This window comes from Copadichromis virginalis, linkage group LG11 (assembly GCF_057382275.1).
Source record: "Copadichromis virginalis isolate Kocher_CV1m ecotype Utaka linkage group LG11, C_Virginalis_male_GT1.1, whole genome shotgun sequence".
In the NCBI taxonomy this organism is placed as follows: domain Eukaryota; kingdom Metazoa; phylum Chordata; class Actinopteri; order Cichliformes; family Cichlidae; genus Copadichromis; species Copadichromis virginalis.
Window position 1 is genome coordinate 24,711,415 of NC_140628.1, and position 244,894 is coordinate 24,956,308.

Sequence of the window (244,894 nt, forward strand, 5' to 3'; positions counted from 1 at the left end):
GCAAAATGAGCCGGTCTCAGTTTATACACACGTTTTTTGTAGAAGCACATTAAATTATAATTATCCCAGTGAATTAAAAGATCAATGTCAGCATCAACATCGCTGCCGTTGAGCTCTTATTTAATTTGTTAAGAGGTTTTAACCTGATACATAGAGTGCACACTTTGGCCACAAAATATGCAAAATATCCCCATTAAAAAGCAAGATTAAGCAATAATTATCCAAACTATTTATTAAGTGCCAGTTACAGAGAAATTTAATGTCAATTTTGATGCTTATATTAACTATTATATGCTGAACAACTCGGATTGTTGCCAAAAACCTCAATAATTTTAATTATTCTGGTTCTTTGTTTGTGAATTATTCAGTTAAATGCACAAAAAAATAAAGGAAATCTATTTGGTTCACTTAACAGCGTGACATCACTGTTGTTTCTGAACAATTATTCTTTTTTTTTTCTCACAGCTCACGAAAAAGCATCTTAGACCTTCCCCAGCAGGTCCAACAATTGACTTATTGTGCAATACTCTAATAAACAAAAATATTCATATTGCTTCTGACGGTTAAGTTTAGCGAAGCAGAGGTATAAGAAACTGAAAACAATAACAAACTAAAGTTGTGTACCCATCGTAGTGTTTCATCTTTTTAATCCAGATGATTCAAAGCCAGCACTCATTTTCATCTCTCTTGTATTAAATATAAATGCAGCTGCATCTATCACACTGCACTGAAATGCCTGACACATAAACAGCAAACATATATAATTCAAATATGTCCAATGGCACATACATGGCATTAGTTAAATGAACACAGGCGTTCTTACCTTAAAGCTTGTGCGTCCACACTGTGAGTTAGTTAGTTCCTTCCTCACACACTGATCAGATTGAGGGGATTTACTCCAGAGTAGTGCTCAAGTCTTTCTATCCCTCCTTTATTGTCTCTACCTCCCTTTCCTCTCCTCCTCTCCTCCCCTTCTTCCTCTTTGTTGTATTTTTCTTGGAAGGACACGCCTCTTTTCCTGTCAGTCTTTTTGGCATCTTTCTTTCTCCGCATTTCTTATCTTTAACCTCTGACTGATGCACATGATGAGACCGTAAAAAAGAAAGAAAGAAAATCACTGATCTCACATACACATCATACAAAGAATTAAAAAACAAAACAAAAAAAATCCAACCAGTGTATAAATTCTACCCGCCGGTACACAAACATTGGCCTCACCTCCTCCAGCACACGTCACGCAGCTCACCTAGATCTCAGCATGGGAGTAATTGGCTTGATTAATTCCTCGTCTGACTAAGAGGCAGAGAGGCAGAGGCAGGAGGACAGATGGCTGCTTTAAGGTCAAAGGCAGACAATGAAACCAGAGTGCTGATTACAGGACAGACACCTACAGTAAACTTACACAAACAGGTTCAGACACCGAAGCATGTGTCGAGTTTGTGTTTAGTATCAAACACAAACACAAGCAAAAATAAAACAACCATAAGAGCTTAGTTTTTATCTAAAATACTAGGGAGGGATAACAATATCTATCTATCTATCTATCTATCTATCTATCTATCTATCTATCTATCTATCTATCTATCTATCTATCTATCTATCTATCTATCTATCTATCTATCTATCTATCTATCTATCTATCTATCTATCTATCTATCTATCTATAGTTGATGATAGCTTCATGGAGAAGCATTAAACCAAAACAAACCATACCCACATGTTCATCCAGTTTAGAATCCCCAACAAACCTGTTATTACAGACTTTATATTACATACACACACTGGATATTTATTAGGTACACCCCATTCAAATGCTTCTGTTCATTTGAATGTTGCGTTGACGCTGGGAGAAACATTTTGTCACTGATTCAACTTCTTTGGTCTCAGCTGACTGCAGTTTCACCAACCTTATGAAAAGCTTGCTAATTTCAGTCATTATGCAGTCTGTTACTCAATTATGAGTCTTAGAGATGGAGTAAGGAACTTGATTATTTCAGGAGGGCCTAGGAGTGAAGTGGGCCTCCACATTGACAGAAGGCGGTTAAGGAGGTTCAAGCATGTGACCAGGATGCCTCCTGGATGCACTTTGGAATACCTATGCGAGGTGGAAGACACATTGAGAAGAGGTTGTCTAGCTGCTGGCTTGGGAGCACCCTGATGTCTCCCCATATGAGCTGAAGGAGGTCACTGGGGCGAGGGAGGTCAGCACAGCTAAGCAGGGATGGATGGATGTTTTTGAAGTATGTAGACTGTCTGTTTGCATGGAGCGTTCCTCTGTTTCATGCTCACTCCCCCCTCTCGTTCCTCATGTCTGGGTTAAAAACATCAAGATGGTGACAGCCAAGATGCTCAACTGAAAAATAAAGGCATTGGACCATGTGTCCTTGGGGAGTAGAAAGCTGTAGACTCTCGCTCACGCTTGCCTGGGAAAAAGTAGATAAGAGTGGACCACCTCTAGTGGAAAGTTACTGAGACACTGTTGTTTAGACTAGAATGAGAGAGCTTCTGTAATAAAACTGTTAGGGGCACACCACCATTTTCAGATCCATGGCAAAGTGTCATGCAGGACGCATCTCCCTTCTAGAAGTAATGTGAAAGAGAAATAAAGTATTAAATGGTCTACTGAGCAGTGTTTTGTCTTCCATTGGATGCCTCTGAGGAATCAAAAGAACTCGGTGAAGTGTTGATATATATTAGAGATGGACCGATCCGATATTAATTAATTATTAATTGGTACCGGTCCGATACTGACGTAAATTACTGGATCAGATATCGGAGAGAAATAAAAAATGCAATCGATCCATTAAATATCAAGCACCTCACAACCGTAGCACGTTGGAGCAGTGTGTGTCACGTGATAGAGCAGCTGTGTGTATTTGTAGCCTCACTACCAAACCAGCATTTCATCTCTGAGGAAGTTATCCCAGAGAGAAGTAAAGCAAGTGTGCGAGAAGTAAAGCAAGTGTGCAAGTTCATCTCTGAATGTTAGTAAAGCATTCCCACGTTAAGCTTAACAACCGATATATGGAGCAAGTGCCTCTTCTCTCTCCCTCCCTCTCCTGCTGCTACTTCAATCGTGAAACTGATTAATGATCAGCTGATCGGCTTTTCTGTCGCGACTCCGTCTCTCTTCTTTATTTTTGGCCCACTTTGCACCAGAAAGAGGAAACCAGCAGCTGAACAACAGCAGCACGTTTAAGCTTGATCAGCTGTTGTTAGAATTTATTTAATATTTCTTTCTACACCAGGATCTTTTTCTACGTAGCTGACGCTGGTAACTGTGCAGGGGCGGATCTAGCAAAGTTTAGCCAGGGGGGCCGATAGGGCATTAACAGGGAAAAGGGGGCACAAAGGCATACTTTTCTTTCTTATTCTCATTTAAAATGTCGAGCTTTTATTAAATTATTATCTGAATCTTACACCCAAAGTTTTAATCTTATGTAAAATATATAGAAGTCCATTACTGTATATAGTAACTATTAAGTGTAATATACCCTAGTAAGCTAGTACTTTTTCCTTTAGGAAGATACCATCTGTGCAGTCTGCAAATCTGTAGAAGAAAGATGTTGAATATATTTAATTATTCTTGAAAAATAATTTATTTCTGTGCTTTTTTTTTTCCACACTGCATCAAATTAAAGTTGATTACGTCGATTAAGCATCATGAGGTGGAGGGTGGGGGGGGGGGGGGGGGGGTTCCCTTTTTTTTTTCTGGGAGTTTGCAACCCTATTAGTTAGGTTGCTTAATATTTCTGCTAAGTACTCTTTAAAATACCAGAACAGGAAGGATTGAGTAGGTTTACGTTTATTAGATTGATCAGTATTGCTGAACTATGAAATGTTTTGGGTGCAGTGCATTTTTTACATAGAGGTACAACAGAATAGCTTTAGTGCTGCTGTTTATTTAAACTTGAGTATGAACTTATACAAAATGCAGCAAGATATTTAAAAAACAGTTTTATTGATTAAAAAACACTATATCGGATTCATATCGGTATCGGCCGATATCCAAATTTATGATATCGGTATCGGTATTGGACATAAAAAAGTGGTATCGTGCCATCTCTAATATATATATTTAAAAAGTTTAGACATTGAGTCTCAAGTTATTCTGTATCACATTATTTTATCCAGAGACATCATACTTTACCAAACTTGTTTTAATCCTTCCTTAAATCATCTCAAAATGCTAAAATCCTTCTTCATTTTGATTTTACCTTTATCCTCATTTTGAACTTTAATGATGTCTCTTTCAAATGGCTTCATGGCATCAGTTTCCTTGTGGAAAAGTTTGTGTCTCAAGTGTTATGTTTGTGAAAGAATTTAATTGCCCTGAAAGTACAGTTTTATCCCTGAATATGTGATTACAAGCCCAGAACAATGAACAGCTCGCCCGCCTGTCCTGACGATGTGTTTTAATGAAGCTCTGTGTGACGGCATGAATTTAAATGGGAGCGCTGTGTGTGACTCATCTTTATTGTTTAATAGGTCAGTACGAGTCTGTCAATCTCCTTAGCGTGTGTGAATTAGGCTCCGAGGAAGTGAGCAAACACAAACAGCTTTAAGGCTCAGGTCCAAGGACACAAGACCACAAACGCTCCAGTGTTTTCCCTCGACCTCAGCCATGTGACCCAGAACAGCACAGAGCATGCTCCTCTGCTGTGAGTAAAGAACTGAAGGTTCCTCTGATGAGGGCAAGAGGTGATGTCTGGTGTTCTGAGCAGAGATGCTCTGAGGCAGCGCGCTACAGAGTAAAGATGTAGAGTGCTGTGAAAAAGTATTTGCCCTTCCTGATTAGTTTGTTCATTGTTTCTGTTTTGTTTTGTCATATTAGACAAGGCTAACCTGAGTAAATTTAAAATACAGTTTTTGAATGATGATTTCATATATTTGGGCGGGATGGGGTTGTACATTACCAAAATGACTCTGAGAGGGCATCAACGACTCATCCAGGAGGTGACAAAATAACCCAGCATCCAAAGAACTGCCCTTTGCCTTTTTTCGCCTTAATAAATAACATCATCGTTTAAAAACTGGATGGAAAACTTGCTTTGATTCGGTTTATCTTTAGTATTTAAAATTAGTAAGTGTGACACATATGCAAGAATAAAACAAAAGATTTATTCTTTTTTTTAACTAGGAAGAGGACAGATACGGTGGTGCAACACACACACACACACACACACACACACACACACACACACACAGCCGGGTTTGACTTTGATTGTATCTGTTTGATTGTGTGCCTGTTTCAGATGCAGCTAGAGCCGAGCTGTAGGTCTGGTCAGTGAAAACAGCAGAAAAGATTTGTTGACTATTGAACATGCCGAATTATGGCTTCATTCAACACTGACTGAATTATATTGCTAAAGAAAATCTTTAGAAATCTACTAAACTAAACAGATGTATAAACGGGTGTTTTTGACTTCCTACCTGCCTGCTAAAGTCTGTTTTTCCATCATAGTGAGTATACCTGTGTGCAGCGTGCACTGCCTGCATGCATGCAGAGGAAGCATCGCCACCTCCCGGGGAAATCCTGCAACTGCAACTCAAGATGCTTTACATTAGACACTCGAACTTCCTTTATATTTAATTTCTTTATATCAGTTAAAAACAAAACACCGTATGTGTTATGTTGAAGGGGTTTTAAGTGAACTTTAAAGAAAGTAAAGAAGTCTCACTGCTTCAGGTGACATAAACAGTGTTTTTCATACTAAACAGCCAAGAGCAGAATGTGTATTTTACCTACACTCATCAACATGGCTGGTTGCCAGCTGGAGATGTAAGTGCTGTACTTTGCTTAAATGTTAACTGTTTAGCTCATTGATAGCTACATGTCAGGAGCTCGTCTGCCCTCTTGTGGTCAACAGGAATTAAAGCAGCTTAGGCATGAACGTATGCATGAACTGCTTCTGAAACTTTTTGTGAACTGGGCCTGGAAACTGAAGCCAAGGTGAAACACCTGCATTCTTTCTAATGGCCAGCAGGGTTAGACTTTTCTGGTAATAAAGAAAAGTCAGAATATAAAGAAATTTTGGAAAGAAATGACCTCAGTAATCACTTTCCCGGTGAGTGTATGGTCTCAGTCGTTAATTTCAGGAATTACTAAATAAGATGTTTATTTTGTAAATTAGGGACCTGATTAGAATTAGAAGAACAATAAATAGATCACTCCTTTTTGATTGACAAGTGTCTGCTCCATGAGCATGAAGTGTTGCTCGTTTCTTGGGGCTTAATTATACTCATGAACATGAAAAGCTCCAGCTTTTCAAAAGACAAGCAGCTTATTGCATGAAGAAACATTTTCAGTGGTTTCAGAAAAATGTGTATAAAATTTAAAGCATAATCAAAAAGTGATTAAAACTGATGTGGATTAACATTCATTACACTCTGTCTGATACTTCCATATAAAAGGGAAATGGTTCAGTGCAAACTGATCTGGGGTAGGTATCATTTTCATCTTTACACCAGCACGACTTTATAAAACATTCACAGCTTAACTCAAGAAAAAACGTTCAAACAGTTAATAAAAGTTTATTTAATCAAAAGTGAGAGTACTTAAGTTAATTTCATACTTTTTTGTACATCATTTAATGGCTGGCAAAACCATTAATCTGGCAGTATGAGAGTAGAGAGGCGGATAGTTTGCAACCATAAATGGAAACAAAAAGAAAAATCACATGGAATTATCATATGTGTGTTTCTTTTTTAAACATCACAATTATCGTTGTGCTGACACTTGTCAGTAAGTATAATGTTATCTCAACACCTATCAGATAAACAGGAGTGCTACAATATTTTCATTTGATGTCAAAGTGTGGAACTAAAGCATGTTTTTCATGTCTTTGTTATTTAGGCAAATTTATCAGATGGTGAGTTTGGAGGTTTGGGAATCAAATTACACAGTTTGATTCAATTTGTTGTGTGTTTTAAAAGCTGTTCCAGTATTGGCCGCCTAAATTTTATATGCTGCTCAAAAAAAATTAAGGGAATATTTGATCATAGGTATATAACACAAAGTTTGTCAGACTTCAGGGAATCAATCTGCCCAGTTAGGTTAAGCCTAGAGTCCCTGTGCTATCTGTCGCATGTGCTCAGTATGAACCTGCTTTCTCTGTTTAGAGAGCACAGTGTGAGTTCCTGCCAGTTCTGGTGTTTTCTGGCAAATGCCAATCAAGCTTTGAGTGGGCTGTGAGCACAGGTCCCGTCATGGAGTCTGTTTTTAACAGAACCCTGTGAAAGTATGTAGCTGGAGGTCACTTTGTAGGGCTCTGTTCCTCCACTCACTCCTGCTGCTGGTTTAACGCCCTTCTACGGCCATGTCCAGCTCTACTCAAGCAACATCTTCTTGTATCTCATCCTTATTCTTGAGAGTGTGCAGAGGGACACGGGAAAACTTACGGATGCGCAATGCTGCAGGAGCTGGCTTACCTGTCCAACCTGAACAGTCTGCAGGTACTGACTCACCCTACCAGCAGTGACATGGACACCAGCGACAGTTTTTGTTGTCTTGTTGTCGCTTCTCCAGTTCGACTGTTATCAGTTGGATTTGAACCAAAGCAGGTGAAACGGATTCACCATAGTTTCTGATTTTGTGTTCCCTTTGTTTATTTGAACAGCGTATTAATTTATCACAATTATGTCAGAAAATAACATTTACACTAAGTAAATTAAATGAGAAGAATTTGTAAAAAATGCATGAAAAGCATTACATTACAAACACGTCAGATTTCTTTTAGCAGTGTCTGATGGGTTTTATTGGGGCCCATTATTTTTAAAGTCCTCTGTAAGTGCTGTACTGTAAGATTTTACTTCTCTGCAGAAGTCACTCACCTTAAACTCTCTTACACCATTTTTTAAATGCTATGCAGCACTTTCACTTCTTATATTAACCCTTAAGCTTTTGTTCAGTTTGTTGCAGTAAATGAAAGGCCTGCTGTGTCCATGCCGGGCCTCCTCCTCCTCTTCTCTTCCTCCCTCTGAGAATGGGGAGCAGGAATGTGTGATGGGCCGGGTGCATGCAGGCCGGTGATAGGGCCTGCCTGTGCTGCTCTGTCTTTGGCTCAAAAAGTTCAAGTCATTATTCTCCTCCTGCTGCTATTCAGCCGAGGTCCCGTTAGCTCATTGTTATTCTTCCCCAGTGAGAGAGTGAGACAGAGAGAGGCTGATACAGAATGGGAGGCTGACTCTGGTTTCCAACGGCAGGGAGCTGGGTGTACTGGCGGTGGGTTTCTGGACGGTTTTTGCGTGCGTGAAGGCATGTCTGTAATCGGCTCAGTAATGAGGAAAGGTACTGAACGGCACTGAATATCTGACCCTGATTCCTGGGAGTAAAGGGAGGCAGAGAGGGGAGAGTGGGAAACTGTGTGTGTGTGTGTGTGTGTGTGAGAGAGAGAGAGAGAGAGAGAGACAGGGAGGCAACAAGAGAGAGGGGCATGTGAAAAGGGGTGGAGGGGAGCTGAGATTTAGTGCTCTGCTGGATGAAACAACCCCCCACTAACTAACGGAGAGGGAAAGTAGCCTAATAGGAAGAAAAGAGGGGGTGTAAAACTGTTCATTAAACACTCAAAGACGCGGAGGAAGCCTTTATCGTTTCCAACAATGAGCCCAGAAAAGGTATGTAACTTTTTTTAAATTTAAGTAGCTGAATTATTTGTTACTGTTACACAGATGAAGCTGAGAGATCAACAGGTAGCTGTTACTGTTACTGGTACTGGCAACAAAGTGCTTTTGTTAAACTTTGGGAGGGGGGGGGACTCCACTGTGCAACCGATTTGTTCAAATTTGTAGTTTAAACACAGTTTGTATAAATTTCTCTTTGCAATTATGGGAATCTGCCTGTGCTTTACTGATTCAAAAGGCTCCTGCCTTTGATGTGGCTGTTGAAATGAGAGGAGATGGTGTGGAAGAAAAAGGTTAATGTGGCACTGGAGTATGGAGTGCCGCTTAAGCTGCGGCATTAACTGCTGTTAAGAGAAATCTCAGGGCATAAATGCATGACCGTCTTCCAGCGTTTCACCCTAAAAACAAACTAAACTGAGTTCATTCCTGAAGTTTTGGTGATGACATGAGGTTTGTAACTATAAAATGTTATAAAATACCAATCAAAACTTCTTAATGCTCAATTTTGTTCTAAACCCACCAAATTTTAAAATAAGTTGTTTTTTTCCTTTTATTAATGACTTCAGGGAAACTGATGGTGATTGACTACACCGCTTTATTTATTTATTTGCTGCTTTAAGTGTTTGCGTCCAAAGGAATTTAAAGAGGCTAAACCACATGAATGCACCTTCTGTATCAGTTCCCCAACCACCTGCAGACTTTTCCTGTTGCATCCTGAGACAAACAGCACTTTATTTGTTGGAACTAAAACTCACCATGCTACAACATGCACATGAAATGCTTCTGAAGAAGAATGTGCAAACTAAATTAGAAAAGGCAAAAGAAAGCAAGTTCCCATCTCTCTGTCTTTCTCCTGCACAACAACACACTATCACCACCACCCCCCAACTAGCCTGTGAAATTACAGACTACACCCGGGTGGCCCTAATGAGCAAGAGCCTGGATATGTTTTCTTTGTGTCATACACTATTAGTTGATCTGGGTCAACGTTTTCTCTGTAATCACATCGTGAAAACAAAGAGGGGCTGCATAGGAAAAAAGAAGTGGAGTGAGTCTTTTGCCACCAAATCCAGACTGGAAATCTTTTGAGCCCCCTGAGAAATCCCCCCTCCGTTAGTGCTCCTCTCTGCCAAGGAAACACTGTTGTCGCGTGTTTGTTCAGAGCTCTGACACCTGTGACTCAGACTGGAGGAGCCCATTGTTCTTATCTGAACTGCTGTAACTGGTCCTGAGTGCAAATCTAGGAGAAATATTTGGGCTGTAATGCTGTGAAGCGATAATGTAGAAACTGGCAGCTGGAGCACAGGCGGGACCCATGTGGAAATAACACCGCTTCCCTCAGACGAAACCCAAGATGATCCTCCACGCTTGTTGCCGTGGTACAGTGACCTTAAAAGTCTGCTTGCTCACTTAAATCACACACTTTTAGTCCAAATAGCACCAAACGCTTAAATACAAGACTTCCCTTTACTGTGAAGTTTTGGGATTTTATGCTTCATGTTCTGGAGCTTCTCCAAATCTCGTATAATAACACTTATTGGCTTCAGTGAGTTCACCATTTAATTCGATGGGTATCGGCTTATATCAGCTTTTTAGAATACAATCAGCCTATCTGGAAATAAGTTGACCTTTACTGATGTCAGTGGCTGAAGTTTATCTTTTGTGTCACATCAATTTTGCACTGGCCAGATGCTCTAATTTGGTGTGATGAAGAACTTAAAGACTTAAAAAGTTACTGCTGTATTCTTTGTCTGTTAAATGTAGGTACAGGCCAAACATCGGTACAGGTCCATCTCTGAGTGGTTTGCCTATAAAGTCGGGCTGCTCAGTTATGAAAAAGCCTGAATATTCTAGTAAACATGGGGGAACACAATGTGGATGTGTTGTTGTTCATTTTCAAGCCTTTTTAAAAGTAAAAGTTCTTTAACTTTATGTCTTTTAACTGAAAAATCAGAATGAAGAATGTGAGCTTAACTAAACATGACACAGGAATTCAAGATTTTATGGAGGCATTAAAATCTGTGTAAGGAAAACGAGCTGACCTGGATTTGCACTTCAGGCCTGAACTTTTATGGTCTTTAACCTGCCAGACTTTAACTGCAAAGAGGGTCTGAACAGCAGGAGTGCAGCGTCCTGCACCCTCACAGGCTGCTCATCCACCAAAAACCAGGCACTGTGTTTCCAGTAGTGTGAATGCATCTGAAGCTAACCACTGATTTCTATGTGAAAATAAGCTAGTGTGGAGTCTTTAAATTAACATTTTTCTCTAATTATCAGCCCCCAAACCCAAATATCTTAAGCTTAGTATCAATTAGGACAAAGAAAAGAAGTAAATACTGGTTTGGCATAATCAGACAAAAGTCTTTAACGTCTCCCCTTTGCAGGTAAAGGTAAAAGCTCCTGGTTTTGTTTGCGATTGTGATGAAATATAAGTGTATTTATCTTTATCTGCTTTTTTTTTTTTAGGATATCGGGATCTTGTGTGAAGCTTAGAGGCGTGAGCAGCGGGTCAAAATCACACCACGATCACACACGGCGAAAGCGGACACACAAGAGAAGAAAAAGATGTCTCGAACCGAAGAGGTCAACAAGATGACTGAAAATGTCTACAAGGTAAAAATCCCATGTCTGTCCGGCTCATCCTAATAGTGACTCCACACACACTGTGTGATAATCAGAAATGTGGAAGCACTTTATGAATTTACATGCACTGTTGCCAACAGGGGATTCTGGACCATTTCAACCCCAGTCTGAAGAACTTTGTGACCATGGGGAAACACTATGAGAAAGCTCTGACAGGTTGGTGAGGACACAGTGACTCAGGTCCTGCTGAACTTTGATTTATCCTCGCAGCTCCATATGTAATCATTTTTTCACTTCCTCAGGAGTGACCATAGCTGCCAAAGGATACTTCGATGCTCTTGTGAAACTCGGAGAGCTGGCGAGCGACAGCCAAGGCTCCAAGGAGCTCGGTGAGTGGGCGTAGAGTGGCAGAGAGGCAAGGGTTTGAATTGAATTGGCTTTAGAGCTAATAGAATTCATAGAGTTAATGTGAGGCAGCTGGTGAGAAGTGGGAAATAGTCTGTGAGTCGACCACATGTGCTGGTCAGAGAGGAGATGAAGACAAGAGGGGATGAGGAAATGTAAAGAGAGAGAAAGGCAGAGAACAGAGGGACGGGGAGAGAGTAGAGCCATTGTTGGGAGATTAACAACACCACATGATCTCATTGTAATGCTGAAAGCAGCGGGGGAGGCAGGCAGGAGTGTCGGAGGGCGAGATGCCAGCCACCACATACTACAGCACTGTGTGACCGACGGAAGCACTCACAGCTGACCGCCACTGTGAATCAGAAGCAGCGACTTTCAGCACATTTCTCTGCTTTGTTGGGGTTGTTGTGCATATTTATACATGTTTATACTGTGAGGGGCTATTATAAGCGCATGGATACTGCTGCAGAGGGTAAAGGTGACACAAATAAATCCAGCAAAGTGTTTTTCTGTTTAAGTAACATGTTGCTTTCACTGCTGTGCTGCTCCTCACAGGAGACACCCTGTTTCAGATGGCCGAGGTCCACAGACAGATTCAGGTGCAGCTGGAAGATGTGGTAAGAGGCCATCAGCATGCTCAAATAATGATGCCTTGATAGGCAAGTGTTTCATTTATAACAAGCTTTTAAAAATTGTGTGTTTGAAGTGAATCAAACATAAATAAGGGTCCAGAAAGTGAAAAAAACAGCTTGTCTAAAATCTCATTCTTGGCAGGCTTTGCTTTAATAAATCTGCTGCCAGGTTTGTCCGTATGAACAGAATCATATCTGAGAAAGATCCTCTGAGAATCAGCTGATTTTTTAATGTAAAAGAACTTTATTATACTTAATGAAGCCATGCAAGAGCCATATGTGATCCAGGCCCTGGTGTGTGCAGTAAGCTTATAAACAGATAAAGCTAATATTAAGCTTGAGTTCAGCTAATTGGTGCAGCCCTCCACAACAGTCAAATTTCCTCATGTGGCCCCTGGGGAAAATTAATTGCCCACCCCTGGTCCAAGGTATCACGTGAACAACGGTTTTGTTTCTCCATGTCAAAGGTGTGAGCTATTGGAAAATATTAAATCATGACTATATTACTAAATATGTACACAGACAAAAAAAAGACGAGCCTGGTATTAAAATGTAGGTAAATAAATGTGTTTTTTGACCAGTCACCTCACTCATATTTTATATGACCCATGAAACCTTTCTATAGTAAAAGATCTAAAAAAAAAAAGTATTTTTTTTAAAAAAGCAGATGAAAACATCCAGGGCATGAGTGCTTGTTGCTGTACACAGGGGTGTCAAACATAAGGTCCGGGGAACAAAGTCAGCCCAGCAAAGACTCCAACGGCTTTGGACAGCTTTGAAAGATCAGAAGGATCAGACACAGATTTTAGACTTTTAATTGTATTTTGTTACAGCTTTTCGTACTGATAAAGACCTCCCTCATGGCCATTCATGCTACCCAGAAGAAAATAAGTAGTAAATAAACATTTAAGTAACAGAAAAGTCAGCAGTTTAAAAAAAAAAAGTGCACATTGTATTCTGCACATTTTGCTCTTAAAGAGTCATGCTGACCTTTTTTTGTTACTACAGCAGCATTTCTTTATCATATAGAAATGAATCTTAGACTCTCTGTTGAAATCGTACTTTTTTTCTTAGCTTAATGTATTTCAGGGATTAAGTGTGTAATCAAACTTCTTTTACACTGACAGAAAGGGGAGTTGCACTGGTCCGGCCCACAATATTAAAGGCGTTTGGGATACCTGCTCTACAGGAAACTAGGATAAGTTAGATATAAAAGATATAAAAACTCAATGTCTAAAACCAAGATTTTGGCTTTTGTCATGGGTGTTGGTGGTTTTTCAAAAGTGTCCCTTTCATGAACATATGGAGTTATAAGGGATGAAAAATGCAGGTAAAAATAACATGAATAAAAAAATTAGAAACCCATATACTTTGAGGGCCTGTAATTTAATGATGAAGATTAAACTTGTTCTGTGGCTTTATTAAATATATTAAAGTTGCTCTCTGATTCAGAGGGTATCAGTCGCGAGCTCTCCACTGCAGGGAAATGTGACAGACATTCTGATATATCAGTGAACTTTAAATGTTTGACAAGACTCATTTACTTATGTCACTAACAGTTAAAGCTGTTTCACTCCGAGCTGCTCGCCCAGTTGGAGCAGAAGCTGGAGCTGGACATCAAATACCTCACGGTAAGTCCACACACCGACTACAGTATACATTATATTACTATTAAAAGTGACTAACTTAGGTAATTAACTAAAGTGCATTTATTCTACTTTTAAGATATGTGGGATTTTATTCTTTATTTGCCTTTGATTGACATAGAAAGTAAAGAAAGAAAACGTTACATGTTGCAACAAAGATGCCAGAAATCTTGATAAAATAAAGTAAAATGAATGAATGGGTTTTGTTAAATCTCTACTTAAATATAAAATGCAATTTTGATCAAATCCTTGACTTTCCTCTCAGGCCACCCTCAAAAAGTATCAGAGCGAGCGACGGTCGAAAACCGAGTCAATCGAGCGCTGTCAGTCCCAGCTGAAGAAACTCCGCAGGAAGAGCCAAGGCAGCCGTCACCCCAACAAATACGGTGACAGAGAGATGCAGGTAACAGAGGTTTAACATCTCATCATCTTCAGTAATGTTAAAAAAAGAGCACGAAAAACACTTTGGCCTCTTTCATTTCAGAAATCCTTCCTCTAAACATCTCAGTCAGCATTACAGCAGATTAAAAAGGAGAGCTGTGTGTGCATTTGTGTGACAACTAGGCCAGCGTGAATAAGATTAAAGAACAATCTGGTTCAGCTGATTTGTCAGAAAAACAAGCAGGAAGGAAAGAAAATATCAGTGATATAAGAGGGTCAGCAGATTTGGAGAATTACGAAAATGAAAGACCAAAAATACATAAGAAGGAAAGGTCACTGAGCCAAGGAGGCTGTTTTATCACTTGCATTTTGTTATCACTGGGCAACAGACAGGATGTGATGTAAGGTACTCCTTCGGGCTCTTTGTTATTCTCATCTTTACACAGTGTATTAAAGGTCACATTATCTTTGAGCGCCGTGTGAGCAACGATAAATGCAGGTGTGCGCGTGCATTAACGAATGTTCAGCTTTGCAGGTTTGAAATTTTGGGCTTTTCCTTCAGTTCGTGGAGCTGATGAGCCGTCGCCAAGGCGAGCTGGACACGCTGGTGGCCTCAGGTTACAAGTCCGCTCTCACCGAGGAGAGGAGACGCTACTGCTTCCTGGTGGACAGACAGTGCTGTGTCACCAAACTGCTCATTAACTACCACTCCAAGGTGATAAGCTCGCACGTGTTAAGTTTGTGAATGTTTCCTTTCATCGAATCCAGTGAAAACTAACAATTTACTCCTGACAGCCGTGTGTGTGTTTGATCAGTGTGATAGAGCTTCTTTCTCGCTGCTATACATCTTAAGTCAGCAGATAATTTCTGTCATTGAAATAAACAACAAATCATGCTGCAAATATTCACCAGATCCAAGAACATGTACTGGTGCTCAGTCTTGTTAACTGAGCAGGCGCGTTGTTCCAGAAATGATTTGATGATGAAACTGTATATCTCGTTTCTGAAGAAGCTGAAAGGCAAGAGTTGATAAAGAGATTAGTTTGCAGTAAAAATAAATGCAGTAAGATTAGTGTTATAAATGTCTTATCCTTTGTTTTTCTGCTGTTGAATGTAATCCAGGTGAGAGAGCTTTTATCCCAGAAACTGTCATCTTGGCAGCAGTCGTGCTCTCAGCCAACAAAGCTCCCGGAGCGTGCTCTGAACCTGCTGCGCCACACTGCGCCTCAAAGCCCAGCGGCTGCTGGGATAGCTGAGGTCCTTCGTCACACCAAGCTTGGCACCGCTCAGCCCGAGCAGGTCAGATCATGTTTTAGTACAAGTGTGTGTTAAATCCAAAGTCACGCCCAACAACCCAGTTTATGCAGACCTTACTGTGGCTAAAAATCATCCTCTGCCCTTATAATATTAGACATGTAAGGTTTTGTTGTGAGGATCTTCTTTGTTAGCTCATTACACTTAGGTCTGTAAGTTTCTGGACAATAGGAAAAAGCCTTTTACAACTTTAGCTAAGTCAATAACACTCTCAAGGAGATGGGCCCGTCATTGTCAGCAATCGAGCCTTCACAAATGGAAGTCCAGAGGGTTTATAACACGCTGCAAACCACTGGTTACACTGTTAAACTGTGTCACTGGTGTTTGTGATGATGTGACTACTGATGATGGGACGATGGACTCATTCTGCTTCTGAACACCCAGAAGGTTTTTAGAGTTGCCTCAGACATCATCAAACAGCAGCGGTATCAGCTACAGAGAAACTGTTATCAGCACCTCTGCGTATGTAGAGGCTTCTGTCCTCATCCTTTTTTTCTCTGAACATTACAAAGAGCAGATTTAACTCTTCCTTTTGGACCCAGAAGAATCCAGTTTTTCACTTGTAATGGAAAAAGTTTCTCTGTGAATCTGTGGGGGTCTGCACGACAATCATGTGATCATTCCTCTCAACTTAACTCAAGGGATTTTGGTGCTAACATTTTTTAAGCTAATTTTGAAAAAGACAAATTAAAAGAAGTCACTGTGAGGGATTGAAACATCCTGCATGGTGCTGCATCGGGTTTTGTTTGTCATCACTTACAAACTAAGTTGAAGAGCTTAGGATATTTGGCAGCTCACAGTTTAATAAGTCATTCAGGACATCAGAATTTTAACAATGGCCTGTATTGTCTGGTAGTTACTGTGATCTGTTCTTGATTTTCAGAGGCTCTCTGTTCAAGAAGTCCCTCCTCTGTTAAACGGAGACTCTAGTCGCTCCCAGCAACAGCGCTCGCTCCCCTCCTCCACCCAGAGTGACACCTGTCCTCCTAAGGGCTCTACCCAGACATTCCTCTCTGCTCCCTCCACCGGAGGAGCTGCTGGAGGTTCATCGCAGGGAGCATCTCCTCAGCACAGCAGCACACCTGTCAGTGCTTCAGCCAGCCCGCTCCCTGACAGCAGCACCAGTGGCAGCGCCAGCCCGGCTCCATCTACTCCCACCACCACATCCAGTAGCTCAGCCCAGCAGACCTCGCTTCTCCTCGCCGCAAACACATCTAACCTGTCCCCGAGCCTCATCCCCTCCACCGTGATGTCGCTCAGCAAGATCTCCCCGGCCAGTAGCTCCTCGCAGGGCATGACCCTCCCCATCCCCCACAGTGCACCTCACAGCCCTCCTCTGCCCCACAGCGCTCCACTCTCTAGGGCCATGACTCCAGTGCAGCTGCTGCACCAGCAGGTGGAACCAGGAGGGAGCAGCACTTTATCTACGTCACATAATCCGTGGCTGCTGAAGACCTCAGAGATGAGCGCCACTGCAACACTTCCACTGCCAAGGAGACCTGTCAGTGAAATGAGGCTGGGAGGCTTTCAGGGTGAGATATGATCTGGCTCACCTGCTGTTTTTTTGGATGTCTTCTTCCCCGACACTTACTCCTCATTTCTTATTTTATTCCTCCACCTAGGCTCGAGTCTTCCCAGGATGATGCCTTTATCTGGACCTACACGTGTGGAAGCCATGTTTTCTCACACACCTGGAACATCAGATGGCAGTGGAGGAACCACAGTGGGAGGAGCATGCTTACTGCACTTCCTGCCTGGTGACAATATCGCTCTGCTCATCTCTGAGCCCAGAGATGGGTGGCACTACGGTCAAAATGAACGAACGGGACGGTATGGTTTATCCATATTTTCATCCTGATTCATATTTTGAGGGGGCCTTAAAACATTTAATGTCACTATTGTGCTCAAAATAAAAAATAAGACTGCATTAAATAAGGTCAGACAAGGATTTATAAACTGTCTCCAGCTGGTAGCTTGTGTTTCTGTAAATAAAACAAAGCAAGCACACCATGTTTACTTTGTTCATTTAGTCTCCCAATGAGAATTAGAGCTGCTAAATTTGGAAATGACCAAACCTTTCGGTGGTTGAAAAAAACTAAATGGGTTAATTAAGCAACCAATGACCACACAGGCTCTGCCAGCCCTAGTGCCCATCGTTGCATGCAAGTGCTGGCACCATTGGATTCTTTGATGTTAAAAATGTATATTTAGCATTTAAAACAAAGAATCAATTTCATGTAGAACGAGAAATATAATGAACAGAGTTTTACGGTAGCAATAAAATCAAAGAGGAAAGTGTTATAGGTTAGCTGGCTTGACAAAACCTAATTTACCAGATGTAGATAACAGGTGGTTATCAGTCTTTTATCTTGAGTTAGGCCTTCTGCTTCAGGCTCTGAGTGTGCTCACATTCTCACAAAATGATCCCTATGAGCGCCCCCTACTCCAGTCGGTATCAGCTGATGATGATAAAATGGTGATATAATCTATAAAAAAACGAAAAAATATAAGAGTTTAATGCAACACTGTTGCAAATAGGACAAGAAATTAATGTTGCAAAAAAATGTTAATCCTGGGATTTATTGCACAGTCGGTAAAATAAACATTTTAATTCGAGTTAATTATTTTACTACACAGTGCGGTCTCATTGCTGTTGTTCATTTCTAACATGAGTTAACACCTTAAAATGGATACGTTTATACTAATTAAAAGTTGAAAAAGAGGTTTTTGATCTCTGACAAACTAAAGCGATTTACATGTCTCCTTTATGTAATGGTAACTTATGATATATATAAACCTTTACTTAGCCAGGAAGATCCCAATGAGATTAAAGTGCAAATAATTTAAATGGGTGTCCTTACTTTGGGTTCTGTGTTCTAGTAGGTGCAATTCTAGCAGTATAAAGGAGACTTGGCAGTAGATTAGAATAAAGTACAGCAACATTTCTGCATCACCAAATGAATGCATGCATGCTCCCATTTGCACTGCTATAACTTTACTGTAGAAATAAGTTACCATGGTGATTTCATCAGGTGAAATGAGAGCCCCTTTGAAGACACAGAAAACTCTCACTTTACGCTCAACATAGCTCACGAAAATGTTAATCTCGCTTTGTTGTTAACTTGAATAAAAAGGCAAATGAAAACAACGTTGCTTTTTTCTTATAGAATACTTATACAGTAATATTTTTACACATGCCTACATTGTAAATGTGACTAAAAGGACATTCAATAACGGAGCAAATGAACAGTCCTGTCTTCTGTGGCCTTTTCTACAACATCGCTCCCAGTAACGTCGTGCTCCTTTTTTGATACTACATTAAAGAAAACTTCTCTCTGGTACCAAATTATGCCCTTACTTTACTAAGTTTTCTTCACACAGTCTCTGACATTTCTTGCGTCTTTAAATGTCAACTTTATTGATTCAACCGGTGAAATGTTTTTTCACAGGAAAGGCTGGTTTCCTTTCTCTTACACTCAGCCACATCATACCAAGATGGATCTTCTCGAGAGGTAAGTGAACAAATAACAACTGCTGAAATCTGTTGGTCTGAAGGCTAACAGCTCTGACATTAGTGATGATGCTTCCATAGTTTTTTTTGGGTGATTCACACTTGATGGAGTCATTTTCAGGCTGAATCCTTTATGACTCTCTCCACTTTCCCATCCATGTATTCTCAGTCACTAAATACACATTTCATGCCATCATAATCATCCTGTCTGCCTTCAGTATCCCCACCACCCTCTCTCAACTTACTCTTTTTTCCAACAGCAACAAAGTTGTTGATAGATTCACACAAAAACCAACATTTGCCTACTCTCATTGTGTCTCCTTTATCTTTTTTCCACTGTGTATTCCTTCCTCTCTGTCTGTGACCTTCCCTGTAGCTCGCTCTTCTTATCTAGAGCTAACAGCACCAGTACCGGGCAACTTGACAAACTAGGGTCTCCGGGTCTCCCAGCCCTCACCCCTGAGTCGGAGGAGGAACGCTCCCTTCCTCCCCAGAGGGTCAGCACCTTCCGCCCGCGCCCCTACAGCATGGCCGACAGCAACAAGGTCAGAAACACGAAACCTGTGGGAGGAGCTCAAGGGTTAGAGTGAGGGCGTCCTCACAGTTGACCCTGACTATTAAAGTAGCAGATACTTCTGCTTTCTAATAATTCAGTACAAATACCGACGCGCATCTCTACTGACTTACAGATCACCTCAGAGTTGGCCTCCCCACCTCCCTCACCGACCAGGTAACTTACAGGTGCTAATCAAAGGAAATTGAGCATTTTTACTTGTCATCGCCCATTCACTGAAAATACTACACAGTCTATAAACTACCTCTGAATAAATTCCGACTTGTGCACCTAATTCTGGTTGTTTATGTTTGGTTGGCACATCAAATTTTTTTCATATTGTGTTTGTTTTTGCACTTGCATCAGTGCAAGACTGTGACGAGTCCAATCTGATGGTGGACACATAAAAAATAGTATCAGCTGCCCAAAACATAATAATAACCATAGCAGGCATGAACAAGTCAGAAGTGAGCACTGAGTCCTGCAGTGTCAATGTCTCTGTAGAGCTGCTATCACAGCATGTCTAACTTAGAAAAGTATAATCCTAAATTCTTCACATGCCCATGTAATCACCAGTTTAAGTTACGTATTTATCGCTTCCTTCTTTCAGGCCCAATCCATTTTCACATGTCCGACTCCGAAAGACCGTCACCAACGATCGCTCAGCTCCCATCATCGAGTGAGCTTTTTATTCCCACCGCAGCAGCAGCAGCAGCAGTGTATCTCTGTGGTTCATCAGTACATCACACCTCAGGTTGATTCCTGGAAAGAAGCACACTGGCTAATGTTAATGTTCTACTTTTAAATGTAATATTCTGTGTGTTTCAAGTATAAAGGCTGTTATAAATATGAGTACAGCCGACTGGATTTGTAGGTTGCTGGGGGAGAAGAGACAATTGTAACATGTGAGAAACTGCTTTAGTGAAGTGTTGGCTTTAATATAAAAACTAGATGTTTAGATGTTTAGCTTCATGTTTGTCACACTGTGTCCGGCTTGTCCTGAATAACTAACATGCTTTAGTTTGAATTATGACAGATACAGTTGTTTCTTTTACTGTTTTAAAAAGGTTTTTTTCTTCCTTTTTGGTTATTTTTGTGCATATTCAGAGATGTTTTCTGTGTTCAGCTGATTTAGGGACTGGATCCTAATAGCAGGTTGTGCACATTGACTATGATGAAGTGTTATGGGAAGAGGACAGGCTCCTTCTCTATTACAGTATTATATTTTTTAGAAAAGCTGCCAGATCTGGTGCATTTTCTTGGTGCTGGTGAAGGTGAGCATTTAAAAGTATTAAAAGTGTGTGTGTGTGTGTTTTTTTTTGTTTTTTCATTTTATTTTAACACAGTGATTGTCTGGGTAAGCTACTTGACATTAATGAAACTGGCACAATGACTTATGTTTATGTCATGTTTTAGTTTCTGAACATGAGCGATGTTGTTTGAAGGCACAAGTCTGTCAGATACATACTGTTGTGCCACTTAACACCATTCATTCTGCTGCTGTAAAGTTACATGTTAGCAGTTGCGAGTAGATGACTTAAAAAATTGCTTTCTGCTTGAAATTTGATTATCTAGAGTTGATCCATCCACTCGCTGAGTGAAATCATCAAAATTGTCCTCTTTTTAAATACAGAGCATCGCTGACAACACAAAGAAAACTCGTAAACTTCACAGACACAAACTGTAAAAGTTGGTAGTTGAATGTTTGGATAGTGGTATCACCGAAAGAAGTGTTTTGTTTGAAAGTAGGATGTCGTGGTGGGTTCAAAGTCTTAAGAGTGAGAGATTTGCATGCTTAGTCTTTGGATTTGATGTCTTCTTGATTTCTTTTCAGTCCCAAAGCTATTCACGAGCTAGGCTGCTTAATTGTAGTTGTACGTCCATCAGTCAGACTAAGCAGAATCTTAAAGTGATGTATGGATGCTAAGACAGATGATGATTAGGTTTTTACTGAGAAACTGTATCCGTGAAAGTGATGAAGAAAGTATACAGGAAGTTGACCAACGTCTGAGCAAGTGTTCATGGTAATCTACAGACATCCAAAGTAATTTTTTTGTAGCTCTGTCCTCTTTGTTGCCTCTAACAAAGTGAAATCTGTGCAAACTGAAGCAGTTCATGTTCCTGGTTTAACTGCCTCAAGTTACTTTGATGTTTTAGCACCTTTTAGATTCATAATATCACCTGAAAAGCTTGTAGAAAAAAATATCTATCAGCATATATTGTACTCACTTTGTGTAGTGTTGCTTCATTAATAAAGATGACAGCAAAATGCTTTTAATGCATGTAAATAGTGCCAGAAATTGTGTGAATTTATGATTTCTTTGTAAAAATTTCACTTTGGTAGAACATTTGGGCTTTGTGGTAATACAGAGCAAACATCTGGAAAGTGCACAGCCGCTGGTAGAGAAATTCAGTCTTCAGCTCAGAGTGACTTACACAGAATGAGATACAATTGGTACAGAGTTTGGATACACAATGTCACTAATTCAAGTTGAATTTAACCTTTAAAAAGCAAATTATTTAGTCACAAATACATTTAAAGCAAGGAGGAGAGTTCTGAAAGAATTGCATGTGAGATTAAACTCATTAAAAAATGTAAATAATGTAAAATGAACAGATAACGTTATTTAAGTTTCAAACCTACACTCATTGCCACTTATGGTACACCTGTTCAGGTGCTTGTTAGTGCAAATATCTCATCAGCCAATCACATGTCAGCAACTAAATACATTTAGGAACGCAGACATGATCAAAAGGACCTCCTGAAGTTCAAACCGAACATCCGAATGGGGAAAAAAGATGATTTAAGGGACTTTGAATGTGGCATGACTGTGAAAATGGCCAGACTCCTTTAAGCTGATAGTCAGGCAACAATAACTCAAATAACCACTACAACTGAGGTATGTAGAAGAGCATCTCTGTATCCACAAGACATCAAACCTAGAAGCTACGGCAGCAGAAGACCACACTGGGTGCCACTCCTGTGAGGAAAATAAGGTTACAGTATGCACAGGCCCACCACAAGTTAGACAATATGGTATTTGAAGAATATTATCTGGCCATGATAGAAACTGTGAGGTTTTCTGAGGAATATTTCCAGCAACTTGTTGAAACTGTGCCACAAAAGCTCTGAAAGAAAGCAAAAGGGGATCCAACCTGGCACAAGCACAGTGTACCTAATGAAGTGGTTAGTAGTTCCCCTGCACTTTAAATCAAAGCTGAACAACGTAGGCGAGAGCTGTCCCGTCACAACTCAAACACAAGTTCAGAACACTTCTGTTAGAATTGAAATGTTGTTCGACATTAGACACATTTATTTATACACTTTATCTGCAGAAAACAATGCATCTATTCAGACACTACTGAATATAACACTACTATGAATATTTCAGAGGAACAGACTTTATCTGGACTACTAATGCTTACATGTGAAATAAAAGGTCGATGAAACAAGCTTTTGCATGATTTGAAAAACTGAGATTTCTGCAGAGAACACACAGTTATATTGTTATTTAGTATATTCAAACTTTGTACAGGTGAGAAGAAATAAGAGATATTGAAAGATATTTTACAACCTACTTCATGTTTTCACTAAAAAAAAAACAAAAAAAAAAAAAACAGGGGGTATCCATCCATGAGGGGTGCGAGCAGAATTAAAGCTGGTATGAAAAGAATTTTTTATACCAGCCTTAATCTGATTACAGCTTCTTATTTTTAAACTAAGCCACCTCTGAAGGATCAGAACTGTGTTGAAGCTTAGTTTCAAAACAAAAATCTTAACCCTGAGTAACTTTTAACTGAGAAAAAAACTGTTTCACATGTATGTATGTTTGAGAGGTAAAGGTGTAGATCAAACTTAAAGCAACTTAAACTGTGACTGATCAACTCTGCTTCGATTTCACAGCAAAATACTTATTAATGCTGTTACTGATTACAGGCTTTGTTATTAATTAATTCAACAGAACCAATTAGACACTGTTGCTATAGTTTGCACATCATTAACCTAAATGCACTGAAATAATACAGATGAAACAAAAGTAGAATTAAATAGAATCTTTATTGTTGGACACAGACATTGGAGGCAACTATTTAGACAGATATTAACATGAGAAAATCTGAAGTTATAGATTTTTGATCCAATCCAAGTTTCTTCCTTTTGGTTCACGTGGATGAGCTGGAATGTCGGGCATGTTTCCATCATCTCGCACGGGAACTGTGAAGAGAAAATAAGGTAGGAGTTTTAGGATGCTGAAACGTCAGCTTTCAATTACACTCGAACCTGCTGTGACATAAAGATCGCCAGTGTTTACCTGGGTAGTTGTACGGCACAGCTGCGTTCAACATTGCTGTATATTTTGTAAGTGGGCTGATGAACGGAAGAATGGCACCTGAGAAAACATTTGAACACATATGGCATTACACTCACAGTTCACTATGCCTCTATAGGTCAATTGAGAATAATTGAATCATTGCACAAGGTGCACAGTCATACAGAAACATAATAAACACAGATAGCAACGACTCTGACTGGCATGGCTTTAAGTGTCAATATAAAGTTACTCATTTAAAATGCTGATTTATGAAAATTCAGACCAAAAGATTTTGGAGCCCTCTGACCAAAAACCGTTTGATGTTAACTTGTCCGGCATTTTGGACAAGTTTCATTAAGAAACTGTATACACACTCCTCCCTCATTGAATTGCTTTGTTTAGATTCTTTAGCTTACTAATTTTCTCCAGTTTGAAACGAAATAATAATGCAGAAGAAGTGATTTCATGTTAGTTTTCACAACAAATTCCTCCATGACTCAAACATCCACATATCTACTACTGTGGAATCAGCAAAGACGCCTCAAATCGCTGGTCGTTGAATAACACGAGTAACCAAAGCCAACTGTCTGCAGTACATGAAGCAGAGTAACATAACAGGCGGGCAGATGGTGATGCCAAGTTAGCCGAGATTTTAGAGTCAAGCTGCCAAATAATTTCTTAAATACACTGCTGGAAAGTTCATGGGCAATGACATTGTTATTTTCTGATTATAACCTAATTTGATATTGGCCACAAAAATTCAGTAAATTCTGTATTGTGTTGTTAAATAATGTATTTATATCGAACTTTTCTACACCTACTTACCACACAAAGCACTTCAATCTACAAGTTACATGTTATCCAAATAGCACTGTATTCCATAAACTTTAAGCATATAGCTGCTAGAGGTGGGAATCACCATACAACTCACGATACGATATTATCACAATACTTAACGCACGATACGATATTATTGCAATTTTTTAAAAATATTTTGCGATATTCATATTCTGTACATAAAGGTAAACTTTATCAATATTCATTTTATCTAATATCAAAGTCTCGCACTCAGTCTTTCTCTCATTTCAGTCAGTTTTATTGTTGACAAACTGAACGGTTTGTATTACAGTCTAGTCCAAATTAACTGAGTGCAACCATCTGGTACAATTATAGCTATTCTGAACTATGCAATTTATGAAAACTATGCAGCCCATTCAGCAACTGACAGATTTAAAAGTAAATGAAAACAAAATATAATTTTACATTAAATAAAAAAGTTTTAAACTTAACTAAAATAAAACATGTCTTAAATTAAAATAAGTAAACTGTCATGTTTATTGCTGCCAAAAAAAAGTTAAACACATTTGGACAGTGAAGGAATGTCAGGATTCTTGCTCAGAAAAAGGATCAACATGCTCTGAAGTCAGAGCACAAAAACCTTTTTTGTAACAAAATATCGATTTCTGCTGTCCCTGTATCGATACATTATTAGCAAACAAAATATCACGATACTACACAGTATCGATTTTTCCCCCCACCCCTAATAGCTGCCCCACATCCACGGCCAGTTTCAAACCACCAACATGCATAAAAGTTTCAACTGTGAGAGGACGCTGGAACACAGCAAGGCTCGCTGGTGAAGTACACCATCGTGCCACCTCTATACAAGCAATGTAGGATCGCTCGATGCCACTCTCTCTCTCGTTTGCAGGTGGTTCAAAATGCAGCCGCTCGACTCTTAACTTGTACAAAGAAAAGGCAGAATATCAGTCCTGTTTTAATCCATAGATTACCTCCACAATATATTACAGATCTTTTAACTCCAGGTCACTGAGGTCATCATCACAACAACTTCTTTCATAAAAATTAAAAGTGATTGGGTTTTTGCTGTGTTTACCCCCCCTGGCTCTGGAATAGTCTGCTACCCCACATAAGAAGCTGTTCGACAATAAACTGTTTTAAATCAGCTCTAAAAGATCGAAGCTCTATCTACTTTAAATTGCCTTTTGTCAAGTGTGAGGTGACTCGTGGATTTTAATTGGGTTCTTGAGACCTGGATTACAAGTGACTGTGCCTTTAAAGCACTTTGGTCAACTACTGTTGTTTTAACACGTGCAATATAAATAAAAGGACTTGACACACAAAGACTATAACGTGCTTATTTGTTTTCTTTATTCGGTCTTTCCATGCTGGACATATAAATCGTATACTCAGTTAAATTAAACTGAACACAAGACAGCTACGCTGATGTAAGTCTACGAAAGCGGATTATTGTGAGACGTATAGCTAGCAATCTTCTGATTAATATTTCATGTTGCCACACTGTCATTCATCGGCGTTGCAGAACTGCCATTGTATGTTATTTAAAGCTATGCTCTCTCTCTCTCTCTCTCTTTCTCTCTCGCTGCACCACTCTCACAGATTTCTAACAGGTTGGCGACTTACCAACCAGTCCAATTCCACAAGAAGCCATGATAACCGGCTCCTTGTTCCACGCATTCCTCAGGAAAGCTCCGATTCCTGCAGACAGAAACCCACGGGCAGGTTAAAAACCGCACCGAGTGACAGGCTACGTACGGTTAACCAATGCTAGTTAATGTTAGCAACACATCCAAGGTCACATTTTTCGAACGAATACATCAGAACTAAAGTATTTCTAAGATCCGGTTAGAGTAATTTTAAATATATAAGGTGTTTATCTGTACTATCCGAGGGTCCAAGTAAACCGAATTTCACTGATTAGAAGTCAAAAAGATGACAAAATATACACATACCCGCCATATTGTCTGGTGTAGTTTCCACCGAGCGAGTTCTCATGGGAAATGTAGTGACTGCTAAAAATGACGTATAATTCCTGCGCCCGCCGCACGAAAACAGAGAGGGAAACAGAGGATCCCTGGAAGCTTCGGGATTGATTTAAGTCAGCTATCATGCTATTAAACGGCCTTAGCTAAAGCTAAACAGAGAAAACGACACTGCACGCAGCTTGTGCTCAGGCTGATGATGACACTGGTCGAAGTGTCGCTTTAAACACACGTTAAAAACATCGTCTCGAGACTAACAAATGTAAGTACTATTAGACTAATGGATTGTTTTAGTACTAAACAATAATCAGGCGTGGTGACATCAGAAGTCTAAAACGTGGGAAATTCTTGTTTTGAACTTTTCAGCCGTTTTTACTCCACTGGGAACCCCGACCACTATATCAGGCTTTTACTGACTCACAAACAGCTGTTGAGTTACTGTAATTACTATCCAGATCTCAGCATCGCGCAGTAAAATAGTAGATTTAAATTTTGTGTTATAAGTTTATATCGGCAAATAATGTGCAACTAAATCTTTAAGATAAGTGTAGCGGAGTAAATCCTGAGCACCTCCTTTGCTGCAGGTATTTCCGCTATAAAGTCAGAGGACAGCTGCTGTCCACGTGGGTCAATTTCAGCCACTTTGCTTCACATACAAACTGAGTGGTTGGTTAAAACACCATTGCTGGCGCTAGGCAGTGAGGCCGTTGAATCCTATTTGCCCAGTGTATTTGCTAGTATTTCTTCTTGATGAATGACTCATAACCGCTGCACAGGCTGTTTACATTAACAGAGAAACTTCTTTCCCTCCAGATGATGGAGGATTTTTCTGGCTTGGCTCTGCCTCCTTTATTTGGAGGTCACATCCTGGAAGCAGAACTGGAGCCTGGTGGTGTGGAGCTGGGACCGGGAGAGGTAATTTTATTGATCTTTATAAAGGTGCTTGTCATGTTAGCACATATGGTAACACTTAGTTAGTTTGCCAATTAATACAAATTCACAGCTCATTTAACCAAGTCTCCAATGTTGCCAGCAGATATGAATCAGTACACTGATGCAGAATTTATATAATATAATAGTAATGCTGGTCTTAAAAACCTTTAAATGAAGAAACACCAGTCATTATATTTGTTTAAACAAGACACTCATCCTTCACAGACATTTACTCCATTTTTTTCTGTCTTCTTTTTTGGTTCAGGAGTTTAGCTTTTTTAGTTTTCTCCATCTTTTCCCTTAGAAATGAGACTACATTAGTACTCAGAGAGCTGACCTTCTCCCTATGAACTTCGATCCTCTGTGACACAGATCTCATGCATGAAAATGTCACTGAATAGCTGCTACTTTACACATCATTGCCCCCTCTCCTTTCCCATTAGAATTTTTAGAATATGGGGAGTTTGGCTCAAAGCACATGGTTACACTCCCATGTGCTACCCACATTTACATGTAGTGGAGATTAATCTTTCTAATTCATTATACACTGCATAGCAGTTTTTATTTCCTAGCTCTTGCTGAATAATGTGGCTATAATAAGATGACTTTCTGCTTGACTTGGGTTTTGCTTTGAAACATTGAACAGGTAAAAGTGTTTTCTTGTGAGAACAAACAATGTGATGCCAGACACAAAACAGAATCCTGCTTTTGTATTTGTTTAGGTGGAGCTGGGTCCGGGAGGCACCGAGCTGCTTGAGAGCACAACACAAGAAGATGAAGAAAAAAGAGCTCTTGACAAAAGGAAATATGTGGCTCTGAGCAGGAAATGTAAAGAAATTGAACAGGTGTGTGTTATGGTAAAAAAAAAAATGATACGTGAATAATAAAAATGACCAGATCAACACCACTGAAACAAAGCTTCACACAGCAGTGCTGCAAACACACGCAGGTACACAGCCCTCCCCTCACTAGCAGCTAAACAACACTTTGAGGTGTCAGTAGAACTCCAGTTTCAACAACACTGAAGTATTAAAATGTTATGATAAACATTAACCTGGCTGGTACATTACTGTTATATTATTATCTAATAGCCACATTATCTATCTATCTGTTAAGTTATTATTAAGGTAGTGACTATGGCTAATAATAAAACTTTGTTAGGGCTAGGCAGCAAACCGTACCAGTCCTGCCCATAACATGTGATGTTAATGGAGGGTGTTCATTTAAAAGTAACACATTACTTTTATCTAAAAAGTGTTACATTGTGTTGTTAAGTGCCAGATTGAGTCAGAGGGAAGTGTATCGGCAGCTAGACCAAAACGGCTGACAGAAACATTAATGAATCTATTTGATCAGCAGTGAAAGTCATGAGAAGCACAGCAGTGACTCACACAACCTAAAATATTGTTTGTTTGGTTTTTTAATATAATATAAAAAAAACTGCTCTCATTGATGTTATTGTTTTTTTTTATTGTTTTAATCTTCAGAAATAATGCCTTCTTTTTTTTATTTTTTTATTATTTCTTCTTTTTTTTACTAGTAATAGTAGTAGCTTCGAACATAGTATTGAGTATTCAGTGTTTTCCTGAGTATCTGTATCAAGTTTAAATTCTAGTATCTAGTAAATGGTTTGTGCGACCTTACATCGCACAGGCCTGACTTCTGATTCAACTGCAATTATTTCAATAAGGTTTCTGAATATTCTCCTGCTGCTTTAATATTCTGATATATCAGTTCATCATTGATCCAACACATGCACTTTGTTCAGGTAAATCAGAAGATCCTGGGTCGCCTTCACCAAGTGCAAAGAATTACTCGACGTCTGAAGAAAGAAAGGAGGTATAAACTGTCATTATAATAACTGAAGATTTTGTATGTTTTCTGAGAAGTTGCTCACTTTATGGCTCATCTGTGGGTTGTGTTAACTCTCACAGATTCCTCATGAAGACCTTAGATGCTCACGGGGATGACTACAGAAACGCTCAGCTCACTATACTGCTTGAGGTAAGGATTACCAAACATGGGTGGATATCAAAGACAATATAAAAGATGGAAGTAGCTTCTGCGTATGAAAAGTGAAGCCAACGCATTAGTGCAGGGTTAGGGAACTCCAGGCCTCGAGAGCCGGTGTCCTGCAAGTTTTAGATGTGTCCTTGATCCAACACAGCTGATTTAAATGGCTAAATTACCTCCTCAAAATATCCTGAAGGCTGTATCCCAATTCAGGGTCTGCAGTCCTAAAGTACGCAGCCTTAACGGTCCACAAGGGCCGCATACTCAAAGACCGCTAAGGCCGAAGTGACAGGCTTGTGAAATGGGACGGTCTAGCCTCCGTCGTGCTGCCCAGGTTGCCTAGCAACCATGACACTAACAGCTGTAAACATTTCATACAGCATTATTTGACAGAAATGAAGGAGAAAAGGTTTTGTTCATTTGTTTGTTTCTACATGAGCTTTGATTTGATAAGTATCTGAGGCTGACTGTGAAATCATGATTATTGGGCTTCACTTCTGTACTGAACAGTCATTTAAGATTAGCTAGTAAATAACAATTAGCTCATGTTGTTCATGAGACTAAAGTCATCTCACTTTGGTAATGTAAATATAATATGGCCAATATTAAAGTTATAATTTCAATCATTATTAGTTATTACAGCAGTGAATGAACTCTGTTTCAAATACTGAGCTTCAGTAAAGATTCAAGCTGCATTTATTTAAATTATTTATATTTCCTGTCACCTTAAATCTTCACTCAAAGACAGGTTTCTTTGACACTGTATATATAACTGTGTTATATATATGAGAGACACATATTGTTCTTTTAATATGTTGGCATTACTAAATTTGTCTCAGTGCTTAATTTAAATATCCATAAAATCATCACATTCTCTATAAGATTAAGGTCAGCTATTGAACGGCATATATTAAGTAAAGGCTTTAAAACCAAGTTAGTACAAATGTCACTAATGTCACATAACTTTGCCGACATGTGGCCAACAGTAATGTTTTAATGTTCTTCGTTATTAAACATTCGCACATAAATAAGTGACATCATATTCAGTACTTACTTTTAAAAGTTTACTCTCCGGCCACTCCTCTTCTGCCGTTTTTTTTTTTTTTTTCCCGGCAAAATTATCCACACCCACCGCCGCGCTATGAATTCTGGGATATTTTGGGCCACGAAGTCTACACCACCACATCCTTAAAATTCAGTGAAATGAAGGACGCATTTGAGGGACGCATTTTGAGCAGCCTTTGAATTGGAACAGTCTTCGTCGCATCGCTGTGACGCAATTGGCCTTAAAATGCGGCCTTTAAGGCTGCAGACCCTGAATTGGGATACAACCGAAGTTCTCCACAGGCCTGGTACTAATCATTTGATTCAGGTGTGTTGACCCAGGGTGAGATCTAAAACCTGCAGGACACTGACTCCCGAGGCCTGGAGTTCCCTACCCCTGCGTTAGTGCCTTAAACCTTCTTTTTAATGGATACCAAAGCGCAACTTCTCTGGGTCCAAAAAGACTTACTGTATAGAAGTGTATGGGAAAATAACCTGTGGCTCCCTCATTCTGTGAAACCTTTCCTGATGTTGGTAGTTTCAGGCCAGGGCAGTAGGCAGGGTTTTCCTTCAGCTTTCTGTTTGTATTAGTTCTTCTGCTTTTGCTTGCTAAACTTTGAAAGGTCCTACAGAGATAGTTATGAATACTATTTTGTTTTTCCCCTTGCCTTTGTTTCAGGATGAATCTGGAGCCCATTTGGAGCCGGCTGCTGCAGCGGAGGATGAAAAGCTCAACGGTGTTTCCGGTTCCACTCCATCTGCAGCATCACATCATGTGGCTGGGACAAAGAAAAAGAGGCATCGAATTCCTCGTCAAGAAAAGGATAAAGAGCCACAGGTGAGTAAAGCTCTTTCCTGATCAGATGCTGCCTGTGGACGTTTAACTGTGGGTATGTTAAAATGCTGGTAGTCCAAATCACGGACTTTCTTTTCTCAGATCGACCCGGAGATGTCGGCGTTGGCAGAGTCACAGTTTGGAGAAATGTCCAGCCCGACCTCACTGTCTCATTGATCAAACCGCTGTCCTGGATATCACGATGATGGTGACTAGGATAAGAGCACCCAGTTTCCAGGACTGTTTAAAACACTGCCTTACTTGAGTCAATCTTTGTAATGTTGTGGTTTCACTTGAATATTGTGAACAGATTGAGTTCATGTAACACGAGATGTTATTCACCTTATATATGTGTATATTTGTTTTGTATATACGAGGTTATGTTTTTACAGTTGACAGTTGATGGCAACATATTTATGACAAGCACGTGATGCTGAAAACATGATTTGATAAATATTTGACGTATTAGATGAATATGACAGGGTATTACTATCATTACTTGAGTTAGGATTTTATCCGAGTAAGCAGATGGACTCGTCGTCATATTAAACTTTTACACTGTGCTGTTTGGGTTTACTTTTCTGTGATTTTGTTTTTTCCCTCTTTTGTATTCACTCATCTGCCTTCACATGCTCATGGACTTAATGTGGCATCTCATTCTTAATCGATAGGGTTTGACATGATTTCACCCCACCTTGTGAAGCTATAACTGCTTCCGCTATTCTGGGAAGGCTTTCCACAAGGTTTAGGAACGTGTTTATCCAAATTTTTGGCCGTTTTTCCTGAAGCACATTTGCGAAGTCGGACACTGATGTTGGACGAGAAGGCCTGGCTCGCAGTCTCTGCTCTGATTCATCCCAAAGATGAATGCCATGAGGTCAGTCAGGCCAGTCAAGTTCTTCCACACCAAGCTCGCTCATCCATGTCTTTATGGACCTCGCTTTGTGCACTGGTGCGCAGTCATGTTGGAATAGCAAGGGACCATCCTTAAATTGTTCCCACAAAGTTTAGAGCATGAAACTGTCCAAAATGTCTTGGTATGCTGAAGTATTAAGAGTTCCCTTCACTGGAACTAAGGAGCCAAGGCCAGTTCCTGAAAATCAACCCCATCACCTATATGGAAAGCTTTTACACAAATATTATGCCTGAATAACAAGTTTCAGTTGCAGTTTGTTTCTGTGTTAAAATAAAAAATAAAAAAAATGCTAGAGCAGTCAATTTGACATTTATTCATCTTTTTAATACTGTTAACCCCCCCCCCCCCACCCCCCCAAAAAATAGATATAGGTATGAGAGTGAGAGAGATGTTAAATATGACATAAAAAAAACGTACATTTAAAATAAACATTACACAATACACTTACCTACCCCTTCATTTGGCACACAGTGCTTTCCTTTAGATCTGTCTTAATTCTTTGTGGCATAGATTCAGCAAGGCGCTAAGAACATTCTTCACAGATTCTGGTCTTTGTTGACAAGATGGCATCACACAGTTGCTGCAAATTTGTAGGCTGCGCATCCATGATGCAAATCTCTGCGGAGGACATTTGAATACAGTGAACATTGTCATGTTCAAGAAACTAGTTTCAGATGATCTGAGCTATGTGACATGGTGCACTATCCTGCTGGAAGCAGTCATCAGAAGATGGGTACACTGTGGGCATAAAGGGATGGACGTGGTCAGCAACAATCCTCAGGTAGGCTGTGGCGTTTAAATGATGGCCCAAAATGTGCCACGAAAACATCTTCCACACCTTTACACCAGCAGCAGCCTGAACCATTGATAAAAGCCTGGGTGGATTTGTGTTTTGATGTTGTTTATGCCAAATTCTGATTCTATGATCCAAATATTGAAACATCAAACCGGATAGTGTTTTTCCAATTGTCTGTAATCCATTTTTGGTTAACCTGGTGTTCTGTTGCTGTAGCCCATCTGCTTCAATGTTTGACATTCTTTGTATTTATATATGCTCTTCTGCATATATAAGGGTGGCCTGATGTCAGTCTTTAAAAGGAACTGCACAACATTGTTATTCCTTGTCCCCGTCCCCTATCCTGAGACTAAGTCCAACACTGTGACTTGCTCTGCAGGACATGCACTTTTCTAAAGTCTGGCTTTTGCCCAATGCATGTGAATTGTAGTCAAAGAAAGACTAGCCTGTCTAATTCTATACTAATTAGTAAAAGATACCCAGACATCACGAGCATATCAGATTTTGGAGAAAACTGCCACAAAGAAAATGAAGTGGCACTATATTTTCAGAGATAGAAATGTTGTCTTTATTGTTATTATTATTATTATTATTACTTTATACTAGTTATTTTTCTGTTTCATACATGAGAAAATATGTTATGGAGTGACACAGTATATGTGTGTCATAATTGGCTAACATTTGTTAATATTTTTAGGTGTGGCTAAATAACGGCACGCCAATCTATGGATTTGATTTTGTGACAAATATCAACATGATATTTGTCACAAAACATTTAGCATATTTCTGTTTTATTTCAGCATATCTTTTAAGTTTTGGTTGTTTGTTTATATTAAATCCTTTACATTGCAACATTCTAACTAGTGTTAAGAAATTAAATTAAAAATACATTTTCAAATAACGAAACGAGGTATACAATTTCCACACAATGAAGTTATAAGTTCGTAAAAAAAAAACAAAAAAACAATTTAAATGTAGAAATTTGCATTTTTGTGAACCTCGGGTGGTTTTGTGTCGATCATCGATCGTCACTTCGCTGAGCCAATGGCTGGTTCTCGTTCCAGCGGATGTTTCGCAATGACAGGCGTGAGATATATCCAATCAGAGTTTATAGATTGGATTTAGGGCGGGATCCCAGCAAGGAGGTGGGATTTTAGCTACCGTCCATCTTCAGCTACATTACAGTGAGCGAGCTTGTCGAAAAGAAAACACAATTTGGAAGTAAAGAAGACTTTCTGGAATTAGTTTTGGCTCTATTTGAAAAAAGACAAACGAAATCCCATACCCTAGGTAAATGTCGTGCACAAGTATAAATCTAGATTGTCGGCTTGACCCAGTATCCCTTTTTCCTAAATCTGACTAGCTGGCAAGCTAAGCTGCTAACTAGCATTTTATGCATTAGCTAGCATGTTAGAGATTGGAACGGATTCTGTTATTATTGTGCCTTTCACAACGCAAAACCACAATATAAAGACTGTGCTGGACCCCAAATTAATAATGCATGAATATGAAGTTGTTCTGTCAGCATGCACCGGGGCAGTTCCAGGAAACGGGTCGGTTAGGAACCGAGCGAGGTGGAGAGGCTAAGCTACTGGCTAGTATTAACGTTAGCTGAGTAGCGTTAGCGTGCTAGGTGGCTAAATTTAGCTGACAACCATGTCACTTGTGTTGGAAATATTAGCAAGGTGATATATGACAATACTAGGATGGAGAAGTGGCCATAGAAAACTTTATTTTCATTGAGCGTGCTTAAATTCTGAAGCTGTGGTGTTATTTAGCTGCTAACGTCAGCCGGGTAGCTAGATGGAGTTAATGTCAGGTTCACTGTGGAAAGCGATGTAACGATTCCTCTTTTGGAGGGATTTTTGTTTGTATTGACACACGCTTCGATTTCTTCACCCAGATAACTTCGTGACAGACGGAATGTGGACATTGTCGTAGTCAGAGCCATGGCTGACAAGAGAAAACTTCAAGGTAAAAGAAACTGTCTTCAGTTATGTTGCACAATATGAATCACGTTGTAGGGTCTGCTGGTGTACAGGAAACTTTATTTCCTCTTGCATGCTCTTACTGTTTTGAAAGAGTTTATAAGGTCTTTTGGTAATGCATCATATTTTTTGAATTTGTGCAGGTGAAATCGATAGATGTTTGAAAAAAGTAGCTGAAGGTGTAGAACAGTTTGAAGATATCTGGCAGAAGGTAAGAGATTCTTCCATTCTGTATTTATTTGTCTATTTAGTAACTAATGAGGAAAAGACACACAGTATCTAAATGATTTGTTTACATTTTAGCTCCACAATGCAGCCAATGCAAATCAGAAGGAAAAATATGAGGCTGACCTCAAGAAAGAGATTAAAAAACTTCAGGTAAGAAAGCTTAACAATGACCATGTAAGTATTCAAAATTAGCTATGTGATTTTTAAAATGCTCACCATCTGTGCTCTTTCAGCGATTGAGAGATCAAATAAAAACATGGGTGGCCTCAAACGAGATCAAGGACAAAAGGCAGCTAGTTGAGAACCGCAAACTTATAGAAACGGTATGGATCTTCACAAGTGTACTTTAAAAAAAAAAGTGTTGCATTTATATTATGTATAACTAAAGTGCATTGTTACATCAGACCTGAAGTAATTAACAGCTAATTGGATCTTTTTTTTTCTTTAGCAAATGGAGCGGTTCAAGGTGGTGGAACGTGAAACAAAAACAAAAGCCTACTCTAAAGAAGGCTTGGGGCTTGCTCAGAAAGTGGATCCAGCTCAGAGGGAAAAGGAGGAAACAGGACAGTGGCTAACAGTAAATACATTTATGTTTTACCTATGCTTCTGTGCGTGATTTTTTTTTTTAAACATTTCTTTGGAAAAGGCATAGACAAAAAACTTAACAACGTAACAATTGTATCAAATCAACCACAGATATTCCCAAAACATGGTTAAATTAATAAGATCTGAAAAAATTAACACTCTTTTTTTTTTCTCATCTGCAGAATACAATAGACACTCTAAATATGCAGGTGGATCAGTTTGAAAGTGAAGTGGAATCTCTTTCAGTTCAAACAAGAAAGAAGAAGGGTGATAAAGAGGTGAGTCATCCCATGTCACTCTCTGAAAGGATGTCTGTTTCTAAACTGTCTGGTTAAATTTTAACTGTCTGTTAAATTTTTGGTTAATATATCCTAACATACATACACACTTGTTTTTTTTGTCTTGTAGAAGCAAGATCGTATTGATGAGCTCAAGCGGTTGATTGAGAGACATCGATTCCACATTCGAATGTTGGAGACCATTTTACGAATGCTGGACAATGACTCCGTGCCAGTGGATGCAATCCAAAAGATCAAGGATGATGTTGAATATTACATTGACTCCTCTCAAGATCCAGACTTTGAGGAAAATGAGTTCCTGTACGATGACTTAGATCTGGAAGACATCCGTAAGTAGAGCACTGTCTAGTGTGCGAGTGTTCGGTTAAGTTTTGCTGCTCTTGCTTTACGATACCAGAAATTCTAGTCAGTTAAGAAATTATTCTCACTTCATTAATGTAAACCAGCAGTTACCTGTTGGTTCAAAGATGTTATGATGCCACCTGCCACTTACCTGGGGTGCAGCTCTGGTAGATTAGCCCCTCTCTCTCTGCACTGGGAAGTTTTGTACAAAGTAAGATAGATGAACCAGCACAGCTCCATTGTAATTGGATGTAGAAAGTGATTATATGTTAGCTGTGTCAGAGTAAACTGATACACTCTGACTCAAATGAAGTGATGAGAAAATGGACGTTAACCTGCTGGTAATACTTGGTTGGTCCCACTCAGCAAACTAATCTGCATGCGTGCATGTTGTACACAACACAAAGTGCCACACAGTTCAGTGGCATTTAAACCACGTTTTGATTAGTAAACAGTGTCACATAGCACAGCCATGGTTTCACCAAATCCATCAGTTCCTGCAGTGTTTTGAATGTTTTCATATTGTTTCCTTCCTTTTGGGCAACTAGTCTGTTCTTTCTTCTTGTTTCAATGACTTAGTAAAATAGTTGTCATGTTGATGTCATGACGATATCTGATGCTTATCTTTATGTCCTACTCTTCTGTTGTAGCTGCAGCATTAGTTGCAACTTCACCATCGGGCCAGGGCAACGTGGAAGATGAGGTGTATCTCCACTCTAGTAGCACTCCCACTTCCACCACCTCTTCTTCACCCATCCCTCCATCCCCAGCCACTTGCACTGCTGTGAGTTTGTGTCTTTTTTCTATCATTAAAGTTTTGGTCCTGGTGTTAAAGGGATGTTGGATAGTTAAAGAACATTCTGACACAATTGTGCATATATGCCTGTCTCTTTAAGTTTGCACTTGGTTAACCCACCCACATTCCCCATTGTATTATAATCCACTGGCTAGTATGTTGAATCTACATTTCAAAAGTGGATTGTCATATCAAAGTATCTCCTCCTATAGGAGAATTCAGAGGACGATAAGAAAAGGGGACGGTCGACAGACAGTGAAGTTAGTCAGGTGAGAGGTTCGCATCTGTGCTGTGTCAGTAGATGAACAGTTTAGTGCAGTGCTCTTCATCCTTGGTCCTGGTGAGCCATGGTGGCTGAAGGGTTTTGGCCTCTCAGGCACTAAAATGGAGTTTCTCTGTGGGACCATGGTTGGAGACTTCTGATTTAGTTTTTTCCATTTCCTTCATATATGGGCCTCCATAGATCATAGTAAACTTTGCTCCTTATGCATTTTAGATCTCTGTTCATGCCCTCTGGTCAGTTTTACTTGAGATGCCTTCCTCTGATGTTTATTTCCAGTCACCTGTGAAGAACGGCACCCCATCCTTGTTATCCTCTTTCTCTTCTTCCACCACCTCTGGGTCCTCCTCATCCTCCTCCCTTGTGTCCATGGCGAGTGTTGTCGGAGGGATTCCTGCAGTGCCCACTAGCAGCAGTCTTATAGGAAGCTTCAGCAGTGCGGTGCAGCAACATCAGCATCAACCTGCACAACAGCAGCAGCAGAATTCTCAGCCGCCAAACCAGTCGCAGCAGCAGCAGCCACCTCAGACGAAACCCTCAGTCCCTTCAAACAACACCCCCAGCCCACCCAGCAACCCACTTCTCCCAACGTCTACTGCCCCCTCTCTTCCTACACCCAACACATCCACTTCATCAGCTCCCAATCCTCAGTCACAGTCCACATCTGGACCCACATCGGCATCCAGTTTGGGACTTGGGCTGGGCCTGGGATTGAGCAAAGTTGGCATGACTGGGACAAGCAGTGCCAATCAAATGCCAGGGCTAGGGATGGGTGGCCACCCCACTCCTTTAAACACAATGGCAGGGCTCATTTCGGGTTCAACACCTGCCCCCTATGCTCAGGCAGCAGCATCCGGAGGCTTGGGTTTGAGCAGCACCACTCAGTCAAGCATTTCAGCAGAGAGCAGCACTTCCATACCCACCTCTGGCTCCAGTGGAGTCACCACCAACGGGGCAGGAACAGGGCTTGGTTTGCTGGGTTCCAGTCCAGCCCACAACTCTCTGAGTGCGAATATTTTGGGTCTGGTTCCTGGGCAAAGTGTGGCCCCTGGTACCTCTCAGGTTCCCCCAAGTTCTGTCAGCTCTACTCCAGGAGTAGTTGGCATGATGGGAGGCAACGGAGGAAACGTTGGTGTGGTTGGAGGAGTAGGAGTGAATTCTGCTCCTGCTAGACCACCAAGTGGACTGAAGCAAAATGGAAGCACAAGTAGGTGGAAGTTTTGCGGTCCTTGAGTTCATTGTGAGATTTCTATAAAAGTTTTTTTTTGCTCTAACGTGTCCTTCGCCTGCCTGCAGGTTACAGTGCTGTGGTGGCGGAGAGTTCCACAGAATCGGCTCTAAGCACACCGAACCAGTCACAAAGCAGCCAACCCTCATCTCTCAGTTCCTCAACCAGTCAGCCGTAAGTTATTTCTCCTGAAACTTGACACGTTTCTTCTTGTTCTTGTCATGCTGGTTCTTAACTTTCTCGCCATTGTTCCCACCCCACCTTCTGCAGGATGGACAATGGTCCCAGTTTAATCAGCTCCATCACCCTGCCTCCCAGTTCTCCGTCCCCCTCGTTCTCAGACAGCACACCGGGTGGAGGGAGTCTTCTCAACGGGCCCCACTCCTTTTCACAGGCCTCTGAGGGGCTAAAGGTGAGCCATACCAACGAGGTTAAGTTTGAGCATGTAACATTGGCATCTTTAGCTTGGAGCATGGATGAACTTGCAGACTTGAATCAGCTAAAACAGGCTCCATTTGTGGAAGAAAAAACTTCAGAGGCTAAAATTAGTGACTGGGGTCATGCACACAATATATTTTATACAGGAATACCTTATTTAATGGCTCTGCTTTTGTTTACCATACATAAATGATTTCCTTTGTCTGTGAGATATTTTAAACTGTGTTAATGTAAATAGTTATCAGGTCTGATAAGTTGTCTTTTCTTTCTTTCTTTCTTTTTTTTTTTTTTAAATGAACCCAACTTATCTGTTAGTTAAGTTGTTTTCATTGTCACTTTGAGCTTCAAGGGTTGTGCAGCAGTAAGCAGTATAATGGGTCAGTTATTGATGTTTACTCTGAAACATTTCAGTGATTATAAGTGAAAAGTTATAGTAAAATATTGAAAAACAAAAAAAATATATTTGTTTTTGGGAATAAAAATGACCCACACACTGTTGAATCAGCCGTATCACACCAAGAATAATAGGCCATAGTGTCAGCAGGAGCATTACTAGGAGCACTTCCATCAATATTTTCTGATCAGGTCTGTCAGTTCAGCTCAACAGTGACCGCCCACTTTTTAAAGGCTCTGTTTCTGGAAGTGAATTTCCAGAAAAATCTTATATGAAAAAACGTTTAATCTGTGAACCAATCCAATCAGCTACGAGGTGAATTGTTATCATGTTAACACACAGTTGATTTCAAACAGATTTGTTGTTTGTATAGGAGCACACAGCAAGTCTGCTTTGGACGATTACAACATAGTGGCTCATAATCAAATCAGAAATGGAGAATATGAATGATATGATTGATGTAGGAGCTCCTGAGGTCAGAAGATAACCAGCTAACTGAATTGTTTTTGAATTGAGACATTCCTGTCTGTGCTGGAATCCATAGTTTTTGCTGCTGAGTATAAAATTATTAAATTATCCCTGAGTGCCCACAAACCTCTGCTGATCACATTTATAACAAACACACACTTACTGTGTACTTACTCATGTTACTGCCAGAAAACACGCAGATCCTGACTTTTGTCTGTTTGGAGCCTTTCTGCTACAGGTAATAACCCCTATAAGCCTGATATGTGAAATAATTGCCAGAAAATTAAATTCCAAGCATTTTTTAAAATGGAGAGTTTATTGAACAATCTGACAAATTTGTTTAAAAATGTATTCGATTTTACATTTTTAAATTTGTTTCTTAAATTTTAAAAAAAAATTTATTCTCCAATTTAATCTTTTTTTCAGGTGTAAAAAAAAAAAAAAAAAAAAAAAAAATATCACACCGATGCTCTAAAGTCTCAAAAACTCACAAAAAACTGTGTGTATTAAATATGATAGACTAGGTGTTAAGGGGATGAATGCATACATTTAGACAGGCGCTCCTGTCTTTGAGCAGTGCAGCTGACAGAAAAACATCTTGTTCTTAAAAGTTTTATTAGTAGCTGATCTTTATTTAATATGTTGTTTGCTCTTCTAGTATTACTTTCTTCTAATGCTCCCATTCATCGTGCTTCTACTTTTAAGCTCCAGTAACTGTAGGCTGTTCCCAGTTTAATGTGACTTTTAGCCTCTGTGTGTTCACATTAATGGGGCCTTGTTCCCTCCTCAGGCACCTGAGCCTCTCAGCTCTCTGAAGGCGATGGCGGAGAGAGCAGCGCTGGGATCAGGCCTGGATGGCGAGATTTCCAACCTGCATATAACGGATAGAGGTCGAAACGGTCAGACCTTTTTTACCTTTTTTCAGCTCTTTATGATGAATAAGCAGATCACGCTTTTATGCTGCTTGCTGTTTTGTTTTTTTTAAATAATTGTACAGTAAAACATTCTTACACACTGCTCATGGTAACGTAAAGAGTTAAGCCTAAAGTGTAAAAAACTGATTTTTTATTTATTTATTTTTTTTTACAAACTAAGTTATTATTTGTCTTTTATGAAGATAACAAACATTAGCTTGTTGCTGCCAGCTGTTTTTGTGAGGCAGGAGGTTTTTATGTGTGACATATTTAAGACATTTCCCTTTGTTCTGGTAACATTTAGTTTTCCTTTTAATGCCAGATTGTTACTGCTTCGTGAACATAATTATGAGTTTTGCTGCCAAAGTGTAGGAAGGAAAGTTCCTGTTTTGCTTCTTTCCAGCTTGGCATTTTTATGCTTCGATTCACAGAGGAGGCAGCCAGAAGTAGAAAAAAATCAGAGAGTTTAGAGCAGTCTGGAGCCTGAGTTATTAGTGTGAATGCTTGAAAAGCATTCACAGTATTGTTGTTGTAATCTTTATTATTAGTGTGAATGCTTGAAAAGCATTCACAGTATTGTTGTTGTAATCTTTATTATTATTATTATTATTATTATATTTTATTCTGTATTCCGTACGTTTTTTGTAATCCTACTCCTTCAAAACCGTTCAACTTAGAAAAACCATTCCAACACCGTTAGATTCCTATTCTTTTGGACAACACTGCTTCCATTTTTCATATTTTTAACATTTATATTTTTAATTTTATTCAACTTTATTCAACAAAAATTTATAATGTATTTCAATGGGGAGACCCTTCAAATCCTCATTCAACTTACTCATTTTTAAACTCTTACTACTTCCACATACATTGACATAGAGCCACCATTCAAACTTTAAAACGAAGACAAGACATTCAACTATTCAACTTGCATTTATCTTTTCAATATCTATTATACTTTTTCTTCAGTTCCAGTTTAAGTTTCATGATGTTTTTTCACCCGTTTCAGAGTTTATAATGGGTGTGTATGGGACGGAATGTTGGGGCTAGAGTGAGGCAGCTCAACTGCTAGAGTGAGAGGAGCAAAAAAAATAATCTTAAAATCTTTTTTAAAACTGCTGCTGTGTCCGCAGCGTTTGCTCTACAGGTATGATTTTACCCTCAAAACGTAGCCATGGCTGTCCTCTTTCATCCAATGTGTTTACTATTGTACTAGGTGTTATGGTTCTTTCATAAATGTCACCAATGCACAGCCTCCTCCCTCCAACTCTTCCATAGACTCTAATGTTAAAATGGCTCAGAAGGTTCGTTTGAAAATCAGAAGAGCATGGTGTCTTTACACTGTCACCACGTCCATATAATAAACTCCACAGGCATGAAAACTGAGAATTAGGTAGACTAGACATGGCTGTCGCTCACGGTGAAAGAATTTTGTCAATACGACATGTACTTTTCATTTGGGAAGAATTTGTTTGGGCCTGACTTTTCTGTTCATTTTAAGCAGCAAAAGTGAGGCGCATGTCTGTGTACGTGTGTATGGAGCCATTGGGTGCGGTCACTATAGCAACCAGGCTCACACCTGCCTGCTTAACGAGCTCTACCTGCCACTGTACCAAGATTCATCTTAAACACTTCTCTTTCAACTGCTGCTGTGTCCACAGTGTTACAGCCATCATTTTACCCTCAAATTGTCGCCATTATTGTTCTCTTTCCAACACCGTATCTTTCAAAGCTCAGGCATTTAAACTTTTTAAACTGTGTGGATCAAAGTGGAGGGATCACATTTGAGTCATTCAGTGATTCAAAGAATATGACCTTTTAATATTCATTCAGATGTTTTCTGACTCTAAATGTTCTTTTCTCATTTCTTAGGGTTTTCTAATTTACATTTAAAACATTTTCAGCTTTTTTCCAACTCCTTCTTCTGTGTAACCTTCAGCTTTTAGCAGTTCAGCACCTTTGTTTTCAGGTTAAATTCGTTTTTTTTTTTTTGTTTTTTTTTTAATCTCATTCAATATTTTTAACTCAAAATTCAGCAATTAATTCATTTCAGTGCATACATTCAGATTCAAGCATTCACACTGCAGTTTCTTCAGAAAATGCACTTTCTAGTTATTAGTGTGAATGCTTGAAAAGCATTCACAGTATTGTTCTTCGAATCTTTATTAGTGTGAATGCTTGAAAAGCATTCACAGTATTGTTCTTCTAATCTTTATTATTATATCATCTTCCGTACGTTTTTTGGCATCTAACTCCTTCAAAACCGTTCAACTTAGAAAAACCATTCAAACACCGTTAGATTCCTATTCTTTTGGACATGACTGCTTCTATTTTTCTCATTTTTAACATTTATATTTTTAATTTTATTCAACTTTATTCAACAAAAATTTATAATGTATTTCAATGGGGAGACCCTTCAAATCCTCATTCAACTTACTCATTTTTAAACTCTTACTACTTCCACATACGTTGACATAGAGCCACCATTCAAACTTTAAAACGAAGACAAAACATTCAACTATTGAACTTGTATTTATCTTTTCAATATCTATTATACTTTTTCTTCAGTTCCAGTTTAAGTTTCATGATGTTTTTTCACCCGTTTCAGAGTTTATAATGGGTGTGTATGGGACGGAATGTTGGGGCTAGAGTGAGGCAGCTCAACTGCTAGAGTGAGAGGAGCAAAAAAATTAATCTTAAAATCTTTTTTAAAACTGCTGCTGTGTCTGCAGCGTTTGCTCTACAGGTATGATTTTACCCTCAAAACGTAGCCATCGCTGTCCTCTTTCATCCAATGTGTTTACTATTGTACTAGGTGTTATGGTTCTTTCATAAATGTCACCAATGCACAGCCTCCTCCCTCCAACTCTTCCATAGACTCCAATGTTAAAATGTCTCAGAAGGTTGGTTTGAAAATCAGAAGAGCATGGTGTCTTTACACTGTCACCACGTCCATATAATAAACTCCACAGGCATGAAAACTGAGAATTCAGTAGACTAGACATTGCTGCCGCTCACGGTGAAAGAATTTCGTCAATACGACCTATACTTTTCATTTGGGAACGATTTGTTTCGGCCTGACGTTTCTGTTCATTTTAAGCAGCAAAAGTGAGGTGCATGTCTGTGTACGTGTGTATGGAGCCATTGGGTGCAGTCACTATAGCAACCAGGCTCACACCTGCCTGCTTAACGAGCTCTGCCTGCCACTGGGCCAAGATTCATATTAAACACTTCTCTTTCAACTGCTGCTGTGTCCACAGTGTTACAGCCATCATTTTACCCTCAAAACGTCGCCATCGTTGTTCTCTTTCCAACACCGTGTCTTTCAAAGCTCAGACTTTTAAATTTTTTAAACTGTGTGGATCCAAGTGGAGGGATCACATTTTAGTCATTCAGTGATTCAAAGAATATGACCTTTTAATATTCATTCAGATGTTTTCTGACTAAATGTTCTTTTCTCATTTCTTAGGGTTTTCTAATTTACATTTAAAACATTTTCAGCTTTTTTCCAACTTCTTCTTCTGTGTAACCTTCAGCTTTTAGCAGTTCAGCACTTTTGTTTTCAGGTTAAATTCGGTTTTTTTTTTTTATCTCATTCAAGATTTTCAACTTAAATTCAGTAATTAATTCATTTCAGTGCATACATTCAGATTCAAGCATTCACACTGCAGTTTCTTCAGAAAATGCACTTTCTAGTTATTATTCCATATTCCGTACGTTTTTTGGCATCTAACTCCTTCAAAACCGTTCAACTTAGAAAAACCATTCAAACATCGTTAGATTCCTATTATTTTGGACATGACTGCTTCTATTTTTCTCATTTTTAACATTTATATTTTTAATTTTATTCAACTTTATTCAACAAAAATTTCCCATGTATTTCAATGGGGAGACCCTTCAAATTCTCATTCAACTTACTCATTTTTAAACTCTTACTACTTCCACATACATTGACATAGAGCCACCATTCAAACTTTAAAACGAAGACAAGACATTCAACTATTCAACTTGTATTTATCTTTTCAATATCTATTATACTTTTTCTTCAGTTCCAGTTTAAGTTTCATGATGTTTTTTCACCCGTTTCAAAATTTATAATGGGTGTGTATGGGACGGAATGTTGGGGCTAGAGTGAGACAGCTCAACTGCTAGAGTGAGAGGAGCAAAAAAATTAATCTTAAAATCTTTTTTAAAACTGCTGCTGTGTCCGCAGCGTTTGCTCTACAGGTATGATTTTACCCTCAAAACGTAGCCATCGCTGTCCTCTTTCATCCAATGTGTTTACTATTGTCCTAGGTGTTATGGTTCTTTCATAAATGTCACCAATGCACAGCCTCCTCCCTCCAACTCTTCCATAGACTCTAATGTTAAAATGGCTCAGAAGGTTGGTTTGAAAATCAGAAGAGCATGGTGTCTTTCCACTGTCACCACGTCCATATAATAAGCTCCACAGGCATGAAAACTGAGAATTAGGTAGACTAGACATTGCTGTCGCTCACGGTGAAAGAATTTTGTCAATACGACTTTTACTTTTCATTTGGGAGCGATTTGTTTCGGCCTGACTTTTCTGTTCATTTTAAGCAGCAAAAGTGAGGTGCATGTCTGTGTCCGTGTGTATGGAGCCCTTGGGTGCGGTCACTATAGCAACCAGGCTCACACCTGCCTGCTTAACGAGCTCTGCCTGCCACTGTACCAAGATTCATCTTAAACACTTCTCTTTCAACTGCTGCTGTGTCCACAGTGTTAAAGCCATCATTTTACCCTCAAAACGTCGCCATCGTTGTTCTCTTTCCAACACAGTGTCTTTCAAAGCTCAGAAATGTCAACTTTTTAAACGGTGTGGATCAAAGTGGAGGGATCACATTTGAGTCATTCAGTGATTCAAAGAATATGAGCTTTTAATATTCTTTCAGATGTTTTCTGACTCTAAATGTTCTTTTCTCATTTCTTAGGTTTTTCTAATTTACATTTAAAACATTCAGTTTTTTTCCAACTCCTCCTTCTGTGTAACCTTCAGCTTTTAGCAGTTCAGCACCTTTGTTTTCAGGTTAAATTCGTTTTTTTTTTTGTTTTTTTTTTAATCTCATTCAATATTTTTAACTCAAAATTCAGCAATTAATTCATTTCAGTGCATACATTCAGATTCAAGCATTCACACTGCAGTTTCTTCAGAAAATGCACTTTCTAGTTATTATATTTTATTCTGTATTCCGTACGTTTTTTGTAATCCTACTCCTTCAAAACCGTTCAACTTAGAAAAACCATTCCAACACCGTTAGATTCCTATTCTTTTGGACAACACTGCTTCCATTTTTCATATTTTTAACATTTATATTTTTAATTTTATTCAACTTTATTCAACAAAAATTTATAATGTATTTCAATGGGGAGACCCTTCAAATCCTCATTCAACTTACTCATTTTTAAACTCTTACTACTTCCACATACATTGACATAGAGCCACCATTCAAACTTTAAAACGAAGACAAGACATTCAACTATTCAACTTGCATTTATCTTTTCAATATCTATTATACTTTTTCTTCAGTTCCAGTTTAAGTTTCATGATGTTTTTTCACCCGTTTCAGAGTTTATAATGGGTGTGTATGGGACGGAATGTTGGGGCTAGAGTGAGACAGCTCAACTGCTAGAGTGAGAGGAGCAAAAAAATTAATCTTAAAATCTTTTTTAAAACTGCTGCTGTGTCCGCAGCGTTTGCTCTACAGGTATGATTTTACCCTCAAAACGTAGCCATCGCTGTCCTCTTTCATCCAATGTGTTTACTATTGTCCTAGGTGTTATGGTTCTTTCGTAAATGTCACCAATGCACAGCCTCCTCCCTCCAACTCTTCCATAGACTCTAATGTTAAAATGGCTCAGAAGGTTCGTTTGAAAATCAGAAGAGCATGGTGTCTTTCCACTGTCACCACGTCCATATAATAAACTCCACAGGCATGAAAACTGAGAATTCAGTAGACTAGACATTGCTGTCACTCACGGTGAAAGAATTTTGTCAATACGACCTATACTTTTCATTTGGGAATGATTTGTTTCGGCCTGACTTTTCTGTTCATTTTAAGCAGCAAAAGTGAGGCGCATGTCTGTGTCCGTGTGTATGGAGCCATTGGGTGCGGTCACTATAGCAACCAGGCTCACACCTGCCTGCTTAACGAGCTCTGCCTGCCACTGTACCAAGATTCATCTTAAACACTTCTCTTTCAACTGCTGCTGTGTCCACAGTGTCACAGCCATCATTTTACCCTCAAATTGTCGCCATTATTGTTCTCTTTCCAACACCGTATCTTTCAAAGCTCAGGCATTTAAACTTTTTAAACTGTGTGGATCAAAGTGGAGGGATCACATTTGAGTCATTCAGTGATTCAAAGAATATGACCTTTTAATATTCATTCAGATGTTTTCTGACTCTAAATGTTCTTTTCTCATTTCTTAGGGTTTTCTAATTTACATTTAAAACATTTTCAGCTTTTTTCCAACTTCTTCTTCTGTGTAACCTTCAGCTTTTAGCAGTTCAGCACCTTTGTTTTCAGGTTAAATTCGTTTTTTTTTTGTTTTTTTTTAATCTCATTCAATATTTTTAACTCAAAATTCAGCAATTAATTCATTTCAGTGCATACATTCAGATTCAAGCATTCACACTGCAGTTTCTTCAGAAAATGCATTTTCTAGTTGGCACATAGGGATTGCTTATCTTAAAACACACACACACATTTTCGTTCATTTGTTATCCAGTTTAGAGTGTCGGGGGTGGAGCCTATCCCCAGGGTCAACTGACCAACATTCATGCTCACACTCACAGTCATGGCCAATCAAAAATCACCCGCTAACATAACATGCAAGTCTGTGGACTGTGGGAAGAAGCCAGAGTACCTGGAAAGAGAGTGTAGAAAGGTCCAAACTTCAGGTCAAGGCCTTTTTTGATTCAAGCTACAACCATGAGGCTAGATTATGTCTGTAATTAGTTTACTGTTGGAATGTTCTTACTCTTATAAAAACAGAGTTGGTACAACTAAAGGAATAACCTTAAAACTTTACCTTCAGTTGCTCGCCCTGTCGTTAAGAGTCACATCTAACCATACCCCACACAGATGATGGGAAGTGAGGCATTGCTATGGCTTCTTGTGTAATTGAAGATAGCCGTTGCTTTTTCTGCATCCTGCAGATATCTTCTCTGGTTCATCTGCAGCACCTGGCACACCTGCCGCGCCTCAGCCGTCCGTGACAGAGGTCAACATCCCCCCATCGCTCGGTGTTTGTCCGCTGGGTCCAACCCCTCTCCCCAAAGACCAGCTCTACCAGCAGGCGATGCAGGAGTCGGCATGGACGCACATGCCCCACCCCTCTGACTCTGAGAGGATCAGGTGAGCCCATCACAATTTCCTTTAGCGTCAGGGGGGGGGGAAAAAGATGCACTTTTTTTCCCACAGTAATTTTGCAAATTTACTTTGATTAAATGAAAAATTTGCATTGTGTATGCATACTGCTCTGCTAAAAAAATATGTAGGATAGTTTAAAATTTGTCATAAAACCTGATTTTTTTTTTTCTTTTTTTAAAGCAAATTTGTTCTTAATCACTAGTTTTATTAAATTAAGAAATAATATAGTCCCCATTAGTCTCCAGAAGGGCAATAAATAAGTTTGTGCTTTAGGGCAAGCATACCTTATGTTTAAGTCAATATCATATAAATGTGCAGTGTTCTGCAGTTTCAAAAAATACTGTGCAAAGGTTTTAGGCAGGTGAGAAAACATGCTGTAAACAACGAATGCTTTCAAAAATGGAAGTGTTACTCATTTATTTTCATCAATTAACAAAATGCAGTGAATGAACAAAAGAGAAATCAAATCAATATTTGGTGTGACCACCCTTTGACTTCAAAACAGAATCGATTCTTGTAGGTTTTTTTGAAGGAACTTGGCTTGCACGTTGTTCCAAACATCTTGGAGAACTTGATATAGGCTTCCTCACATCCTTCTGTCTCTTCATGTAATCCCAGACGCATTCGATAATGTTGAGATCAGGGCTCTGTGGGGGCCATACCATCACTCCCAGTACTTCTTGTTCTTCTTTATCTTTACACTGAAGATAGTTCTTAATGACTTTGGCTGTATGTTGGGGTCATCCTGCTGCAGAATACATTTGGGGCCAATAAACAATCATTTATATTTCTGAAAGCATTTTTTCACACCTGCCTAAAACTTTGGTACAGTACTGTATATCCGTGGTTGCACAAATTTTGGGGAAAAGAGCCCTTTGCGTTGCTCTGTGGCTTAAAAGTAAACGCTTTTCTGGTGACTTCATGGGCTCAGTTGCTAGTTTTCAGTTGTAATGAATAATTTATGAAGTTCATTTTTAAAATTTTTACTATTATTAGAGTCAGAAAGGAGAATTTATCCAGGGCATGCTCATTCGGTAATGAAGGGTCATACACCTGCTCGGCATGACCAGTTTCGGGGAGCAACTGGAGGCTTCGCAACGGAACCTCAATAAGCAAAAAGATGAACCTGTTGTACCTTAAAGTGTTTGTGACATCTGTTGACACTAATAGAAAGTTCTGAATATTCACGTGTGGTTTTGGGTAGTGTGGATGGAGTACTTTGTTAGAGCAGAAATGAGCACAGCTGAAGTATGCTTTGATCAGTGGCATTCATTAAAGAGTTTTCTGTTTCTGTCTTAAAGGCAATACCTGATGAGGAATCCATGTCCCACCTTGCCCTTCCATCATCAGGTCCCACCTCATCACTCTGACTCCATAGAGTTCTACCAGAGACTGTCCACAGAAACTCTCTTCTTCATCTTCTATTACCTGGAGGTAAACGCTCTCCATGTAAACTCACACGAATCGGTTTGATTGTTTGAGTTTGTAAACTTGGAGCTTTTTTCTATGATTTGGTTCCTTTTCACACAAAAAAACTCAAAGAAACCTCAGCGCGAACCAAAATGCATCGCGACAAACCATGTGAAAACTTTTAGTCAGCTTATTGGTTAGATGTGGGACGGGAGCAGAATGATTTGCTATATAAGGTGGAAAATTTACAATAATTTTACAGCTATAGTTTTGTTGCCCGTACTGACCGTTTTTGTGATCTGGACATCTATGGTGCACTGCCGCATCGCACAAAAAGTGCACGTGGATAATGAGAAGGACAGAGTTGAATTAAACGGACTAAACACCCTGAATGTCTTTTTTCTGTGATCTGTTAAAGTTTGTGAGCATAATGGTTTTATTGACTTCTCTCTCAGGGTACCAAGGCTCAGTATCTGTCTGCAAAGGCTCTGAAGAAACAGTCCTGGAGGTTTCACACCAAGTACATGATGTGGTTCCAGAGGCACGAGGAGCCCAAGACCATCACCGATGAGTTTGAACAGGTGTGGGTTCATCTCCGCACACCGATTTATGGTCATTGTGGTGTTGATTAAGGTTTTTATTCTTACCACTCTGCTGTTCCCTTAGGGCACTTACATTTACTTTGACTACGAGAAATGGGGCCAGAGAAAGAAGGAGGGGTTCACCTTCGAGTACAGGTACCTGGAAGACAGAGACCTGCAGTGACGGACGGACGGACGGACACAAAAGGACAGAAAAGACAAAATGTGCTGCTGTTGACATTCCGAGACTGAACTCCAAACTGTGGATAGAGATTGTGATGTGTAGTAGAAACCCTCTCCTGAGATTGGAGACTGGTGTCTGTATAGGCTGCATCTCAAATGTGAAGCCCTTGCTCCTCATGTAGTGCTTTGCTTTTGACCAAAGAAAATGCCCCGTGGGTCTGATCAAATGCATCGCGCTGCACAAGCTGGGAGGGTTCTCGTTGGAGATCTGCGTTTGTGCCTGTCTGTGTGCACACTCAGTATGTGGCATTAGGAAAGCCTACCCCATGCATGTTTCTCATGTTTCGTTGTCTTTTTTTTTTTTTTCCCCCGTTTCAACACGATTCTCTGTACCACCTACCCGACATCAGCCTGGAAGCCTTTTGACTTGACACAAAACAGACTTTTGGATTTGATTAAGTAAACTGCCCATCTCGTATTTACTGTAATTTGGTGGTTTAGAATGGGGACGTACAGTGGACATTTAGTCATGGTGTGTAGGAATGGCTTCTTTTAAGATCCTACAATGCCTGTTAAATATGGTCACTATTGAAGATAGTGAGCGGTTATCAATAGTTTTATTGATATTGTCTTGGTCGATTTAAAACGCTGATTGAGAGTGACCACAGGGCCTCTCCCTGTGACAGGGAAAGAGTCCTTATTGGACATGGATTAAATTGCTATGCAATTGAACTGGTCTCTGACTCCCTCTCTTTACAAATAAAATGTTTTTAAGTTAACGTGTCAAGGAAAATGCATTATTATTGCGCCTTCATGTTTGTGACAAATTAATAAACTTGTAAACAACTCTTAAAGATAGGATTTGAGACATTAATCTACTTGATGTTTAATTTTCCCTCAGTGTGAAAAGGCCATGTTGAGCAGAGGGAAATGTACCTACACCCAGGTCACCTCTCATTTCCTCAAAAGTACACACAGCATTAGATAATAAATCTGGGTTTGGTTGGGTCAACTTCCCAGCTTTAGCCAAGGTTTTATTCTGTTGTTACTTTATCCCAGACTTCACTGAGTTCAGTTTACCACCTGATATTTCAGTGAAAGCCCTATACAGTGAATGTGCACTGACTAAACTGTTTACATGTAGAGTTGAAACAGAAATCCTAAAATTCAGGTGGTAAATTTAACTCGTGGGTTGAGTAGAAAGTGTCTCGTCTGCCGTGGTTGTTCCATTGTGTTAGCCCGAAGAACAGTAAGATTTAATCTGGGATGGGACGCATCCTACCTTTTCCTGGCAGTTTGAATGAGGGAGAGTGTTAAAACCGAATCAGTTTTCCATTTAAGCAACCATGAAGAGTTCTGTACCACAGGTTATGTTGTGTGTGATTCGTTTTCAGGCTTTTTTTTTGTGGGAGGGAAAAGAGGGGGATGAGCATGTGGGAGGGGAAAAAAACAAGGAAAATGCAGCAACGTTCTGAGAGATTTGCCTTTTATAGATTCTATTTTTTGGGCTTTTAAGGTTTACAGAAAGGTCAGTGAAACTGCTAAAATGTGAATTTCAACACATATTTACAATTTTTCTCATCACAGTTCTGCATGGGAGATGTCATAAATGGGGTTATAACAGGATTGTAAAATTTCAATAAATACTTTTAAGAAATTATCCATCAGTGTGTGGCGTAAAGTCCTGTCATTCCTACATGGAATATGGATCCACATATTTTCCATCACCTTTAATTTGTTTTGTTTTTTGGTGTCCCAAGAAATACCAGATGACATAAGGAAAATAATATTAAGATCTGCTGCGTTTAGCTTCACTTACAGTAAGCACACCTGACATGCACCTGCCCATCAAAGTAACTACACATTACCTGCAGATTTAAATAACTGTCATAGTGCTGTTTGGTAGCTACACAAAGAAAAAACCTAAATTAACCTGTAAAATGATGCAACCTTGTTGCATCTGCTTTCCTCACAAAGCAAAGTCTGTTCTGTTGCTGACCGTGTCCCTTTATGACACAGCGATGGGTACACTGTGGTCATGGCATGTTAACCTGCTTCCAGTAGGTTACGGACATTTGACAAAGCTCAGACGATCATCATAGTCACCTTTGAAATGTGGTGAAACATGAGATTTAGATCATTAGCTGATAACTACAGCACCTGTGTGATCGTTTCCATCACCTTGTTGAATCAGATCCATAAAAATGTAAACTAGTTCTGATGACAAAAGAGTCCAACCCAGTACTAGCAAGTTCCTAATAAAGTGACCGTGGGGATTTTATCTTATTCGTAGCAGCTTTACTTTCAGTAAAAATAAACTCTGTATTAACTCAAAATTCAACATAATTAGTTCAGTTTCACTCAAAATCGAAGATCAAAACAAGCAGGTATAAATTCAAATGTCACAGAGGAGGCTCCTGTTTCTTGTTTTTAGAAAGAACACATACCTACAAAGTGAACTCTATATTTTATTTAGATGGGGAAAAAAACCAAAAAAAAACCAACCCCTTAAGTCGAAACAAGTTTAAAAAAAAAAAATTAAAAAAAATAACACGAGGTGAGCCAAATTTTAAAATATACTTTCACAACTGTGCAACTGTCCATGTGCAGGGCGTCCGTATGTCTTCACATCTTAGCTTCCTTCTTGACTTTGAGGAACTCTGCCATGTTAGAGAAATATTTCTGGTTAGCTTCTGCCACCTTCTTCTCTGCAGCCTGCGGGTTCACGATCTCCAGCCCCTGCAGAAGGAAACAATAACAGATTTAAAAACAAACAAAAAAACAAAACAAAACCCCAAACTCTCTGGCAGGTCTTTAGTTAATGAGTCCGCTTCTTTTTACCTGGAGAGGTGTGAATGCTACGCTGGAGCTGGTTCCTGAAGAACGATCTCTGACTGTGGACTTTCCTCCATATGTCATGCTCTGCTTCTGCAACGTCCTCTGTGGACAAAAGCCAAAATGTTAGAGATGATGTAGATACAAACACCAGCAGGAGAGAAGAGTGCATTTACCTGCAGGGATTTGGAGATCCTGGCTTTGGTGGCCTCGTTGACCTGAGCCTGCCTGACTCTGCCGCTGCCGCTCTTCCCCAGCTGACCCAGACTGAAGCCCAGATCCTCCTGATACGCATCATCTTCAATCTGCAACACAACACAGGAGAAACTATTAACTGGAGCAGGATTACCTTGTAATATAATTAACCATCGAAATATCAATGAAGTCCATGCCTGGATTACAGAACACTCCCCAACAGGGGTTAATATAACAATGAACCAATTTAATTTGCTTTACTGTAAGAGTTCTCTCAAATTTATATCCATTATGAATCAAAGGACTTTACTTTCTTTATTAGCAAAATATTCAATACGTTTTAGACTTTTTCAAATGTGAAGTTCTTTTTAAAGGACTGGATTTCATACTTGTTAGGACCGTTTTTAAACAGTGGTTTAAGGTAACGAAGACACATTCATAACAGCCAAGTCTCCATCCACAGAGAGCAATAAGCAGCTCAGAAACTGCACATTTATTAACAGACCAGAGTAGAAACTGTTTGTACTGCAGTAAAATCATCTTGCTGAAGCTCCTTCAGAGTGTTGGGGGAAGTCTCGGTGAGTACAAAATAAAATAAAAATAGCTTGTCTTGTTGGGTGCTTGAAAAGAAAGGAACTGGACCTCCTTAAGTTTGTGAAGATGTTCTCAACCAAGAGACTTCTTCAGCTCTAAAACAGAACAGCTGTCTCAGGTTTTTATGGTGGCTTCTATTTGAGTTGGAATTTTCAACTGGAATAACCCCTTCTCGTCGGACTTCCAACTCAGAAATTCAGAGCAGCCCCATCAGTCACAACTGCACAATCCAAGATGGCAGCAGTGAATGTAAACAGTCATAAAACATGTAACCTGTACAGCCACTGTTGTGTACATCACGTCATCTGTTTGTTGTTTGGTTTCTCCTATGAAGTACAGCGACCTTCTTTTCAGGGACTACCATGACCTGGATAACTGAGAACCTACGCAAACCCATCATCCTGTTACACTGGCTCTGCTGCACAAAGCTGGTGCGAGCCAAAAGTGAGGCTGCTTTGAGTCGTCATTCATCCCAGGTCTGAAATTACTAAAAGCTTTCAGTTGCTTTCTTATTCATTAGGGATCGCCCATAGCAGCAGTCTCCTCTTTTGCTTATTAGGCAAATGTGTAAACCCCTACATTACTACTAACCAGAGGAAGAGAAGAGATTCCTCCTGCATGTCTTCATATTTAGTAACATGTCTATATTACTATATTATTATTTTTTGTATTAACTATTTGTACGGTTTTCCTTCTGTCTTCATTAAAAGCATCTTTGAATAAAAGAAAAGAATGCTAAATGAATTATGGATCATAGTCAGACATCAATAATGAAACATGAAATATCACTGGATTAAAAACAAATCTTAAAAACAGGAGCGGAGAAAATATGTACTGACCTCTGCAAAGGTCATCCTGTTGGCATGTTTTCTGATCTCAGTCAGCCCGAGACGCTCTTTCATCTTTCGGTACCTGCAGGAAAAGAGCAGCGGAGCTTGGTTATGCCATTCACTGGATATTTATAGTCGTTGGTGGTAGTCTAAACTTGGCTATGAAAGTTACGTAAGCTTCTTGCAGGTTTCCAGGATGCTGATCTGTGTCATGCCTTGTTCTGTTTCTGCTGAATTTTTAAACTTTTTTCAAATAAATGTTAGATCAGTTTAATCTCAGTAACCTTCTCCCTCTTAAAAGATTCCAATAATAATCAATTTCCATCTCCAGACTGCAATCCTCTTTAGCAGTCTATTCTGGCAGGCCCGTTTCAGGTAGCTGACAGATTGTTTACCTCCTTCCTCCTCTCTTCTTCCTCTGTCCATCCAGCGGGGCTGGCAGTGGTTTGACTTGCTTCACGGGTGGAGGCTCCTGCCATTTATCAAACTTCCTTTCTATTTCTTCTTTTAGATCATAGCCAACCTGCAAACAGTGACAAATATTTTTAAGCCAAATGAAACAGTTGCAAATAATTTTGCATGTAAATATGAAAAATCCAACCAAATATACATCAACAGACAAGAGAAATCATAATCTCTGTATCTGCTGGTACATTTATTCTTGCTCTAAATGGTAAATGGCCTGTATTTATATAGCGCTTTACTAGTCCCTAAGGACCCCAAAGCGCTTTACATATCCAGTCATCCACCCATTCACACACAGGTGATGGCAAGCTACATTGTAGCCACAGCCACCCTGGGGCGCACTGACAGAGGCGAGGCTGCCGGACACCAGTAGGCAACGGGTGAAGTGTCTTGCCCAAGGACACAACGACCAAGACTGTCCAAGCCGGGGCTCGAACCGGCAACCTTCCGATTACAAGGCGAACTCCCAAATCTTGAGCCACGATCGCCCTGCTCTAATACACAAGGCATTTATAAAACTTAGGTGTTCCTTTAAGAGACTCACCTTGCCATCTGAACTCTCGTGGAAACTGTCCACTCTTGCGGCCAGAGTGCATTTTGAAGCCACCAGACGAGCTGCCTTCCTCCTGAGATCCTGAAGGAGGAAAGGACACTGTTAACCGTCACGCTGAACAGAATGCATTCATGCAGTTTATGCTCATATATTCACTGACAGGTGGCAATGACTGCACAACATCGCAGTGATAGATGAAGCCGGTGTGAGGGAGCAGAGAGGTGCTGCTGAAGCCAGAGAGGGTTCTCCTCTGCGCTCCCAGCAGCATCAGGTTACAGGCTGGCATCTTTGACAGGTTAGTGAGGCCTCCGGCGATACCTGCATCCACAGGAGAGACCGGACAGTCACCGAAACAATCCTCAGTGAAGATGATGTACATTTGTAAACACTGTGCAGTCAGTAGATTTCTCTCACCCATGATCTTTGCTGCTGTTGATGCTCCAACAATGATGGACAGGTTTGGCGCAATGAAGGACATTCTGGATTCTACATATTCATAAATCCTGTGTTTAGACTGGTTCAGCTCCAGGGCCATGTCGCACGCCTCCTCCAGCTGCTTCAGTTCATCCTCACTCAGCAACGACCTGAAGGCACAAGTGGCACAGTCGCCGTTCAGTTACAGTAATAACCAAAAATACATAACAACACAAACTCTTTCCTCCTCGAAGCTCTACTATCGATAACCCTTGTTTCTCTTGTCAACTTTGGCAAGACAAGGTGTGCATCAGAAATCAGTGAGGGTGATCTCTGCCTATACAGCTTACTCGGGCTACTCTTTGTATGAGCAATCACACAAATTCATTATTCTTATAGCTTGAAACACTGAAATTTACAGACCTTATGAAATTCAAAAGAGCAGAAATGTAGTTTTCAAAGGAAAGGTCACTTTGAAAACAGGAAGTATTCAAAGTAACTTTTTTAAGACTGAAGGAAGTTTTAATTTTGCAACTGTTCAAATTCACTTCAAAATGAGGTATAAAAGTTATGGCATTTATGAGACTCAAAGAAGAAGACTGTGTTTAGTTTGTGTTTCAGACCTATTCAGATTTTACAATTAATATTCCAAAATTGGAAGTACATGGCTTTTATCCAATTGTAAAAATAAGATATGATGATAATAATTTTAATTTTATGTAGCATATATATTCTGTTTTTAGAAATGTGTATTCTTATTACTGAGGTTTATATCAATAGGGAAGCTGGATAAATATAAACTGATAACTTATGGAGAAGGGGTATGATTGTGCACTTCTTCTCGATATGTAATAGTAAGAATGATACTGAGTGCATTTAGTTATTATTTAAAAATAACCTGTTAATGATTTTTATTCTAATAGAAAAAAATATGAACGTCTTATTGATGCTTTGTAACTTAACTTAGTTTCCCCATCCCTTTCCTATGAGCTACTGTCACTGATTATTATAAAATAACTGCTTAACACTTCAGTTTTGAGATGCACTGATTACAATTTCCTTGACCTATTCCAGTTTTCTTTAAGTGAAGAAAACTGGAATAAAACTGCAATCAACACAGCAAGAAGGTTCTGGGTCTTTCATGCTGTCTTGGTCTGTGTGGGTTCTCTTTAGGCTTCCCCCCACAGTCCAAAAACATGCATTCATGGTTGTGATTTTAAATTGACCATAGGTAGGAATATGAGTGTGAACATGACCAGGAATGTGAACAGTTGCCCATCTGTGTGTTAGCCCTGTGACCTGTGCTCGGTGTACCCTGCCTCTCCCCATTAAGCTGGGATAGGCTCCAGCCCCCCAGCGTTAGCAACCCCCTAGTTTTTCATTTCCAGTAAGTGATTTAAGGTGATTCTAGCAGGAAGTGTTCACAGTGAACTACATGAAACTCTTCTGGTGAGACGGGGCCTTTAAATCTTATAAACTTACCCCTGTGTGGTTGAGGCTGTGACACTGACAACCATAATGGTGGCGTTGGTAAGGATTTGCTGCAGCGTCTCATTGTTTTTGCATTTCTCCAGATTGTTTCCCAGCTCCTAGACACAAACCACAAAAAAGAAGAAAAATTAGGGGAGAAAACATCATGGTCAAACAAACTACAAGAAACAATTTTTTTAACACGTTTGCTTGCAGTTAAACAGAGAAATTTGAAAGCCGAAATTGGAAAATTTTAACTGCAACATAATTTTCAATCTGTGCAGTTTTAAACTCTTTAATCACGTCAGTTTTGTTAAAAATAGAAATCCTAAATCTAACTAAAAAACAGAAACAGTCAACTCGGAGCTTCTTCTTTTTTTGAATGAATACATAGTTTAGCTCACCTTGACAGTACGGATGTAATCCAAAGAATCCGGCACCAGAGACTCCAGCTCTGGAAACCTCTTGGAGTATTTGTCCCTGGTAAACTTGTGGATGATATCTGGAAACAGATCAGAAACACAGAGGACATCTCAGGTTATAAGGAAGAGAGCGAAATCTTAAAACATAGCATTATGGATCACCAGAGAGAAGAAGCCAACTCACTGAGCTCGTTGTCGATCTCCACTGTGAGGTTATTAGCTGCGACTATCAGTCTGTACTCTGGGTCGGCCTCGACTGGGCCTGAGACTGAAAGCAAACACACAAAAAATAATAACAACTCCATGACGACTGTGGGTTACCATAAAGTTCAAATGAAATGTGTTTACTAGGGGTGGGGGGGAAAATCGATACTGTGTAGTATCGTGATATTTTGTTTGCTAATAATGTATCGATACAGGGACAGCAGAAATCGATATTTTGTTACAAAAAAGGTTTTTGTGGACTGGAACATGCTCTGACTTCAGAGCACGTTGATCAGCTCCTTTTTCTGAGCAAGAATCCTGACATTCCTTCACTGTCCAAATGTATTTAGCTTTTTTAGCAATAAACATGACAGTTTACTTATTTTAATTTAAGACATGTTTTATTCTAATTAAGTTTAAAACCTTTTTATTTAATGTAAAATTATATTTTGTTTTAATTTACTTTCAAATTCTTCAGTTGCTGAAGGGGCTGCATAGTTTTCATAAATTGCATAGTTCAGAATAGCTATAATTGTACCAGATGGTTGCATTCAGTTAAGTTGGGCTAGACTGTAATACAAACCGTTCAGGTTTGTCAACAATAAAACTGACTGAAATGAGAGAAAGACTGAGTGCGAGACTTTGTTATTAGATAAAATGAATATTGATAAAGTTTACCTTTATGTACAGAATCTGAATATCGCAAAATATTTTTAAAAAATTGCAATAATATCGTATCGTGCGTTAAGTATTGTGATAATATCGTATCGTGGGATGTATGGTGATTCCCACCTCTAGTGTTTACAGAGTAAAACAGAGAAATGAATGGAAACTGATAGTGAGAAGAGCCTTAAATAATAATAACAACACTCACCCTCTGAGTTCTTACGCTGCTTCCCAATATATTCAGAAATTTTGTCCATTATCTCTGAAAACTATAAAACACACAAGAGTCACTCTGGGAAGAACAGAGCAGACATTTTACTGCTAATCTCAACATGTGTAAAGCTCTTGTATGTTACAACTCACCTGTTTGCTATTGCGAAGCTTTGCAATAGACGCAACGCTCTCAGTTTTACTGTAGTCCACCTCCATCTCCTCTGGGATGTCTTCCAGCCCTCCGTCTGCACTTCCCTGGTTCGGCTCTCCATCGCTGTCCCTCTCTTCTTCTGGGTACAGTCCATCCTCTCCCTCATCTCCGGCCTCCTCCAGATCAGCCAGGAGCTCATCTGCCAGAGACATCTGCAATCGATGGAAAAACTGTGAGGACAGGCAAAGCCAACTAGGATCAGTTTGCCACAGGGTACATGAGGTTGTCACTGAGTTTGGTGGGGTATATGTTCTTTATTTGCTGCTGTTGATGTAACTCTGAATTTATTTTTTATTAATGATCTGGTTACATAACTTGAGGATCCCATTTTGACTGTTTTCTAAGGGCTTATAAAGCAATCACTGCAGACGCACGACCAGCAACTAAAACAATATTCTTATTCTTAAATTCTTATAAAAAAGCACGTCTCTAATATCCCCTTACTTAATAATATTATTTGAGCACTAGATACTTAACACTAGTTTTACTCATTTATCAAACAATACAAATACAAATCAAATACAAAAAGCGTGTCAACACAAAAACTTATGGACCTCACTGCGTTATCAAGCCTGAAAGAAATCCATCTGTAGACATATTTTTGTGTTTCTGACAAAGAAGCTCTTCTCAGACTCGTTTGAGATACAATCGTGGCCGTGTTCAGTTGCTCACACGCTATCACCGCCTCATAAAAACTGCGAAGTATTAAGTCTGCTTCCATCTTTGGGTTTTCGCTGGCTGTGTTTGGAGTTAACCAATGTTAGCTAGCTAGCATTATCGAACGTTGGTCCGACGTTACTGAGCGATTTCTCAGTAACTTTGACATACCTCAGAGTTTTAGAGTCCTACTGGTTTAAGAAAAAATTAAAGACGTCCAATGCAGGTTTCAGTCGCTTTGAATAGAAATACAAAATGATTTGTCCCTCTGTTTTCTTGAGTGTTTGCAATCCGGTTGTGCGGCGCAGATGTACCGCTGGTCGCAGATTAAATACGTACATTCGCAAAGCTTTCTGGGAAACTGTGTCAGTACACTTCACAATCACAGAGGGTGTTTTTTTGTTTTGCCTTTTGCCACAGGTTTGATTATCTATCTATCTATCTATCTATCTATCTATCTATCTGTGAAATATATACAATACACACATAAACTCGGTGTACAGTACAGTGAAAATATGGATTAAGATCTGTTTGAATGCTAAATACGATGGTCTAAGTTGATCTGAATGTGTAATTAGCAAATATAGGTACTGGTGAATACTAATGATGAGTTTTATTTATTTATTACAATATGCTTTTGGGTGTAACTGCAAATGTAAAATTAACCACTTAAAGTAGTTTTTGTCATGTTTTTCATAAGTATAATTTTAATTAACGTATCCTCACACACACCTACCTCCGCTTTTACAACCTAGGGATAATTTAGTGGAAGCTAGGAAAAAAATGTTAGCATATTGAGTTAGTCTCACAACAACACTAACCTTAATGTGGAGTTACTAAGTCAAAATTTCAAGATACCTAACCCAAAATGCTGATTTAAGGACATCAAAAATATACATAAATAAAATAATAATAATAATAATGATAATAAGTAGCAGAAAAAAACTTCCATGTTTCCCAGCTTCACCTTTGCTGAGAGGTGACATTTTTATATTGTATCTACCTAGATTATGGAGTTGGGGTCATGGCTGTGCTGGCTGACATGTTTTCCCAGCACAGACAGCTGGAGCAATCCATCTAATTTTCACTAACTGTATCTGTGATGTCAGTGCCTTCTGAAGCATTGTTAATTGATTTACAATATAGAACTTGCTCTTACGGCCCATACGTGTCTAAGAAAAATTTCTAGTATTTCAATAGTTTGTAACTTAGCCCTCATTGACAGGCATGTATCTGGATATGAGTGCAACTTTTTTTGGTCATGAATGAAATAAAAGCAACAATCGAGCTTATTTATACGACACAGTTCAAATGAGAGGTTCACATTTCATAGTTTTTATTTCCCCCTTGTTTATACATTGCCCCCTGAAAACCATTCTTTAAACAATACAAGTTTAAACCAACATTTAAACAGACTAAACAAATTGACTAGTTGGATCTCGACTGCATGATGGACTGTTATTAGTAGAAAATGGAATAAATTAACAGATACACAAACAAATGGGAGTTATTTACTAATGAAAGGCTTCAATTTTTCATGCTAAGCTACATTAACTGTCATTAATTAAGATAAAAGAATGACGAGACAGCTAAAAATTCATAGACATCGGAAAATAATGAAACATTACAGGACGTTGTTCCATACATATTGGCATATATTAACAAGTAAAATTATACAAAATACTTTTTTTTGTTTAGCAATTAAGACGTTTGGGAAAATATTTTGATTTATTTGTTATGAAGATCTTGGAGAAGTTATAGATCTAGATGCATTTCTGTCCCAAACAAATTATAGTTAAGTTCATATATGCAATTGCACCAACGCAAATAAATACATAACTTAATAGATTAAATAAATAATTAAGATATTGCATGGAAACTGACTTTACATAAATAAGTAAAATAACATAGAAATAAATATAGAAATTAAAGCTTTTCAGAAATAAAAGTAAAAATAAACTGCTTGTTTCATTTTTCGTGCAGTCTAAGAATACATCTAAAAGTAAACAGCTCTAAAATGATACTGTATACACTTGTATTATGATGTTTGTACAAATGCTGAGGAGTATTGTCAAATACAGGAGTCAAGCAATTTCTGTTTCAAACTGCTGCTTACAAGAACAACTGACTGACTGCAATGAAAAATGTCCTTAATAAAGAGAGGACCGGGATCCAAGCGTTTACATAGACAGACGAATGACTAAAGAAAGTGCATTCCCCGCACTCCCAGGGCAAAACAAAACAAAGCAGAAAAAGAGAAGGTAAGCTGGTACACAGCAAGACTCCCACTGCATAGCTGTCGAATCTGTTTCAGATTTTACAAAGCTCCCGGCTCCTCTTCGCCTAGCATATGCTGCCTTTTCCAAAGATTTCTGCAGCCAAAGGCTATGTATAATCTCTGTAAACAGTGGCAGGCCGGAGCTCAGCAACCCCCAGTCGTACAAAATCCCGTCACTAGTAAAACCTGGAATGTTTCCAGCTTTTAGAATCGAAGTCTCTTCTTTCAGTTGCCTCTTCAATAAAAAAATATCCTCTGGGCGAATGGCTGGTTGTTGGGTTAATTCACGGGCCAGTCCGAGAGGGTTGAGCTCTAAAGTGTTTCCAGGATGATGTGCAACATCACACCAGGTGTGGGTCGTCAGCCGGGCTGACAGTGAAGCGCGATGAAGTCACTGAATTTACCCCGACAGGCGACCTTGGTTTGACTGATAAATCCTCTTTCCTTTTCGATTCTTTGCTTTTTGGCCCTAAAAGAGACAAAAAACAACATTAGCATCACGACTGTGCTGGTATTAAAACCAGAACAAGTGCACCAGGCATATGTATGGAAGCCCAAAAGGGACAGGATGTTCCCAGACAATAAGCATGTGTTTGACTGTAAGGGAAAGTTAAAGGAAAGTCTTTTTATTGGAATTAAACCAAAACATTAACCCGGTTCACAATCACAACTGAAACAATTACTGATCGTTTGTTAGCTCCATTGCACAACAAATCAGAATCCACTAAGAAGTCAAAGAAGTTTGCAAACTGTCAAACTTGGAGGACTAGAACTACCTAATTCTGCCATAAAAAGCAATGAAAATATTGCTTTTTATGGCAGATTCGGAAGGACCACAGGACCACTCCCTCCATCATCACAACTAATAAGATCCTCATTATCATCATCATCTAACAGGATACAAGCGATATGAAGCATGTCTGACAAAGCGATGTTTCAAGCTACCACTTCGTTTATTCTCAAGAGGTGGTGCTGGTCGTCTACCAATCAAGGATCAATCCCTGGCTCCTCTTGTGCCATGTGTCAAAGCATCCTTGGACAAGACACTGAACCCTGAGTTGCCCCCAGTGCATTGATGTGAGTGTGTGAATGTATAAGGTATAAACAGGCTGTTTGAATGAGACTTGCTTTGAGTGCTCAAACGTGAGTAGAAGGTGCTCGAAGTACCAATCCATTTACCACCAAGTTCTGTCTTTGTCGTTTTGTGCATCAACTTTGAGAATCTGATATTATCAATATCATTCAGTACATCAGGGCGAGCTTTACCTGCTTGAAGGTTATGCTGAGAAAAAGTACCTGTAAAATTACCAGTGTGACCTTGAGGAGAAGAATGATGATCCATCTGTGACTGGGACACATGTTTACTCACTTATAAGATGCACAAGAAAAAAACAGTACCAAGCACAGGGGAGAAAATCAGCTGATAATCTATATCTTAATAGATATAGATTATCAGTCAACAACCACACTGAGGCGACACAGTCTTAGCTTAAAATAACTCAAAAGTAACACGGACCTCTTTCAAAACTTTGAAGTCTTGAAAGGCCTGAAAGATCATTAAGGAATCTAATTTTGCCTTTTCTGTATGTGACACAACTCGAAAGGAAACTCTGAGCCCCAACTTTCATTAGTCTGTGAAAAAGGGCGTTGAGTGCATGAGATGGAGAGTGGAAAGTAGCGAGAGCAGCTGAAAATGTGCAGAGAAAAATGACTCGGGCTTGCATTGTTGAGCGCGGGATTAACATCCCTGCTCAGTTCAACATGTCACAGCATCCCGGGACATAATTATAGAAGATTAACTCTGGCTCCATATTTGCAGAGGAGAGGGCTGAACTGAGGTTTTCCATTTTAGCTGGGAATGTGCTAGTGGCTGTCACATTTTGTTACATCATTAGGCAGCTCAAGGAGGAGACTGAATCCCTGTGTAAGAAGCAGCAGACATTGATGCACGTAGAGTCCAACAAGCCAGCAGTTATGGTAACAGCTGTGTGGTGCGCTGCACTGACAGCTAACATCAGCATCGGTAATTATTAGTTTTGTATTTTCTCTTTAGCTTTCATTTTATGTCGTTTAGAGGTTGTTGTTTTTTTGCCAGAGTGAGCTTGCTTGTTTAAGTTTAGTTTTTATTAGTTCCAGCATTAGTTTTAGTCTTTCTTATTATTATTATTATTATTATTATTGTATTTATACCAAGTTCCAGAGGCAAGATTTAGGAAAGTCAGTACAGATAATACAATATAAATATTTTTTGAAAGCAGCTTACAAAAAAGCCTCACCAGGCAGTGTGTAATAACAAACTTTGCCAAAGTGACAAATGGCAAAATTAAGACAATTTCCTCTATAATTTTTTTTAATTTAGTTAGTTTTCCAAGTTCACAAAATTGTTTGACTTAATTGTTTTTTTTTTCATATCTAGTTCCAGTTTTTATCTTTAGGTTTAGTTAGCTACAATAAACTTGACCAGCATAAGCAACAAACACCCTACAGAACAGCTGAGGCTTTTTATAAATATTCAGTCATCGAATTAATTAATTAATTAATTTAAAGAAATAAACATTTTCTGGGAACACAAATGTGAGTATGAACAGAGGCTCACATTTAAACTAACATAGTATTACTTCTTCCAGTGTTCCAGTACACTTTCCTAGGATAAGTGGTCATAATAGACCTGGGTGTGTTTGGGAGGTGACTGATTCACCTCTGAAGAAACTGACAAGCTCATATTATAAGTTGGCTCTGTGTTGAACACATTTGATGTTCTTTACTGATTGGTTAGATGCTGCCAGCCAGCTAGATCAGAAAGCACTGCTGACACTAAGGACAACAGCAGTTGCAAACTGCAGTGCAACCAAAATTATTGTCAGTATGTGCAGTCCATTCAAAATCTGCTTCTTTGAGCAACAATAGCATACACGTTTTGTTAAATTATGTGGGAAAACTTAATGTAAGGAAAACTTTGTCATTTTAGCATTTGGGATCAGTGGCTGGTCAAAACAAGCTATAGCATAAAAAATGACTTATTTTTTGATACTTCATTTTAATACTAGGATCATCTTTTAGCCATGAATGTCCTATAACCCCTTTTACTGTCATGTAAATCCCCAATAAACTTCAGATTTATTTAAGTACCATTTGCTCTGAATAATATCTCTGGATGTACACATGAGCTCCGATTAGGCTTCAAGTGTTGCTCCTCTGCTCTAATCGTCTTCTCACAATTAGACCTGAGACATGTTGACCTACAGGACAACACTGCTACTGCAACTTAAAATTGACCTTCTTTATTCTGCATCTCGTCATGACTGAAAGAAAATGATTAACTTACCATGCAAATCCAACTTGGTGCTTTTGATAGACACCGCAGTTGGAGTTGTGGGAGTTGAATTGCTCAACTCATTAGTTGGAGTTTCCTGTTGGGATGAAAGAAATAGTCAGGTTTATTCCAAAAGAACCCGTCATAAAAAAGTGAACGAATAAAGGAGACGTACCTGATCAAAAAGATAGATTGTGACATCATCAAAAAAGGACACATTTCTTCCTCTGTCCTTCTCTCTGTCCATTGGCTCCTTGGGTGATTTCAGCAGACTGCGGAGCCCAACACGTTTGTCCACGTCCGTTTCTGTGACTACAATCACCCTCCGGGAGCTTTCGTCCTCCTGCTCATCCTCCTCCTCCTCATCGGGGTCGCTCCCAGACGAAAGACCTCTTCGTCTTCCAATCCGGTTTCCGATGGCCCCGTCTCCAAATCCTCCTTTTCCAGTAGTGGTGAGGGGAAGACTCAGAGCAAGAGGTGGGAGGGTGAGCGAGAGGCGAGCTAGCTTTGCTATCAAAGCGAGAGCAGAAAAGAAATGTTAGAAGCAAACCTACTCACAAATTTGATTACAAAAGCAATGAAGTAAATATCTGCCAAAGTTAGCACAAATATTCTATTTGAAGTAGAGAAAATTAAATTCTGTAAAATAAGACTGACGTATCACATCTAGATTTATTTAATCTGTTAACCGATTAGTCTGAAAATGCCCACAATTTTTTTATCTGGGAGAAGGTTTGGATCTGTGGGGTTAAAAGAAGTGGAAGCCCAAATCAAAGGAGAAGAAAACAAATAAAAAGGCTTAGAGAGGTGTACTTAGCTTAGACAGTCAAAAATTACTTGTATGCTAAATGTTTTTCAGCGATATCCCAGTATAATCAGGGATAATTGATAAGTACTTGTAAAACGTGGAAGACGCTGATACCTTTCATCGCTTGGTTTGCAGTAAGCTGAGGTAATGGGACCTCAGGTTGTTCGATCACAGTGAGCGGCTCAGCTTTAGGTTCATCAGACTCGATGGGGGGCTCAATGGCAGGGACAGCTTCCTGCTCCTCTTGACTGAAGGAAGGAAGGAAGAACGAAAGAAAGAGGAATATTTCACCAGAATATTAATAATAAAACAACAGTTCATCTTGTCACGTCCATCTAGTTGAATTAAATCTTGTCTTTGAGTTTACTTGAACTGAAAACAGTAAAAATACAAAACAAGTAATTTGAACTCTGTGTGAATATATTTTATTGGATCTATTTCCTCCAGAAATACAGGATGCATCAAACAGAATAATCTGAAGCCAGTGTTTTAATTCTGCAGCATCCATACCTCTCATCCTCTCTTTGTTCTTTCACAGTGACTAGATCACCGCTGCTCCCTGTGACTTCCTCCCCCCATGTCCGGAGCATGGCGGTGTCTTTAACAGTCGTCCCCCAAAGCACATTTGTCTTCACATTTTCACTGAGTGAGAACTGCAGCCTCTCCTCACACACCTGGAGCAACAAAGCAAAGCAGTAAAGAGCACGAGCAAACTCAAGGAGCACCGCTCACACGCACAGCAAACCACAAGAAATCATGCTGACCTGCATCATGAGGCCGTTTTTGGTTGTCATCTTGTTCAGAGACCGCTGGTCCTTGACATCAGAAATTTGACCCGGTGATCTCTGTCCGTCGCTCCTCTCGTCCTGAGGCGGCAGACTGTTCTGGGAATCCAGGATCGTCGGTTGTACAGATTCCAGTTTGTCAGAGTCATCAGACATCTCGTCCTCCTTTAAATCCACCCTGCTACCCTCGGGTATAGAGGAGTCGCATGTCTTGCTGACTGTATGACCGTCACCACTGCTAACTTTGTGATCAGGTGCTTTCTTTAAAGACTCCAGAAGCTCCAGGTTGCCCAAGAAAAGGTCCCCCAGAGTTTCCTCTTCATCGCCAGATATGTAGCACAGTTGTTCCAGTTTTTCAAAGTCCTCCAGAGGCTCCTCATCCAAGTCCTTCCACTCAGAAATCAACAGCTGTGGGAGGTTGTTCAGGGGACCATGAGGTGCAGAAGGCATTATGGGGGATGATTTCTGGGGCAGGTTATTATGACCATCCTTGCTTTCTATGCTGGATGTCAGGTTGCTCTCATCGCTCAGTGTTATATGCACAGAGGGGAGGGTGAGATTGGCAGAGATCCCTTTACTTTGAGTTGTAGCAGGTGGCAATTCTTGCAGAGGTGTCTCTGGAACATCTGTGTTGTGTGCTGCGGAAATAAGCTGCTCTGTCTCAGTACTGGTAATAAAGTCTTCTAGATTAATGTGACTAATAAAGTCCTCTCCCTCTATGACGGATGGCGGTGGACTAGGAAAAGAGTCGTCTAAACTCTCCAGTTTATCATCTTGCATATCAAGGTCTATGCTCGGTGGAGGACTCGGAAAATCTACTGAGCTGAAATTGTCAATCTCTTGTGGATATGACTGATCTATCTCCTCCTTTGCATCAAGATCACTGGTATTAGCTGGCAGGGGCACATCTCTGTAATCCTCTTCCACTTTTATAGGGTTTATTCCTTCTTCTATGTATTGCCTGGCAAAACACGGTCTCGTTTCTGCTTCCGAATTGAAGCCCAATTTAAAATTTTCCAGTTCTGAAAACGTCACATGAGGAGCTTCGGCGATGCAGATGGTTATATCTGAGCTTTTGGTTTCCAAAGTGTGGCTGAAACAGTTTTCTAAATTGGAGCCTGCCTCTCTGTCAGCGTGCACAGCCGACATCGCCTCCTCCACTCTGTTACAGAGTTGATTCTGGGGCCATGTGTTAAAATCTTGATTTTGTGCCGTCTCTGTGGAGTCTAGCCGACCCTCCCTGTCCCTGGCTGCCTCTGTGCATGATGCATTCTGCCTCTGTCCTTCCTCCAAGGTCTCTTCCTCTGGTATTTCTATATTCTCTACTTCCACATGCAAAATGTCACTTTTTATGTCTTTCTTAATGCTGTCAATTTCCCCCAGGTTCTCAATGTTTTCCTCTTGCTGTATGTCTGCTATCGTCTGTTGGCTTTCTCTGTCTTTTGTGTCCCACATTTCCTTAATGCAAAGATTGCCGCTTAGCCCTTGGGTTTCATTGTTCCAAGTTTCCTCACAGCCCTCCAAGACAGCAGGGTGAGGTTCACTTCCTGCCAGTTCATCATTTTCTTCGGTCTCCCAATATTCCTGACCTACAACAAGCCTCTCACCCACCTCCCACGCCTTATTCCCGAACCCGGAGAAAAATTCAGATCTCAAGTCGACTCCCTGACACCTCTTCTCTGGGGAGGCCCACTGGTCATTCTCATCTGGCCACAAGCGCAAGTCCCTTAGTTGTGAAAAGCGGTAGCAGTCAAACTCGCCCCTAAGCGCCCCAGATCCTGGTCTGTCTTCATCCTCCTCCAGAGCACTCCATAACTCTTTAGCTGTCGCATTTAGACCCTCGCAGGAGTTGTTATCCACATCGTTAGCAGAGTTCATGCCACTTGCTGCTCCCCTGAGGGGTGGCCTCTCCTTCACAGCGATACTCAGCTCTGCAGCAGCCTTCTGTTCCTCTGTCTCTGCTGTGATCCCGCTCTCCTCCTCGCCATCTGAGTAGCGAAGGTTTCTCAAGCCCAGCTCATTGTGGTCCACACAGGGCCTCTCTCCACATTTCTCAGGCTCTTCAGCCCAAAGACACGTCAGACCGCTCGCTTTTGCATCAGCAGCCTTCCCATCGTCATTTGGCAGGTTTTCATCTCCAAGTATAACGCTGTTCGTTTGAATATCACAAAGTTTAGGTAATCTGGACTCGATGGTGCTGTCAACTTGGGATGGTGCTGCAGAGTCCACAGCTTCATTCCCAGACGTGGGAGAACTGAGCTGACTGAGATCGTTATCTGTCTCTGTAACATTTTTATAATCTTTGTTGTTTGGTCCAAACATGCAACTCTTTGAGTTGCTGCCAGATTTATACTCGATCAAGCTATTTGTCTCAGTGGGACTCTTGGAATATAGATTTAAGTCACTCTCTTCAAAGTCCTGGTATTTGCAGTCTGCTATCTGAGAAATTATGCCATCTGTGTAATGGCTGTCTATCATGTACCCACTGCTGTGTGAAAGCCCTTTAAGTGGCTCATCATCTAATTTTGAAAACAACTTATCAATTAAGTCCACACAGTCCTTGTTCTGTGGATCATCGCACAGCAGGGCTGACTTTTTGCTCTCGTTATGGAAAATGCCAGAATCGTCTCTCTGAGCAGATCCCAGCGCTTTGTTTAGAATATCTTTGTCATTTCCTAAATTAGGGATCGGGTAATTTTCAGGATACAGTACACCCTTCTCTTCACAACTCTCAATAGTCCTCCCTTCTCCAGTTTCCGTTGTCCTATCTGACATGTGGGTACTATTTCTTAATGGACTCTTTTCTCCAGTCTCACCCTCCTCTTCGGTTTTCTCCTCTATCCCTGTCAGTATTCCCCGATCACCTCCTCTCCCGCTGCCAGGCCTGGAGGCAACAAGTCCATCGCTGCTGCTCCTCCTGTTCATCCCGTCACCCTCCCAGTCGCTGTCTGAGAAATATGCAGAGTCTCGATGTGGTGTTTCATTTCCCAGAGCCCGCCATCCGCCGCTTCCCACTCCTCCTCCACCTCCTCCGCCACCTCCCGTCCATGAGTCACTAGGCGTGAGGCAGTCGGCCGAGCTGGAAGTCAAAGGTGATAGGACTGAGTCGGTGGGGGTGACGAGTGAAAAATCGGAGGAAGGGTCCCAGTCTGGCGTGGTAGGAGTGGCTGCGGGAGTGGGCACCTTCTGGGCAGTGTGACGCTCGTCTTTGTGCTGAAGTGAATTTTCCATTTCCGCTTCTGCAAAACTTTCATTAACGAGAGAATCTAAGTTTTTAGAGTTCTCCAAATCAGCTGTTTTCTCAGGATCATGAGAAATCACGTCTGTTTGATCCCCCCTCAAAGGACTGTGCGTCTGTAGGTCATCTTCTGTTATCTCGCCATTGCTTATAACAGCTTCCTTTGTAGTGAGTGATTGGCTCTCACGCAGGTTCACAGTGTTGACTTCCTGAACGTTCTCTGTGGATCCAGGGGGAAAGTGCTCTGGCAGATCTGTTTGCTCTCCTCTGGCAGGTAAGGCAGGGCCGTCCGAACACTCCTCCTCTTCTCTCTGAGACGCGGGTGTTTGGTTATGTAGTAAACCATTTTTAGGCATGATTTCAGAAAACACAAACTCACCGGACTGGCAGTGGTCAGCATTATTTACTTGGCTGTCCGGTTTGTTTGAACCAATGTGAAGAATAGGGATGTCAGGTTTCAAGGAAACTTTGATCTCACTCTTCTTAGCACGCTTGGTCACTTGGGCATAGATGGCTTCAGTCTGTGTATCATCTTTGCCCTTGTTGGCTGCTCGTATGGAGCTTTCTGACTGGAATCTGATGGTCTGAGCTGAGTTTGGGTCAATGCAGATGGACTCATATTCAGGGGACACTGGAGTAGGGGAGTAAGATGAATCTGCTTCCTTCCTATGTGCGGCTGCATTTTGTCTCGATATGATTTCGGTCAGAAAGGTTTCTGCTGATTGGATCTCTTTCAGGAACTCCTCTCTGGTGATTTCAGTTCTCCGCGGCTCCTTCTCGGTAAAATGTATTTCAGAATCGTGCTTTTCCGTTGTGATCTCAGACAGGAGAGAGCGGGATCTCCGTATACCTTTGGAGTAGGCTTCCTCTGCCTCAGTGTATGAGGGGAGGCCTGGGGCGCAGACATAGGGCCTCAGTCTGGATCCTGCAGGATAGAGGTATTTTACTGGATCGATTCCTGGTAGGCCTTCTATGTCCGACTCCATATTTCCTGTGTCAATCTCTGTGAGAAAAAGATCCCTCTGGAATGACTCTTTAGTGACAGCATCCTCCTCCTCAGCTTCTGCACTGCTGACATGTTTCTCTGGTCCCCATGACTGTCCTGCTGATCCCAGCTCTGTGATCAGCGACTGGGAGCGGCGCATGCCTCTGTTGGGCAGCAGAAAGTTCCCCCATCTCTCTCCTTCTCTTTTCTCCTCCTTCTCCGCTGCATATGAGCCCTCCGACCTGGACTCACTCAACTCTGTCACACTAGATATCTCCGTCAGAAACAGATGCATGGGGGATTTCTTGGCTGCAGCGACACGTTCTGCCTGCTGCTCAGCATCTTCCTTCCAAATTGCAGGCAGGATGGTGTCAAGGCGTGACTGAGTCCTCTTCATTCCCCTGGAGAAGAGCTCTGTAGTGGCGGGGTCTGCATCTTCAGATAGACTGGAATGAGTGACAGTCGTCCCACAGCCAGGTCTCTCGGGAGACATGAAAGGAGAGTCATCCTCATCTGAGTAAGTCGGACTCGATGAAGACTGTCTGTCAATTTGGGGTTTTGTGAGCTCAGGGCGGGGTAAATTTCGATAAATAGGGCGCAAAGGGTTTTCTCGACGTACGGGAGAGTCAAAGTCTTTTGCACGCAAGTGAGAAGTCTCCTTATAAGTGTGCAGCATGCTCTCTCTATCAGACAAATCACAGGTTAGCGGGTCTCTGTTGGATCTCTGCATCTGGGGCTTATTATATCTCAAGTGAATGTCCCCTGTGTTGTAGAGGGGGCAATTCCTTTGTGGTTTGGAGTGGGGAGGAAGAGGAGGAGGACACATTTGAGGAGGTTGAGGGTAAATTGGATGGCTCGATGGGGGAAGCGAGGGCGATAGGGACGGGGAGGGGGGAAGAGTCTGTCGGGCTCGGTGAAGCCCGAGGTGATCAAAGGTAGATGGTGGGCAGGTGCTTATGTGATGGGGGTCTGTCTCAATTTTTCCGCTGATAGTGTAGTGGGGCAGTCCTCTATATCTGAGTGGAGGGGCGGGAAGAGGGCGCGAGTGAAGAGGATTGACTGATGACATGGACATAGAACGAGGCTTGGGAGGGAGGATGGGAGCTTGAGAGCTTGTGGATTTTTTATCCGCCTTACTGCTCTTTTTCTTCTCCACTTCATCGTCATCGCCTAAATCAACTATGGAAAAGTCAGTCACTCTGCTCGAAGTGTCTCTGAATTCAGCCACGCCTGTGTTGGGCAACTGGACTTGAACCTCGCTCGATCGGACGGTCTGGAGGCCCTTTCCGCACTTGTCAGATGAACAATAAGGGACTCGCTCTTTGCCCAGCATCCCGCTGCGGATCTCCATGAGCTCCATGTCTCCAGGGCAATCTGAGCGGAAAGAGGAATGTACCTTCCCTTTGAGAGACGGCGACTTGTCTTGGGGAGTGTGCTCCTCTAGTCTGATATAGTACTCGCTGGCGAGGGATGGGCTACGGGCGCTTATCACTGGGACGACAGTAGGAGTGTCCAAAGACTGTCTATGGTTATTGTTCACAGTAGGGATTGGCTGAGGAGGAGGAAGAGGTTTGTAGCCTCGTCTGGCATGAGCCTTCTCCCAGAAATACTCAAAGTTCAAGCCTTTGCTAGTTTCGGTGACTGTCAGGATGTCATCCAGTTCAGAGGTGGATGGGGTAATACAGTTCCCCACAGGGTCCAGTAGAGGGTAGGAGTTGTCTCTGTCTTCCCTGGCGTAATCCCTCTCCCTTTGGCGCTCGTTTGCTGCAGTCTGAAAGGCAGGTGGACGGAGTAAGTCCCAGCGTCTTTCAAATGACTCCTCGCTCTCCCCTCTCCTTCTTCTTCCCTCCTCATACTCCTCGTCCTCTTCATCCTCTTCCCCAACACTCCCCCTCGCTATTCCTCGCTCAGCAGCCAAGAGGGAGGAGAGAAGGAGGAATATCTCAGCTACTGAAGGGCGCTGCGACGGAGGTAGCCAGCAGGACTGCATGATCTCATACCTGCAGACAAGGGAGAAAAACAAGAGGATCCAAGTTTGGAGAGACACAGTTTGTGCTCGGATCGATGCAGTCTAATTAGTGGATAAGTACTGACCAGTAGTCTGCATGGGAGAGCTTCAGTCTAGGCTGGGCAAGCGTGATCTGTCGCTCCCTAATGACAAAGGTCAGCACCTCTTCATCACTCAGGTGTCTGTGGGGCTGAGAGCCAAACTCAAACAGCTCCCATATCACCACCCCCAAAGACCTGAGAGGAAAAAATGAGTTGGAGAAGTGAAAAGGGGTGAATCTTCAAAAGAAATCTCTGAGGTTTGTTGTTATATAACACTTTTACTCCAACACCACCATTGCTGTGGGTGTTGGAGTAAAAGCATTTACTCCAACACCCACAGAGGTTTGACTTTCTAACCGAGGAGAATAAAAACTGTTATGTGAATTGTTTTGTTCCATTTTTTAAGAAAAACTATGTTTTTTCAGAAAGAATAAAAAAGAATAAATACTCCTAGGTATTTTTGCTCCACTCGTGTGTTTTGTTAGGAGGTTGTTTTCTTGTTGGTTCGTTTAAAAAAGCACATGAAAGGGAAGGTTGTAATATTAGAGCTTAAAGGATTTGCTCGCATTTCTTCAGCACTCCTTCTGGCATCACCGGGCTTGGCTACAGCTTTAAGACTGCTGACAAACTGAGCTGGACTCTACTCCAGCAAATGTGAGATCATACTGCTCTTTAGTTTGGTGTTCCCACAAATCATAACACAAACAGCAGTTTTATGTAGGAACTATTTTCTTTTATGGATCCACAACAAGCTGCATTTGTATCATATTGTAATATAACTGAGACTGTAGAAAGAGCATTTCAGATTATGTTCACATAGCCGACTGTCCACGCACTCAATCCTCATTTAATCTCTGCACAGCTGTTAGGAGAAATTAGATTTTCTTTGTTGTCCATCCAGAGAGCATCATTTAAGTTGCTTTTAATCTGATTTAACCTGAGCCACGCTGATTAAAGGAATGAATGGTGGTAGGAAAAGATTTAAGAGTAGCTTCAAATTGGACCCCAGATTAAAAAAACCTTTGTGTTTTCATCAATATTTTATCACCAGCCTTATTGGCTTAACTCGTTAATTCAGATCTGTTCCCAGTGGTGTTAACACAGAGCAGCTTTAAAACATACCACACATTGCTGGTCTTGGTTTGGTCCGTAACAATGAGAGATCCTCTGTACTCCTCCAGCAGCTCAGGAGCAATCCAGCGCAAAGGGATCCATAGTTTGTCTGGAGTTAGGTAATAGTCCTCCTTCATAAAGACACGCCACAGAAATTATTATGGATTTGACTGAATTGACTTTGGATTTCATTTTTCAGAGGAAAAAAAAATCCTGACCTTATAATGGTTATGCGAGAGGCCATAGTCCCCTATCCTGACAGTGAGGTCTGAGGTCAGAAGACAGTTTCTTAAAGCCAGATCACTGCAGGGAGAAAACAAGCAGCTACCCTCAGCAGAGATCCTCACGTTTGGAGGCGTGGCAACAGTGGAAGTGAAAGCGACAACTGACCTGTGGATGTAGTTGTTTTCGTGAAGATGGAGCAGACCCGAGGTGATCTCAAAAGCCATTCTCTGAAGGGTTAAGAGGTCCCGGGTCAGCAGGTCTGGAGTCATCCCATCTGACTTACGCTGGGCTCGCAGATACCGCTTCAAGTCACCCTACGTTGTACATCACAACAAAATATAAACAGTGGATTGAAAAATATGGCTGAGTGAAGTGCATACAGAGTGTTCTTCCTTCTCCTGAAACAGAGATAAAACCTGCAGGACCATCATGTAGGCAAAGAAGATATATTTTACTTCTGCAGCAAATACCCCCCCCCCCCCCTTTTTCTTTTAGGTGTTTTACATCACAGCGCCTCAAAAGCAGCAGGGGAATTAGTAATGAGCTGGCAGCCTTTGTGTTAGTCATTTGTGCTCCTGGAAGAGCAAGGAAATAAAATGGGGACAACATAAAGGGATGAAAAATATCTGCAAGGAAAGGACAATAGGAGACTTTATCAAAGAGGGTAACTGCAGTCAGTGAGGACTCCAGTGCTGTGTGGCTCCTCTCACTGTGTTGCTGTAATTGATCTGCTTGTATCTTTGTTTGGCCTGGAAGTCTGCTCATATGGTTTTCTTAATCAGCTGGTGATTAAACCGCCCGAGAGAAGGAAAACAAATTGATTGTATCGACGCAAAACAGATTTTAGTGACAGCGGAGCATCGATAACTGTAAAAAACAATTTTGCCTCAAATTATATGAAATTAAAATAAGATGTAAAGATCTTATCGATGCAGCTCGACTGTGATTTCTCATGTGTTTCTCACTGACATCACCGATATACCATAACCAATTTGTGCACAAATTATCTAAAAAACCCCAAGCATAGCACAACAAAAACATTGCACGCTATACTAAACTAAAAATATGCACCTTTCATTTGTGTGATTCCTATTATTAGTTCATCCGCCTCCTTTTATGTTCAGTTACTTACCAGCTGACAGAACTCCATAACCAGGAGGAAGGGGATGCTCTCACTGCACTGCCCCAAACACTGAAGGATGTTGGGATGTTTAAGGCTCCTGAATGGAAACATAAGAGGGACGCAGGAACAGACAGAAGATAGATAAATGTTTATACGCTGCCTTTAAATGCTTAACAGTGAGACTTAAAGTGAGCAAAACTTAGCTAGATGATCCTGAACACTGGAATTCAGTTCCATCTCAGACCACACAGGCTAATCAGGGCTGTCACCATTATCTACTTATATTTCTTTAAGTGACTAAAAATCTTCACATTAATTATACGAATAGTTCTATTAGTAAAATAAATCTTTTGTTCTTTTCATCACATGAATTATAAATGATTCACATCACAAATGCAAACCATGCAGAGCTAGCAGACAAGCCTTAGTGAATCTGAGTATATATGCTATAGCTGTAAGTGCACCCTTAAAAACTCAGTAGTAACACACCAATCACAGCACAAACCGATCCACAGGACCAGACACTCACATACAAACCAATGAATCCTCAATCATTCAAGCCAAAATATCACAAAACTGCACAAACACACTGAAACCGAACATAAAGTCACGTAACAAAAGACATGACTTTCACCTAAACACACCACATGATTCAGCAGGCTGTAGAACCACCTTTAGGAGCATCGACTTGAAGCAGTTTAACTTTCTGTATGACTTTATCCAGCTCTCACATTGTTGTTGAGGAATTATGACCCACGCTTCTTTGCAACACTGCTTCAGCTCACTGAGTTGCATTTCAGATTTGACTTTGATTGCAACACTGACTCTTTTCTTTCTCAGATTTGCTCCTGTGCTTGGCATCGATGCACAATTTGGACCAAGTTTTAGCTGACAGATGGCCTCACATTTGACTCTACAGTGCTTTAGTATACAGAGTTCATAGTTGACTCAATGTGTGCAAGGTGCCCAAATTATTACCAATCCACCACCGTGTTTGACAGTTGGTATGAAGTGTTTGTGCTGATATGCTGCGTTTAGTTTTCTTGAAATGTGGTATTGTACATTATTCCAAGCATCTTTACTTTGGTCTTGACTACCCAATGGACATCTTTCCAGAGATCTTGTGGTTTTTCAGATGCAATTTGCAACTTTTTAGAGAGAAGAGGCTTTCTTCTGGCAATCCTTCCAAACAAGCCATAGTTTTTAAGCCTTTTTCTAATTGTACTGGCATGAAAATGCTAACTGAGGCTTATAGAGACTGAGATGTAACCTTGTCAGACCAAGGTCTAACCAAGGTCAGACCTTTCAGAATGTAGCATTGCGTTAATACACAACTGAATGCTCTAAACCAGTAAACCACCAAAACCTTTGATTTTATACAGTTCCTCACACTTGCTGATGATCAGTTAGTCAAGCAGTACCTGGCTGCTTCTTAAGTCGAATGGAAACAGTAGTGTTACGCTTAAGTTTTCACAGGAGTCTGTGCAGTCCTGGCAAGTATAAGAGAGTCACACCTGATTCAATATCCTACATTTATTATTTCTCCATACCTGCCTCTTGTGGCTCCAGTGGTTACTGTTATGCAAATTTTACAGAATCTCACTCAAAGGCTGCAATATGGCTACCAAAATTTAAGCAGTTTCTCCCACCTGTATGGCTCAGACTCAGCCAAGAACTTCCTCTGCTCCAGAGGGCTGGCACTGACACGCAGCTCCTTCACCACAGCCTGCGAGGAGCTGCAGTCACACAGCACTTCAGCCAGAATCACCTAGAAGAGATCGATGGACAATAACATGGAAAATTCCCACAGGAAGAGACGGGTACTAAAAGAACTACTTTGAGTTAGCATCTGTAATCTGTTTGTTAGACAGAATTAAAGCAGGGGATGCTGTTTTAAAGACAACCAATGATTTGGGATGGTTATATTTCAGATTTCCTTACCTTTCCAAACCAGCCATTTCCTATCTCCTGGAGATAGTTTAAAGCGTGCCTTTTGAAGCACTGAGATTTGGGATCTACAAAAAAAACAGAAATAAAAACAGATTAGGGTCACACAGACGTCAGCAGTTGATGTTCTTTCAGATGTACAATTTATTAACAGAACAAAAACACTCAGATTCTGCCCTGTAGCAACACATAAATATGACATATCCACCCCAACCATGTTTTAAACATATACGAAATCATATAAAAATGTATCTAGCTGGAAAATTCAGAGTCATGGACAAAATTTTAACTCACTGAGAAATCTACTCTCGCTGTATTTTTCCCTGGTTTTCCATGTTGTGTTTTCCTGCTGTGCATGTGCAATCTGAACTGCGATGATCAATGAACATAATCTTCCGCCACTTTGATAATCAGTTGACTGCTTAAGCTGTTATTCCAGGTCAAAACATCTCTCATTCCAGCTTCTCAAATGTAAGGATTTGTTCCTTCTCATTTTACAGCAAAAATGAATAATTTCATGTTTTGGAGTGTTGATAAAGCAAAATCACAAATTTCACGACATCACTTTAAGAAACTTTAACAGATTTTTGTTCCTTTTTTTTCTTGTGATTTTATAGAAACTTAATCAATAATGAAAACAATCATCAGCTCATGCCATCGTGCAGAGAGAGTTCAATGTTTCCACAATAAACTTGATTATTGTTCATGCTCATACATTCAGCTTTTTAACCTGAATTAAGCAGAGAGAAATATTTCTCTACTTTTTGAAAACTTTCATCATCAGAATCTGTACCATCAGAGTTCAAACATACAACTCAAGAAAGCTTGCTCAAAGGAAGTCAGAGTCTCTCATTATAATGTTGAGTTTGCATGGTCTCCCTGCGCCTGCGAGGGTTTTCTCCAGCTACTCTGGCATCCTTCCACAGTCTACAGTTAGGTTAATTGATGATTTTTTTAAAGGTCCAAAGGTGTGAGTGTAAGGTAGATAAAGCTCTTATGTGCATAGAATAGAACTGTGTGCACTATAAGTGTGGCCTGCAGTGTAAAGTGCTGTGAGCGGTCAGTGAGACCACTAAATAGCAAAACTCATGACACTTTACTGTATAGTTTGAATACGTTTGCAGGTTATATTGCAGTGCTACATAAATAAAACTGAATTGAACCAAATACATAAACTCCACACATCCCTGCCTGTGTCCTGATTACAGCCCTGATGCAAAATTGTCACAAATCATAGTTTCCACTTCACTGAGGTTCAGTAGGGAGTCCAATCCTTCTGGTTGTGCACTCAGTTTGAGACCTTTAGTGGATCCGCATCAGTGATTCAGGCAACAGATCCTGAGGGAGTTTAGTGCAGGATTTCATCTTTATTTTGAGCGGTAGGAAGCTCAATAAGAGTTTGAGCAAAGTGAGAGGCACTTTAGGTTTTTACCTGCTCCATCCTGCAGGGAGGGGCAGCTGGGGCGGTCTCTGACTGGCAAGGTGTAGACCTCAGGGAGGGAGGGACATGATGACAGGCTGTCCTCCTGGATGGGACTGGAGCCTCCAGAGCACTCCTCCCCATCTGCGTTATCGAACTCCTGGTTGAACCACAGCAGCACATAAAAAAATCACTAAGCTGTAATAGCTATGAATATAAAATAAAACGTATTATTCCACTTAATAATAAAGCTGAGTTTAGCAGTAACCACCAAGGACAGACAATGAAAAATCATTCATTCTGAACAAATGGTACTCTGTCTGCCAGCTGAACAAAAACACTAAGTTAAAATTAGACCGAGAGATGATTATTGACCCCTTCTGCTTCATTAAGTTGGAGTTACTGACTGTTCACACTTCGAAATCAAATACTTGTGCAGTTTACCAAGTCAGACACATATAAAAGCATGCAGACAAGCACAAAACGCATTAAAAAACAAAGAAAAGAAGCAAAAGAAAGCAGAGAGAGGTGAATAGATCTCTTACATGTTGAAGACTTACATTGAACCCCACTCCTCCCCTCTTACAGCACAGGCAGGTGAGGAGCAGCAGAACAAAAGAGACAAGCCCCGAGCAAGAGATGAGGATGACGACGTAGGGTGGAGGAGAGAGGGATGCAGCCCTGGACTGAGAAACTGAGAGGACGACAGGAAGAAAAATACAACGGAGGACAGGTTTAATGTAGAAATTCAGGGGATTTGTGCTTCTACAAGGGGAGCAATGCTAGGTCTGAGTCAGTGAAAAAAGAAAAAAAAAGAGAGACTTCACTGAAGCAGAAAGGTGTGAAATCTTGTTACATAGGTGTTGTGTTTAGCAGAAAAACCATTGGAGCGTTTTCTTAGAAGCAGGCCTGAGACACAGTGGAGAACCCCAATGGACGGTTTGCATCAGGGAGTTGGGGAGAAATAAGCAGGAAAACAAACTAAGTTGAAGATTAAAGAACACATTGTCTGAGTCAGTAAAAAGAAAATAGAGACTGGAATTAAAATTTGGGAGAGTATACCATTCCAGTAAGGAGAAAAGCTTGGGGGGAAGGGGGGAAATATCAGAAATGGCATTCCACTCAGGAAACACAGTTAAGAAGCAGGGGAGGTGGGTGGCTGGAGTTGTCATTTAGGTAAAAAAAAGGAGCGCTAACTCGGGAAGGGATCAGAAATTGGAGAAGAATTACTCAAATCAGGAAGGTTTACTACTCAGGTGAGAGAGGGAGGGGTCGGGACATTTGATTTTTGTACCTCAATGTAGTCGAGTGTGGGAAGTGAACCATCTGCAGAAAAGAAAAGGGGCAGGGCAGCGTGGTTAAATACCCTTCAGGTATTGTTTATAGGTTTCATTTCACTTCTGCAGCCAAAACATTTTATTACCATTGACAATGACCAAAAAAGAGGAACAATGACACCTTGAAACAGTCACGAGGTGTCAAACTCACGCTTAAACTGTACATGAAATGTAACCATTAATAATTAAATTACATCTTTTCTGTGTAAATAAGGCAGTCAAAAGCAGATATACAACTATGATCATAAGAAAAAATTAAGAGATATAATACAAAATATAATAGGGGAAAGGAGGCACATATAAACCTTGATACTGTAACTATAACTGGCAGATAAATTGCTGTTTATTTTTATATGTGCAGTCTGAAGATATCACAGTGTGATTGTCTGTGTCCCTCATAAAAATCCCAAAGTACATTCCTCAACATGGTCATGATATTGTAAACACTGCATGCATAAATGTTAAAGTATATTTAATAATTGAACAGCTTGATAAATATTGTAAGAACAGGATCAGCACTCGACAAAAAAACTAAAACTTTTTTTTTAATCTAGGAAATGAAATAATATTTTGTTTCTGTGACTTCTGCACAGCACCTAATGTAGACTTTTATCAACTTTTATTTTATTTTATTTTTGTGCTCAACATAAAGTTGCAACATAGTGCAGAAGCAGCCAGAGAAAAGGTAAGTGAAGATGTGCCCAGCATATAAAACCAGCTCTGTACTGAAGTGAAAGCTGCTGTGGCCCAATCTGTGGCTAATAAAAGAAAACTGTCACTCTGGATTGCACCAAACTGATAATCCAAGAAAAGGGAAAGATAGCTAATTATTGGTCATATAAACCTCAAATCACATCTGCAGAGCAGTGGAGCATTGTAAAGTCTGAATGACCCTCTCGCCCCCCTCCTAAAAACATGCACCAGCAGCACAAGTAGTGGCACAAATCCTGATGCACAATTCCTGAGCAGTGCTATTCTTTCATCTTTCCCTAGACAGATGTCCAGACAGACACTGCATATAAATAGGAACCCAGCACAGGGCCTTTTCCACCAGCCTCTGTGCCAACAGCTTCTATCAAAACAATACACCACAATACAATGACTGCACACATTACACAAACACAACAGTCTGCCAGCTCTCAGCGAACAAGGCATATTCAAATTTACGGCAAAAAGTAAAGATGCCAGCAGTGGTTATTGGGCTAAATAGTCTCAAGAGCCAAGTGGAGGCTATTTTTAGACTAAATATCCAGCACTGATCGACGATTTTAGCCCTGCTGTGCATACAGTACATGTTGTTTTTAAAAAGGCATCGATGTGAGGCCCGAAATATTTTCATCATTGCATGCAAATACGGTACCCAACCCATCACCCAGTCGGCCTCGCTCCTGTTGTGATTAGGTCAGCCAGCACTAATAATTCGCATTATGTCTCAGCCTAACTGGCTGATAATGCAATATTCACCTCAGTGTGCAGAGGCCTTTTCATAAATGACTATACCACCCCCCTCACCCACCCCCCAAAATCCTCTTCTCCTTTCTCCAGCATCCCTGACAGCTTTTCAAACCTCCTCCTTCTCCGACTCCGCTCACCTTCCCTCTGCGGTGCTCCGAGGGCTCTCTCCGGGCTGAAGTACGACATGATCCCCGCCAACGCTACCATCACCCAGCAGTGTGGCCGCATCGTCGCCGCGTCCGCAGCAACAACAACAACAGCATCCGAGCGCCGCTGCCGACTGTCAGCGTCGGTGTCCTCTCTCCCGTCCCCCCGCCACGGTCTGTGCCGTCTCCGGGCTCACGCTGTCTCCGTCTCCCCCTCCTCCTCTCCGCTTTCTCCTAATAATAAAGAGCGTCTCCTTGCCTTCCTTGTTGTGCTCTCCCCCTCCCCCTCCTCTTCCCCTCCGCTCTAATCCGCAATTAAACACAGTGTGTGAGATGCTCTATTGTGCATCCTCAGGCCGCCTCTCGCTGCGCATTCATTTCTGCTCTGCCTCGGTCACAAGCACCGCTGAAAACAACCATCCTCTATTTCTGACGTTATATTTATATATTTCCTACCCTCTACCTGCTCCTCCTCCCTCCATCTCACGGTGTTGGAGGGTGTCTGTGTTTTTCTCCTCCGCCAGCCTACGTCAGCCTCGCACGGCGCGCATTGTCATGGTCCGGCTTGATCATTCACCACAGCCTCATAGTATCAAAACACACCCGTGATAATGCGCCCACAGGGGAGCAAACGAGGCGGCTTATATCGATCTGGGATTGGATTTTTAAAATCCACATAATATCACTTAAGGATTCATATCATGACCTTTGGGTGTGATGTGATTTGTGCTCTGGCATCCTATAAAATAATCTCAGAAACAAAGCCATAAATTCACCTTTTAGAGGTTATTACAGCCAATCTAAGCCTAATAAACTTATCAAAAAGAGCCAGCACATATGCCACCACAAACTAGCTATATCACCTATAAAAGTAGTTTTGCATTGCAGGGTGGGTACATTTCCACAGCATATGCCTGTAAAATCTCAAATCCTTTGTTCTGGTCACCGTCACACACACAAAAGGTCATTTTTTCACAGCCGTGTTCTCCTATTAGGAAAAGCACGAGTGTTACTATGAACGTTAGCGATGGCTCTGCTCTATTCGAGCATCCTGTAAACTGTGAGTGTGAGTCAGCACAGCAGCATGACCCCGAAACTGAAGCAGTCGTCAGTAATTTCAACAGTTCTACCTGTGCTTTTTCTTTTTCTGTGAGTGATGCATGATATACATTAAACACATACACAAAATAGAGAAACGGTCAGTTCGCCTCAAAGATGAGTAGAGAGAGAGCTTTTTCCTGGAAATAATACTTTTATTGTTGCCATTGACATTTACAGTGTTTCTTTAAACCAGCAGTGTCACAGAATACTGAAAATATTAATTATGATTTTTGTTTATATTTGATAATCATACATTATAAGGGATTTGGATCGGTGAAGAGAAGAGTTGTCGAAGATACGAGCCGTGGAGATGATCTTCCTCTGAAGCACTTCTTTAGAGTCAGGGTGAGGAGCTCTGTCATTCTGGAAGTACTCTGAGCACAGCCGCTACTCCTCCACATCTAAAGGAGCCTGCTGAGGTGGATCAGTCATCTGAATATGATGCCTCCTAGGTTAAATGTTTTGGACATGTCCTACCAAGAGCAAACCTTGGGTTTGACCCAGAGTATGCTGGAGAAATTAAATCAAAATCATTATATCCCTCTTTCTCTGGTTTGGGAATGTCTCAGTCTCTCCCTCAGAAGACCTGCAGGAGGTGGATGCATGCATGTATGGAAATGGCCTAAAACTAGTAACTCAAACCATCGCAGAAGACGATTTAATGTAAATGTTTTTAGATTCACAGACTCTTTAGATTGTTACTGTATATGTCCTGCTAACAGCTGTTCACACAGCGCTGTCTTTGCTGGCGTGCTGAGCATCAAGCCCCCTGTGATGGGCCATCTGCCCTGCTGATGTGTTCATGGGTAAAACTCTGCAGATAAATTTGACCTCTGCCCCTCATGCGAGTAACAAATAATAAATAAAAATAAACGATCACAACGCTGAAGGCTCAGACTTTCTGTTTGTATCATAGTGAGTTCACAGTGACGCCGTCCTGTGAACGTCTTTATTTGGAGTCTGTAAACAGCAAAGAGAGCTCAGGATTTTAAAATCTCATCTCTCCAGCTCTCCCGGTCCCGCCTTTGTCGCTTTCGGGCTAGTTCTGGGAAGTATGCGCTGTTGTAAGGCCTCTCCCTCTCGCTCACTTCCCTCCCAGGCTCCTTTCCTTTGCCGCTCCTCTGCTCCAGAAGTGCCTGGGCTCTCCTCCTTTCCTCAGCCTCCCTCTGTAAACGCTCAGCACGTAACCTTTCTATCGAGCTGGAAGAGACCAGACAGACATTTTGTTACCGACCTGCTTTGATATTCACCACAAGATCGCTTTAATTTGACTTGAGCCCCAGTAAAATACTAAGGGGGATAAAACTTCCAGACAATCAATACTGGTATTCTTACCTCTCGCCGCTGCTCCTCTTTTCCCCTTTGTCTCTTTTTTCCTTTTTCTTGCTCTTGTGCTCCTTTCTGTCTTTCTCTCCGAGAGCTTTCTTCATATCTTTCAAAGGATCCAAACTATCCTTCAGTCTACGATCCTTCTTCTCTCTCTCCTCTTCACTTATCCCTTTTCTCTTTTCTTTTTCTTTGCTCTCCTCTTTGTCTTTGCTGCTTTTCAGATACCACGGCGTGACCTCAGACCCCGGCTGGGGTCCCAATGACACCAGTAAGCCAATGGCTCTTTCCTGCTTCTCCTAGAAACCCCCCCCCCCCACAAAAACAACAACAGAAAACAAATATTTTGTGTTATTTTTTTCATTACTGTAGCACACTTTTTGTTTATACATGTGTTTGTTTTGTTTATACAATGCCCAACAGATAGGAGAATGTAAATATCTGAGTAGCCAGACGGGACATTAACCTGTCTTTAACCTTCCACGAGCTCCATAGTACTTGTTCCTAAGTGCAAATAGCAGAGCTAACTGTCTGAGGCATCATGTGTGCCGCATGCTGTGTGCTATTTGAGCAGCTCCCTCACATAAAACCAGCAGTGGGAAGATGTCAAAAGCAAACTATTTCTTGTTGTGTGATAAAGGAAAACAGTGGGAAAAAATGCGACCTGATACTCTCGACCGTATTCCAAGCTAAAGTCGAAAAGGTCTAGAAGAGCAGATGAACTGCTTTTTGATTGGTCTCTATCTTAGCTTCATATTGTTAAAACAGGAAGTTGTTGATGGGGTAGGAAAGTTTGAAAGGTACGAAACTGGTAAAAGTTTTTGTATTTTGTAGGTTTGGCCTGTGGGTGTGGGAAAAATAGTTTCTGGTGCTACATATAAAAAAAACAATAACAAGTTTCACTTACATGTATGAAATTCTGTAGCCTGACTTAAACCTGCAATATTTAGAAAAAAAGCCTCTTGGAGACATGCTCTAAACCCAACAGGAAGTCCAGTGTTTTAAATGTAAAATGCTTTTTTTCAGGCAGTACACTTTATCAAACTCCTCTTAGAGAACTTTAATCTAAAGACCTTGGCAATGCCAAACTAAGAAGTTTTTGAGTTTGTGTTGTCTGGTGCGTCCATGTCAGCTCAGCAAATTTTGATTAGTTGCCACAAAAAGCTCTTATAACTCAAATGTACACTGTCCACTCTGTCCTGAGCTTGACGTCCTGGAAGCGAGTCTGGAGACATCTACACAAAGTCAGCGCGACAGCTAGTGGCAACAGGAAATCAGCATTAGGTGATAAATCGTGGCTGACAATATCCCTTTTGAAATCCAAACACTCAATACAGCAACGTGACATACAATTAGTAGGTGTTCTTGAAAGAAAGAAAGTGCTTATACAAAGTGTTTGGAAGTAGTGCATATACACATATGTATATACATGAAAGGTTACCAAGGAAACCAGAAATGTTTTTGAGAGCGTTTTCAAAATGCTGCGTTTTCCATCAGCAAAAACGCTGTCTCAGTGTGGACAGGAGGCCGAAACAGAGAGAAAACAATGCGTTTTCAAACGACAACGCATTAGTGTGGACGTAGCCTGAGTGTAGCGTATCTCATTATGCACCAAGGTGTTTCCCACCACACCACTTCAAAAATTCAACTTCCTGTTGAGTTCTGAATTTACTGAAGCAAAAAATTTTAATTAACTAAAACACAACAACTGTTATGGATATTCTCTGCTATTAAAACAGGACACACAATAAACTAATATACTTCAGCAAATCATTAAATAAATGTAAATGGTACTAAAGTGCCTCTGCTTTGCCATCAGCAGCATTTTGGCATTTTCTGACCTGTGATTGGAAAGCCTTGATCACATCCACGGGCTTTAACTTGTATTTATATTGTCTGTCTGAATTAATTTCCCACCCGTCTCATGCTGCATCTATTTACGCTGCATGCATACATACTGGCACTGGGCTGCAGAATAGAATAGCAGGTATGATGACAACAAGACAAAAATTTAAACTGATTGCATTGCTTTTTAAAGTGTGGTGATAACAAACCACTCAAATGACATCTGAGAAAACTACACCCACTAATGATGAGATTAGATAAGAATCATCTTTTCTCTGGCAACATTTCAAAAACATACAAAGCATTTAGCATTTTTGTGACTGAGCTGAAAAGCAAGATTTTGCAGATCCACTCCTAACTACTAAAGGTTTTTAATGGAAAAAATGAAAATGTAAATGGTATTCAGCACTGGACCTGCAACCACAGACCATGCAGGACACTGAACCCAGATGTGGTACCAAACTTGCAAAAGCTTTGCTATCATTCAGCTGCTACGTCAGAGCAAAAGAAAAGCATGAAAGAGAAGACTGACAGAAGCAGCAGCACGGACACCTTTTCTTCTTTCTTTTCCCTGAGATACTCCTCATTCCCCTTCTTCTCCGAGGACTCCTCCAGGGGGAAAAGATTGAGATGCTCCAGAGCTCCACTTCCTCCACCCTGTTCCTCATCACCATCATCTCTGCTTCCTCCTGTTGGCTGAAGAGCAGCTCGGGCTTTCCTTCTCAGATACTCTGTACGTGCCTGTAAACAATGAACAACAATTAAAGGACATTCATGGGCACGGCAAAGCTTATTTAACCTTCATAATAAAAAACTAAACTCAAATCATAAATACTTAAGTTTTCTACTGGTGCCAATTTAGAGACGTACAGTACATTTACAGCAATCTGAATAGTAACACACAGGAAATGTTAGCATTGATTTCCAGGTGTTGTTTTTTTTTAAAAAATATTAACAAAAGACAGCATACAACAGTAAATGTGTTGTTTTTTACAATTGTAGAGGATAGGCGTGCACTAGTGAGAGATCTATTAGGGATGCAGTGATTGCAAAACTCTGGACCAATACTGATGTTTAAAATAACAACTTGTTTGTTTTTTAATTAGTATATTACATATTTTTACCATTAACTATCCACCCTTTTTTGGCAGGGGAAATAAAGAAAAGATCACTACACCGTTTGAACATTTAGTCAGCACAAAAGTTAGCTGACACATCAGAGAAACAATGCTAATCAGCAGTCAACAAGGACAGTATCTGATGCTTACACTCTACCTATTATAATGCATACGTGGTTGCTAATATTTAGTCTGCTTTCACTCTGTTGTTTCATAAAAACAGGGTGTTTCCTGTCTCAGTGTGGGCCTTTTAAGGGGTTCTGGACATCTGGGTTACTTAACGTATCAAAGGTCTATATGTTTTCCAATACATTTTGTCTATTTGATCAACAAAAATTTATTTTAAGCTTTAATAAGTTAAATAAAATGGTTAAAAATATTTTTAGTGACAGTGGATGGCAAAAAAAACCCTCACTGATGGGCTCAAAGCTTCTTTAAATACAGTAAAACCCTAATAATCTCTGCAATGCAACACATAAGTGTAGCAGAGAACAATCTGTTCTCGCATGATAACGTTTTATTCCGGCTCTGCACGGCCCACTACATTTTACCCCCTGTGATACTGAGCTACTTCAATGTCATCTCACGTTTCCTGTCCTTTACTTTAATGTACAGTACTGACATTATTGTTTTTGGGTAACTTTTCTGTAATACATTTGATTTCAAAATAATTCTGCCTTTTTAATATATTTATTTTTTAGATTTCCATCCCATTATAAAAAGCTTTAATATTCTACATTTTTATTTATTGTGCAAAATGTAGATTAAAAAGAGAATGCCTTAATTTGCATTTTGCAATTTTTATTCACAACTGTTATTGTTGTTTATAACCAATGTTTTAAATGATTTTGTTGGCAGCAACAGATCTCAAAAAGTTGGGACAGTGGTAACAAAAGGCTGGAAAAGTAAGCTTAACTAAAAGGAAACAGCTAGAGGAATATTTTGCAACTAAGTTAACTGCCAACGGCTCAGTAACATGACTGGATATGCAAAAACTGTGTCTACAAGTTGTGTACCAATTTCAGCATAAAGCTCCTAAATGTAAAGTTACAAAGACTTTGAATATCAATACTAGATGCCTGTGATTTTTGGCAACACAGGCAACAGTGCAGTAAAAATAGGCAGGATTCTGTCATGGAGTCACTGCATGGGTTCAGGAACACTTTCAGAAATTACTGTTACACTTCAAAGTAGCCATATGTGAACATGATACAAAAACGCTGCCTTCTCTGGGCCAAAGCCTATTCAAAATGGACTGAGGCACAGTAGAAACTGTTTCTCAAGGTACAACGTGTGCATTAGTGCCTATGGAACTGGCAGCTTGCAAATCTGGAAAGGTACCATCAGTGCTTCAAGGTATATTTAGGTTTACTTAATTTAAAAATCCTCACTGTTTTCAGCAACACTTTACACAGTATTCTAACTTTTTTGTAACTAGGGTTGGACTAAGAGCATCTCAGGTAGGCCCTACTGAAAAAGGACATTTACTGTATACTTTTATTATAAATGAGTACTTTTTTTTATGTTGTTCAAGTTAGTAACCTTGCTTCTGATCATATCTGGTTTGAATTTGAGGTATCCTGCTCAAACTACATGGGAAACAGAGCAAAAAGTATGTACAGTAACAGCACGCCACGGTCATCCACCCAGAGTCACCTCTTGCTCCGCGCGTTCCACGCGACGCTTGGCCTCGCGCTCCTCCTCTGCTGCCTGGGCCTCGTCCCTCCGCACTCGAGCGACGTTGTCTTTGTTGCGGACATGCCAGCTCTTCTTCGGAAGGATGTTCATTGTTCCCTTGGCGACTGTTACTACTATAGGTTAGCAGTCGGCTAGCAGCGGCAAAAGTGGAAGGAAAACGTGAATAAGTTCCCCCAAATAAAGCCGCTAGTTGTGGAAGGAAATGCGTCAATGCCCCAAAGCGGAAAATAGAATAAAAATATATAAATATACAAAAACAAACTTTATATTTGCAGCTTTGACCTCCCAAGAGGCAGAGCTAACGAGATAATGTTAGCCGATGTTTGCTACTTTCCACATCTACTTTACCTTAAGGACTCAGCACCACGCATAGATATCACATTTCCGCCAATTTAGCAATATTTTTTTAACATTTTACTCTCTAAAACAGGGCCCAGGCACTGTCACCAACTTGTTGAGTGAAGAATTGTTCTTGTTGGACAGGTAGCAGGACCTCACAGGAACAGGCAGACCCAAACAGGAAGTAAACAGTAGCTCCATGTTGAAGCAATAACACAATGGCGACAGCAGAGGGGGCTGTTATGTTTCTCATTTTATTTTATTATGTAAAGAAAAGAATATCTGCTTTGAAGGACAGACAGAAAAGGCACTAATCTATTTACATAGTGGAAATGTTATACTCTAATAACGATAAAGTTTTAATTCTCCTTCTTTATGTATTCCTTTAAAAAAAATCACAACTTTTAATACAGTTATCTTCGTGCAGACGTGTGTGGTAAAACCTAGCCTGCATTAAATTATAAACATAAAAACAAGTCTTATTATGTTGTTTTCAAGACGGTAGATCCTTGCCCATATGTCGTGTTCAATCTTGTACTCCTGCATGATGTGTCGGTATATGAGCTTGCCGACTCAGGCTCTCAATCTGCTTGATCAGGAACTGTTTGTCACGGCTCTCCTGTAAACCAAAAACTCATAAGTCCATGTGAGAATCAGGAAACCATTTAACTTACTGTTTCAAAGTGAAGCCTAATGACGTATATAAAAGATCACCATTTAATTTCGGGACTGTAGGGTCATTATAAACTGTAAGGTAATTAACGCAGATAGGTTTGTATATTTGGACTGGACTGTGTGTAGTTGTTGTAAAGTGCCTGTGAATGCATCCTCTTTGAATTCCAAGATTTTACCTATCAACACATGATATTAATCCTCGGCAGGTTTTAAAATGAAGTTAATGTAAATACACACAAGCAGAAAGTTATTATATATTAGACTGTTTCATTTTGTAACAAATACTGAAACATGATGCAGAAGCAGTTGTAGAAAACTGACAGTACAGTTTAAAAAGACTGGCTCGTTTGGAAAGGTTGCCAGGAGAAAGCCTATTTACTGTAAGTCATGGCAACACAGCTTAAGTCTAAACAAACCTTAAGACTTCTGAAACAATGTCCTTTGTTCAGTTTAGACCAAAGTGGCGATCCTTGACCATAATGTGTAGCATCATGTTTGGTGAAAACCAGGCACAGCATATCAGCACAAACATTTCAAACCAACTGTCCAGCACGGTGCTGGAGGGGTAATGATTTGTGCTTGTTATTTGCACCCACTGGACCTGAGCACTTTGCAGTGATTGAGTCAACCTTAAACTCCTCTGTATACCAAAGTATTCTAGAGTCAACTATGAGACCATCTGTCTGACAGCTAAAGCTTGGCTGAATTTGGGTCATGCAGCAGGACAGTGATCCCAAGAACAGCAGCAAATCTATAACTGAATGGTTGACAAAGAAAAGAGTCAAGGTGCTGCAATTGTCCAGTCAAATTCCTAACCTTAAACATATTGAAAAGCTGTGGTGGGCCAAAATTCCTTCATAACAATGTGAGAGACTAATAAAGTCATACAGTTCTAACAGCTACTGAATCAGGAAGTGTACCTAGTTGTACCTAGTTTGTCACACAGCGCTTCTGCATTTTGGCATAATTTTTGTTAAGTAATCACATGGTGTAATACATCATGTTAGAGTCTGATAAGGACCAGATGATTTTTTTTGTTACTATGTCCTGAACAATTGAAAGAGGGTGTATTTACTTTCCTTCTTTGGCTTTTTCCTTAAGTACATGACTTTATCTAATAATAATAATAGTAATAATAATAAAGCAGTTTACCAGTTTAAGCTGAGCTTTTAGCAGTGCAATGCTTCTCCCATAGACAGTTGCTAAAGCTACGACATAGCACATCACCACACTGCCAGGGAGAAGAGAGACATAATATTACTCCATGAAATGCACAGTAAGGACTATTTAATATGCAGGTCATCATTACACAAATAGCATACTGAGAGTTCACGCACATTGCTAATGCAAAAAGAGGGATGGAGAACGCCTGGGAGCCGACGAAGAAGAGAAACTCCTGTGTGACGTTAGAGAGATTGTTGAATGAGTCTGGAACAGTTGACCACATGGTACTGGATGAGTGGAAAGGACCACAACCGTAAGAGGGACGGATCCTGTTTGAGGAAGAGGGACACACTTGTCCTCAGCAATGTTAAATAACATGAAAAATGTTTTCATGCAAAGTTTATAGCAAGTATAGCAAGACAGCAAGTTTTCTTACAGTGATGCAGAAAAAGCAGTTGTGTTGCAACTGTTACAGGTAAGTATGAAACACTCACTCAGAAAAACTGTAAATCAAGACAACTGTTGCCAAACCCCATCCAAACAGGAGCACCACCAGAAAAAAGAAGGTGGAGGTGGTAGAACGAAACGTCCTCAGCGCTGGCCGACAGTTTTGGAAGAGTGTTATCTGCAGGGGGAAAGTGGCAATTTAATAGTGGATTAGGGACACAATCACCAAGCAATGTGTGACGTGTTGGCGGTGTTAAAGCTAGAGCCTCACCTTCTTGCAGTAAAACAGGATGACAAACTTCAAGGTGTTGATGGCGGGCAGCAGAGGGCAAAAAAGAGCTCCCACCCAGACCACAGTCTGACCATAAACCAGGCCAAGCACATTGGAGGGAACCACAAACTCCTGCCGCCCCACCCACTGAACAGGCTTACAGGAACAGTTATCCACCACAAGCCTACCACATACACAAAAAAACACTACATAGCTGAACACAAGACTGATTGACCAGTATTCAAATATACAGCATGCATTTGCATGATGTGCATTAATACGACTCATATCTTTATGCTATAAAAAGTACCTGCGTGGAAATTCAACCAGCAGAAAAACAGCAACGGTGATGAGGAGGTCAAACATTGTGAGCTTGTACATTTCCTGCCCCACACGTGTTTCCCAGCACTACCAATAAGAAAAGATAAGATTGTCTTTCAGTGTGGACATGCTGAATATATTCAAAGCTGATGTTACTGTTGTGTTAACCTCTTTGTCTGCACACACAGGCTGTTATAGCAGCTGTTAAAGAGCGCGTTTTGTATTTTACTCAAGCCTCCGTCAGCGGAACGAGGCAGTCGCAGAGCTGCTACTGTTCTCCCCAAGAGATCAAAAAATATTTACTGAAAAACCTGACATGCTTTACCATTATTGTTTATGACTTTTTAAAATACAAACGGAGTGTAAATGAGTTTCCAGTTCAATTATTCTGTCAGTTTTTCTTTTGCACGTCAAAGCCTTCAAGGGATCCTGTTTAATTTACCCAGCAAAGTCTTGATCCAGCAACAAACTGAAAGCACTGCTTTTTCTCATGACAGACAACTTAAACACAAACAACAGAAGGTCTGTCATATAGGACCCCCTCCGCGCTGTTACACTCTGAAAATGAAGATCAGTAATATAATTACTTGGAATTCTTTGTAGTTGTACCCGCACAGTGTACAGTTTCCTTTGAGCTCGTTAGGGTAGCAAGTGATCTGACTCCACAGGGTGTAGAGGAGGACGCCCAGACTCACCAGACGCAGAAACACTGCCCTGGGTGTGGAAGAGAAATGGGTCATTTTCATTCATCTAATTTTAATTTCACACTAATCTTACTTGCTAACTCAACACAGATAAGGATACACTACCATATTTACAAGTTTGTTACATAAAACTAATGACCAGGTTTAAAGCAGGGAAGGTTTTAAGCTGTTTTTTGTGTTTATTTTACCTTGAGGGCCCCATGAACAACGTTTTAGCTGATGTAAGTTGTGTGGGAGCCAGGGTGAGCTAGTATTTTTTTTTAAACTGAAGGACGTGCCACACGAAGTAACCTGAGCTGAAATTGAATTGTAGAACAGGTAAGGTGGTGATTGCAGCATAATTTCCTTCGTATTGCACACTATATTGGAGAATCATGGCAAAAGCATTATAGCAGCTTGTGTATAGCCATAGTGGCCAGATAATAAAACATGTGGGTTAGATCATATTTATCATCAGGCATTTAACATTTTGCTGTTTGTTTGATCCATGGCTTGTGACTAGACCCATTATTGTCTGCTCTGTTAGAGCCAGTCGTTAAGGATGAACCTGGCAAGCTAGGCAGTCTTGATAATTATGGGCCTAGTTATAGTACTATGATTAAAGTGAGTAAAATATTTATTGTGTTTAATATTCTGGTCAATTTTTAAAATAGGTGCAGCAGCATCATTATTATCAATAGTTGTTATAGTGTTATAATTCTGCATTTACTCTCTTATTTACAATAAAAATTTCCACATTTGCTGGAGTTTGTCATATCTCATTGTGTATTTGTGATAAGAAGATATGGGCTTGGAGCGACTGATCAGATTTTTTTTTTCAAGCATTACAAACACAAACAAATTAAATGCATGTGACATAATCTCTTTCTCACAAACCTTAAGAGAGCCAATATGATAGTAGTGCTGGGGGAGTATTGCTCTACTAAGGCGATCTTGTCACACAGCAGAGGCACCACAAAGTTTCCAGCAGTGATGACCATGGACGGGAGATACTGAATAATAAAGCCAAGGATCCCTTGCTCATCAGCCCTATTCTGTTTAGCAGAAATGGGAGATGGTCACCCAGAGCTTCAAGAAGATCATGTTGGCATCATTATTTTTACATCGTTTACCTGGCTGAACTGTGTGGTCACATAGATGCCGTAGAAAGCTCCTCCAATGAACCCAAGTGAAAGAAAAGTCATTAAAACACGCAGAGAGTATAAAATCACTTTTTTTGATGTTGACAGATCAGCCTTGTGTCTCTTTCGACTCTCCTCCTCCAGATCCACCTGGCCGAGGGAGAGAAGAGAAATGAGGGGTCACCTGAAGGCACATCGTGTATACGAAACTGTGGAGCAAAGCTGCCACGTGTGGGTCACGTTTCTCTTTTCCAGCACTTCATCCTGTTAAGTAGGATAGATCCCTTCTGACCTGTAGCTGGTAGAGGATGTTTTTCTGCTTCAGTTTGGTAGCTCTGTCTCCCAGGCAACTATAGTCCCATCCGGTGAACACGATCATGCTGTAACTGCTCACTCCAGTGCTGCTTCCCGTTGCCACAGCAACTCGAGCTGCAGTCCCCATCCTGTGTGTGAACAGCCAGTGAAAAGGATACAGACAGAAGTCAGGCTGACTGAACTCAGGACTCTAAGCTAAACATGCAAACACACAGCCTTTATTTACATAATGCATCAGTTTAACACGAACTATAGTGTCTCCAGACCCCAGGAATTCAGTAAAACAAACCCAATTTTGCTGTCTAAGCAAGAACCTTGCCGTTACAGTCGTGGGACTGACCGTGTTATCATGCAGATGAGACAAAAGGCAAAGTAGAAGACAGCAGTGAGGATGTAGGCAAGAGGGATGTTGTAGAAGAAGTCCCTGTTCGGCATCTCTGTGATGTTGTAGTAGCCATAAAACAGGTATGAATACTCCATAAAACCCTGTAAAGGAGAGAAGAATATCCAGCTCAAGATGCAATTACATTTTGCCGGCTGAGAATAAAAGCAGGAGAATTGTGCAATTTCTTCACTACAATATATCGCTAGATTTATTATTTAGGCCTATATTGTAGGCTTCAGCTCCAACGTGAAGCCTAAAAGCATAAATGAACCAGTGTCATTCACATAAAACACTTTGACAAGGTGCAGCAGAAAAGCACAGGTGTAAAGCCTGAAATGAGTCACAGCTCATTCAAACTAGCTGCTTTAGTTTCAGTGTTGTGGTTCTGCGTGTGCTGCCTTACTTTCATACTCATGCCAACATAGTGTCAGTAACACCCGTGACTTTCTATTTTCAAACCACCACACACAAAAAGACATTATTACTCCAGCTGTACCTTATATGTGTTCTCGGTGTCACCTTTTTGCAGAATGAAAGTGGAATGACAATTCTATGAAAGTCTAAAGTGCCTCAAACTAAAGTGCAGGTCTATATACATTCTGCAAGTCTCTCAACGTCTCACCGTTCCCGAAAGGAAGTCGAGCAGGTACTGATAGATCTCCGTTGTGCTCTTAACTTCATACACCTTGCATTTAGCTGGATTTGAAAAAATAAAACACAGTAAACAAAAAGCTTCCTCTGAACATAAAGGTCATGCTGTTGCCTCAAGAATTTATGATATTTGTAAATAAATTAAATACACAGAAAGAGACCGGGAGATTCAATGCAGCTGCAGTGGAAACTATTTAACGTCTAAATAAGATCTGTTTCTTATGTGGCTTTAAAATAATCAAAGGATTTGGAAAAGTCATACATCATCCTGTAAAGCTATTTCAGGTCTGGAGATGATAAATGATATTAGGGATAAACTCATTTTTGTATATATTTGAATGTCACAGATGTGGAATTTTGTATAAATATTCTGCTCATCCACAGGTGAGCAGCCCACATTTTATTTCTGAAGGGAAACTCTACTCTTACTCCTACAAATGCAGGGCTGTTGCCTGGAAACTGTTGCAGCAAAGTGCAAGAAGGCTTCCTGTTGTAATTACGAAGAAATGTGATAAAAGATGAGTAACAAGGAAAAAAGGAGGAAATGAAGAAACAGGACGCACCGGTGCAATTTGTTTCACTCAAGTTATTGCTAACAGTGAGGATATCTGTGCTGTTGGTGGTTGGTTGGTGGTGGTTGGTGGATCTGAAGACAACACTGGGAATGAGGACAAACCCAGCAATCAGAAAGAAGGACACAAAATTCAGAACCACCAAGAAGCGAAGGAACACGAAGTAAGACTGGACACCACCTCCAAAGTTCCCTGTGAGGGCAAAGAAACATGGTTTGTTTCAAATGTAAACTTAACGCGTGGGACTGAGCTGCTTCCTTTATTGTCCTTTTATATTAATTTACTGCATGTGTACCTCCAATCATTTGCACTGACTTCCTCCACAATGAGAAAAAGTAAAGAAATTCTTTGCATTTGTTTCTGAGTTTACGCAGCATCTGTCTCCCTCTCCAGGACACATCTCTGGAAAATGCGGGCGACCGCATTTGCTGCACTTCCCTGTGAAGGACAAATAATAAAGAAATTATATTACAACAACTCAAAATTCCCTCACAATTACCAAGTAATTTAAAATAATCTATATATAGGAGAATTATTAAATAAACATGAATTAGATAGCACTTACACAGTATGTACATACATTAACAAGCAGTTTTTGTCATTCTGCCTCTGCACATCACCACAGAGGATTTTAAATCAATCAAGATGTGACTGAAGTGCAGGCTTTCAGCTTTAGGGGCTGTATCAAAAATGTTTTCATTGACAGTTTGTGAATTTAAAGCCATTTTGATAAATAGAGACGTATTTTCAGAGACGTATTGCATAATCATAATTTTAAATGTAAGTATCGCTTTTTAATTCTCCTTTAAATCCTTTACAGTCAACGACTGCGTGAAGTGTATTTGGACATCACCAAATGCTGTGTTTCTTCCCTTGAGGAGTCACATCAGGATCCCCTTCAATTTGCTTACCAGCCCCGTCTCGGAACTGATGACGCCATCATCTCTCTGCTCAATCATGTCTACACCCACCTGGACCAGCCGGCGAGCACTGTGAGGGTCATGTTTTTTGACTTTTCCAGTGCTTTCAACACCATCAGGCCGACCCTCCTGGGTGATAAGCTAACAGTGATGCAGGTGGATGCTTCTCTGGTGTCCTGGATTGTTGATTACCTAACAGGAAGACCACAAGGTAATCAGCAATACAGGGGCACCACAAGGAACTGTCTTCTCCCTCTTCCTCTTCACCCTCTACACCACAGACTTCAGCCACTGCACAGAGACCTGCCATCTTCAGAAGTTTTCTGATGACTCTGTGGTGGTTGGATGCATCGGCAGGGATGATAAGACAGAGTACCGGGCTGTGGTTAACTGATTTGTCACGTGGTATGAGCAGAATCATCTGAGGCTCAACCTGGCAAAGACCGAAGACTATAAATACCTCGGAGTATACATTGACAATAAACTATTTTCTGAGGCGGCTGAGGTCCTTCAACATCTGTCGGACAATGCTCCGAATTTTCTATGAGTCTGTTGTGGCCAGTGCAATCCTCTACGCGGTTGCATGCTGGGGCAGTAGGTTGAGGGTTGCTGATGCTATATAATAATAAAGTGATCCGCAAGGCCAGTAATGTTGTGGGGATGGAGCTGGGCTCTCTTAGGGTGGTGATGGAGAGGCGAATGTTGTCCAGGATAAAGACAATGTTGGATAACTCCTCCCACCCACTCCATGCTAGCTAGCCACAGGAGCACGTTCAGCGAAAGACTGAGATTACCAAAAAGCACCACTGAACGACACATGAAATCATTCCTGCCTGTTGCCATCTCCCTGTACAACTCATCCACCTGATACACTGTGTACTGCAATAGCTACACCCTTTTTGCTCTTCTGCTCTTCTTTCTTATTCAGATATTTATTAGTAAGTGACTTATATATATATATGTATATATTGTACATATTGTGCTATTTCTTACTTTTTGTATTGCCTGATTTTGTTATTGTTTGTACTGGAGCGCTGTAACCAACATAATTTCCCCAAGGGATCAATAAAGTATTTTGATTCTGATTGCCAGGCTTTTACTGCAGCCTCCTCCAGCTGCTGCTGGTTTGAGGGGTTTTTCTCAATCCACTTTGTCTTTAGTATCTGAAAAGCTGATCTGTTGGGTTGAGATCAGGTGACTGACTTGCCCATTGAAGGATATCCAATTTCTCTGCCTTGAGAAAACCTTTGGGTACTTTTACAGTTTGCTTTGGAGGATTATCCTTTTGTTCTGTGAAACACAGTCTGATCAGTTTTGCAGTACTTTGTTGAATTTGAGCAGAGAGTACAGTTTTGTACTTCACAGTTGGTCCTGCTACTTTCTATCTGAGGTCCCATCATAAATAAACACCAGTGAACTGGTTCCACTGGCAGCAATACCTGTGCATGCTACATTTCCTCCACCATGTGTGACAGATAATGTGGTTTGTCTCCAAACATGACCTGTTTTTCTCCTTCTCCAAACCTTTTTCTTCCCATCATTCTGATACGTCTCAGTTTCATCTGTCCAAACAGTTTTTTCCCATAGATGGCCACCGCCTTCTTCTTCCTTGTGACCAGTGGTGTGAACCCTGTAGTAAACCCTGTGCATTTACACTCATGAAGAAGTTTCACGATTGTGGACTTTGTCAATGATACACCTCCTCAAAAGTTGTTTTTACTAGAGCTGATATTATAAAGGTGTTTTCTTCTTAACCACAATAATAAAAGCTGGCCTATATTTTCTTTCAGGCCTTTTTGGTTTTACTGAGCTGCTCAATGCAATCCTTCTTTTTAGGAATGAACCAGTTTACTGACTTCTAAAGTATATTTCATTTTTCTGAAAGGTTATTTTGAATTTTCAGCCTAATTATTGCCTCCTTCGCCTGTATCAACATCTCTTAGAACATTATATATATTCAATTAAAAGACTACTGAATACAAGGTGAACACTGGAAATCAACTCTAACTATCATTCATCTGCTTAATTTGTAATCAAACAGTGAGTGAACAGGCCTCACCTGGCCATGAAACTGCTCATCAATCAACTGTGCAATTACTGTGACTGTGTATATAAATGGCTGTAATTACTAAACAGTTAGTGCAACTCTTTTGTTAAGTCCACTTGATTAAAGCTGGAAGTCTGCACTTCAATCATGTCTTGATTGTTTGATTTGAAATCACTGTGAGGGTGTAGAAACCTATGAAACCTACACAAACTGTGTCCATGTCCTTAGGTTTCTAGATGTAACTGTAGGCAGACACGTACAGTTTAATATACATGAACAACCAGCTGTCTATAACAACTAGCTAATGAAATTGATTGGGTTTAAATGAAGCTATGCGTTGAATGATTTTTCTTCCAGAAATCTACTTGGAAATTATGTTGTGTGTGTTTTGCAGATCCACATTATCCCAGCTCCATTACAAGACTCATGTTATTTAGATGACTTAAGTTTTTATCATATACTGCTAAAAGTTAAAACCCAAGCACAAGTGAAGTTATAAAGTCCAATATATACTATTGTAACAGAACACAGTGAGATAAGTCACAGTGTATGATGAAGGGTGATTATGTTTTTCATTTGTAAGAGGATGAATGTTCTGCTTCATATTGGCCACATACTCATTCTTTAAGACCGCGTTTAAATTTGGGAACATGCTATCATTTACGAGCAATACACTGCTGTCTCCCTGACCTTTAAACTCTAGTCATTAATTTACTCGCATTAATTTAGTCCATGACCTCAAATCTGGGCTCTCCATTAACTTTCTCTTTATTTCTCCGTTTTTCCACTGAATTACTGAAACGTCACCACCAAACATTCAGTAGAAAGTTTCATACCTTATAGTTCTTCTCAGGTGCATGGGCAGGGGAATACACCTGATGTCCCGTTTGGGTCCACCATCGCTGTCTTCATCTTCATCCTCGGGGGTTGAGTCCCAGTTGAAGTGAGGATAACTCTGATCAGGAGCTGGAGACGAAACCTGCCGACGCCTGAGTGACTGCTGCTCACCGTCATAACCATTTCCTGTGAGCGAAAGGCATTCAGACATCGTCTAAGAGTTTAAAACAAAACAACAAATACGAGCAGGTAAATCTGATCACCTCCAATGTAATTGTAAATATGAGAGTTTTGTCTCTGTATTTCACCGGCCATCTCTCTGACGAATGTTAACAGTTTTCCTCTACGATCACATCTAATAGCTGACCGACAACAAATCCAGACTCAAACAAATAAGTGAAACACTTCCTTGTGAGGATAATCTGCGTATCCATGACCTGCTTCCTTGTTGTCCCCTTTCACGGACTTTACTCCCTTTGTAAATGACTGCACATGCACTTCCTTATTGGCTTCAACCTAATGAGTTAGCTTTACCCAGCCAGAAGGGAAAAGCACACTGAAAACAAGGATGTCAGATATTTTGTCTTGAAGTGCTAAAATCATAAATGTCTTTGACTTTACAGGAGAGGGGAGGAAATTAATGCATTTTAACAGTGGACAGGGATGCCAGGAAATGAAATACAACACGCTGCTGTGTACAACAAAAGCAACAAAAGGTTTTTAATAACAGGATGTCATTAACAAACATTTACCTAGAGAAAGCACTGCGTCCCAATGCTTTGCAGAGGCTTTAATATGACCTTTATAACAAACTAAATCTTCACAGAGGAAATGCTGAAATGTATTGCACTTTCAACACTGTTACAAATCAGGGAACGTTACAGCCGGCGCAAAAACAAAACCCCCCCACAAATAATAACCTCAAGACCATACAGTGCGAACTAACAGTGAGGGAATGGCAATAACTCAATAACATCATGTATTAACTTTCTGCTGAAGTGCACTGAGGAGATCAAACAGTTTTACATTAATGTTACAGAAATGTTTGTATCACAAAAAATGAAAATATGGCCTCTCTAAAACATCATCGCTGCCTTAAAGAGAATTAACAGTTGAGACATGCTCAGGGTGTTCCCCACCTCTTGCAGTCAGCTGAGATTGGCTCCTGAATTTATTTTAGGAGCTTTATTGACAATATCCCCCAATCCTAGCTGTGCTGTTTTCAATGACAAACACTGGCAGCTTATAGAAAATTGTAAGTCTTCACATTAAATGTTTGGTCCCTACCCAGAATGTTACACGATGGCAGTACAGACATTTTGGCAGTGAACGGACTATTGTTATCATTTACATGGCACACCTTTCCCTGGATACAACAGCATGCAGTGGAGATGCTCCTGATATGATCTAAACTGCTTACATCTATAAGCAGAACAGTGAGGGGAACTAATGCAAAAAAGATAAAAGAAAAAAAAGGAATTTAGAGGATTAAAATTTAGGACACAGTAATGTTTGGCATACAAAAATAACAGAACATACAGTGTGTGCATGTGTGTATATAACATATATATACACATATAACAGGAATACAAAAGGTCAATTCTTATCAAACAGACCAAAATAGCTGAACTAATGACACACTCATTAGGTTATCTCCATCATAAAACTAGTCATTCATCATTCTAATATAGGCTGTAGCCAGGATCTCAACATGACATGCACCTCGTTTGATTAGAAATACAATTCAAGACTGCTTATACCTCATGAAATACTATCAAGACCACCATACAGGTGACAGGAGTGGATTACTAGTGCAGCAGGTAATGGTAAGAATCTTTCAGATGTGAATACAAGCACTGAAATCTGGGTGTTTGCTCCTTTTAGTGCCCTTAACTTAAAAAAACCCCATGCACCACTGGTATTATCCATCACTTCCAGGTGAGGAAACGGCCGTCTTTTTTTCTTTTTCTTTTTAAAACCACACATTTTCAACATTTTACTTGAAAGATAATTGCAGTAACACACTTATAACAACAACATATGGATACTAAGGGGACTGAAACCACTCCCATGTCTTACAGACACAGTTAGTAAGTATGAATATTTACCTACGTTAGTTTTGCTACATACAGAAACAGATTTAGTCAATCATCTGTGTCCGAGGTACTCGTTGCTCTTATAGTAATAGGTTTAACTGCAAGAGGTAAAGGTAACCTTGTAAGCATTTCACGTTTAGATCTGGAATCGTAGATGGATGCATCTATGCTCAGTATCTTGTCAACGTGTGGACTGGAGGAGCTGGAGATCGAGTCTCCAGACATTTCTAATACTAGACGACCTACTTTACACCTGGCCCAGCCAGGGTCGTGGACTCATAGATGGTGGTTGTGTAAGTGAGGAGTGCAAGGAGTCCACCCAGAATCTACCTCTACCACTACTGCAATCCTATACACCTGTTGGTACAATATTTTGAAGAACAAGAAAAACAAAGGATGTATGGTACAAATTGTGGTTTGGTTGCATCAGAAAGGCAACCCGGTATAAAAAAAACAAAACACCAATCAGACACCTGCTGTGGTGACCTCTCACGAATAAGGGAGTAGCCAAAAGTAGCTTTCCTTATATGATACTACTACTGGGATCCTGCACTTTCAAGGTCGAGTTCTACGCCAGCAAAAAGGGTTTCTCAGATTGATTTCATGTCAAAAAATAATGTTGAAACTGCTAACAGGCTTTATCAAAAGAGAAACAGAAGGAGTTTGTGAAGTTTAGGCGTTTGTATCCACGTGTGAAAGATTCCTCAGTAATGTTAAGATATCTGCTGCACTGTAACCGTTTACAGACCAGCTGCCACTCACACTCTAAAAGCCTTCACGGCGCTCGAGGATTCCTCTTCCGCTGTTCACAGCATTTGTATGAATATGTTTATATGAAATGCACTTTTATTTTTGTTTTTTAACTAAACAAGATTTGAACTTTTCTCTTGGACCTGTGTGAGCTTTCTTGTTAGGAAGATAAGTGTTGGTGAAACCAGCGTTTGAAATTCTGCTCTTGCAGCAACCTCCTCCTCCTCTCCCAAAAATGATCTAACCAGTTTTTATTTCCTTGCACCTCCTTTCAGTCTGTTTTTTCTCCACTTTTGTTTTTATCATTATCTATCTTCTCGCCCTCTCTTTTCTCTTCTTTGTCCCCTCTCCTCCCTTCCTTCTTCCCTCCCTTTAAGACCCTGCCCACTAGTATACAGCAAACAGCAATGACATGCATGATGAAGTAGATCGACATCCAGTAGTTGATGGTGTCAGTGGCGTTCAGCAACACGAAGCCCATGCACATGTAGTCGTAGGCCCTCATTTTCAAGAACCAGTGAACCCAGTCGAAGATGTTCTGCCCACGTGGACCCAGTTTAGCTCGGACAGAAGCCTCCATGGCAGACTCTGCTGCGATGCAAAGGGGGATGGTGAGGAAAGAGAGGTAGTAGCCAGGGTGCAGTCCGTGCCAGTAAGCACTGATGAACATGGTCCAGCCAGCCCTGAGAGGTACAGACACAGGAGAGAGGCACACCAAACACGAGGTGAGTTTCTGTCCTCAGTTGTTAGAGGTGTTAAGATCGTGAGGCGGGATAAGGGTGGTTTAAGTGCAAAAAAGGAAGAATTGTAAAAGGTTTGACCCACACATTTACATAAATGGGATATTTAAAGTCTGCGGTAAGTGTATTTGTAAGAAAACAAAACACAAACCTGCTTTTTTTTTTTTACCCACATTATTAATATGCATCAGAATATTCATGATTCTGTGTGCTATAAACTTCCACAAAAACATGTGAGCTGCGTCGTGGCACTGGCTGACATGTTCTTTTATCACAATGAACACTGTGTACTCTCTTTGTAGCAGGCAGTGTAGTTTATTTTTGACACACACACACACACACACACACACACACACACACACACACACACACACACACACACACACACACACACACACACACACACACACACACACACACACGGAGAACAGAACGCTTTGCTGAGAAGAGGCTATTTAAATAAATAAATAAATAAAAAGAATCCACTACTGAGTGAGTCATGTTTGCTACAAACTGAAGTGTCAAGCTTTTCTTTTCTGTTATGTCTCATCATTGTGCAAATGAGACACATTTTTTTAAAAATGTGCATGTGCGGCAGCGACAGAGACACTTGGAAACATAAGCCAGTTAAGAAAGAAGATAGTAAGAGAAAAGATGGGACATTTGTTATTAATAATAAAATGGGGGGGGGAGACACTCAATCATCTTTTGGACGACGTTTAGCTTTCATATTTTCATGCATGTACGTGATGTCATAACATTTATGATTTCCAGACAAAGTTGCATCAACTTTTCACCAACATCTTGTTTTGATGATAAGAGACTCAGACTCACTCCCATGAGTGGAAATGAAGCCTCATGCTCCCTTAAACACTCTTTCACATTTGAGCCTGATCGGGTCACCTGACCTCATTGTTTCTGGCCACCTAATGTTGCTGAGCCTAGATCTGGCTTACTGAAGCAACCCCAGATCATAACACTGCCCTCACGGGGTTGCACAGTACATAATAGGCATGATAGGTGCATCGCTTCATTCACCTCACCCCGATGCTTTCATCACTCTGGAGCAGGTTAAATCTGCACTTGGACCACATGATCTTTTTCCATCGCCCCAGAATCCAATCTTGGATGCTCCTTACTAAACATTTCCTTCCCAATTAGCCTCACTCATAAATGAAAAGAGGAAAAAAAAAGTGTTTTTTTTTATTCTTTCCTCCATAAAGACAACATTTGACAGTCTCCCTAGCACACTTATTGACAGGTTTTGACACCTCAGTACATATAAACAAACATGTGTTTTGGCACCAGTTAAAACTGGTTCTGGGATTTTACTAATCTGTACACCCAGCTATTTTTTTATATAAGCATGTCTGAAATATGACCTATGACTCAGTTGAGCTTTGAGGGTTACCCCTAGTCAGTTTTCAGTGGGTAAAGCTTTTGGGTAAAAAGTTTAAGTGGTTTCTGACCACATTTCCTCTTTGAGGAAGATGAGACACCACTTTCCTTCCAGGTTTCACTAATGCGTTGGACAGTTTTTAATAGTTTCAGTAATCTCCTTAGTAGTTTTCTTTGCTTGATGCCGGCCAATAATTTGACACCTCTGTAAATGAATAATATCATTTACACAGCATGAGATATGTCTTCTGATGTGGTTGTTTAAAAAAAAAAAAAAAAAGAGAGAGAGAGAGAGAAGCTACTCATGTCGTCAGTTAGGTTTCAATACCCTGAAGCAGTTATTCAGTGCATGGCTGTTACTTATTTGCTTATTTAAATCCAGGTAGTTACGTTTTTCCCCACGTACTGAGTTTGGAATTTTACTGTTGCCTTGTAATGTTTATTAGCCAACAACAGCACTGCATTTAGGACTTATTACTTCTGTATAAGATATGAAGCTTCACTGGCATCCCTGCTGAATATAAACAGAATATTAAAGAAGACTGCTGCCACCTCTCACATGTACCTCCTAACATTAGAACTTATTGCACAGGTCCCATATACACCACACAGGGATCTCTTACTGTAGAATAAGTAGAACCTGCTTCACATACCTGAGTGTGTAGGCTTTGAAGGGGGCGTTGGGGTAGATGTAGTGATGCAGCCACCACTGCACTGTCATATTCCAGTAACGCATGCCATGTCGGACCTTCACACAGAAGTCAGTGTTGTAACAGTCGATGTTCTGGATGGTTTTGAAGTCATATTTCTCCTCCGTGGTGGGATCAGGACTGGAGAGAAGGAAAAGAAACCAGCATTTAACACCAAAAATATGAAACCCCTACACTTTTAGAATATTTGTTTATGTACACAGATGCATCCTCTTTTTATATGCTTGCTATTCCTGTGATTATGTACCTGTAGTCGACAGTAGGTCCTCCTCCAGGTTTAGAAAGAGCCTTTTCTGGATAGCAGCCCAGGCCAGCACTGATACAGCCAGCCTCAGCGCCGCACCACGCTGAATAGAAACGCATTCTAAATACGAAGAATATTGCTACCATGTAGAACATCCTGAGGATGAAAGCAAAGACAAAGTGTATCATGCACCTTTGTCCTAAGAAACAAATAAGATGTGACAAATCTATTCAGTGCCCTTTACTGAAGAGTTAATTACATTTTGATATATATACAGTTACTTTATTAAGTACACCTGTTCAGCTGCTTGTTAATATCAAATCAGACAATCACACGGTGGCAACTCATTGCATTTAAACCCGTAGACATGATCAAGACGACCTGCTCAAGTTCAAACAGAGCATCAGAATGAGGAAGAACAGTGGTCCAAGTGACTCTTGGACAAACTTCACAAACTTCTGATCTGTTGGCATTTTCTCCACACACCCTTCTCCAGAGTTTACAGAGAATGGTCTGAAGAAGAGAAAATATCAAGCAAGCATCAGTTCTCTGTGTGAAAATGGCCAATTCAATTTGAGCTGATAGGAAGTCAACAGTAACTCAAATAACCATTGTTACAAGCAAGGTATGCACAAGGGCATCGCTAAACACACAACACATTTAACTTCGAAGCAGATGGGCTACAGCAGTGGAAGACCACACTGGGTGCCACTGGTTTCAGACTGGCAGGGGTGGTGTAATGGTGTGGCACACGTTGGGCCCTTTAGTACCAACAGAGCATCATTTAAAAATCACCGTCTACCAGAGTATTGTTCCTGACCATGTGTATCCCTTCATGACAACAGTGTACCCATTTTCTGATGGCTGCTTCCACCACGTCAAAAAGCTAAAATCAACTGAAACTGGTGTCTTGAACATGACGACTTCACGATACACTGTAGATGTACCTAATAAAGTGGCAACTGAGTATAAATGTTATTTTTGAGTAAAATCATTCTAATGAATTCTTCTAATAGAATTTTTTAAAAATTGCTTTGTTTACAGTTGTCTTACTTTAGTCTACTTTTAATCACTGATAAAAAAAAAAACTTAAACAACTCTCCAGTGATAATATGACAAAATATAATTAATCTATAACTCCTATTAATTTCCAAAAGCGTATTGCTGTTGTGCTGATTCTTTGTCACAATACCTATAGAAAACGTTTTGATCCAAGAAGTCCTCGGTACGAACGTAGGCCAGCGGAAAGACAGAGTTGACAGCCAGGAACAGAGCGCCATACACAGGAACCGGCTTCAAGCGCTGCAGGCATGGCGTCAAACCGGGGAGGGCCAGCGGGCTCGGCTGCCTCACCCAGTCAATGTATGTTTGGAAGCGGAAGAAAGGGCCTTTAAGGACATGAAGAGATGAGACAGAGGGATAAATGCAGGATTGAGAAGACAGTGACAGACAAAAATTGGGCAATCAGGATGATGCAAGGTATAGAGAGGAACATTAGAGGGCAGTGTGGTTCAAAAAAAAAAAACAACACAGGGTGCAGTTGAGTAGGAAAAGGAAGTGAGAGAACAAAAATAGAGTAGAGATTTATGAAAACTGTTAGAAATAGAAATAATACTAAAAAAAAAGCATGGACTCACAATATTGGACAAGTAGCAGAAAGCGAGACAAAGAGAGACAACAGTTAAAATTCATGCAAAAGCAAATGAACACCAACACTTAATTACAATTTACAGCTAAAAACAGTTCATGTAAGATCAGAATTTCCTTTTTTCTGAACATTTAAGACAAGTTATTTACCCGTCATTATACCGACATAACAGTAACTATATGACAAAATGTCGTAGATGGAAGGCTCCTGCGACAGACCGCCAACGACGGGGGACTTTGCAAAGGAGCTCACGTCTTTCTTCTTCTCCACGTGGAAGCTGCGCACCTCATTGGCCAGACTCACCATCTACATAAACAGTAAGATAAGGATGCATGAATTTGAAATACACTGCAGTATAATTTTAAACTGATTTCTCCACTTGAGTGTTTTTAACTTTCCATACCTTGAGCGTGAGAAGTAGCTGGACGGCGTTGGCGAAAGGTGTTGGTGATGGCAGACCAAACTTAGTGACCAGGCGGAAGAAGAGGAGGTAGAGAAAGGTCCAGCTGAGGCTCAGCGCTGGGGCGTGCCTTGTAAACAGACATATATAGTTAGGAGTGAGACTACATGTACATGGAGTCCTGTTGCATGCTGTGATCTTCACTTTCTGGCTGAAATTAAAGCTTACAGGTTTTTATTTCTATTTATTTTTTTAACCATTTCTACACTCTAGATCAGCTGCTATATTTGAGAAATTTACAGGTGAATTCACAGACAACAGTTTGTGTGATACAAAGTAAAATAAGTCTGAAATGCATGGATGTTCGTTCCTCACCTCCAACTGCTCTTGATAATAATCCATGTTCCGATCACGGTCACCAGGGAGTGGAGTGTGTGGATGTGGCAGGTGGCGATAGTGATGGACAGGCCGAGAAGAAGAGCTGCACCCTGCTTCACAGGTGGACCTGAAGTGACAGAAAAATTGCAGAGTGGAAGCCACCTACAAGTGTCTACCGTGGGGCAGGAAAAATGCCTGACACAGCAGGAAAAATATAATGTTATATAAGTCTGTTGATTCCCACCCACTGCTGTCAGCCCCCGTTGATAAAAGGTGGAGAAATGTAATTTTTTTTATGCAAATTGAAAATAAAAATAAAATCATCAGTTAATTAGTGAAAACCTTTAAAGAGAAAGCCATGCAAAATATAAACATGAGCATTTTTTGTGATTTCCATGTGTTTATCCTGAATATGTGGTCGTCCTTTCACATATTCAAGCTAAGGTAAAGATTGCCTTTGGGGCAAACATCATTTATTGATTCCAGGAGACGTGAAAGTCCCTTCACTTTATTATTCAACTTATACTGATTGATCAATATCCTTGCTGATAAACGGTCTACAAATTTAACTGATCACACACCAGCAGTGTAAAGCAGACTCTGCAGCAGAATACAACCAAAAATAAAATCATTAAAATGTTTTCTGCAGCACCAGCTGAATGCATACAATTTCCTGTTACAAAGTGTCACACACTTCTGTGCTGCTGTAACTTCAGTGCTGTTTGTTAACATGGACTTTTGGTGTGACTTTGAATCCAGTCTTCAAAGGACTGACTCCCCCCCCACTAACTGTTGTTATGTTGTTTTGTTTCCAATGAATTGCACAATGTGCATCACTGAAGATTTTTAGCTTCATGATTTTATTCATCAAGATCCGATGTGCCAGTATTTTTTCCCCGAGCACTTACAGAGCACTGAAAATCAACATAATTCGTCCCGTTTTAACCCTTTACTAACCAAGTATCGTGTATGCAATCTGGACTTATTTGAATAATCACAACTCTCAAAATAAGACTTTTTTTCCCCTTTTGCATTTAAATAGTAAATTATGGTTGTGTCAGTTTTTCATCTCATAGTATAACAATCACCAGCAAACAGCATTAGATAAAAATAAATATATAAATTATGTATGAATGTGTTCATAATTTGATCGAAATACTCACTGAGGTACCGGAAGAGGAATCCAACAGGGATGGAAGCAGCAAGGACTCCCAGGTACACCAGCTCATCAGGAGACATTGCTCTGCTGACACACACACACACACACACTTTTATAATGCAACCCACATGCAAAGTAAAGCATGAGAGAAACACTCCATGCAAATACTCAGAAATAAAGTTTGTGTGCTGAGAGTGAGGGATATTTCTAAGGGCCGCCACAGTGCAGTGAATTACACAAACAGACCACTGAGGCCAGAGTGGCTAGCAACAGGAAGTCTAAACAAGTGTTGTTTAGCTGTAGATGCAGGTGTAGGAAAGGAGCCTAAAGTACACAAGAAATACTACAACCTCCTCTAAACACCATTTGAAGGACAGATTTATTTTCTGCATTTTAGTAACAACAAATCACTTGTGCTTGTGTAAAATTATCTCGCCAGCAATTATTAGGTTTGCTGAATTTGAACTTCAGCGGTTGTGGTGCCATATGCACTGGTATACTTTACGTCAGCTCAAAATGTAATCCTAACAGCCCTTCTAGTCTCCCATAGTTTATATCGAAATTCAGCACAGTAATAGTTTATCCATTTGAATAAAAATGAATAGTTACAAACATTGAGCCCACACTTATCCAGCCTGAATCTTTATATCCCAGCTTTTTCATTTTTTATATACTTTTTATATTCTCCACAAATGTGCTGCACAGGAACACACTAGGGTCTAAAATAATAATAACGATAAAAAGCCATTTTAACATCATCTGTACACATCCGCGAACCCTTGTGAGAACACAGAGTCGTCTGTAACACCCCTCACATGGTTAGAAAAAACCAAAGAAAATCTGCTCTACGTGAAGGAGAAATTATCGATGTTAAGGTAACTTCCGGTGACAAGACAAGAAGAGCCCCTTGTGCAAGAGCACACTTCTCTTTTTATTAGTGTGGAAACCACTGTCGATTATATTCCGGGGTTAAAACGTGGCTGCTGTCAGTTACCATCAGTATGCACACCTTCAACAAGATAGGTGCAGTGTTGTAGTGAGTAGTAACAGCACTGTGTGTGCGGTGCTGCTTGACTGAATAAACTGGGTTAAAAACACAAGATTACGCATAAAACCCACGTAACAGGAGTTTAAGCCACGGCTCCACAACCGTTAACAGGCAGGAAGGAGACAGAAAGCAAAACTATCAGTCCACATTAATGTTTCATATTGGATTGAACACCGTTAGAGCAGTAGACACTGTTACTTACATTTATACAGCGGGATACCTGTCCGTTTGAAGACTGGTAACACACCTAACTAGCCATTCACACTTTAACACCGGATCAGTTTTCACTTCCTGGTTGACGAGCGATGCGTCAGAGATAGATTATACCATTTTTTTAATTATATTTTAAATTATATTATTTTATTAGCGACAGAAATGAAAATGGAAGAAGACGGGGAATAAACAGCCTCGACTGGGGACTCGAACCTGCACCTTTACAGTCAGCCTTTTCAACAACTGAGCTAAACAAGCGCTCGGATTGTACCATTATCACTTTAACGGCAGGGGTGCGGATTGGATGTCAGTCTAAAACGATTCATTTCCATATTATCTGCATTTAACGCTGTGGCTCACTGTATTTTACTGAAAACTGTCGAGCAATGGACGTGAACCTTGAAATGCATATTTTTATACCCCAGTTAATGGTTGTCATTTCCAAATTGTCCAAATAGACTTTGAAACATTAAAAGAAGCTTTAGAGTATTTTTTTTCAGAAATTAAAAGTACAGTAATTACAGTATGCAGTGTAGTACGGTGTGTGCGATATTGAAAATAAAAACAAACCCACAGCTTTGTGTCATTCAGTTACAATAACTCATACTGCGTACTAGCTAGCATGACGGAGTTTCTATACAGCTGGGTAGGTGCTATGAAGTTACTGATAGTGAACTTTTATTTTATTCACAAGGTTAGTTAGTAGAGAAAAACGGAATCGTCTCGTATTCAGAGAAAATATTACTCAATATTTGGTATTGAGCTGAATATGAATACAGTTTGTCCCGGACTTCAGCTACAATGAAAAAGACACAAAGCTAGAGTTTTTCTGTGTCTTTACGGTGCACAGCTGCCTCTTCTTCTCTCATTCTCTCTCTCTCCCTCTCCTGTTGCTACTTCAATCATGAAACTGATCAATGATCAGCTGATCGGCTTTTCTCTCTAGTTTGTTTATCGCCCACTTTGCGCCAGAAAGAAGAAACCAGCGGATGTCGCGTTAAACAACAGCATCACGTTTAAGCTTGATCAGCTGTTGTTAGAATGTATTTAATATTATTTTCTTACGGTGGCCCCTAGAGACAAAGCACATACAAACTCCAAAACACATGCAAATTCCAAAACACATGCAAATTCCAAAACACGTACAAATTCCAAAACACTTGCAAAATCCAAAACACGTACAAATTCCAAAACACTTGCAAAATCCAAAACACGTACAAATTCCAAAACACTTGCAAAATCCAAAACACGTACAAATTCCAAAACACTTGCAAAATCCAAAACACTTGCAAACTAAAAAACACATGCAAATTCCAAAACACGTACAAATTCCAAAACACTTGCAAAATCCAAAACACGTACAAATTCCAAAACACTTGCAAACTCAAAAACACATGCAAATTCCAAAACACAACGGAAGTGCTCCAGGACGCTAGGGGCAGTGTTGAGCTTTTGTTACCTAGTAACTACACAAGCCAGGAAGTACCAATGACCGGATTTGGGGTTTGCAGCCTTAAAGGCCGCATTTTAAGGCCGATTACGTCACAGCGACAAGAGAAGGCTTTCCCAATTCAAAGGCTGCTCGAAATGCGGCCCTCAAATGCGTCCATAATTTCCCTGAATTTTAAGGATGGGTCGGTGTAGCCTTCATGGCCCAACATATCCCAGACTTCATAGTGTGGTGGTGGTGTGGATAATTTTGCCGAAAAAAAACGGTGGAAGCGGAGCGGAGGAAGTGTAAACTTTCAGAAGTAAGTACTGAATATTATGTCACTTATTTATGCGCAAATATTTTTTTAATGAAGAACATTAAACCATTATTGTTGGCCACATGTCGGGAAAGTTATGTGACATTAGTCATGTCTGTACTTTCAGAATTAACTTGGTTTTAAAGCCTTTACTTTAAAAATATATATATAGTCGACCTTAATCTTACAGAGATTGTGATGATTTTGTGGATAATTAAAGTCAGTCATATATCCACAAACACAACAAGCTGAAAGTCAGTGATGCTGCTCGGTTTGCAGTCCTGAATATCACAGCACAAGCAGGACAGACTGAGGGACCCACTGCTGCACATCATCTGTGAGGCTTTGCACCCCTGATGATCCACCAGGACAAACTCAACAGTGTGTGAGGAAGAGGAGGAGGAAGAGCCAGCAGCAGCTGACAGATGGAGAGAATAGACAGACTGTTCCCTGTTTGTGAAGGACTGCTAGAAAAGTTTAAAATAACTAATTGTCTGTCCTGAATCAGTCTTATTAGGTAATGTTCAAATAATTTTATCATTCCAGTGTTTTCAGTGTGGGAGAAAGTACTCAGGGCCTTCAAGTTACACACTATGAAAGGCAGCAACAAGTGTAATATTCAGAAACCTAAAGTATGTATCAGCAGCAGAATGGAGCTAAAAACAAATGTTTGTTTCAGTTCTATGAAGCTTTGAGTATTTTGGATCAGTAGCACTGCTGTGTTTGTTGCATCATATTGCTGTAATTGTTTATATGCTTTATATATTCTGAGCTAAGTTGATCTATAGTGTTACATCATATTCTGTAAGGATGTTATGTGTTTGTTTACTTTCTGCCCAGTTTGACCCATTTAGCAGAAGCCAGCCTGTTTAAGGCTCTGATATCTATTCTGTATGACTTAAAGCAGTTATGACATGGTCTGATTTTCTCACCCAATAAAGGAATATTTCATATATCAGTCTACTCTTCATTTTATCAGAAACAGTTATCACAGCTTGTACATTTTCTTTTTATAAATATATGTAAGCAATGAGCCAAATTTAGTAATGCCAGCATGAAGGAACAACATTTGTCTCTTATATATGATACACCTATATATGCACTGTCAAAGATACTTGTCTTTGAGTGAAGATTTAAGGTGATAAGACATATAAATAACTGCAACTTGAATCTGTACTGAAGCTCAGTATTTGACACAGAGTTCATGTTCACTGCTGTAATAGCTAATAATGATTAATATAATAACTAGAATATTGGCCATATTATATTTACATTACCAAAGTGATATGACTTTAGTCTCATGAACAACATCAGCTAATTCTTATTTACTAATTAATCTTGAAATGACTGTTCAGTACAGAAATGAAGCCCAAAAATCATGTTTTACTGTCCTGTGGTCTCAGCCTCAGATACTTATCAAATCACACAAAGCTCATGTAGAAACAAACAAACAAATGAACAAAATATGTTCTCCCTCATTTCTGTCAAACCAAGTTGTATGACACGTTTCCAGCGGTTAGTATCACGGTTGCTAGGCAACCTGGGAAGCGCGACGGAGACTAGACCGTCCCATACAGACAAACTTGCCGTTTATTTTGCAAATCGAGCTCAACACTGCCCCTAGCGTCCTGGAGCACTTCCGTTGTGTTTTGGAATTTGCATGTGTTTTTGAGTTTGCAAGTGTTTTGGAATTTGTACGTGTTTTGGAATTTGTACGTGTTTTGGAATTTGTACGTGTTTTGGATTTTGCAAGTGTTTTGGAGTTTGTACGTGTTTTGGAATTTGTACGTGTTTTGGAATTTGTACGTGTTTTGGATTTTGCAAGTGTTTTGGAGTTTGTACGTGTTTTGGGTTTTGCAAGTGTTTTGGAGTTTGTACGTGTTTTGGAGTTTGTACGTGTTTTGGAGTTTGCATGTGTTTTTTAGTTTGCAAGTGTTTTGGATTTTGTACGTGTTTTGGAATTTGCATGTGTTTTTTAGTTTGCAAGTGTTTTGGATTTTGTACGTGTTTTGGAATTTGCATGTGTTTTTTAGTTTGCAAGTGTTTTGGATTTTGCAAGTGTTTTGGAATTTGTACGTGTTTTGGAATTTGCATGTGTTTTTTAGTTTGCAAGTGTTTTGGGTTTTGCAAGTGTTTTGGAGTTTGTACGTGTTTTGGGTTTTGCAAGTGTTTTGGAATTTGTACGTGTTTTGGAATTTGCATGTGTTTTTTAGTTTGCAAGTGTTTTGGATTTTGCAAGTGTTTTGGAGTTTGTACGTGTTTTGGAGTTTGCGTGTGTTCTTTAGTTTGCAAGTGTTTTGGAGTTTGCATGTGTTTTGGAATTTGCATGTGTTTTGGAGTTTGTACGTGCTTTGTCTCTAGGGGCCACCGTAGTACATCAGTCACATGATCACATTTAACCAATGATCGCCCTTGACGGCAGAACGCGCTGGTTACGAGCCGGGAACGAGCTCACAAAGAGCACGCGCATTTTTTGCGGTCCGGAGCTGCAGGAGAAACACAAGTTAACTCAGAGACACAGACTTACTATATTTCTTCCATACAGACTGATGCCACAAAACCAGTAAGTAGGTGTACAGCGTACACTGTAGTGTGTAGCACCCAGGAGTATTATCTTATTACGTACACGTTGGTAAGCTGTCTTGTTGCAACTGACAAACGAGCGTGCTGTGTGTGCAACAGCGCGACAAACATTACCTGTCCTTTTATTAACTGCACAAGTAGTGCTGGTCATAGCTGCTGGCTACCTGTGTAAGGCTGTCATGGGTCTGTAGCTCTGTCACCGTTTTAGGGAACATATTTAGTTTTAAAGTAAGTTTCCGGGCTTTTCCTGCCTTTCTGGAGGGATTATATTTCACTAAAAAACGATCTAATATTCATGTCCACATAATAATTATTATAATTATAATATATTAAAAAACACACGCTGTATTTTAAAGAACATACATTAAGAAGCAGATTATATTAGATTTATATTTTAAATAAGACAAAAGTTGGATTTTACAGCAGTAAAATTATTGTATCTCTACAGTTTAAAAATGTAATAAGCTTTGCCCCTGCACAGAGTGGATAGTGAAACAAATGGAATCATCATAAATACATTATTTTATATTTATTACTCCCCCTCCTCTTTGCTTTATTATTGTAGCTCTAGTAATAAATAATAATGTAAGGATTCTGGATCAGCACCATGATGCCCATAGTATATACAGTATTCTGAAGAAGGTCTAAAATGTCACTTTGTGTGTGTGCATGTGTGTGTTTTATTTAGATGGATTTTTTAAAAAAATATTACTCATGATATAACATTGTCCAGACATGCCTGGTAAGGACATGAGGAGGAAACAGAGCTGTGTGAGGCTACTAAAGGCAGTGCTATAACATTTTTCTCTCATCATTTTATTGTAGATTAAGTGCTGGAGTTGTTAGGTGTGGATGATTAAATTATAGTTTATTGCAATAGCAAGTTGTGCCTTGTTCTCACATAGCAAGTGGAGAGTGATATATGAAAAGATGGGATGGAAGGAAGAAGAGAAGCAAAGAGTGATTCACAGGCAGAGCCTAAGCGCTGTCACCAATCTTTGCATTTAGTTATTATCTCATGACACTTGTTTAATCAGCTACCATCTCTCCTATGGACTTTTTAATGTCTACAGTCTCAGATAAACACAGCCCTGCCCTCCAGCACTATCCACAGCAACCCCTCAACAGCAACATTGTACCCATCAGGTAAAACATCGGCTACGTTTGCTTTGCCTTGTTGCCCATATTAGATTCTTGATGAATGTGTGTTGTTGTTATTCAGCCTGGCTCAATGTGCCCCTTTTTAGCTTTAAGCACCCGCCCCTTTAAACCTCTCTGCACGGCCCTGGCTCAGAGCACTGGGCTGTGCAGTTCGGGATCGCTGTCCCGATGTCTCTTCTTTTTCTTTTTCTTCTTCATTTCCGCAGCTCTGTCTGAATCTCCGTCAGAACTTCTACGGGATGACAGAGAACCAATCACATTGTTTAACAAAACCAAGATCTCAAGCTTTATGGCCAGCCTAAGACAGAAAAAGTGACCCATTATCAATAAAATGATGAAAATTCTTTCCGTTTTTAAGAAAATATTAATACTGATAGTGAGCTTTAACCCCATATTATTTTCAAAAAAAATCTAGCTTAAAACAAACAAACACATTTCCTTCTGTTTTCATTAAAGGATCGAGAGAAAGATGGCAATACTCACCCACTCTCACGGTGTCTGTCTTTATCCTTTGATTTCTTCTTTTTCTTACTCTTTTTGTGTTTTTTAGTGTGGCGGGCCTCAGAGCTGTCGTCCCTGTCTTTGCTGAGAGTCCTCTTGCGATTTTGAACCTCTTTGTCTGGAGAGGAAAGGCGAGCCCTTGAACTTGTTTGTTTCTGGTGCTGTAGAAGGTGAGAAATTTCCTTCCTTTGAGGAGTAATTTTCTCTCTCTTTGCCATTACTCTTATCCTTAATTGTCCAGGAGTCTTTACTATCCTGCAACCACCTCCGACTGCCACGAGACTCCTCTCGGTGGGAGTAACCATATCCCCTTCGCTCATGGTCAATGTCCTCTCTTGACCGGTAGCGGTAGTAATGGTTAGAGCACCTGTCGCGATCACGCTCCCGAGGGTGCTGGAAGGTTCGCTCCCGGTGACGATCGGCCTCCCATTCCCTGTAGTAACGTCCAGAAAGGGGGAAACAATCCCTGTACTGGCGGTGGTGACTGTCTTTGTAGTCCCGTCTGTACCGGTGACGATCATCGTCGCTTTCTCGTTCGTGACTCCTATCCCTGTAGTGTTTTTCTCTATCTCTGCCAGAGCTAGAGTACAGTCTTTTCCTGTCTCGGGAAGATCGTTTTTCATTGCAACTAGAACTAGGCTTGGACTGATACTTGGACTGATACTGCTCCTTTAGTATTTAGTCCTTCAGTCCCTGTTGTTGCACATTTTGCGACAACACTGCCTTTTTGTCCAGCTTCTTTCTCTGTCTGGAATATGAGCATAGGCAACACAACCAAATACTTTCATATGGCTAATGTCTGGGGTTTTTTTCATACCATCTCTGATAGGGTGTTTCGTTCTTTAAAGCAGATGTTGGGAGCTTATTCTGTATGTAAGCTGCAGTAGCAACAGCTTCTGCCCAGAATGTGTTTGGCAACTTTGCATGTGACAGCATGCTTCTAGCTGATTCCACTAGAGTTCTGTTTTTTCTCTCTGCAACACCATTTTGCTGTGGTGTGTGTGGTACAGTCATTTCATGGTGGATGCCTTGAGCTTTCAAATATTCTTGAAACTCTTTAGATGTGTATTCCCCACCATTGTCAGTTCTGAGTCTTATTACTCCCTGTCCACATTCATTTGAGAAGGTTCTTTCAAGCTCTTTGAACTTGCTCAGGACTTCTGTTTTTTCTCTTATGAAATACACTTTACAACATCTGGAGTAGTCATCAATGAAAGTCACAAAGTACTTTTTTCCTCCTACCCAGATAGCAAGGAAACATTGAAACAATGTTGAGTCAATATCAGGTGATGTCATTGAATCAACGTTGAAGTGTGACGTTGACCTAACGTCACTCTTGCACCCTTTTTTAACGTTGAAACGTCAGGTTTTGATGTTGAATCAATGTTGAAACCTGACATTGATTCAACGTTATATTTTCTAATACTGTTGACATTGAAACAATGTCAGATTCTGATATTGAAACACTGTTGAGCTATGGTGTTGATTTTCCACCTCTTTCGCACAGTTGCTTTTTATTAAAACAACAGTTAAATCATGACTGGAAATCTACCTCTCTTTATAGGTATTTTAACCAATACTAAACTACTGCATGTTTCCATCAATACTTAAACCACCTAAACACATAATTGTACTTATTCCTCAAATTGGACACCCTTTAAAAAAAAAAAAAAAAACCCAAATGTCTCACAATGTATCATGTCAATATTAATATCCTAAAATAAGAAAGCATTGCATGTGATGTAACAGAGAAAAAACTAAACAAAAAAAGGTCAATAGGCATGTTTCGTTTGCTAAATACTTTATTATAAGACAGTTTCCTATTTACATTTATATGTTTCACAGAAGTTTGTAATTTTTTACTCTGGGATGGGGATGCATGATGTGCGTCCTGCACCACCCAAACGATCTGGGGCGTATCGGAGCCATTTCTGCACTGCTTGTGCAAAGACAAACTCGGACATAGAGTTTGCCCCTAACTGCTGCGTCAGGCCATCTAGGACAAAAATACACACACACACACACACACACACACACACAAACAAAAAAAGTGAATTAGAGCACATGAATAAGCTCTTGTTAACTGTCTTTAAAACAAAATAAACATGGGGTCCTCGGGCTGTACAAACTACAACCCAAAGACCAAAGACTCCATCTCCAGATTAACCGGACATGAAAGTCTTGTTATTAAGAAGGACAAAGTAATATAGCAAAAAACAGTAAAACTTACCAAATATGCATTTGCAGAGCGCTGTATCTTTAAATGCCCTTTTTTACTTTGTCTGGTCCTTGGTTTTTTTCCCTGCCCAGTTTAGTACCGAGGCCAGCTCGTTTGTAATGGCATAAGCCATTACACGGCGGACTCGCACCTCCAGTGTGGTCCCTCCAATCAAGGTAAAGCGTCTCACCTATAGACACATTTTAAGAGATGGAATTAGCGTGTCTCATGTCTTTAATGTGTATGCAAGTGCTTGTGTGTTTAATCAACAGGCCGTTGTTATGTATTTAAATCACATCTGACAGCTATTACACTTTATAGTTACAAAGTGTACATAACCTTTATATACTTACCATTGCCTTATTTGCCTCTTGTGATTGAAGAGGTGCCTCTGCATTGTTTAGCTCCTCAATGTTGTGCAAGGGCAAATCCAGAGGCAGTACCCCAGCATCTACCAATTCATTGCAGCCGGTATTGCGGATGGCTCTGACCTCCTCACAGAGTTCGTTAACAGCTCTTGTCAGGTCTGACAGAAAAAGATAATTTTTTTTAAGTATTTAAGAATACAGACAACTTGTCAAAAGTTTCCTTGTGTCACACACAGATATGTACAAAGACACCAGACAGTATTTTATTACCTGGTATTGTCACTCGAGGCGCCTGGGGAAACCGTTTTTTTGTGGGCTGCTCATCCTCTGAGTCACTATATGTGTACAGGGGATTTGGTCTAAAGAAAAAAAGTTGAAAACGGTCATAAGTAATTACAAATGTGCTTTTGGAATATTAATTCCTAAAGTTACAGTTTGATTTATAACAACACACACAGGAAACGGAGATGTGCAAGAAGGTACAGTATACAAGGAATTTTTGAAGTGCACAAGTGTACACGGCTTTGCATCTATAAAAAGTTTACAAGCTTCCACTTTTTGGACTATATTATGTGGTGATATTGCAGTAAGGAAGCACCACAGATATGTATAAAAGACAAGATCATAAATTCTTAGCAATCAAAGATATGTTTGTGAAATAAAAAAAGTTTTACTTGTGCTTTCTTTTATGACTGGTCTGAGTTTCAGCTTCGGACTGAAGGTCAGACGTATCACAGTGTTCACTTAGATATTTCTGAAGACTGCGTTCTGCTTCGTGAAATGTGCCTGGAAGTACAAACACAATGTATGGCCAGACATAAATTAGGACACGAAAAACTTGTTATTGTTACATTTATACAACACCAATCCAGATGATACCCACCATGGCTTATTAGAAGTCGGACTGGTGCATAGGTGAGCCATGTTGCACCAGGATGAACTCTCCTCTTTACTGTGGCGTGGATCCTGAATGTGTCTCACGGAGGATATGGAGGCTATGACAATTTCTCCCCATTTATCCATGAACTAGGGACTATTTCTGTACCACCAGTGCTGAACTGCACAATGCACCAGTCTTTCATTTTTATCTTTTTTTAAAATTTGGAGTCCTTTTTTGCCCTGTCTAGGATAAACAGGAAACAGATAATTACAATATATTTCATAGTCACTACAAAACTTGATCTATTGATTGAACTAAATAATAAATAATAGCTTAAAATGTATATAGGCAACAATTACAAGCAAACCCGATAAAACAAACTCTTTTTTTTTTTAAACATACAACTGCGTGTGTATATGTAAGCATTTAAACACTGAAGATAATAAAATTAACAGTATTTTGTCTAAGTCTGCCATTGTAGGAATTCATGGCACCGAGACAAAAACTTGGCGCACAGTGTGGCATCAAAATAGGCGCACACCTTTGACGCTGCGTTTTCTCCGTCTTCCTTTGTCCACATGTAAATGCTAAAACGGAGTTTTCGAAAATATCCGCCCTGGCAGGCGTCTTTAAACACTTAGACCCCCGGAGAGCAGTCATTTTGGGTTTCTACCTTAGACCCCCGCGGAGTCATCATTTTGCGTTTCTACCTTTAAAAGCCGGAGAACAGTCAGTCAAATGCTGGAAGTGGAAGCTAAATTGGCTAGTCATTCATATGTATATTAGGTTGTTACCTAGGAATTCTGGAGGGAGGGGAGTGGGGGTGAGTGATTGAGGGGGTGGGGGAGTGGAGTGTTTCAGTTTGCCATCTTAGGGAGAAATCAACACACATGGGTGTAGGTCCTTTGTTGCTGAGATTTATTGATGAAAACAGTACAAAAAACCAACCATTTGTACACATATGTACAAATAATAATAAAAAGTGAGTGAGTACATTTCAACATTTTCAGCAATCACTCACAATCCTGGCACTGCCATGGTATCTGTCGTCTGCATTTACCACATGTGTATCTGTAGCAGTGAACACATCGCACAGTGGCCTGATTTTTCTTGCATTTGTGTTTGACCTGACACGTGGCTCTTTTTCCAGGGCCAGGTGTGGAGGGTTGTGTCCAAAGCAACTGTTCTTTTCTTGTCTTCTTCGCAGCTACATGAGAGCGAGCCAACTCTGTTGCAAGTGCCACCAGGAAGTCCACCCGTCTTTCCTTCGTCCCGGTGCATGCTTGATACAGCACATGTGCATTCAGTGCTGCCATGTCAATCATGTTATAAAACACGGCAACTGGCCAGCGCCGTGTTCCTTTGCGGACAGTGTACTCCCGAACCATCTGGTCCATCACATCCACGCCACACTTTGTTTTGTTGTAAAGGGTGACAGTGTTTGGCTTCCTTTTGGTAGTGTTATCAGTCTGAACCACGCTGTGCATGCTGCTAAGAATATAGACTGTCCTCTTCCGTTTGGCCGCATACGCCGTCAGCGTGGCAGCAGAGGTTGAAAACACCTAAGAAATAAGATAAATTGTTATTTCCATAGCCCTTTTACACACAATGAAACACATAAACATAGAACCACAAAAGACCTGCAACATACCTGAGTGGTGAATTCATTGCGATCTGTCTGTCTAGTGGATTGAGGAATTTCCCTGCGAATCTTGTTGACTGTGCCGAGGATGGTGGTTTTCCGTCCAAGAAGTTTTTGCGCAAGTGAAAGCGATGTGAAGAAATTGTCCGTGGTAACATTTCTGCCCTTGTCTAGGAATGGTTCCATCAGCCTCATCACTACATCGTCAGACAGTCTCTCCCCACTGGGACGATTGGGGTCCTTGCCAAGATATGGGAAGACATTGCAAATGTACTTGGATTTTAGGTCGCAAGCCACCCAAAACTTGATCCCAAACTTGTCAGGTTTACTTGCAATATACTGCAGGAAACAGCACTGAGTCTTTGATGGGAAAAGCTGTTCATCAACGGTGATATGTAGACCAGGGTTGTAGCACGTGATGCAGTTGGTGACAAATGATCCCCACACACTGGAAATTGCAGCGAATTTATCAGTCTTTGCTCGATCACAGCGGGTGGACTTGTCATCAAAGCGTAGGTGTTGCATGATGTCTTGGAAGCGGTTTCGTGCCATAGTTCCAATTATCTGTGGGTTTCCCAGGTTTGCTGACCAGCAGTCATTTACAGATGGAACCCTGTTAACCCCCCGCAAGATGACAATTGCAATAAATGCCATTAGTTCAGGGAGGTCCATGAACCAATGAACATGCTCCGTTTGCTGTGCATGTTGAATAGTCCATTCTTGAATGCTACGAAGCATGTCAAGAGTGATGAAACACAGGAAGCTCTGAAGGCGACTCGAGATACTTCTCCTGGCCTTAGCCGTTGGCTCTCCATCTGCAGCGTACGCTTCTATTGGGGTGAAAGGGAGACAGGTCCCCACCTGTTCTTCGCGCCACACTGTGCCATCTTTCGCTGTCTCAGTCCCCAAACAAGCTCTCTTTTTAGGTGGAGAAGCAGTCTCCTCATCTGCAGTGTGAACAAATTCAAATTGTGAGCAATGGGAAGGTCAAACAAAATCACAAATGCATGCATAGATACTAATTATAATTCCAGTATCTCCTCATCTGTATCAGAATAATGTCTGAAATATCTTACTTACTACATCCATTTACTTGTTTGAAATGAAATAGGAAATGATATGAAATGTCTTCCTAAATAAAAAGAAACAACTAGAGTTAGGGTTACTAGCTAACCCTAATCCTGCTCTGCTTTTTTAGTATTTTTCACTTACTTGTTTGAAATGAAATAGGAAATAATATGAAATGAAACCTAACCTGAAGACTGATCAGACAGCTCCGAGTCCGAATCCGGCTGAAGTTGTAGGTCTTCTCCATCCGAGTCACAAGGGTTGACTTCACTCAGGATCATTTCCAAGGCCTGCTGCATTTTCTTTCCTTGGAGAGGAGGTTCGTACACCACAGGATTCTTCAGGGCAATGAAGGATTAGGCTAAATGCAGTGAGATTATATCCACCTCAACACAAAAGGAAGTCCCCCACCCCCCATACACACACACACACACACACAAACACACAAAGAGGCAGTTGGCAGTTAGACATCAGCAATCATTCACACACACCCACTCCCCTCCAGAATTCTCAGGTAACGACCTAATTTACATATGAATTGATGCTAAAAGACTAGCAAAGTTCGCTTCCACTTGGCTAACAGAGGGTTAGAAAAGTCTGGGACTTCTACTGTTAAAAATCTCGGTTTTCAGTTGATGAAAACGCAGTTTACGTGTGGACAAAAGGTGCAAACGCAAGGTAGGTGAGCGTGCAGCGTAGAGTTTGAATTGAGTGCGAATCGAAGTAGTAGTAACAAAGTCATTGAACACATTTATACAGTTACTTTTACGTTTATCAATCATATATCACAGATTTACAATTTTTTGTAGTACTATGCTAAAAAGCAACTACAGAGCGAAAGTCTGGGTCAAGCGCCGAGGCGACGGCAAGAACAAAGGAACCCTCGAAGCGTTAAAGCTAGCTTTGTAAGGGAATATAACGGAAAAGTATGAAACGAAAATGTTTTCTTTGTTGATAGACTTTGTTTGCAGTGCAATTTATTTGTTGCCGGATTGTAAGATGAAAGTAGACAAAATTTCGGGCTCCCACATTTTATCCGAAACTTTACATTAACAAGTTGTTTTTTTTTATTTTTTTACTGTTATTCAAATGCAACCATGGAAATAACGAATAGAACAAAAGTCATTCATTCTTACCTTATACTAATCGTGGTGCAGGCCAGTGCAGTGCATGAACTGATGCCTTCTCCGGTCAATTCCGCTGAGAGTAAATCTAATGTCCCGCTCTACTGTACAAGACAATGGTTACCTGGAGGGACGTACCAATGTGATAGGGGTGCTGCGGAATAGTCCAAGTGGTAGCAGTTTTAATTTCCCGCTCAACCATAAATTGATGATTTTTCAACGTGATTGTTGTCACCTTGTCAACTATAACTTGATCAACAATCAACGATGACAGAACAACAGTGAATCAATGTTATTTCAATGTCAGTGTCAGGTTTCATCAGTATTTCAAATCAAATCAAATCAAATCACTTTTATTGTCACATCACATGTGCAGGCACACTGGCACAGCACATGCGAGTGAAATTCTTGTGTGCGAGCCCCACAAGCAACAGAGATGTGCAAACACAACAACACAAACGAGCAAAATACAAGAATGGCTAATCTGAAACTAATAAATATATGTACAATATATAATAGTGTATGCATTTCTGGATGTGTATACTAAATATTTTCCTACGTGTGTGTGTGTGTGTGTGTGTGTGTGTGTGTGTGTATACACATTTTTACAAATTAAATAGTAAAAAAAAAAAAATATATATATATATATAAAATATACAGAGGTTTGTAGTTGGATATTGTGCAAAACAAGTGGCATTTATATACAGTATGTAGTGCATAATGTTGAAGTTCCAGTAGTGAAGCTGAGGTGTCTATGAAGTGTTCAGCAGTCTGATGGCCTGGTGGAAAAAGCTGTCTCTCAGTCTGCTGGTACGGGACCGGATGCTGCAGAACCTCCTTCCTGATGGAAGCAGTCTGAACAGTTTATGGCTGGGGTGACTGGAGTCCTTGATGATCCTCCCCCCTTTCCTCAGGCAGCGCTTCCTGTAGATGTCTTGGAGGGAGGGAAGCTCACCTCCAATTATCCGTTCAGAGCACCGCACTACTCGCTGGAGAGCTTTGCAGTTGTAGGCGGTGCTGTTGCCATACCAGGTGGTGATGCATCCAGTGAGGATGCTCTCAATGGCACAGTGATAGAAGGTCCTGAGGATGCGGGGGCTCATGCCGAATCTTTTCAGTCTCCTGAGAAAGAAGAGGCGCTGCTGCGCCTTCTTCACTGTTTTGTTTATGTGTACTGACCACGTAAGATCCTCAGCCAGATGTACTCCAAGGAACCGGAAGCTGCTCACTCTCTCCACAGCAGCGCCGTTGATGGTGATGGGGGTGTGTACTTCTCTGCACCTCCGGAAGTCCACTATCAACTCCTTTGTCTTTGCGACGTTGAGGGTGAGATGGTTGTCTTGACACCAGTGGGTCAGGGCGCTGACCTCCTCCCTGTAAGCCGTCTCATCACCATTGGTGATAAGACCCACAACTGTAGTGTCGTCCGCAAACTTCACAATGATGTTGGAGTTGCTAGTGGCTGTGCAGTCGTAGGTGTAGAGTGAGTACAGGAGAGGGCTCAGTACACACCCCTGTGGAGCACCAGTGTTCAGTGTGATGGGGGATGAGGTGATGCTGCCCAGTCTGACCACCTGGCGTCTGTCAGACAGGAAGCTAAGGATCCAGCTGCAGAGGGAGCTGCTCAGTCCTAGATCCTGCAGTTTCCTGTCCAGCTTCGAGAGAACAATGGTGTTGAATGCTGAGCTGTAATCTACAAACAGCATTCTCACATACGTGTCTCTCTTCTCCAGGTGTGACAGGGCAGTATGTAGTGTCAGGGCTATGGCATCATCAGTGGACCTGTTGTGGCGGTATGCGAACTGTAGAGGGTCCAGTGAGTCTGGTAGTGCAGAGCAGATGAAGTCCCTGACCAGCTTCTCGAAGCATTTGCTCACGATGGGGGTCAGGGCTACAGGTCGCCAGTCGTTCAATGAGGAGATGGTGGAGGATTTGGGTACAGGGACGATGGTGGCCATTTTGAAGCAGGCTGGGACTACAGACAGAGAGAGGGAAAGGTTGAAGATGTGTGTGAACACTCCAGCCAGCTGAGCCGCGCATGACTTGAGGACGCGGCCGGGAATCCCGTCCGGACCAGTAGCTTTGCGCACGTTCACCTTCCTGAAGCACTTCCGCACATCCTCCTCAGACACAGTGTGCACACTGACGTCATCCGCGGTGCGCACACTGTCCGGTCTCATGGTGTTCGCTGTGTCGAATCTAGCGTAGAATACGTTTTCAATGTTGTTTCAACATTGGTTTTGTGTTGATATTTCAATCCTGACGATTCTGATGGTTCAGATGGAAAATCAACATCTGTTCAATGTCTCCTTGCTATCTGGGTAGTGACTCAGTTTGAAAACAACCACAAACGTCACTATGCACTAATTGCAACTTGCGTTTTGTTCGTATTTCTCCCAGTGATTTGTAAGGTTTTCTTGATAATTTGCCCTCAACACAAGCTTCACAAAAAATGTCCTCCTCTTCATTTGTAAGGCTAACTCCTTTTACCAAGTTTTTTACTCTTTTCAGATTTGTAGTGTGACCTAGGCGCTGATGCCACATACTTGCTGGAACTGAAGCAGTTGACGCTCCATGACAGGTTGTGCAGTTTCCCTCAATATCCAGCTGATACAAGCCGTCAGATCTTTGTGTTCCCATTCTATGGAGAGCTCCATTCTTTCCTCTTATGTAGCAATGAGTCCTTTTGAAATTCACTGTGTTTCCCTTCTTGGCAGCAGCTCCCACTGAGAAAAGGTTCATTGATAACTTGGGAACATACAGCACATCATACATTGTGGCATCTTTTCCATTACTAACTCTGAATGACATTTTCATTGTTATGTTGCCCAGACCTAAAGCCTCAACTACTCTGCCATCACTGAGTTTTACTGTTTGTGGTTCTGAAAACTCTTGGTAGTTCTGTAGAGCTTCTTTATTCCATGTCATGTGTTTTGACACTCCTGAATCAATTAACCATTCTTCTTGTTGTGCATCACTTTTACATGACTCATTTACAACAAAAGCTCCCTCAAATGCGTCCTCTTTGTCCTTATACACCACGCTTTTAGCCTTGTGGGCCTTGTATTTCTTTTTAATGCTTGGACAATCACGCTTGATATGTCCTTCCTTCCCATATTTGTAACATCTCCATGAGTCGGAGCTGTTTGCTCCCACTGTTTTTGATCCACTCTGTTCATTTCTATGCATCTGAGATGACATCGCTGATACACTACTGGACACAGTGGTGTTGTCAGTAAGCACTCGCTTTTGTTCCTCATTTATCAAGGCTTGTTGAACAAACTGTAGTGTCAGACTGTCCATCTTTGTCTCCAAAGCAGTAACAACAGTTGCATAGCTGGGTGGCAAACTACCTAGAAGGGTGTAGTGATGGGTCGTTCGCGAACGAAATGGCTCTTAGAGCCGGTTCTTTGACGTGAACGACGCGAGCCGGCTCCTTATCGCGAGCCGTCACGTGGGTTTTTTTTTTTTCTTTCTCAGCCTCTCTCTCGCACTTTTTTCCCGCTTCACTCTGCACGCGGGCCTTGTGCTTTACGCTGGGCAGAGGGGGGAGGGGCGGTAGTTACACTCAGTAGCACAGGAACAGAGCCAGAGAGAGAGAAAGAGAGGCAGGGACAACAACATTAGAAAGGTATAGTAATCATCCACAACTATTTTCGGTTGCAGATGATAAAGGATTGAGAAAGTTTATTCATGCAGGTCCATATGACAGAGAATATGCATGTTCTTTTAGTTTTCATATTATAATTTATATTTAATTGTGTTGTGGTTTGCAGTGTTTTGTGTTCTTTTCACTTTAAATTTGTGAAAGGAAAAAGCTGAAAATTTAAATAGTTAAAACTTGAAATGTGAATAGTTGATTTTTGTATTATATGATTTATTTATTACATTTTATGTGGAGTGAATAAATAAAAGTATATTTACGGTGGCCCCTAGAGACAAAGCACATACAAACTTCAAATCACGTACGAACTCTGAAGCATGTACAAACTCCAAAACACGTAAAAACACGTACAAACTCCAAAACACGTAAAAACTCCAAAACATGTAAAAACACGTACAAACTCCGAAGCACGTAAAAACTCAGAAGCATATAAAAACTCAGAAGCACATAAAAACTCAAAACACGTACAAAAGACAACAGAAGTGCTCCAGGATGCTGGGCGCAGTGTTGAGCCTTTGTTATCTTGTGGCTACACAAGCCAGCAAGTACCAACGACCGGATTTGGTGTGTGGTAATAACAGGTAAATGAACTTTTTTTAAAATTATTTGAATATATATATGAGTGCCTGTGTATAAATACACAAACAATACACACATGCTTTCAATTGTGTAATTTAAGTGATCTAGTAGCTCTGCTTTGGAAGTTCAGTTCATGCTAGAAATGTGTTTTGGAGTTTGTACGTGTTTTGTCTCTAGGGGCCACCGCATATATTTATATATAAACATATATAAATAAAACCACTTGTTTTTACGTTAGTAATTCCTTTTGTGCATAATTTTATATTATTGTTAATAATAAATTAATTAAAGCAACAAAACAACCTGAAGAGCCGGTTCGGAGCCGAAAGAGCCGGCTCTTTTTAGTGAGCCGAACCGAAAGAGCCGGATCTCTAAAAAGAGCCGGAAATCCCATCACTAGAAGGGTGACAATTAGGGCTGGGACAACGCGTCGACGTAATCGATTACGTCGACGCAAAAAATACGTCGACGTAAAAAAATCTGCGTCGATGCGTCGTCACTTTCAAAAAAAGACATGGCGGCAGCGAGTAGCGGAATCATGAGTGAGACAGTTGCAGTCAACTTAAATCACTCCACCCGAACACGCAGTTCTACAGTATGGGGGTATTTTAACAGAAAAGGAAGTGATTCAGTCGTTTGCCGGCTTTGTGAGGTGGAAATGGCCTATCATAAAAGCACGACGGCTATGCACCAGCACCTCAAACGACGGCATCCAGGAGCAGCTTCTGCAAAGGACAAACCACCGTAAGTTTTCAACTTTTTTACTAACGCTAGTTTTTACCCGTTAATTCATCCAGACCGCCCCCCCCCCCCCCCCCGTAGACGTACACTCACTCATAGACACAGATAAACACCCAACCTCCGTAAATGCAAAACTCATTTAAGCTGCTGAGCAGTAACATATAGCAGCTGCTGTTGTTATTGTTTTTTTTTTTGTGGCCCATGCTGGCAAAATGAGTCTGAATGCACGCAGGCTGATTATCAGAATCGGCGAAAGACAAAAATGTGAGACAGCGAATTGGCCGCAGGAGAAATGTTAACAAGGATAATGCACCACCTGCTAAACGTAGCCGTCGTGGACACTGTTACAACATTGTTAAAGTGCTTGCAAAAGCAAAATGACAATGAACTCTTGATTTGTCAAATTTAATGTGTTTCATCCTATTTGAATGCTGTTTTTATACATTATGCTTCTCCAGCTTGATCTTATAAGTCAAAGTTATGCCATCTAATGACTAAAAAGCAGTGCACCAGTAAAGGTGCCATCAGCTATGGCTGTTTAAACATTATCTTTTCCAGCCATCATGATTACTGCATATCATATGTTCAACATTGGGGATTATTATTAACCTCTTACTGTTATGCTATGAAAGCACATGGCATAACAGTGTGTGTGTATCTATCTATCTAGCTCAACCAGATCCTTATCAAATTATTTTGATATTATGCTTTCCATATAATTATTTTGTAATTATTCGAATTCATCTGTGTGCTGTGTGTGATTTATGATTTCAGGAATAAACAGAAAAGTCTGGAGGACTACTGTCAGAGAAGAAGTACACCATGCACTCCCCAGGAGGTGGCTGTACTTACTGAGAGCGTCTTAGCTATGATTTTAAAAGACAAGAGACCACTTGCTGTGGGTGAGGGATTCAAAGAAATGCTGACCACTTTCCAACCAGGTTACACTCTGCCGTCTAGGCGTCATTTTACAAGCATGATGGAGAGAAAGTATGAAACTTCAGTGGAGAAACTAAGGAATGAACTAAAAAAAGCCACATCCAAAATCTCCCTTACCACTGATGCTTGGACAAGTCTGGTCACAGAGTCCTACTTAGGGGAAACTTGTCATTTCATTATTTGTTCAAAGACGCCATTGCTGCTGTTTGTATATTATTAATTTTTTGCTATGATTTCCTTTGTTATATTTGTTTTGCAAAACATTTAATTTTTTGTTAAAAACAGAAGATTGTAGTACAATGTTATTGTGGATTTTTGTTTTGTGAAGGAAGAGCACTTTTTGGCAGAAAGCAAAGTGAATATTACATTTTGTTTGTTTAAAGACACCATTGTTGCTATTTATTTGAAATGTTTTGTTAACTTTTCCTTAATTTTATATATGTTTGCACATTTCATTTCTTGTTAAATGCTATCTCTATTGTATTGATTGTACGACCTCTACAACTTTATTTTGCAATTTTTTTTTTTTTTATTAAAAGGTCTTCAAATGAATAGATTTGTGTTTTTCATTTATATACATAAATTAATAAATGTGAAATTGCTATACAAGTCAAATAATGGTGAAAAAAATCGTTAATCGAATCGAAATCGAATCGGATTGAAAAATGAATCGCTAGATTCATCGATTAGGAAAATAATCGTTTTGCCCAGCCCTAGTGACAATTTGATCTTCCTCTTCAATTACAGAACCTATTGCCCCTAGCTGATCAGTAAGTTCCTTCATCCTCTTTAAATGATCATTGAGATGTTCTCCTTCCTTCATTTCACACCGGAAGTACTTCTTCAGAAATAGCTTGTTAGCAACAGTATCTCTTTCAAACTGTGCTTTTAGCATCTCCCATGCTTCTTTGGGGGTCTTACAGTTTGTTATCAAGTACAATTGGGGTGTACTTACATTCAGTACCAGCACTGAAAATGCCTTTTCTTTCTTCCGTTCAAATTCAGCTCGTGCTTGGGCATTAGCATCCGCAGCTAACTGCTCCGTCTCCTGTACCATACCCCACAGTCCTTTTGCCTTCAATAGGTGCTCCAGTTGAAATTTCCACGTTGCCCAATTCTCCGGTCCGCTCAGCTTGTCAATAAACAGTCTATCTTCCATTGTGAATCCCACAATTCTGTTTATGACTCCCAAAAGAAACGTGTTAGCAGCTTCCCTTGGCGACCTCTGGGCCCATAACCTGATGTTTTTAACGAACACCTTTTGAGTGTAATGCACAGACACACCAACAGAGGGCAGTAATATCCCTTCAACATACATTGTAAAATTACTATTACAACACATTTATCTTGTGGTAGATCCTTGGCTTCATCCTTTCTTACGCTAACTTTCTGTCGAGCTGCAGAGGCCCCACTGGTGCTTTGAGAGCAGCCCGGCTGAGGGGGTAAGGCTGCAGGGTTGCCATCTTGCCCAGAAGAAGAATGAGCGGAAGCAGATTCTTTAGCTGCAACAGAAGGGGTAGTTGTAGCAGTAGCTGAGGGTGAAGCGCTAACGGCGGAGGATTCTGTACAGTGAGGCAGGGGTTCAGATGGAGTTTTACCCCTTGTGACAGGAGTGGAGAAATCCTGGCTTTCATTAGCAGCAGGATGAATGCTCTGAGAAGAACTAGCCTGGGATGAGGCATCTTTGCTGGAAAAATAAAATACAAAAGCAATATGAGCAATGCTTTGTCACACTGGCAGAGAGGAAAGTCTGCACAGTTTTAAGATCACTCCTCTAAACTTAAAAATTTAAATGCATAAAATGGACAGCAGAGCAATAATTTTTTTTTAGTTCAGTGTTAGGCTTACTTTGGTTGGCTATGGTCATTGCCTATTCCATTAGCAACAGGAGCCGTAGACGTCAAACTGCCATGATTACTGCCAGAGATCTGATGTGGCCAAAATAAATAAAAGAAATATTAATATAATATAATATTAACCATGACAAAGCATCAACATTATAACATTAGGTTATAATAATACATTTTCTACAAGAAAAGTGGGAATAAACATGTCTACATTATTAAATAATGATGGGAAAAGTTCTACTGAAGGAATAAGCCTAGAATGTTTAAAAATACCGATGTTTACTCACTTGATGTAGAAGAGGACATATGCCTGCTGGTTGAGAACGGTCCTAATGTCACTGACTGACACGGACGAGTCATTCATCTGAAACCACTGCAAATTGCTGGCCTGTGAGACAGAATGAGAGAGATGTGACACAGCAGATTCAGTTTCTGAATTGAATTTGAGCTAAAAAGAAGAATCTTATGGTTATATAGGGGTCTTTTTTTTTTTTTCTTTCTTTCAATGCATACAAAGTATTTTTCTCTGTTTGCATTCAGTTTTCTGCTTAAATGTGTTGTTTATGGTGTGTGTTTGTTTGTACTAAGCAACAGCAGCATTCAAACAGATTCGGGCACAGCCAGTACCTTAATATAGCAGAAATAGTGTCCAGCATGACAACTCAATCCAGAGTGAACCAGCACAGCATACAGCCTGTAGAGCTGGGGCTCCCCGTGGGACTGAGACATGAAGGGCCGCAGATCCAGATGCTCCAAATACTTCACATCCTGATGACCACCACACAAAGAATTTCAAACATTACATGCAAATATCCTGTTTTATAATAAAACAAAGCATCTGTCATGTATCTTTATGACTTAAGCAGACACTATTGGCCATTTGACTTTGTGATTTTGCCTCCACTGAAGTCTGCAAAGCGTTTGAGTGAGAGGGTGAGCACATTGGCGCTGCGATGGATTGTGAATCTTTTTGAGGCCGTTACCATTTTTTTGCACCTGAAGGAAACAAACATTCATCATGGTTTGGCATCTCTTTGACTTACTTGGTGCATTTGTAAGCATTTTCGCCATCCAGCTGTTCTGGCTTGACAAACTGCTTCAGAGCTTTGGAGACATTTGGAGCAGTCTATATGAACAGAGAGAGAGAGGAAAAACCTCACACTCCATAATGCAGAGAATACATAGTAGCAACGTCACTTTGAATGTTGTCCAATTACCTTAATTTCCAGAGTGATATCCAGAAAAGGGTCAAATGTATCTGAGACAGCTTTGCAGTTTAAACGTTTAACAGAAACAGAAATCAGTGCTATGAGTATCACACAAGCTTTAAGACATAAAAAGACAAATAAAAGAAAAATAAATCAAACCTTAAAAAACAGTGACTTACCTCTGGATCTTAGGTACCCGCCAAACACTTGATGGATGAAAGAGGTTGCCTGCGTTTGCCTGTCCAATCTATAATAAAAAGATAAAGCACAAAAGTTAACTAATAAGGACAGTGCAACAATTAACTGATTGACCATTTATTTTTTAGCATTTTGGAACCAGACGATCACTTTACAGTATTCAAGTAGCAGAAAAGACAATAGGAGGAATTGGAGCACGATTAATTACTTAAGAGGCCATCTGCTGCTACACGGGAAGAATTGATTTGATGAGAATTGACACTTTAGGTTCTTAAAAAAATAAATAAATTAATAAATTATTTTTAGGAGTCTAACAAGAAGCACAACACTCAGCCCAGTGCATCTGTTAAACGTGTAGTTTTGGTTAAATGTGCACATAGACTTCGAAGCTCTATAGTAACACATAGAAAAACCTGGATTTTCTGAATTTTGCTGCTGCAATAATAGCACGAATGCCATTAGGGTGAATAAGAGATGACCTGAGGGGTTGAGTGCTCCTGCTCAAACTGCTTACCCTGTTGGCTCAGAAGAAATCTATCTGATTGTTAAGTGATGACGTGACGAATCCTACTTCCGGGCCTAAAGTAGTCTGCGTTTAATATGGCTTTTGTGTTGTTAACATGTTTAATGTTTTGTATTTTCTTCTATTTGATCTCAAAAAGCTCCTAAAACAGTCAGTGATCCCCGTTGACCTCCCTCGGCTTTTATTACCGCTAATCATTTATTTAAGCTCAGTTTTTAAAACCTTAGGATGTAACTACAGCCCAGCCCATGCAGCAGTATATGAATGACTAACCTCGTATTGTGGATGGATTATCTCAGTTGTTCTCCTGGCTGAAGTTTGGTCCTTTTACAGCATCCTGCCATGCGATTACATTTGTTCCTGACCACCGAGAAAACTCACGTTAACTTTTATCGAGTGGAAAAAAAGTTAGCTTGTTTATATTATGCTAACATAGCTGTGTCGCTAGCGGTCACGTAGCACATCATTATATACCAGCTAGCCCAACTTCAGTAACCCTACAAACGTCACTGCTGTTTAGTTTTCTGTCTTCATTTATGTTGGAAGTGATAGCAGAGCTGTACGTTTTAATTTGTTTCCAAAACCAAATTTGTGTTTTGGAATTTGCATGTGTTTTTTAGTTTGCAAGTGTTTTGGATTTTGCAAGTGTTTTGGAATTTGTACGTGTTTTGGATTTTGCAAGTGTTTTGGAATTTGTGCGTGTTTTGGATTTTGCAAGTGTTTTGGAATTTGTACGTGTTTTGGAATTTGTACGTGTTTTGGAGTTTGCATGTGTTTTTTAGTTTGCAAGTGTTTTGGAGTTTGCATGTGTTTTGGAATTTGCAAGTGTTTTGGAGTTTGCAAGTGTTTTGGAGTTTGTACGTGCTTTGTCTCTAGGGGCCACCGTACTTTCTAGTATCAGCTGATGTTTGAAACATGAAGATGAAACCAGGAGATGTCCTTACTGAATCATCAGAGCTGAACAGATGATGGAGAAACAGGTTTACCTTTTAGGTGACATGAATGAGTTGAAGGGAAGTTATGAACTGTTTCTGAGAGACAAATAACACCAGGATCCTTTTCTACAGCTGGCAACTGTGCAGGGGCGGGTCTAGCAAAACTTTGTCAGGGGGGCCAGGTAGGGCATTAACAGGGAATCTTACAACCAAAGTTTTCATCTGATGTAAAATGTATAGAAATCATACATATACTAACAAGACAGTGTACATCACTGTTACAACAGCGTTTGTTTTCATTCAAAGGCTTTATGGCTTTTCCTATAATACCTGGCCAATTTTATGTTTCTTTAAGCAAGTTCTTCATGACTGAGCCAAGTGTCCTCTTTTTTGGAAATCAAAATATGGTCACCCTACTTTAGATGCCACTAAAAGCGAAAACATTTAAAGCAGGGGTCCCCAATCCCAGTCCACAAGGGCCGGTGTCCCTGCAGGTTTTAGATCTCACCCTGGGTCAACACACCTGAATCACATTGATTAGTTCATTACCAGGCCTCTGGAGAACTTCAAGAGGTCATTTAGCCATTTACATCAGCTGTGATGGATCAAGCACACATCTAAAACCTGCAGGGACACCGGCCCTTGCGGACTGGGATTGGGGACCCCGATTTAAAGTGTCGGCTTTTTAAAAATGAAACCTTAATAAAATATATGAGAGACATGGTGCCCGAACATATAGTTTCAACCTCGATAAGCCAGTTTTCTTTATCACAATATCATTCTGTGACATTATTGTGGAGAAATTTTGATCCACTCTTCTACACTCCACAATATTGCTTCAGTTCACCAAGGACCTGTACAGTTTGAGATGTAGACATCAGGTGTTTTGCCGTTTTTTCTGAACATTGCACCATTTGGCGTTGGGATAAATTTGCTGGGAAATCCTCTCCTGAGAGGTGTAGCATTTTGTTAACACACACCTGAGTGCTCTATGCTGACGCTCAGTCATATATCAGGCCCGGGATAAAGACAACATATGTTCTGTTTTTAATTATTAGTCTCTTCTAAGTCTAAAAAGGGAAACCCTTCTTAAACAGGAAGAGTAGTGGAGGTACCAAGGAAATATAAAATATAGGGTTCTAAAATATAATTTATTTCACATAAAAACCGTCGAGCTGCTCAGTCCCTCCCGACATAGTCCTTAAGTCTGTGACGTACCGCCGCTGCCACCTGACGTCTCTCCCCAAAGCGTTTCTCCCCATCCACAAATCCACAAATCAGTGGAAGTGTGGAAGGTGTTCTAACAAAAGTTTTCTGAGACGTGACCAGAGGGAAGAAAACTATTTAGAAATTGTGGAAAAGTTTGAAGTCAGTATGTATGTATGTATGACCCATGGCTATTGAGCGCTGAAAATCAGAAGCCTTTGTCACATAAGCAAGAATGAAAAAGAAACACTGAAAGTAGTAAGAAGGGTGAGGAACAAGTCCACTGTATGTGATCTGTTTCAGCGAGGGAGTTCATGTTAACATTTAACATGTGCCCCGTGTGCGGCAGCCTGTTACAGCAGCTCTGCTCAATCTGAGTTTCTTTCTTTCTTATCTTTTCTTCTCGTAATTTTTTATAACTAACGTATCAGTAATTAGACTCTGCAACCATGTTCTACCGTTTTGTGCTAGTTCTGGTCGTTTTTCTTAGTTTATTTCTACTTTTTTCACGCGTGTCTGGGGACCCAGAGCAGGGATCCTTTGTTTACAGTAAGGATCAGCTGTTAGCGCTGCGTCCCGCAGCGGTACTGCCGGCGGACAGACCCGACATTCCCAGCGAGCTGAGGAGGAAAAGACGGGGGTGTCGTGCTGAGAAGGAGCGCCGTCGCCCGAGAAGGAGACGTTATCGACGATCTCTTCCTTCTGTAATCATTGGAAACGTAAGATCTTTGCCCAATAAGATGGATGAGCTCACGTCGCTAACCTGGTCACAGAGGGAGTACCGGCAATGTAGCATCATGATGCTAACGGAGTCGTGGCTAACACCGCTAACTCCGGACACAAGCGTGACACTACCGGGATTTCAGATGCTGCGAGCGGACAGGACGAGAGAGAGCGGTAAGAGGAAAGGAGGGGGACTGGCAGTTTTTGTGAACGACAGATGGTGTAACCCTGGGCACATCACTGTGAAAGAACAACTCTGCAGCAGAGACATTGAGCTGTTAGCCGTTAGCATGCGTCCGTACTATCTGCCCCGGGAATTCTCGCATGTTATCGCAATAACAGCGTATGTCCCCCCCTCAGCCAACGCGGATGCAGCCTGTGACACTCTCCACTCAGTGGTCAGCAGACTGCAAACACAATCTCCGAGAGCCCTTCTCATAATATCAGGGGACTTCAATCATGCCTCTTTGGACTCCACACTGCCCACCTTCACCCAGTATGTGACCTGCTCAACCAGAGACAATAAAACACTGGACTTACTGTATGCCAATGCTGAAGAGGCATACAGTTCATCACCTCTCCCTCCACTGGGCAAATCTGACCACAACCTGGTGCACCTTGTCCCTGTGTATGAGCCCTTAGTGCGCAGGGTGCCACCAGCCACCCGCACAGTGCAGAGATGGTCAGAGGAGAGCGAGGAGGCTCTTAAGGACTGTTTTGAGTCGACTGTGTGGGAGGTGATCTGTGACGACCATGGAGAGGACATCGACAGCCTTACTACATGCATTATTGACTATATTAATTTCTGTGTGGATAACACCGTACCTACCAGGACTGTACGGTGTTTCTCCAACAACAAACCTTGGATTACCCCAGAAATTAAAGCTGTCCTCAAGCAGAAGAGGAGGGCCTTCAAATCCAAAGACAAAGAGGAGTTGAAAAGGGTGCAGAGAGAGTTGAGGGGACTAATAAGGAATGGGAAGGACAGCTACAGGCAGAAGATGGAGAACCAGCTTCAGCAAAACAACGTTGGTGAAGTCTGGAGAGGCCTCAGAACCATCTCAGGCCACAAACAGCAGAACTCTCTGCCTGGGAGGGATGTGAGGTGGGCAAATGAACTGAATCATTTCTTCAACAGATTTGATTCAACCATGAGACAGTCTACAACATCGGCTGCAGACTCACCCACCCCCACTGCTGCTGTTCCACCTCTGACACCTCAGACACTTCACACCTCCTCTATTCACCCTGCTCACTCCCCCCCACCCCCAACAACAGCATCCAATACACACTCAACACAAGGCTCCAGCCTGTCTCTCTCAACCACCCAGGTTAGGAGGGAACTGAGGAGGATTAATGGCAAGAAGGCAGCGGGCCCAGATGGCATCAGCTCGAGGGTCGTCAGGTCCTGCGCGGACCAACTGTGTGGGGTGATGGAGCACCTCTTCAACCTGAGCCTGAGGTTGGGAAGAGTCCCACAGCTCTGGAAAACCTCCTGTGTTGTACCAGTGCCAAAGACTTCACGCCCCAAGGACCTCAACAGCTACAGGCCGGTGGCTCTGACATCCCACCTGATGAAGACCCTGGAGCGGTTGGTCCTGGCTCAGCTTCGGCGCCTAACAAGCTCATCACTGGACCCACTTCAGTTTGCCTACCAGCCTGGCATTGGCGCGGATGATGCCGTCATTCACCTCCTACATCGTTCCCTCGCTCACCTGGAGACCGCTGGAAGCACTGTGAGAATCATGTTCTTTGATTTCTCCAGTGCCTTCAACACTATTCTTCCCTCGGTTCTGAAGGACAAGCTGGAGAACTCTGGAGTGGACCATCACCTCACTACCTGGATTTTGGACTACCTCACCGACCGACCACAGTATGTGAGGACTCAGGGCTGTGTGTCGGACAGGGTCGTCTGCAGTACGGGGGCCCCACAGGGAACGGTTCTGGCTCCGTTCCTCTTCACCATCTACACTGCAGACTTCTCCCACAATTCCACCCAGTGCTTCCTGCAGAAGTTCTCTGATGACTCTGCAATAGTCGGCCTCATCACTGATGGGGACAACAAGGAGTACAGAGGACTGACTCAAGACTTTGTGGACTGGTGCCAGCTGAACTACCTCCAGATCAACGCCAGTAAAACCAAGGAGCTGGTGGTAGACTTCCGCAGGCACAAGCATTCTCCACTGCAACCACTGAACATCCAGGGTATGGACATTGAGGCTGTGGACAGCTACAGGTACCTTGGTGTTCATCTGAACAACAGACTGGACTGGACTCATAACTCAGACGCCCTCTACAGGAAAGGGCAGAGCAGGCTGTACCTGCTGCGGAGACTCAGGTCGTTTGGGGTGGAGGGCCCACTCCTGAAGACCTTCTATGACTCTGTGGTGGCTTCTGCTATCTTTTATGGTGTGGTCTGCTGGGGCGGCAGCATCTCTGCTGGGGACAGGAAGAGACTGAACAGGGTGATCCGAAGGGCCAGCTCTGTTCTAGGATGCCCTCTGGACCCAGTGGAGGTGGTGAGTGACAGGAGAATGGCAGCTAAGCTGTCATCCCTGTTGGACAACGTCTCCCACCCCATGCAGCAGACTGTGACAGCACTGAGCAGCTCCTTCAGTGGGAGACTGCGGCACCCACGGTGTGGGACGGAGAGATTTCGCAGGTCTTTCCTCCCCACTGCTGTCAGACTCCACAACAAAGACTTTAACTGAACAAACACACACATCCACACATGTGCAATAACACTAAGTGCAATAATCTTTTCTGGCATCGTTGTATTTTTACTCAGTTGTATATAGCATTCGTATTCTATTTTTATCTTATTGTATATTTTTATTCTATTTTATTCTACTGTATATAGTATATTATTTTATTCTATTCTGTACAGCTGTGTACTGTATTTATTCTTATTGTATTCTAATTTTTGCGTCATAACTTTTGCACTGTCCACTTCCTGCTGTGACAAAACAAATTTCCCACGTGTGGGACTAATAAAGGTTATCTTATCTTATCTTATCTTATGCTAACTGAGCAAGAGGAACTGACCTGAAAGATAGGATCATCGCCAACCTGGAAACTTGGACCCTCGGTAGCCGGTTACCAAGATTATGTGAAGTAATCTTGTAGAAGTAACCACCACCCTCTGAGGGTCTACTAGAGGAAGTCAATACAGCACTACAGACAATCGAGGAATCCAGTATGGAGGCACTAATCATGGCAACACAGAAACAAGCTCTAAGGACAAGATCCACAGAGGCTGGGGTCTATCACACCAGGCAAGACCCCAGGTGCAGGCTGTGTTAAGATGCCTCTGAGACAATCCAGCACATAACAGGAGGGTGTAAGATGCTAGCAGGCAGGGCATACATGTAAAGCTATAACCAAGTGGTCAGCGTAGTACACAGGACCATCTGTGGAGTGTATGGCCTGGAAGTCCTGAGGTCAAAATGGTTGGTCAAGAATGACTGAGCTAAGATTCTGTGGGACTCCTAGATACAGACGGACAAAATGTTGGTGGCTAACCAATCGGACATAGTGGTGGTAGACAAGCGAAGAAGAGCCCAGGAACAACACCTGAGATCTCTGTCCAGAAGACTGCAGTCCTAGGAACAGCTAAGATTCTGTGCAGGACCCGTAAGCTCCTGAGCTTGAAGGATAGATCGAATATATATTTAAAACTTGCTATATAAGGCTTTGATAGATGTCTTATTGAGACGTTGGATGTCTACAAGACTGAGTCAACTGCTTTTAAAATAAAGTTGTGTTTTTACTGTATTACCTGTACTGTGTTTCTGAAATCTGGCCCCTGACATATTCCCTTCATGAAATAATAATTAATAAAAACTAAAACTAATAGAAACTGAACTAAAACGAAACATTTTCAAAAAAAAAGAAAAAAGAAGCTAAACTGAAATGAGAAAACTCACTCTAAAAACTAACTGAAACTAAACTCAATAAAAGCGAGTCTAGAGAAAATAAAAACAAATTTATTACAAATACAGACGTCCTGTATAAGAAGGGCCAGAGTCGACCCCACCTGCTGAGGAGACTGAGGTCCTTCGGAGTCTGCTGGACTCTGTTAAGACCATTCTATGATACTCTGGTAGCATCTGCCTTTTTCTTTGCAGTGGCCTGCTGAGGGAGCGGATGCACGGACAGGGACAGGAGCAGGATTGACAAACTGGTGCAGAGGTCTAGCTCTGTGCTGGGATGTGCTCTGGAGTCTGTGGAGGTGGCGAGAGGAGGATGTTAGTAAAGCTGACATCCATCATGAACAACCCACATCACCCTCTGCATGAATCTGTGAGTGTGCTGAGCAGTTCCTTTAGTGAGAGACTGAAATACCCTTGCTGCAGGAAGGAGCGCTTTCACAGATCATTCATCCCAACAGCAACTCCTCAATCACAATGTCATGAGTCACTGGACATTGTTGACATCCACGGTCACACTTCATGCATGTGTATCATCCATATGTATATTTATTGTGTACATGTGTGTTTGCGTGTACATGTTTATACTTTTAGATATCTATTACTTACATAGTAATAGTAACAACTCTCTATCCATAATCACGTACAGTGTATGCTACTGTTGGATATAGTGTTTACTTATTTTGTATTTTTTGTACTTTTCTTCTGCCATCTGTACCTGAGCTGAGGTAACACAAATTTCCTCACCGTAGGATCATTAAAGTCTTATGTTAAGATTACAAAACTATAAGACCTAAGACCTTGAGCTTGTCATCCACAGGCCTAGTTTGAGTTTTCAATCCTATGGAGATGACACAAGCTTTACAGCTCTTTAACCTCAGTAACAATCTTAAACTCAACTTCCTGTGTTTCTATGTTGCTAAATATGAATAAGAGTGACGTAATAGTTGTCAGCTTAATCTGGCATCTAGCACACTCACAGCTACATACCTGAGCTCTATGTCTATAAAGCTGTATAGTTTTAAAAACCTCAGTATAAATAAGCATGTCAGTTCAGGTGTCAAGTTTTGTTTCACACAGTTAAAGAGACTTAGTAAAATTAACTCAAACGAAAAGAAATCTAGAGTCAGTACATACTATTGAATCTCATACACCATCTTGATTGAAAAATCCAGCAGCCACACATAGTAACATTGTGTGGTTTTTCTAAAATGTTTTGTTATATTAATTATGTTTCTCTTTCTTTGAGTTACCTGGGTTTGGGCGGTGGCTGTTTCCTGTCTGGGCAAAAGGCGTGGCTGAGGACTCTGGGGACAAAATGCCTGCTCAGCAGGACCAACCATGGGCTTACCAGGAGCAGGGGTGTTTAGGGTTTAGTTAGGTTATTCTGTGCTTAGTGTGTGTTTTTGTTTTCCCCCCTATTGTGTTCAAATGGTTTGGCCAAATCATTATAAAAGCTACCCTCATTAGGTCAGTTTGTGAGTTAAGTTGTGTCTCACTTTGTTTTTTAAGTTTTTGGAAATTACTTTTTGTAGAGTTATATTTAGTTGACCTGTTTTATGGGCCTGCTAAGTATGGTTTTGAATTTTGTTAATTTTGGACTTTTTGAGGGTTAAAATAAAGAAAACCCTTTTTGAAGATATTTTTTTGCCTGTGTCCTCTTTGCTTTGGCAGGGTACAGGGTACACTATATCACTGCCTGTGGAAATGTGAAGAGATCCAAAAATTTTGGAGCTCTGTGTTAAAATATATCTCTCAGATCACAACTTCTCCTGTACCGCTTTGCCCTAAGTTATGCATTTTAGGCTTGTATCCAGATGACTGTACTCTGTCTTGTACAGTAAACGTCAGTAAGACAAAGGAGCTGATAGTGGATTTCAGCACTAAGCAGGAGAGGAACTACCAGACCCCCGTCATCAACGAGTGCCCAGTGGAGAGAGTGGACAGCTTCAAATACCTCGGAGTTCACATCACGCAGGACCTGTCATGGTCCTGTCACATCAACACCGTGGTGAAAAAGGCCCGACAGCGTCTCTACCACCTCAGACGCTTGAGAGACTTCCAACTGCCCTCCAAGGTGCTCAGGAACTTTTACTCGTGCACCATAGAGAGCATCCTGGCGGGAAACATCTTAACCTGGTTCGGGAACAGCACCATGCAGGACAGACGAGCTCTACAGAGGGTTGTGCGGTCAGCTGAGCGCACCATCCGCTCCGAGCTCCCTGACCTGCACTCAATCTACAGCAGGCGGTGCTGGACCAAGGCCAGGAAGATCGTGAAGGACCTCAGCCATCCCAACAACAGACTGTTCTCTCTGTTGAGGTCAGGAAAGCGATTCCGCTCCCTGAAGACCAACACAGAGAGACTGAGGAGGAGCTTCTTCCCGCAGGCGATACGGTCTCTCAATCACACCACCACACAGTACTGACCCACACATATGGTTCTTACACACACACTGGACTTTCTGGACATTGTTTTTGCACAACACTGGTCACTATATTCTTCATTTCCAGTTAATACTTGTACAGCTGCTGTTATTGTGTATATATTTATTTATATTTAGATTTCTTCATACATTCTTATATAGTTCTATATTGTGTATTTTGTTGTACAGTTATTTTATTTTCAACTTTTATATATTTTATCTTATTCTTCCCAGTTAAATTTACCCTTCATTCTAATTTGTGTTGTACAGTTATTTCATTTTTAACCTTAATTTATATTTTATTCCTTCCTAGTTAAATTTACCCTTTTTAATTTTGCATATTTATTTCCTATCTTATTCATAGCCTTTCCTTTTTTTGTTTTCTTTAGGTCACGAGCAGTTGTCCAAGCATTTCACTACATATCGTACTGTGTATGACTGTGTACGTGACAAATAAAATTTGAATTTGATTTGAAAGAAAAATGGTCGATCTTTGTTTGTTACAGGCCAAACGCTGTAACAACTAGATAATGGATAATGTCTGACTTGCTGTTGGGAATATACTATGTAACCTATATTATGATTTTTATTTTTTTTTTTTTTTTAAATTGTATTTATTTGTATGGTTTAATTTATTTAACTATGCATTTATTTGGAACCTTTTAGGATTAACACTTCAATTATCGTTATTACTATTACCATTATTATTAGTGTTGTTATTATTATTTTAATGACTGCCATACGTTCATTTTATGTTGGTGTTGATACTGTTGAAAAAACAAATAAACATACGTTTAAAAAAACAAACAAACAAACAAACAAAAAAAAAAACTGCATAGAGTCAGCTACTTTTTTTTTGGATAAACCAAACATTTTATTGAGAATTGTCACAACAGGAAGTATCAAGAAACACTCCTGTACAACATCCTTCTTAATCCTCCTCCTCATCGTCAGCTCCTCCAGCTCCACCCTGGCCCTTCTTGGCGTTCTTTCTCTTGACGCGGCCTGGGCGTCCACCGCCGTACGGAGACCTAAGGGAAAAGTCGATGTGCTTCTGGCTGTCCAGGCGAACCACAAAAGAGGGGATATTCACCACCTGCTTGCGCACACTGCCAAGACAGACAATAAAGGGAGGACTTTAGAAAATGTTGATGCATCTTCCAGCTGCACTTAAGAGTTGTCTTTGCAGTTTAAAAGCTGAAAAAGCTTTCAGGGTGGAAAAAGTGTGAATCTTTAATATTTTACATGTATAATTTACTGCAGGCTTCATTGACGAGGAATTCTTGACACCACAGGAAATCTGAACTTATGACTTAAATCATCAGCCTGAGTACTTCATATCCAATGCTGTAGTGAATACTACAATTGCCCGAGGTGCAATCCCCCATACCTTACCTGACGGCCACAACACCGTGGCACTGTCTGCGCCCTCGGCGGCAGGATTGGCTCTGGGCAATGTCTACTGACAAGGTATACGGTTTTGATACCGAATTGACCTTGATGAAAATCTTAACTGTTGTCAACAGGGTATGTTACAGGTTGGTGGTCCTCTGATGGAAGAGGAAGCATCGACAGGTTCTCATGAGTCCATCAAAAAAACCAAAACAACACAAAAAAAACCCCACTGAGCCCGTTATGTGTTGCTTTGAGCTTACCGAATGTGCCTCTGGCGGATAAGGACACGAGCGTGGTGGATGCTCTTGGCAAGTCCAAGCTTGAAGACCTGTGTCTGAAGCCTCCTCTCCAAGAAATCCTCGACCTTCAGGCCCAGGATATAATCGAGCTTCATCTTACCCTCATCGAGCACACCGATTCTCACCAGACGCCTGAGCAAAGCGTTACCTGGAAAACCACACGTATACACAAAACGTCATTTAAACATACAACCACAGAGACGTGCTCAAAAATCTTTGCAGAGCAGGAATATTGGCCTCATTGACGAGGAATTCGTGACACCATGGTGAAGTCTGACACTTTATATATTTAAATCATCGGCCAACACAAACCAGCTTCAACTCATCCTACCCACCTTCAAACAGACGCTTTGGGTCCTTCTCATCCAGAGTGAGCAGCTCTCTGGCAGCCTTGCGGATCTTGGCAAGGGTGAACTTGACCCTCCACACCTCACGCTTGTTCCTCAGCCCATACTCGCCTTAAAGGGAGATGAAACGCCGTAATCAGTTTAGTATACCTCATTAAAGGGTATGCCTTGAAATATATATATGGACGGAAGTTATGAAAATGAAAACATACCAATGAGTTTCAACTCCTGGTCGAGACGGGACTTCTCGAAGGGGCGGCGGGGGGTGACATATGTCTTACGACAAACCCAGCTTCTGGCAACGGGCATGATGGCTTATAAGTGCCTGCAAAACCAAGAAATTACAATGAGGGGGACGCTACATATAAGATTTATACCATTTTACACTTTTAATAGGTTATTCAAGGTTGACATGTTATTTGAATCTTGTGCACAGAAGACATTTTAAAGGCAAACATTATGCACGTTCAGCAATAACTCATGTTACAATTTACAACTAAGACAATCAAGTCAACCTCAAAAAGTAGAGTCAGTTTAATTAAGCCAAATAGGCTCTCCATCTGTCAGTCTAGTTCCGTTTTTCAAAGCGTTTACTGAATAATTAAAAAAAAGACATTAACTTTTTACCAGGCTAAAGGGACCTACAACCGTCACTATTACTTCCATGCTTCAACTGTATCGGTCAGATTTGCCACACGATCGTACGGTTTATGAAGACAAGGGTAATGTGTAAGGACCGAATTGACTAGAAACACTGATACATCGGATGCGCTTCATTAAATGTTTCTGAAACTACAATAAATCGCGTATAAACGTTTAACAGACCGGGCATCCGTAAGACTAGGCCGCAGCTACACCGCACCACGTTGTTTAATGTTAGCAGCTAGCATTAGCTTAAGCGCTTTTCGTTTAAAAACGCTTTAAAAAAAACATGCAGGTCTTCAATCGGCACAGGCATAAGTTTAGTTTCATGTCCTATGACTGTTTTTCAACGTGGAGGTCCAAATACACTCGGTTTGTATTGCTGGTAAGGATGAGGATGGTAACCGTACCTGTCTCGCTCAGGCTCGCGCAGTAAAGAGGAAGTTAAAGGAAGTCCATAATCATTTATAGGGCCTGCGAGCACACTACATATCCCATGATGCCTCTCACCGCCCAAACGGAAGTCGGGCCCGCTGGGTTTGTCGCTCTCTGTTGGTCAAAGCGAAGAGCACAACCTGAACACATGGAAGAAGTTAAGATGAAGTTTGTTTATGCGCTTGAATCACGAACAGGCCTCATGTTATTACATAGATGGTATAACACGCAGCTTCAATGTGCACAGAGAGGCGGGAAAGGCCTGCTTCTTTCACTCTGCACAGAGGTTTGACTGAGTGGTCACAGATCTCCTCTTACAAAGTGAGAGTGAGGGAGGTAAGGTGGTAAACTCAGAGAGAAGGACATGGGTGACTATTTATATAACTCTGAAATGGGACCCTGACCATGTGTTTCTGTCTGTCAGGCTGCATGATCAACTGATGGACACACAGAAGCTCACTGGCTTTCTCTTTCACTGCTCTAAATCCCATCTTTTCCGGGTGTTTTGGGGGTTTCCCTTGTGTTTTCTTGCTTGACTTCATTTTCGAGGTGAAGCAAAAGTCTTAAGCGTGGTCTTTTTTTCCCACCTCCCTCACTTTCTTGGAGTTTCTGTTTCCTTCATTTGGGATTTTTCCTCCCTTTTTAAAAAAAAATTCCAGCCTGATCGCCTGCTCTTCTGTGTGTACATCAACCCTTCCTTTCCCCCTGCTCTCCTTTTCCTCCCATTTTCCTCCGTTCCTCATCTCCTCGTGTGTCGTTTTTGGGCTATGCTCTCCTCACCCACTGTGATCCTCCAGCCTTATGGACTCCCCGTCTACCCACAGGCAACCACATGCTACCCCAGCATAGTTCAGGTAAACTTCTTGATTTACACTGTGGCCAGACATTATCACATAAATACTGAGATTTTCCCCCCTAGGGAACATCCCTGAAATCATCTACTGGGGAACTATAACTTTATGCAACAAAATAATATTATTTATTATTACAATTCTTAATCTCAATGTCAGTTATTTTGCATTTCTAGAGCTCTGGTTGTTATTTATTCTTTTATTCACCCAAATACTCACATTAAGAAATATAATCAAATAATTGGACATTTAAATCAGCACCTTTGTATGATTTTGCTTAATGATTAAACTAAAAAGATCTTATTCCTATTACCAGACAAAATCCCTGTATTTTGTAAAACTTAAAACATTTCCCAGTGAGCAGAAGAAGCCAAAAGGCCCTAAGTCACAGTTTAATCTAATTCAGTCTATCGATGCATTGCTTAATATGCAACAGGATCTGTGTGAAGTGTGCTAGTTGTGAAATGTCTTATTTATTCACTAGTAAGGACATATTAGTGGTTATCTTTAGTCCACCAGCAAGTGTCCCTGACATGCCACTAATGCCACAGCTCATTTAGTATCTCTCTACCTTGTCTCTGTGCTTCACACCAGCTGTATTTTTAGCCCTCCTCTCCTGAGCAGATAATCACAGGAAGAGGGTCTGTCACCTGTCTTGTGTCCTGTAGTGAGCTGTGCTTAAGATAAATGTGTGAAACCAGCCTGTTGTGCATTTAAATGTTGAATATTAGGCTCCTCCGGGGTAACCTTGACTTATTTCATAAGATTCAGAGAGCTGTTTATGGAAAACAGATGCAGAGAGAATTGTTATTTGAAGGTGACTGGCACTGAAGTAAATAGTCTGAAGCCCCAGCTAGATCTTCCAAGATTCAAGAACTTTATTGTCAGTGCAACAATATACACAGTATACAGCGTACCGAAATGCTCACATCCTTCACTTCAATCCAGCAATTGTTCCCTTTTTAAAAGTGTCATATTTCCAAGTGCTGGGGAAATTCCTTTATGACTGATGTGGAGCATCTGTTTTAACACAACATTTGGCAGCTTGTAAAACTCCTCTCTCCTCATTATCAGCAATCTTTTCTTCTTTTTTTTTTTATCAGCAATATAAACAAAAAGCCTGTCGTGTCGCTCAATAGGAGGAACCGGGATGTGCAGAATGTGCAGATGGATGGATGAAAAAAAGGAATATTGTGTTACACTTTAATAAGCTACATGTTGCTAACATTTGTAACTCGGCCAGCACCAAAAGGCCACATCTGCAGTCAGCTTCGTCTTGTGTAAATCCCGTGGCAACTGTCCCAGCAAGCACCTGGCTTCGAGCCGTCGACCTCTGACCGCAAGCCAGCAGCTGAGGAAGGAGACGAGCGAGAGAGGGGGAACAAATGGCAATGATAATAAAAAACAAGCCCGTGAGGAGTCTCGTGTTGAGACTGTGGTGCTGAATCAGGCACAGTGGCTGGTTAGTTAGTTAGTCTGTAAGGTGGGGGGAGAGTTGACAGTGATATCTAACAGATGCATTTTCTTCGCTCAACATCGCTTTTATATCTCGGAGGAGGGTCGGAGCAGCTAGATCGTCGTCTCTTCTGATAAGTAGGACAGAGTGCAGGGGCAAGTTGTGTCAACATATTTGGAAACATGTTCCAGCTCCAGTGCGAGAGTTAAGAATGGCCTCAGAGTTGGACGGTGCCTCAATACCTATCTTTCAGCTCTGGTTCAAACTTAAATATTTCTCTTGAATAACGAGTAAGAGCTGCAGATGAATCATCTCCATCAACTTTTCCTCATTCAGTAATTATCAGGGTGAAGCCTGCTTGAATGTCAAATCTGGTTTGTTGAGAGTGCACACTTTATTAAAAATCCTCCTCCAAACCAACAGAGAGTGGTCAAATGAAATCCTCCAAGCCAACAAGAGTCTGCCTGACAACCATTTCCTTGCTTATACAACCAGTTTAACAGCCAGCAGAGCTATGCCAGCCATTATGAGCTGGCGTGGGATAGAGTTTTTTTTAATCGTGACTCCTTTAAATCCTGAAGGCAGCTGACACACTTGTGGCATTTTGCTTGTAAGGTAACTCAGGGTATCCTCTGATCCAGTGATTAAGTGAAAGTATCAGTGCTCTAATAGAAATATTCCCAGTTACTGTGGGGGAATCCTCACAAATGTGAGGATTTTCCAGGATTGTCTTCCAGAATAAATGTTCTTAGATTTGTGAAGTCGTATCCGGAAGCCAAGACGAAATAATTTCATCTGAACATTGTGCTGCAGCATTATTGTACATCTTTAAATGAGGACTGTCCACCATCAGAATGAACATACGGGCTCTATACATTATCTTCATGATCAGCACAAACCTTCATGTGGTTGAAACATATCATGTCACATGTGTCTGAAGTATTAAGATGGAAAAGTTTAGAGTACGAACAGCTCCAATAGTAAGAATCTGCCACTCAGTGTTACTGTTGCGATGAAGTCCTTGGAAAGTTTTCCCTCCTGTAAGAACTCCCTGTCTCCTGAAAGTCTGAGAAGGCCCGTCACAGATATCTCATCTGTTTATACAAGAACTGTTGTGTTAAATGCTTCAGCTGGAAGTCCTAACACAAGATATAAAGCAATAAATCAGAAAGTTTAAATACACATATAACAGTACAGAAGGCGGCATATATACAACATATATGTAGACAGTCAGTGTGAAGAGGTGAGGCTGCACAGACTGTGTTTCTTAGTCTCCTGGTGTGTGACACGTGGACTCATATCTCCTGCCAGACGTTGTCAGGGAGTGCAGACTGTCATGTTGATGTGGTGGGATCTTTAACACTATTGAATCACTGATGCATCTCGGCCTTCCTGAAGCATGGCTGGGTCCAAAACGAGGCGGCGGTAGGTTTATAGTATAAAGCAAGCTCAACATCAGAAATTCAAGTGTAAGCAGTATAAGTATGCTATCGTCTGACAGCTGGGTAAATGTGTTCACTTTGTTGTTTTTTCTGTTGTGTGGTCATGTTGTAGTAAGATCAGCGAAGCACTTCACTCGCACCCAACCCAAACATTGATGTCATTATTGTGCTTGTGAAGTCCTCTGTTTCTTAAAAGGCAACTGAGCCACTCCACACAACACAAAGAGAAGTAGATGTTCATGAAAATGTCTCTGAGGTAATAAAACCGTGTCTGTCAGGGCCGATATTCTCGGAGGCGACATTTAGCACGATGCACCCTCAGCAGGAGCACACACATTCATAAATACTTAATCCTGGGGGGGAAGCTCCGTACGCTTTCTGTGTTCATGAGTAGGTTAGAGGGGCCCTCTGGGCTCTTTGTGGGAGCAACAAGGTGACTGAAAGTTACAGATGTCCACAGCTGGTGTGGAACACCTCCCCCACCCACAGCCACCCCCCACCCCCGGTCACTTTTCCTCTAGCAATCATTTGATGATTGGTGGATGGGTAGAACTTATGGTGCGGTGGGCGGGTGGTCAGCTGGCATTAAAAATGCGGCAGTTGTTAGACAATGCATCAGAGATCGAGGAATGCAGTAAGGGGGTAAGACCGCTTTTATTTCTCTGCTTTTTACCTCACTTGAATGGAAACTGCGCAGGAGTTTCCTCCAAACCACTGCTTACACTTGGTTTGGAGGAGGTCCTGTTTTCCTGTTTAATCTTGTTTTTCTCATTAAAGGTAGTTTGTTACGCATTTAAAAAAAAAAAAAAAGTTTTTAAGTAAACAGTTGTTTAATTAAAATGGATATTAGAGATTCTAAAGTCTATGAGACTTAAAACATACCTGTGGCTGTTGAATCTGATGAGATTCCAATAATTTTACATGACATTGTACTACATAAAGTCAACATTTTGGACATAAATATTGTTTTCAAGTGCCAAATCTGTCATTTGTAATGGGAAAAACAGAAAGAGTTAAATTTAACAATGAGCTCCACGTTTGGCATTAAGAATGAATCAGTTATTACAATTGTGAGAAATGTCTTAATATTAGAGATGTTTTTAATTATATCTATACTTGGATGTTGCTTTGGATAAGCAAAAAGAAATGTAGTGTTTAGGACTGGTCATCAGATGTATTTTTCAAGGATAATTTACTATTTCTTTATTACCACACACAAAAAACAAACTCACAAAAGGCAGTTATTTAAAAAAGAATAGGTAAATATATAAGGTAATTTATAGTGACCTCTTCCAAACACTGCAACCTACCAGTAAGCTTATTTAGCTTTGTATTTTGTCTTACTATTACTGTTAAAAACATCTTTTGCTATGGTTATTATTATCAGATTATTTAAGAGATTTCACAGCATTTTACTCCTTCTGACAGTTAAACTGATGTGTAAAATTGGGTGGAACAATCATTTATTGTGGTATTTGTGTATCTGTCATCTTCATTAAAGATCACAGTGTCACTGCAGCGTGTTTATGCAGTTTGTTTTATTGTAAAAACAGAAGATCAACAACAACATCTTGTGTTTCGTTTGTTTACATCTATGCTGTCATATTCTGGCATGAGTGGCTCATTCGTCTCCCTCTTCCTCTTTTCCTCAGGGGGCCCCCACTCAGGAGGCTGCCCCAGGCAGCGCAGACCCTGCCCTGCCTCAGGTCTATGCCCCGCCTCCCTCTTACCCCCCACCAGGTCAAGGTCCCCCAACATCCGCCAGCAGACTGGCAACTCTCGACTTTAGCTCTGCACATCCGAGCTCAGAGTACCAGGAACATCCCCAGCTCAGAGTCTATCAGGGCCCTCAGCACGATGGGGGCGACTCTCTGACATCTGGCAACACGGTAAGAGCGGTCTGTGACAAATGTTGATGTTCCAGGCCAATAAAACATGATCGTCAGTAAGTCGACAGGTAGCACTTTCACATGTTCTGCAGAGCAACAGGCCCAGATAGGGTTTCCTTCTATATTTAGAGCCCCATGTCCACCGCGGTGTCCTTGTATGGAAATGCCTGTCACCCTCTGTGGAGCAAAATGTCGAGGCAGCTGATAAGGGATTTATTGATGAAAATAAATGCCCACTTTTCCTTTCTCCCTCCCCCAGGTCTCATTTAAGTGTCAATAAAACTGATCACCTTTCCAGATCGCCGCTCGAACTTTGTGCTGATACTTACAGTTTACAGTTTAAGCTATCTGAAGGATGTTTATAAAGTCCATGTCAGGCTTTTGTGATTTGTCTGATGAAATCATTTCTGGTACAGGATAAACAATGATTACATCTTTAAAAATGTATCAACAAATGGTTTTTGAAACTAAAGAGAATTTTTAATAGATAATTTGTGTCTTCATTCTGCTACTGCGATAAGATTATTTCAACCTGTTTACCATCAAATTTGCTTTACATATTCTTTTAAAAACCAAATTAATCTTTTATTAAATCAACGGAAGAAACCTGCATTATAATTTTATCCTCAGTTGAATCTAAAGTCATTGCTCTGCAGCTGTTCCTGGCTGGTTGCGTAGATAACCCTCGTGTTTATTACCTCAAATGTTTCAGTGTAATCTTGCCGGTGGTGTGGCAGCAGTGTCCTTTACTCATACTGGCAGTTACCACACTGATGAATTTCACTGGCACCCTGTGGTCTCTGGTTGCTGCTGATCTCTTTCTGTGTGTGGCCTGCACCACTTCAGCATCGGTGCACTGTGGGAGCGTCTTTAATTTCCATTTATATTGTAAGATAAAGACCCTACAATAACAGAGAACACATTAATGCACAAACAGGTCACACTGGCCTCAGTCTTTATGAGCTGCCTGATGTTTCCTCTTGATTTTGAATGAAATAACTTGATAAAACGATGAGGAATTGTTGTTACAACAGGCTACTAATCTGCTGGAATCTTATGGAAATTGTAATAAACTATATTATACAATTACACAGTTCAGAACTTGAGGGACTCTCTAGAATTTCCATCTTGTGCTGCCATCAGGTTAAAATCAAAGTGATTTTTTTGTTAGCCTACTTGCAGAATAATGACCACCAGTAAGCTGTAGGCTACTTGCATTATTCCTAATTAGCAATTTGAATTCAATTTCAAGCTCATTTACAATAACAAATTCACAATAACAGTTGCCTCAAGGGCCTTAATACTGTAAGCTAAAAACCCTGCAATATGAGAGGGAAAAAACCTTTTTAGCAGGAAGAGACAGCCAGCAGAACCAGGCTTTACAGTTTAAAAGCAAAATTTACCATGCCACTCTCACTGAATTGATTAAAAAAACAGCAACACACACGAGAGAAAGTTTGTCTTTTTTAAATAATGTAATATTTTCACTCACACTGCCTGCAGAGACCTATTGTCACTTCCCAGGTCTGTAATTGAAAAAAACGTATTTATTATTTTATTTTGAAAAAACTTATCTTAACCATGTAAAGCCTGAAATAAATATTACCCTTAAAATTAGAAGCCATCTATGTCCACTGTAAGCGACCATCTTTGAACAGGGGCGATGGTTTACGACACCATCTATAATCCAGTTTTGAGTTCCCTCCCCAGAAGCCTTAGCGCCCACTCACACCCTGGGCCATCTGACCTCAGGAAATCGCATGATAAGGTGGGGCCAGGTTTCACAATGAGCTCACCTGAAACTCTGGCTGATTGGGACCCACACCCGTTTTCACACCTTGGCTCATGTGATTAGAGGATCATCAGGGGGTCCTTTTGTCCCTCTTTGGGGGGAAACTCCCACTGGGTTTAAATCTGGGACTCTCCACCATTTGACCTTAGAACTGAAGAAGCTTCTCGGATGAGAGGTGAAACGTCTTCAAGCAACTTAAAGAAGTCCAGACGCTTTTCTTTGCAAGCTCCTTTGACTACCCTTAAAATTCTATTTTCTAAAAACTGGATTGTTTAGTAAACAAAATATTGTTTAGTAGACAAAATATAAAAAATATATTTTATTTTTTTAGTGCATCAGTGTTTGATTCATCGGGCTGTGATTGCAGCCATTCCCCAACTCTGTGAATGGTACTCATGACCATTGATCATTCGTCCTTGATCAGTGGTTGTTGATCAATGACAATTTGCATATTAATGCTCAAGGAACTGACATCACAGCCCACTGTTTATTCAGTGGTGCTAGTTTCAGTCATTATACAAATGTACTGTTTATAAGGTTGGGGAAACCTGCAGTCAGCTGAGACTGAAGAAGTCACCTGGATGAGTGACGAAACGTTTCTCCCACTGAAAACGGTTCATCCAGATGAACAGAACCAACCTTTTGGGACCTTGCAGAAGTGGTTACTTGAAGATGTGATTTCACCTTGGAACAGGTTTAAATATTCTTAACGGATTAGCAGATTTTTTTTTTCTTATTCATGAAGACATGAGTTATGTGGTCAGAGATGTGTGTGACTGTTTTGTTTTTGCAGTGCAGAAGTCTCCTTCAGACATGGAAACATCTACTCTGACACACGCAGAGCCGTCTGATCTGTGTGGCAGGTCAGCTCTGTGTCCTGCTTCTCCCTTCCTCCTCTCATAAATGGTGTTTTATGGCCCCGTTTATATATTTTATCACTAGAGTCCCAGACATACTCGGGTCCGTGATGATTTTCGGGGAAAGTTGAGACGTCGCCACGGAGGGAGGGGGTCAAAAAGGGGGGGGCGGGGTGAGGCTGACCGGATGATTCCCCCCCTTTTCCCCCGTCTGAAATATCGCTCAGGTCCAGAACTCAATCCTGCATCGTGACAATGACACCACCACCCAACTCAACCCTCTGTACCTCTGTCCCCCCCCCCTCCACTCTGGCCTGTATGTGCGTGTGTGTGTGTGTGCGTGTGTGTGGGTCTGCTGTCTACAGTTGAAGCCACATCGAGCCAGTGTAGTGTACACCAGTAGTAGCCTGTGTGCATTTATATGTCTGTATGAATGTGTTTCTGTACCTCTCTCTGTCTGTCTCCTTCTTATTAATGATGCCCCCTGACGAACGACTTTAACCTTTGGCAAAAAAGCAGCACCGTGACCCCCCACCCCACCCGTCCCCCACTGACCCTTCAGTTTTAAACTCTGTCCCCTTTCTGTGCACCTTCTTTGCCTTGTTTACTGAAGCCTTTTTCACTCCTTATCTGCCTCGTGGTACTAGACTGCTAATACTCAGGGCTTGGGAGTGTAATCTTATTTCCATTAGAGTAGCACATCTCCCAGTAATTTTTCTTTTTCGCGTTAATTTTTGTGCTCCCTGCTCCTCCTCTTCCTTTTGTTTCTTGCTGCTGAAGCTCACTGGTTTTAGTTTGTTGCCCTTTTTTGCAGATTTTCTTTCAAATCTATATATTTTTAACCACTTTTCTTGCAATGGTTGAACAATGCTGGTTGGCCAACACACCTGCACACACATATATATATATATGCACATACATGCACACACACTAGCATCGTGGTGCATTGTGGGATAGTGAATGTTTTGGTTTTGGCACATTAGTTCTTGAATTTTTCTGCATGGGGCAGTTTATATAAGTTAATCTAGCACAGGTATGTCTTTAATACTAAGGTAAAACAAGTAGTTGTTAGAGCCACTGTGGGAAACTTTGAGTTAGAGTCTGAAAACAGCTTAAAACAACTTCTCACTCTTCACGACGGCTGGAATGAGCAGTTTTAATACCAGACATTTGGCGTTTATTGTTAGCGTCACTGTCCTAATCTCCTACAGGCATGTATTCAACGACGCCTCACTAAACTGGAGCCCCTTCCACGCCTCCTTACATTTGCTTGAGAAGGTTCACTGGTTGCTGAATGCTGGTTGAACTTGGTTTGGTTCACTTGATCTCATGAAAGTGATCTTTGAGCTTTAATGCCATGTGATGCTTACGCAACTGGAGTTTTTACCTAAACATGAAATTCTCTGGAACATGTTGAATTTGTTGAATTTACTTTGTTGTTTGTTTGTTTTTCTCTTTTCCTTCTTTGCTTTTCTACTGATGCCCTCTCCCAATTTTTCTTCACATCTGTCCCACCTCATTCACACCCTCTCCATCTTTTGTTTTCCATCTTTTTTTGTTCTTCCCGTCCATTCTTCCTCTATCCACTTGCTTGCCTCCTCCTCTTCCTCTGCCTCCTTGTCCTGTTTCGTGCTTTCTCACTGTCAGGAGGACTCTTTGGTCCCCGTGACCTCTGACCCCCAGTCTCTCAGTGTGTCCGTGTCATCGGGGGGCGGGGCAGGAAGCGGTAGCGAGGAAGAGGGGTCAGGTAAAACCCAACCGAAACGCCTCCATGTCTCGAACATCCCCTTTCGCTTTAGAGACCCAGACCTCCGCCAGATGTTTGGGGTATGACAGTCACCTCGTTTCTGAGCTTCACACATACACAGAGCCCATGTTTTCATGTTGAATCCAACAATTTCCACTCTGTGAAAATTGCTCTGACACTTTCAGCAATTTGGCAAGATCCTCGATGTAGAGATTATCTTCAATGAGAGGGGGTCAAAGGTGAGCAGCTCAGAAATATGATCAGTGCTTTTAAACCAACGTGGGAATCATTCATCAGTAAACATATAACCGTGCAAACACACAGGGCTTTGGATTCGTCACTTTCGAGAATGCTACCGAGGCTGACAGAGCAAGAGAAAAGCTGAACGGGACAATTGTGGAAGGGAGGAAGATCGAGGTAAAGCGAGATTTCCCCATTTCTTTTTTAAAACTAGAAAACAAACATGCAGTTTTGTTTTACCCAGAGAGAGAAAAAAAATGGCCACCTCACTATAAATGTATTTATGACCCTGTAACTTCCCTTGGACATTATACCTAAGTGATATTTATTGATCACATGGCTGGAAATCACGCAGCTTTTGTGTTGTAGGTTTAACTTTCTGATTCCATGATTATCCTTATTATTTTATCCCCAGGTTAATAATGCCACTGCACGAGTAGTTACCAAGAAACCCCAAGCGCCTCTCGTGAACGGTGAAATCTCAAGTAAGAAACTTCTCATTAATATTTGGGTCCTGACTAATCTTTGGAGCTTGTTTTTAATAGAGGCCTTGTTTTTGCAGCTTCCGGTTGGAAGATCAACCCAGTCATGGGGGCCATGTACGCACCTGAGCTCTATACAGGTAACTAAAGGTTTCCCTCTTTCATGCTGACATATTGCTCTGAAGAGATGATCAGCACTGCCATTTCACTCCTCCTGCTACTTTTTTTCCTCTCCTCTATTTTAGTTGCCAGTTTTCCGTACCCTGTAGCGACTCCTACGCTGGCCTACCGCGGTTCAGCGCTGCGTGGTCGGGGTCGAGCTGTCTACAACACAATTCGCTCCACTGCAACCACACCTGCTGCTGTCCCCACCTACCCTGGGTAAGACTCTGAGCACCGGTGTCGGCTTTATATCCAATTACTTTCATTTTGATAATGTTTTATTCTTTTTTTTTCAGGGTTGTGTATCAGGATGGACTGTATGGAGCAGAAGTCTATGTACGCAGCTGAACTCTACTCATATCTTTACTTTTTTAATCAGTCAATCAGTTGCTGCTGCTTTATTGTTGCTTCATCTTTCCCATGCAGGGCGGATACCCTGCAGCATACAGAGTGGCTCAGTCAGCATCTGCTGCCACAGCGACCTACAGTGATGGGTAAACAGACAAACAATGTACACAAAGATGAATGTTCTTGCTCATTCTGATGCTGTGTTTGAGCTTCAGCAGTACCACTGAGCAGCTGTGTGCCTAATAGTATATACCGCTTTTACCTGAGCAGAAACACAAAACCTATTTGGAGCATTTCGGCTATTCCCATGAAAATGTCTTCCTACCTACACAGAGCTCACTCTTTGAACTCAAACTTGGCTTTTGTAACTTTTATCAAGATAAACACAGCTTTTGAAAATATTCTGCCTTGTGCCAGGAAGTAAAGATCTGGATTTTCTCAAACAGTCAGGAATTTATCTTGTAACATTTACTGTGAGTGGACACAGTATGTAAAATAAAAAACCTCATTTTTTTGTTCCTGTGTAGCTCAAAGATCCCACCTGAGATTACGTTCTTGTTTTTATCTCAAGGATTTTATGGGCCTTGTTAAGCAGCTTTAAATTAACCAATAGCACACAAACTGCTAGTAGAAGAAGAAGCTTTCAACTGCTCCCTTAGTCACAAGGGGTCGTCACAGTGGGCAGATCCACATGTTTGTTTTGGCAGATTTTTATGCCGGATGGCCTTCCAAACACAACCTCAAAGGGATGTGTGGCTCTTCCAAGGATAACAATATCATAATAACACCCAAAGTACTGTTTTTGTAAGATACTTCAGATATTATTCAGTACCAAATGTGCTTTTGATTGGTTTCCATCACATAACTTATTACAGTGCTGGATGCTCACATTAATCATGGCAGAATATTCACATAATGTAAAAAAATTCACATATATGCCTGACTTCAGTTGGCTTTCATTAATCATAAAGAATTTGCAGAATTTCATTTGCAGATAAATTAATAAGAAACAAAGTTTAATTGGAGTCGTGATATTATTATTTTTTTAAACAGATATGGACGGGTTTACGCTCCAGAGGCCTATCACCACTCAGTCGGACCAACAACGTATGGGGTCGGTACAATGGTGAGCAGCTATCAGAGTAAACAAAGCTTAATCTGAGAAATACATCACGGTGGTTAACTTGCACCTTTCACCCTACTACTGTCAACAGGCCAGTTTGTACAGAGGAGGATACAACCGCTTCACCCCCTACTGAGGCCCGGTGAAGGGCGGGGTCGTCGGGCATCTCTGTTGAACTTTGGGACACTGCAGGGCAGATTACAATAATCCTTAAAAACAACCTCGGAAATGTGGCACACGTGGTGTCACCTCCTGTCTCCATCACAACCTCTCTTCGGGAGACTAAACAGACTGAAGGTTAAAATACTGTAGGACCCACTTACCATCCGCTCTGCTGGAGAATACATAGGAGACGCTGTCGCTTGAAACCTTTTAATGCTTTGCTTTTTTTTTTTTTTTTGGATAAGTGGTTAAAAAAATACTGTGAGATTCTTGTGTTTAATAATTTGGGATTTTTTTTCAGGGGTCAAACTGTGCAAAAAACATTTTGTACAATTTTAAATGATTTATTTTTGTTGGCATTTATCTACTGAGTGTGTGTGTGTGTGTGTGTGTGTGTGTGTGTGTGTGTGTGTGTGTGTGTGTGTGTGTGTGGGAATGTCTGTGAGTTTCAACATCAAGAGAGCGATTTGGCTGCGACACTGATATTGCAACTAAAAGCACAGAAATAATGTTTATCAGCTGGACTTATTTTTATTTCTAACAATCTACCTCTAAATCTACATGTTTAGCTTTTCATACAGCCGTTACATTTAATCCTTGTTTGCAGTTTCTTGAGTCCTTTCCTACCTTTCTGTTCATAAATACTAACACAGTGTAGTTTCTGTTTTCTGGCTTCACTCCTTGCTACCTTGCTTGAGCTTTGATGACCGGAGGGTCACTGTCCTGTATTTTCTCCCTTTTCTCCTTCATTACTGCTAAATGACTTCTTTTCTTGTATCAGTTAGTTCTTCTTGGCTTTGTTTTACTCTATTCTGCTTTGTTTGATGTTTACCTCTGAATAAATCAGACTTTTTTCTCCTCTATCTCTTCTGTTCTTTATTCTGCTTCTCCTCACTCCCTGGGTTTCTGGTTTTTCTTCTGTGGCAACGCAACATTACATCGACAAGGCTATAGAAAAAAAACCCCCAAACAAACCCTTCTTTTATTTTCTTTGTGTGATTTCACTGCTTACTGTTTAGTTGCATCATTCTCATATTTTTCCCTCCTCCTTCTAACACTCAGTGCCAGTATTCATGCTCTACATGTATGAAAACCATCCTGGGCCTGTTTTCTATTTTCTGCACATTCTAAACTTCCAGATTATTGGCCTTTGTTTCATTTCCTTTGTAAGTTTCACCTCATGTGATAGATCAGCAATGCATTTTAATCTTTTCTTATTAAGTCTTATAAGTGTTTTATGCAACAACTTCTTTACTCCACGTTTGTTTCCTCGTGTGAATTTCTTCTGTACCGTTTCGCTGCTCTGCTTCTGCCTTTTTTCTTCTTAGTAGTATTTCTTTTAGCGTTTAGTCTTTTTCGTTTGCCAGCTTTCTTGCTATTTTTAAACTGAACTGTCCTTTGCCATTATATGCCTTTTGCTGTTTGCATGACAAAATGATTTTTTTTCCTGCTGCACTTTCTACATCTTTAACCTTCCACACTAACTTTTTTCCAGCTGCTCTCAAGGATTTTTAATCTGTGTTGGTTAAAGTAAAAACTATCACCATATGAATGAACATTAAACCATCGTGCTTCGTCTGCTAGCTGATCTGCTTTATCACAGATGCCATCATTCAACATCTTCATAATAAACTGTTTGCAAGCAACTCTGTGCTCCACTGAACTGCTAGATTTCAATCAACTCCAGCAAAAACAAAAGACAGTATGTGCTCTCTGTACTTTTTTTTTTTATTAGACGTCTTTCCAAAAGATATGTACACAATATTTACAAAATGGCAGTTTATCCTATCAGATCTATGTAGCCATGGGAATGAGGGATAGGGAGGGCACATTACAGATAGACCTTCAGCTTCAGTTGTTAAAGTGCTGCAACACAAACTATTAAAAGCACTGCAGACAGGATACAATACTTACTAGTGAGAGTTGCACACGGCAGTCACAAACATACCCAACATAAGAGGAAAAAAAAAGGGTAAGAATGACAAAAGAGAAATACTGGTTAGAGAGTCAGGGGAGAGGAGAGAGGTTGAAACATCATGCAGGGAGGAGTGAAGAAGAGAAAGTGAGAAGATTCTACAAAAAACTAGTTAAAAAAAGAAAAAGAAATGAACAAAGGTGGAGGGAAAGAGGGAGATGGGAGTTCTTCAAGGGTCAAAAAAGCAGTTACAAAGACTGATGGAGGTATACACCAACATAGGAGCAAAATACACAAAAATTGGGAGGGGTGGGGTATTAAATGAAAATGTGTACATTAGTTATCTGGATGATTTTTCTATGTAAAGACAAACATCCTGGGCTGTTTCAGTGCTGAAAATCTGAGACATCAGATGTATAGAATACAAGCCTGCATTAAATTTAAAAAAAAAAAAAATTCTTACATCATTTCAGAAGAGTCACTGCTTAGCATGTGAACACAAACCTATAAACTTTATACTTGAAAAAAAAGAAAGAAAAGGTGTTGGTGAGTTTTAGGTCACTATGTTCTGCATGTCCAGACATATTTTATTCAATGCCAATTCAACTCTCAAGCAGCCTGCCAGTATAACAAACAAAAGCTAAAACATTTCTAATCAGTGGAGAGAAAAAAAATCCAACCTAACTAAATATGAAAAGTCTTATCAACAAACAACTATGCAAATGCATCTGGACACGCAGAACCCCACAGCACAAGGAAAACACGACTCGAGAGCTTTGTTTTTAAAAACTAGAACAGGTACGATGTTGCACACAAAACCATTTTAAATAAGGGCTAGCAGCAAATCCCATTAGCAGCATTTCAACATTTTCAACTTTTCATTATGCAATGCTCCCCTGTGTTTTATGAGCTGTATGGCTTCAACTCAGGCGGGTCAAACCGAGACAGTGCTCACAATTCACTCTCTCCGGCAGGCATCTGGAGGAGTTTCGCCCACTTATCCCTCCGTGTGCTCCTGCAATGCAGCAGCCTTGCAAGCTGAAGGACGAGAAGTCTGGCGGCATGTGGGAGGAGGGTTTAAGGAGTGAGGGGAGGGGGGGCAGTAAGGAGGATAGGGGAGTAAGGTAAATGAAGGGGGGGGGGGGGGGGGGGGGGAAGAAAGGAAACATGTTGAGATCTTTGTCATTACAAAACATATGCTGAAATCAAAGGTCAACAACGAACACATCTAAAATATATATATGATCCAGGGTCACACGTGATTCATCGACATGATTGGTCAGGAGGCAAGGTTTTAGCCACATTGGTCTGATTTGTCACTGAATATATACGAAACCAGCAGGAACCAATCAGAGAGCACAAAACAGGAAAATGTGGCACAAAACCTAAAGGGAAAAATTTCAACAACTTATTTTTCCTTCTTTTTTGGACCAATGGAGTCTGAGCATCGAGCCAAAATTGGATTTGACAACCTGTGCAACTGTGTTCAGGCTGCACTCGGAAACAGCGCTAACTGACATTTCTCCGATATAGCCACACTGAGATCACTGCATACAATCAAATTCTACTTTTTTTTTTTTTAACATATTCACAAATTTGTTCAATAGTTGTATGAACAAAGAAAAAACAAACAAAAAACATTCACACTTACCCATGTGTGAACAAAAAACAAAAACAAAAAACCTACACGGTGTACTAAAAAGAAATCACATCAATTATCATACAGTATTTACAAAGTATACTCTGTTAATAAGTAAACGTGGAGGTTTTACATTAAGCCTGAATCCATTCCTGTTCTTATCAATCAAAACAGGATTAAATACTCAATGTCAGACTCAATGTTCCTACAGCGGTTAATACTGATATTAATTTAGAAGAAAAAAAAAAGAAAAGAAAAAAAAAAAAGGAGGAACAATGTTGACCACCTACACGTTTTCAGCACAACTCAATTAGGACCAGATGCTTTGCTGGTGAAAAGCAACACATGGATTATTTTCCTCACACTTAGGAGCTGATCAATCGCCATTTTCAGCGTAACTGAATTTCCCCACTCATTGTCTAAAGGGTTGTTAATATACCATCAATATTACTAAACTGGGTCCTAAAAAGCACAAAGTACAGAGAATCAACTCCACGGCCACTTAGAGAGCTTGTTTTTATCTTGTTTTGTTTTTTTAAATACTAAACTGAGGCTCCCATTTCAAACCTTTTGTTAAAAATTTCATATCTTCTGGGGAAAAAAATGGACATAAAAGCACTTGTCTGGACTCAAACTACTTCTTTATTTCACTGCTGTCTGTACCACTTTAAATTCATGTTTTGATTGCAATACTCAGAGACAGCAGCTTCCATCTGTGTAGTAAAAATTCTGGGATTTTAGGATATTGTTTAATTTTTTAATGACACGTGGACTGTCCAAAAATCATTACGAAGTATATAATTTAAAAAATAAAATTCTGATTCCACCGCCATAATTTTTTTTCCTTTTGCACAAGAGAATGCCAAATACTGATAAGTGATAAACCCACAAGATGTAAAACAAGTTGGGAAAAAACAAAAAAACAAAAAAACTTGAGGCAACATCTCTGTTGTGCGGTCATCCACCTCCTTCCAGAAGAGTCCCTTTCTCTTACCAGCCTTGCGTGTAGTATACAAACCACTTTTTAAGCCTTCCTGAAGAAGCTGCAGGTCTTCCTTTGATGCTCCACCTCAAAAAAAAAAAAAAAAACCCAACTAACTTTCAGCTACATCCAAGGTGTCAGCTGTGACGTCACCATTATTTTCTGAGGAACAGCTGGTGAGGATACAGAGGTGCACTGCTGCATTTGACAGGGTGAGCTGGACACCAGGTGCTGGTAGGAACTTCTACCTGAGGGTGATGGAAGCAGAACTGCACTCTGCCTGGGGCTACTCTGGAACATGAAGCTCAGCTTCCAGGTCATGGAACTTGATCTTGATGAGGAACACTTATCCGTTACAAAGTCAATGCGTATCCGAGACTTGTTTAAGTGCTGATCGACCAATTCATAAACATGAGCAGTGGATGAATAATACTAAATCAGGAACGGGACTTTAGACTTCAGTTTCTTTCACAGACCTTGTAGAGACAAATGGGAGGAACAGCCAGCTGTAGATTTGAGGAGGAAACTAGATGCGGGAAGGGCATACAAACCACCTCTTCTTTCAGGTAAATTGCTGGCATCTCTGAGTCTGTAAGAATAAAGCTAGACTTGACTTGATTTTGCAGGTCTGACTTCAGACAGTGAAGAGCTGGATGCATGACTTGAAAAGCCGTTTCCCTTTTGGTAAAAGTTGAATCTTCTGGTCTTTGAGCTGCTGACTTGGGAAGGAAAAGACATAACAACACTGTTAGCGTTGAAATCTGAAGGTGGTAACGGAACAGGAACTGTGATCTGGTTCTATGACTTCTCAGTCACTAAGACTACTTGATCTCAGGTCTAATCTGTTCCCTCACTTATGTGGCATCATAAATGTAATGAGATGGGCTAAACTTAGAATATGTGAGTGACAGTATGTGCAGTTCTGTGCATTTTCAGAACAGTTCTTAGTGTCAGAAAAACAGATCTGCATTTTTTGGCCTGACAGAGTAATACACTAGCCAGCATCTTTCTATATGGGTGTTAGTCTGCCACTGCTCTTATCTGAACTCGCTGTGGTATCTGAAGTGCAGTGCATTGAATATGTAAGGATCCATGATGGTCCCTTAGCCACTCCTTTCACTGTGCTACCCTTCCACCCCTCTCAGGAGGCAGCCAAAGAGGCTGTGCTGGTTTTGCAGTCTATTTTTTGGGGATCAGAAGGCGTGAATGTGACTCCTAGCCCGGTTAAAAAGGCCATACAGGAGTCTAAACAAGAGAAGGCTAAGGTGGACTGCACATACTGCACTGGCAAGTCGGGTCTGAACCTGTGGACAGAGAAAATAGGCAAACGGGTCAGGAAACTGGTCAGCAATGAAGCAGCTAAAATTTACAATTAGCATGTTACTGGAGCATAACTTACGTTTTGACCATGGCCCTAAGTGCTGCCTTTCTTTCACGCTCTACAAACTTGTCAATGAGATATGAAGCCATACGCGGGGCTTCCAGGTAGAGCTTAAAGAACCGGTGATAGTTTCCTAATGCCCAAGCTGCACGAAGTGAGAGGGCATGAGCCACACAATCATCTGCCCGTAGTGCTGGGGTCAAATACACCAACTCAGTGGTTAGATCTGCAGGGGGAAGATGAATAAATGGCCAGTGTCAGAAACTGAGACAGAGAAACTTGTAAATATAGTTAAAACAAAACAACAACAAAAAAAAAAAATCCCACAATGTTCAGTGCAGTGGTGAAGACTTCCAAAAAGATCTGAGCATACCTCCAGAGTTTTTAGTAAAGATGTAATACAGCAATCTATATGCTGTAAATTCTCCAATGTTCTCTGAGGGATTGTCCTTATACAGGGCCTTCAGCTGGGTCTGGCACTGGTTGAACTCTTCATGGTCTCCCTAAAATAAATAAATAAACAAACAGATAAGCATTCAACCAGTTTAAAACAAAAACACTTTATTACTTTTAAGTAGTCTGTAATTACTGAGGAACAACAGATTCACCTTTTCTAGAGCTATCCGTGCATGACACTCGTACACTTCCACTGTGAATTCAGTACGAATTCCTTGAACCTAGGTGCAGGTAAGAGGAATAAAATCAATGAATGAACGAATAAAATAACAAAGACATCAATTAACTTTGAAAAAATAAATAGCATTTCAGGACAACCAACCGTTAGGTCCTGTCGTATGGACTTCATCTGCTCACAGGCATATGTATAGTCCTGGTTTGTTTTCCAGTGGGCTTTCACAGCCTGCAAAGATTTTCTCAGCACCTAGAATGACAGTTAAACCATTTAAAGCCTGAATCTTGATGCCCTGTGATGCAGGGATTTAGGAGTATGTACATGTAGTGCACAGATTCAGTTCCCCTTCCTCTGTCCTTGGGAGATTTTCCTTCAATATTGTAAGAAAAAAAATCCTTATTCAAGAATATATTTCAAAAGAATTCCTTGTTCTCTTGACAAAATGATTTTATAATGCAAGTGGACATTGTATCTGAATTTAAAAGCAAAATGCACAAGTAGAATGAGATTTAAAAAAAAAAAACAAAAAAAAAACCTTGACACTTACATGCACTGGGCGCACAGTGGAGGGGTCAGGGGCACAGGTGAGCCTCAGGTAGTGCTTGGTGATGTCCTGACATGTTCCCACAATGGGGCAGTCCTCCCAACTAAGGCCCTCTTGTGTTCCATCAGGCAGGTCCAGGGCATTGATGGAGAGAACCAGAGGCTCTGAGCGAAGCTGTTTTTGGAAACGGGCTGCTCGGCTCTGCTTCTTAGCTTCTCTGTTGGGATCGTGGAAATCCAAACCAGCACTGCCACCTTTCCTCTTCTTTCCAACAGCTGAATCCTCCATGTTTCTGGGGAAAAGGTGGTATACTAACTATCAGCACCATAAAGCAACTTAAAAAGACAAAACAAAAATGTTTTCTTTCTGCTAAACAACGATACAAGACTTTATAAATTTACCGTCTTCCTCTTCCTTTTCCACCTCTTCCTCGTCCTCTCTCACCACCTCCACGCCCTCTATCCCGATCATTGCCACGACCACGCCCTCCTTTCTGACCTCGCCTTGAAAGCTGAGGTCGGAGGTCACTGCAGATGCTGCTATCTGACTGCGAGTCAGAATCACTGGCAGGAAACAAACAGGAGAACATTTGAGCTGGGAGCATGCAGGAAAACTACAATAACCAAAGAGAGGAGGAGAAATGGTTCCATACCTGCGTCTGTGCCTTTGGTTGCTGCGGTCCCTGTGCCGGCTGTGCGAAGGTGATGGTGAGCGGGAGGAGGAATTGGATGAACTAGAAGTTGGACTCCTTTGAGAAAAGATATTCCTGTAGTTGCCCAATCTGTGTCCAATACCTCTGCCTCTTGAAGCTCCAGCCACTGTGCTTCCACCACAGCCAACTGAGGTATCGGTTGTCCTCTGAGGTGCAATGCTTTCCCAACGAGACTGCTTAACCTTTAACCTAAAAAAGGAGAAGAGAAAGATGAATACAGTTTGAATGCAAAACAAAAAACAAAAGCAGAACTCCAATGCCTAAAGTAGTTACAACCACAACCTACTACTGAACTCACTCTGGCAGTGGCTCACGGGTCCAATCAATGGTGTAAGCAGAGCCATCTTTTAAGCGGTCCTGTAGAACTTCTTTCAGCACCTTCTCCGTACGATCTTTGTCTTCCTCTGTCTCACAAGCTGTGAAACAACGCTGCACATATTCCTTCATGGCTTGTGGCCAGTCCTGCGGTCTGGAGGAGAAGCATTTACATTTAAAGTCATCAAGTCATTCCCACATCAAGAATTACTGTAGACAGAGCAGTTTTCTCACCGTGCCTGAGGACCTCCAGGTGCAGCACTGGCAGTAGCAGGAGATGAAGGTGCTGGATTCAACCCCGGGGGCTGTTCGCCTGGAGGGAAAGCCTGATTGGAAACTGGGGATACCTGATAGGTCCTCTTGGGAATATTGAACTTCACAGAAGTTGTGCCAGGTGCCTCTACAAGATGTAAAAATCATAGAATTGTAACTGAAACTCACTCTCATAATAGCAATAGCAACTTATTCCTTTACATATTTTTGAATTTGGATGAACACTGCTAGACTGATCACCACAAACACTTAGTCTCCTACTCTATTTCTGCATTTAATGGCCTAACAAGTTTTTAACTTGTTTGAATATGGTGCATCTACACACTGCACTTGAATACAATGAAAAGAGGGGGATAGAATGAAAACAAAAGCAGCAACACATCCATTAAACTCTGTAATAAATCAATAAAGTTAACATTAGGAATGTAAGCTTCCCAGCAAGACAATAAACCTTACGTTTCATGCGGTGCCAGAGTTGCTGTCCTTGCTTCTGGTTTTTGTTCTTGTTGGCTTCTCCTCTGCCCAGTCCAGCTGCATACTGAGCAGGCTGTTGTTGCTGCTGGGAATTATTCTGAGATGCCTGATAGGCATTCTGAGCCTGGAAGTTTTGTCCATAGTTAGGCCTTCCCTGTGAATGATTGTAGACTTGCATCTGGTTGGGGTCTCCAGGTGGGTATGTCATACTGTTGTTGGTATTGTAAGAAGTTTGTGATGGGGGAGGGGGGTACTGGGAGTTGGGTGGTGGGGGAATGGGAGGGGGTGGTGGAGGAGGGGGGTTTTCTGAGGTGGTTGGGCTCTGGGGTGGTTGAGGAGTAGCAGGGGGAGGTGGTTGAGGTTGAGTTGGGGAGGTGTAGCTGGGGGACTGATCTTCCATTCCAGGCACTGGGGGAGGCTGTAAAAAGACAGAAAAACCTGTTTCAGCACTACAACAAAAATGAAACTTTGCAAGCATAAGCAAGCTACACATGTATCTGGAGAATAAACGCAATACTTCAAAAAAACCATATAACCTGTAACACTACTACAGCTTCAGTGGTGCCTGAATATGTGCTTATTTTTCAGGTTTCTTAATCCCAGATAAGTATCATGAATCATATTAATCATTTCTACATATAAATATTCTGCTTTACTAAGAAAATGTAGATTTTGTACCTGTCCATTAGACGTAGGAGTTCCTGGGTAAGGCCCTGGGGGTACACCATACTGATTTGGAGGATAGGCACCACCATACTGGAAATTCAGAAAAGGACATTTTATAATATTTCTCACTTTAAATTCAGTTTTTGTAAAAAGTGTAACTGTACAAAACTTCTCCAAATGAAAGCAGCAGTGCTCATATCTTTACTTACTGGCCCCATGGGGTAGTAGTAGTTATAAGAGTATGTATATCCAGGATAGTGTTGCTGAGTTTGCTGGTACCACGGATAGTACTGCTGCTGCTGCATAGCAGCAGAGTCAGTTGCTGCTGGTTGGAATTGGCCAGCCTGAAATAACAGACAAACGCAACATGGCTTCAGTGTTACCACCAGGAACTGAGAAAACATAGTCCAACACAGACAGCAATTATAGTGCAGTGTGAACATAAAACTTCACCTTTGTGAAACCAATAAAACAGTTGATAAGACACTTTAAAAAGGTTAATACCTGGGGTCTGTACTACAAGAAAGCTTCATCATACATAAGACATCTTTATGTTGTCTAGTTTTAATAAGACCATTATTCAAGTAGGATTGTGCTACTGGATGAATACCGTGGCCATTACTGTTTCTAGGGAGCAATATTTTTATTTAATTTTGGGAATTTAACAGCCTGCATCTTTGAGAATTCTTTCTGTAAATAATTAATCCGAAGAGCAATAAAAGAAGGTACTAAAAGGAACTGGCAGCAGGAGTTGAGCCAGCTATGATTTTGTTAGTTGGTGCAGTCAAGCCCCAAGGAAAGCTGTAAAACATCTGCAAATGCAGAAGCCAACAATATATTCTAATATATCATTAACAACACATAAGTCAGACTAGAACTACAATCTAGTATTGCTTATCTCATGTTTTTGCTATGTGTAGAAAGTATTTCTATATATACACACACAACATAAACACAAACTCACAGTTAAATCTGATTAGGTCAGTAAGTAGGAGGTTTCAGTGCTTTAACTGCTGTGAACAATATAATTAGGTCATTATCAGTGATCACCACTTTAACCCTAAAAACCTAGGACATCCTTGCTAGTATTCAAGCTAATCCCCCATTCTTCTTCACAGAATCCCCCCCCCCCCCCCCTTCAATTGGCACTCTAGACTTACTTTTCAATCATTTTATTTACACAAGGATTGTCCTGCATATGAAGAAAAAAACCCAAAAAAAAAAAAAAAAAAAAACCATGGAAGGTTTTGGCCTCCCCCCAATGGAGGATCAATAGGACTGACAAAAACTAAAATGCTAAAATGGATTTTACTTTACTCATCCTTACATACATTTCTGGTTTTTGAAACAGCCACAAATTACATGATAATAGTCTCAAGTGACAAACTCATGTTAAGTCTGAATGGTACTTGTGGCCATTGACCAATGATCATGAAACTGAACTCACAGCCTATTGTTAGGCACTAGATTTGGTCATTATGCAAATGTGCTGTTTATAAGGTGGGGGAAACCTGCATTCAGCCGAGACTGAGGAAGTCACTTGGATGAGTGACAAAACATTTGTCCTCATGAAAATGCGACAGAATCAACTTTCCGGATTTTCTTTACATGGATGACTGAGCATGCAACAAGATATAAAATAACTATTAAACACTTTGGTTTAACTAAAATAACAGCCTTGTAACTCTTCAAGAGCTGCACTACACTAAAACTGAAAAATAAAATTGTTTTATTAAGTGAAATCAAGTCAGAACAACAGTTGCCTCAAGGCAATTTATATTGCAAGGTGAAGACCATAAAATAATGGGTGTATGGTCCAGCTGCTAGTACATCTTCCTTCGCAGCCTGGTTGAACTCGAACTTGTGATTTTTGTCTAAAGCAATAAAACAAGTTTGTAGCTTTCAAATTCACAAGAAAAAATATCCTTGCATATTTTGCAAATATTAAGCTTGTTGGAGGATGTTCAAGTGGCTCGCTTTGTAGGTGCTAGATCACTGGAGGCTGTCATGCAGCTCAGGCTCTCAAGACGTGCCTGGAGCTTGTCTCACTGATGTTCACTAGGGAATATAACTGCATGAGATTGCTAAGGCAATATCAGAATATGAATATTCTAATATTTTTGTATCATACAGAAATTTATATAGCTATAATGGAGACTATATGATATGGTACAGGTATATTCAGGTGTAACAAACAGACTGCACAAAAAGACAAACCTCTGCAGCGGTCCTGTTAGGTTGTGTAGTCTTAGCAGAGGTCTGACTCTTGCTGATGGATGCTAATGCTTGTCTTGCCTTCTCCCATTCAGGATTTTCATGGACTTGGCCGTCTGCAGCAGCACCATAGGACCTGCCATCAACAAAAGGTCAAGTATCAAGTCTATTCTAGTGATCAGAACACATGATCAAACCCATTTAATCAGCAGAAAAACAGAAGTAAGCCCAATTACCGTCTGCAATAAGATTTATATTCGTTTAGACAACTGCTCGCTTCAGAAAATAGATTGAAGGCCTACTTGACGATTACTATTGTGCTCAAAATGTTGACCATTTAATCATTACCCGTTTACACAACAAGTCTACCCTCCCTCTGTTAACACCGGATATCTATCAGCTAATTAGATCATCTCAAGCAGATGATTAAATCATTACGTTTAAAGCAACAGCTAACAGCCAAAACAGCTGATGAATTAAGGCCTACCCTAAAACTGCAACTGTCGCTTGCTAACATCAACGTACAACATTAGAGTGAGGTGCAACAAACCCTGGCGTTCAATCAAAAATATTACATGTTCACAAATAATGTATAAAAAAACAAGCATCTTAACAAATCACCTTTCTGCTAACTACTCCAACGGCCTGCTAGTACTTGCCAACACCCTGGCCTAAGCTAACATCCTTCCCACGAATTTAAGATTAGGGTATAAATACCTATTTCAGTCATACATTAAAGCAAGTTAACCTAAAATCACAATCTGTTCAAAGAGTGTTGCCTACCAGTTAGTTGTAGGGGCTGCTTGTGTCGTGTTGGCCGCCATTTCGCTATGTTTAGCGTTAGAAAGCTAACGCAGGGAAAGTTGTCTGCCAGCTAAGCTAGCAGGTTGGCTAACGGCGTTAGCGTTAGCTTTTCCGCTGTAGAATGTAAACAAGATGAAGTCCGAGGCGAGGGCCAACGGTCCGGTTAGAAGAAGAACAGCCGGTCGACCTCGAACAACACTGCCTAACTAAATATATCACACTTAAATATACTTCTGCAAGATGTCCCAATTAATAAAATAGCATAAATTTCATCTTATTTCGTCCCTCGTTCGTTGACGACCAACTTCATCTGACCGCACAGTGGAGATACAAAATGGCAGCTAGGCGAAACCTGCCAAGTCACGTGACACCTTGCTGTTTTGTTATTGGTTGAATTTTCCAAGAGTAACGCCTTGCAGTGCTGAGCACACGGAACGTTTTTCTCTATCCTCTATCAACTACACCAATCAAACCTTAAACCGGATTATGGTTAGACTCTCATTTTAATTCTTTACGAAACTGTGAATTTTAGTATCGATCCGCCACCACGTAAATACCAATAACAGATACTTTTAGCCCATAAAGGTAGCTTATGTTGGGACGAGCAGTGTGTCAAATTCTGAATACGTTTTAATAATTCACGTAAGGTAGTTAATGCAGCAAAACATATATTTCAGCTTTTCATGTATTTTAAAACGGTTTGTTTGGGGGGGGGGGGCTGAAATATAAATGGGCCTATTTTAAAGCACTTTTTATTAACTTCTATTGATTAAATGTATTAGAGGCTATAAATACAATAGATGTAAGCGTCAACACAAGAAGTTGAGACATTTTTCACAGTATCTGTCCATCTCCACTCCACTCCATACACATCAGTCTGTCACCAGAGTCAGTAGGTCTCAGGGGTCCATTACAGTCACTGACTTCAACAATGAGTTATACTTATTCATATAGTTTGGTAATGAAAACATAAACATCCATTTTACCAACTGGATGTTAGTGTGAGCTCAGTATAATTATTCAGTTAACAGTAGTTTAGTCCTTCTGCAACCATCATGCTGAGGGGAAGTACCCCTCGTGTCGCTTTGAAACTATAAATAGGTCATTCATGAGCTTGCACGCAGGTTTTAAAGCATGAGCCTATCGAAAACTGCAAAACAAATGAAATGGAAACCTGTTGAGGACATTGTGGTGACTTCAGTGATCCCACTTTTGCAGAAAAGTCTCTCCTATTTGTCTCTGTAATCTAACAGATATTTCTGCACTACAACTGTGGCAACATTTTTCTGTGAGTGTACTACAGTCAAAGTCGGTTACCCGTCGAGTTCACATGGCCTGCTGCCACCCTGAGTGGGTGAAGTATGTGAGGGTGGTGCAGGGCATGTATGAGGACAGCAGATTACATTTGCTGATTACAACAGGGATCTGCTCCGAGTTATTGTTTGCAGTGGTGATGGTCAAACCTACTGTGATGTGTGGTTTGGAGGTGGTGTCATTAACACAAAGACAGCTGGAGTTGGCAGAGTTAAAGAACAAGCACATCAGAGGGACAGCTCAGGCAAAACTGGACTGGATGTACCGGACAAAGGATGCTGAATACAGAGCTGCCAGGCAGGAGGAAAAGAGGAAGGCCACAGTGAAGACACGTAATGAAGGAGGACATGCAGGGGGTACGTGTGACCGAGGAGGAGGCAGAGGTGGCGACCCCTAAAGGGAGCATCTGAAAGAAGAAGTCATTGCTAATATCAATCAACAATTACTTATACAGAGCCCCCAAATTAATCCTATTATCAGCACCAGTGTCAGTTTTTATTCACGACATTCAACAAGTTTCACCACAGTTGACCATGTCTGGCAATGAGTAATGAGGGCAGCTCTTATTTTAATCAATGATGGGCAACAGTAGCTATTTTTTTTTTACAGTTCTCATGATCCATTTTTCCCCTTTGACTTCCCGTGAAGCACACACAGCTGCAGGATGTGTGTTTGTGCTAGTGTGAGTACTACTGAGGGGAGGCGAGTCATTTCCTGCCTTAGTCGTTTCCAGAAATCCCCCCACCACTACACACACACACACACACACACACACACACACACACACACACACACACACACACACACACACACACACACACACATTTTTCAGAAATGTTCATTCAAGAGAGTCTTTAGAAGACTCTCTTGAATGAACATTTCTGAAAATCATCATACATGTCAGCATACAATGAAGTCGTGATGTGTGTTAAAGGAGAAATCATGGGGTTAATCTTGGGGGCATGATGCTATCAAACATTAAACTCTGATAAGGAAAGAAAGACATGCTGCTGCGTTGCTTTTATTGTTGACACATTAAGTAAAAAAAACAGAAGTGCTCCTTTTCATCTTAAATGTAAAGTAAAAAGTAGGCCTTCAACGAGTAATCTCATTTTAAGGGTGCAGCTTTTGAAAACAAATACCTCACTTCTCATTTCTCACGGTGAAGGAAAATGTGCCTAAGGCTGAGTGAGCAGCTCGTTGGCTACATCATCACCAAACTATGTTTGGCATTTGTGACGAGAAATCACTCACAATGACTCAGTAACTGGTCCTATTGTATGAATACCTTGCTGTGGTAATGTTTCTGTTTGCTTTTACCCAGGGGAGGAAGTCTGATACTATCCTAAAAAGCATCTCTGCTCTACTCCCGTTGTCGGCCCAAAGTCAGGGTTTGTCTGGCCTTTTTTTTTATTTTAAAAAGATGAATCCTGACTTAGTGCACATGTAAATGATGTGGTTAGCTATGTGAAGTAATTATAAGGTGGAAACCCTTCAAAAATATGAGTGTGTCAACCGGCCTGTGTGACTGCATTCCTTTGGAAACATAATTGCAGGTATTCTGTCCACCCTACATCATTCAGCATGACATCAAAATTGTTTGCTGCTTGTGTAGCTCAACTGAGTTAAAACAGTGTGCAAGATGTCAACACAGCACAGAGAAGGTAAAACTGAGGTGCTGTTTGTCTAGGAATTGAAGCATTTTAGCAATCTTGGACAAGTTTTTTTTGATAAAGTTGTACAATTTTTAATTGGTCAACAGAGCACTACAGCAGCATATGTCACACTTACATTGATAAATAAGAGCTTTTAATCTTAAATCAGGGAATATGAAGACAGCTCTGTCTATTAATTGGATTGTGTTGTGTTCATGAGTAATTTCTGATTTCTCTAGAAAGAACTGCCACATTTTTTATTAATCCTCATCTTAAAATGAAGCCAAACAAGTGCACTACTTAGATGATGCTTTGTTTCTCTGCTTATCAAACCCAATTAATCCCAAATAGCTAGGAGAAATGAAATATGGAAACAACAAATAAGAGCTGGAGTCTGGTGAGGTTGAGATGGTTGGGGTTGAGTGGTAAAGGTTGGAAAGTTGGACAGTAGAGAGTAAGATGAGAAAAGACTTAAGATGTGCCCAAAGTTGGGAAAATACTGTGCTATAACAGCCAAAAATAAAACACAATCCATAACCCAAGAACTGAAATCAGTAAATATAGAGCTAAATTAGAAAAAATTCAATATGACGAAAAGAATCTCAATAAGGGGAAAAAAATAATAAACTGTTAAAAAATAATAAAGAAATAAATAAAACAAATGACCTTAATCAAATAGAAAAAAGTGAAATAAAACAAAATAAACAAGCTAATAACTAAAGATCTTTTGTATACAGTGTATATAGTCTTATATAGCACAAAACACAATAAATGTAAAAAAAAAAAAAAAAAAGATAAAACGATTATTTCGTTCATATTTTTTATATTATACATTTCTATTTTATTTTAATAGTAAATAAAGCTACAGAAGCAATTTGCTAGCTATTAAAAAGTTAGGTGGTCCTTCAAGTAAAATGAGAAGAAACGAACCCCAATGTGTGGTTAGTGAGCAGGACTCTGTTTTTTTTTTTCTTTAGCAGTATTTACATTTTGGCAACATTCCCTTAAAAAGATCAAACACACGCACACCTCGTGACAGGAGCCATTCGTTACATTTGTAACTAAACTCACTCATTCACAGAAACTCTGAATCAGTTTAACTGTGAACACAAACCGGGCAGCAGACAGGTCACGTTCGTGGGTCTGGTTTATATTTAACACTGTGCGATAGAGTCGTCAGCACTTTGATCCAGCTCGCTCCAATAACTGGCGCGTCACTTCCTCAGCCCGTGCCCATCCCTTTGGAGGAAAAAAAAAGAAAAAGAAAACTCACACAGGCGGACGACGGCGAGAAAAAAGAGCGAGGGAAAAGTTGAGAGGGAAGCGAAAGCGAAAAGCCAGATGAAAAAGCTGGAGAGTGGAGAGGGAGCCAACCAAAGACCAGAGTTCACGCTTTAAAGTAAGTTTTTTTCTAAATACTTTACATGTTTTGGTGTCGCCCACACTCAGTTGATAAGCTGAGTTTTACATTGATCCACACGCTTCTCTGATTGGTTTATCAATAGCCGCATCTCCCATTACCAATACTTCTTAGAGCTGTATATTTATCTAAAGAACATTTACTTTGAATTGTTATTGGAAAACTTTGAGGGTTGGGCTTACAGGCCTGCAGCCCCCTCCCCTGCTAAACCCATAACTGCAGCCAAACGTGGAGACTGGCTTCAGTCAGAGTGTATAACATGTTATAAAGGTGACTCGAGAGATTAACAAATATAATGTGCAGTAATGGCTAGCGCTTATTCCATTAATTAGCCCTTCTTTTTAATTAAATAATGTTATAATGATCTCAGCAGGAGCAGGGTTTAATCTAATGTCCACCGGTTGTTTTTAACTTAGAGATCTACTTTTGTAGAAACTGTTTAACCGTGGTTTTGTCTACAAACACCCCTGAGGGCAGAGAAAAGTATGTGCTAACTTTGCATAGTGTTCTTCAAGTACAAGTCTCAGCATGGCCTTCACAGCTGCACCAGTGCCAAAACGCTCACTGGTTTCCCACAATATTGCACAACATGGTGGATTTTCAGACTGGCCTGTCCTATCACTGGAGCCCTCCATTGTACACGTGCTTTTTTAACTTTTTGTTCATTCACTAGTTGTTGTTCTTTTTGTGTCTTCATTCAGGAAGTGCTGTCATAACAAAACAATTGAATAATTCATCCTTCCTTTTAATTTTTGCCTTCTTCCTTCCTTTACCTGCCTTTCTTCACAGTCATGCCACTCCACAAATCATCCCGGGCCTCTCGCCTGGACCCTACCATGATCTCAGCCCCGCTGGGTGATTTTCGTCACACGATGCACATCGGCAGGGGAGGAGACGCCTTTGGCGATACCTCTTTCCTGTCCACTCTTGGCCCGAGTTCACCCAAACCTGACCCGGCGAGTCCTGGGATTGTTTCTTCTTCCTACCACAGTGATCTTAATGCAGATGCACCAGAAAGCCTGCAGAACAATGAGCTTCGGCACTCTGACTCAGTGTCTTCATTAAACCTGGACCTAGACCTGGACCTGGGTCCATCTATGCTTGGAGATGTACTAGGCGTAATGGATGGTTTGGGGCTCCACTCTAATCAGGAGGTAGTGGAAACAAAGCAGGGGAAAGGGGCTGCGGCGATGTCTGTGAACAGGCAGAGAGAGCTGAATGGGAAGAACTTGGCAGAGCATGACGGAATCCAGGTGGAAGACAGCAGGATACCAGATGTGAACGGGATGAAGCTAAAGGGGTTACGACCAAAGGTGAGATTCAGCGATAAACGGGAGGAGATCATTCGTCAGGCATCGGAAGAGGAAGAAAGTCAAGGGTTTGACTTCCAGGAAGAGGATCAGGATCTGGAAGCATGTAATAGCCCAGTGAGGAGTGAGAGCGAGAAAGGCAAAAGTCCAGCTGATGGAGGTGAAATTGAGTTCACCAATCACAATGCAGATTTGCCGCCCAGTCCTGCCTCGTCACAAAGCTCCGAGTATGAAGGGGTCACACCATTGGACAGGAGGAGGGTTGGCAGCTGCCATTCAGAGACTGATTCAGAGGAGGAGGAGGAGGTGGATGAAGAAGGACGAGGCTACACATTTGAAGATGAGTTTGATGATGAAATCGGTTTATAGGGGATAAACTACACCAACAAATCTTTGCTGTCAAGTAAATCAAATATACTGTATTTTCCTTATTTCATCATTCCTCCACCAAGGACATACCATGTGTGACCAAAGATGTTGATTTGGCCGTGAACCAGATTACGCAAAAAATACAAAGCTGAATGTTATTAAACTTTGCGGAGAGTTGGAACACGAGCAAAGGACATACCAAATGTGGATCCAGATGACCTCGTTTCAAATTACAGAACAGGATGCTGGCCTTGGTGGAGGACTGCGTTCTCAGAGTACCTTTCTTTTTCGGTAGCTTTTGAATGGGAGGTTTAAATACGATATATCTGACTTCAAACTGGATTTTTCAGAACTTAATGAGACGATGTTGCTCAACTGGAAAAGACATTGTTTTTATCTACCAGGGTAACAGATTTGCAGAAGACTTGATATTTGATCAGAAGAAAAAAAAAAAAATCAGTGAGCCGTTTTGGTAATGAAAGTGAAAAGTTTGCGACACTTTGATTTCTTTTCATTCTTGGACGTTTTTGCTTTAGAAATCAAAGCTCAGCGGAAAGTTTGATTGAAGCTAAATTAAACTGCATCGTTAATTAATTTCTTTTGTCTTTGATGTCTTTAAAGGGAGCTATACACTTACATTATTGTACCCTGTGATATACGAGTGTCTTACTACATATTCATCATATTGCATGTTTATTAAAGTCTTTGAAAAGGTCTTCAAAGGGTTGCGAGAGACGGCGTCTATAAATAATTACTGTGAATGTGTCACATTCCAAATCTTACAACGGCTCAGACCAAATGCGACTTGATATCAAAGTGCAGTTATTAGCACAGCTGTTCCTTTAAGGCCGTGGGGCTGGGTTAACACTAAAATGCAAAGACAATCATGTGATTTTAAATCAGGAGCAGCAGTGGAATTGCTATTTTTTTGCTTTTTTGTTGTTGTTGTGTTACTTCATAATGCTGTAAAAGGGAAATACCATTCAACTCATGCTGAAAATGCTGGTTAACACATTCGTTAGCCTGTGGTTTCACAAAGATTACAGTGAAAAGAATAAAGCGACTTCAAAAAGATAGAAACCAGCCTCGGCTTTTGTTTCAAGGAAAGTTGCTGAAAAGCTAAATGCCTGAGATCCAACTATACCAGGTAGCTGCTGGTGAGAGTGAAATTTCACACACATTAATACTGAAATAAACCTGTTTCATTTTATCATTTTCATAATGATTCCATTTATATTAAAGGTTAGAGATGTTTGACAGGAAACTCATTTTTTCCTTTAGCAATTCAAAAAGTAAATGACAGAGCAGTCAAGTTATCAAAAATTTATTTTAAGCATGCAAGTGATGCCTTAAAAAGTTCAAAAGTCTGTAAACATACAGGCTGAAAGTTAAACGGGACCATAATGTGGTGCCTTTGTTGGAAAATAAATGTCAAAGAGCTGAATTATTACATACACAGCTTATTTATATACATTACATTTTTCTTAGTGCATGTAAATGCAAAACTATCCATTTGTCTCTAAAACGCACAAACGCTACACGGATATCGTCCTGAACACGTTGAATCCCGACAGAGCCGTGGAGACCATCATGCCCGGCATCTGCGGGTGCCAGTGGATCTCCTTGATCTCAGACTGACCCTGGTGCAGGAACAGCAGCTGAGGGGGAAGGTCCCTGACCGCCTCCACCCTGGCGCCCACGTCGCACGACTCCACAGACAGATCCCACTGGCTGACGATGTCGTCGGCGCCCGAGGCGGCGAACACGCTCGAGTCCACGGGGTTCCACTCCACCGAGGTGATGGGAGCGCTGTGTTGCTTGAAGTTGGCCACGGGACGCCCGGTCTACAGGAACAGGAGAGCAGTGAGGTGTGACAGCTGTTCATACAGTTTCAGCTCAGTGGGGTTTCACTCTGAAAACATACTAGGAGCAACCACTGAACAGAGCAGTTACTGTCATGCTTCAGGCCTGCTTGAAGAACAAAAGGACTGGGTGTGCATCAGAAGGGTGATCTGTGCTCATGTTTTTACCGATGTACACAGAGGTGTCTAAACTCGTCATTATGGGGGAAAGGGTTAAATATGTCGCTCATACGGTGCAACTAGGACTTTGTGTACTGTGAAAGTCTCATTCAGCTCTCTGTAATAAATCATGTAAATGTTTTTTCACCAAATATATTAAAATAGTTTCCTGATTTAGAAGGGAGGCAACAGCTAAAGCTATTATTGTTACACAACTGTACAACTAATGTTAGGTGGGGCCGGAACACTAAGAGGTGAGACAATCTGACAGCACAAGCCTAAAGATTGTTTTCCATTTAACACTAATCGTGGGTCACAGTGACATGTTGGCACACTGATAATAGCTCTGTTATTGTGAGTGCAATGTGTGTTTAATTAGACTTACATAATTATCTTTAGATGTATTGCCTCCATTTATTCTTTTGTACCTTAAACTGTCGCAGATCCCACACTTTCAGGAGTCCATCGTCCCCTCCTGACAGGAGGAATGGTTCGCTCCTGTTCCAGCTGATTACATTGATGTCCGATGAGTGAGCTTCATTGGCTGAGAGCATTGAATTGGGCGGGGCACGGATGTCCCAGATCCGAATAGACTGATCCACTGAACAAGATGCAAAAACCTGGTGAAAGAGAGTCCAGTTATTGTAAAGTAAACTTTTAAAGTAACTTAACACAATAAGATCCAACAGCCTTCACAAACAAGGAACTATTTCCTTTTAAGAATTTACTAGGGGAGGGCTCTGGTGGGCTTTGCATGCTTAATGATCCTTACTGCAGCAAGAAATTTTAGACAAGACTGTACAAGTTGAAAAGCCCTGAGAATCCAAAATAAATAAAGAATACTTTCATAAATGCAAACACCCAGTCTTATAGGACGAACATCGACATGTCACAAACTGGTTTGGTGACTAACTGCTGCGCTAAGACTCGCGTAATTTACATAGTTTGGGCTGTAATTTGTTATGTCACAACTCTGTGGTGCCACACAGCAAGTGTTACCATATTCTATTTTTACCACGTGCCATTTAACAGCAAGTTTCCATAATTCTGCTCCGTGACCGCACCCAATTTTTTCAACGAATTACCCACACATCACCAGGGACTTAACCTTAGTGGAAGATACCTAGAAATGTATAGACATCACAATTCTTAAGATTCAGAACAGACACTCCTACTAATGTTACCGCTGCGGTTAAGGGTGCAACAAGCCAGCAAGCACAATCTGCCAAAGTTTGTGCCACTACGTCACCGTTGGTGTACAAACATACTGTAGCTTCTGTAGGCGACCACTGCAGATCTTCCACAGACTTTGTGTGGGAGCTGAAAGGTCGCTGGTCAATCTGCCAGGAAGTCCCCCCCTCCCGCGGCTCCCACACGTGGATGTTTTTCTTGCAGTCCCCGCTGACAAGCCGACCTGTCAACAAAACACAAAACAATTAACATTTTAATCTTTGACAGACATCTATTCAATTCTTTATCTCAGTCAATCGCAGCTTTCAAAGACATTCAAATACATGCAAATAAAAACAACCCGTTTACATGTTTAAGAGGAATTTGTGTTCTTCTTTGTCGGCACTTTAAGGTGGATTTCCTTCCAGCGTTATTCTTATAAAAGCCCACACTGGCATCTTTTCACTAAAACTACTGCACGTTTTTAATCGTAGCTGATCCCTCTCTGACGTATACACCGGTGTCAGCCCTGCAGTGGACAATACTTTTCTGATTCCCGATGACAGGTTTGCACGGGCAGACACAGTTAAGAACATGGGAACAAAAATATCTTGCACAAGGTGGAGACTGTTTTTATCATGTCAATCAGATAACGAAGTAGTCCAGGTGCAATCAGGGACATGGCTGCTTGCACAAAACAATGTTGCCACACAGGGTGAGCTGTTTTGCTTTTCTTTTGTTTTTTCACATCTGTATAGCAGTCTTACAGGATAAGCCTCACATACCAGGTACTTTAGGCGACCAGTCAATTGCAAAGCCTTCAGTCATGTGCCCTGAGAAACTGAAGAGCGCTGCTGCCTCCTTCTGCTGTTTGATGAATGCAGCCATAGCAGCAGAACTGTGGACGGCCTCCAGCTGGGATCGGAGATCAAAGATTTCCACCTGTCCCTTGTCTGACCACACAGCGGCTAATGACTGCTCTCCAACCTGAGTCACCTGGACGCCAAGAAGCAAAATTAGTCGAATCATCAGAGAATTAAGAAAAACTGATGCACAAGATACTGATTTTATTTACTTATAAACGTCTACATACCCTGACTCTGTTAATCCCCCCATAGTGGGGCATCATGGCCAGTTCCATCTGTGGTTTCTTTTCTTCATCCTCCTCCTCTTCATCACTTTCGTCATCGCTGCTCTCTTCCTCCTCTTTGTCCTTCTCTGTTCCATGAAGGTTATACATGCGCATGACCAAAAGTCTGCCAAAAAACAAAAAACAATTAATTAACAATTAATTTATTAGCATTGATTTCTGGGACATACCCCAGTCCAAAAAGAAAAATCTAACTATCCTGCATCAGTGTGCTTCATCTTTGAGTGCTTGAGATTTTCCAATAACCTTTAATTGACCACTGAAGTCTCCACCGAAAGGAGACCTTTCAGGGGAACAGTACGAGAGCTGACATCAGAACAAAACTGAAACTGTGCATCACAGGAAAATCCAAACAACAAACAAATAAAAACAACATTGTGGTGTGGTCTATAGTGAAGAGAGTCAATGCTTTAATGTTAGCATCCAAAAGAATCTTCCTTTAGACATTAAAGAGTTTGCTTTTCTCTGCTATAAACGACACATTTGGTAATGATAACAATAAACATGTACAACAGGAAAAATGGGAAAATAAGGGGAATTTAACATTACTACACATGGAAACGTGGCAATAATGCGATGATTTTGGATGAAAGGACACCTCCTGGGGACACCTGCACAAAGCAGCTTTTTAAATAAGGAATGAAGTTGTTGGAGGTCTTAAATTTAAAGAAATTAAAATCATTTTCAAGTTTTAGTCTTGCCCACTACTCCTGCAATACTGGTCTAATGTAAAAACATCCATCCTCTAATCTAATTAGAGGTCTTGAACCTGAACGAATGTGTTTCTCCTCCTGGCATCCAAGCAGGGATCTTTCACAGGTATTACTTATTGTTACTTATTAAGGTTAATTATGGTTATTTTCGTCTTCTTTCAGCTGCTCCCTTTAGGGGTCGCCACAGCACATCTGCCTCCATCTCTGGCTTCCTCCTCTGTCTCATTAGCCGTCTGCATGTCCTCCTTCACTACATCCGTGAACCTTTTTCTGTGGTCTTCCTCTTTTCCTCCTGCCTGGCAGTTTAGCACCCTCGCTTGTACCTTTCCTTCTTTTTCATTGCCTTCAAGCAGACCTTCCTTACTCCTCCTCCTTTTTCTTTGCCCAGCAGTAGCACAATTTCCTCCAGCTGCCTGTCATTAACCCGGACCTTGACCGGGCCAGTACATAAAAAGCTCTCTTGATAATCTGCATATTTGATTTTCTGAATGCCGTTCCTGATGCAACCCTTAGCCTTTATTCGAGCTTGGGATCAGCACTTGCAGTAACCTGGCTTGTGGCCCACCGTGTCTGGCATTGGTATTCTTTTATTGTTGTATGAATGAGAAAGTGTGAGTGAACAGAGTTTCTACAACATCTACACGTTTGTTTTTATCCCACACTGTGATCAAACTATAGTCAGACTATAGATGACCAACTTAATCTGCTACATAAACTCATTGTCTTAGGACAACTTTGCCATGAATTAGGATAAAAATGCAACTACAAATACCTGTGTTCAGCTCTACTGCTCGGCACATGGCTGCAGCAGAGCTGAGCTGCTGTCGCTTCTAAATGTGGTGAAGCTTAATGCCTGCTTTCAGCTTTTTGAACTCTTTAACTCTCCCTACTCAATACTCCAGAGTAAACAGACCAAGTGCTCACTTTGTGCTACTGATTAGCTGCGTTACAGTGATGTGACTTTTAAAATTAGAGTAAGCCAGCCTTTATTCTGTGAACTGTCCTAGTAATAATAGGGAGAAAAATGGAATATTAATTGTGGCCTCACGGCTAGAAGGTTCAGGGATTTGAACTTCCAACAGACTGGGTGGCGCCGCTCTGTGTTTTCTTTTAGCTCACTTTCTCCTACAGTCGAGCGGCTTACAGTTAACTGGTGACTTAAAGCTGGGTGTGAATATGAGCATGAATAGGTGTCTGTCTCTGTAGCTTACACAGCTAAAAAAACAAAACCACGGAAGTGCCAAAAACTACAGGTGCTCAAACAGTCGCTTCAGGCTAGCCAAAGCATTAAAATGCCCAAATCCAGCCATGAAGCTACTGTGGTTACATCCTGGTCTCTGCAGCCAATCTCTCCCATTATAACAGCTGTACAGGAGTGTGTGTTAATTTAATAACTCACCGACTTGGATTTCATTTGGATGTTTTTCATAACTCTGACTCCCAGCTGTGCCAGGATCAAGCAGCTGCAGCCAGCTGCTGTGTGCCAAACTTGTTCGTGCCCTTTGGCATATTTTTAATAGAACAATCCGCTGTGTGGTATTGAGTGTCCAACAACTGTATGCTTCATTTTTAGGGAGAAAAATTCTAGTATTTGGAACAAATTAGTAGTAAACATATTTAAACCCGCAGGTCTCACAATTCCCCAGCTTGGATAAACTGGAAAGTTACCTCAGGACATCCGGGCTAAAAGCTATACCAAATCAGCATGCATACTCAGACCCCTTGGGAAAAAGGGAGCGGCTCAAAGTACCCAATTAGTAATAATATGGAATTATATTTGTCTGGGAGGGTTGCACACAAATGGATGCAGCTTCCTAACCAAGCTTTTTAGAATTAGTGGAAAACAGTCCAGTCCAACCTCTCACGCAAAAATGAATACGTCCCACTGCAAAAGTGCTTCCCTCTGCTTATGGTTTTTGTACTTGCTCTTGTTAAATTTCAAAAATATCCTTTTGTAATCACTTTACTTAATTAGTCTTGCTCTTAAATAATATTTGCAAGCCATTATTTTATCCTCTGGTGCTGTGTTTGCTCATTTTAACTTTGCCTAAATGTTGTTATGCAACTGCCACCTGAATGCGTCTGCTACGAATAAATATGTATTTAAAAACTGGGGGGATGGGGGGAGTTTATGGGTTTAACTTGCCTCTTGCACAATGTCAGCTGGATAAAATTACTCCAGGCCAAACATGACAGATCACTCTAAAATATATTTGTGAAACTAACCACTGACACCAGTTTAAACGACCAAAATAAACACACGGAGGTGCAGGACATCCGGCGTTATTGAGCAGGACCTTTAAAAATGGTGCTTTCGGATTAAATGCTGAGTGCCGACAGTAATGAAGGTGTGGGTTAAAGGTCAGTGGTCCTGTACCTGTTCTTCAGAGCCGTGTCCGCCTGCGTGCCCGCACAGAGCAGCATGGACAGGGGAAACTGCTCCCTGCTGTCTCCATCTCCATCCCTTAAGATGTCGAAGCTCAGGCATGGAGCACCTGAACATAAACAACAAGGTAACTTAAGCCCAGAGATCCCACATGGTGGAAGCGTGAACTTCATTGGGAGTAATGATGACTTTAACTTGCCTGTCTGGCACTCGTGATACATGCGGTACGCGGAGCGGTCCATCTCCAGCTCCTCCCCGGGCTCAAGCGGCTCGATCCCGGGCACGTACACTTTCTTCTCCTCCTCTCCCTCTGCCCCTTCCTCTTCCATTTCCACCCCTTCGTCCTCATCGCTGCCTGCTTCGTCCATCTCCTCCATCTCGTTTTCCTCCACGGCGTGCTCACCGGGCGCAGACATCTTGGCAGAGGCACGGTGTGGCGTACTTCCGGTGCAGGCAGCGGCCACGTGGTTTAAACGCCGCTCACCCTCCTCACCAGCGGCGCCCCTCTCTCCCTGTTTACGGGAATTCAGCTGACCTCTTTGGCAAAAGAGCCCCTGTTGCCAGGAAAGACCAGGCTTGCAATTAATTGTCTCACACTGTAAGCCCTGAGGATCACGTGAACATTATTAGCGTGGACACTGTTAGCGTTAGCTACATGGCAAATGTTCTGTCTCCTCCCTGGAAGATAATTAGCCTTTTGCTTAAGAACATTTGGGATCGTGTCCATGCACCGATCAGTAAAGAGTCTTCACCTCTGAGTCATGATTGTGTGATTTAATGAGATTTATTTGAATGTGCTGTATTACATCTTACGCAGCACAGCCTGGTACTGGCAGGGGGCTCAGCAGCCCCTGCACCACTAATGGGAAGTCAGGCTTTGACTCACAGCTACTCACTGGCAATAATTTATAGATAGTTTTGCACTCACTGTATCAGGGTGTTGGGAAACTGCCATAAAAGCTGCTATGCTAAATTCATAAGAATACTTGGGCAATTTCTCTTATACACGTTTGTCTAAGCATGTGTTTCTTTCTTTTACATTTGTGTTTGAATTTCATTATTAAAATTGTGCCAGAGATTCTCTTGAAACCTTCTCTGCTCTTTTAACAAACACTCACATTTAAGAGATTGTGAAACTACTCGGGGGGTTCTGTCAGGACGAAGGTGTTTCTTTCACGTGTAGCTGAGTACAAGTAGAGACAAGTGCTCTTTTATCGAGGTCTTTGACAAGAGCCTTAACATCCCGGGCTGTTCTACCACACATTCCTCTGTCATCTGCAACTGATCTCTTAGACTTTTTAGTTATTTAATTTTTTTTTAAACTAAAGCTGCAGAATATATTTGAAGAGTTTCCAGACAAAGGCTGCCTCTTTACAAGAGAATCTACGGTTGAGTTCACACGAATGCAGACTCTTGCAGTTGGAATGCAAGATTAAACACAAAACGTAATCTCTTAAAAGCAGCAGGGAGAAAACTGTAAACATATAACTCCGACTGATTAAATACTTTGCTGCTGCAAATAGCAGGACCACACTGCAAAGTTACAAATGCAAATTGGGCAAGAATTGTACCTGTGATTGCTCTGCAACTGTAGTTTTATTAATGTCATAAGTTAGTGCTGATCATAGGCTACAGTATCATTATGCAGGCATTACAGCTGTAATTGGCAGTGCACTGATTTTAACAACTTCATAAACTGTTGAGTTTTTCAGTGTGCCACAGTGCATAATCATTTTTTACAAATGTGGAGAGAAATGACAGTATTTACCTCTAAAATGTGGCGTAAAAGTGTATTTAAATGAAAAAAAAAGTAAATATGTATATCCCAACACTTAAGCACATTTACTTAAGTAGTCTAACTGTAAATGTACATTCAAAATACTGTAATAAATATAACACAGACTTTGGATACTGGCAAGTTACACCAAAAGCTAACGATGCATATATCTAAATGTCTTTAATTTATTTTTCTGTACAAAAGTAAATACATATACATCCATTTGTAAACAGTGGCAGGCAATGCCCATTAGCAAGAAGAACATAAACCATAGATAGCTTGCTCTAAATAGTGATGCTATTGGATTACATCTGCGATATCACCTCTTACAGAGCGCTGTTGGACGGCGAGACTGGTGGTTTGCTCTAATTTTGTGCATCAGATGTAACACTTGAGTTTCACAAAGCTTACCACACCGAAACACAGAGACAAAAACTTAAGAAAACAGTCATCAGTGCCTATAAAGATATATATAAGACCCTTTTTGACAACTATGGTAGCAAACACCAGTAGAGTCTTAATAATAAGGAGCTCCAAACAAATGCAGAATATGATGGGGGAACCCCACTGGACAGTGGCGGTGTGTCTATAATCCTGCCAGATTTCATATTGTCTACCGCTCTAGTGGTTAAAAGTCTGACCCTTGATGGGCTGTAGTCCTTCCTTTCAACAGACGGTGGCAAGTTGGGCAGGGTGCATGTTTCAATTGAAGGTGGGCACCCAATTTGAATCCACCGGCTAAAAAGTTCTGATGTTAACTTTAGGAGTTCTTCTGGAGAGGAAGACACCAAGGAGAACTGGGATAAGTCTGTCTCCTCCCGAAACATCTGCAGCAAGGAAACAAGGAAGAGAGATCAGTATTATCAAGACAACAAATCTGACTAACAAAGTCATGTTTGAAACAGCTACTTGATACTGAAGCGAGCAATGTCACGACAAGAAAAAGAGAATACGTACTTCCATGTTTCTGTTCTTGCTAATAATTTTATCCAGTGTCCGTGTAAGTTCCACAACAAGAGAGTGATTTAAGTGTTCCTCCCAGAGGTTTGTCAGGAGCACTTGCCAAGAATCATGGAGGACATACGCAGCAGGGAACACGCAACACTGCGAGGAAAAACAGAGCAACACAATAACCCCAAAATTAGGACTAGCATGTAAAACACATGACAAATCACCGCAAGAACCACACAAGTAACCGTGTTACGAGAGAGGCTGGAGGCCACTTGGGACAACAGACTGTTATTAAACAGAGCATGTGACTTGTTATAATGGAAGACGACCAAAGGAAAAAAGCAAGTAATTATTCTCTTTAAAAAAAAACCCAAGTGGGCTTCAGGAGAAGGTTAAAATGAACAGGATATATAAGATCTATATGAGCACTTCCTATATAAACAACTCACCGGATCGGTGTCACAGAGCATGTGTCTTGTATATCGATGTACCACATAGTAATCCTTAGGAAACACTGTGCGCTGAAGGAGGGAGAAAAGAGGCAAAGATGAGAAGCCAGATACCCAGAAGGACCACACAGGTCTATATGGACATAGAAGTAAATATTTAGAAACGAAGTAAAGAGAGTTTCACTTACAAAGCCTGCTGAACTCGAATCGATGGTCCCTTTGATATTTTTCACACCTTCCAGGTCAAACTCACATCCACCACATGGGGCAGTTAGTAATGACAGCAACAGTAGAACTGTTGGAGACATGATAAGAGCGAAAGCCACAGAAAACAAGTCACATAATTGCTGGAAACTTTCTGTGGTTTGTAGCTTGTTCAAAGTGCATAGCTACTAAAAAGAACATGACATCATTTCCTGTGTAAATTAGCCATTTCTTTCTTTTTAAAAAAAAAGAAAACAGCAGGAGACACTGGGCTACGATTGCAACATCTCTAATTTAATTAGGGCACCAGAAATGGCTGTGATGTTTCAAAGTGGCGCAAAAAAACCAACTTTGATTCACCATTTAAATCTCACTATGCATTAACCAGGACTGCTGTTTCACTATAATCCCACAGACATTTAAAAAGGGTGAAAAACAGACAAAAATTTAACATGAAAATAATAGTTTCTCACCTCGCAGTGTCATCGTTTTATCTTGACTGCATGTCCATTTCTCTTGTTGACAGCAGTGACTCTGCAGGCAAGCTTCACTGTCACTCTGTAAAAGGCGAAGCTTCCTCCTGTGGTTTTTTTACAGGTCTTTGAAAGAGCAGGCTTCTGTCTCTTCTTCTTCACTGCTTGATATTTAGTCTTCCTGTTCACATCCCTCAGATCATCCCCTTCTCTTTACTTAGGGTCCTTTGGTACTTTCCATGCACATGCCCCACTTGTCACCTCACATCGACATGCTCTCTCACTTTGGGTTTTCCCACTTGAAGCCAGGGTGGCTGCAGCCTTTCACTTTGAAAGCCTTGTTTTTCTATTTCCCTTTCTAAATCTTTTCTCCTTTCCCTTTCTCACTACTGACCTAGAATTTTCCTGGCCACTCTGTCTCTGTCCCTTAAAAGTGGTTAATGAATAAAGTGCCAGAGCTGACCTCTTCCCCTGGATTTCTCCCTATCCCTCTGTATCCTACTCAGACACAGGCACAGCTCAAAGTGAAAGTGCTCCGCTCAATTCTCCCTTTATGCGTCGGCCACTCCCACAGGCACACGTTTTACCTCACTATTGACTGACCCGTCTCCCTCCCTTCTGCTTCCCACATTCCCCAACACCCCCCCACCCCCATCCTCCCGCTCCCACCCCCATCCTCCCGCTCCCAACCAGGGCCGAAGAGGCTTAGTTATGCAGTCAGAGCATATGTTTTTCATTTGGATTCTTCCCCACACCTCTCTGCCTGTTGATTCTATCAGTCGCTGTCCCGTAAGTCAGTGCGCAGTATCATCCCATTAAGTCATTCATTAACAGTCAGTTTCTTTTAGAAATAAGGATCACATTCATTACATTCCTCGAAGAGCTAACGAGAAAGATTGCAACACTGAATTGCCAGAAGATGCAAGTCATCCCAACATGACTGCTTTCTTTAGTCATTAATGTTAAAATTGGCTTTACAGAGTTGTATGGTATGATTGTGATGATAGCTGTGCACAGCTGTCATCATCCTGTCTGTAAAGTGTTGTTTTGTGGCCTCAGGTTATGCAAAGCATCACGTTGGTTTGGGATATCAGTCAGATGTCAACAGGAGTTGATTAATGATGAAAGGAAGGAAGTCGTTATTCTTCATGTTTGTTGGATCATAAGCCAAACGACAGAGGAAAATTTCCCAGAGAGGTATCTCTACTGACAGGAAAAGGAAACCAGACAGCCGCAGCAAGCGAGGGCTCCATATTCCCCAAGGCATGACTAAATCAAAACCTCTTTACTTATGCTACGTTTATGATTGATATAAATATCTAGTCAGAGTGCCGTCTTCCTGGTTCATACTGCATTTAAAATTCAGAGGGAAGTAAATACGCAGAAAATTTGTGAAGCTGCTGCAGATGAAGTCCACACATGTCGGAGCCTAACTCAACAAATGAAATCCAGATTTAATAAAAACAAAAGAAGTGCATTCCTTTAAATAGGAAAAAAAACCTAGTCACTCCAATATATGCAAACTCACTTTTTCCTTCATAATTAGGACTAAAACACAAGTTTGAAACTTAAAATTTTGGGGTCATGAAATTTTTTTTCAAAAACATCCTCCAACTTAAATAAAGCCACATTTTACTGAGTAAAGTCTGCGAGCTTCAGCACATCAACAGGCTCATATAACTGGCATGGAAAAAACAAAAGCAGATCAGAGTGACTGGTTCATTAAAAACCCCAAATCCTGCCGATGTGGTCATCTGTCCCGGGTCCTTGTTAGGCAACACTTTTTGTATGTTTCAGGACTTGGGGGAAAATTTTTTCTTTAAAAGTGCTGTCTTACACCACTTAAAGCTTGCTCGCAGGAAGACCTTCAAACGAGTGGGAGGTGATGGAGAAACAAAAGGTCTCCACCTCCGCTTCACTTTCCCTCCCATTTTCTTTCTATTCACCACAAGGTGGAGCCAACCATGGGTCGAGAAAGGATGTCAGGCTCAAAGTTTACATTGGTTTTATTTTATTTTAAAACATCAGCAGGAGTAAACAAAGTGCAAAGTCTTTTTTTGTAATAAGCTAAGCTTTACATATCTGTATAAAAAGGTCTCCTATAAGAGTTCCCTTTGATAAATAAAAGCCCTCATGCATTATCCAAACTGATTCTACTTTAGTGAGCAAGATAATCATCATCGTTAGATACACAACAGTTACTGAAAACAACCATAATTGACGAGCGAAACCCTTTGTGTCATCCGTTCACAGTCCTGTCATTAAATGACAAGAATGTGGGTAAGAAAACCCTCCAAAACTAAACAAATTAATAAAAGAAAACAAAACAAAACAAGGGGAACGTCAAAGAAATGGCATTCCCCCTCATTTCAGCTCCCCTTTCTTTATCCTAATCTCCTCCTCCTCCTCTTCTTTGTCACTGGCTGGGGCTCCTCTCCCCTCCTCGGACAGCTGTCATTAAATGGCTCTTGTATGTTTTGCTAAGTCCAGTCATCCAGTACTTGAGCAGCCTGACGTTGTCCTCTTCCCCGGGCCCCGTAGCACCGAGGAGTGCCAGAACCTTCTGCGTGTCCTCTCTTCCTCGACCGTCCACTTTGGAGAACTTGAACAGCACTTTGACTTTACTGAAAAAACAAATAGATCACACTTAAGACTAATTATGCCTTCCTGAAGAAGACAGAATTCGGAAACACCAAGTTTCCGGTGGGAATCTTTGTGTGGAACGCCCTCTCAATAAGACTTCCCACTTGGAAATATCCTAAGTTAGCAATCCAAGATGGCAGTACTGAATGTAAACAACAGTAAAATTACAAACTTTTAATCTGTACTGCAAGTGTTGTGTGTTTTTGACTCATTAAATAGTGAGCAGTGATCGAGCTCTATCCATTAATGTGTTTTTCCCTGTTTCTCCCTGAATGGCTCTACCTTAATGAGAACCTAAACAAATTCTGTTTTTGCTGGCTTTTTGTAAAATGCGCTGTTCCGACATCCGAGTTCTGAAGTATCTGGAACGTGGCATAAAGGAGCTTTACTCACTTCATCCACTCCTCCTTCAAACACAGCAGGCAGTGAGACACAACATCCACCGACAGGTTCTCATTGCACAGAGCGACCTCCAGCTTGTTCAGTAATGCTGGACCTGGAGAAAGAGGACAAAGATTTAGTCAGTGGAAGAACCATGTGGGAAAGTTGAGGAAAAAAAAAAAAAAAGAAGAGTCAAGCAAAAAAAATTAAAAACTCTTAGTAGGTGATTGGTTGAACTATTTGTGTATAACCGTCTGCTGTGAGAAAACGTCAACAAATCAGACTGACGAACCACAGGATGCAGAGAGCGCGAAAAGGAAAAACAGGCCGTGGTCTGAGTAGCTTTATGAGCTTGCAAGCAGTCGCTGCAACCAGCTACGCAGCAAATGTTTTGCTGTTTACTCGAACGGTTACTCATTCTCATGTTTTAGGTTTCTGTAGCTTTGAAGTTTATAATTTGGATTTAGTTTTTGACCCTTTCTCAGGTATGCTGGTATGTTTGTTGCTTTTGTGTATTCTGCTGTGTGTGTGTGTGTTCCTATATAGTCAGAACCCTTTAAAGGAGGGGTGTCAAACTCGTTTCACAATGCGGGCGATATATAGCCTACTTTGATCTTAAACTCCCCTCTCTGTCAGCGCGAAGAAGTTTAACTTCATGTTTAATCCTGGTATATGTTGGTATAAGTTTTATGACATGATCAAGTAATGGGGCCCTATTTTTGTAAAGGAATCGAGTGTTAAGAAAAAAAGGCTAGAAATTTCTATAATAGATAGTGATTAATGGGAACTTTTTTCATTTACGTTTTACTGAATTAATAGGAATTTATTAGTAGGAATTGCTGTAAAAAACGATGTTCGGTGCACCTGTAAAACCTAAAACACACCTGTAGCCGTGACCTTCTGACTCTAAGTTCATCACAGAGCTCTGATTTGCCCAGAACCAGTTTGGTTTGTCTGCTGGCACAAAGTCTGAAGACGTGTGAGATGGATTCTCTGATATATATTCTGTGGGAAACAACTAGTTTCTGTTTTCGATGCAAATTCTTCATTTTTTTTAATGGATTCCTTAATGCTCTTGCTGTGCTTGAGCATTTTTCTACTTTCACTTTAACAGCTGCTCTGACTTAAACAAGGGTTAATGAATCAGGAGGGGAAAAAAATCTGTCCTTTTCACTGATACAGAGTCAGATGATGATAAATGTAAATTTGTAATCTCTATAAATAGATTCTACATATAAAGACGTCTATTTGTAATCTGCTTTTAGTCCATGTGGTATCGATCAATTAGGCTAGAGCAGGCTGGGGTTACATAGCTGTAAGCTTTCTGTGTGAAGAGCAAGGGAAGGATGGCATTTGTCAAGATGGAAACCTGAAAACATCGGCTGCCGTAGAAAATGAAGCTTTTTATTATCGGTCTTTTAATTTACCTGACTTTTTGTAAAGAATGAGCAAAAAGCACAGAAAGAAAGCAACGAACAGAAAAACGCCGACTACACAGGAAGCCGTGAAAAAAACCTTTGGCCTCAGAGGATTAATCAGCAGACAAGCCGATGGGTTCCCAGACTGTAAATTGTGTAACGCTAACAGAGGCAACAAACATGCAGCAAATTAAATCAAGACTGATGTACTCACCCCTGTCTATAGGTTGCGTGTTGGCACTGGTGATGGTGAACTGATAAAGCGAGCTGATGTCGTCTTCTCTTACAGCTGGGATGTGACAGCTTCTCTCTGAGGTGACGTCCACGAGCACTGTAAACTCTGAAGAGCAAATCGAAGCAAAATTATTACAGTTTAATCTGCAAATACACATCTACAGTTTTTGACAGAGAATCTCACACAGCGATCTACAAATCTCAAAGAGCTTCTTGCACCTGAGGAGCTGACGTGAGCTGGAATAGGCACATCGGGGCAGAGACCCAGAAAGTTGCACTTGTAGGCCTCCTCGTACTGAGAGCTGTATGGCACGGAGCGCACACAGCCTACCGGGAGCAAAGACTAATGGGAAAATAGAGAAGTGAGTTAATGGCCGTGATGATACACTGTTTGATCTGGCTAACATTCACACAGCCTCGCTGTCTCTGCTTACTCATTAATGCTATAAGTGATGCTTTTCTGACAACTACTAAAGAACTGTGGTAAAGTAACACAAACATTACAGTATGAACTTGTCTTAAAATTATATACTGATAACATTAAAAATTTATCTTTCAAGTATTCAAATGAAAAATAACCACAAAGAAAACCCCAGGAGAGCATGTAGTCGCAAAAGAAAAGGTCAAAACTGTGCAATAACAACAGCATTACACCCTCACACAAATAGTAGGTGCGCTCCCCTGCCCCAAAAGTTCATGTTTACCCATATTATAATACAACGCTCTATCTACAAAGGCCACACCACTGGAGCAGAGTACCTTTAGCACTGTAAAAGCTGACTGGATGAGAACTGGATCTGCACCTCTCCATATGACCTGATTTCCCATGAGCACGTGCCAGGCTAGCTGTCGAAAGTCAGGAGCCCCGAGGACCTGCCGAACGAACCACAATGTTTACCAAGCAACAGCTCACAGACATAGTGTATGAGCTATTTTTTTAACCAATATGCATCACTTTACCATATAAATGATTGTAAAAACACGTATTTTTCTTTATTCAATCTCAGTTTTCTATCGCTGTTCATGATTAAGTTGGGTATACATTAGCAAACTACAAATGTGCTTAAGTTCACCTGTCTCAAATGCCTCAGTGACCTAAATTTTGGACCAGGTAATTCATCCAGTTTTGTATCATCGCTCAGGAAGTTGTGGGCCAGCTCGGTCTCTGACAGGTGTCTCTGCGTCTTTGAAGCACCTCCTTCTGCTCCCTCCCAGCAGCTCATTTCCTCCTCTTGCTCTTTAAAACACATGACATTAAAAAACAGAAAAAGCAAATGCTTTCAAGCAAAGGTTCATTACAAATGTGGGGAATTTCCGTAGGAAACTGATAAACGGCGGTTCATACACCACACGAGTCATACCTACACAACTATCATCATAGTGCACACATGAGGATAGCTACCCACTGTTTCCAAAACAAAAAAAACAGACTCTGTTAGTAACACCTATGACCTGCACTGCATAGCGACCACATTACTAAGTACAGTGTTTCAACTACTTGGTAACACAAATATCCGGCCAACTCACATGATAGCAACCCTGTTCATTTATTCATGTAGTCATGGTCAACATGACCTGCTGACGTTTAAAGTGATCATCATAATGGGGAAGAAAGGTGATTTATGAGACTTTCAATGTTGCATGGTGGGCTGTGGCCTGATCTTAGCAGTTCAGAAACTGCTGATGTTCCCACACAACCACACAGAGTTTACAGAGAATGGAAAAAAAAAAGAAGAAAATACCCAGTAAAGAAAAAAGAAAAAAAAAGAGAAAAGAAAATATACAGTAAGGAGCAGTTCTCTAGGTGAAAATGCCTTGTTGACATCAGAGGAGAATCACCAAAACTGGACAACTTCCAATTGGAAACTTGGAAAAATACTGCCTAGTGATGAGTCTCACTTTCCGCTGCAATATTCAGATAGTAGGGTCAGAATAAATAACATGAACCCATCCTGTCTTTCATCAACAGTTCAGGCAGCTGCTTGTGGTTTGGCCCACATTTTTTGGATTCTTAGTACCAATAAAGAACCATTTAATTGCCACAGCTAAGATCGGTATTGTTTACTTATTGTCAGAGGTGGGACCAAGTCATTGTTTTGCAAGTCTCAAGTAAGTCTCAAGTTTTTATCCTCAAGTCTCAAGTCAAGTCTCAAGTAATGTCAGGCAAGTCAGAGTCGAGTCTCAAGTCACTGGTGTAAAAGTCCGAGTCAAGTCACAAGTCTGAAACTTTGAATTTCAAGTCATTTCGAGTCTTTAAAAAAAACAAACGAAAAAATAATGTTGCAGTTATGCTAAATGTAAATATTAGACCATGTAATTTTAAAATCTGTGTTTTTCTCAACACATACAAAATAGTGAACTTAGAAAATATACACAAATTGTGAAATTGCACCTCTTTAAAATGCAGCTCAATTAAACCTAGCTCCAAGAATAATTTTCACCGACAGTTCTGAGATACGCTGCATGTTATTATTGGATGCGGTTGTAGGACCAGCTTTAAAATCGCATGACAAAAATATCATACACATTAAAAAAAACTGTATCACCAACGTAGCCTGGACAACATTTGCTAGTTAGATGAAGTCAGCTATCTCATCGTAGCATATTTATATGCATATTTATAATCATACGGTTCTTGGAGTGAGTGCATACACTCATGAAGTTTAGTAACTTCCGGTCACTGCAACAAGCCCAGGTACAGTTTACCGCCGGATGGGTGCAGGACCTTGAAATGCACCGTGTAGAACGAAAGACCATCGTACGTATCATAAGTTTACCAGTCTCACAAATCGTCTTCATAAATACACATTCGTTAACCGTTTATTAATATAACCTTTGAGCTCAACGGTAATTAATTAGTAGTGGAAATAATTTCTGGTAGCATCACAGAAATGTAGCAGTGACAACAATATTGTATGCTGTAATCCTACTGTGCAATTAGTGATACAAAACAACTGTTTTATCCTGTGAATAAAAGTATGTGTTTTTGTCAGTGTACCATAATAACAGAAGCGAAACGCAATATTGTGTCAGGACAATTCACTATTTATGCACAATAAATAAAGGAGCATAGCGCGACAATTTCTGTTCAGCGCCAGACTTGCTTGTAACCTATATCACCAATTATGTTAAGAAAAATGACGCATTAACTACAACAGCAGACTGACCTTTGTGTAAATGCTTGGAGCAGACTAACCTGTGAGCTGGAGTGTTCTAGGACGTTATATTTGATCTTTGAATGGCTGCAATCCAGTCGCCTCTTTGTTACTTCGGAAACATGGTTTGAACAATTTCTCTTCAACGACATAATCCGATAACAACCGATCTCTTTACCCGTCGGCTTCCCGTGGCTGTCATGCGACCGGCTATTGCAGTTAATAATACAACAGCTTCTCGACATTTTTGTGTTTCTTTTTATCGCTGTTTAACTGATTTTAATTGAAAGCCTGCGTGCGCTAGTACCGCTTGCCACGAGTTCCCAGAATCCTTTGCGGTTCTACCCGTGAATGACGTCACATTTTCAATCTCCATATAATATGCATGTTAAATTTTATATTTGGGGTAAAATATCAAGTCTTTTCAAGTAAACCGGTTCAAGTCCAATTCAAGTCCCAAGTCATTGGTGTAAAAGTCCAAGTCAAGTCACAAGTCTTAGAACATTATTTCAAGTCAAGTCTAAAGTCATAAAATTAATGACTCGAGTCTGACTCGAGTCCAAGTCATGTGACTCGAGTCCACACCTCTGCTTATTGTTATAAATGCATTGTCATAAATCTGAAGATACTGTGTGATGTTGTCATGTCATTATGAACCAAAATCTCTGAGGAATGATTCCAGCACCTTGATGAATCTTTGTCACAAATAATTAAAGCACTTCTAAAGGTAAAACAGGACTCAACCATCTCCTAGCAAAGTCTATGTAATGAGTGTCCATTTGGTGTATAAATGAACAGATTCTTGGTCAAATGACCCAGAATAGGATTTAAAATTACAGAGCTAATACTGTCAGAGAAAGTTTCACTGTAAATGTTGGGTTTCTTTTTTTGTACATGATATTACTGAATACTGACTGGAATTGTGTAAACTCTCTGGAAAGTTGGGATGCTTTAGTGAATCACTGTTTTTCTGGCGTCTCTCCACAGACTTGTCTGGTGATTCACACTTTCACCAGAGCTTTCTCAGTCAGATGATAACAACCATAAGCATGTTGTTCAAACTAATGACATGCTGTCATGAGTTTAGGTTAATTTAGGAACAAAATGAACCTTACCACATCTAAAAGAAGTGGTTTTTAAACTTTTTCACACACGTTCCACTTCAGAAGCTGAGTCAAGGTGACACTGCACATTTTTTTAAACCAATCATCAACAAGAAAAAAAGATGCACGTTGAATTTTGTTTAAAAGCTTCAGCAATTTACATCAGAAATCTCCTTTTCGCCTATTTTCCTTTTAAATGCATTTTTTTCAACTTCATATTTTTCAACTGGTTTTCTGAGCCCCACCTGTGGGACCTCAGAGAACCACAAGAATTTGCTGGTTAGATTATCCTTCTGCACTGGAACACAGTTCATGTTCCAGGGTAGAATAATTGCACAGCCAACATCTTTAATGACTTTAAAAAATAAGAATTGGGTGCACCAGTTTGGCTATAACTGGTGCACCCAATTCTTATTTGGCTATTCACTGTTGCGCTGAAGGTTCTACAAAGTCTTTACTTGCCAAGCCCTATTAATTTTCTCTCGTTGCCAGCATAAAGAGATTTGTTTGACAGCACTCATTGGATGAACCACTACTCAGAACAATGGGAAAGTCAAAGGAACTCAGGGAAGATCTAAGAAGAAGAACTGCAGATTTACACAAGCTGGGACGGTCTCTTGGATCCATTCTAACCAACAGATCAGAAAATACACAGATTCGAAGGTTATCAGTTAAAACCATTGTACGCAAGTACAAATTATTCAGATATGTCACCACTTTACCAGGTTCTGTAAGAAGACCCATACTGTCACCGTCAGTTGATACTGGAAGACTTGAGCCAGGAAGCACCAAGGCTCAAGTCTGCCTTGAAATGTCAAGCATTGTGCTGTAAGACCTTTTGACTGACAGTCAAATAATAAGTTGTACAAAGTGGATAGGATAATGAAGAAGGATGACTAACTCCACACAGTTGGTATTCCCACAGGATAAACACATCAAACCTGGTTTTGGAAGGGATAAAGCAGGCTAACACTAAGCATCTGAAATGACCTTCCCAAAGCCCTGACCTCACTCAGAAAATCTGTGGACTATGCTTATAAGCTGAGCTGATTCAACAAACCAACAAATCTAAATGAACTCTGCCAAGAAGATGGGTCAACTACCCAGCCCCCAAAATATGCCAGATACTTATTGAGCAATTAAGGTGCAACTTCCTAAGGAACATTAAACCAAATTTTAGAGGGAGTGTATGTATATATTTGAGTCTGTATGTATACTTTTGACACTGTGTGGATTCGAGAAAATCCCAAATAAATTCAATCTTGTACATTCAGTTCTTGCTTTTTAAAGTCATTAAAGATGTCATTCCACTGTGGAAAAAATAACAGTTCAAACGAATCATTTAAAGCCCAAAATTACTATGAGATTCATGTTCATGAGGAGTGTATGCAAACTTCTGATCACAACTGTATATGCATAAATAAATATCACGCCTCTTAATCGAGGTCAATGCATCTACCCGTTTGTCTCTCTATGAGCACCAGAGTGTCCTCGGTGGGGGCTCCTTCCAGGAGCTTCTCCGTCAGACGGCTACCACAAGCTTTAAGTAACCTGGAAGTGAGGTGAGACCACTCATTAGCCAGGTGAGAGACTGACTGGAAAAAGAAGAACAGTTTCTTTGAACCTAATGACTCACCAGCTAAAGGAGGAGTGCAGGCTGGCCCAGAGGTTAGGATGCTGGGTGAGCGAAGTCAGCGATCGGGCTGCATTGCCGCTCCTTTGGTGTGGAAAAACTGCAGGTGAAAATGCACTGTTCATCCTCACAGCTCGCTGGGGACAAACTCCCTGTTCATTGTCAAACACCTAATGGAAAGGACAGTCCAAAGACATCAGAAGCACTAATAAGTCTGCTGAGTTTATTATGTTTATATACGTGCTCTACCTTTAGAGCTGTGCTCTGCAGACTCTGTATAGTAAGCTTCAGGTGACGCAGCAGGAAAGGCCAGGAGTTTATAAGGTAGATTCTGTCCATGGCTACCATAACAATACTGTACCAACGCTGGAAGCCTCTAGCGAGACTGTCTTTGATAAAGAAGGTGTGTGAGAACACAAATCCATGTTGCTCGTCTCCAAAAAAAATGGGCCCTTCACGTCCGGGACACACCTGACACCAAAACAAACAGAAAACACAACGAAGTATATCAGTAATCAGCCAATTAAAGCCCACAGACAACACCCACATAAACATGTCACTAATTACCTCACAGCTGAGACTGCGTACGCAAGCCTGTCGGACCACGCTGAAAAGCTGGGGCTGTCTGGGGTGCTGGTGACTAAGGAAGCGGATGCCTGTTTCATCATCAATGCTAACAAAGCCCGGGTGAGATGCAGGCAAGGATCGGCAACCCTACGAGACAAAGAAAAAAGGAAATCAGTACTTTAAGGCTGAAAATTAATGAAGGAACAAATAAAGCGAGGGATCCAAGCATCTGATAAAGTCACAGTCAGGCCCCTTCTACTCACCTCACACATTTCTTTCTGTGTGGCTGAGCTGTTGGCCTTCATGGTTAGACCTTCACCATCACGGTCACCATCTCGGTCCCCTGGCATTTGGGCACCTACCTGGGATGAAGGGGATGGGGAAGGCGGGTGTAGTGCCTCAGTGCAGAACAGGGTTCGAGGGCCATGGAGCTCACAGAAGTGACAGAGAGCCACCAGAGCATTCATCTGAAAGAACAAGACAAGTTTTCATATGTTTACTGTGCTAAAGATGTCTGATTTAGATCAGGACACCTACATCTAGTTCTGGTTAATCACTGACGTTACCAGATTACACTGGGGTTAAAATACGGGTACAAGTGGCAGTATGAGACGGTCTTACCTTCAGTGCAGAACCACGTTCAACAAATGACTGGTGACACTTCACAAAGAGGTATTCATTGGACGTAGTGTTCAAAAAGCCGTGCCGTTAAAAAAATAACAGCGCCGTGAAACAAAATTAAATCTTCATCGAGCCTGTATTTTAAAAAGCCATCGTTCCTAACATTTTAATTGAGGCTTTCTACACTTTTTTGTCCTTTGTGTAGCTGTCAGCAGGCAACAAAAACAGACCTCGTCACATGATGCAGAGTCACGCGCTCCGGCACAAGTGACGCGTGGCTGCCAACTGCTGCTCATTTTCTCAGTTTTATCCGTCGAATCAAAAACATCTTTAATGCTTTACCGGTGACGCGAAAGCACGCGAACATATTTAAGAGTTTTTCGACTTTTCTGTGTTCCAATATCAGGCTTTATGTACGACAAACGAGCCATTCCTCGGCAAACGAAAAAGTGGAACTACATTACCCATAACCCAATCTTGTATAACAAACATGGGGTTAAAGGGCAATAAAAAAAAAAGTCGGAACTGTTTTCATTGAAGGTTTGTGTACTACAAGGTATGTTCCGGTTGATTTATAAGCGTATATATGGTTTGATTATGCTATCTTAGCAGACTAGCTGGTTTATTAGCTTTTCTTTTAACACTGTACAACGTTAATCCGTCACTTCCGCATTAAAACATGAAATTTTTATAGGTGTGTCACTCTTAAGTAGTCAACAAAGAGATAACTTGCACACAGTGAGTGACACGGCAGATTTTTCTGACTTTTAAATCTCAGATCTTAGGATGGCTTCAGGTGGATCAGGAGTTCCCCCCACCGACCCGACTGACACACCGAGTCCACAGGCAGGGGTCCCCGCTGACTCTCAGAGTGGCAAAGACACCCCAAAAGCCAAAGGAGGTAAATCAGTTTCGCACATTTACTATATGTAATCTAAAGTGAGTCTGTGAAAGCTTCTAAGGTGGTTTGAAACACATCTTGTTATTAGACATGTACAGTAAAACCCTGCTGGTTGACTCATATGATTACACCAGCTTATTATTTTCCTAGTAATCCACTTATAAATCATATTGTTCAGCCTGTGGTGTGAGTTCTGGCCAGGTCTTAGTTTTGTAATCGCGTGGCCGGATCCTCTTATCATCAGAAGGGGGGCTGAAGGATGGAGTCCAGTACTGTATTGAACTGTTTCCTACATTTTTCACGTCCTGCTGGGCCACTCTGCTTAGCTGGAAATGTTTCAGGATTGACTGACTCTGATCTGCCCGTTTCTGCTCCCACTCGGAACTCAGCGGACTAATCTGTGGATTAACTTTATTTATACTAAAGAATTTCAAAGTTGTAATGTTTAATTTTATGCTTAGACATTTACTTATAGGCATTCAATTTAAGAGAGTTGAAAACTCTCCCAAAACTTGTGGCTGATCCAGACAACCATCTCCCTTTCTAATAAATAACTCAGAGCTAATAAGTAAAGTATTTGTGTCATGAGTCACGTCCATTTCTCCTGTCTCTAAATAGTATTGCAGGATGCGTGTTATTTGGGTGTAAAGGCAACTTCGTCATGTACAGCATACTTGGCTGACATTTGAGTCCTCTGAGTTGAGTCACTGCCACCTGTCATATGATAATACTCAGTGGAAGTGGACTGGAGATGGACTGTACACATCATTTTCTCCATGCCTCTTTCTCACTCATTTATTTATGACACAGCATGGTAACGGGAATGATAAGAGGGTTTTCTAATAAATGGACAGACGATAAGGAATCCTTTTTCCAGATGTCTGTGTGAGTGACACAGACTGATGCGGAAGCTCATATAAGGCATCAGCCAAAATGTAAACACACGCAGAAGCAAACGGTGAAAATCTACATGAACAAAAATCAGAAAGAAAAGTACTGCACAGCTCTCATGGCTGATCTGACAGGTGCTCATCGGTGGTAGCAGTAGAAAAAACAAAATCCAAGAGAACTTGCTCAGTATTATGTGGTGCAAGGATAATCATATACAGTAAAAGCCCTGTGGTACTTCATCAGGATCTCAGATTTCTTTCTTCCATTTTACTTTAAGAATGAACTTAAAACTTGTAATTTTACCAGAGGCCAAAGTGGCTCATTTGTTTTCTATGGTTACAATTACACCACATAATTTTACAAATTTTTCATGGATTTTGTTCTAAGTAGAAACATACTACATCTTCTGAAAGTATGGTATAAGTAGCACATGTGTGATCTGATATTGTTCATTTATCAATCATATCGCTTTGCTGAACACTTTAACTTAACAGCGACTACAGTCTAATAGATGAAGATAGTTTCACTGATAGTGAAAACTACTATAAACTAACAGGGTGTAAATTTCCTCTGTTTTACAGCTGGGATCAATGTGAAGAAATACAATCTTAGAACTCGCAGTTTTTGGAAGTTGGACTTTTTGTAGGATTCAGCGTAGCCCATGACCCAGTCACACAGGGTCAGCAAGGAAGTACATTTGGGTAGTGATGTTGTTTCTTATGAAACTCACTTGTTTTAACTTTAAAACACCATCACCTCTGTGGATCGGCTTGTTTTGCAAAGAGAAAGCACAACTGAATCAGGAAGAAGCTAAAATGAAAGGTGTCTGTCTAAATTTGGCAGAATTCTTGTGAACTTGCAGACTGACACCAGCCACACTCTTTTTTTTTAGAGATCTAAAGAGGGGCACAGCATTTTTACAGCTACAATTTAAAAATAAAATAAATAAATAAAATAGATTCATAATATAAATCTAAGTCAGTTATGCTAATAAATTATGCAGCAATCTTAGCAGAAGATTACAAGTTTCTCACATTGACTTTTTTGGCCTGTGAAAATGAACAAGGGGCCTGGGTAAAAGTCAGCTCTACGGTTCTAGTGGTCCAATGGCGAAAAACATTATTTTGAGTACTGCCTTATTGTAGCAAAGATGGGTACCTAAAATTACGAGTGACCATAAAAGATGTAACATGCCTTGGGACTGCTTTAAACAAAAACCTGTTGATCTCTGCTGCCATTACATTGTTTTTTTCTGACATAGTTTGAATGCAGAAGAAAGGATGAAATGCTGCATGACTTCTGTTCAGTGTTATTAAACGTTGGCTCTTTTTATTTTTAACCTTTTGTTCTGTCTCTCCCTCTGGTGCCCTGTCTTTCAGAGTCAGCAGAATGTTGCAAAGATGGAGCCAAAGTGTGCCAGTTTTTCCGGATAGGAAAATGTCATTTTGGCCTCAGATGCCGTTTAGCTCACAGGTTTGCTCTCCTTACTTTATTCAGAAAAGTCATCAGAAGCATAAATGAGGATTTATAGTTTTTTCCAGATCATTTCTTGGCATCTTGTGGATTTATTTTCAAAATTAACACAAAAGACTTTGGAAATTATTGTAGAATAGCTGCTGTTTATCTTCAGATCACAGATGTTAGAAGCTTGGTTTGGAGACAGAGAGACATGGATGTAAATATCTTTGGAATGACCTTTTGTCTGCATTTTTTTTTTATCTGCAGGACAGTTGGCTAGATATGATGAATACTCTCACTGATGAAATTTCTGTCTCAATCTCCTTGTCTCTGCATTTTTTCCACTGCCGCTCTCTTTCTTAGTGACCCATTACAGGATGATTCAGGGGCTCTGTGTCCTGGTGTGGATGAAAAACAGGAAGAAGAAAAACACAAGAACAAGAAGGGCAGTGTGAATAAAGTGCCAAAGCCAAAACACAACGAGAGAAGAGGTGACTCCGCATTTATTTAACTTTCTGTGAGATCATACTTCCATGAGACCAATTACGCTTTATACTCTTGGAACTTGTCCGTTCACTTTTTTTTAACTGTTTCTCTTCAGCAGAGGTGAACAAAAAACCTCGTATGCGCACAGCAGATGAAGTGATCTCCCGGATCCTGTGGGACCCATCGGTGGATGCATCAGAATTTGTAGTGGGCTATGTGGATCGATTCCTCGGCGTGCTGGAGCGCCCCTTCTGTGACTTCAACTGGGAGACCAACCCATGTGACTGTGATTACACTGTTGAGCTGGCCCTGCCCAGACACAGGATCCAGTACTTCACTTACAGAGGGCACCGTGTCTGGGACCGCCACACCAGGACTGACCGAGTTTTCGGTTCCACAGGTCAATCTCTGGCTCCCCCCTTTGGAGGGGAAGAGGAAGTAAGAGGTAGGAGAAGCAGCTTTGGTGCTGCCAGACCTTACATGTGACCACATGCATTCTGCAAGATGACTGAATGTTACGTTTTGTTTTAGAAGAAAATACAGCAGCGCTTGAAACAACTAACGAGCAGCCACCTGCAGAGGAAGAGAAGCCGAATGAGACAAATATTCACACCCCTGAGTCTGCACCACCACCACCACCAGAGTGTACAGGAAACACTTCTCAGGAACAACAGGAGTCACGAGGACCATGTGTTGTGGAGGAGGCTGCAGATAGGTCTGGTGTTCGTGTTGCTCGTTTAAATATAACTCAGAACAGATCTTAAGTAAAAGAACCCCCACCCCCCCACCCCCAAAATCATTGTTAGCATCTACACATTGTTTTCCCAAATAACTTTGTGCTAAATGTTAAAACACTTAAAATGAGAAAGATGCTTGAGGATCTTCAGCATCAGTGATTTGAGGCAGAATATAAGGGTGGGGGTATATTATAGTAAGAAATTTAAATCAGACCGTTTCTGATTGGAGCATTCAAATGGCATGTTACTATCTAGAGGTCTGAGGACCTCCACCCACATCTCTTTCACTCACACCTCTGCATCAGGAAGACGAGAATAAGAGAAAAGCTGTGTGTGTGTGTGTATGTGTTAGTCCCCATAGGGAAATAGTTCCTCTGCATTTAACCCATTTACCCAGTGAAGCAGTGGGCAGCCACCAATGCAGCGCCCGGGGAGCAGTGTGTAGGGACGGTACCTTGCTCAGGGGTACCTCAGGGTAGCCGTTCAGTGGAGTCGAACCCCCGACCTTCCGATCATGGGGCCACCACTCTACCTACTGAGCTATCCCTGCTGAGAAATGCACTCCAGTTATAGCTTGCCTTCCTCAAATAACAACCTCATTCAGGCTTTACATGTTAGGTATGTAACAAGCTGTAAGAGAATGAAAAGAACTTGCAATTAGAAGTTAGAGAATGGATTTTTCAAAATGTGTGTTTACAGCTGGCTCTTTATTGATTTTGCTCACCTGCTTTGATTCCAGACATCAGGTTTCAGCAGATCAGAGTTCCTCAACCGAAGAGGAGGCACCGGGTGTAAAAGAGGAGGGTGAGGGGGAGATTCTGCCAGAATGGGAGGAAAGCTGGGAAGGCCATGAAGACTGTATAGTGAGTACAGCACATCTCACCGTGAAATCTTGCTTTTACACTGTATGTTATGTTATTTGAATGTTCCCTTTCTACTACAGAGTTATCCTGCAGCCCAACAAGTTAGCAAGAATCCATCTGTACCTCTGGAGCAGAGAGAAGAGAAGCGTGGTGGTCGCCCCCCTAAGAAGAGACCCACACACTTCATCACCTTCCGGGCCAACACTCCTGCCATCCTCTCCTGTTTCCAGCAGTTGCAGAAGGAGTTCACCTCCCTCATACCTTCCTCTGCTCCTCACTGGCAAACCGCCTCCAGCCTTCACGTCACCCTGTGCCTCCTGGTGCTGCACAGCCCCGCTGAGGTGGCGGCTGCTGGGGAGATCCTCCAACGGTTTGCACAACTGGACCGAAACCCGCCGGTAGCTGTGACCTTTCCTGTGAAGCTGAAACATTTCAATGGGAAGGTGCTGTACGTGAGTCCTCAGCCTCAGCTCCACCTACAGCAGCTCAACAGCGGTCTGCAGGAGGCCTACAGGAAAGAGGGTTTTCTTCACAGGGACTCCTACAACCCACGCTACCACCTCAGCCTGGCCAGGGTACTGGACAGGGAGGCCGAGAGGATATTTGAAGGTGTGGGGGACCTGAGGGTGGGGAAGGGCTTAAACTTTGGGCGTCTGCCAGTTAACACCTTACACCTTTGTGCCATGGGCGGCTCTAAAGTAGACGGTTTTTATGAGAGGGTGTGCACGGTAACACTTCGATGATAAAGAAGTCTGATTTGCAGACATTACTGGGTGCAATAAGCCACGCCTTTAAGGTGTCGCGGATAAATACAACAAAATAAAACTAGTACCGGTACCGAAAAAAAGAAGATTTATTCATAACACACGTGAAAAGACCCAGGAAAACCGAGTTAACGATAAAAACGATAACAAAATAACGCTGAAAACCGATTAAAAACCCTCAAAACCATACATTTCATACCTGAGCCTCAACTCTCGCGGCCCGGTACCAAACGACTCACGGACCGGTACCGGTCCGAGGCCCGGGGGTTGGGGACCGCTGTGTTAAGGTACTAAATCTCATGTTTCATATTTCTAGATGAGATATAGAGGAAAGAAAAGGGCGGGGATGGGCTGTAAACATCACTAAAGCTTAAAACAACATCCTGGCTACAATACAACATATAAATAATTAATCCACAATTTAAAAAAAAAACTGCTTAAGGTGCTGAAGTTTTTAGAGCAGCAGTCCATTTTAAAAATGTTAGCTCCGGTTCTTTTAGCCATGGATCTTTACTGCACAGTTTTCATGTTATAGTGTCCTCAGTGTCATCAGCCTGCTTAAATTCTGGTTCACTGGTGAATTCAGTGGTTGTGATGTCTTATTTGTTACAGCTAATCATATTTGGGGAAAATCCAGAAACGAATCCATAATTGTTTAATAATCAATAAGCCAAATAATGTTTTGCTTGGAGAGCCTTTTTTATGTAGAGACAGTAAAAACCATGAAGAACTGTTTGTGCAAACATGAGCTGGAGCTCAATAATATTTATGTCTAATTGACTCGGGACCATGAGTTTGATAATATCAATATTGTTTTTATTTCTATGAAGAACTTTAAGAATGTTTTAATTGGTCATCTGTTTTTCTTGGTGCAGAAATGCTTGTTATACTTTATATCTGATGGGCCTAATGATTGGGGTTAACTTTGACCTGTAAGCATGCTTAATTTACACTGTTTTACTACTGCACAGACAATAAATTTGAAGCTGATTATGGACACATAAAGTGTTCTTTTTATAGGCCTGAATAATTGCTGTTCATAATTCAGGGACTTGTACAATGGGTTTTATATGAATGTTGCATGGACTGCGCTCCAACAGAATGATCCCTTTGTACTCTTTTTACAAATGATTATGACCACTAGATTATCATGTGGATTAAATAATGAATTGGTTATTTTAAAGTCGTGTGAGTGGTGATGTGCCAGCGCCGTTATAAATGCCTTCATTGTGGTGCCGAGGATGTGGAAACGCTCCCTGAGCTGAAATCTTACATGCATCCCTTTCTGCTCCCCCTTCTTCTTCCTCCCAGATACATAAACACTATACATAGACTATATGAGTCAGTGAGTATGCTCTCTGGCTCTCAATCGTGTCTGCACTCCCTCCCTTGCATTATCTCCCTTCCCCCACTCTTTTTCAGTGACACAGAAAAACTAACGCCGCCCCCTCCCTCTTTGCTCGCCTGCTTCTGCCCCCCTTACTCCAGTGGCAGACAACACCGTACTCTTTTTTAACTCGTTCTCGCTGCAACATTATGTCGTCAATTTGCATTTTCTCAGTCCAATCCCCCCCACCCGCGACCCAACTGAACATCTCCATCCGTGCACTCCCATCACTTGTGTCACGTTGTTGCACATTCTCCGCTGCCTCCCAGTCTCTGAATCACTGTTGATGTTGTCCTGCAGCCTCCGCTGAAAACTGGTTTTGCCTACAAATCCATTGCATGCTGCTTTGCCCCTCTCTGTTCATTGTTCACTCCATCTCTGGCTCCCTCCCTCTTTCTCTCAGCATCACTCCCTGGGAACCCACTTTTTTTTTTCTTCTACTCAGTATTTCATGTTGCCTTTCTCTGCATCTCCCACTCCCCGTTTTCTTCTCAGTGTGCCTCTCTTCCCCCATTTTTCTGTGCATCTCTTCCTCTCATTAGCCCTCATCAGACTGAGAGAGGAGTTCACTATTGTGTATCCAGCGTGTGAGTGGATTTCTAAAAATCTCTTTTTCCTGATTTGTTTAGTGCACACAGTTGGCCGGCAGCTTTGCATTTTTACTCTTTCTCTTGTTAATCTGGTCAGGGTTCAGTCTGGTGCTCTGGAGAGAGATTGGTCAGGTTGATGTTGGGGGTGGTCGGCTTTAGAAGTGCGCCCCAGCTATGAAGTCAGCGAGGGGTTAGACTCCGCTAATCCGCGTTAACAGATTAATTATCTTTGGGTAATATCGTGTCACTGCGGTGTTGTGAAGTCGCTCGGGTGTTAGGCTATGAAGGGCTACAGTGCAACGATAAAGAGTCCCTTAGGGGTGTCTCCTCAATCTTAATCCCCCTTTCTCTCTCTCCCCCTCTCTCTCTCTCTCTCTCTCTCTCTCCCTCTCTCCATCTATCTCACTCTCTCCCACTCTCACTCACTCGCGCTCACTCAGAGATCCTCTCCCATCCATCAACACAAGCACCTCTCTACTGTCATCAGACGACCAGAACTTCTCGGCCATTTAATATTTAAATAACTACCAGAATTGCCGTCTTCATTTTTGTGCTTTTTGTCATATTTTTGGCATGTCTCCAAGCCATTTTTTCAGGAAGATGTTTTCTCAAGAGCATCAGGCGGTGATGGCTGGCAGTATACCTCTCTGAGTGGTTAAATATTTCACGGACGCCGGCAGAGAGAAGAGACAGAAGGAGAGAGAAACCTCCCAACACAACCGACAGAGGTAAGAGACTGACCCCTCTCTTTGCCGATTACTGGCTTAATTGCTGATGTACATGCAGAGATTGGCCAATTAAAAATGTACATTATGCCAAATCACAGTGTTTTCCCAATTTGGGCTCACGTTTATCTTGGCAAATATGATTAATGGATGATCATGACACCATTAGACTGTGTTGCCAAAGGAGATCCATGCTTATCTTTTCCAACCATGACACTTAATATGGGTCTGCTGCCTATCAGAGTAATGTGAAAATGCTGTAATGAGTTTTATTGCAGTTTCTCAGGGAAATCCAATGTTTTTTCCACCTAATTGGAGTTTCATATGACTTGGAGCTTATCTTTTTTCATGATTTTCACCATCTGCAGGATGATTTACTGTCATCAGTGGGAACAAACTGTCTCACCCTCAACTTCATGCCATGCTGGACCCCTCGCACACATCACAGCTTTGATTTGCACTGACTTTCTGAGTACGAGCTGCACTCGCTTACCTTCGGTCAGCTGACTTTGAAGGTTCATTGTTGCAGCTGAACATTAATTTTGAACATAGATGTGAGGTAGAAATTTATTTTGAGGTTTGACTGTCCCTCGGCTTTTACATGGGCGAGAGATTCAACTATACAGAGATGTTACTGAATTTCTTCTGGCTGATGAAGTGTCAAGAGGGTTTTTTTTTTAATGTTGTCTCATAAATTCTGGTTATCAAGGTTGGTTTTAAGAAGCTCCACACACAGGCTGTTATGTGAACGATAACAGGTTTTATGAGCCCAGACTGCAAAGGAGCATAGTTCCAGCAGCAAGCCAACAGCATTATTTATATCTTGTGATTCAAAGAGATGTAGCCTCATAAAAAAAAGAAAAGGTGCAGAATGATTTTCCTCGTGCTAAAGATGATCCTAAATTCAGCTGACAGAAGATGCTTCAGCCTTATTCCCATTAGCTGCCTCACAAAATGGCCCTTTTTTTAAAAAAAGTCAGACATCATGGAGTCTTGTATAAACCAACTGACTACATCATCTGTGTTTTCTGAGCTCTGCACAGACAGAAGACAACACATTTGTTCTCCTGCTTTGTTTTCTTTTTATTTATTTAGTTAGTTAGTTAGTTATCTCTCAGAGCTCAGAGCCATGGTGAGAATCTGTGGTTTTCCTCCATCTCTTTCATTGTCTTTCGTGTTCTTTCCTTCTCCTTTTTTCATCTTTTCTCTCCACCAACTGTGCCTAAAATCACATTTATTTGCCTTCAGTTACGCAATGGTAGCTGGCATAATAACAAGCTGGCAGGAAACATCATGTCAACTTGAGGGTTTTTATCTATGACAACTGCTGAGTAACTGGAGCTCCTCCTGGACTGTAACCACCCCCCACCCCTTCCCGTTAAACTTCCATCAGCGCCTCGTTAGGTGTTCCTCTACTTTTTGGGTTGCAGCAGAATCCTACCTGAACTTTGACCAGACATCTATCATAACTGTGCATTTCCTCTTTCTCTCACCCTGACCGGCTTAATTTTGTGCATGAATTGATCCAGATAGCTGCGCTCTCAGGCTATTGACTCGTATCTCTTTACCATTAACTATTCAGCAATGGCATTTATGTGAGGTTTTCTGCTTCTGTTACCACTGATGGGCCTCACAGTGACATTCACTGCATTGTTGTTCGTCAAAGGAAGTGCTTTTCCACGCTGACCCACTTCTCATCAGGTTCTCCTTTGATGTTGAATTAGTCCTTTACTTGTTATGGATCTCAAAGAGCTTTTACCCTCAAAGTCTGATAAATGCATCTCATAGACATGCTTCAATATAGATAACCTAATAAACACACTTAAGATAAATGGTACAGTAGGAAACGTAATACTGGATGACTTACTACAGAAGTCTGTTTACACTGCTGATTTGTGTTGGATGGATGTAGTTCTCACAGTGTGTGAACCATTATGTTCAGCACAGTTTTAATAAGGGAAATGGAGTGTTTGCTGTGATTTGATTTGTGACAGTTGGGCTGCTGGAACCATTAAGGTGAACAGGCTTATTGTAATGGGCTTAGAGAAGCCCTGTCTGCCCCGTGGGTGAGCCGTTAACTCGTTCTGGGCCGCAAAAATCTGAATGGCCAAACTGTTCGGGCTTTGAATGTGACATGTGGCAAAATCCAAACTTTTATCACGCACAGTATTTAGTACAGTTATGTGCAGTGGCTTGTAAGAACCAGAGCCACTGTGTGGGTGACTCAATAGGGAGAGTGAAAAAAGTCTCTCTTAAGTAGAACATTGTGCTAGCTGAAGCTACTGGACAAATCACAGTGGCTTTAAAACATAGAAATCCAACACAGGCCATCAGTTCAGGGTCTCTTTTGTTATTGAATAGTGATTAGAGGCAGAGTTGTATCGGTCTGTGATATCAGCATTGAGCTGCTCTGTATAGCCTCTATATTTAAGTGACAGTGCTGTTGTTGTGAATGGTTGTCTCTCCTGCCGCCTAAAAATGCTCCTTTGTCGAACAGTAAAGCTCTGACGGTCTCTTAATCTGGGCAGCCGGTATCAGAAGCCTACCAGACTCTGTCTTGCCCTCTGTTCCATCTCTGCTCCTTTATTGTAATGAGTATTCCAGTGTGTGTTTTAGCTAACCGGATTTGCCCTTTGTATTTACCCTACTTTCACCCCCTCCCCTTGACCAGCTTTAGTAAGATGCGCTGAACAGTGGGGGAGATGGTCAAGAATTGTGCAGCCTTTTCTCTTTCATAGCCTTCACTGTACCTTGTCTGCGGTTTTTCTTTACTTTGTACTCCAGAAAACACACTTTAGAGACCCCGAACTATACGTTCCCTGCATGCAGAGGCTTGTCACATACTACTATTCATTATATTAGAGAAAGGAATGGCATAAATAACAATGTTATCTATATTTCTTTAAGTCAGTGCATTTAAATCTAATTGTATTTGCTTTTTGATCGTATTTTATACCTTATTCAATATTACAAGTGGAGAGAGACAAAATAAATGTAAGGAAAGAGAGTCAGTATGCATGAAAGTCTAGTCTGCCAGATATTGAACCAGGGAGTCAGCGCTGACCGAATTTATGCCCATGTGGTCTGTGGCTAACCAAACAACTGCCAGTTGGCCCTATGAAAGATCTCTTTCTTTGCAACTAGGCAAAAAAATTAAGAAAATTTGATTTCATCTCTAAATATTTTTGTCACAAAACTCCACATATTTTAAGTTTTTTTTTTTTCTTAATTTATTTCGATCATGTAAACAATATTCAAAGTTTATTTAGCAAAGAAAAGAAGAGAAAAAAATGCTATACATATTAAAGCTAATGCATTTCAATATTGCTTCAACTGTTACAGATCAAAAAAACTAGTGGGAGGAAGTACACATTTATTTAATCCCACCAGTTTAAGATGTTATAAAACACAGAAAGATCTCCTGATCATGTATTAATGGAATTATTTAACATTTAATTTGATCAATAGACCAGTGAAACTAACAAAACAATGTTTTAAACTTAAAGATAAAAGGTAAAAAAGGGAAAGTTGCCAACAAAATAGTAACATTTTAAAAATCTTTAGCAAAGCTTAAAAACTAATCAACAAAATTATAAAAGTGTAATAAAACTGCAACAATTAAAAACCAATAAGAGCAATGGTTAGGAGGTAATAAAGAGCAACACAAACGATGAGGCACCTTAAGCAAAAGCAACACCAGAAACACACGTTTCTTTAAAAAAAGTAGAATATCTCGGATGCTGAGACTGATTGTGTCACAGCTTGGAATCACAGCTGCTTTGGACTGATCGAGTTTTCTACTCATCTCAGGCAATTGTTTGTCATGAAGTCTAGTTATCACCTGCAAATGATGCTTGAAGACATTAATAGTAACCTCTCTTTCCTCTCAGCTTCACCTTGTGCTCAGGAAGACCTTCATCCCTCCTGAACTTCTTTCCTCTCTTCCATTCTTCACATCCTGGTTATTCTGACCCCTCTTTCTTGCCTCCTATAGGGTGGAGGAGGGGACTGGTGGCAGCAGAAAATAGCTACCATGACTACGGTACCCAGCTATAACCCTTCGCTGTGGGTGAGAATATGTCACGCCCTGCCCCGGCTGGACTTCTCCATGCAGATGAGGGACAACGTCTTTGTCCCTGTCAGCTGGGAGTACCAGCAGGTAACCGACACCTGCCACTCGTGCCACACTGTAACCACATGCTGTGCTGTGGCTGTCCAGCCTGAGGTGCCAGATCGCATAATAATTACAGCCCTGTTACTCAATTTGCAGTTGCAGATACAATTGATATTTTACTACAACTTGTGGCACATTGGGCTATAAATTGTTCCACAAATTTCTACATGTCAGAGCAACCTGTAGCAATATGATAATGGCATTTACAGGCCTTTAAAAGCATAATTATTGGTGCAGTATGTCAGATCTTGTCATTCCTCATTTCTATACCTTGATTTTGATGCTTTAATCCTCCTTTTGAACCATACCGATTGGAGCTATTTTATGCAATTTGGTATCAGGTAGTGCAAGATATTCAACATGGCGGGAACCCGCTGGAAGGTTTCCACAGCTGCTATTGTGCTCATGGTCCTGTTTGTGCTGTAAAATGCAAGGTTCATCCCTCTCTTCCAGCAAGCGCTCATGCAAGCGCTCCAGCTAGCCATGTCTCACAGTGTTTGTGACTTCTCTGCGGTACAAAGAGGAGGTGGAGGGGGGGACTCAAATTATCCTGCAGAACAGAAAGACAAAAGAAACTGAAAGTGCTCAGAGAGAGGGAATGAGTAATGCAAGGAGGTTTTCCGAATAGAAAGCCCGGCAGAGAGAGAGAGCGAGAGAGACAGAGAGAGGGAAGGCAAAGTGAGTGAGTGAGAGTGGGAACGAGAGAGACTGGCAGTGAATGTATTTAAGTAGGTCACAGATTATTAATAGAGATTCAGTGGTGTGGATAGAAAGAAAGAGAGGGGGGAGAGAAAGAGAGTGGGAACGAGTGAGAACGTGGGGAAAGAGGGATTGGGGGAGTGGAGCGAAGGGGGCGGGCTTCAGAGGACATGAGGTGAGAATGGAGGGAAGGTGGAGGAATGGGGCAGATGGATGGAGGATAATACTGTAGATATGTGGCTGATATGTGGCTTCAGCTGTGTTGATTTCATGACGTGAAGCCTGATGAAAAGCAAAAGGCTGAAATGGCTCAGTGACATTAGAATCCAGCAGGGTGCACAGACTGATGGGCATTCAGGGGTAAAAATCTTTGAAACAAGTTGCATTAATCCTGTGGGGTATGCATTATATGTGTCTGTATCCTTGATTTATATCCTCACACCTTTTTTATAACCATCTCCTGCTGTTAGTGGAGGCAGGACAATCTGACAAGCACTGAAATTTAACAGGATTAGTCAGTATTCTTGTAAAAATGGAATCAAAGTGCCATTTTTCTTTTCTTTTTTTTATATTCACTGACTCATCCTCTGATATTTTCCCCCTCCTCTTCCTTTTTTCAGACTTTGCTGGTTTTGTCCAGTTTATCAGCCATCGCTCTTGTTATCTCCCTATTGGTGGTTCTCTCCTTCCTCATACACTACTGCTGCTGTCACCGTGGTGACCGGAACGAAGGATCAGAAGAAGAGGAGGAGGATGAGGATGGCAGCACGGGTCACGGTTACAGTGGGAAGAAGGGGCGGGGAATCTGCTGTGTCACGTGGGTGGCGGTGGCGGCTGTCACGCTCTGCTGGTGAGAAAGAGTTTTTAGACGTTACTGTACTTCCTGGCAAATGTACACACGACGCCTTTTGGCAGTAGTTGAAGAAGTATTCAGATGTTTTTCTCAAACAGAACCAATCACACTCATTTCTGGCTCATTATTTTTTATCTATAGACTCCTCTAGAGTCAGTTTGCATCAGTCACAGTTCAAACCAATATCTATCAAAAACTGGGCCTTGGTGCAGCCCTCCAGTTCATCCTCTCATTGAAAAAGTAATTTTATCTCAGGGCACCTTCCCTTTAGCTCTTTACCTCCTGAATGCTTCAGAGTAACCCTTGAAGCTCTTTTCGAACTAAACAGTTTCTGTCAGAGTGAGGGTGGTCTCTGCCTTTGCAGCTACCTTTGAAAAACCCAGAAACTATTTTAATGGATATCAAACCACATCTTTATTGATATGGGTTAGTCATCATCCATGCACCTGTCTGCCTATCCCTCTTCTTTCATCTATACCCATCCATCCATCCATCCATCCATCCATCCATCCATCCATCCATCCATCCATCCATCCATCCAATATTTAATTTACATCAAATAATTGCACAGAGCCAAGTTGCATACCTACATAGTCATTCATTCATTTTTGATGCATCATAATTTTTCATTAACTACATTTTAGAGAGAAATAATTCACAACAGTTAACTCTACTTTTTAATTATAATTGGAGATAAAAACACATAACTGCTTTGTACGTTTCATCGATACGTTTATGGAGTCTAAAACATGTTTTTCAACCATCTAAAAATACAGCAGGATGGAAATTATACTTGAAGTTAAATCTGTGTTGATAGTATATAGATCAGCACACTTGGGTCAAACCAGAATTAATCTGTAATATTTCTTTTGGTTTTTAAACCATAATGTTTTAACCATCATGAACCCAAAGCTTTTTAAGACTAAAGAATGCAAAAAACAATTTCACAGCTATTTAATTATAAACACACGCTAGGATATCCTATCAGCCACTCCAACAGTAAACCACTCTCTGATTCATTGCCTATTTAACTGTGAATTTGACCATAATTTGTAATCATGCTCTATTAAAGAAGACTTGAAAATATCTATTGAGACCATAAAGTTGTCAGGAAAGTTCCTGAGGTTTTAAATTAATTTAGAATTAGGGTAATATTCTCACAGTCTTAAATAATATTGGGCTGCTGCCACGTAGATCGCCTCCTGCAGGCCATCAGAAACAATGCAGATTTATAGTGCTTGTGCATTGGCCTCAATTTGTAGGGAAAACATCCACTTCTATGCAGTATATCAAATTGCCTTAAATATGATAAAATAAACTAGAAAACTGCAATGAAGCTCCCCGTGGAATTAAACTTATTGTATTAAATGTACTTTGCTTTCCAACAGCAGTGAAGCTGTGACTCACAAGCTGTCACCTCCATCATCTCCATCGTCATGTGTTCTTTCCGTCTCTCACTCAGTCACTGATGTGTTTATAATAAAGACTGGCCCAGACAGCAGCTGACAGTCATGTGACGTTGCTGTTTCCCAACCACAGGGCAACAATTGCACTGTTAGCTGTGTGTGTTTTGGCATTAAAGTGTGTTTGTGGATGATCTCAGCTCTCCCACCTACGGTACAGCAGTCATTTACCCACCGGTGTTCCCTGCAGCTCCGGTGACCATGCAGTCATCAAGTCAGTACATTGTGTTCACTGTATATTGCACAAAATTGCTGCCTGACATCTGTCCAAAGCACTGCAGTTTAACGGAAGTGTGAGTCACTCAGAGTAAGCTCTGCTCCCCATCAGACATTTTAAGTCTGAAGCTCCATCCCAGCTGCATAAGAAAATTATAGTGCCATTTAAAGCTTCAGCAGCACTTGTTATTATATTCCAGTCCATTGCCTGCCTAGTTATATACACTGAGACTACATCACAGGAAATAATGTGCTGCCGATTTGATTTCGGCTGCTTTAATGATTTCAGCACATGCAGACTGTAGGTGTTTGAGTTGGTTCGTGTCTCCCCCTTATGGAGCATAATGTGATGTCATAGTCATCGTCTCCTCTGATGCTCAATAAGGCTCTCTGTGCTGGACTGAATGAAGAAATTGTGCTGCGGTTTACTGTTAACAAATATTTATTGTCCTCCTGTTTTCTCCAGATGGTAACCTTTAGCCTCCAGTATGAAACAAGCGTGTGTCATTTTTAAAATGCAGCTGCATTAGACAGCATTTAGGTTTGACAGTTTGAAATGCAAAGCACACACAGACACAGGCGCACATTCCTTCTTCCCCCCCCCCTCCGCTTTCTAATCTGGGTCACATACTTTGTGGGAGATTGGGTCATACCATTCCTCTTGGGTTTGAGGGGATTTGATGAACATCTGGCCTGGGCCTTAATCTGAATATTTGAATAACAGAGAAATGTGTAAACACGTCGCTATGTTTTACATTTTGAATATTTTCCTTGCCGATGCTGTGAGTCATCTTTTTTCTCCCATCAACTGTTTATTCCATCCCCTGCTCACCACTGATGGTATGCTCACCCAGAGCGCACATATGACATCCTCACCAGCTCTATCTCCTCCTGTCACATTCATTTAAAATGTACATCCACGCTGAATTAAACATTACATTTATGCCTCTGCTATCTGTTCTCCTGTCCCCCTCTTTCTCTCTCCCTGTCACCCTCCCACAATGTTTTCATGTTCCCCCCCCCCCCCCTCTCTCACGCAGTGTTGCCATAGGCATCGGTTTCTATGGCAACAGTGAGGCTAATGATGGGATGTATCAGTTGACCTCGTCTCTTCTCACAGCCAATTATACGCTAGCTTCCATCGATTTGCTGGTGAGTGGTGCTCTCTGCAAGTAAAATGTCATGCAAAGTATCTACCCTGTATGACTGTGTGTGTGTGTGAGAGAGAGAGACAGAGTGTGAGAGAGAGGAAGACAGATGGGCTGAATTTGTTCATCAGGTCTGCAGAGAGGGAAAGAAAATCAGATACAAACTTCTGCTTCATTGATCTCTGTGGTCAGACAGTGGTTTATGTGTCAAACTACTAAATGGCACAGGCCAGCAAATCTGTGCATATTACACATGAATTAGAGAAGATATACTCTATTCATTGTAAATGTTGGCTCAATTGAAAGCCTATAACAAAATTACTTTAATAAGTACATTAAATTGCATTTTATAGTTCAATACAACACAGCATGGCTAACTGCATAAAAGAAAGAAACTCAACAAAGCTGAAAAAATAAGGTCAATTGAAACAAGGAGTTAAATACTTAAATAAACTATTACATTAAAAAAAAAAGCAATCCATTTAAATGAATAGTGTAGTGCACAGTGCAATAACGTGGTGTGAGAGTGCAGATTTATGTTTACATGAGAGAACAGATTACTCTCTGTAAAGCAGATTTGCTGCATTGCATGAGAAATACCACTGCATGATGCAAAGAATATACATGAAGAGTTACATCAGCTCTTAAACTAACACCTGAGAAACTGTAGGAAGATATGGAAAAAATATACATACAATATGTGGTACAAAAAATGAGACAATCGACCACACTTCTAATAATTACACACTTGAAATTGTTTAGAGAAGTAGTGAAAAAAGTTAAGAGAAAGATACTTTATTCAATCTACTCCTAACCTTCAACGAATTATTCTTTATAAGCAGTGTTTCTAGTGATGATTGATATGATCAGTGGAATAATATTTGGCCATATTTTACTACTGAAAAAAAGAAACCCTGAATTGAACCTCAAAATTAAAACGTTTTGCAAAAGTGAAGCGAAGTTTCAAGGCTTACAAAATCTGTTGATTTTGGTTAAAAAATAAAACTGAGTTTTCCTCAAATTGGAGAATTCAGGTTTGTTTATGAATTCAGGTTTGTTTCCCAAATTACCTCCAGGCTCAGAATCACTGCATGATCAGAGAAACTACAACACCCCCAAAGAGCTATATCTCAGACTCTACAGGCATCAGATAGCATGTTAAATGTTGAAGTTGGTGGTAGTACAATTAGAAAAAGACTGCACAGGTGTGGCTTGTTTGGAGGGTTGCAGTAGAAAGTCTTTTCATGAGGTTAGGTTTGCAAAGTTGAATCTCAACAAACCACAAGACTCGTGGAACAATGTCCTTTGGATGAGACCAAAGTGGGGATGTTAGAGAATACAAAGTAATTGATTCAATAATTAATAAAAAAAAAAATCAAATTTCTGCAGTAACTTTAAAAACTCTTTTTTGCGAATCACTAATCGTTTTACATGACAGCTTTCCTCCACCACTAGAAACATAATGCAAACTATTCCTACAGTTGCCTCAACCTTTGCACAAAGACTTTTAGGGATAAACTATGTTGATGTGATGTTTCATTCTTTATTAGGGCAGTACTGTACTGCAGGAAGTAGTGCTTTTGTAAAGTAAGGCTGGGGCATCAGTTCACCCTACAGCAAGATGACGTCCCAAAAACATTAGGCAAGGATAAGGATGATGAAAGAGCAGCACGGTCTCCAAATTAAACTCCAACTTCTGCAGCGTATCACTGCTAACGGGATGAAAACCACAACCGTCCCGAAAAGACCTTAAAATATGGAGACAGAGACATAAAGATAGCAAACACATATGAGAAGTAGTGAAGTATTCAGAAGTTTGATAAGTGTAAATTTGCATTATAGACTATGAGAGCCATTCTGAGGCGCCGAGGATGTCCAACATCTTTAGCTCTCTGTTTCCTACACCAGGATTTTATGACCCTATGAGCATCATCAAGCTCACTTTGTGGTTTCAGTCCTACTTTACTCCCCTCACATTCCTCCTTCCTCCCTCAAGATTTCAGACACAATTACTGGACTTCAGCTGTCTATCTCTGGACCACTGGCCTCGATGGAGGAGTTATTTACTGGCAGCAAACCCTTCCTGGTTTCGACGCGGAACTGCCGGAGGTTATCTGAGAACGTCATCAACCTCCTCTCCTCCATCTCCCTGGCTCGGTCCAGCATTGACACTGGGCTGGGGAATGACAGCGGTATCAGCGGGGCGTCCATCACGCCTCTGACCCCGGTACCGCCCTCTGTGGCGCCTACAGTGGTGCCTAACAGCGGCTTAATGGCCAGCCCCTTCTCACCTGGCTGGGCGGCCAACACACTGATGGTCAATGAGGACTACAGGTAAGGCTGGACAGTTCAGGATAATATAAATTAATAATACAGTTTATCAGTTTGAATGACTGATCTATTATTCATGCAGCATTTTCACGGGGTGAAAAGAAGCAGTTCTTACACCAGTTCAAATACCAAACTAGTGCTTTTACAGCCTGAGATAATGTGACAATGTGAGCTTTTGTTTTTTTTTTACTTGTTTATGAGAGAATTATTTGTTACAGTTAGAAAAGCCCATGAGATTTATACCCAGTGCTTTAAAAATAGAAATTAACAGCTACCTTTCAGGTTACCTTGTCAGGGTCGGAAGGTGTTTATGTATTTCTGCAAAAACCTCTTTGCCTTACAAACTTCCACATGTACAAGCTGTCTGCAAACACAGCCACACTCTTATTCCTACGATGCTGTGAGAGGCTGCCAGACGTCCTGCCCCAGCCCCTCATAAATGTTGCATGTTTATTAAGATGTGCTTGTTGATGTAATGCCATTTCCCCCCCAGTTATGTTATGTTGACGGGCTGCTTTTATATTCCATATTGGAAACATTTCAGTTGATAAATAAAAGCTAACAAGTATATCCTAGCTTAGATAAATAACGTCAGTCAAGTAATAATAATGTCCTCATAAACAAAGCAGATTGTTCCCTTGTTGCAGGGAGAGGGGAAGGAAAGTTCAAGCTCCTCCTGACTCATTTTACACAGGCAGCAGTTTTGATTCTGGGAACAATTGCTGGTGACTGAATGTTTATCCAAGATCAGGCGGAAGAATCAAAATGTGATCAGATCTGCCCGTTGGTGATTTGGGGAAAAGACACATACATTGGTTAAATTATTATATTTTATTTTTCAAAGAGCATTTTTCTTTCGCCCTCAAAAATTGGTCAAATAAAAGTGAAAATCACTTTTATTTATTTCTTGATCAACTTATAATTCATGTCCCCAGTAAAACCAGGACTTTTAAATTAAAAACTAGATATTAAATGCAACTAGCTCCATCGCAAGTAAACAAGTTCATAAAGCATAATTACTTTACCAGGAAGATAAAAAAACATTTCCACATGGTTTTTTCTAGTTGTAAACACTATTGTAAACACTGCTGCCGCATTTATCCCCCCATTGTTGAGGCAAACTCATCATGGCCAGAGGATTCAAAATCCATAAAAACATTGCAATTGCTACTAAAAAAAAAACCTAAGAAAACAGAAATTTGCTTTCAGAAACTGTGGGATTAATGGGCACAACATAGCAGTTGTGCTATGATAGTAAGATGTGATGTTTTCTATTAAGTAGCTTGTATGCAAGTATGGATTGATGATAAATGGTGATGGATATGTACAGACATGTAGAAAGGTATATAGATGGATAGAAAATAGATGGGTGGATCATGGGTAGATAGGTAGGGTGTAAATCTATGGATGGATGGATGGAAAGATGATAGATTGATATATAAATAGACAGATGTAGGTACATGAATGTATAAATGGGTAGATATGGGTGGATGGATAGATGGATATCCCATATTAGAAAAATGTTGATTGGACTTTAAGTAAAATTTTGGTCAAGTTGCTGTTAAGCAAGGATTGATATTGTAATTAACACACAGTAATATGTGTGTGTGTTGTAGGTGGCTGTCTTATGTGTTGCTGCTGCTCCTTGACCTCATAGTTTGTCTGTTCATCCTGCTGGGACTCGCCAAACAAGCCCGTTGGCTGCTCATCCTGTGAGTACACACACATTTGTATCTTTAGACACATACCACACAAAAACTGGATTGATGGCAATGGGTGTCCTCTTGGTTGAAGAGTTTCTGTCCCCCCCCCCCATCCACAGGATGACAGTGCTGGCTTGGCTGGCCCTCTTCCTAAGCTGGGGCTCCCTGGGTTTGGAGACAGCCACTGTGGTGGTGAGTAGACTCAGTAAAACTGCGATACAGGCTGGCTATAGCGGAGAGAAGAGAGCTTTAGGAGGCCGACCCCTGATGGCAAGCCAAAGTAATGTGCATATATGTGCTTATGTGTGAATTCTGTGCCTATTGTGCTAAACTGTGAAAAGACCTGCCTCCTAGGGAACGCTGCAGTCATTGCAGAGGACCAAGGAGGCAGGAAAATGGGGCAGAGATTAAAGATTCAATGTGCGTGTGCACAAGTGCGTTTGCGAACAAAGTGTGTTTATGCAGCAAAGTGCGTGTTTTACATGCAAGTGTGTTTGCAAGTGTGTGGGTTGTTGGCTTCAAGAAGTAAAGATAGAGAAGTGCTTTCAACAAGAGTGAGGAGGGGAGAGGAGGAGCAGGAGAGTGCATCTTGAGATCACTTTTAGAGCGAGAGCAAGCCGAAGTAAGTGATAGAGAGAGACAGAGAGTGGGGAAACCGTCAACTTGCGAAGGCATTTGGCTCCACAAGTCTTTACAGTGAGCATACAAAAAAATTTGTACTGTAAAATAAAGTTTTAAATGGACAGTGTTTGCCTGAAGGTCTACTTTCCACTTGTATAGAAAATGCATCAATGTGCCATTTGTTATCATCAGCAGTCGAGCCACAGTTTTAGATGGTGCCATTTACCAGCAACAAAGAGCATAAAGAGCATTTTTATGTCCAAAACAGAGGGCTGTCCATATGAACTATTTCTCTTTTAAAAGCGCCCATTCTCTTTGAAGAGGAGACTTTGTTGGTGTGCGTGTGAAAAAAGAGTAAAGGGTGGGTGTTTTTCTGCATGGCTGCTCAGTTTAAGAGTCTCAGTGTCATGTGGGGCTGCCGGGAGATGTCCCAAGGCCTGTGGGTCCACACAGGGCTGCTCTGTCCCTGGTCACTGACAGGGAAACAATAGGCCAGCTGTGGGCCTCTCAACCTTATTCTGGCCAACATCGTCGCTTTCTCATTCCGTCAGCAGACTCCCTGTGTGGCTCTTGCACCCTCTTCTGGTCGGGCGATCTCAGGCTGAGAGAGTTTGTGGGAGTACACTCTCTGAACCGAAGTGCGCCAACCTCAAAAACACAGATGATATTAAAAAAGAAGCTAAATGAAAGAGTGATCTAACAGCAGAAGAGGAGCGCGTGGGAGGAGGGGGGTGTCGATATTTGCTGCTGTGTTGTCCAATGCTGTCAGTTATCTGTAGAGACAAGTATGTCAGTTGGTCACTGTGTCTACAAATGTTTTCCTATCTGATCATTTCTCTTCCACCTCACCTCTTCCTCACTCTCGCTATCCTCCTGTCATCCTCTCTCACTCTCCCCGTCACTCTCGCCAGGCTCTCAGTGACTTCTGCTCAGATCCAAACGCGTTTGTCCTTAACTCCACCCACTTCAACAGTGGGACCAGCTCAGGTACAGATTCCCTCTCTGAGCAACACTTTCTGGAAAATCTAGTTGTTTTCCATGCCTGCCATGCACTTGATTTACCCCCTGCCCCAAATGTGCTTTTGCTAGCAGAATCCAATATAATGACAGATGACTGTTTCCGCATTTTTTCCTATTGTGCATTGATCTTTTGTACACTGCTGTTTTGTTGGCCACCCAGACGTGTTGGATTATTACCTGACCTGCAACAGGCGCATGAACAGTCCATTCCAGCAGGTAATGCCACCTCTGCCAGTCAGCGTATTACATTTGCAGGCATTTGCTGATTCTCTTACCCAGAGTGATTCAAAGGGAGTGAGCAGATAGTATGTCAAAGTTTCTGAAGGGCAGTTGGAGGGGAAAAATAAAACTGAGGACAGGATGCACAGCTGTTGCTACGTGTCCTGTCCTTAAATTATTTAGTCCCTCGACAAGTAGCTACACTCTCAGCACATTAATGTTATGTTTGAGAAACAATGCCAAATAAAACCTCTGATTTCCACTGACTATATTGACTTGTTGGCTTTAGCTGCTGACCCAGTCACAGAGGGCACTCTCAAACATTCACACACATCTCTCCAGTCTGGACAGAAATGCTCTCACACAGTTCCCCAAAGCTGAGGTATGTGCACTACTTACTTTTATGAAATACTACATTTTCTGCACGTGGACCGCCTCCTCGGTGGTTTTCTCACATTCTGGAATTTCTATGTCGTTGCAGAAATCACTCAGGGATGTTCAACAGATACTCAACTCAACAGAGGGCAACTTTCATCAGCTGGTGGCACTACTGAACTGCCGGAGTCTGAATAAGGTGATCAGAAGAACTCGGCACTGCTCGCTACTGTGCTGCTCTGTTCTCATTTATTCATTTCTGTATTTTTCTGCCATTTTATTTTAGGACTACATTGACTCACTGAAAGGCCTGTGCTATGATGGGATGGAGGGATTGCTCTACCTCTCCCTTTACTCTTTTCTCTCTGCTCTGGCCTTCACTGCCATCCTCTGCTCTCTACCTGGTGCCTGGAGGAGCTTCCCCAGGTGAGAAAAAAAATCAGTAAAGTGCACGTCTCCAGTGTAACACAATAGAAATGTGGGGTATAAATACTGACACTGAAAGCACAAGTAAAAGTAGGACATTGTTGTTATGTCTTTAAGAACTGGTCTTTAGTAGAAGTTATTTACATTTGTCTGATTCACAGTGTTGTCATTCAGTTTTGCCTATTTTGCCTAGTAATGCATTTCCTCTAGAAGTGTTTCTCTGTAGCAGATATTGCTGTTTAATATTTGAAGCATGAAACATCTTGCAGTTTATTCTCCTGCTAAATAAAACCTGATTTTTATTTATTTACTTTTGTGCAGATAGGTTCAGTTTAGTATTTTTGTGCTTAGCAAGCCTACAGGAGCAGGGGTGGGTGGATGGTGGAAGTGGTAGCTGGTTTTCTCTGAATACATGAAATCCATTTGGAGCATTACCTATTACAATTCCATTCAGTTCAGTTTTATTTATATAGCACCGAATCACAGCATCAGTTGCCTCGAGGTGCTTTATAATGTAAGGTAAAGAACAATGATACAGAGAAAACCCCAGCAGTCACACAACCCCCTGCTAGAAAGGACTTGGCGACAGTGGGAAGGAAAAACTCCCTTTTAAGAACCATAAAAGTAGACAGGGTCTGTCTCCTGAATCCCAACTGGGAGCTGGTTCCACAGAACAGGGGTCTGAAAGCTGAAGGCTCTGCCTCCCATTGAACTTTTAAATACTCCAGGAACCACAAGTAAACCTGCATGCTGAGAGCGAAGTGCTCTAATAGAGTGACACGGTACTATGAAGTCTTTAAGATGAGATGGGGCCTGATTATTCAAGATCTTGTATGTGAGAGAAATATTTTAAATTCCTTTCTAGATTTAACAGAGAGTCAATGAGGAGAAGCCAATATGGGAGAAATATGCTCTCTCTTTCTAGTCCCTGTCAGTACTGTCGCTGCAGCATTTTTGGATCAACTAAAGGCTTTTCAGGGAGTTTGTAGGACATCCTGCTAATAACGAATCACAGTAGTCCAGCCTAGAAGACATAAATGCTTCTAAAGTTCTTCAGGATCGCAAGATGAGAGAATTAGATGTCTTTTTAAATTCAAAACAGAATCCAGTAGCTTGGTATCGTCATATTTTTGCTCTTTTTCTCTCTTTCATGGTCGCCGACAGTGAATCAGAGGAGTACGAAGACTCAGACAGCGAGAGTGAGGACCCCTTCACTTCCCATCAGGCACGTAGACAGACGTCCTCGGGGTCTCAGCGAGGGGCCATGGCCCCCTTCTATAATTACCCAGGGGCAGGGTGGACACCCCCCTTTTCTAGCGCGCCGCCCCTCCCGTGAGTAACACAGACACACAGACACACAGACAGACAGACAGAGAGAACGCACACGCGCACACACAGACACACTGGTGTCTCCCCCCGAGCCCCAGACTGTAAAAGTCCAAGAAAATATAAAACAAAAGAGTAAATTCAGAGACTGGCGGAGCACTGTTTTTGTTTTTGTGCAGACACATAGTCTTTTTGCTGAAGTGTGAAATCCTTCAGAACATTATTACAGCACAGTTATAGCTATACTGATGAGTGCAGGACAGTCAGCCAGGTTCAAACTCTCCTGCCTTACACACATGCACACACAGGATTAGGCTGAATCCACAGAGCTGTCAGGTTAAGCACATGCATTGCAGACAGACACACAGACAGGTCATTATGGACTACAGCGTAGGCAGAGAAACAGACACAACTCCAGAGGTCTGTCTGTCTGTGTGTCTGTCTATTCGTCTGTCGAGTGTTTCGGGACAGACGACGTAGGCCACTCGGTCATTTCACAGATCTCGTCTCAAATGGCGTCCTGTCTCCTAAACAGCAGTGCGCTGCTGCTGTGTTGGGTGGGGGGCAGGGTGTCATTGACGAGGATGCGCTCGTAAAAACTCCGGCGGTGTGAGGCTCAGGTTGACTATAGGTAACCCCTCCCACACACACCCTCCTGCATCACTCTCATCTCTCACCTCATTGTGGTGTCCAAACCCCTCAGATTATTATCTCTCTCTCTCTGTCCTGCTCCTTTTTTTTCTTCATAATTCCTCCTGCTTCCCGATTAGTTCTCTCTATATGGAGGACCAAAGCAGCCAAAATAAAATAAGCATAAAGAAGTAAATAAACTACTCGGAAAATCAATGATTATACAAAAGGAATATTTAAGAGAAATGTAGGCATGAACAAATGTATAAATGCAAGAGAAATTCATGTTTTTTTAAATTGGTTAAATAAATGAAAAGTACATAATAGAAATATGAACATCAATTTGTGTCGCATTTTGTAAATTAATCGGTGTCTACATTTCTTTTTCTTTTTTTTTTTTATTATTATACTCATATATTTACTTCCTTATTTATATTTGTTTTTGGCTGTTTTAGTCCTCTGCATATCTTCAATTTTCTCATCTTACTTTGTTTTGACCCCCCTCCCTTTACTCCTTTATGCAAAAATCAAAGTATAGTTAGTGCTACTAATTTTACTTACTATCCTAATGCAGTGGATCGTCTTGACTCCATATGTGATATTAACGCACAAATACAAAGATACATAGAAACTCAGAAACTCAGCTAAATACAGTCCACTCCTCTTAAATGGAAGCTCAGGACTGCTTTAAAAGCTTTCTGGGTTTTATCGTGCAGATAAACAAATTCATTAGCAAAGCAACATAACGGCTGAAATGCAGCTGGCGATTCATACCCAGTCCTAAATGCCTGTAATTGCAGATTATTGTGCAAATCCTGTTGTGCACCAGTCATCAGGAGTGGACTGTACAGCTGCTGCTGGTGCTCACAGTGTCCTGCCTGAGTGCCAGTAGTACTAATAGCTCTGCTGAGTGCTGTGTTGTCTGCACTATTTCTCTAATCGTTCTTTCTCCTTTTTTCCTTTTACCTGTCCGTGGGTCTCGTCATCCTGCGGTCCTCTCCCCACCCCCCTTCTGTCTGTCTCAATGTGTCTCACCCCTTCTTTCCCTCTCTTCTTTATCCTCTATTCGTCTTCTCCCGCTCTCTTCTGTCCTTGTCTCTTTCTATCTCTATACAGGACTCCAAACGTTTCCTCCAATGGCAACCCTGGCTATGAGAGCCTACCCTTGACTGACAGGCAGTCCCCACCCCCCTCTGTGAGTTCCTCTGTACCTGTGACACCATCGCACTCTGTGCCATTTTTTTCATTGCTGTTAGTGCTCACGCTCGCTTTGATAGCGAGTAGCAAACGGACTAACGTGATTCACTTTTACTTCAACAGTTTAAAACCTTTAAAAAGTGCAAAGCATATCAGGAAGAACATTTGTCCATTTTGACAACAAAAACTATCAACACTGGGAAAGGAAATGAACTAAAACCAATTTACAAGTTTTTTCTGGTTATTTTAAAGCACATAGGAAAGTTTCAGGTTATGATACTGTCAGAGACACTGCATGACTTTAATAGCGTCTCCCCCTCATATGTGACCTCCTGAACACCTTTATCTGTCAAGGAAGACCAGGAGATGCAGATCAAGGTGCCACAAAAATCTACTAAGTGACCTTGATCACGACAAGTTAGTCATGCTCAGCAGTTTTACAATGTTTTAACAAGGTTTCAGCTTAAGTTATAGAGCGCACAGAGTACAGACTTGCAATCTCTACCATCATATAACCTTGCTCTAACAGGTGAACAGACTTTCAATTTTATGACAGCAAAAGTAATTCTTTGAAAATTCAAATCAGACTCCATCTTCCTGGCAAAAGCTGTAAGATAGGGTTGAAAGTCCAGGTGGCATGATACGGGCTTATTTTGCAGCTACAGGACCTGGACACCTTCCAAACACAGAGTCAACCATTGAACTCTGTGTAACAATGTACTCCAGAGTCAAATGTGAGGCCATCTGTCAGGCAGCTAAAGCTTGGCCCAAATTCTGTCATGCAACAGGACAATGATCCCAAGCACAGCAGCACATCTGAATGAACAGAAAAAAAACGAAAGAATCTGGGTGGTGCATGGTCAAAATCCAGACCTAGGCCTGACTGAAATTATGTGGAGAAGAGTGGGGCAAAATGGCTCCATAATGATGTGAGGGAACAATAAAGTCATGCAGAAAGAGCTGTTAAAAGTGCTTCTACAAGCTGCTTTATTATTACTTGACTGACGTTTATCATGGTACTTGAACGCTTTCCTTTGTACATGACTGTATGACTCGATTTCAACAAGTGAGCAAGCTTTCACTTTCATAATGACAGCTTGAGCAATTCTTTGATGTTTCGGCAGACTTCAGCTTCTGAGAAATGCTGTAAAATGCACCGGGAACAATGCCAGTCAAGATTTTGCTAAATAAAAAAGAACATATTTGGATTTATAGTCTAGTTTGCTTCTGAGGAAAGAATGAAGTAAAACAGCAACATTTACTTTAGACCATCAGTTTGAGGGCCAGCCAATCTGCCACACGTATATATACCAGAGGACAAAATCAGCTGCCTAAAGGCTAAAAGAGCTGAAAATAAAACGGTGATGCTTTAAATGAGCGTAATAGGTGCCGTGTTCTGCTTTGGATGAGCCAATGTTCACATGAATGAATAACAAACTATTTTTTTTTCTCTTTTACTTTCTCTCCCTGAAACTTCGGACCATCTTGACCTCTCGTCTGTTGAACCCCGTCCTGTTCTCTGGAAGCGCAGTACTCTCCCAGCATGCTGACTGGTTACGGGGGAAATCAATCACACCCCAACCCCGCCCATTCGAGGAACCTGTATTCACGTTGATTATTATTATTTTTTGTTAGGAAATGTATAGAAAAAAAATGTTTAGTTTTCTTATGAATGGACACTTTAATGAAATGAAAAAGAAACTAATCTAAATAAAATGAATGCTAGGTGTCAAAGTGCGTAACGTCAGTACCACTGAGTATTATCATTATTACTAGTATTATTATTATTAAAAGCAAAAGATACAACCGACAGTGATTCTGCTGCTTGGTTATGCTTTAAACCAAGTGTGCTTGGCCTAAATTCCTCCCTCCCTTTTGTCCAAACTGTGTAAACTGTGGTGAGCCAAGTCAGAATGGTATTGACGTTACTACGTTGTAGTTTTATATTCTTAAATGTATCTGTACCACCACTTTATTTTCGAGTTTTTATATAAATATTGTTGTAGAAAAGCACTGGCACGTAGCAACAAGACACATTTTTTTCTGTGAATGGTTATGCAGTTCCTTCACTTGGTATGATTTTTTTTTTTTTTTTAATTACTTTTTATAGGTGGCGATTCTGTATTTTCCTCGTATTACCTTATGGTACTCTGTATATCTCTCACTGTCTGTAATATCTGAATAATCATGAATCTTTGCTCTTTAAAAAAAAACAAAAAAAATCAAAAAAACTTGAGGGCTGCCGTGACTCTGTTTTAATGACGGAACGGAGAACCGCCACTCAATCGCTGAGGGTGGAGAACTAGAAATCCCATGCCATGACAGCAGGTACATAGCAATATGATTCTTGCTACTGGTGCTGCAGTAGCCCTACCATAACTAGCAATAATAACTATGTATAGCGTTGGATTTCTGAGATCTCTCCAAGAAGTTTTTGTGTATATATGGTACCGGTGTGAGATTTCATCGAATCCCTCCCTCTCTGACCCCGTTAACCCTTGAATTGAGTTTGTATGGTTATCAATGCTCCTTTTGAATGGCATCCTTTTACACTCGAGAGTCTAATATAAATAAAAATAACTTCAATAACCCGACACTGGTCCTCATCTTCATGTCAACACAATGCCAAGAAAACACACACACACACACACAGACTTGTACTTAAAACAAAAGGTCAATGTTTAATATAAATTTAAATATTATTCACCTCTGAGCTTAGGTTTATGTGTAAGTTATTCACTAGTGTGTATCAGAGACAGCGCTCCTATTCTTTCAGATATGCATAGATCACTAGGGGAGACAAAACACAAGTGTAGCGCCTACATACAGTCATGTGTCCAGTGTTTTTGCAGGTTTTCAAGATTAGTGAACTTAACACTGCTCTGTACCCCAAACCTGGATTCACTCACTAACTCTTCGTGATATCAGCTACTTTACTCTTCGCAGCATCTCCCTGGGTCCTGTGGCTTCCTCACAAAGTCCAAAAACATGCATAGGGTTAAGTTATTTGACTCTAAATGTACTGTCAGTGTAAATGGTCGTGTTTCTCTGTCTTGGCCATGCAACATACTGGCAACATGACCAAGGTGTACCCTGCCTCTCACCCTGTGACAGTTGGGATTGGCTCCAGCCCCCCCCCCGACCACCCTAACTACCCCAACCTTGAACTGGATAAACAGAAGAAAAATGGACTGATGGAGCTTCTTCAGCGTGTGGCTTGTACAACTTTACCACACAACTATAACACAGCTGTGGTCAGAGGTTTACATCCACTAATGGAAAGGCCTTCCCAAAACCTACTGAAAATTTATGGACTATGCTTAAACACTGTCTCTGTGCCTGATTTAAATTAACTCCATATCTGCCAGGATGAGTGGTCAACTATTCAGCCAGAAGCTTCCAAAAGAGTCTGGCTGAGGTGCAAAATGCCAGGAGAAATTTAACCAAATATTAGTGTGGGTGTATGCAGATATTTAACCCTGTGTGGTTTAGAGAAAATCCAGTTTCAAACCTGCACAGCCAATTCTTGTTTTTAAAAAAAGTCATTAAAGACGTATGCTGTACAATCATTCCACCCTGGAAAAAAAAATGTTCAAAGAAAGCATTAAAAGCCCCAAATTGTCATAACATTCGTGCCCACGAAGAGTGTGTGTAAACTTCTGATCACAACTGTGTAACTAGACTAAAAAGAACGCAAGAAGTCAAGTAAATGGATGAACACATGCAAAGACACTGGCGCAGTCTTCTGGTGCCTCTTTAAGGCGATGCATTCAAGGCTCCTGTGCCTGCATGAGTGCTAACAAAGACAAACAGTGCAAATAACTCAAACGCTGCAGTGCATAGAAGGTTAATAACAAGGGTGAAGGAAGAGATGGCGCTCCTTCACAATCAACGCATTCTGGCATAACCATAACGCATGAAGGACATAACAAACTGGATCTAAGACAACAGTATCCTAAGTGGCGAATTCATCCTGATAGCATTTTAAGTAATCAAATTTTTCCAGTTACCAAAAACACAGTAACATTTCACAATCAGGGCCGTTTCAGAAAGCCGGTTTAGTGCAAACTCTGAGTAAGTATACCCTGAGTTAACGAAAACTCTGGGTTTTCGGTTTCACAAAGCGAGTTTAGATTAATTCTGAGTGAGTTACTATGACGACACACTCCGTGAAGCTAACCTGCCCCCTAGCAGGTTTACTTCAACTAACCCTGACTTTCTCCGCCTCTTTGTCGGAAACCTGACTGTAGGAAGTGTCAGACATGGCGTGCCCCTTCCTTGAAGAGCCAGTAGATGTTGAAGCCCAAATTCTCCGCAGAGCTCTCCACCGGGAGAGAGTGATTAGAGCGCATTCGGACATTTTATCATTTCCTGATGATTTTCTGTGTGAACGTTACCGTTTTTCAGCACAATCTATAATTTATTTGAATAACATCCTCAGGCCTAATATTGCTCATGTGACACATCGCGGACATTCTCTCAGTTCTGTACATATTATTTGTATTGCACTTCGGTTTTTTGCAAACGGGAGCTTTCTGTATAATATTGGTGACGCTGAGCACGTTTCCAAGGCTACCGTCTGTCGGGCAGTCAGGAATGTTACAGTTGCACTGAAACGTCTCCTGTACTCGTCTGTGGTGTTCCCCGGTCATAGACCCACAAGATTTATCAAAGAGGGATGCCACAAAATTGCAGGTAGCAGGATGAACAAAACTTAATACATGATGTGGTGATACTTGAACTACTACTTAAATTTTACATTTATTTTCAGGGTTCCCAGGCGTGATTGGCTGTATAGATGGCACTCACATTCCAATCATTGCTCCTTCAGTAAATGAAGGAGACTATGTGAACAGGAAGTCTTTCCACAGCATTAATGTACAGGTACATAGTTCCCTGTAGCATTTCAAACTAACAAATTATTTCATTATAGTAGGGGAGACCGGGGATAGTTGTAACGTGGGTCAGTTGTAACACTTCCAATTTCTCCAATCAGGGCTAAGTTTCAAATGATGTGACTCATCCTGTGCATGCCCAACTCAGTTCTGCTATCACATGTGAAAAGTCAGCACATTTTGTCAAACACAGACAATTTAACATGAAAAAAAGTAATTTGTATGCCAAAAAGTAAGTTTTTCTACTTTATTTCAATGTTTAATAGCATTATCTGCTTTGCAGTTAAACTCATCAAATTTAAATTGTATGTCTATGGGGATATATTCTGTGTAGGTCTTTAGAGCTAGTGTTTTAGCCGTTGGCTGTAATGTTAGCTAGTTCATGGCTATAGGAGTCTGGGTCAGTTGTAACAATAATGCAGATGTTACAACTTACCACACTATTACTTTAACTTATATTAAACAAGTTGGGGCAGCGACATCAGCAGAGAGAGGTTCACTGGTCGCATTTGTATATGCGGTTAATGCCATTGGCAACACAATTCCTCCACTGTTTGTGTTCCCACACATACTGTACATTATGCAGACCACTGTGTCAGAGATGGACAAGTAGGAAGTACTGGTAGTGGAAATAAGTCAGGATGGATGCACGAAACAGATTTCCTCATCTTTCTGAAGCACTTTGCAAACCACACCAAGGTAAGCCAGGATAAAAAGTAATGGAATTGCGATGCTGGTGAACAACTACATTTTTTCAGCTTCATTGTTATGTTTAAAATTGGTGCAAGAGTTGTAGGTTATAATGCCCACTGAGCCAATGAGGCCAAACTCAAGTCCAATAAATGGCTCTAAGTGCATTCATGTGTTGAATAAACAAAGATTACATGTTAATGTTTTGTTAGTACCCTTATTTCATTGTGTTACATTTTACCCCAGGATATGTTACAACTAACCCAGACTATGGGGTTAATTGTAACATTTCACTCCTTATGTTTGAGGCCATACCATGCAATGGGTAATTGTGCTGCAGAGAAAATAGCTGCACTATTTAATAGCCGACACATGTAAATACTTTGCATTAAATTTTGAATCCACTACCTTAAAAGAGCTCCAATTTACAGACAGAAATGTCAAAAATGTTACAACTATCCCCGGTCTCCCCTAATGGATGCTAATTTGTGTTCTCTGCACTGTGAAGATCATATGTGATGCTTCCAACATTATCACAAATGTGGAAGCCAACTGCTCAGCCTCTGTGAGTGGTGGTGGTGGAGGACCCCCACCTGTTTTTCGGGCCTCTGCTTTTTTTTCTGTTGGCTATAACGGGTCACATTTGAGCATACAGAGTAAGCAAATATGTACTTGTAATGTGCTCAGATAATTTCAATAAGTGCTTACAGAGGGGAAATTAATGTAGCCTCTAACTGCAATTGATTTACATCGGACAAACAGACCAAGCACTATGGCTCATAATACAATTCCAAGCATGACATCCCAGTGTATTTCAGACCCAGCAACACGCTCAGACAGAAACTGGTTCACCCGAAAGACAAAACGCCAAAACACAAACTTAACAATGTGGTGTATGCTGTACAGTGCAGCGAGGAATGCTCAGACCTCTACATTGGAGAAACCAAACAGCCACTTCACAAGCGCATGGCACAACACAGAAGAGCCCCCTCCACAGGACAAGACTCAGCAGTCCATCTGCATCTTAAGGATAAAGGACACTCTTTCAAGGATGCCAATGTTCACATTTTGGACAGAGAGGACAGATGGTTTGAAAGAGGAGTGAAAGAAGCCATCTTTGTCCACTGTGAGCGACCATCTTTGAACAGAGGCGGGGGTTTACGACACCAACTCTCTGCCATCTATAATCCAGTTTTGAGATCCCTTCCCAGACGCCTTAACGCCCACTCACATCCTGGGCCATCTGACCTCAGGAATTCGCATGATAAGGTGGGGCCAGGTTTCACAATGAACACACCCGAAACTCTGGCTGATTGGGACCCACGCCCAGTTTCCCACCTTGGCTCAGGCGATTAGAGGATCATCAGGGGGTCCTTTTGTCCCTCTGTGGGGGGTCACTCCCACTAGGTTTATATCTGGGACTCTCCACCATTTGACCTTAGAACTGAAGAAGCTTCTCGGATGACAGGTGAAACGTCTTCAGGCAACTTAAAGAAGTCCAGACGCTTTTCTTTGCAAGCTCCTTTGACTACAATTACACCTTACCTGTTTGGACTATATTTTTATATTTCATTTTTACTTGCTGCCAGGAACGTTTGGGGCCTGTTGGGTTGCACCTGCGCTCAAATCACATCACAAAATAAAATGTATGAAATAAAAAATAAAATGAAATATAATAAAATAACGTGTTAAATGGGTGGAAATCCCTAGATCAATGTTTAAATTAACACTCACGCATTGACTCTGTCGGCTTTGTTTTGCCATGCATGCTCCCTTTGTTTTGCAGCTGAGGCTGTGTTACTTTTTTCCCGCGGAATTTGCATGTTATCGGCATATGCTGCCATCAGAATTTCGGCCTCAAGCGCTGTAAAATACATTGACCGCGCCTTCTTTCCTTCCGTCTCCATGGTGACTCGCTTAATCTGTGCTCCACTAATCAGGGCTTTATGTATCCTCGTGCGCGCGCTTAACTTGGGGTTAAAGCAACTCCGCGTTGACTGAACTAATTGTTATCAGCCTTTCTGAAACCGAATATTCCGAGTTGGACAGTTCGGGGTTACTCAACCCTGCGTATCGTTTTTCACTCTGAGTTTTCTAAACCGGCTTCCTGAAATAGGGCCCAGGTCACAACAAAAGTGTCATAAACTAGCACACATTTGCCTCTAACCTGCAACTTTGTCAACTCAAAGAGTTAAAACAAAAAGTACAAGAGTATAGTTGACGTTGCAGATAGATGGGTCATACCAGAGCAATGGTTTTCTTTTTTAAGCCGTTACAATGAAGCAGTTCTTCATTTCAGGATTAAATACCCACCTATACTTCTCTTTGGAATTTGTATGTTTGTGTAGATATTAAATGTATTTTAGTGCATTCCCTGAAGATATTTTTTAACGAGGTGTTTGCTTCTCTCTTTCAAAATGTCTTTCATTTCCCCAGAGGAGGGTTCCCCCCCCCACGCTTTGCAAAGTTATATTCTGTCCCAAGGCATCACTTCTTGCTGTCAGCGTTCAGCCACGAGCCGTCCTCCTCCACCTCCCGTCGGACAACGAGCAGCATCTCTGCCACGTCCTGAGAAAGCTGTTCAGTGAGAAATGTGCTGAAACAGAAGCGAAGAGAGAGAAGGTTAGAAGAACAGACAGTGGGGATTTTAATAGAGCACAGTGTCCTAACACAAAACAAACAATGAGCTAACCCCCACTCCCATGTGACCAGTCACATGGTATGACTCACTCAATGAGTTCAAACAGCACACCAAAGCCAAGTTTAGATCGAAGTCAGAGCAGAATCACTCACACAGAGATTACGTCTCTGCTCCTGAGAGTCCGGGAAACATTGGACGTATACGTGCGCAATTCTTACCGCAGCTCTGCTTCTCCGCCGATGCAGACCGGACTCTTCAGCTTAGAGTCCAGGTTGTAGTACTGTCCGCTAACTTGCCGAACTGCGAGCCAATGCCGCCGCCGGAGCGGGAGGGACACAATCCCCAAAGATACTCGTGATGGGACATTCAGAATAAAGCCTTGGACCTTTGACATACAGAGGTTCTCAACTTCCCTGCAGTTTGAAAGAGGGGAGAAAGAAATCACTAAATCAGCCACTTTGAGATAGTCTTACTTAACCAGTTATTACGCGCAGTGCATCTCAGGGCATTTTTCATTATGAATGACCTCGACCCGGATAGCCTACTTCTGCAGCACTTACTGAGTCTGTAAATCTATCAAAGCACAAAATTCATTTTCACATGTAGCTGCGGTTTGGTAAGACTGCCAATATGCTTTTTATGTGTAATCCAACAACGCCTCAGGGTTACATCACAAGTGGTTTAAAATTAAGATGTTGTTTTAAGGGAAAAAAAACCCCCACCATCTGTGTCTGAAAATAGTCTCAAGAATTCCCTTTTATTACAACAGCCTGGCACTAAGAGCTGATCTCAATATTCTGGATCCCGTTGCAGTATACAGTCCCAGCCACTTTATTAGGTACACCTTGCTAAAACTAGGTTGGTTGGTTGTAATCTCAGTTCCCTTTGTGGCCCCCGGTCTAGTCTTCTGATACTGTATCCCATCTGCTTCAAGGTTTGACATGTTGCACATTCAGAAATGGTGTTCTGCCCTGGAGATGGTTTCTTGGGAAAATCCCAGAAGATCAGCAGTTTCGGAAATAAACAGACCCGTCCATCTGGCACCAACAACCGTGCTACGTTCAAAATCACTTTAAATCATCTTTCTTCCCCATTCTGATGCCCAGTTTAAACTTTAGCAGGTCATCCTGACTGTGTTTTGATGGCTAAATTCCTAAACGAAATGAGTTGCTTCCATGTAATTGTCTAATTGGATATTTTTATTAACAACCAGCTGTATAGGTATGGCTTAAAAAAAGCGACTGTGAGATTAAGTAAAGGAGAAAGGTAGAACAAACAGCCTGGAGACATAGTGTAAATGAAAAAGTAAATTTCAAATTTAACACCAACATTATGAGCACAGAGGCGGGACCTCTACACAAAATGACTTTCTCATTTCACAGACTTCAGTGTGACTCACTTACCTGCGTTTGTCCCACCACACCGCAGCCAACTCCCGGCTCTGTAGTGCCGCCATGATGACGTTGACATCATAGTTTCCCGTCCCTAACACCGACCGATGTGGGTTCACAACACACTGTGGAGCCAGCCTGCCACAAGAGAAAAAAGGCAGAGTTTTAAAAAACCAAATGTTATACTGCATCTTCTTTACAAAACTGTTTAGATTTGTTTTACTTTCTTGCATATAAATATCATCACAATGCATAACTGTTGTCCCAAAACAACCACACCGATATGAAAAAGCTGTGTTTTTGTGGGGTTGGGGTTGAGCTGCTCTGCATTCAAATAAATGTTGTTTGTCAAAAGCCACAGAGATCATGACTCATCTGGCCTCATGTTCAATTAAGCTAATGGCTGCTGACATACATGCCAGCCTCACTGAAAAACAATGGTTTCTGCTACACGGACAGCACCCACTGCTCTTTCCCCACAAAAACTTAATGTTAAATTTTCCCAACAGTGAATGTAAAAACAACAACAAACACCCACACACTTCTGATCAAATTAAAGCTTTTGTTAAGAATAAATGTTTGGCATTTTTCACTTTTAGGTGGAAGACATGATGGCTGAATGAGGGAATTCAGTAATTTCTGCTTGAGTCTTGGAGTTCCCAGTAAAAGCCTTGCTCGGCACTGCCAAAACTGAAGCTAAACATGAAAACCTGTCATGTTCAGCATCTCACACACGCCTTAGAAGATAAAAGCAGCTGCTGCATTGCAGAAAAATGGTAGTCTGTTCACAGGGTAAACAAATGATGGAGTATTGTCTGGAATGTTGAGGTTATAAACTGGTCAGATCATTGGTGAGTTTAGCAGATGGATCGTTTGAATGCTGTCGCTGGTTTGTGTACAGATTTCCGTACACCGTCACGTCACCCAGAGGCTCCCCTACCTTTTGCATATATCGTCGGCTGTCTCTTTGGTAAACACCCGCTCCTGGAGCACGTTGTTGAGTGCGTGAATTGCGCACAGCTCCAATCGTTGCTTCTCATGAAACACCTCTCCTTCGCTCATACTAAAGCTTCACAGACAAACGAGAAGTCTCGTTAATTAACTGTCATGTTACATCTGCTAGCTAGCAGTTTGTAGCCCATTCAGGCTAGCGGCTGCTCGCTGTAAAAGAAGCTGAAAAATCTGAGTATACACTGTGTTTATGACTGCTGGCAGTTTGGAAAAACATCGCCCCGATAAACTATTATTAATCAACAATAGCTAAACGAAGCTACCAACCTGCTGATAAAGCGATGCCCCGTTTAAATGATGATGGAGCCTGACAGCTACATCCAGAAACCGGAAGCTGAGCCTTTGTTGTTGAGGTGGTGTTGGGGTTTTTTTGTCGTCCGTATGCGTCCCTCACAGCAGGGCTGGAAACCCCGCCAGTTTAACAGTCTAATTATGCTGAATAGAGGAAAGTAATAATAATGGCAGGATTAACTCATCTTTAACTCACCAATGGTGTCACACACACACACTTCTTCCCCGCGTCTAATCACTGAGCTGATGCTGCAGCGCCCCCTAGTGACGAGCCTGATTACTGCTGACTGCGGTGATACAGACTGAAGTTGATGAAGTGAGCTAAGCCTCGAATAAAAATAAAAAACTATATTCTAGGAAAAATATAACTAAACTAAATGAAATTAAGTTGTACAACCACCAAACTGAAATAAACGAAATAAATAAATAAATAAAAATATGTAGGAAATAAGATAAGATAAGATAAGATAAGATAAGAAAAATTTTTATTAATCCCTCGGGTGGGTTCCTCTGGGAAATTCGGTTTCCAAAAGCACAGCACCGACAGAAGTTACAGTTACAGAATATTATATATATATATATATATATATATATACACACACACACACACACACACACACATATATAAATACAGAGACATATATAAATAAAATATACGAAGGGGATAAATAGAATAAATAGGAATAAAAATAAAAATACAAGTGAATTGCACATTTCAAGTATTGAGGTCTATTGAACCATTGACTATTAACAAAAGTATTGCACAAAAGGTATTGCACAGTGAGGTGAAGAGGCACTACAGCTTAGTTGTTCCCCCCTCCTTTGTCCACCTGTTTCCCCTCCCTCTCCCCTCCAGAGAGGAGTTAAACATTTTGATGGCGTGTGGGACAAAGGAAATGTTGTTTTCAAAGCCTGCCCGACTAAGGCTTTGATGCATTGTTTGGTGAGACTTGAGATTTCTACATGACTGCCTTATTCTATTCTGAAATAGTGGACAATGATGTTTGCAGACGACATTGTGATTTGTAGTAAAAACCAGGAGTAGGGCGAAGAGCTGAAGAAAGTAAGTAGAAGCATGACTAAACTAGACTAGACTAGACAGGTGAAAAGGTAAAGTTTCAAGGAGCAGAGGTTGCAACGTTGGATGAGTTTAAATACCTGGAGTCACATCCAAGACAACAAACAGTGCATAAGAGAGGTTAAGAACAGGCAGGGTTAAGTGGTTGGAAACAAGTGTGGGGGGTGATTTGTGACAGAAGGATAGCAGCAAGAGTGAAAAAAATGGCTTACAAGATGGTTGTGACACCTGCTGTGATGTCTAGTTTGGAGACGGTGCCACCGACAAAAAGACAGGAGCCTGAGCTGGAGAGAGAAGGCTCAAATGGTTTGGGGATGTGCTGTGGAAAGATGGTGGATGCATTGGACAAAGGATGTTGAATGTGCAGCTGCCAGGCAGAAGGAAAAGAGGAAGTCCACCAAGAAGATTCATGGATGTCGTGAAGGAGGGCATGCAGGGTTGGTGTGTCACAGGAGGATGTTAGGGGCAGGGTAAAATGGAGGCAGATGATCTGATGTGGCGACCCCTAAAGGAAGGAGTCGAAAAATTTATATATTCTGAAATTATTAGCAAATTATTATTAGCTCTTAATAAATATTCTCCATAGTATAATAATAAAGTTAGAACTTAAAACAATTAAAACAGAAGCAAGTAAATCCATAAACTGAAAACTGTAAATTTTCAAATTTACATTATTACAGAAAAATGTTAAATCTGTCTGTTTTTTTATTGAGATAAATGTAATTATTTGCATTCCTGAACAGGAAAAGATTTAATGGATAGATGTTGCACTTGAATAATTTCTTAAAGAAGTCCAGTGTGGGAAAACTAATTCTGTTTAATGTGTGTCTAATAGATAACAAAATATTTTTTAGTTTTAAACAGATTTTATGACAAGTAATCTAATAGATTTGTTAATTACTGTAACGGTTAGGGTGACAAAGCTTTGTCTTACTGTAGAGGCTAAGCCTACGCTTGAAGCCACTGAGGTATCTGTTGACAGGGATGACGCGCGATTTCACTGGTATGCATGAATATATTAAACTTGATACAGTCCAATAACTCCAGCCTTACTCATCTTGTCCTTTAGATTCTTTATTTCCACAATTTAACATAGCAGCACAGCGGTCACAAACTGTTTGCCTTCTTCCGATCAACAACACACCTGCTGCTAATTACGTGTGTCTACCTTAAATACATTCACCATACCAAAAAACTCAAAAAGTGACCTCTAGCGGCATACATAAGGTATCAACCCCAAAATTTCATAAATTATGGCAGTGTTTTGGAATCACTTAAAAGATCTCTCTAAACTTGATTATAAACAGTGGGACAATTTTGGCAAAAAGGTCAAGATTTGGTCACGATGACCTGTCTGATCGAGCATCAGTATGCGGAAAAATACGGTGGCCCCTAGAGACAAAGCACGTACAAACTCCAAAACACTTGCGAACTCCAAAACACTTGCAAATTCCAAACACTTTGGATTTTGCAAGTGTTTTGGAGTTTGTACGTGTTTTGGAGTTTGCAAGTGTTTTTTCGTTAGCAAGTGTTTTGGAGTTTGCATGTGTTTTGGAGTTTGTACGTGTTTTGGAGTTTGCAAGTGTTTTTTAGTTTGCAAGTGTTTTGGAGTTTGCATGTGTTTTGGAGTTTGCAAGTGTTTTGGAGTTTGCAAGTGTTTTTTAGTTTGCAAGTGTTTTGGAGTTTGCAAGTGTTTTTTAGTTTGGAAGTGTTTTGGAGTTTGCATGTGTTTTGGAGTTTGCAAGTGCTTTTTAGTTTGCAAGTGTTTTGGATTTTGCAAGTGTTTTGGAGTTTGCAAATGTTTTTTAGTTTGCAAGTGTTTTGGAGTTTGCATGTGTTTTGGAGTTTGCAAGTGTTTTGGAGTTTGCATGTGCTTTGGAGTTTGCATGTGTTTTGGGGTTTGCATGTGTTTTGGAGTTTGCATGTGTTTTGGGGTTTGTATGTGTTTTGGAGTTTGCAAGTGCTTTTTAGTTTGCAAGTGTTTTGGATTTTGCAAGTGTTTTGGAGTTTGCAAATGTTTTTTAGTTTGCAAGTGTTTTGGAGTTTGCAAGTGTTTTTTAGTTTGCAAGTGTTTTGGAGTTTGTACGTGCTTTGTCTCTAGGGGCCACCGTAGAAAAAGGGTGATTTAAGTGACTTTGAACATGGTATTGAACATTGATTGGTGGTGTGGTGTCAGACAGACTGGTCTGAGTATTTCAGAAACTGCTGATCTACTGGGATTTTCCCACACAACCATCTGTAGGGTTACAGAGGATCCTAAAAAAGAGAAAATATCTAGTGATCGACACTTCTCAAATGCTCAAATGTCAGGGGTCAGAGGAGAATGGCCAGACTTTTTCAAGCACATGGGAAAGCAATAGCAACTCAACAAAAGCATGCAGAAGAGCATTTCTGAAAGCACAACATGCTTAAAGCTACAGGGCTACAATCATACTGGGTGCCACTCCTGCCAGGTAAGAACGGGAAACCAAGGCTATGTCCACACGTACACGGGTATTTTTGAAAACGGAGATTTTCTGTTTTCGTTTTAAAAAATAATCCCGTCCACACGTAAACGCAGAAATGAAGGAAAATGCTGCTAGGAACATGCCAAAGCAACAGGTGGCGATATATTCCTAACCGTGTAGAAATGTTGGCCAATCAGAAGTCTAGAAGCCTCGGTGGGAAATAGTAAACAAGGATGGGGCATAGAAGCAGAACCCAGTCATATGTGTGGAGGGACAGTAACTGTGTGTGTATATGTAAGCATTTAAACACTGCAGAGAGTACAATTAACAGTAACAGTATGGTAGAAATTAATTTCACCGAAACAATAACGTGGCGCACAGTGTGACGTCAAAAAAGGCGCACACCTTTGACGCTGCGCTTTCTGTCCACACGTAAATGCAAAAACGGAGTTTTCAAAAATATCCACCCTGGCAGGAGTTTTTAAAAATCTCCGTTTTCAGTGACCAAAAACGCCGTTTACGTGTGGAGGAAAGGTGCAAACGCAGAGAAAAATCTGCGTTTTCAAAAATACCCGTGTACGTACGTCCACATGTTCAGTGACTGAAAACGTTTCGGTCACTGAAAACGGAGATTTTTAAAAACTTCTGCCAGGGTGGATATTTTCAAAAACTCCGTTTTTGCATTTACGTGTGGACGGAGAAAACGCAGCGTCAAAGATGTGCGCATTTTTTGACGTCACACTGTGCGCCACGTTATTGTTTCGGTGTAATGAATTTCTATAATAGCGGATGTAGACAAAATACTGTTACTGTTAATTTTACTCTCTGCAGTGTTTAAATGCTTACATATACACATACAGTTACTGTCCCTCCACACATACGACTCAGTTCTGCTTCTATGCGCCATCTTTGTTTACTCTTTCCCACCCAGGCTTATTGACTTCTGATTGGCCAACATTTCTACACGGATAGGAATATAGCGCCACCTGCTGCTTTGGCATGTTCCTAGCAGCGTTTTCCTTCGTTTTTGGCTTTTATGTGTGGACGGAATTTTTTTTATAAACGAAAACGTTTTCAAAAGGAGAGGCTATGCGTTTTCGTTTGAAAACGCATGGTTTTCTCTCCCGTCCACACTGAGACGGCGTTTTCGCTCATGGAAAATGCAGCGTTTTGAAAACGCTCTCGAAAACACCTACATTTGAAAACGGTGTTTTGGTGTGGCAGTGCGGACAGCCAAAACTGAGACTTTCTAAAATGATGATGCATGTTAGTCATATGATGCAGTCGTGTGACCAATTAAACTAAGATAGCGGAGGGAATTCTACAGCAATTGTTTTGTTTGCTCTCAATTTTGACAGCCCTATTAAAGATTAATATGAGTCTGTATATGCTCCAGATAGCTTTTCTTCAAATTCTTTAACTCTCACTCGCGTTTTGCAACTTTGCACCTTTGTGTTACTTACAGCAACAACTCCACCTCATTGTTAGTCCATTTAAAAAACGCTGTGCTTTTCCTCAACATTTTGCAGCAATGTTTCAAAGAGCTGGAAAGTAAATAAGCAGCAGACAGAAATAAGGCAGGTCAATCTTCTTGCGCTTCACGTATGCGCAGTACTGGAACGTAAGCGTTTTCAGTCGTTTCAATGTGGACGTGCAACGCTGTGAAAACGACTGAAAAACGCATGGACGCAGAGCGTTTTCAGATGAAAACGCCGTTTTCAGATCTATCCGGCCTAGTGTGGACGTAGCAGGCTCACAATGATTGGACAATCAAATACTGGAAAATGTTGCCCAGTTTGTGAGTCTTGATTTCTGCTATAACATTAAACATGAAAGTACACATCCATCCTGCCTTGTCCCAGTGGTTAGGGCTACTGCTGGTGTTGTAATAGTGTGAGGATATTTTCTTGGCCAATTTTGGGTAACAACTGAGCCTACCTGTGATTATGTCCATCCCCTCATGACCACGGTGTGCATATTTTTTGATGGCTGCTTCCAACAGGATAATACACCATGTCACAAACCTCAAATCATCTCAAACTGGTGTCTTGAACAAGAAAATTAGTTTACTGTCCTCAAATGTCCTCCACAGCCAGTTTACCTCCAGTTTACCTCAGTCTAATAGAGCACCTTTGGGCTGTGGTGGAAAGGCATATTCACATCATGGATGTGCAGCCAACAAATCTGTTTCTACTGTGTGATGCTATCGTGTCAATCTGAACCAAAATTTCTGAGGAATGTTTCCAGCACCTTGTTGAATGTCATAAAGAATTAAAATAGTTC

At 40.9% G+C, this 244,894-nt stretch overlaps 21 protein-coding genes and 2 long non-coding RNA genes across 42 annotated transcripts; 8 read left to right on the plus strand and 15 right to left on the minus strand.

The window, feature by feature from the left end:
• Positions 1-8,148: 8,148 nt before the first annotated feature.
• Positions 8,149-21,938, plus strand: LOC146698716 (BAR/IMD domain-containing adapter protein 2). The gene is made up of 15 exons (XM_085473990.1): positions 8,149-8,616; positions 11,089-11,235; positions 11,346-11,421; positions 11,508-11,594; positions 12,166-12,227; positions 13,802-13,873; positions 14,154-14,291; positions 14,832-14,984; positions 15,392-15,568; positions 16,467-17,115; positions 17,206-17,413; positions 19,033-19,095; positions 19,471-19,639; positions 19,784-19,824; positions 20,258-21,938. The coding sequence occupies exons 2-15, from the start codon at positions 11,188-11,190 to the stop codon at positions 20,328-20,330; spliced, it is 2,016 nt and encodes a 671-aa protein (XP_085330116.1). The 5' UTR covers positions 8,149-8,616; positions 11,089-11,187; the 3' UTR covers positions 20,331-21,938.
• Positions 21,939-23,685: 1,747 nt separating this feature from the next.
• Positions 23,686-26,816, minus strand: ndufa3 (NADH:ubiquinone oxidoreductase subunit A3). Its single transcript, XM_085473992.1, has 4 exons — positions 26,732-26,816; positions 26,403-26,477; positions 23,958-24,035; positions 23,686-23,860 (listed from the first exon to the last, which is right to left on the minus strand). The coding sequence occupies exons 1-4, from the start codon at positions 26,772-26,774 to the stop codon at positions 23,769-23,771; spliced, it is 288 nt and encodes a 95-aa protein (XP_085330118.1). The 5' UTR covers positions 26,775-26,816; the 3' UTR covers positions 23,686-23,768.
• tfpt (TCF3 (E2A) fusion partner) lies at positions 26,814-32,149 on the plus strand. Its single transcript, XM_085473991.1, has 7 exons — positions 26,814-27,023; positions 27,575-27,676; positions 28,417-28,539; positions 29,463-29,533; positions 29,629-29,698; positions 31,431-31,589; positions 31,689-32,149. The coding sequence occupies exons 2-7, from the start codon at positions 27,575-27,577 to the stop codon at positions 31,761-31,763; spliced, it is 600 nt and encodes a 199-aa protein (XP_085330117.1). The 5' UTR covers positions 26,814-27,023; the 3' UTR covers positions 31,764-32,149.
• A 2,300-nt stretch (positions 32,150-34,449) lies between these two features.
• Positions 34,450-51,605, plus strand: cnot3a (CCR4-NOT transcription complex, subunit 3a). 3 transcript variants are annotated; one of them, XM_085473993.1, is made up of 18 exons: positions 34,450-34,588; positions 35,202-35,272; positions 35,430-35,497; positions 35,590-35,664; positions 35,748-35,837; positions 35,963-36,091; positions 36,282-36,377; positions 36,508-36,727; positions 37,391-37,524; positions 37,749-37,805; positions 38,096-39,023; positions 39,113-39,218; positions 39,315-39,456; positions 41,135-41,243; positions 48,439-48,637; positions 49,954-50,086; positions 50,518-50,643; positions 50,729-51,605. In XM_085473993.1, exons 2-18 carry the CDS (start codon positions 35,248-35,250, stop codon positions 50,825-50,827), a joined length of 2,736 nt encoding a protein of 911 aa, XP_085330119.1. In that variant the 5' UTR covers positions 34,450-34,588; positions 35,202-35,247; the 3' UTR covers positions 50,828-51,605. The 3 variants fall into 3 exon arrangements, with proteins under 3 accessions (XP_085330119.1, XP_085330121.1, XP_085330120.1); XM_085473994.1 differs by lacking the exon at positions 34,450-34,588 and adding an exon at positions 34,878-34,983; XM_085473995.1 differs by lacking the exon at positions 37,749-37,805.
• A 690-nt stretch (positions 51,606-52,295) lies between these two features.
• Positions 52,296-60,923, minus strand: prpf31 (PRP31 pre-mRNA processing factor 31 homolog (yeast)). Of its 3 annotated transcripts, none has more exons than XM_085473997.1 (14): positions 60,727-60,923; positions 59,838-60,050; positions 59,683-59,743; positions 58,789-58,872; positions 58,587-58,684; positions 58,195-58,301; positions 56,713-56,882; positions 56,459-56,616; positions 56,290-56,379; positions 55,676-55,803; positions 55,290-55,362; positions 53,838-53,966; positions 53,668-53,766; positions 52,296-53,565 (listed from the first exon to the last, which is right to left on the minus strand). In XM_085473997.1, exons 2-14 carry the CDS (start codon positions 60,048-60,050, stop codon positions 53,452-53,454), a joined length of 1,524 nt encoding a protein of 507 aa, XP_085330123.1. In that variant the 5' UTR covers positions 60,727-60,923; the 3' UTR covers positions 52,296-53,451. The 3 variants fall into 3 exon arrangements, with proteins under 3 accessions (XP_085330123.1, XP_085330122.1, XP_085330125.1); XM_085473996.1 differs by lacking the exon at positions 60,727-60,923 and adding an exon at positions 60,458-60,629; XM_085473999.1 differs by lacking the exon at positions 60,727-60,923 and adding an exon at positions 60,453-60,492.
• A 951-nt stretch (positions 60,924-61,874) lies between these two features.
• lmtk3 (lemur tyrosine kinase 3) lies at positions 61,875-83,328 on the minus strand. 2 transcript variants are annotated; one of them, XM_085474001.1, is made up of 16 exons: positions 82,769-83,328; positions 80,400-80,533; positions 79,852-79,999; positions 78,414-78,487; positions 78,122-78,240; positions 76,482-76,569; positions 75,515-75,663; positions 75,343-75,427; positions 75,134-75,255; positions 74,057-74,206; positions 67,719-73,962; positions 67,465-67,628; positions 67,069-67,202; positions 66,322-66,656; positions 66,159-66,243; positions 61,875-63,302 (listed from the first exon to the last, which is right to left on the minus strand). In XM_085474001.1, exons 1-16 carry the CDS (start codon positions 82,857-82,859, stop codon positions 63,175-63,177), a joined length of 8,250 nt encoding a protein of 2,749 aa, XP_085330127.1. In that variant the 5' UTR covers positions 82,860-83,328; the 3' UTR covers positions 61,875-63,174. The 2 variants fall into 2 exon arrangements, with proteins under 2 accessions (XP_085330127.1, XP_085330126.1); XM_085474000.1 differs by having other exon boundaries at positions 80,385-80,533.
• Positions 83,329-84,411: 1,083 nt separating this feature from the next.
• Positions 84,412-90,392, minus strand: leng1 (leukocyte receptor cluster (LRC) member 1). Of its 3 annotated transcripts, none has more exons than XM_085474008.1 (5): positions 90,317-90,392; positions 89,824-89,996; positions 87,602-87,790; positions 85,214-85,503; positions 84,412-85,078 (listed from the first exon to the last, which is right to left on the minus strand). In XM_085474008.1, the coding sequence occupies exons 2-5, from the start codon at positions 89,953-89,955 to the stop codon at positions 84,859-84,861; spliced, it is 831 nt and encodes a 276-aa protein (XP_085330134.1). In that variant the 5' UTR covers positions 89,956-89,996; positions 90,317-90,392; the 3' UTR covers positions 84,412-84,858. The 3 variants fall into 3 exon arrangements, with proteins under 3 accessions (XP_085330134.1, XP_085330133.1, XP_085330132.1); XM_085474007.1 differs by having other exon boundaries at positions 90,214-90,387; XM_085474006.1 differs by having other exon boundaries at positions 89,824-90,387.
• A 52-nt stretch (positions 90,393-90,444) lies between these two features.
• On the minus strand, positions 90,445-101,135 carry tmc4 (transmembrane channel-like 4). The gene is made up of 16 exons (XM_085474002.1): positions 100,898-101,135; positions 100,634-100,820; positions 97,126-97,268; positions 96,822-97,022; positions 96,230-96,303; positions 95,563-95,708; positions 95,200-95,350; positions 94,899-95,057; positions 94,663-94,820; positions 93,670-93,796; positions 93,072-93,169; positions 92,762-92,945; positions 92,538-92,668; positions 92,217-92,372; positions 92,032-92,110; positions 90,445-90,823 (listed from the first exon to the last, which is right to left on the minus strand). Exons 1-16 carry the CDS (start codon positions 100,947-100,949, stop codon positions 90,731-90,733), a joined length of 2,139 nt encoding a protein of 712 aa, XP_085330128.1. The 5' UTR covers positions 100,950-101,135; the 3' UTR covers positions 90,445-90,730.
• A 195-nt stretch (positions 101,136-101,330) lies between these two features.
• On the minus strand, positions 101,331-117,039 carry mboat7 (membrane bound O-acyltransferase domain containing 7). 3 transcript variants are annotated; one of them, XM_085474003.1, is made up of 9 exons: positions 116,912-117,039; positions 110,162-110,244; positions 108,996-109,125; positions 108,624-108,750; positions 108,370-108,526; positions 107,765-107,960; positions 106,576-106,728; positions 106,272-106,448; positions 101,331-104,163 (listed from the first exon to the last, which is right to left on the minus strand). In XM_085474003.1, the coding sequence occupies exons 1-9, from the start codon at positions 116,932-116,934 to the stop codon at positions 103,752-103,754; spliced, it is 1,458 nt and encodes a 485-aa protein (XP_085330129.1). In that variant the 5' UTR covers positions 116,935-117,039; the 3' UTR covers positions 101,331-103,751. The 3 variants fall into 3 exon arrangements, with proteins under 3 accessions (XP_085330129.1, XP_085330131.1, XP_085330130.1); XM_085474005.1 differs by lacking the exon at positions 116,912-117,039 and adding an exon at positions 111,408-112,551 and having other exon boundaries at positions 110,162-110,241; XM_085474004.1 differs by lacking the exon at positions 116,912-117,039 and adding an exon at positions 111,408-112,551.
• LOC146698725 (uncharacterized) lies at positions 115,523-142,356 on the plus strand. Of its 2 annotated transcripts, none has more exons than XR_014923058.1 (2): positions 115,523-115,729; positions 141,402-142,356. It is a non-coding gene; the product is annotated as an uncharacterized LOC146698725 (long non-coding RNA). The 2 variants fall into 2 exon arrangements; XR_014923059.1 differs by lacking the exon at positions 115,523-115,729 and adding an exon at positions 128,197-128,342.
• LOC146698726 (uncharacterized) lies at positions 115,653-118,067 on the minus strand. Its single transcript, XM_085474009.1, has 2 exons — positions 117,394-118,067; positions 115,653-117,142 (listed from the first exon to the last, which is right to left on the minus strand). The coding sequence occupies exons 1-2, from the start codon at positions 118,032-118,034 to the stop codon at positions 117,040-117,042; spliced, it is 744 nt and encodes a 247-aa protein (XP_085330135.1). The 5' UTR covers positions 118,035-118,067; the 3' UTR covers positions 115,653-117,039.
• On the minus strand, positions 119,237-122,090 carry LOC146698727 (uncharacterized). 2 transcript variants are annotated; one of them, XR_014923057.1, is made up of 6 exons: positions 120,881-122,090; positions 120,672-120,783; positions 120,268-120,356; positions 119,983-120,155; positions 119,642-119,819; positions 119,237-119,407 (listed from the first exon to the last, which is right to left on the minus strand). It is a non-coding gene; the product is annotated as an uncharacterized LOC146698727 (long non-coding RNA). The 2 variants fall into 2 exon arrangements; XR_014923056.1 differs by having other exon boundaries at positions 120,672-122,090.
• LOC146698728 (ubiquitin carboxyl-terminal hydrolase 17-like protein 6) lies at positions 131,281-134,031 on the minus strand. Of its 2 annotated transcripts, XR_014923055.1 has the most exons (7): positions 133,869-134,031; positions 133,699-133,748; positions 133,525-133,607; positions 133,109-133,249; positions 132,769-132,869; positions 132,483-132,562; positions 131,281-132,321 (listed from the first exon to the last, which is right to left on the minus strand). XR_014923055.1 is itself a non-coding variant. In XM_085474011.1 (6 exons), the coding sequence occupies exons 3-6, from the start codon at positions 133,531-133,533 to the stop codon at positions 132,535-132,537; spliced, it is 279 nt and encodes a 92-aa protein (XP_085330137.1). In that variant the 5' UTR covers positions 133,534-133,607; positions 133,699-133,748; positions 133,869-134,031; the 3' UTR covers positions 132,428-132,534. The 2 variants fall into 2 exon arrangements, 1 of the variants encoding a protein (XP_085330137.1); XM_085474011.1 differs by lacking the exon at positions 131,281-132,321 and having other exon boundaries at positions 132,428-132,562.
• Positions 142,357-144,474: 2,118 nt separating the features above from the next.
• On the minus strand, positions 144,475-146,802 carry rps9 (ribosomal protein S9). The gene is made up of 5 exons (XM_085474016.1): positions 146,722-146,802; positions 145,882-145,994; positions 145,658-145,780; positions 145,284-145,470; positions 144,475-144,737 (listed from the first exon to the last, which is right to left on the minus strand). The coding sequence occupies exons 2-5, from the start codon at positions 145,976-145,978 to the stop codon at positions 144,560-144,562; spliced, it is 585 nt and encodes a 194-aa protein (XP_085330142.1). The 5' UTR covers positions 145,979-145,994; positions 146,722-146,802; the 3' UTR covers positions 144,475-144,559.
• A 352-nt stretch (positions 146,803-147,154) lies between these two features.
• rbfox1l (RNA binding fox-1 homolog 1, like) lies at positions 147,155-161,403 on the plus strand. 3 transcript variants are annotated; one of them, XM_085474014.1, is made up of 12 exons: positions 147,155-147,600; positions 152,148-152,384; positions 156,681-156,860; positions 156,966-157,019; positions 157,105-157,197; positions 157,436-157,505; positions 157,583-157,642; positions 157,748-157,883; positions 157,961-158,000; positions 158,091-158,158; positions 159,066-159,138; positions 159,227-161,403. In XM_085474014.1, the coding sequence occupies exons 1-12, from the start codon at positions 147,514-147,516 to the stop codon at positions 159,269-159,271; spliced, it is 1,143 nt and encodes a 380-aa protein (XP_085330140.1). In that variant the 5' UTR covers positions 147,155-147,513; the 3' UTR covers positions 159,272-161,403. The 3 variants fall into 3 exon arrangements, with proteins under 3 accessions (XP_085330140.1, XP_085330139.1, XP_085330141.1); XM_085474013.1 differs by lacking the exon at positions 147,155-147,600 and adding an exon at positions 151,067-151,137; XM_085474015.1 differs by lacking the exon at positions 147,155-147,600 and having other exon boundaries at positions 152,320-152,384; positions 155,119-156,860.
• leng8 (leukocyte receptor cluster (LRC) member 8) lies at positions 161,008-172,213 on the minus strand. The gene is made up of 15 exons (XM_085474012.1): positions 171,827-172,213; positions 171,047-171,179; positions 169,039-169,173; positions 168,842-168,919; positions 168,146-168,581; positions 167,651-167,816; positions 167,400-167,570; positions 167,042-167,290; positions 166,791-166,952; positions 166,393-166,681; positions 165,993-166,094; positions 165,823-165,891; positions 165,588-165,717; positions 165,233-165,440; positions 161,008-165,137 (listed from the first exon to the last, which is right to left on the minus strand). Exons 1-15 carry the CDS (start codon positions 171,865-171,867, stop codon positions 164,975-164,977), a joined length of 2,532 nt encoding a protein of 843 aa, XP_085330138.1. The 5' UTR covers positions 171,868-172,213; the 3' UTR covers positions 161,008-164,974.
• Positions 172,214-176,025: 3,812 nt separating this feature from the next.
• Positions 176,026-178,974, plus strand: cdc42ep5 (CDC42 effector protein (Rho GTPase binding) 5). The gene is made up of 2 exons (XM_085474019.1): positions 176,026-176,215; positions 177,026-178,974. Exon 2 carries the CDS (start codon positions 177,028-177,030, stop codon positions 177,913-177,915), a length of 888 nt encoding a protein of 295 aa, XP_085330145.1. The 5' UTR covers positions 176,026-176,215; positions 177,026-177,027; the 3' UTR covers positions 177,916-178,974.
• Positions 178,975-179,410: 436 nt separating this feature from the next.
• On the minus strand, positions 179,411-185,898 carry grwd1 (glutamate-rich WD repeat containing 1). Its single transcript, XM_085474018.1, has 7 exons — positions 185,555-185,898; positions 185,347-185,464; positions 182,200-182,362; positions 181,892-182,102; positions 181,205-181,350; positions 180,365-180,556; positions 179,411-179,759 (listed from the first exon to the last, which is right to left on the minus strand). The coding sequence occupies exons 1-7, from the start codon at positions 185,769-185,771 to the stop codon at positions 179,451-179,453; spliced, it is 1,356 nt and encodes a 451-aa protein (XP_085330144.1). The 5' UTR covers positions 185,772-185,898; the 3' UTR covers positions 179,411-179,450.
• Positions 185,899-186,933: 1,035 nt separating this feature from the next.
• Positions 186,934-189,750, minus strand: LOC146698734 (uncharacterized). Its single transcript, XM_085472697.1, has 5 exons — positions 189,210-189,750; positions 188,721-188,827; positions 188,533-188,604; positions 188,090-188,236; positions 186,934-187,959 (listed from the first exon to the last, which is right to left on the minus strand). The coding sequence occupies exons 1-5, from the start codon at positions 189,220-189,222 to the stop codon at positions 187,624-187,626; spliced, it is 675 nt and encodes a 224-aa protein (XP_085328823.1). The 5' UTR covers positions 189,223-189,750; the 3' UTR covers positions 186,934-187,623.
• Positions 189,751-191,197: 1,447 nt separating this feature from the next.
• Positions 191,198-201,198, minus strand: flcn (folliculin). 2 transcript variants are annotated; one of them, XM_085471502.1, is made up of 12 exons: positions 200,965-201,196; positions 200,607-200,810; positions 200,344-200,490; positions 200,026-200,247; positions 199,780-199,946; positions 199,603-199,694; positions 194,959-195,122; positions 194,645-194,758; positions 194,105-194,228; positions 193,866-193,991; positions 192,246-192,348; positions 191,198-191,833 (listed from the first exon to the last, which is right to left on the minus strand). In XM_085471502.1, the coding sequence occupies exons 2-12, from the start codon at positions 200,808-200,810 to the stop codon at positions 191,626-191,628; spliced, it is 1,671 nt and encodes a 556-aa protein (XP_085327628.1). In that variant the 5' UTR covers positions 200,965-201,196; the 3' UTR covers positions 191,198-191,625. The 2 variants fall into 2 exon arrangements, with proteins under 2 accessions (XP_085327628.1, XP_085327627.1); XM_085471501.1 differs by having other exon boundaries at positions 200,026-200,490; positions 200,965-201,198.
• A 124-nt stretch (positions 201,199-201,322) lies between these two features.
• Positions 201,323-208,247, plus strand: leng9 (leukocyte receptor cluster (LRC) member 9). Of its 3 annotated transcripts, none has more exons than XM_085471507.1 (8): positions 201,323-201,520; positions 201,743-201,865; positions 204,136-204,229; positions 204,578-204,705; positions 204,816-205,145; positions 205,232-205,415; positions 206,177-206,300; positions 206,381-208,247. In XM_085471507.1, exons 2-8 carry the CDS (start codon positions 201,751-201,753, stop codon positions 207,041-207,043), a joined length of 1,638 nt encoding a protein of 545 aa, XP_085327633.1. In that variant the 5' UTR covers positions 201,323-201,520; positions 201,743-201,750; the 3' UTR covers positions 207,044-208,247. The 3 variants fall into 3 exon arrangements, with proteins under 3 accessions (XP_085327633.1, XP_085327635.1, XP_085327634.1); XM_085471509.1 differs by having other exon boundaries at positions 205,235-205,415; XM_085471508.1 differs by having other exon boundaries at positions 204,819-205,145.
• Positions 208,248-208,607: 360 nt separating this feature from the next.
• ttyh1 (tweety family member 1) lies at positions 208,608-230,761 on the plus strand. 3 transcript variants are annotated; one of them, XM_085471505.1, is made up of 16 exons: positions 208,608-209,038; positions 209,626-209,769; positions 213,761-213,925; positions 215,260-215,489; positions 218,212-218,323; positions 220,316-220,653; positions 222,267-222,362; positions 222,473-222,545; positions 223,886-223,961; positions 224,155-224,210; positions 224,503-224,595; positions 224,695-224,787; positions 224,875-225,014; positions 226,179-226,346; positions 228,087-228,165; positions 229,699-230,761. In XM_085471505.1, the coding sequence occupies exons 3-16, from the start codon at positions 213,800-213,802 to the stop codon at positions 229,780-229,782; spliced, it is 1,764 nt and encodes a 587-aa protein (XP_085327631.1). In that variant the 5' UTR covers positions 208,608-209,038; positions 209,626-209,769; positions 213,761-213,799; the 3' UTR covers positions 229,783-230,761. The 3 variants fall into 3 exon arrangements, with proteins under 3 accessions (XP_085327631.1, XP_085327630.1, XP_085327632.1); XM_085471504.1 differs by lacking the exon at positions 208,608-209,038 and having other exon boundaries at positions 209,052-209,769; XM_085471506.1 differs by lacking the exon at positions 208,608-209,038 and having other exon boundaries at positions 209,053-209,769; positions 226,179-226,239; positions 229,699-229,763.
• A 61-nt stretch (positions 230,762-230,822) lies between these two features.
• On the minus strand, positions 230,823-239,143 carry josd2 (Josephin domain containing 2). Its single transcript, XM_085471510.1, has 5 exons — positions 239,063-239,143; positions 238,725-238,853; positions 237,797-237,922; positions 236,612-236,806; positions 230,823-236,348 (listed from the first exon to the last, which is right to left on the minus strand). The coding sequence occupies exons 2-5, from the start codon at positions 238,844-238,846 to the stop codon at positions 236,240-236,242; spliced, it is 552 nt and encodes a 183-aa protein (XP_085327636.1). The 5' UTR covers positions 238,847-238,853; positions 239,063-239,143; the 3' UTR covers positions 230,823-236,239.
• Between the last annotated feature and the right edge of the window lie 5,751 nt (positions 239,144-244,894).

Bases quoted from the DNA above. Each gene is read 5' to 3' on its own strand.
- LOC146698716 (XM_085473990.1), top strand. From the start codon at position 11,188: ATGTCTCGAACCGAAGAGGTCAACAAGATGACTGAAAATGTCTACAAG. The intron at 11,422-11,507 runs GTTGGTGAGGAC...TCACTTCCTCAG, and splicing joins CTATGAGAAAGCTCTGACAG to GAGTGACCATAGCTGCCAAA. The intron at 12,228-13,801 runs GTAAGAGGCCAT...TGTCACTAACAG, and splicing joins AGGTGCAGCTGGAAGATGTG to TTAAAGCTGTTTCACTCCGA.
- ndufa3 (XM_085473992.1), bottom strand. From the start codon at position 26,774: ATGAGAACTCGCTCGGTGGAAACTACACCAGACAATATGGCGG. The intron at 26,478-26,731 runs GTATGTGTATAT...TTCTGTCTGCAG, and splicing joins TACACCAGACAATATGGCGG to GAATCGGAGCTTTCCTGAGG. The intron at 24,036-26,402 runs GTAAGTCGCCAA...ATGTTTTCTCAG, and splicing joins TTGTGGAATTGGACTGGTTG to GTGCCATTCTTCCGTTCATC.
- tfpt (XM_085473991.1), top strand. From the start codon at position 27,575: ATGATGGAGGATTTTTCTGGCTTGGCTCTGCCTCCTTTATTTGGAGGT. The intron at 29,534-29,628 runs GTATAAACTGTC...TAACTCTCACAG, and splicing joins CGTCTGAAGAAAGAAAGGAG to ATTCCTCATGAAGACCTTAG. The intron at 31,590-31,688 runs GTGAGTAAAGCT...TTCTTTTCTCAG, and splicing joins AAAAGGATAAAGAGCCACAG to ATCGACCCGGAGATGTCGGC.
- cnot3a (XM_085473993.1), top strand. From the start codon at position 35,248: ATGGCTGACAAGAGAAAACTTCAAG. The intron at 35,498-35,589 runs GTAAGAGATTCT...TTTACATTTTAG, and splicing joins TTGAAGATATCTGGCAGAAG to CTCCACAATGCAGCCAATGC. The intron at 50,087-50,517 runs GTAAACGCTCTC...CTTCTCTCTCAG, and splicing joins TCATCTTCTATTACCTGGAG to GGTACCAAGGCTCAGTATCT.
- prpf31 (XM_085473996.1), bottom strand. From the start codon at position 60,619: ATGGAAGCAGACTTAATACTTCGCAGTTTTTATGAGGCGGTGATAGCG. The intron at 58,302-58,586 runs GTGAGCTAAACT...GTTTGTGTCTAG, and splicing joins ATTACATCCGTACTGTCAAG to GAGCTGGGAAACAATCTGGA. The intron at 56,883-58,194 runs GTAAGTTTATAA...TTGTGCCTTCAG, and splicing joins ACAGCCTCAACCACACAGGG to GTCGTTGCTGAGTGAGGATG.
- lmtk3 (XM_085474000.1), bottom strand. From the start codon at position 82,859: ATGCGGCCACACTGCTGGGTGATGGTAGCGTTGGCGGGGATCATGTCG. The intron at 76,570-78,121 runs GTGGGAGAAACT...GTTTCCATTCAG, and splicing joins GCTGAGTCTGAGCCATACAG to GAGCCTTAAACATCCCAACA. The intron at 75,256-75,342 runs GTCAGGATTTTT...GTCTTTATGAAG, and splicing joins TCTCGCATAACCATTATAAG to GAGGACTATTACCTAACTCC.
- leng1 (XM_085474008.1), bottom strand. From the start codon at position 89,955: ATGAACATCCTTCCGAAGAAGAGCTGGCATGTCCGCAACAAAGACAAC. The intron at 87,791-89,823 runs GTGACTCTGGGT...CATTGTTTACAG, and splicing joins TGGAACGCGCGGAGCAAGAG to GCACGTACAGAGTATCTGAG. The intron at 85,079-85,213 runs GTAAGAATACCA...GGTCTCTTCCAG, and splicing joins AAGAGGAGCAGCGGCGAGAG to CTCGATAGAAAGGTTACGTG.
- tmc4 (XM_085474002.1), bottom strand. From the start codon at position 100,949: ATGGCCGGTGAAATACAGAGACAAAACTCTCATATTTACAATTACATT. The intron at 100,821-100,897 runs GTGATCAGATTT...TTTCGCTCACAG, and splicing joins TATTTACAATTACATTGGAG to GAAATGGTTATGACGGTGAG. The intron at 97,023-97,125 runs GTACACATGCAG...TTGCCCTCACAG, and splicing joins GTCAGTGCAAATGATTGGAG to GGAACTTTGGAGGTGGTGTC.
- mboat7 (XM_085474003.1), bottom strand. From the start codon at position 116,934: ATGGGCAACAAGGCAAAGCAAAC. The intron at 108,527-108,623 runs GTATGGAAAGTT...CTGTTTATGTAG, and splicing joins AGCTACTTCTCACGCTCAAG to ATGGTGAGTCTGGCCAATGA. The intron at 107,961-108,369 runs GTAAATAACTTG...ATGTCCTTAAAG, and splicing joins TTATGTCGGTATAATGACGG to GCCCTTTCTTCCGCTTCCAA.
- LOC146698726 (XM_085474009.1), bottom strand. From the start codon at position 118,034: ATGAAAAACGATCTTCCCGAGACAGGAAAAGACTGTACTCTAGCTCTG. The intron at 117,143-117,393 runs GTGAGTATTGCC...GTCATCCCGTAG, and splicing joins GACAGACACCGTGAGAGTGG to AAGTTCTGACGGAGATTCAG.
- LOC146698728 (XM_085474011.1), bottom strand. The intron at 132,870-133,108 runs GTACTGGCTGTG...TCTGTCTCACAG, and splicing joins ACTATTTCTGCTATATTAAG to GCCAGCAATTTGCAGTGGTT. The intron at 132,563-132,768 runs GTGAGTAAACAT...TGGCCACATCAG, and splicing joins TATGTCCTCTTCTACATCAA to ATCTCTGGCAGTAATCATGG.
- rps9 (XM_085474016.1), bottom strand. From the start codon at position 145,978: ATGCCCGTTGCCAGAAGCTGGGTTTGTCGTAAGACATATGTCACCCCC. The intron at 145,471-145,657 runs GTGGGTAGGATG...GTGGTTTTCCAG, and splicing joins CCCAAAGCGTCTGTTTGAAG to GTAACGCTTTGCTCAGGCGT. The intron at 144,738-145,283 runs GTAAGCTCAAAG...CTGTCTTGGCAG, and splicing joins ATCCGCCAGAGGCACATTCG to TGTGCGCAAGCAGGTGGTGA.
- rbfox1l (XM_085474014.1), top strand. From the start codon at position 147,514: ATGCTCTCCTCACCCACTGTGATCCTCCAGCCTTATGGACTCCCCGTC. The intron at 157,506-157,582 runs GTAAGAAACTTC...TTGTTTTTGCAG, and splicing joins CGTGAACGGTGAAATCTCAA to CTTCCGGTTGGAAGATCAAC. The intron at 157,884-157,960 runs GTAAGACTCTGA...TTTTTTTTTCAG, and splicing joins GCTGTCCCCACCTACCCTGG to GGTTGTGTATCAGGATGGAC.
- leng8 (XM_085474012.1), bottom strand. From the start codon at position 171,867: ATGGCGGCCAACACGACACAAGCAGCCCCTACAACTAACTG. The intron at 171,180-171,826 runs GTAGGCAACACT...TGTTGATGGCAG, and splicing joins GCAGCCCCTACAACTAACTG to GTCCTATGGTGCTGCTGCAG. The intron at 167,291-167,399 runs GTGAGTTCAGTA...CTCCTTTTTTAG, and splicing joins ACCCGTGAGCCACTGCCAGA to GTTAAAGGTTAAGCAGTCTC.
- cdc42ep5 (XM_085474019.1), top strand. From the start codon at position 177,028: ATGCCACTCCACAAATCATCCCGGGCCTCTCGCCTGGACCCTACCATG.
- grwd1 (XM_085474018.1), bottom strand. From the start codon at position 185,771: ATGTCTGCGCCCGGTGAGCACGCCGTGGAGGAAAACGAGATGGAGGAG. The intron at 181,351-181,891 runs GTATGTGAGGCT...TTTTGTTGACAG, and splicing joins CTGGTCGCCTAAAGTACCTG to GTCGGCTTGTCAGCGGGGAC. The intron at 180,557-181,204 runs GTATGTTTGTAC...CTCTTTCACCAG, and splicing joins GGTCGCCTACAGAAGCTACA to GTTTTTGCATCTTGTTCAGT.
- LOC146698734 (XM_085472697.1), bottom strand. The intron at 188,237-188,532 runs GTGAGTTGTTTA...TTTTCCTCGCAG, and splicing joins TGCTCTGTGACACCGATCCG to TGTTGCGTGTTCCCTGCTGC. The intron at 187,960-188,089 runs GTACGTATTCTC...TCCTTGCTGCAG, and splicing joins GCAAGAACAGAAACATGGAA to ATGTTTCGGGAGGAGACAGA.
- flcn (XM_085471501.1), bottom strand. From the start codon at position 200,810: ATGAATGCTCTGGTGGCTCTCTGTCACTTCTGTGAGCTCCATGGCCCT. The intron at 199,695-199,779 runs GTGAGTCATTAG...CCTCACTTCCAG, and splicing joins CTGCACTCCTCCTTTAGCTG to GTTACTTAAAGCTTGTGGTA. The intron at 194,229-194,644 runs GTACTCTGCTCC...TTTTCCCATTAG, and splicing joins CAGCTTTTACAGTGCTAAAG to TCTTTGCTCCCGGTAGGCTG.
- leng9 (XM_085471507.1), top strand. From the start codon at position 201,751: ATGGCTTCAGGTGGATCAGGAGTTCCCCCCACCGACCCGACTGACACA. The intron at 201,866-204,135 runs GTAAATCAGTTT...CCTGTCTTTCAG, and splicing joins CACCCCAAAAGCCAAAGGAG to AGTCAGCAGAATGTTGCAAA. The intron at 204,706-204,815 runs GTGACTCCGCAT...GTTTCTCTTCAG, and splicing joins AAAACACAACGAGAGAAGAG to CAGAGGTGAACAAAAAACCT.
- ttyh1 (XM_085471505.1), top strand. From the start codon at position 213,800: ATGACTACGGTACCCAGCTATAACCCTTCGCTGTGGGTGAGAATATGT. The intron at 218,324-220,315 runs GTGAGTGGTGCT...TCCTCCCTCAAG, and splicing joins TAGCTTCCATCGATTTGCTG to ATTTCAGACACAATTACTGG. The intron at 224,788-224,874 runs GTGATCAGAAGA...ATTTTATTTTAG, and splicing joins ACTGCCGGAGTCTGAATAAG to GACTACATTGACTCACTGAA.
- josd2 (XM_085471510.1), bottom strand. From the start codon at position 238,846: ATGAGCGAAGGAGAGGTGTTTCATGAGAAGCAACGATTGGAGCTGTGC. The intron at 236,807-237,796 runs GTAAGTGAGTCA...TTCAAACTGCAG, and splicing joins GTGTGGTGGGACAAACGCAG to GGAAGTTGAGAACCTCTGTA. The intron at 236,349-236,611 runs GTAAGAATTGCG...CTTCTGTTTCAG, and splicing joins GGCGGAGAAGCAGAGCTGCG to CACATTTCTCACTGAACAGC.